Here is a 288,358-nt window from a genome sequence, read left to right as displayed (position 1 = left end):
CATGTGGGACGCTGCCTCAGCATGGCCTGACGAGCGGTGCCCTGTCTGTGCCCAGGATCCAAACCGGCGAAACCCTGGGCCGCCAAAGCGGAGCGCGAACTCAACCACTTGGCCACGGGGCCGGCATTTTCTTTTCATTTTTATATTAGACTTTTCAGCCAAACCAATTTGCCCTGAAGTTATTAGTAAATATCTGAGTTGAAGACTTCCCAAAGAGCTGCATAGCCCCAGCTCCTTTTTAAAGACAATGCCCACTAGTTTAAAGGCTATTAATATATACTCATGTGTGCAAACTCACTCAGACTTGCCTTCAGAAAGACGTAATTTATGGTAGTACAGGACAGCAGAAGGTCACATGAAGAAAAACATGTGCATACAAAACAAAACAAAAACAAGGAATTATTTAATGTTGTGAGTCATCCTAATAATATAATCTCCCAGATACTTTCGGCCTCTGACAAAGGCATACAGTGTGGCATTTACATTAGCATGGAGAGGGGTAGCATCATGCCCCTATTCCCGGGAAAGTTATGGCTGTTGTGTTGCCTTCTAACTGCCCGTGCTTCTGGCACTTACCTATGGAAGGGTGTTGACAGTCTGCTCCTTCTCACTACCATCCATTCAGGGACAGTGATCCTGCCTGCTGATGGGGCTGGCCCAGGTGACTACAGCAGCATCTTGCAGATATAATAAGCAACCATAAGAACACAGCCTCAGTTTTCCCACTTATAAAATAGGACTATGCATAATCCCAACTTACTTCACTAGAAGGATGTCAGAATATTTAAAAAGAAAAAAAAAAAGAAAAAAGAAAAAGCCTAGCTAGACATTCTACGGAAAGGCATGGTGCAAGTATGGCAACTGCTATAATGTGTCAAGAAACTGAAATAACTCCAGGACCCTTAAAGTTTTTATGCAGAAGTCCATGCAAGAGTTTCATTTGCAACCTCAACAAAGGGCTCCTTGTTTATTTTATTTTTTTTAAAAGATTGGCACCAGAGCTAACATCTGTTACCAATCTTCTTCTTTCTTTTTTCTTCTTTTTCTCCCCAAAGCCCCCCAGTACATAGCTGTGTATTCTAGTCATGAGTCCTTCTAGTTGTGGCATGTGGGATGCTGCTTCAGCATGGCCTGATGAGCGGTGCCAAGTCCGCGCCCAGGATCCTAACCAGCAAAACCCTGGGCCACAAAGTGGAGCGCACAAACTTAACCACTCAGCCATGGGGCCAGCCCCTCCTTGTTTATTAAGTGTGAAAAGGATCTTAATTTTTTAAAAATTAAACTATAAGCATTCCTAGAGCCTGGTCTAAAAGGTAGTGTTAAAATGAGGCTCCTCTTCAATTATATCGGCTATCACCTAATTCCTCAGGTGCTTTGTCTCGGCCTCTCTGTCTTCCCTTTCCCTCTGGAAACCTGTAATCCCACTGTGTGTGTGTGTGTGTGCACTCAGGTCTCAGAAAGAACACAGAATCTGTGCCTGAATTGCCATGTAAGGCTGTGATTTCCTTTGTTCCTACTGCTGGAGGCTCCTTGGCTGATTAAGTCCGAGGCTTCTCCCAGGTTTTGTTGGCCCATGAATGGAGCCTCTTCAGTGCTCACTGGAGTGCAATATCATTGATACTTCCTCCGCCTGCCTCCCTTCCTTTCCCAGCCCAGCTGAGCTGAGGGGTTCATCCTGCTGTGTACTTGGAAGGCTCACTTCCAATGCAAGCTTGGGTAGAAAAAGAGGGCTAGGGTTGGAAGGGACCATGGAGACCTTCCTTCTAGAGTCTAAACTGTTCATTTTGCTATTTGGGCTTAACCGAGGACCAGGGCAGTGGAGTTAGGGGCCTGCCCCAAGTCTCAGAGCAGCGGGTCACGGGGAACCTTGACTTCCAAGGCTTTCCACTCTTCCCACCACAGGCACTTCTCAGAGGGAAGCCTGCAAGAGCTCTGCTGCTCTTGCTATAGAATAGTACACTGTACCTAGACACAGAAAGATATACTGTATCTAGACAGAACAGTACACTGTATCTAGACACAAAACACTAACATAGTATCTAGACATAGAACACCACCACCATATCTAGACACATCTTTCATATTCTTACAGCCAAGTGAAGGACTGATGACTAAAATCATGGATCTTTGTTGAGAGAAATGAAGGAGGTCTAGAGAATTTCTAACGAGCCAGAAAGCTGCCTTGTGCTAGTGATGTATTTGCCTGTAATTTTTATCTTCCTGCCAGATCCCCCAGTCTCACATACATGCCCCAAACCCTTGAGTCTGTAGTTTATCTACCCTGAGTCCTTGCCAGAGCCTCTGGCTTCTGACAATTCTCCTTTTTTGAGACAACACTGTACAGCATTTATTACTTCCAGACATTGTATATATATATTTATTTGTGGGACTGTCTCCTCTCGCTAAAATGTACTCCCTAAAATGAGGTAGAGCCTCCTTAGGACAAGGACTTTCTTTTGTTCACTGATGGATCCCTCTCCAGCACCTATAATGCTGTCTACGTCACAGTAAACACTAAAAAAAAATGTTTGTGGAATGAATGAGTGAATGAATAAATAAAATCTACTTTCCTCTGCACTGGCTCTGGAGAGGAGAAACGAGTGTGCCCTTGGCTAGATGGGGAAGGAACAGACTTGCACTTTCTTTCTTCTTGGCTCTCAATCTCTCCCTAGCTCCCACTTCCCCCACCCCTCAACTCCAGTTACTGTCTCCTCGCTTCCTGTCCTTCTCCTCAAGATAATCTGCTTCCTCACCTTCACAACAGAGGATGAATAACTGATAGCCATTTCAAAGTAACACCTTCCAGGGGACACTGTGGAAAAACTCTAAGCCTTAAGTCAAAAAAATGAGTCCCTAATGGGAGAATGGTAGATACTGACCAATGGAAGGGTGATGGGGTCAGTGGTAGTGGGCCTTTTTGGAGCCCATTATAATGCAGCACGTTCACGGGCTTGGAATGCTACTGGCCACTGAAACAGAATTCCTGAGAACCTTTGCCACCGAGCACAGAATGGTGGCCAGAGAGCAGCCAAATCTCACCATCAAATAGATGGTTTAAAAGAATTTGAGAAAAACAGGTCACTTGTATGGTGATGTTCCCAGCGTAAATTAGCAAAATCTTTTAAAAGGCAATTTGACAATCCAGAGTGAGAGTCAAAAAATACTTAAACCATTTGATCCAGACATCTTACTCTTGTGAATTTATTCTAAGAAAATAAAGACTAAGAGAAAAGCTTTATGTACGAAAAGTACATTGTCATAGTATTTCTAGTAGTTGAAATTTAGAAAAAAAAGATGAATAACAATGAGAAAAAATGGGTAAATTAGACAACAATGACAGGTCTGCGTTTTATTGCATCTGGTCTATTTACTAGCTGTGAGAACTTGGGTAAATTATTTAACATTGCCAAGCTTCACTTTCCTTGTCTATAAAATTCCTTCTCTGTAATAACAGTGCCTAATTCATGGAGCTGTAAGGATTAAATGAGATCACTGCCGATGAAGTGTGTACCAGGCACAGAGTTATCGCTTGTTATTATTTCAATAGGTGGCATTATATCTTTGTGGAATGAATTAGTGGACTCAAACACCTAAGTCTCCCAACAGTCTAGTTAAATGATTATTAAAGGAAACATATTAAGGCCCAGGGCCCCATTATGAATACATATCTTATCAAAATGGGTTTGGAATTTGATCCAAAGAGGCAGGACTAGAAGGTATCTTTGCCCAGAAGTTGCTTCACATTTTCACCCCCAATTAACCAAAAATAATTTGGCTTTAAAGAACAGGGCAGATAATCCTTTTCTTTCAACTATTTTGCCTGGGTACATTCTGTGGAGGGAGGAGAATTGTGGGCGGAATAGGAAAGCAAAGAGGCAAAAGGGGTGCAATTAATGAGATAGCTTCTTCTGTGGCTTTTCAGCTGCTTCTGAACTTGTTTTAACCATGGAGCCCCTGACAAAGCTTTTACCCACTCCCCATCTCCCCTCTTCTCAACTCCCAATTCAACCTTCAAATCTGATGTTATTGCTGGGTTGTGCAGATCTGGAACCCCTCAAAGAGCAGGAATGCTAATTGGGGAAACTCTGAGAGCCATCATTAATGAGCACTCTGTCTTGGACCTTGAAAAATAATACTAATAAGTGCATTGGCTCAATTTGCATGGCTTTATCCTTTTTCCCACCCCCTCTTGCCTCTTTATTTACCTACCGCAGATTGGGCTCCAGTCTGGGATTTTTCTCTTCTTAACTGTTCATGAGATGGTAATTTGATCTTGGTTCCTTGGCTATTTGTTTTATTGTTTGAGAAGTATGTGTGTGCGTGTGCGTGTGTGCGTGTGTGCGTGTGTTGGTGAATATGTTTACAGTGAAGTTCCTAGAGCTGTCCCCTGGTTCTTGTGAATTTATGCCCACGGACAAGTTAGGGTACACAATTCTTGGGTATAACTTATGTATCTCCAGCTTAAGTATCTGTTCACATTTGTATATCTGAGTATTTGGACATATTTGTATCAACTTTTATGTTAGCCAAAAAGAATAGCCTGCCAAGAGAAGCATATGTTTCCCACTTAAGGATTTCTAGAATGATATAACTCCCCACATGAATGAAAGAGGAGTCAATACTATGCAAGGATTGCAATTACACACCACACTCTTTCCAGATTATTTAAGAAAGCAGGCAGGGCTGCCTTATGATTTTCATGGGCCCTAGATACTTCTGCCTCCATGTGCCCCTTCCTCCCTAGAAAAGTACTAAAAATTATCCTTTGTAACTCCATCGGTATACATTATATTCATTATTTTCCTTCTGATTTTATGATAAATCAAAACATATTTGCGGGTCCTTAAAAGGCTTGTGGGTTCCCTGTGCCTGCGCGCCTAGTAGGTGTTGCTGAGAAACTGGGACATGGCTGAAAGGAAGAACTGTGGTGAAGGGGCCAAGGCCCTTCTCCCAAAGCTCCGCCACCATGGCCTTCCATTTCCAATATCCGAGAGCTTAGGGATTTCTCATATAAAATCGATGACTGACATTTCCTATTCATCAGCAGGAAGTAAGTATATTATAGTGGTTCTTGCAGTCAATCAGACTTTGAGATGAATTCCAGCTCTGCCACTTGCTAGCTCTGTGAACTTGGGCAGTCATTAGCCTCTCTGAGCCTCAGTTTCCTCATCTATAGTATGAGGAAAATAATACATTCCTCATGGTGTTGTGAAAATTTAAGGAGATGATGGGTGTAACATGCCTTTGCCCAGTGTCTGGCATTGTGGCACTTTGGGTAAGCATGTACTATGTCACTGCTGTTGTAATTTACTTCGCATTTCTGCTTGAGGGCTTTTTATGCAATATGAATTTAGTCACCAGGCTCAAAGTGCAATTAAATCTTCGAGTAGACATGCATCCAGGTGTGTAAGAGTCAGGCGTTCCTAGAGAAAAAACTCACTTGATGCTGTGAGACACATTGACTGGTTACACACCCAACAGGCTGGTCCCAAGCTGGTTCTCAACTTTTCCAGCTGCCCCTTATGTCCATCCCTAGCTCCAGTGTGCCGTGCTCTTGCTATAGCTCAAGACACCTGCTCCAGAGGCTCCAGCCCACCCCGGCGCCCACTCAGCAACTCTCAAGTCTCCATCTTCAGGCTCCACCTGCCCTTGCTCCTGCCACTCTCAGGTCAGGGTTTTCCATCCTGGTTCACTGCCCACCCCAAATCTAAGTTTCTTGTTTCTTCCAAAGTTTCATTTTTCTTATTCATCCTTGCATCCCTCCACATATCCTAAAATTAATAGTTACCTTTTTTGTTTCCTTTTACTTATCCTCTGCCAGCCAGGTGCTGCACATGCAATGTCTCATTTAATCTTCCAAACGACGCTGCCAGGTAATGACAATAATCTTTATTTTTATGGACGAGGAAACTGAACCTCAGAGCAGTTAAGCAACTTCCCCCAAATCAGCTAGATGGGTTGCATCTATAACTTTCTGGTTCTGAAACTGAGTATGCTTTTTCCCTTAATTAGGTCCACAATCCCTTATCTGCTATTTCCACATCTAAAGAAGAGCTCTAAAAATCACAAAATGTTTTTTTTTTTAACTTTTTGTTTTGTTTTGTTTTGTTTGTAAAGATTGGCACCTGAGCTAACATCTGTTGCCAATCTTTTTTCTTCTTCTTCTTCTTCACCCTGAAGCCCCCCAGTACATAGTTGTATATTCTAGTTGTGAGTGCCTCTGGCTCTGCTATGTGGGACACGGCCTCAGCATGGCCTGATGAGTGCTGCTAGGTCTGGCCAAGGATCCGAACCGGCGAAACCCTGGGTCACCAAAGTGGAGCGCACGAACTTAACCATTCAGCCACGGGGTTGGCCCCATAAAATGTTATTTTTCCTCAAAACTCTCTTGGTAAAGAACCTGGTGTGAACTGATGAGGTGGGTTAGGATGTTCATTTGTCTCTGTTAGTGTTATCCGTAAAGTTAGGACTTCCCTGTGCCTGCTTTTTCTGCTATAATATGCTATTTCTTAAACTTTAAAAAGTAAGCAATAAGCCCCAGACCAGACTACTCTACTACCAGCCCAATTGGTGCAGGGCCCTGTGTGTCCTTGCAACGACCCTGCAGGGTAAGTGAAGCCAAGCATGTTGGAACTCTGAACCATAATCCGACAGCTAAGCCAAAGCAATATTCCATGTGGGCTGATACTGGACTTCCCCTCCAGGTCCCAGAAGAGTTGATGCAAACTGGCTAAGCAACTCTTCCCAATAAGCAGACTTGAGCCATAGCAAAGAATAAATCTCCCAACTTGGCTATCGAGGGGAGAAGATTGAATCCTGCTGCTGACAAAGAGGCCCACTGGGACAGCTCCTGCAAAAGACAAGAGCAAAACAGCCAGCCGAGTGTCCTTTCTTTGGGATAACAGAATGTTTGAATTACATGAGACAGCACATACATGAGTGTCTAGTTGAGGACCCCTCAGTAACAATTCCTACCCTGCCCTTGACAACACTGAGATAGACAGAAGTGTACTGGGTCTTCAGAATGGAACTGTATGGGCTCAGGAGAGGGAGACACAGGAGAGATACCAGCTCTGAGGATGAGTGCCTACGACGGGAGACATCTCACCCTGGAATTTCCCTCCATAGTGACTGGTGCACTTCATCGCTCTCTTCCTGATAAGAGAAGGCTGAAACTCAGCCAAAAACACAGCCTCTCCAGATCTCTGAGTTTTGGAAACCTGACAAGGATGTGACATGGGAAGGGGCTGATAGTCTTGAATGTGGAGATTGCTGGTGGAAACTAACTGCCAAACTGTCACCTGTGACAAAACCTGTGACAAACACACCTGTGACCCAAGAAGGGCTGGTCTTCCTTAAGCAGCTGTCAGAAGTGAATCAAGTGAGGCTGGTGTACATCGACATGCACTGATGGTCCTTTCAGGGAGTGGCTAGAAGCCGGGAGAGTCTGCAGAACCTCATCCTGTGGAGAGAAAAGTAAGTGGGGAGTAAGAATTCAGCCATAAAATCCCTCAAAACAACCCTCAACTCAAATCTCAGTTCTCCACCCTTGGTCAAGAAATGGCTGAGGATGGACCTTTGGCTTCTCCCTGCTTGGGTGATGTTATTTCCATGTTTGGACTTTGCCTAATGAAATGATGTGATCCATCCCTCACCAGAACAGGGGAAATAACACTCTTCAGATGGGAACAAAGCCAAATCCAACATACTCTTGGGCTTTGCAAAAGTATACTGTGTACCTTATCTTTTATTTCTGGGCATTGTCTCAGTTGAGGGTGAGCGGAGACTTGGGGAGGAGGTTCACATGAAAGGGGACAGCATCCAGTGTGGGTGTGTGGTTATCCATTAGGTTCTCTTGTCATTTCAATGAAAAGGTACAAAGAATAGCCCATCATTTCCAATATCTTGAAGTCCACAGAGACACCGGGATGCCATCAGAGGCAACTGCTAGTGATGGACTAAAGAGTTTTTACAGTTGGAGAATTGTAGATTTGGAAAGTGCACTGGACATCATCAAACACCACTGCTTTAATTGAGGGATGAGAACAGTGATGCCAAGAGAGGGACATTCTCAAATGACTGAAGAAATGCATCTTAAGAAACCACATGGTTCATCTGTATGGTCACAGAGGCATCTTGGTGTAGTTCGGGCTCAGCACCACTAGCTACATCTATTTCTTCTTGATAAAAGGGAAGAAAATCCATGCGTGTAAGCTTCTCTTTTCTCAAATGTAAAAGGAGAAAGCTGGATAATGGCAAGTGTTGGCAGGGATGTGGGCACAGAAGACCCTCATATACTGCGGGTGGGAATAGGGATAGTGTATAGCCATTCTGGAGACCAATCTGGCTCTACTTTCTCAAATGAATATTCACAAACCTATGACCTAGCAATTTTATTCCTAGATACACTATCCCAGTGAAATGCTTACAATATTTCATAGGGGGTATATACAAGGACACTTATTCCAGTACTGTCTGTGGTGTCAGGGAGTCGGAGCCAACTCGGCAGCCTTTGGGACTGGATGGATGAAGTACAACGGGAGCCCCTCTGGAATGCTGGGCAGCAGTTAGAAGCAACAGAAGGGATGAGCAAATGGCAACATGCATGGTCTTAAACTGGTACTCCAAGAGGAGAAAGTAAGAGATAGGATGTAATAAATACCAAATTAAATCAAATCTAAACACCATTTATTGTGCTACACACCACTATTTTATGTTTCAACTAAGAAAGTAAAAACTCTGCCAAATAAATTATGACCTACCATTGATTAAAAGATGCATCCTGATGTCAGAGTTTAAGATGTGAAAAAAAAAATATTGTCTTAGAATCCATTTATGTAAATAAATATACTTGCATACAGGTTTATAACTATCGCGAGAACACATTCAAATTCACATTAAACACTTTGCCCATGGCGTGTAGTGCTGAAAAGGCAGTGGGAATAAACAAACTAATGTAGGAGCTTTGTGCAAACCGAAGATGATAAAGCGGTTAATTCTGAGCAACTGTGGATGAAAAAGCGAGAAGGTGTGTAATAACACCAGCTTCATGGGTTTGTGGTGAGAATCCCTGAGATGACCCAGGTGTAGTCCACAGCATGAAGTAGGCTCATGAGCTGTTTCTACTCTCTCTTCATCTTTGCATTTGAAGATGCTGCCCAGGAGAGGAGTTGAAGGGAAAGTTTCAGTGTCCTGAGTGTCACTTACTTGCTTGAAATACGAGTAAACTTGAATTTGCTTCACTTTAAGGCTCCAGCACACAGTCAATAAATGTGGAAAACAGCAAGCGATCTTTTGCGTTTTGGACACCAGAAGTCCACTTCATTATCTGTGCATAGAAAGATTTAGATGTACAGATGTAGAGATGATGATGGCAATGACGGTGACAAAAATCAGCATTTCAGGAATGCTTAATTTCCTGAAGTTCTTTGGATGATTTTCCAATTTCTCTGGAGGAGCAATACAAAATCAACCCAATAAAACATATTATACAAATAACGACTCTGCTGGGGGCCAATGGAAAATGAGTTAACTTCCCAGGAAGAAGCTCATACATTCCTGAATTAATAGCATGTTCAATCTGAAAACATGAAGCCTTTTCTTGGAGGAGCAGAAAAGGAAAAGAAAAGGGAGCTACAATGTTTAAGGTGCCCTGGGAAGGAAGAGAGAGGACGAATGTGGTACGGTGAAAAGTACACTGGTTGTGGGGCTGTCAGAAATGTCTTCGCTGGATCCCAAAGAGGGGTTTAAAATACTCTTAGTGAATCAGTTAGATCACTAATGAATATGCTGAAGAACAGGCCCGCTCCCCAAATGTGTAAGGCTCCTAGGCTTGAGGGAAATAATTGATCTCAGTCTTTAAAACTAAGCAGTGACAAAGTAAGCATTTTAGTAAAAATGGACAAAGGGAGCTACACTGCAAGCTTGCTGACACTGGAGACAGTACCTGTGATCACCTGGCCACAGTGAGAAGGGCTACTGACATCAGTGCCATGTTTTCATATAGCAAAGAGCACTGCTTTGTATTTTCTGCACTAATGAGGCTTAATAATAAAGGGTTGCCACAAACAGTGTCTAGAAACCCCAGATATACTATTAAGAGGTAAAAGAGAGAGGGCATGAAGGTGGGGCCTGGGCCTCTCCCTGCTTACAGGGGCACAGAGATTGAGGAAAGAAGCTATAGAATCTCAGAGTTCCTGGATGTCTTCCTTCTTTCCCTTCCTTTGTCTTTCTCTTGAATTTCAGCTGAATGGCCCCTTCCCTCTGTGTAAGGATTCGCTAGGGTCCCTCTGACCTCAAGAGTTTTATGATTTAATATCTCGGGTACAGTGGATAAGAATCTTTCTCTCCATCTCCTATATTCAGGAAGTCTTCTTGGAAAAGGCAAAGGAAAAGCTGTTTCCCTTAAATTTCTAGACCTAAGACATTTAGAGGAAATGAACAATCAGAATTTAAATCCAAATATGACCATGTCTTTGGTTTTGCATTATCTTTCTCTAACTATGAGGACAATAATAGCTGGTTCTGAGTGGACAGGCCAACCAGCAGGCAACTCTGCTTTCCAGGGAGAATCTTCAGAGTGGGCTGAAAGGAGGGGCAAACCCAGGTAACTCAGGATGGACTCATTTGCCCTCAGTTCTCCAGACTTGGAGAATCTTGAAGCTGGGAGGGCCTCACAGACAGTCTGGTCAAAAGCTCCCAACCTGGGGTCCTTGAACAGGTAGGGGATCCTTGCAGGCAAACAAAGTGGCTCTAAAAGCTTTTCTTCAATAATTTTAAAAGCTGAAAAGGAATCACACACTGAACTTTCAACAAACTCTCCGATCGATGATGCCAGGCAATCAAGTTGTTAGCACTGAGAGCCACGAGGACTTGAGGCTCTGGTTGGAGGATGCTAACATCATTGCAAAAAGATAAGAATGGGGGCCATGGTGAGGATGAAACTGGGAACCCAAGATCCAGTAAAATCTCACTTTGTAGGTTTGGTAACCGAGATTCTCAGTGAGTTGTGACAGGTTAAGTGGAACGAGCGGGTGGGCTTTTCAGATGCTCCTAGGGCCTCTCAGTTCAAATAAGGCCCCTAAATGAATGAAGATTTTAATGTTTGTTTGTTTAGTTCAAGGTTAGGTTTGAATAAGTAGCATTTCACTTTTTTACATTTTTATTGTGTTCATAATCGAATGCTGGAGAAGAAACTTGAAACTGAAGATAGCCTGCTTTTCCCCATTTTTCGTGGAGACCCAGTATTTGGCCCAAACCTTTGAGTAGGATGCAGATATATATGGACTCATTCTTTCTTTGTTTTGTAGGAATAGAGCAGTCACCAGCCCTCAAACCTGAAATCCCACTTGTCTAAGCAGTCTGTTGCTAATGTATTAAATGGTGCTGAGGATTTAGGAGTTTCCTTTGCCGGTACCAAACGAGCGACTGAAATAAGCTCCCCATGAAGTCCTTTGAGATTTGTGCCGTGTATAAGTTAACCACACAGTCTCCCATAACTGGAGTGTCCGTGGGAAACCGTAATTTCCAACACCAGGAAGCTGTCTACGCGTGTACAGGTGTGTGTGTGGAAGGTTCTGTGTGAAGACGGAGGTTGAAAGAGGGGGAGGACCCATTGCTACATTTGGTGCTTCTTTATCGCATCTGGAAAATCTCTTCTATTCATTTGAATGCCCTCGACTCTCAGGGAAGATAAGGCGTTTCACAAAAGCACTTCAAGGCTAACGTCCATTAAGATTAGGTCACACTGCCCTCGATTGCCTAGAATCTTTTTGCTGCTGAGCCTCAGGCACTAGGACCATGTGAAGAGGTTTGCTAAGAGAGTGAATCTTTGTCTTCAGGACCGTCGGAGTGTGAAAAATTTACACAGCTCCTAGAGAAATGTTCAAGAGGAAACTGAGCTCCTCTGATTTAGCCCTCTCATTTCTATGAGATCAAACCATCCTTGGTCTCACTCAGATTTTAACAGAACCTGAAAATCCAAGAAAAACTTGAGAAAAACTTTTTTCTTTTGAGGAAAATTAGCCCTGAGCTAACATCTGCTGCCAATCCTCCTCGTTTTGCTGAGGAAGATTGGCCTGAGCTAACATCTGTGCCCATCTTCCTCTATTTTGTATGTGAGACTCCTGCCCCAGCATGGCTTGATAAACAGTGCATAGGTCCTTGCCTGGGACCTGAACTGGTGAACCCCAGGCTGCTTAACTACCATGCCACCTGGCTGGCCCCAAAGAAAACTTTTAGGACCCAATGTCATGAGTAAATTGGCAAAGAAGTGCTAGTTGTAACTATTTGCTTCTCCAAGGCTATAGCTTATGCTTTTCTATTTAATTTATTGAGATATAATTCATATACCATAAAATTCACCATTTTAAAGTGTACAATTCAGTGGGTTTTGGTACATTCACAAGTCTATACAACCATCACCACTATCTAATTCCAGAGCATTTTGTCCCCCCAGGAAGAAACCCCGTAGCCATTGGCAGTCTTGTTGGCCAGCTTGTAAGTAGGTCTGAATCAAATATACAACATTACTGATTCATTTGGTCATTCAACAAACACTTATTTGAGCCCTGACGAAGCTCCTGGCATGGGATAATTTAACTCTATGCTTTGCAGCAAAGGCACCCACAGCACAAAATGTCAAACACTATCTTAGGGGGCGAAGTCTCTTTTGGGGTTAAAGTCTGCAGGCGTGAGACTGGCAGACAGAGGAGGGTCCTTTATCGATGCCCCGGGGAGGGCTGTGAGGGAGGAACTGCAATTGACAGAAAGCCTACAGACGGGTAATATCTTCTGCAGGAAGGTTTGTTCTGCGGCCTGGGTTCCTTTTAAAGACCCACAGGCTCAGGGCGTTTAGGAGTCAATACCTCCCCAGGGAGACTTTGGCCAGCACACCAGACCCTGCACGTTTCCAGACTCCTCCGCCTCCCGTCCACACTGCCTGCACAGTCCCTGTCCAGCTGCAAACCTTCTTTCCATCTCTGACAATTTCCATCTTCTTTTCTTTCACTTAGTTTTTTTGCATGCCTTTTTCCAATTATTTAACCCTATACATCTCCTTTGCTTTTGTCATCTCTTTTTTCTTTCACTTTTCTTCCTTTTCACCAGTCTTCCCCCCATGCCCAAGGTACCCAGCAGGTTCGGGGACGAGAGTTGCCACAGAAGGGACTGTCAGAGGTAAGAAAGAAAGAACGTCTCTTCTCCATACGCACTCACATTTTGAGAAAATGTGGACTCAGTGGTCTCGCCTTCCTGCAATGCCAGTATTTATAACTATCTCAATATAAAAGAAGATCTATTCAGCTCTTCCTGTGAACCAGACACTGAACTACACTCTTACAGGATTGATCTGATTTAAGCTTCACCACAATCCAATAGGTATATGCTGTGATGATCTCTAGGTTACAGAGAGGAACCCCCAGCCTGGGAGCCGTCAAATCTCGTTTAATATCATAAGCCAGTAAATGGTGGAAAGTCACCCGAAGCTAGCCCTCTTTGACTGTGGAGCCCCAGTGACTTTCTGCTGCCTTCCTTACTTTCTGGGTTTCTATCTTTGCTCTGACCCCCCGCCCCCTAAGCCAGCTCCCTCCCTCTTCCTGAGGTGAACTTGCAGTGGAGGTGGCCTCTTTCCAAGGGAGCAGGAGGCGCCTTGGCCGGGCTCAGCTCTGTGCTCCATGGAGCATTGTAACTGCTGGTACTAGGGCAATAAAATCTTAACGATCTTCAGAAAAGGCGGCTGTAAATTCTTCTGAAGTCCCACTTTGGGTGTAAAGGTTCACGCCTCTCTTCCCCCTCCTCCTCTTTCTCCTCCACCCCCACGCCTGTGGACTCCCCGGGGGTTTCATGAAAGAGGCCATGCGTTAAAACAAGGCAGAGAAGTCCCAGCAGCCTCCAGCTGCAGCCAGGGTTGTGTTTTGTCTAAGGAACCTTCTCAAAAAAAAGAAAAAGACAAACTTTTGGAATCAACTTTGTTCAGGATCATAGACACATAGCTTATGCTTTGGGGAGCAATATAGAGAAAAAAAGGAGTGGTAGAGGAAAACAGCCAAGGACGATGACAAACGGGAAACAGACTAACCCTGAGCACATCAGGAGGCCCAGAAGAAAACTTTGGGAAAACGACACCCAGGGGTTCTGGGGTTTTTCTTCTCTCGGTTATTTTAATATTGTTACCTGGACCCTGACACGCCAGCTGTGGTCTTTCTGAAAAATTCATTTGGCTGTTTGGAAAGGAGTTGAGGAATAAATGTCAGCAGAGGCCGGAGGGGGAAGGAAAGCGCATTCCTTCCTTCAGTGGCCAGTGAGCAGCTCTCAGGAGCACCTGGGAGCCTGACGCCTGAAGAGTAACAAAGGCGCCCCTTTTAGAGGTCCTGTGTGCCCCAGCCTAACAGTTGCCTGGCTCGCAGTTAGAGAAAGTGTGAAAGGGGGCCAGGGACCTGGGAAAGTGACCACTGGGCCAGATTTCTTGGGAACCATGTGACCTAAGTCCCAGCCATCACACCAACAACATTGCTTTGACTTCTCTCCCTCACGGAGAGGCCGTCCAAAGAGGGGCCATGAGGGCTGAGCTCAGACAGAGAACCCACGTGCGAGTCAAGGGGTCTGGGGCTTGATAAACACAACAAAAGGGTTTTATGTGTCTTGTGTGAACAAACTCAAAATGTACTTGTCCAAATCCCGCTTCCCTCTTAGTTTCTAAACCCCTGTGCATTTCACAGGAAATTAAATCTGTGTTTGTCAGATTCCTTTCTCCTTACCTCACTGAAGGGAGGTTAGGTTGGGATTGGCTTATATACCAGAAACTGCTAGGATCTCTTTCTTTAATGAACTTCTAATGCTTTTCTGATCAAGAGTGAAGTACGGTGGCAGGGCCAGCAGCAGCTAGGCCTGTCCTTCACCGGCCAGCTGGGTAGGGACACAATTTGATTGCTGCTGAAGAGCGCGCGTGTGCATGCGTGGGTGTGCGTGGGTGTGCACATGCATGCATGCACATGTCCTTATGTGCCTGGAAAGGAGGGGGATTGGGGGAGGATAATTTGCATGACGACTGTTTGCTGAACTCCAAATCTCAAATTTGAGCCAAATGTTTAAAGAAGCTTTGGGAGTTGCCTTGTTCTCTTCCTTTCTTCAGATATGGCTTTGGGAGAAACATGTAAAATTTTTCCATTTTCTTCTATCTTTCTCTAAAGGCTCCTTGAGGGCAGGAATTGTGTCTTATGCATTTCTGTTTCTCAGAGTCTAGCAGAGTGCCTGGCACACAGTAGGTGCTCAATTATTGCTTGTAGAAGGGAAGTAGAGATCTTTAATAGAGCACTTTAGCCGCCCTCTGGAGCTCCTCCTCTTCTTTCTTTAGCCTGTTGTAGATCTGACTATATTGTTTCTCTTCAAAGCCACCGGATTTCTCTTTCCTCTTTTTGATTTTGGATACCTTAAACAAAATTACCGTTATACAGATGGCTTCCAAATTCTTTTGTTCCCACCTCTCCAGGCTGCCTTTCCCCCATCTCCACCTTCTGGCTCTTTGGGAACATTCTTATGGGAGAAGGACAGAACCAGGGAGAAGATACCCTGGTCAAAGCCATATGGTAGAGACGGGTCTTCTATGACCCTTGCCTGGCAGGGCTTCCCCCTTAGCGCAAGTCTACAGCAGGAGCCTCAGACTTCTCTGCTGTTCTCCTTTGCCGACAGAGCGGGGCAGTGCAGTCTACTGAGGTCCCAGGGAGAAATGGGGCCAGAGGGACCCCTGGGCCTTGGAATCTGGGGAGGGACTGGGGGTGTGGAGGAGAGAAGGTGGTCTGAGGTTGAGGGGTCTATGAGATGCTGTCTGTGGCAGGGTGTTGCAAACAATGCTGTTGAACAGGTGTGATGGTCCCTGGTGAGATGCCCATCCTTTGGTTGGACACTCCAGGCTGCAGTCCCTCTAATTGACTTTCCTCCCAATCCCAAACTCCCAATAGTATGAGACATCCTTGTCTCCTTTTCCTGTATAGACAGCTGAGTCCAACCTCTTTTTGTACCACAAACTGCTTCACCTGGAGAAGCTTCTAATTACTTGCTAAGTGTCCAGTCTCTAGCCCTTAGCCTATACTGTGGTTCTCCAAACTCTAGGCTGTTCAGAATCCCCTGGAGGGCTTGTTAAAACATGGGGTGCTCAGTGCCACCCAGAGAGTTTCTGTTCAGTCCTCCTGGGGTGGGGCCTGAGATTTTGTGTTTCGAACAAGTTCCCAGGTGATGCTGATGCTACTGGGGGGCCAAATCAGACCAACTGGCCCACTGATCCACTCACCAGGAACCACTCATCCATGGTTTCTCTCAAAGTAAGTCCTGCCACGTTCTGAGCTTGCTTTCTGCCTAGCTTTTTAAATGCTTTATCTCATTTAATCCTCACAACAATCCTATGAGCTAGCTACTCTTAATATTCCCATTTTAAAGAGGAAGAAACTGAGGCACAGAGAGGTTATAGCTCTTACCCAATGTAAGAGGCGGAGCTGAGTTTTAGAGCTGGGCAGGACCAACTCTGAAGCTTGTGTATTTAATCACCCTGCCATCCTGCCTTAATGGTCTAAGGGTTTTTTTCCACACATGGACGTCTCTACCTTAGGAACATGGGGCTTTGCAGACAAGGTGCCCTTTCATTCCAAACCTCCCCCTCCCCAATTTTCTCTTTGCTGCTGGCTAAGTACAGCAGGAGAAAGCACACATTTAATCTCCATTAAGACCTTCAGACTTTTTGGAAAGGAAGTCTAGTCTGACTTGGGAAAGAAGGCTGAAGTATTGAAATTTTTACAGAAGGCCAGTTTCATTGCCTCCAATAACATATGGTAATACAAAGGAATGACTAATGGACCATTTCCAAGAATTCCTCTTAGCCTTTTAAATAAATAAATATGGTTCATTTGCATACAAACAACTGTATAAAAATCAAGGGCTGATTAGTTAGTTCTGGTTAAAAATACATAAGGATTTTGCAGCTGATTTTTTAGAGGCTCAATATAGATTAAGAATCCATGGTTTGGAACATGCAACCTTTAAGACCATCCTATCCAACAATTGCCTTCCTTTTGCTTCTAGATTGGGGTTTTGGTCTCTCAGGAGAGCTCTCCAGCAAAAACCACAAACGTGTAACTGTTATGTCGAGGCAAAATGTGATGCACACCTACCGAGCAGGCCAGGATTGGATTTGAAGTGAAGACAGCTCAAACACATGGTGCTCTGCCTCAGCAGGGGTTCCACACTCACTGGGAGTTTGTGTAAGTTATAGATTTTTCCGGAGATTCTCCTATTCCGTGTCTGGGGGGGACCAGGGAGTCTGCAAATATATAATATCAAATTTTATTTTGTTCTTTCTTTCTTACCATTTTTTTTTCTGGCCACGCAATTCTAATGCCTGACACTGAGAAACAATCCAGGTTGCAAGGAGGGGGCGGGGACTGGGAGCTTTCCAGACACCTGGGTAGCTCCAACCTTACCCGCACGGTGGACTGACGTGCAGCTCTATTAAAAAACACCAGTTCCACAGGCTCCACTCAAGACCAATGCAGGCAGAATTTTTAGGAGCGGACCCGGACATTGGCATTAACAAACAAACAAAAACCCAAACAAAATACTCCCTGGGTGATTCTAACGTGGGGAGCCAGTGTTGAAAACCATGGAGGTGGTCTGATTTGGAGCAACACAATTAGGGGTATATCTAGCTGAGGGTAAAAAGCGGAAAAACAGAAGACAGGATATGCTGGGCGTATGGGTGCATGGAGGGGTGTCTTTTCCAAATTAGAAGGAATGCCTGTGGCCGAAGACGCTCCTCAGAGAACAGTGCTGCCCAGCAAGTGAGGACGGCTGCCATCAGCCCTCCCGATGCCATGATTCATTCCCTCCCATCCTGGGCTGCAGGGCCACAGCCCAGGGCCGTCTCCATGGCCCCGGCCTCAGGTGCCCTGTGCAGGGCCTTGCGCTCACTTCTGCTGGGCCCTGCTGGCGCTTGGCCTTCTGTCCTGGGCTGCTCTCGCTGCTGAAATCTGGCGGCCACACAAACCCCTGCAACCGGTGGTTTCTGAATGGTATCCCTTCAGCTTCAGCCCAGGGCTCTGGCTTTTTTGTTTGTTTTCTTTTTTCTTTCTTATTTAAGAAGCTCAAGAGAACTTAAAAGCACACCCTTGAATGCTAAGCATCTCTAATCACATAAAGGTGTCTCTGCAGGGCCTGGGCTGAAGAGCGTTTGTTTGGGGGACTTTCATCTCTCTCTATATCCCCTTCCTTCTTCAAACAATCTTCCTGGGCTCTTATCCACCGGGCTTCTTTGCTGGCCGCCCGCCCCCGTCCTCTCCATGTTTGGGGCCCTGAGGGTAACGGAGCAGAGGGGGGTGGCCGAGGGCCAAGGGGGAAGGGGGGATGCAGCGGGCCCCCATGCCAGGCCCAAGGAGACTTTGTGAGAAAGCCCCTCTCCATCTGCAGCCCAGCCCGGTGGGAGTCAATTAATTCTGAATAACCTAAACCGACAGAGGTATTTGCATTCACAACCTGACTGATGACCGTATAAAATTGATTTATGAATTAAAGTGCTTCCCCTCCCTTTATCCCGATTCAGGCTGTAATTGATTATACGTGCTGCAGCGAAATTAAAGAAAAGAAAATTAAAAGAAAAGAAAAAGGAAAGCGAAAAAAAAGAGAGGCCCTTGCTTGGCGGTCCGACATTCTCAGGGATCCCCAGGATTAGCCATTCTATTCATCACTTATCATTTTTTATTTAAAAAGTTACTTCCCTCTTTGTCCCCACCTCACCTCGACCCCCCCCCCCATCTCTGCTATTCCCAGCATTCTCCTCTCTGGCCCCCTCTTACTCCCTGATGCTTTGGTGTGTAACGAGCCAATTCCCCTCCTGTTGCCCCGGACAGGGAGAGAAGCAAGGAGGGAGGGACTTCTCCCAGGTCGCATGGCGCCCACAAATATCTGAGGAGTAAGCAAAGGTGTCATTTGTCTCTGCCTCTCTCTTGTGTGTTAGTCTCATTTTGTCCCTTTTGTCACATGCACACAATCAAAATTTCCCTGCAGGAAACTCTCATAAATATGTTCTCAGTAAGCAATACATTAATGATAAACTTTTTAATGGCTTATTCCTCTCAGCAGAAATTTACCAAAGAATAAAGTGTTTAGATAAAGGAATAAATCTCTAATTGTAAAATTTCAAGCTCCTTCTACCTAGGGGAGGACCATTTTCTTAGGGGGAGGAGGGTCTGGAGACGGGGAGGAGGGGAGCTGAGTTCCAACCACCTAGACAGCATGGGAACAGGCCTTAGAAACAGTTGGACCAAGACTCTGAAAATGATGAGTCACGTGTCCTTGTGCAAGTCACTTCAGCTTTCTTGTTTTCACTGACTCCTATTTGAGACGGAGAGAACTGCCTAGAGGAGGGAATGTATGTAAATCCCCTGGAAGTGCGGCTCGGCAAACATGGCTGGTACCCGGATAACATTAGCACCTACTTCCTTGCTTATTCTGCTGATGAAACCAGGCGGCATCGAGAGTTTCCTGGGAGTAAGATAATCCATGGCTTTCTCCAACCCAAACCCAGTGCTGCTATTTGAGTGACAAGTGGAGAACTGTTGTTCATTGCCAAACCAGGGCTTGAGGGCAGCTGGGCTTTACTCCTGTATCCTGGAGAGCCTGGGACACAGCACACTGCCTCACTAAGCCATCCGGCTCAGCTCCCCCCACTGCTTCTTCCCTTTCCTCGGCCCCTCCACCTCAGGACTGCCAAGATCGCATCCCTGCCCTGCTACTTCTCCTCCCTCCACTGCTGTCTCAGAAGCCCACTTCCTGCTGTGCTCCTTTTGCTGTCCTTGGACGGTGTTGCCTCCTCTCCTCTGAGTGTTACTGTCCAGTTTTATGGGTTGTCTCATATTAAGTGCTGTTGGCCACATTGCACAGAAAGTCACACCAAGCAGGGAGAGGTTGCTTGGGCCAGGCGGAAGAAGCCCGCTTTGTTGACGCCAACCATGGAGCTCGCATCCCCCAACCAGGAGCCCTTCCGGGGGCAGAGCTCTGAAGGAGTGGAGGGTGACCTCTGGAAGAACGCCCATGAGAAAACCGGGAAACAGACCCTCTTCAGAGAATGTTTGAGAGGTGAGGTAGGGGATGAGAACGCTTCCAGTAGATGCTCAGCAGCTCTAAGTGATGATGCAACCTGGAGAGGAAGCTTTAAGGGGTTTGGAAGCTCCGTTCTCACCATCTCAGGAGAGCCAGACTGCCACGCCTCGAGGTGAGGTTGGGGGTCTCGAAACTTCATGTGTCTTCTCTTCTCCTGGCTGAGCCTCAAAATCCCTTTTTGAAATGCAACTGCGGAAGGAAATGCTCAAGCTGTTTTGAGCCCTTTACTGTTTGGTACAGATGGGGTGACTAGAAGGACTGGGAGCAGGTTGTGAGGGGGCCTGGTGAGGACTGAGGGTGAGCTGCAGGTGTCCAGGAGCCCCCAGGGTCAAGGAAGGAAGAGAGTGAAGCCTGAGGAGACAGACCATCTCTGTGACTTAGCTGGGGGAAGACCCCACATTCATAGAAAAAAAACCCCAAATGCATTTTAATGTATGCGGAAGTCAAGACGACAGCAAACTCACTTAGAGAAGGACCCAATGGAGGAGATTGGAAGTGGATAGTTCCAGTTAACAAGAACCTCTCTTTTTAAGTGAAACAAAGAACTTGATGACTATTTCCCTGAGGCTGAAGCACGGTCACCCACGTGGAAAGCTGTTAAGGGTGGATGTAAGTATAGTATCTAGCTAGCTGGGGATTGGCTTCAGAAGATGAAAACTGTCTGTTTGTGGCATGTGGCTGGAAATGGCATCTCCAAGTGACTCCTAAAACAGAAGTCCAGGTTCCATGGACCAGAGGCCCTGGTGGGATCGGGCCTGTCTGGGTCAGCTGAGACCGCCTCTCCTCCACAATGGTGATATCTTAGAGCTCTCCTTGCCCTGACCTTAGGTCAGACAGCAGGTAATTTGGACGTAACTATAACCCTAAGCTCTGCTATGTTAAGCTTGGAGGAGGACCAAGAATAGTCATGAGGAATCAGTGAGGTGTGAGGAGCTAGAGCCTGGGAACCAGCCAGTCAATAAACTGGATGGGGAAGTGTGGGGATATGGAATTCTGGGAGGCTTGCTTCTGTCACTCGACTTCAAAATGAGGGAAAACGGCGCGCAGATGTTTATAGCAGCTTTATTCATAACCACCAAAACTTGGAAGCAACCAAGATGTCCTTCAGCAGGTGAATGGATAAATAAACTGTAGTACATCCAGACAATAGAATATTACTTAGTGATAAAAAGAAATGAACTACCAAGCCACAAAAGGATACAGAGGCATCTTAAATGCTTATTACTAAGTGAAAGAAGTCAATCTGAATGAGTCCAACTATAAGCCAATCTGTATGATTCCAACTACGTGACATTCTGGACAAGCCAAAACTATGGAGATAGTAAAAAATCAGTGAGTGCCAGGGGCTAGAGAGGAGGGAGCGGGAGGAGGTGATGAGTGGACCCTAATGTAAACTATGGACTTTAGTTAATAATAATGTATTAGTATTAGCTCATAGGTTGTAAGAAATGTACCAACACCAATGCAAGATGTTAATAAGAGCGGAAACTGTGGAGGAAGGAGGTAAGGGAATGTATGGGAACTCTTTGTACTTTCTGTTCAATTTCCTGCAAACTTAAAACTGCTCTGAAAATAAAGTCTATTAATTAAAAAAGAGAGAGAGAGCCCTTTTGTCACTATTGACTATAAGCTGCTTGTTGGAAAGATCCTACATAAATGCTAACCTATTTTATTGTTCTTAAATGACAGGCAGAAATGATTTCTGAAGACATAAAAACAGCTTGCTAATAGGTAGGAAAAGATAGAGCCTGAAATAGTAACACTTGGTTACTGGGTAACGCTGAGTAGCCACCATTGCAACGGTGCCCTCTCCCAAGCTCAGGAGTCCACATGGTGCAACTCTGCTCTCACAGCAAAAATCCATCCTCCTTAAACAATACTTCTCAGAGCTTCCAAAGACTAAAGAACGAATGGTCAAAACACACGCTGACGGTGAGGAGGGCCATCTGCAGGGAATGGATGAAGAGCTGTTGAACCACAAAAATGAGATTCTGGACTCAGTGTTGTCAGAATGGTCCAATCAAAGATTCCTGGCAAGTCACTCAGCCACATCAATGCTTGTCTTTGAACATCTTCACCTCTAGTGTCTTATGGGTTTGCTTTCCATTCTCAGTGCAGATGTTTCTCCTGGACTCTTCTCCACAAATGTCACAGAGAATGTCTCTTTTTTTGTTTAGAGAAAACCCAATCTTACTTCTGGTCTGTAACTTTAGAATCTTCCAAAATTCTGGACAGTCTTCCTCCTGTGGTCTCACAACCACAGAGGGCTCAAGCTGGACTCTGGCTCTCATCTTTGCAGCCACCCTGGCTCCTGTCCTCACCTAGGATTATCTTCCCCCACGTGCAAGTCTGGCCCAAGGTAGAGCAACTTTCCTCCTACCCTCGCTGTGACACTTCATCTCTGTGGCCCCGTCCCCATCAATCCAGTGCTCTTGTGCTCAGCAATAAGACTTCAGGGATATATGCCATTTACATAGAGCGCTCTCCCTGATTCAGCTCTACAAATTAATTCATCTGGCCTACAAAATCAGGCTCTGCAGAATCTGCAAAGAAAAAGAATAGCCCTTTTTTGGGAACCTGGTTCTGAAGCCAAGATGTATGTAAATTAAATGAATAGAGAACAATTCCGAGCCAAGATAATAAACAGGGGCTTGGTGGTGAGATACTGGCTGTGTGTGTGAGTGCCAAGAGAGTTCAAAGAAGGGAATAGATACTTGTGGGAAGGCCTTGTCAGTGATGACTTTTGGGAAAAACCAATGTGTAAAATCTAATAGAAAACTTGTTTGGTCTACTGTACACACTTTCCGTGGTCCAGCAAAGTGATTAAAAACAGTCATGGTTTGAGTCTTCAGGAGATAATATGATAAAATAGTAAAACCAATTGAGAAAAAAAAAAACAAGGAGAAAGTAAAGTAATAGCAAAACATTTCACCAACTATCTATTTGTTTCAATTGAGTTATTCAGTATACTTTCCCCACGTTCTCTGAGTATGAAGCTTTAAACCAGGCGATTTCAGAGCACCTCCTCTGTTGTCCTTTCCTGCTCCTTTTGTCTTGCCTTAACTCCTGGTGGAGTTGGAATACGAAATTAACAGGATAAAAATAAAAGCAGGAATAGGAAAGTAAAGTTACCAAACGTAATAACTAAGGGAGTCTCAAGTAAGCTGTTGTAAGTGGCGCAGTTCTCAGGGCAGATGTGGAGAAGTCAGAGGGAGGAAACAGGAAGAGGAAGAACCATACCAACTATGTGTTAAAACAAGTCACTGTCAACTCTGCAAATGAACCGGTCATCAGGAAGCTGAGGCCCGGCCATAACCTCCGAAGGCTGAGAAACGACCATGGACTCAGAACCCTGTTTATGTCGTTAATATTCTCTCTTTGGAAAAGGAGGCTAATAATACCTCATAGAGTATTGTGATGATTAGATAATTGACACACGTAAAGCACTTAGAACAGTGGCACATAGTAAGTACTACAGGATTGACTTTCATTCTTCATATGTGATAAATACACGCAAAAGGTTAAGAAAGCAAACAAAAACCCAGTCCCTCTTAACATTTGGTTGGTATATTATTTTTAAGTAACCACATATTTGCTCTTTCCAAAATAAATGATAACTAAGATGGAAAAGAGACAGGTTAAATGAATGTTGGTCTGGGTTTAATAACAAATCCATGTTTTTGTTCGGATGAGGAAATAAACCTTAATAATTACACTAAAATGACCTTTGATTGCCTGATATTAAGATGTCCAAAACAGGCAAATGTTCGGCCTGTTTAAAAACACCATATTTTTTTCCTGATGAAAGACTGGTTTAAGGAGATAAACCAACGTCACTAGAAATAGGGGCTTGTTCCATTAGAAAAACCTTCTTCCAACATTGGAGCCAATGTCCGAATCTGCTGAAGAGTGAGTTGTTCAGATCCTTGAGTTTCCCTGGGGCCCCGACAAGAGTCCTTGAGTCACACCAAGGCTCTCAGCTTGATTTGAATGGATGTCCTTGCCATATAATGGCCCCTGCTGGTCTGGCCACATGCTGGAAGATGCATGAGAGAGAAGCATTCCCTGATGTACTCCTCCAAGACTGTGCGCTCTGTGGGGGAAAGGAAGAGTTGGTGGGAGAATCTGCCATCCTGACTATTCAGAGAGGAACATCCCCACGATGGCCTCATTGAATTCTGCTTATTCCCCTCCAGGAAACTGAAAAGTGGGGACACACACTATCGTAGCTGCTGAATGACATCTCTTTCTATTCCTCCAGCTCTCAACCTCTCTGAGTCTAATGGATTGTCCTGGTCCTCGGTTCCTCATGGTGACCTTAGCAAGGGAGACCCTTCACATCATATTCTAACCCCCGCTCTTCTTTAAAAAGACACTTCAGTTCCCCACAGCGACTTTTTCTCAAAGTACAGGAACTCTGCTTATCCGATTTCCTAGAGATATTCCCCAGGAATATTCCAGAGGCAAATCTCCTGTTAAATGGTGCTGGACAAGCGAACAGTAACCCAGAGAGTAGAGTCAGAGCTACGGCATGGAGAAAATTCATCTCTGCAGAAGTTCATGAGCCACGTGAGGTGAGGCGCAACTTTAGGGAAAAGAAGTCTGCTAAGAAAAATGTACAGAAAATTTAGGCCAAATATCACAAAGCCAAAATTAATTTTAAACTTTTTTTGTGTGTGAAAGTTGAATGTTTATGCAAATATCGTTTTTGAACTGAAGAACACACGCAGAAAGGCAAGGCTAGTAATAACAGAAAAGAAAAGTCGAAGCAATAAGTTTATAGGTACCTGATAAACAATTCTGGTTTTGAAAAACAACTTGGAATTCTTAAAAGTTATGTCAACTTTTACAGCTTCATGTGATATTCATAGCAGAGGTAACTGCTTTTATTTTCAAGTATTTTTACCATTAATGACTACATTCATACAAAGGTATGAATTTTTAAATTATAAAAAAACCCTTGGAAGATAATTTACTGTGGGTCTGTGGTGAATCACGCTTCAAGGTGTGAAAATGGTGTATTTTTTCCAATTTTTCTATTTGGGCTAAACAATTTTAGCACACAAACATCATCATTAATAGAAGGGAAAAAATAAACGTTCCCTCCTAAAAAAGCATGAGCCTGCTCAATAAATAAGATCTGTTGTAAAATTAAAAACCTGATTTCAAGTCCGAGGATGAAGTTGTAAAAAGTTGGCCACTTTTGATTCTTAAGTGGGCCTTTGTAGCTGTTTTCTGAACCCCTGGAATAAAGAGGGTTGATTTGCGATGGAATCTCTGGAGCCTGCAGTCATATATTACAATATGTTGTAAATCCAGAGGGTACAATATAGATTTCACAGGGGGCCCTGGGGTTAATTGAAATTCCATCTGTTTCTTCTCTGTGGCAAACTTAGTATCCTGGGACATTAGCTCAGGATAAGATATGTGATTTCCAATTTTTTATTTTTAGGCTAAAGCAGAAGTTTGCCTAAATCTGCTCTTCCCTACTTTCTACCTCCTACCTTCTATTAGAAAAAAAACGTTTACAAGACAGCTTTTATTTTCCCCACAGCTGCCCCCGAGGCAGCCCTCCCCTCCTCCCAGTGCATGCCGGGCAATGCCATGTATTCTTAGGCTCCCAATGGCCCCCATTACTGTCAATTAGTTACGGAATGCTACAGGGATTCATGCCTGACAGCTCGGGCAAAGGCAGGAGAAATGGGCTCAGTAGGGAGCGAGGGGCCTGATTCTTTTTTGTGCACAAGAAATACCTTTCTCAGCAAGGCTTTTAATGGCCTTCCCTTCTTTCTTTCCCTCTGCCCTAGCGCCGCGCCCCCCACCATCCCAGCACACATCATATACACATACGCTCCTACATTCACACACCGACGTGTTTGTGTGACTATCGCACAGGACTGTGAGAACTCTGAGAGCAGGAGCCTCTGAAGTGGCCTTGTAACCTCTGCCAATTACAGAGCTTTAAAATTCCAACTTCTATCTTTGCTCTAATCTGATTCCTCACTTCCTCTCCTCAGAAGGTTTCTTGTTACTAAGTGCCTTTTTCGCCTCTGGCTTATTAGTGTATTTTCCTGCTGGAGCTCTCTTCCCTCCAAAGAACAAATGCCCTCTCTCTTTGGCCGCAGGCCCTGGGGAGGAAGCCCACTGCACGGTGCCGGCTGGGGCTGGGGCAGTGGCTTGTTGTTGGCATCCCTAACGATTCCCATGTCCTTCTGACTTCTTTCTCTACCTCTTGCCTTCCTCTCCTCTACTTTCCCGCATCGCGTCCTCTTCTTCCTCCTACCTGTGCCTAGACTATTCCACTTACTCTGCAGACTTGAGGCCAGGGATTTTGTTTATTTGTTTTCGTTCTCTCTCTCTCTCTCCTTCCTTCCCCACGCCAAATGTTTATCATAATAGGACAAAAGACTTTGTCTTGTTCACCAACATAGCTGTACTCCATAGAATAGCACCTGGCACAAGTAGAAACTCAATAATATTTGTTGCAAATGGATGCCTGAATAAAGAAACTAATGCCATTGGTGGTTCTCAGGGTTAAGGAGAACCCAGTTCACACCAAAATGGTTTGCCTGTTCTTTATCTGCTGTCTTTGCTCTTTTATATGAGTAGCATTTTTTTCTTACTGTTCAAAATGAAGATATACTTAGGAAAAGCCTTGTAGGAAAAGAACAGATCCCGATAGGAAATAACAAATACAAGGCTTAAAGTGCTTCCATTTCTCCACATGGCTTTGAGGAAGATGACAGAGTAAAGATGGCAGAAGATGACCACTAGAGGAAAACACTCTCTGGGGCAACACGCCTGGGTTATACGTGGTTCCAGTCCCTTCCTCTCCAGGGGCCTGGCCTGGTGTGGGGTGTTGAGAGGAGTGAATGACTGGAGGAAGACAGTCCAGCCTGTCTAATGCAGCCATCTCTAGAAGGGTGAGGGGAAGGCCCAGGAAGAGGGCAACAGGACAGAAACAAGTGAGGGCCAGAGGGTGGAGTGAACACCTTGGAGGGATTTCCTGAGCCGAGAGTTGGGCTGCAGGCCTCTCTTTCAGGGCTTTTATAGTCTTGGGCATTATTATTGGGTGGACACTGCCCAGAGCAGGACTCTGGTCCACAAAATGCAGGTATCTTATATCATCACCCATCACTGTGCACATATTGCTTTAAGATTCGTGCAGAATCATCAAGCTTCACATTCACGCCACCTGAGATGGATTTCCAGCGCTGTCTGGTTCCCAAATCTGTTTTATTTCAGTGCTTTTCAAACTTTAATGTGAAGTGAATCACCTAACGGTCTCATGAAAATGCTGATTCTGAGGAGCGTCCTGAGATTCTGCGTTTCTAACAAGCTCCCAGGTGATGGCGCTGTTGCTGGTCCACGGACAATGAGTCGCAAGACACTATTTCACCATCACGGCGAGAACTGGAGAGAGCTTTGTGAAGAGGGATCCACGCTAACCTGAATTAAAGAAGCAAAAGTCTCATTAATAAAGATTTTGATCCCTAAGATAAGAAAAAAAGACATTTATATCTAGAATCTCATATCTTTCCTTTTTGGTAAGTGAGTGTAGGAGGTACTTGGAAATAGTCAATTAACTCATAATTTAGATATGCTAAAGTTGTTTGCCCAGTGTAAATTTCATTTTTTTCTATACATTTGAATCAGATTCTATTACAAAATTTAATTTTTTTTTTTTTTTTGCTTTTAACAGTGGAGTTACTTTAGTGTGAAGAAAGAAATTAGCCATTGTATGATAAGTGAGGTTATTTGGAAGAGAATATGACTAGCTGTCTACCTTGCTTCTTTCCTATCTGCTGAAGAGGCAAAAAAAAAAAAAAAAAAAAAAAGATGAGGTACACACAGTTCCATGGGCAGCCAATAAATAAGATTGTGTTTGGGAAGAGGTACAACAGAATCCCCCACTGCACACAGTTGCTCCTAGTCTAGGTGTCTGCTGTCACAAACACAGAGGCTGACGACTCGATTTACTGTGGTAACTTGTATTTATAAATCCACGGAAACTCAGAAGACAACAGCCAGCATTTACTAAGTCTGAGCTAGGCGCCAGTTGGGGGTCCCGATCCAAATGGAGCAAACAATCTGGTCAGGAAGATAACATAAGGAAAATTAAGCATTAAATTAAAATGTAAACTGTAATTTTACATAATTTCACAAAATGCCAGGAGTTTACGGGAATTAAACGGCGTTTTTATGGGAAGAAGACATTAACTTAGATGGAGAAGGTCAAGGAAGGTTTTCTGAAAGGCAGGATTTGAATTGGAATTTGAAGGAAGGTTAGGTGAGGAGAGATGGGAACAAGATGGATGAGTGTATCAGGACGGACAAACAGTTGTGTGGATACAAGAGAACATAAGTGTTTGGGAGCTTATGAGCAGAACCGTTTGCTGGAGTGATTTATTTATTTAATGGAAACATGGTAGAGGGAGAAATGATGGAACAACAAAGTCGGGATTAGATTAAGAAAGGTCTGAATGTTAGGCTAAGAAGATTGGACTTGATTCTGTAAATGATAATAATAATAATAGGGGACGATTGGATGTTTTGAGTAGAAGAGTACATTTTAACAGAAGTATTTTAATAGACTAATTTCAATAGTCCAAGTGCAAGGGATAAGGGACAGAATTAGGACTGTCGTGAAAGGAACTGAATATGTGAGCTAGAGGGTTGAGCTAAAGGAATCAGACACTTTAATGATATTATAATGGGTGGGCAGTAACCTTGAGGCTTGAGGTTAGTAGAATAGAAAATGAACAGTTTGGGGGGGAAATAAATTAAATTTGAGATATTTTAAGTTTTAAGTAATAGTAGGATGGACACCTGGAAGAATCCAGTAGACAACTGGAAGTGTGACAGTGTGACCCTGCCAAGAGGTGGTCATGACTGGAGCCTTGGGTGTGAAAGACTCTGCTAGGGAACCGCGCAGAGACAGAACCTTGGGCAGTGCCCCTGTGGGCAGCCTGGGTGCGGAAAGAGCAGTAAGAAGGAAGAGGAACCCAGAGTGTGACAGCCTTGAAGGGAAGAGGGAGTGTCAGGCCAGGGGCTGCGGCCACAGCATTGAACGCTGCAGAGAAACCAGACCATCTGATCAAGGGAAGGCTCTTCAAGGCTCCTGGCACCTTTCCCAGTGTGGACAACATGGAGGGAGGGGTGGAAACCGGGTGACTGACGAGACTGAGGGGTGAGCAAGTCACAACAAAGGTAGAATTTGTGGACATTTCCTTAGACAAAAGAAAAAATAGGATGGAAACTGAAGGAGAAAGGAAGAGCCAGTGCTTTTGTTGATTTTCAATTTATTATAGTGGCGACACAGCTTTCTTTGTTTTTTGATTAAGGGGGAAAAATGAGAGAAAAATTGATGGTATCTAAAAACTGCAGACGGACGGGAATTTGAGTTGTTAAAATCCTGAAGGAGTCAGGCCCTCTGGGAAAGGGGTGAGCCTTGGAAATGAGAAAGGAAAACCCCCCACACCAAAAACAACCCAGAACACCACTGCCTCCACATATCTGGAAGAAGAGGGATGCAGAGATGCAGTACTCAGGCTCCTGGGGGTCCCACCAGCTCAATAAAGAAGCAGGTGAGACAGTTTTCAAGCTCTGGGCCTGGAGGTGAAGTGGAAGAATGGAGAATGTTGGGACAGGCCATTGAATCAGGAAATTGGCAAAAGGTGAATAAAGAGCATTGCTAAACAACAGTTGAGATGAGCATGAATACACCAAGTAAGCACAAACACACACCTAAGGACAGTGGTCGTGACTCAGGGATGCGGAACCAGCACAAGAGACTGGGGGACATGAGGTGAGCGCTGGGATGCAAGTGCTGAGGGCAGCACCCAGGTGGCTGGCATCAAGTCCACCTAGGGTTAATACAACTCAAGTGGGATGATCCAGACACCATAGCATATCAACAAGAGGAAGATGATTAAGAGTGGCGAACAAAAACAACTGAGAGACTATTTCAACTCTGAGCATCCCAATTTAAAAGGCACTTGTTGGGGATCAAGCAAAGGGCAATAACTTACTGAGCACCATGTGTCAGCACTGGGCTTGGGCATGTTGGGGATACACAGAGGCATGAGGCAGTGTTCCTGCCCTCAGGGAGCTTTTGTGTAGTTGGAGAGAGGACACAGGCATCTCACATCCTCTGAGCACATCCACATTGTGCAGTAGAGACAGGACTTTAAAGACGGTGAAGAAGAGCTGGTTGGAGCAGAGCCATTGAGAAGTGGCCAGGGTGGCAGAACAGGAGTCGTCCTCTCTCCTACCTTCTTCACATCTTCTCTTCTATTCACATCCAAGCCACATAGCTGCACCTCCAAGAGATTGGAAATGGAGACAAGAAAAGGGTAACTGTGACTTTCTTATCATGTGAGAGAGCCCTGAAAGCTTCACTCCCCTCCCTGCTCAGAAAGATTTGAAGGCAACACTCATCTTCCTTCTGTGCCCCATGCAGGGCATTTCGCTCATCAGGGCAAGCTGTGTTGAGAGGAAGAAATGAGATCTGTGAGAGGTGAGAAGTCTGGCATCTTTTTTTATAAAAAAAATTTATTTATTTGTTTCCCCTCCCCTGTTATATTGAGATACAATTGACATATAACACTGTATAAGTTTAAAGTGTACAACATAATGATTTGACATAAGTATTTATTGTAAAATGATTGCCAGAAGATTAAACATTCATCACCCCACATAGTTACAATTTCTTTTGCCCCTTGTGATGAGAACGTTTAAGATCTACTCTCTTAGCAACTTTCAAATATACAATACAATATTGTTAAATACTGCCATCACGGAGTCCTTGATGAGCAGGAAGCAGCCGGGAGCCACCCCACAGCTCACAGTCACTGAAAGCACAGCTGCCCTTGGAGCATTCCTATGGGCTGTGGGGAGGTCTGCTTCTTGAGTGCTCCCTCACTGCTATCCCCACTCCTGGGGTCTGCCCTGACTTCAGAGCATGCTGTTCAGATCATTCAAGCCTGGGGAGGAACTCTGGACCTGCCACTTACCAGCTATGTGACCTTGGGCAACTTGCTTAAGACAACTGAGTCTCATTTCCCCCTCCAATGGGGTAATAATTCTTGTAGGAAAAGTGTGTGGCACTAAGCAACTGCTTGATGTTATTGCTTATTGTCATTTTCAATTACTAACTCCTTCCTCTTACCTTCATCGCTCGGTAATGAAAATGATAATTTCCTCCAACCCATTTCTTTAATTCAGGCTTGGTAGCAGAGAGCCTTCCCCTGGTCAGATGGACCTGCCTCTAGTAATCAACCATTGCCTGGCACTGGACTAGAGTCTATTATTTGACTAATGCTTCTCTGACCCAACACACACACACACACACACACACACACACACACACACTACCCTGAGCCCCATTCAGAGGTACTCAATCAGAATCTTGGAGAGGTGAAGCCTGGAAGCTATATTTTTAAAAGCTTCTGCCCCTGATTAAAAATGTCGTACCTGTTCAGACTCACATATCCTATGAGAATACATAACAATATTGTTTGAAAAATAGACAAGTTATTTTCTATCAGGCTAAGTTCAGAGACTGAAGCTGCCTCAGTGATAGATGTAGAACAAATTGAAAGAGATCGGGCCAGTTGGGGACTTAAGATTTCATAGAAGCCCACCATAAAGACGACTTTTTCTGTTTGTTGTTTTCTCTACACTAAAACAGTCTAGGGTTGAGGCTTGGGTTTGCTCTAATCTTTTTTTTGCTTATTTTGGCTGAAATTAACCATCACTCTATCACAGATCTCTGCTTTACCTGTCATCATGTGACTCACATCTTTCTGAAGAGTCAAGGACCGAGGCGTCCACGGAAGGAGGAGAGCAGGGGTGCACAACAGAGGAAGGAGTGATCAGAGGCCGAGGGTGGGGATGCTGGCAGGAGACAGGGAGAGTAGTGGTGGGGAGCCGCTGTGAACGGACCATCCCATATGTACAGTTCTGGCAGGTGATGTAAAATTCAGCAAACCTGTGCTGAGGAAATAACTTTTCAGACATTTCTAATGTCTTGCTCTATGCCCGGCACTTGTAGGTGTGTGTGTGTGTGAGACGGAGATGGGGGATGGGGTGGCTGTCTACCCAGAGTTCAAAATAAAAAAGCTCCCTCTATTGACTCCTGAATGGCTGGGATAAAGAGAACCACATGGGACTCATTGTCAGAAATGAGAGCTCAGAAGCTGGCCTCCTTTTTCCCATTATTATGCTATTCTCCTCCTTCCCCCAACCCTTCCATCTCAGAATGTTCCCCAGCCCCCACCCAACAGCCCAAAGACCCTCTTTTCAAGCTCCCACTGTCGAGGCCCCCTCAACGGAGCCCAAGACCTCCATTCAGAGTCACTGGTTTGGGTAAAATCCCTTATTCACCCCCTCCACCCCCCTGCCCCGTCAGCTGAGCCTCAGTTCAGACCTCACAAAACAAAACAAAACCAGCCCATAGAACTGATGGTTGCTGCTAGAGGACCCCCCTCCACTCCTGCCCCCAGGGCCCCCTGCCAAGGCAGTTTCTATTCTCCAGGGTCCCCTCCCTCCCTGCCCCCAGCTCCTGCTGGATTTTTGTAGTTAACAAGTGCACACTGTTATTATTGTGCCCCCTATCATATTTATTCCCTTTCAGGGCTGATCTGCACTTTTGTCAGAGGCCACCGATGCATCTTTTGACATTTTAGCCTTTCTGTCTGCTGGGGACTGATGGCAGTGGTGGCAGCAGGGGCGACCCATGCTTCTAAGACGGAGCAAGCAACGCAGAGATGAGGAAGAAGAGAACAAAACCCCAAAACAGGGGGGAAAGAAGAGGAAAGAGAAAACATTGTAACGTGTTAGTGACCCAATGCGAAAGAGGCAAGGGGAGGGGGACGCTAATGAGTTTGATGACAGTTGGATTTAAAAGAGTTTTATTTCCCAGCAAGGCTGCGAGGTGGCTAACTTTGTTAGAACACTCAGCTAAACTCTCTTGTTTTCACAAGTTATCTAAATTCTAGGAAAATGAGAGAAACAGAGAGAATGAGAAAGTGAAACCCAGAGATTCAGCGAGAAATAACAAGAAAGAGAGAAAGCAAAAGAGAACGAAAGAAAGAAAAAATTATTTTTGGTGTTCTTTTTTTTTTAAAGGTTCGCACCTGAGCTAATATCTGTTGCCAATCTTCTTTTTTTTTCTTCTTCTTCTTCTTCCCCCCAAAACCCCCTAGTCCATAGTTGTGTATGCTAGTTGTGAGTGCCTCTGGTTGTGCTATGTGGGATGTCGTCTCAACGTGGCCTGATAAGCGGTGCCATGTCGGCACCCAGGATCTGAACTGGCAAAAGCCTGGGCCACTGAAGACAAGCACGCGAACTTAACCACTTGGCCATTGGGCCGGCCCCCATTTTTGGTGTTCTTAATGTAATACATAATTGAAAGTGGCTAATAGATTTGGTAAAGGTCTCTTGTGCCTTTTATAAATGTAAAGCTTAGGGAATGTCACCAGAGTCCCAAAACTTTAGGGATTAGAAAACTTCCCAGATTCTTTCATGTTCATTTCCATTAAGAATTTTGTGGTCACGGGATAGAAGTAATGCCTAAAAGTGTTGTGCCAATTAATGACTGCAGAGAGGGCTGAAATATCAATGGAGAGGAGCTTAAAGAAAACACAGCTAATTAATTTTCACTTGACCTCCCTATAGGGTGGCATTTTTATTCCATTCGTACATGTGAGGAAAGGAAGTTTAACTGCCTGTGATTTCCACAAGGCCCAAGGTAGAGCGAGGAATTGAGAACATACAAGTGCTGAGCCCACTGCCAGCTCCTTGCAAAACCACAGCCTTTATCTTTCACTATCATACTTCCCGGAAAGAATGCATCCATACTGATGAGGAAATCTGAACAACAACATTCCAACACACTCCTTTAGCAGAAGAGCGTTTGTCAAGAGAACATAAAGGGGAGAGGCTGGCCGGTAGGATTAGTCATCTCTCAACTTGGTTTTCTTTCCTTATAAGACAAAAAGAGGAATCTCATGAAAAGGCTATGTAGAGGGAGATGCTCCAAGTCTTTTCTGATCATCTTCTTTCACTTTTCTAAAAAACAAGTTGTATTCTTAAAAACATCATCCTTCCAAATTGCTCACGGCATCACAAACATTAATCAAGAATCAGGAGATTGTGGGTGGCCTATCTTATCACCCTCAGCTTTCAGATGGAGAAACAGGTTTAGAGGAATGAAATCTCTAGGGCAAGGGTACTAAGCAACTCCGTGGTGGGACGAGGTCTAGAGTCTTCATTCCTAGGCTGAAATCCACACACCCTTCTGCAAGGTCAATGTCATCAGCATGTCCTTCAACAAAATTTCCAAGGGCTTACTCTGATTTTTATGCCCAAGCTTTTCCCTCGTCTCCTTGCGCAAACTTTAAAAGATGCCCATTCTACCTCGCCTGAGATGTGAAATCTAGGATCCTCACAGGTTTTACTTCAGAATAAACCCTCAGCCTTTACTTTATTCTCCTGTCATACAATTTCTACTCACACAGGCTTGATTCACTTGTCTTTGGAGGCAGAAGCAGGATACCTGCTCCAGTTTCCCTTTCTCAGGAGTACAGGTCCCCCAACGACCAGTATTAACACAAAAAATATTGCTCCATGATACTTGTACAGTGCTTCCTGGTTCATAAAAATGCTTCATCCAGCCTTTCAGTTGAACCTCACTACAGCTCTAAGTGTTGTGCAGATGAGGAAACTGAGTCAGCCTTAAAGAGGTTATATGTTCCAAGTTGCACAGCTGGGAAGTTGTGTGTGTGTTTGGGGAGGGAGAGGGAGAGGCGAGAACCCGGGTCTTCTAGGATTTAGATCCAGAAAGTTTTACGCTACTGCTGGAGAATGAATTTCTCTGTTTATACTGATGAAGTTACCACTGGCAATATAAGCCTCTGAAAATAATTCCACCTCAAAGAAAATTAGTATGTTGCATAGAGTATTTCTCAAGTCTTACTAAGGAACCTAGAACCACTACTTAAAAATCAGAAAGATTGCCACAAAGGTAAGGTAAGCTGTAATCTATTTGGATTTAGGGACCTGAGATTTGCATAACATTGAAATGTTCTGCCGCATTGTGGGCATAATTTATTCAGGTAACCTGTACAAGTTTCGAGGTCAAAACTGTCACCCAGTTTAGAAAAGAGCGTGTGTTCTGTAGATGCTGGGTTAAGTGTTCTAACAATTAACTAGGTCAAGGTGGTCAATGGTGTTGTTCAAATCATCGATGTCTTTACTCCTTTTTTGTCGAGTTCTATCAATTGATGAGAAAAGGGTGTTAAATCTTCAACTGTGACTGTGGTCTTGTCTATTTCTCCCTTTAATTCCGTCCATTTTTGCTTTGTGTATTTTAAAGCTCTAAGTGCATACGCATTTATTATTTTATGTCCTCCTGATGAGTAGACTCCTTTATCACTATGAAATGTCCCTCTCTGGAAATACTCTTTGTCTTGAAGTCTACTTTATCTGATGTCAATGGAGCTCTTCCAATCTTCTTATGCTTACTGCTTGCGTGGCTTAGTTTTTCTACCTGGTTGCTTTCAACCTATGTCATTCACTCAGAATCAAAAACATCTAAATTCCTGTTTCTATAAGAGCCTTTTGTAAATTTTATTAGTTTGAGTAAGATATTGAGAGTATGATCATCTCTGGATGAATCAGTGAGAGGAAATTTCTGAATCTAAAAAGTTAGTCAGGTGCAGATGGCCTACCTGACAGAAACGGCCAGCTCCCTCGACCCGTGATAAAACCTCACCATCTGAACTCTCAATTCCTTTTCCCTTCTCTTCTCATTCAAGTCTTCTTCTCATTCCTCCAAGTCTTCTCCCACTTCCAATTGCTGTCTTTTTCTCTTCTCCAGAAATTAATCACTAGTCCATGACCGTGTCACCTTCATCCACGACCATTAAGGTTTTCTTCGCTTGGACATCCCTGCCTCTCATCTTTCCAACCAAAAGATGCAAGCAGGGAATCTCATCGAGTTCTTTCTTCTCCTGGGAGACTCTCCTCAATGCTCCTTTTGTTTGTGTTTTGACCTCTCGGTTTGGTAACTTTTCTTGTATGCTTCTTGAAATAGCTCACATTTTTCACTCTCCTTTTTCCCCCTTCAAATCGCTCCATAAAACTCACTTCTTTTTCTTGGTCTCCCTGTTTTTCCTCCTTTGCAGCCACATCAACTCAACTAGATGTCTCACTGTTTATTCAGTGTTTTGTTTATGTCTAAATCAGACAGTCAACGCCTTGAGGCTAGGGTTTCATTCTCAGAGTTCTGTGCTTTGCAGAATGCCATCTGCACTTACCACACTCTATAAATAATAAATAATCAGACCAAAGAATTAGTAAACTGCTGCCAGATCAGTGATTAGCATAAAGTACTCAACACATTGAAAGAGCTGCTGCTGCTGCTGCTGCTGACACAAAAACTTTTTCTCCAAGAAAAACAGAGCAATGAGAAAGAAACTTGGAAAAGATACTTGGTCACAATTCCATTTGGATGAGGGAGAGGACAACTGACTGAGGAGGGGAAGGCTCCCAGGGCTTCCTTCTCACCCTCTGTCTCTCAAAGGAACTTCCATGTGGACTGAGAGCTCTCTCCAGGTCTTATTCTTCCTCTGTGCCTAGCCCCTGGCACAGTACTTGACATGAAGTAGCCATAGAATAGACATATTCTTGAATCGTTGTCCTGAACCTGAAGAATTATGGGGACACCTAGCTCATCCCAGTGCTTAGCTGTGGAATTATTCTTTGAGATACAGCCTCACTCTTGACTAATTTATAGACATATCCAATTGCTACAGAAACTGGATTATTACACTAAACTATATTTGATATTCATCATTTGATGTTTGGAACATAGAGAATTATGTGCAATACTGTCAATACTTTTCCTGAACTAACTTCTTTCTCCAAGACCCCCACTGGATCTTTCAAGACCCCCAGTGGATGCCTGAAACCATGGATAGTACCAAACCCTATTTACACTACGTTTTTTATATTAGGCCTTGCACAGTCATGGGAGCTGGTTAACCAGGCTATTTAAGTCTAGGCTTCTGGAGCTGATGTTGGGCCCAAAGTTACCAGGGCCAATAGTCAGAAAAGAATAGATGTAAACTGTAGAAGAGTACTTATTCATTAAGTGCTTACTACTATGTGCCTTCTGCTCTTCTGGGCCCCAAAGTGATGTCCTTTGTCCACCTGGTCATTACTGGCCTTGCTGACATTCACGGGTAACGTCAGTGGTTGGCATAATGCTTACTTAGGTCTTTTTTGGCTCCCTTGGGGATAGTAACCATCCCTGGCAGTCTGGCCTCATCTGTGGACCCCTCTGGAATTGAGCTAAAACCTATATCTGGCCTTGGTCTAGGTGGTTCACCCTGTTGAGTATCACCCCACCCCAGGTTGGCAGGCCCTCTTTAGGAATTTCTCCAGATAGATTCTCAGCCAAATTTGAGTTCTACACGCCAAGGGTAACTGAAGGTAGCTTAGCAAAGTTAAATTTATATGCCTTTCTCTGCTCAACCACACTGTACCCCTGGGTTTGCATTAAGGTAACACATCCCATGTGATTAAGAGCAGCACGGGAACTTATGTCCCTCCAGAGCCCCAAGTGAGGAGCCAGAATAAAGACTCCTCTTCTTGGAATTCATTGGATGCTTCTAAAGCACCCCTGCCATTTCAGCTCGTGGTCTGTGTACCTATGTGTGTGAGAGAGCAAGGGAGCGAGAGAGAAAATGAGTTCTCTGGAACCAGCAGTGTTCTGGTCATTTGTATCTGTGAGAAAAAAGGCCCTGGTTTGTAGTGTTTGCTGATTTCTGTGGTGTATACCCCCACTATGGCTGCTACCATGAATTAACAACCTGATCAGAAAATTTCTGCTCAGAATATTTAAAAAGTGACCTTGCTAGCCAATGTAAGCTGACTCCAGCATTCCACTGCCTGGAACCTTCTTTTATCTACCTTTATTTCCTTCTCATTTATCTATTTGTTTTTTCTCACAACTCCTCAGCCAGAAAGAGTGGATTTTCTTTTCTTTTCAAGACATCACATCCTACTTCTATTATGGAGTGGTAAGCCTCTTGGGAACCACATGATTTATCATCCAAATCAAGACTTTTTTGAGAGTGAAAGGGAGCACTCTTAATTACTCATCAGGACAACAGAAGTAAACCAGGGTGGTCCCCAAAACCAGAAATGTATGATTACCCTACTCATGACCTAGTGTTCGTAACCAGAAATTGTATCTTCTATAAAATATGGGAGATACTCTATGATCTGAGTTCTCCAGGCTTTCTTCCCAAAGAAATTTAGAAAATCTTCTTTTGTAGCCAAGCCTCGTTTTTAAGCCTGTTGTCTCATTAAATAGGTCTCCAATGTGGAGGTCTACAAGGACCCACCTGCTCCATATTTTCCTACCTTTTTCTGTCAATAAATATAAATCCCCGTATAGGTCACTGGAAGGACAGTCTTGTCTTTGAAGTCAGACTGAGATACAAATTCAGGTTCTGCCATCACATAGTATGTGATCTCAAGCGAGTTTCTTAATTTCTTGGAGTGTCAGTTTTGTACTCAGTGAATTGGGGGACAGGTGGACCTGGAGTTTATTGGTTTACAAGCTCTTCCTGGTTCACCTGAGACTATGCTGATTTTACAACTAAAACTCTGCATCCCAGGAACTCTCTGAGTCCTGGGCAAACTGGGATGGTTGGTCATCCTACAACCCAGCAGAATTGTTACAAAGTTCACATGTCGTGGAACAGTGCTCTCATCTAGAGGGAGCTGCTGTCCTCAAGGCAGGGTGAGCGAGTGGTCAGAAGACAACTACCCAGTAAATGTTTTCAGTTTTGCTTTGCTCTGTTTCTCTACAGTTCCATCCACTTTATTCCCAACTATGTGGGGTCACCGTCTGTTTGGTGGACACATATATGGATGAAGAGTTGGTCCTTTAAGTCATCTCAGTAACACAGTTAATTATTAGGCACAAAGTAAGAATTTTGAAGATTGATCTGATATAATCCTTCTTCCTCCAAACTAGCCCGCCAAATGACCCTTTAAAGAAAACCTCTCTAGTCCTCTTGCCAAGGAAAATCTATGTTGCCATAGGTGGACTTTATTTCCCTATGACTTCTGTTGGAATGGCCACTGCAATAAGAGAGGCAGAGGATCAATCAATTATACATTCCATCCATCCCTCTGGGGACCAGCAAGAATTGCTCTCTCACAAAGGCTTTATTTAGACTGGCTTAATAAGAACCTCTCTTCTTAAAATATCATGTGAGTTTAATGCTGATGACGGGGGTTGGACGGCAAGTACAGAACCAAATCTTCTATTCTCTGAGAAGGTTCAGCTGGTGTAGGCACAGCACAAGTTTCTCTCTCCCCAAATCTGAGAGGCATAGCCTTGACAGGGAGGAAATAGCTCTGGTGGGGCCTGTTTGGTCTCAGGAACTCATTCCAACTCTGACACCTCCACCTCAGCTGCCTCATTATGCCGGGCAGAAAAAATGACTCTTGCAGAGGCAAGGCTGGGGATGACATCAACCTTTTTCCATCTGGAAGGAATTGAAATCACCAGCTCATTTTTGGTAGTTTCCTAGGGAGTAAAGGTTGTGATTTAAGAAATTATGACTTGGAACTCAATTTAGGACAAAAGACGCTTTTTGCAATTACACCATATGGTACATAGACAGCACCTTCCTTATCAGCTCTTCAAGCACACATCCCTTTTCTAAGTTGGCCGGCCCTTCGTGGTTGGAATTAATAAACCCAATTCTCCTTGAAACAATACATATTCAGTGTGCTGGCTGGGAGGGAGGGGTTAATGAGCTTCAGTTCTTCCTTTAATTCCAGACTTCCCTATTGTAAGCCATACTGGAGGTGGCAGTAGGAGGAGTAAGGACTGGGAACCATCACCTACTAGGGATAGTGGACAAGACCTAGTTTCTGGCCCTGGCTGTGTCATTAACTAGCTGTATGACTCTGGTGTCATTTTACCTCTTTGGCTCTATTTCCCCAACTCTAAGTGAGGGGCTGAGTTGGGTAGTTTTCAAGGCCCCTTCCATCTCTACAAGTCAATGAATCGTGTGCATCAGTAGCTCCTCTACTTTCTCCTTCTTTTCTTTGTTTATGTTTCTCTCTGCTTCTCCTTAGGAACTGAGTAGGTTGATGGGATGGCCCCGGTTGGGGATGAGGTGGAGATGGTGACTAAGATTGGCTAGGATAAGACACAGGTGTTTCTTTTCTCCCCTTTACTCAAGTCCTGCTTTCAACAGGAGCCTCCCCAAGACAACAGATGGCATTATCCTCTTCTTGAGACTGGCTTCGCAGGAGCCTCTTTGTCTTTCTTCATGTGAATCCTCATATTCCTTCTAACTCTAAGTCTATCATCTCCAACCTTGGGGAGGGTCCCTGTGTGGTTACCGGCAGTGGTGTGCTTATAAACTGGCTCTCTGAAAACAAAGTCCTATTTTGTAGCATTTGTCCATTTTCATGGTGTAAATATTACTTTCATGGCCGATTTCAAGCTAACAATGGTTTACCAACCTGCGGGAGATTTTCCTAAATATTTAACACTTGGTTCCCACGAGCTGGTGTGAGCCCATTCCAGCACACCACTGGCCTGGCTTAGACTGTAAGTAGGAACCAGACCTACTTCTTGTATCAGTCCATGGTGTTAACACAGACCAGTGCACATAGTAGGAACACAAATGAAACCATTGATTGATGGAGCCTCTTCATGCCTTGATTAGTACAATCTTCCTTACCTTCTGCTATAGACTGAAGGTTTGTATTCTCCCCAAATTCATATGTTGAAACTTAATCTTCAGTGTGATGGTAATTGGAGGTGGGGCCTTTGGGAGGTGATTAGGTCACAAGGGTAGAGGCCTTATGATTGAGATTATTATGCTTATAAAAGGGATCCCAGAAAATTCTCATCCCTTTCTGCCATGCGAGGACACAGTGAGAAGATGGCCATCTGTGAATCAGGAAGCTGACCCTCACCAGACACCAAACCTGCTGGTGCCTTGATCTTGGACCTCCCAGCCTCCAGAATTGTGAGAAATAAATTTTTGTTGTTCATAAGTCACCCAGTCTAGGGTGTTCTGTTATAGCAGCCTGAATGGACAAAGACACCTTTATAATTTTTCTTATGAAAAGTAATTGTAATAATTTTCCAGCCTGGTCTTAGCCCCAGGCCCTAATTCATTCTACTTGTTGTGGTATTCTTTTCAGGTTACAAATTAGTCTGGCTTGTTTTTATTTCTTTCTTTCGTCTCCTAGTACTTTGATTTTTACTGTACACACACACACCCATGAAAACAAAATTACCTTTAAGCTGCTTTGTTTGTATCTTAGAAAAAAAGAAGGTGTGCTTAGAGCTTAACTTTAAGCAGTGCGAACTCCATCTCACACTGGAGTTTTCTTGTGTTCCACATAAGTCTGTGATTTACTCAGAGTCCTTCTTGAAATGCCATCCATGGCGATCTCCAGGAATTGACCATTATTAGGTCAGAGGAAGATTGTACAGACAACCTATTGCTATCAAATCAGATACTCACTACACAAAGCTCTAATAAATTAAAGAATCTCTCCTTTGAGTTCTTCTCTTGTTTAACTTTTGCCCTAACTTTGTTGTGCAAGTTTGCTTTGCAGGGCTGTGCCAGTTGTGGCTCTGGGACAAAGTGTTCCTTTTCCAGGCAGAGATGTTTCATCTGGAGCCAGCCTTGACTTTTCTTTCAGCCATAATGTAAGCATGAAAATATGAAAATGAACAGCACAAATAAGGTTTTATGGCTTTCTCCAGTAACGTAGGAAGCCAGGAAAGGCAATAACAGAATTCCATCATTCATCCTCCTTTCCTATTAACTTGATTTCAATTTCTCCTCCAGAATAAATATTTGGCATATTTCTTCATTAGTGTGGAGCTGGAGAAAGTGCAATAAGTTTGGCTCAGGTGGGTAATACTGCTCTACTCTGGCAGTGCTGGCCTGTGGAGTTTACTGTTGGGTTGACGATTCCTACCAGGCTGTATGGCAAACGCTAAATAAAGAAGGCAATGAAGTTGCTGAGTGAGGGTCCAAGGTTGGAATTGCCCAAGAGTAGACCTAGGTCAAGGCTGAGGCGTGCTGGCAGAAACGTGCTCAAGACAAAACTGTGCATGCACTGGCTGTCCTCATTCACAGGAATGCAATCTATTTTCCAAAGTGGAAAAGTACAAGAAGACCACTTGAAACAGAGGGAAGCCTTCACCAAATTAAAAGCAGTTATGTTCTTCACAGACTGCAGGAGTCAAAAGATTAGGAGGTCCATTGCAGGTTAGAGTAGAGTGTAGTGACACACATGCACATTTCAAAGGGGGCACATGAGACACTTTTGAGAGGGCACAGCCAGGGACAGCCTGAAGCAAAATTATGTGATTTCTCTTGGTATCTCCTACTTCAGCTCTTCTACCATCTTATCTTGCTTCTGAAGTCTTCTGACTCCCCGCGCTTTCCAGGGGCCTTCCAACTCCACCCTTAACAGTGAGACACTGACTCCTTGCTTAACAAGGGATGCTGCCAGGAGAATGTCACACAGTGACTTTGATGATTTGGGACTCATGTTTAGATGTAAAGATTGCTTTCGCATTGCTCTTTAGTCAAATGATGGGCAAACCTGCATGCATGCTAAGAGTCTCTTGGGAAGCCTTTTAAAATACCAACCCATTCCCTTCTCGTCTTCACCCAAGGAAGCAGGGCAGGGAGGGGGAGGGAGTACTGTGACGATGGGGAGGTGGGAGGCAGAATAATGACTGGGGAAGACACAGAGGTGACAGGTGGAGGAGGCAGCTGGAAGGTTGGGGATTGGTATTCTTCAGCAAATAAGTTAGTTGACTGAGAAAATAGGTAAATATATTGATGATAGTCAGATCCACATTTCTGACCATTTGAGACAAGATTTTCAAATATGGAAACAGGGAAAGCTATAAAGATCCTGGGGTGTTGGATTGAAATTGGAAGTACTAGTGAACTCATGAATTTTAAAATATATATACATAGATATAGAAATAGTTAAAGGTACATGTAGCAATTAGCGCACTAAGTCCCCAGATTTTGGCCTTTAAATCACTTCTCCACTAAAAGGAGCCAGGGCTCCTCAGATGATTGCAGGCTAGGGCAAGGAAAGAACAAGAGACCTTGAATCTTCATCTTGTGGTGACAGAAAGTAAAGAAATGCTCAAAGAATGATAGGGATATGTCAACAGGACATACAAGTCAGCTTGAAGGTGATCCAACTGGCCAAATCTAGGACAAGTAAAGCATCAAAATAAATACAGTCATGTGTCCCTTAATGATGGGATAAATTCTGAGAAATGCATCATTAGGCGATTTCGTCATTGTGCAAACATCATAGAGTGCACTTACACAAACCCCGATGGTATAGCCCACTACACACCCAGGCTATATCGTACTAATCTTACGGGACCACTGTTCATATATGCAATCCATCATAGATCTACATGTCATTATGTGGTGCATGACTGTAACAAAAATATTGGATTGAGGGGCTGGCCCCGTGGCTGAGCAGTTAAGTTCGCACGCTCTGCTGCAGGCGGCCCAGAGTTTTGTTGGTTTGAATCCTGGGCGCAGACATGGTACTGCTCATCAAACCATGCTGAGGCAGCGTCCCACATGCCACAACTAGAAGGACCCACAACGAAGAATATACAACTATGTACTGGGGGGCTTTGGGGAGAAAAAGGCAAAAACTAAAATCTTTAAAAAAAATATTGGATTGAAACTCAATGAATAAAATAAGAATCCATGAGTTCACACTGATATAAATAAATGAATGTATAAATAAACAAATGAAGGAGAAGAAAAAGTTCTTCCTTACAGTAGAATGCCAATGATTAGGTATAGAGGTTTGATGAGGAATAGTATAGTGGAGTAACATTAGAATACCTCCCACAAAACGCTAATCAAACACAAGGGGAAAATGGTGACCTCACAGAGGAGAACTTGGCAGACGGAAATTTGGCCAGATGATCAAGGTTAACATCCCCATTAGTGGGACAGGCTGGTATGGTACAGCCTCCTAATGTGAGGCATTGAGAAGAGCACAGCATCACTTCTCCAATTTCTCTGCCGAGAATGCCAGCCTGAGTGTAGGGAAACATCCCACTGACCCAAGCTGAGGTTCATCCTGGTGATGAGAAGTCTATGCTCTTTACGACTGTCAAGGACACAGAGCCGGGGAAAGAAGGAGGAACTGTTCCAGAATGAATGAGAACAATGAGACAAAGAATGTTCCTGGGGGGGAATAAGGAAAAAGAGATGTTGGGACAGTGGAGAAATTTGAATGAGGTCAGCGGGTTGGAAACTGGTGTTGTACTGATGTTGATTTTCAGATTGGAAAGGTGGTGATGGTACCACAGAAGGGCGTTCTGGTTTTATGGAAGAAAACGTGGAGTATTTAGGAGTCATGGGTCATGAAGTCAGAAAAAGACTCTTTCGCTCTCTCTCTCTCCACACACACACACACACACACACACATATAAAAGCAAATACAAAGTATATACATATATACTTCTCTATAAATATATTTATTAATATACTTTACAAATACATACACATATACACACATAGATGTATGAAAGTACGTGTGCTGGAGTTACTAGAATTAACCTAAATACATAGAGCCCTAGGGGAATAATCGGAGAGACGAAAATGGTAACTTCTAATATTTTCCCCATCTTTACTTGTCTTCCGGATCACACAAGACATTGTGGACCCATTCTACCTCCTCAGAGTCCCTGAAGTATCCCTCTTTGGTTGTCATGTTAGAATGAAAATCCACGATCCTACACTAGTCATTCATTTATACTGACATCCTAATGATTCTTCAGAACTGCAAGTGGTGTTCATTCACACAGCGTGCATTTAATGAGCACCTCCTGTGTGCCAGGCTCTGTTTGGGTACTTGGGACTCAGCAGTGAACAGGAAGGAGGAGCCCTTGCGCTTGTGGGGCTTCTTTGTTAGGTGGTGACTCCTGTGGTTTGTGTGTGACATAAGGACAGTGGTAGCCTGGCTGGTGCCATCTCACGAAGTGACCACACCACAGCAGTGTTGAGACATACTGTGTTCATTCTGATTGAAAATGGAAGTGTTCATACCATGCCTACAGGCAAACCTTTCCGCAAGCCCAGGAGTCCTGGAGAGGCTCTTCCACAGCATAACCAGGTTTCCCTGGGGATCCGCATGGGTCCCACCTCTTCTCCTTCAGGCTGTGGGGGACACAGGTGGCTTTCAAACAGTCAAGCGCTTCTCAGCACTGGCTCCCTCGCCACTGAGCAGGGCCACACGTTCTCATGTGTCTGAGGTAAATATATGTTTTCTGGGCTGGAAATCAGAGCACTGCACTCTCATTGTGTAACTTCCAAATATGTGGGCACGGAAGAGGCGAGCACAGACCCTTACAAGTGTTCGGTTACTTTCATCTTATGAGCCAAGGCTGGTTCTGAAGATCCTGCTGCAGGGCTTAATGGGCTCCCCATTTAGGAGAAGCAGAACATCCACGCCTTGGGCCCCAAGGGAGACTGGCAGGGCTGAAACGCTCTCTTTTCTCTGGGACAGCTTTGGTAGGTGCCCGACCTCCCCCTGGCTGCCCTGCCAATGACCCCAGCCTGACCCTAGCTGAGCCAGCCTCCTCCTGCTTCAGAAATACATGTTGGGGAGGTTGGAGCAGGGGAGAGGGGCGTTAGGTGAGAGATTGAGCTAAAGGTTTCCTTTACCACAATGTAGACATTGTGGTTTTGTTGGAAACACATTCAGGTTTATGCGCCTTCGGTTTTATGAGAGACCCAGGGCCAGTTGCCCAGGAGTGGAAGGAGTTGACCCCGCTCAGCCACAAATGACATTCTGGCTAGAGATAAGCTGCTGCAGGGAAGGGGGAAAGCCTCCCTTCTCTAACTTTAAAGACTCTCGAGGGGACAATGTGGTAAGGGAGGAGGAACACTGGAGGCCTGGTTTCTGCTGCTGCTCTGCCACCAAGTAGCTGTGTGACTGAAGGCAGGCCAGTGTGCCTATCTGTGCCTCAGTTTCCTCATCTCTAAAAAGGGTGGGGGGGGGGCACTCATGAACTCTCAAAGCCCTTCCAGCTTGAATATTCTATAATTATATGCAGGACTGGCTACATAATTTGCAGGGCCCGGTGCAAAAAGAAAATGCAGGGCCCACTGGTACAAAAGCATCAGGAATTCCAAGACAGCAACCCAAGAACATTAAACCAAGCATAGGGCCCTTCTAAGCCCGGGACGCTGTGTGCCTTACCAGATAGTGTACCCATGAAGCTGGCCTTGATTCTATGGAGGTCCCCATCACCACCCTTCCTAATTGTATCTGATGGAGCATCTGCTTAATATAGTGCGAAGAATATGGGCTTTGCAGTCAGAAAGACTCGGCCCTGTGTACTAACATGTGATCTTGGGTTACACATTAGCCGCTCCTTGACTCAGTTTCCTTGTATATAAACCAGACAAATCCCACCCACCTCACAGGAAGGTCGTGAGGAATAAAGACAGATACGCAGAGCATGTGGCAGCATTCAGTCAACAGCATCACCAGCATTGCAAGGTACTGGGTATTCACATTAAATTGAATTCCAACTGAAAAAGGGTTTAATGGAGCTGTTGCTTTTTAAGGCAAGGTTATGTGCTGCTAGAGAGATAGTCAGATTCAAAACAGACTTTCTTTTTGCCAAAAAAAGTCATGAGTGGTGTTTTACAGTAACTGCATCTGTGGTGCTCTGCTTTCTGGACCACACACTCTACGATTTAGGAAGTCATTCCACTCCCGACTGTAAAGTGTCTCTTGGGCCTGTTACTTTTTTCACTCAGCTCCCATCCTCCCACTCTTTTCCCTTGCACTTCAGGACTGTGAATGGGTTTTGAGAAAACCATTTGAGTTTCCCGTTAATTTCTTGGCGATTGTTTCCTGTGTGCTTTTCCTTCACGTGTATCCACATGTGCAGCTCTTCCCTGCTCCTGTGTAGCCAGAGAAGATGACCAGCCTCTCCTTGGGTCTCTCTCCACTCTAGTTAATACACTGAAAGCAGAAGTCGGCTGCACCAGGGGAGCAAATCTAATTCATTCATTTCTTCATGCTTTCATTCATTCACTCACTTACCATGTTTTGAGCACTTAATATGTGCTGGCCACGTTGCTAGACATTGGGAATATAGAGATGAATTATGACATTTGAGAAGCTCAAAAACAAATGGGCAAGACCAATGAGTAAACATATGATTTGAAATACAGAAAGGTAAAGACTTTTGTAAGGGTTGTGGGAGTGGAGGCGGGGGAGAATGATCCCATGAGTTCAGTGTCCACCTGGGTGAGTCAGAGAAGGGAGCACTGGAGCTGGGTCTTGAAGGGTGAGTAGCAATTTTCCAGGAAAAGACATGTCCATCTGAAAGGAATCCTGGGACCTCACTGCTGCTTTGCAGTCCTTTAAATTGTCTCTTGTCACTTCCCTCTCAGGATCTCTCTCAGGATCATCCTCATGTGACTCCAGCCTCATAGGACTGGACACAATATGCTCTTGCTCGAGCAGAGGAGAATGTCTGGAGGGGAGGTCCTTCCGCTCTCCTCTTTACCCCAGTTCTGTGATTCTTCACTCCTCCTCCTTTCTTTCCTTCTCTCAGAGGCAGAGGTCCTTTCTCCTTCCAAAGCCAGCCCTTCCTCAGGGCCTCCAATCCCATCCCACCTCCTCCAAGACTTGGCTTATTAAGTTTGTCTCATGGCTTCAAACTCTCCCACTTTCCAGTTCCCTTCCCTCCATCCACAAAAGAGCTCTAGTCTCACACAACCTAAAACAGACAGCACCTTTTGAACCCTGCTATCCCCCGAAGCTGCTGTGGTGCTGAGCGCCTTCCTTTTACTCACACACCTGTTGAGGAGATGGGTTTCTTCTCTCAGTCTCTACATTCTCACCCCTGCTCCTTCACTCCTCACCTTCTGGCATCCTGGCTTTCAGCCCCCTCCTCCCACTGAGTCTCATCTCTCAAAAGACAACAAACCAGCAAACCCATGGGCCCATCCCCACCCCCCATTCTCACCCACTTCTGCATCATTTAAACTCTTGAAATGTTTCACCCTCTTGGCTTGCACAGCATCGTGCTCCCCACCCTCCTCTTCCTCTGCCTGTTGGCCCCACCAGCCCATCTTCTCTTCTCTTGTCACAGATCCCATCCTTCGGTCATCACATATCGCCCCTTGACTTCAGCTATATGACTGACTCCCACACTCCAACTCTAGGTCCCCTGCTTTCCTAAGCCTCTCATCTTTCCAACTGTCTCTGTGATATTTTTACTGGGGTAGCTCTCTGACACCTCAACTTCTGTGCTCATTACCTTCTCCCCCAAACCTTGATATTTTCAGGAGTGATGCTGTCATCATCCCAGTATCCACAATCAGGATCTGAACGATAATACTTATTCCTACTCCCCTCTCTCCTTTGCCCCATTTCCATCTGGATACCAAATCCTATATGGTGTCATTTTGAAATGGTTCCGGCCATCTTTTGTGCGTGTGTGTGTGTGTGTGTGAGGAAGATCGGCCCTGAGCTAACATCCGTTGCCAATCTTCCTCTATTTTTATGTGAGATGCTGCCACAGTATTGCTTGACAAGCGGTGGTAGGTCCGTGCTCGGGATCCAAACCTGCAAAGCCAGGGCCATCAAAATGGAGCACACAAACTTTACCACTACACCTCTGAGCCAGCCCTAAGGTTCCTGCCATCTTTGCTATTATCAAAGCAATGGTTTTCCCTTGTCCTTGGACTACTGTGGTAGCCTGATTATGCATCTCCATACTTTTCCAACCAAGATGAATTAATCTTTCTAAAGCTTCACTCTGATGGTGTCAGAATTCCCTTCCCTTCTGAATTTACTCACATTTGTCTCTGGATGTTAACTGAGTGTTTTTAAAACAACCTTTGATTTTTCTGTTCAAATCAACAACTTCTTGCTCAGTGCCTAGTATCTGCAAGTCACTTGCTGAGGAGATACAAAGGTAAAAAGAGGAAGATAGAGTCTTTCCTTCAAGGAGTAGAATTCAACTTTAAGAGAAGACCATTGGCCATAAGACAGAGAATGAGGAGAGCTAGAATAAAGAAGAGAAAGAAGCAATGATACTTACAGAAGGAAGAGATCATAGCACATGAGCGCACGCACGTGTGTGTGTGTGTGTGTCTAGGGTTATGAAAACAGAGGTGGTGTTTGTGGAGAATTTGACAGGGAAAAATGAGAACAGAACTTTCCAGGTGAAGAAAACAATTTTACAATGATGTAAATTTGGGAAAGTAGCAGGCATGTTTGGAAAATAGCAAGTAATCCAGATTTGCTGAAGTCTAGTGGGGTCTACTCTAATTTAATCTACTTGATGAGTACAAAAATCCACATACTCCTTTAGGAAATACATCATAAATGGTAGAACTTTGGCTTATGCTTCAACAAAAACATTTATTTGAGTACTGTGTGTATTCGTCAGGACACGCATGCACACACACACGAGACCATGCCGGGCAGTGTGGATCCACAGATCTCGCTCTTGAGGAACTCACAGTCTGTTGGGAGGAGGGGATAATGTGGTAAACACTATTAGCACAAGTAAAGATGTGTGCAGTGCCCCTGGCAGCCAGAGGAGGGAAGGGCGTGGATTGTAAGGAAAACTCCATAGATAGATAGCATTTGATTTAGGCTTTTAAGAATAAGTATGAGTTTGTCAATGAAAAGGAAGAAAGTAGGGTATTTCAGGTAAAGGGAAGAGGAAGAAAGGTGTGTGTGGTGGAGGAGGGTGTGTGAAAATGAGTTCATAGAAAGGCAAGTTGTTTGGGGCTAGAGCAGTGGTTCTCAATGGAGGGGGCAGTTATCCCCTGATGGTTCTTAATGGGGGTAATTTTGTCCCCCAGGGGACATTTGGCAACATCTATGGACATTTTTTTTATTGTCACAACCTTAGGGGGGTGTTACTGGCATCTAGTGGATGCGGCTAAACATCATACAATGCACAGGACAGTCCCTTACAACAAAGAATTATCCCATTCAAGATGCCAATAGTGCTGAGGTTCAGAAACCCTGGGGTCCTAGAAAGAAGTGGCAGGAGATGAGCTTGGGAAGATAAATTGGTGTTAATTTAGGAAAGGTCTTAAATGTCATATTTTATAATGGAAGTTTTTAGAAAGATAAGTTTCATTTTTTTTTCATTTAACTGGTCTCATTTTACTCAATAGTACTCATTTATAGTGTAGTTCAATAAAAAGTGATAATGCTTAAAAGTGACAAAAGCACATTTCCTTTACAAAATTCTATAAGTAAAGCTTTGAGGTCATTTGAACAAAGATTTTCTTATGGAAAAGTGTCCATTTGTATCCCCTCCCCGATTACTAGCTAGATTCCTCTGCCCCCTGCCACTCCTCCCATCCCCACCCATACCCACACTTCTACCCCAGGCGTCCAGGGTTATCCTCAGAGCCTTCTGGCTAAGCTGACCCAAGAAGTACAAGGGCTGAGCTGAAAGGTGGACCCAGTCCCTCTGGGACTGGAACCAGGAACTGTTCACATGTTTAGAATTACAGCTAGGTGCGGGTTCTCAAGGAAGACTGGCTCTGGTCCAGGACTAATATTGGATGTTTGTGGACACAAGTCTGGGGTCACTTTTTTCTAAGCCTTATTTACACTGGAAAAGCTGAGTTCATATTATCATCACTTAATTCAGTACTTTTTCCCCACACTCTTCCATTATGAATACCCGCTCCACCCCCAACATTGGGTGTTAGATCCACTCCACGACCGGGAGGTTGATAATTGGCCAGAACTTACTTAGCAAACACAGGGACTCCTAAGCCTGGTTTCTACCTTCTAAACAAAGGTATCTGCCCAGAAATCCTTTCCCAAAGGATAGAGGACGAAGAATGTTACAGGGCAGACCCTTTGTTCAGATCAAAGAAGATGGATTACCAAAGGTTGTATACCAAGGGTCTTCAAAACTTCGAGTTCAGGGAACATTTCCAAATATTGGAATTTTTTATAGCACATCTAAAGGGATTAAATGGAATCCACTGTCATCATCACACTATAATGACATTCATACATGGAAGACAAAAGGTACATTCCTGTGTCAGAGAGGAAGTCATGATTTAAAAATCGGACAGCTCTCCTACCATTCTGCTCAGAGAGTGTATGCTGCAGAATAGGGTTACCAGATAAAATACAGGACACTCAAGTGAATTTTGAATTTTAGATAAATAATGAATATTTTTTTAATATAAGTATGTCCCATGCTAAATTCATGTGTCTGAAATTTGAATTTAACTGAGCACTCTGTATTTTTACTTGCTAAATCTGGCAGCCCTACCCCAGAAAGAGTGTGGGACGGGAATCTTCCATTTATCTAATCAGCATCTGTGCACATGCACTTCCCCAGGGTGAGCTGCTTGCCTCTCTGGGTACGACTGTTGTTAAAGATGCACACGACAGGCCCCTTGTCCCAAGACAACTACTTGAGCTAGTGCTCAGCTGAAGAAACTGTGACCCGCTTTAATGCTGGAGGCAGGAAAAGACTGTCCACAAGAGACTTACTCAGACATACCGGTCTCTCATGTGGCATGTTTCCTAAATATTTTCTTCATTTGACAAATATTAATTGCGCATTAACGTTTAGAACTATTCTAGGCACTTAGGGAAGAACAAGGAACACAATAGTTTCTTGTTAGAACAAGGAACTAAACATTCCTATTCTCATGATGCCTACACGCTCACGGGGGAGATTTTCAATACCACTTTTAATATCCTACTTTTTATCCTAGAGTTGACCTGATTTGGATTTGATCCATGTATTAGTTTTATCACACTTGAGTACCTTGTCATTATTTGAATATATCTGCTTACTGCCCTGATCATGTTTCCTTATATATTCCTGAGGCAAAATTCATGCTATGCCAGCATCTCCCATAGTAGATTTTATGAGAATGGACAGCAATAAATACTGTGCAGAAGAGCAAGCTTTTAGGAGCCTGACTGTCCTAACTGAGCACTTTGTGGTTCTTGGCAGGGGTGCACGCACGTATGTGTTTTTGTGGGGTATTTGGGTGCACAGATGATGGGTCTCTTGGAAAGGTTGGGTGTACAGAGACCACCTCCTTTCTGAGTGAACTCTTTTTTTAAAAAACATTATCTTGACCAGTTTAGTTGCAAAAGCAAACACTGAAAAGATTCCAGTTACAAGTTCTTGGGCAGGAAAGATGGCCCCGGCTCATAGCTTGTTCAGCAGCAGACACTGACAAGTGCCCTGGCTCCCTCCCTTGCCATGGCACTACTGTGTCACCTTCCATTGGAGGCCCTGGTACGTTTTCAGGAACTTGCCAAATCAGGCCCCACCCTGCTGGCAGTCACAGTGAAGGGCCCTCACTGATCCAGGCCCAGCTCTTGGGAGGAAACTGGCAAGAGAGAAGAAAGAAAACGAAAAACTGAATCCCTGTACACCTTGTAAATTTGACTTGGAAATTTCGCCTCAAGGCTGTTAAAGAGTAGAAATAATGGTTCCATTTTCTCCAGGGCCAGCTCTCGGGCATTTAGTCTACCATGCAGAGAAAATACATCCAGTTATCAGGTTACCAACTTTTGTTTTGTTTTGTTTTTAGACTAGCCATTCCCAGGGTCTGGTGACTTTGCTCCTTGAAAATAAACTTAGGTTATGCCACTTCTGGCCAAAGCTAGGTCTTCAGGTCGTGTGACCTTCTGCCACATCAGGGGCCAAGCCTTGAAATCATGTGCATCTACTTTGCCTGGAGACGTTTCTTTGATTATCTGAATCTCCTCTGCCAGGGATAAGTCAATTTGTGTTCATTCTGTCTGAGGTTGTGAAGCCCGGATTGCACTGGCGGGAAGAAATGTAGATTAGGTTTCTCTGCTTGGCTTCTGAGCGAAGCCTGAAGGAGCCACTGCGGGAGGGTAATCCGGTTACAGCCTCTTACTGTCCTCTGGTGGAGACTTTGGGTATTGAACAAGCCATACCAGGACTTCAGTCCTGAGCAAATGCTGTTAAGGTGTGAGCGCAAAGGTCCGTGGGGAAAATTACACTTAAAGTCATTAAGTTATACTAACCTGTGAATCTAAATGTCATAATAGAAAGATACATTAAATGAAAAGGTTTGAAAGACTACTTTATAAGAGTCTGATTTCTCAGTAATGGAAGCTTTAATCCCACCTCCTTTTTATTTCTATTTGCTGGGGAACTCGTTTCTCATTTTTCTCTCTAATCTCTCCCTTTTCTTTAACATTTCCAAAAAGTGGAAAAGAGCGTTTGGCTCCGGAACAGTGTAATTCTTTTACACTCCAGATCTTAAACTGAGATTTATACCTACACATTTAGATCAAAATGCAAAGCAAAATTCACTTCAGGAATTCAAATGAATCATTCTGAGAGTCCCTTGACACAAACGAGAGGCTGTCTCCTTAAGACTTTTGCATGCAAATTACATATTGAAAGAAAATAGGACTTTTTTTTAAAGCTCTAAAGATGTCAAATTCTCAAAAAGTATAGTCAGGTAGAAGCATGCATTTTTAATTAAAATCTATGAGAGGATAATTTTCAGAATCAAGGAAAATTTTTGGAGACTAGTGTATAGGATATTAATGCATTATAGACAAGGATATGGCCGCCTTTCAAATGTGTTCCAGTAACTTCTAGAGCTACCACGTGTTTTGAATTAAGAAATTCTTAAGGCCAGGCTAATAGTTGGTTCCTATTAGAAGGCTTTCTCATTCATGAATTAATTCATTCATTCAGTATTTATTCAACAAGTGTTCACTCAGCACCACTGGCCAGCAGGATGGAGGACACACATCCCCTGCAGAAGGCGCATGGAGGACTGAGCACAAATGTTGCCAGGACAAGGCAGGCTGTGGTCAGTAGCACTAGAGAGGTAGAGACAAAGTGACATGGGAGTTCAGAGACAGAGGAGATGAGTTCCAGCTTTTGGGGTGAAACGAGGGGCATCTGAACCAGGAACTGAAGGTTGAATAGGATTTGGACATAAGACTATTCTACGTGACAGAAATTTGGAAATTTCTTCGGAAGGAATAAATTTTCTTAGGAAAATAAATTATAGACAGATAGTAAGTGCCATGGAAATGATATTCATCCACTCAGGTGTCTTGTGAAATGTGAGAATTAGTAACAGTTTAGATACTGCCAATTCTTGATCAACCTCTATACTTTACACGTTAGAAGATTTCTTCTCTCCTCCTCAGAATACTCCCCTCTCTCCTGACCAAAAGCAGCAAAACAAGAGAGGAGGAATAACCAGTTTTCTTCTCTCTGTTCCTATCTTTTCCTTAAATCGCCAATGCTATTCAGTGATAAATATTTATTGTGCACTTATTATACGCCAGATGCTCTGCCAGGTACTGGAAGGTAACACTTAACAAGGATACATGATTCCCTTCTCTGAAAAGCTTTGACAGGATGGAGACAGCCAATAAAGCAATAGAATAAAATCTCTCAGTGTGTAAGAAGAAAAGCAGTACATACAGAGGTCCATAACCTGTCCTCTGGTGTAAATCTGGGCTCCACTGAATACATGCCATGTCACCTTGGGCCAGCTACTTAACCTCTTTGCACTTCAATTTTTGATATAAATATATTCCTAGCTTACCGAATGACCCAAGCAGGTGTTCATGGCGTGCAGTGGCCTTCCTCCAGGCACTGATTCCATCTTGTGGCTTTGCCATCTCCTTGGACTTCATCCTAAGTGCTGAAGGGGAAAGAGAAAGTGTAGAAGATGGAGAGTGTGGAAGACACACAGATGTTTCTTAAAAGCAGTGTCTGGGAATGGCATCCATTGGCTAGAACTCAGTCATATGGTCACCTTTAATTCAAGAGAGGCTGGGAAGAGAAGCCCAGCTGTGCATCCAGGAATAAGAGGCGAACATGGATCTTATTCAACAGCTAGCAATATCTGACGGAAGCTTTGTAAGCCTTTATCATGGAATTGATAAGCCGCTGACAGCAAAGGAGTAAAATGATCATATTTTTAATTTTAGAAAAGTCATTCTATCAGCAGTAAAGAGAATGGCTTGGATGATTAATTGGATAACTGGGTGGATGGTAATGTTATTCAGTGAGACACAGGAAAAGGAGTGAGTTTTCAGGGAGGAGGGTGGGAGGGGAGTTCAATTTGGAATACATTAAATATGAGGTGCTTCAAGATCACAAGGTGAAGACGCAGATAGATGCTATAGCTACCTACTCTGAAGTCTAAAGCTCAGGAAAGGAATCTGAGCTGGAGATAGAGATTTGTGAGTTTCCAATTTGCAAATGTAGCCATGGGAGTGCGTAGAGAATACTAACATATAAGGAATGGACAGACGAAGAGGAACTGGGAAAGGACACTGAGCAGGAGCATCCCGAGGGAGAAGAAAAAGCAGCAGAATGTGATGTCACGGATGCCACGAGAAGAGATTATTTCAAGGAGGCAGTGGTCAACAGTGTCAAAGCAAGACACTGTTTTTATGAAAAAGAGGCTGTGGGGGAATGTGCTGGTTACTCTGTTTATCCACCATTCTCTCCCTTTCTCTGTGCCCTGGAGCCTCAGCTCTGTAGACTTTATCACTTACGATCCCTTCCCCTCTGGCTTCTAATGAGCTTAGCCAATGGGAGGCAATGGCAGCTCAGAAGGCAGAAGAGGGCAAGGTATTTTTCCCCACTCTCCCTGTGCTTTGGTGTTTGGTCTCTATAAGTAGGTGCATCCCACCTTGACTTCAGTTCCCACCAGGTGTCCTCTTCTTACTGTTCTAGTTCCTTCTCTGTCTCTTCAGTCCCAGGAATGATAATGATCTGTCCCTGATGTGAGTCACCATCACATTTTTGTTGCCTACATCACTGTAAGGAACCCCTTCTTTTGAACCATCTGGGATGGATTCTTCTTCCTGCTGGCACACTGACTGATAGAGGCATTTCAGCAGTAAGTTAGAAACCAAACTGCAATGGGTTGAAGATTGAGTAGGTGGTGAAGAAGGAGTAGACCTTCAAGGTGTTTGGCTGTGGGATTAATCTCGTTCCTTTCCCTTGCGGAAGCGAAAGGAGAGAGAGAAAAGGACAACAAGTGGAGAAACCCTGAAGTGGAGGGAGGAGTTCGTTCTTTCCAAGATTAAACAGACTTGTTTAAGTGCTGATGGGAAAGGGCCCATGGAGGGTATATGGTTGATGTTTGAGAGTAGGGGGTTCATTTATTGCCTGAAGTCTGAGAAGGCAGAAGGATTTGGGACACAGAAAACCAATGGAGGGAGTCACCTTAGGTGAGGGGCAGATCACCTTATCCAGTGTAATTGGAGGAATGGAAGGTAGGATGGCAGGGGCACAAGTAAGTTTGCAGGTTTGGCGTTAAGAAGTTGAGAAAGTTCTTGTCTGAGGACTCTGTCTTTTTCTGTAATCACATAAAATTCAAAGAGTAGAATTAATATAAGGTTGGGCATTTGCCAGGCAAACATGATGGAAGTACAATGAGGTGAAGGAATTGAGAACACTGGCAAGTGATGGACTAAGAGAATCTAAGCTGTGTACAAACAAGGGTGAAGGCAGAAGGGTCCTGATATGGGGAGGGTGTGGGGTTAAGGACTGGTGATTCAACGAGGTTTAAGATCAGATTCATAAGGAGTACCTTGAGGAAGAAAGTGGAAAAAATAGGAAGCAATGGTCAGAAAGGGAAATGTCTGAATGTACAATTTCAGAGATGGGACAGTTCTGGATGACAGGATTTGGGATATGACTTGAGAGTGCATGACTAAAGTGAAGCGGATGTGAAGGTGACTGGAGATGAGGACTATGAAGTAACCGAGAAGACGGAGGACGTAGGATGGAGAGGAACTGAAGTCTTCTTCAGTTCAGGTAACTTCTTCAATGAAGGGAAAAGTGAATGGGGAAAACATCGCTGCCCCCATATAGGAGTCCCTAGCATTTTCCTTGTTATCCTAATCTAACATCCCACCACTGCATCTCCCTCAGAACCCTGGGTCTCATGTGCTCATGCCATATGGGAACCGCTACCCCAGGCCTAGAAGCTAGCTTTCCACTCCATGTCCTCTCTCCCACCATGTCAGGGGCTCATTGCTGAGAGAGTCCCAGCTCCTACTTTCCACATGATGGGGAGACTGGTTCTGGGGATATGGGGTACAGGCTCCCATTCTGGCTGCTGGGGCTTGTAGGGGATGAGGGGCAACACAAGCTGAGGAGAGATGTGCTCCTGTTATCTTAATCTGGATTGTGGAAGGCACTTTTCTGTAACAATCCTGGGATCCACGGTTGGCCTCTAGAGAACCAATTGTTGGGATGTCATGTGTAGTTGGAGTAAAGTGGCTTTGGTGGGCTGGTTCTGGATTCTAAATATCATCTTTTAGAATAATTTTATGGGAGACTGCATTCAGCTTCAAACAACGGACTGAGAAATGGCTTTTCTAAAGTAGGGATTGTCTGTATTAAAATTGTGTGCTGACCTCTAAATACCTCAGAAAACAGAGTGGCAAAATCAATGCTATCAATGGGTGCTTTTTTTTTTTTTACATTTCTAAGAAGATTGTCAGCAATGATCCTTGCTAAAAGTGTTTATAATTTAGATATTTTAACATTAAGAAATGTTATTTATCATGTTATAGAGGTAATCTGTGTTCACTGAACACAATTCTAAAAATGAAAAGAATAGAAAATAAAACTCTTCTGTTTTCTTACCAGAAAGACGTATTAATACCATTTTCACTCCAGATGCACATCTCTCTTTTCCCCTTCCCCAACTTGGAGTTGTACTGCATGTAAGTTTTATAATCTTTTTTATTTGCTGAATGTAAGGTGAGCATTTCCCTGTGCATTACACACCTTTAAAACATGATTGTGGCAGAGTATTATAGCTGTTCACCAAAATCCGTATCATATTTCTTGGGCATGCGCTACACTACACTTCCATGCCTCCCTTGCAGCTAGGTGTAGCCAATGAAACATGAGCAAATGTGATATGTGATATTCCTGTCAACACTTTTAAGAGGCAGGTATGTTTCCTTTATGTTATCTGTTGCCCCTTCTTATAGCAAGATGCAGATGATGACAAGGCTTTAGGGAAACTCAAAGTCACAGGATAGAAAGAGCCTAAAATTTTGAATAACCATGTATTGGACACCATGTGGATGAGAAGAGATATCTATTATGTTTGAACCGTTATATATTTTCAGGTCTGTTTGTTATAGCAGTTTTGCCTACTCGGTTTTTCATCCTACGGATGTACCATAATTTTTAAAGAAATGCTTTTTATTAGATTGTAGTAGGTTGTTAAAATGGCCCTGAATGAACGAATCACTTCTCCCTGTGACCATGCCTCTTTGTAAAGTATCTTTACTGCTTTTTCTAACAAGAGCTGGAGTCTGTTTCCCATTCTTTGAATCTGGGCTGCCCTTATGACTTGTCTGAGTCATAAGAGAATATGATGAAAGTGGCATTTGTGGACATCTGAGCCCAGATTCTAAAAGGCCTCATGGCATCTGCTTTTGCTTAGGGTGGATCCCAGCTGCCATGTAAAGAAGTCCAGGTTATCCTATTGGAGAGAGAGTCTGTGTGAGGAGATAGGTTCCAGAGGATGAGAAACCACATGCAGAGAGAAGCCATATGGAGGAGAATGAAGGCCCCAGACATATGTGTGAGCCCAGCTAATGCCATGAAAAGAGAGACCCTGCCATCCCAGCTCACCCTCAGCCACTTGAACCATCCCAGGGGGAGCGTCAGATCTGTGAGTGAGGCCATCTTGGGTCCCCTAGATCCAGTCAAGCCTCCCAGCCAATACCACATGGAGGAGAAATAAGCCATCCCCACAGAGCCCTGCCCAAACTCCTATCCCACAGAACTGTGAGCAATAAAATGATTGTTATTTCAAGTCACTAAGTTGCTGATTGTTAACCAGCAATAGATAACTGATACATGGGTATTTATATGTTTCCAAAGTTTTGCTACTGTAAAAGACAGTGATGAGCATCTTTGTACTGGCTCCCTCTTCTATCAAGGGACTTAATGTTGCTGGACATGGTTAAGTCTGGAAATCAAGTAAGAAGTCATGTCTCTCCATTTTGGTGCTCAAATTACGTTTCTGGCCCCTCCTATACAGATGAAGTAATATTTTAATAGGCTGCCATCTGTTCAGTTCCTACAGACATTGTGATCAATGAGCTACTACTAAAGATCCCTGCTAGTCTAAACAATTTGGCTGCCATTTTGTCCCTATTGCCCATTATAGGAAATGCACCAACCTTGTCTCTTGTAGTTAATTTTTGTCACTTGGCCTTTCATTCTGAGATCCCATCATCTCTAGTGAAATCAGGGAGCCAATTTCAGTGGCAGCATCTTCTACCATCACCCTAGTCTACAGAGGACAGACATCACAGAATTTTGTGAGGATACTAGTTGCCCTCATTAAGGTATTTCTCAATGCCTCAGTGGAGGAGTGACCTCTCAGAGGACATAGCTGGGGGTGGGTGGGTGCATGGGTGTGTAGATCGCAGATTATACAACCACACCATCATTCCAATCTCCCGGAGCCCTTGGATTCCTCCTTTTACATTATGTCAGGAAAATTCTGGCATCTTACCTTCTTTAAATATAGGTTATAGCTGAGTTCAAGTTTTAATCCGCAAAGAAAACTGCTAGACACACTTCTAACTTCAAGAATCTCTAGTAACTCATATAATGACGCATATCGATGCCTTTGGCCTAATTTAGTGTTTTATATTCCACTTTCTTTAGTCTAATACACTTAAAATCCACTATTATTTCAGTTTCTGTCAATAAAAATTGGCAACACTTTGCAATTATTTTGGAGAATAAACTATCTCCTTCCATGTCAGACTTCGTGTTTGTCCTCCTGGACCAAACTGAGATCTGACTTGAATTATAGCTCTAGAGATGATGAAAGTGTTTGGGGTGGGTCTTGAGGTTATTAGGGTCTTCATGTGAAACAAGTCTTCTCAGACCAAGAAGGCAGGCTGCTCCAGGATTCTCAGCTTTTCCCAAGTCAAACTAGATTATTCCTATTCCAAGTCTCAGAGTCTTTCTTACCAATCAACGCCCTAACTTTCACATACAAGACTTGTGAGTCTATGAATTCAATTTAGGTTGGAATTCTGCCACCCACAGAATTAAATTTTGGGTCATGGTCAGCCCTGAAGCTATAATAAGTAATTCTTTTAGGGCCACCATAGAAGCTCTGAGCTTCGCTATGACTTGAGCTAAGAGTTAAAGATCTGAGTTTGCCATTTTTCATAGACTCTCTAGTGAAGTCAGAAGCATCACTGCTACTATAATGGTCATCTGGTCCCCCCGGTGCTTCCGAAGGCATTTCAGCACAATCAACCTCGGTGATTAAGCATGATGCCAGAGCACAGCATGGATTTCTCAAATCCCATTTTCCCTTGGTAAGGAGATTACTACTGTGTCCAAAGCTAAGGACATGGCCAAACCGACCTCCGAATCCCATTTCAAGGGGCTGTTTCCTACGACTACTTCTTGTTCCAAGTATCGTATCAGCGAGAGTCCATTAGTAAAACAGAAGCATACTAAGTATTTCACCAGAGAGAGTTTAATATAAGGAATTGGTTAAATAGATATTTAAGAACTGAAAAGCACACATGCAGCACTGAGGTAACACAGAGATAACTGCTGAAAGCAGTCACAACCCCTGAACCTGAGGAGACGTGGGGAAGAGTTTGGGGTTATCAGAATTTAGACTTTTGGAGGAAAGGATCTGCTGAATTGGGACTCAGATTTTTGAAGAGAGAACACCAGCCAGGTGCTTCTAGTACCTCTGAGGAGTCAACTAGTTCTGTGAGCATGTCAAAAAGAGTCAGGGACTAGAACCAACTGTCATTACCTGGGATGAAGAGCTGTTGCCAGGCAACACTGTCAAGAGTAAGGGAGCAAACAGGAAGGAACGAGTCCCTTCGCTCTGCCTCCTGCCTTCCAATCTCCCTCTAGTGGTCCATACTGGGATAACTATCAGCTGGCAGAGAGGCTGTGGTTTTGCAGAGTCCCATCCACAGTATCACGTGAAGTATAGAAGGGTGGCATTGAAGCTGAGGCCACAGCTGGATGGGCCAAAAAGTTTACGTCTCTGAATATATTTGTGCACACACACACACAAATATCCTAAGACTTTGATACGCACTATTTTGGCAATAAAAATAATTTTTTTCTCATTACAACAGCAACACATATTTACTTCTTTCCTTCAAATAGAAAATACAAATAAGCTTATAGAAGAAAAAAGATCCATCCTACTTCTGGAAAGATAACCATTGTTAATACTTTCATTTATATCTTTCCAGACCTTTTCCTCAACATGTGGATGTATGTTTTTTTCATGGAATCACATTATACATACAGCTTTCTAAACTGCTTTAAAACATACCTTACTGTATCAACAGAAATTGCTCACGTCAATTCATACTTACTGATTTGCACCAGTGGCTTCCTAGGAAGTGTCTCTGAGCTACCTCTAGAGGCCTGGGCAGGAGGCATCTGTGGGAGGGCCCTGTGTCCTACCAGACCCCTAACCACTGCCATTCTGCCTTTACTTGTTTTATATATTGATTTCTATGCAAGATTTTGTGGGAAAAAAAGAAATCCATTGCCAAAATATTAGAAAACAGCTGATTCATTGTGTGAATATAATATTTTCCATTTTCATGATTACAACAACAAAGGCTAACTTTGTATGTAAATTTTTGTCCAAAGCCCTAGTAACACAGGACACCATACTTTTTACTCTATTTGATAGTACCTGAAAATTATTTTAATCTATTTCTTGGATTACTAATGACATACACAAGGCTTTATAGTTTAATGGTCATCTGTGTCTATGGCAGTTTTTCTTTGCAGACTCGAAATTTTTAAAACATGGCTCTAAATCTTAACTTTCTCTCTAATGTACAGGCCATGCCTCTTCCATATCCCCCAGTTCAAGGACGCTCTGATTTCAAATATCCACTGCTCACCCAGAACCCCTCTCCCTACCCTCTATTCTCATACTGATTGAAAATCCTCCTTCACTGACAACACAGGAGCTCTCATTCCAGGGCCCCCTCATCTTTCCATTACCCCATCGCAAACATATCCATATCTAAAGTTATCTTTAGTTTTCCTCCTGGCTCAGAGAATAAAAGCTTTTTGACGTTTAAGTCAACCCCTCTACCGAAGCACTTGATCCAATCCCTGCTTGTCTCCTCTGGGCCCTTGTATGGTGCCTGGTAAACAGCTGATGCTCAAAAACTTTGTTGAATGAATAACGGGTCTTGCTCCATCAATTCTCTCCCCTTTATCTCTTTAGTATGTCCACCTTCTCTCACTCTTTTGGCTCCTTCCCCTTGGCCTTTATATATGAGCAAATCATTTCCTGTCTGTGACAGTTAGTCTTATATATCAACTTGGCTAGACTATAGTACCCAGTTATTCAATCAAACACTAGTCTAGGTGTTGCTGTGAAGGTATTCTGTAGCTGGGAGTATCAGCTACAATCAGTTGATTTTATGTAAAGGAGATTATCCCAGGTAACCTGGGTGAGCCTGATCCAACCAGTTTAAACTGAGGTTTCCCTGAACACAGGAAGGAGGAAGAAGAAATCCCACCTGTAGGCTGCTGCAGCAGCTCCTGCCTGAGACTTTCCAGCTGCCCTTCCTGACGGCCTCCCCTATGGACTTCAGACTTGACTATCCAACCCCTACAATTGTGCAAGCCAATTTCTTTCAATAAATCCCTTAATATTTATATCTTTTTTTTCCTGAGGAAGATTCACCCTGAGCTAACATCTGTGCCAATCTTCCTCTATTTTTTCGTATGTGGGCCGCCAGCACAGCACAGCTGCTAACAGAGCAGTGTAGGTCTGTGCCCAGGAACCAAACCTGGGCCACTGAAGCAGAACATGCTAAACTTAACCACTAGGCCACCAGGGCTGGCCCCAAATATATATCTTACTGGCTCTGTTTGACTGGTAGAACCCTGACTGATACACTATCCTTAAAATCAGAACAAAACAAAACAACACCTGCTTAATCCTGCATCTCTCTGTTACCACATAAACTCTGTCTTCCCTTCTTATCTAAAAACATTATCCTACATTCACCACCTCTACATCCTCCCTTTGCCATCACCCCTTGAGCTACAGTCCCATTTATTCAACTGGAGAATTGGACATATTCTTGTGGGCAGCCCATGAGCAATCTCAACTCAGTATATCAAAAGTTATCTCCTTATCCCTGCCTCCTACCTAAAACTGCTCTTGTTTTGAATGCCATATCTCAAACTCAAAGCAAAAATCTGGAGGTCATACTAGACTTCTAAGTACCTAAATATCAGACATCTAAGTCAGTCATACTATCTTCAGTGCCAATGTTTGAATTCAGACATTCATCATGTCTTGCCTCATTTTGTAACAGATTCCTTTACTTCCTTACTCCCAGCCTCATCTCCTTCAAATCTGTTCTCGAGTGCTCTTCCTTTGATGGAAGGTGATTAAACTACCCTGCCTAAGACTCAGTGACTCCCTTATCACCTACAGCAAGGGCTCCCCAATCCAGAGCACTAGCACAAGGATCTTTTAAAAAACACAGATTAGGGCCCTACTCAGACCTAATGAATAAGAATTTCCAAAGGGGGGGGGGGCTGAAAATTTCTGTTTTTAAAAGCTATCCAGGTTATCAGGCAGTTTTGGGAACCACCAGCCTTCAGAGTAAAATCCAAATTCTACCCACGATCTGAGACCACCACTCCCAGCTTCCTCCCTCAGCACACATCATGCTCCAGCAATACGGATCCAGAACTAGCGACTCTTCCAACCCATGTTGTTCAACACCTCTGTCAGGAATGTCCTTCCTCCCTTATCTGCCTGAGAAATTTCTATTCATCCTTTAAGAACTCCATTCAAGCATCAGCTGGTCTCTTATTCAGCCAGTAAACATTGCCAAACTCATGACATTGTACGCGTTAAATATGTGTGGTTCTTTGTATAGCAATTATACCTCAATAAAACTGTTCAAAATGTATTAAGGTCCTACTACATGCCAGGCTCTGAGCTAAGCACTGAGATATAAAGATCAGGGAGCTGTATTGGTGGCACCACCTTCATGAGCTCACATGCCACTGGGGAAGGAGACATACAAATGCACAAGTGAACACAATACAGTGAGGTAAATTATGAGAGAGTCTGTGCTAGGCTGAATAACGGCCCCCAAAGATGTCCACATCCTAGTCCAAAGAACCTGTGAATATGCTACTTTACAGTGCAAAACAGGTTTTGTAGACGTGATTAAGTCAAAGATTGTGAGATGGGGAAATTATCCTGGGTGATTTTGGTGGGCCCAATGCAATCACCAAGGTCCTTTTAAGACGAGGCAGGCAGAAGGGTGAGAGAAAGAGAGGGTGGAGAGAGATTGGAAGATGCTATGCTACTGGCTTTGAAAATGAGAGATGGACACATGAGCCGAGGAATGCAGGTGGCCTCTAGAAGCTGGAAAAGCAAGGAAATGATGAATTCTCCCCGAAAGCCTCATAGTGCTGGTAAACGGCAGAACTGGAATTCGAACCTTGGCGGTGTGTCTCCAGAAACCACTAACAACCTCTCTAATACGTTACGGTTGGGGCCTTACGTACTTAAGTAGGACGGCATCACTGTGGCTGAAGGTTAATGAACTATTAGAAAGACATTAACGAGGTGAGGATCAGTAGAACTTGGAACACCGTTTGTCTAGGACACTGGGAGAGGATGGGGTTGAGGGAGTCAGACGGCCTCCAAGCTTCTTTGATGTGATCGCGGTGCTGCTGCTCAAGACGGAGGAGCTTGACTATGTCAAAGTAAGTCACTTTTTCTGTATTACAAACGCCGCACTTTGCATGAGCCTCTATTTCACTGCTTCCCTTTTCCCTGATGTCTGAGGCGGAGATAGGGGTGCATGCACCAGTTCGACTCGCAGCCTCAGTTTCTACTTCTGTAAAATGCCGTGAAGCAGTCCCAAACTCGGCGGTGCCTCAGAATCCCCTGTGGGGAAGCGTAAACACAATGCAATTCCTCGTCCTACTCCGACATTCTGACTGAGTAGTACCAGGATGGGGTTTCTTCCCCAAACTCTCCCAAGTGGCCCTGATCCGCGGTCCGGTTCTGGTGACCAGGGTTGGTCGACCATCTGGGGCTTTCCCGCCCGCCGTCGCTGCGGCAAGACCCCGCGGAGGGCCCGCCTCGCCCCGCCCCTTGCCCGCCTCGCCCCGCCCCTTGCCCGCCGCCTCCCAGCCTCGTCTCCTCTGCCCTCCTTCCGGCGCTCCACTTGGTCTCGCCCAGCTCCGCCTTTCCCAGTCCCTCCCCCGCATCGCAAGATGGCAGCGGAGCCGCCGGGCCCGGAGCCGTGGAATCGCGTGCGGATCCCCAAGGCAGGGAGCGGCAGCACCGTGACGGTGCAGGCGCACGGCGCCGCCCTGGGTGAGTGAGGCGCCGGCGAGAGGCAGACGTTTCCGGGGTCGGGGGCGGGGAGGTGTCCGGCCGGGGCCGCGCACGTGCGCGGCGGGGCGGGACTTCCTGAGCCCGCGGGACGCCGGGAAGAGGCCCCGAGCGGCACGCCGCCGGGCTCCGGGTTTTGCCGGGGACCGTGTAGGGACTCTGGGACCGCAGTCCTTCGCTGAACCCCATGGGCAGAGAGGCGGGTGCGGCTGGTGCTGCCTGGGGCCTTGTGCTCCCTGCGGCCTGTTTCCCACCTGCGGCTCCGAGGAGCGGAGGGCAGTCACTTGAGCACTCTGGACTTAACCGCAGTCTTTCTGGGCCTCTGGTTCCTTACCTGTAAAGTGGGTTTAGTCCTCCCTACCCGTCGCCGGGTGTTGGAGGATCTAACGATGTCGTTTCGGGGAAAGCGCTCTTAAAGCGTTTCCCCACTGTATGATGGTATTACCGTTATTAGGCAGTAGGGCGTGGTAGTTCGCAGCTTGGCTCGGGAGCCGGATCGCCTGGGTTTGAATCCTGGTCTTTGCAGGAGCTGGGCGGGAGGGACTGTCGTTATTTAACCGGTCTGTGCCTCGGCTCATTTTCAAATGGGTATAAAATAGTATCTGCCTCAGGGCTGTTTCGAGGAATGAAAGAGTTAACGTTATAGGTAAAGCATTTGGAACAGTGCCTGATACAGTAAATAAACACTCACATGATGGTTATTAGTATTAAATACTTATGACCTATCCAGTTATCACATCCTCCTCCTCATCCGTCCATCCTACGAAGCTGACAGGTTAATCTTCCCTCTTCTTCCTTCAGAAGTTCCTTACCAGGATTCCCATTAGGCGTGGAAATTCACCAAGCTCACCCTCCCCCCTCCCCCCCCCATCCTAAGACAACCCATCCTGGCCTGAGATAGTTGGGACAGTAAGAAAGTTCTCCACGTTGTGTAGAGATCTGCCTTTGTGTTACTTTCAATTCGGATGCTAGTGCTACCGTTAGAGCCACGGAGAACACGTTAACCCCGTCTTCTACTTCACACCTTTCAGACGACGAACCAGGCAGCTTTTATCTCATTCTGCTGGGCACCCCGTGTTCAGTCAGGCATTTATCAAATAATATAATTTCCAGCTACCAAGGTGGTTTCTCTTTTCTGAGTATATCCTTATCTTCAATTGGTACCCAAATACAGTAACCTTTGACTTTAAGAGTATGAATTAATTCATTCTGCCTTGCTTATGTGTATAGCAAAACGGGAGTTTTAAACAAGTATGCAGTGCCCCACCCTCAAGGTACTTCAGGTGTAAGTGTACACCAAATGGCTTTATAAGAAAGATTATTAAAATCGTGATAAAATGTGGTGTAAAGATACACATTTGAGTTTAACAGATGTTCTCTTAATGATTTCCTGGACTTCCAACTTCTCACATACTTAGAATCATTAATTATGTTCTTACAGTTGAGGCTGATGATGTTCACTTGTTCTTGATTTCTTTAAAACGAATTAGGAAAGATGCTTTTCAGTGTTTTTTATATAATATACTTAATGGAGAAATACATATTGTCTTATTAAACATCTCCGCTTTAGACCTTTGCATTGCAGCTGTAATTAAAGAATGCTGTCTTGTCACACTGTCACTGAAGAGTCAAACCTTAGATGCAGAAACAGACGTGTTATGTGCTGTCCTCTACAGCAATCACAACAGAATGGGCCGCCACAAGCCCCACCTGGCCCTCAAACAGGTAAGGAGGAAGCCCTGTGTTTAAGACTCACATGTTTACCTGATGAAGATGGAAATCACACTGCCACTTAATATTTTTTTATTATAGAAATCTCAGTAAATTACTTGTGATTTATAGGTCTCCAGCCCACAGGTCTACCTGGGCGTTTTTTTTTTCTGAAAGCATTTCAAAAAACAGATCACTATATCTTCGATCAAGACAAAGTGTTGGATTAAGAAACAATCTCCTGAGCAAAATCAAAATCCTAAAATCCTAAAAAGAAGAAAGTTGTGGTTTATTTATTTTGGGGTATACAATCTAATTTGTAATATATTAGAGTAAATGGGTAAATAACAAGTTGTGGTATAAAGTGGTTTCATTTAATTTTTGGATTTTAAGACAAAATTGGGCTCTGCAGTGCAGGGGCTACACCACAGAGAAGAACCTTCTAAGCTGCGTTCCTTTTATGCTCATTCATTCATTCATTTTGTTAATTATGCAAGTACTTTTGAAACTTCCCATGTGCCAGGCACTGTGCCTGGTGCTGGGTATACAGGGGTGAAAAATCTCTGACCTTACAGATTCATGCTCTCTGGTTAATTTCCCACTCCCATTACTTAAGGCAAAAAGAATGAAGATTTCTTCATCAAAGAAAGATCTGGGATCATGGTCTTTCCCTAAGTTTTCTTGTCTGGGGCAGCTTTTATCTCCGTGTGAGTCTTTTGCTCCAAAACCAAACCTGTTATCTCAGATTGAACGTATTTCTCCTCCTGGCTTCTAAGTTGTGAATAATTATCCAGTCAGAAAAATTTGGTGTTCCGTTTTCTCTGCCTGTTCCTTTTATGTAGCTCTCCCATTCAGTCAGTTATCACTCATAAGATTCTCTGCATCTAGTCCCTCCTTTTAGTTCTGGCCGCCATCTTTTTTCAGACCTTGCCAACTTTTAGTTGTCTTGCTGTCCTGACTTATCTCTCCTCCTCCAGTCTTTCCTGCACTTTGGTATATTCATGTGTACCAAAGCCAGGTGAATCATCCTAAAACACAGCTTTGATTTTTAATGGTTCTCCACTGTCTTCTGAACAAAGACCAAACCTCTTAGCTTGGCTCACAAGATCTTCCGTGATCTGGCCTCTTCAGTTTTCCTTAGCTCAGACTTCTTTCTGGTCTTCCCATATTTCGTATTCCAGGCAGCCTGCACTCTTCACGAGTTCCCTGCTCACCACCTTCGTTCCGTCCCCTGAGCCTTTGCTCACTTGGTCCTGTGTGTTTAGAAAGCCCGGTCGCTCCGTCTCTACCTGTAAAGGCCTTCACATCCTCAAAGTCCCACTTCCACCCTTCCTCTCAGTGATAAACAACCTCCCAAGGGTAACATGAGTGTAGAGAATGGCAATCTCATTTTAAGTACCTTTTTCTGATTATTAGTGAAGTTGAACTCCTCGCTTTTTATGATTCTTGGCTATTGGGGCCTCCCCTTTGTGCTTCTCTGTGACATTTAACACAGTCTACACTGTGGCACAGTCATCGGTGGACATGTTTTAGGTTCCCCACAACCTTACAGTCAGAAACATTTCTCATGCTGCTGCTGCTACTCTGTTACCATTACTAGGACTTACCATTCTATCTGCTTCACCGACAGAGAGCTTTCATCTACTTTAAGATTTATTTTTCCTACCTTCCAAGGCTAGGTACTGGAATTTGCCTCCCTGTAACATCTCTGCAAGGAACAGAGAAAATAGTCTTGATTCCTCCTCTGTGTGACATCCTTTGAATATATGAAGATTGTTCTTATGTTCCTCCATGTTCTCTATTCCTGTTAAATTCTCAAGTCTTTTTTTCCCCTCTTGGTTTTTTTTTGAACCATAGGTCGCTTACTATGTTGCCAGGTGCTTTCCTATCTTGGTTTGTAAGTACTTCTCTCAAAGGATGGTGTTCAGAACTAAAAATTGGAAAAGATAGCAGCTGACCTCAGAGGATTTAAGGATTGTGTTGTCTCCATTGCTCTGAAAACTGTGCTGTTAGGATTGATTAACTTTGATTTAATTTTTAGTAGCATATATGTAGCTCTAGCAAGATACTATCTTCACCAGTATCAGTGCCCATCCAGACCTTTACACCCTGCGAAGTCTGGAGGCAGTCCCATGCATGCCCTTTGCATGGCATTTCCTGAGGACTCCAGAATTCTTACCACATTTTGTATAATGGATGGCCCTTACCTTACCTTTGTTTTTTTTTTGATAAAAACTATTGAGTGCTTAGTCAACACTCTGCTAAGTAGTAAGTCACAGTAGTGGACAAAATAGACCAAATATCTTGTCCACGTGGAGCTCACATTATAGGTGGGAGGAGAAAGGCAATCAAATCAATTGGTCAGTGAATCGAATGTCAGATGGTGATAAATGCTATGGAGGAAAATAAAGCAGGGAAGAGGGAGTGCGGAGGGGGATGCAATTTTAAATAGGGCGTATCTATTTTTGTTTTAGTATTTAACTAATTATGTTATATGTCTTCTTTTTTTACTACTAGATTTTAGCAGCTAGAGATGGGGAAGTGTTTTATATACCATTTTATTTCCCAGCATGCCTTGCATGTAGTAGGTGTTCAGTATCCACTTGTGAAGTGAATAAATCCATCACTTTCCTCATCTCTGTGGCATTTATAGGCTGTTGAAATTTAGTAGTTAATAATTTACTGTCTTGTTTTAATTTCACTGTTAGAAATCACGTTGCTTCAGAAAAATTATAATCTTGAGAATAACCTTATACTTGACTTTGTCCCCCTTATACTATCAAGTACCTCCTGGCATATAGTAAATTCTTAGTCATAACTTGATTTGAGAAATTTGTTTGGCTGGATAAATTTCAAATTTTTAACCAGAAGTAATTACTTTGGGCTATGGATTTCTTTACCATTAAAAAAAGGTATTCTGTGGTATTCAGTGTATTTCTATACTTTGAAATTTTGGATTTGTTTTCCTGTCACATTAGTGGCCTTGTCTGTATTATATACATATGGATTTGAGCTGCTCTTCTCCTTTCAGGTTGAACAATGCTTAAAACGTTTGAAGAGTATGAATTTGGAAGATTCAATTCAAGATGTGTCTGAGTTGCTTTCTCCCAGGTAAGTGGTCCAGTTGCTTTGTGATGGCCTTTGTGGGGGGCTGGGGCCTTTGTGTGTTGCCCTGATCTTCCTATGGACTTTTCTCTGCTTGGTGTTGGGATATAACCAGTTATATCTCAGCTGTAGGAATTGTGTTTTAATAAAGGGCACCTGGTATTTGGGGTAGTCTCCCTCTGTTGGCCTGTGGGAGGGACTGGCGTGACACTGAAATCGGGTCATGATAGATTCTATTGAAGCATCAGTGTCAATCAACTTCAGTGAGCCATTGTTCAGCATAACTACCAGAAATTGAGCTTAAAACAAGTCTGTGCTTGAAAACTGATATACAAGTGTTTTATATTCCAGAATGAAAGTAATGTACTACTCTTTTTTTGTCAAGTGAAAATCAGCCTGTAACTACCAAGGCATGTGTCATCCCCAGCCAACCAGTGGTGGAATTGGTGTTGATGAAGATTTTGGGAGCCTGCAAGTTGTTACTTCGCTTGTTGGACTGCTGCTGCAAGACATTTCTGTATCCTTGAATCAACTGAAATACCTTCTTCTGAATTGGAATTGTTTGGGTATATTTAATAGTATTTCTGTTTGAAAGCTAGGGGGTCTGTAGGAGTTATAACCCATGGGGATTTCTTAAAATTTTGCTTCTTGGCCTCCTTTTCCCAGGAATTTCCTGATACAACCATTGCCAGAGACTGCCTGTCTCTGTCCAGCATGTATTATCCTAAGGGCATTGACAGTTAGAAATTCTTCTTTTTTTTGTGGGGGTGAGGAAGATTGTCACTGAGCTAACATCTGTGTCAGTCTTCCACTATTTTGTATGTGGGACACCTCCACAGCATGGCTTGATGAGCAGTGTGTAGGTCTGCAACCAGGATCTGAACCCGCAAACGCTGGCCACTAAAGCAGAGCATGTGAACTTAACTACCGTGTCACCAGGCAAGCCCTAAACATTTGCTGCCAGTCCTACTCTTTTTGGTGGAGGACTGGCCCTGAGCTAACATCTGTGCCCGTCTTCCTCTACTTTATATGTGGGTCGCCTACTTGGCATGGCTTGCCAAGTGGTGCCATGTCTGCATCCAGGATCCGAACCGGCAAACCCTGGGCCGCCAAAGTGGAACGTGTGAACTTAACTGCTGCGCCACTGGGCTGGCCCTGATAGTTTAGAAATTCTTAATCGTAGAAACTAAATTTAATAATGAGAGCTCTAGCAGAGTGTATATTACTTTATTTTTAAGTTTCCATGACTTACATAGTACATGTTTTAAGGCTTTAATTCCTTCAAGAAAACTCTTTCTACTTCCAGTCTGCTTCTTTCATAGATGTTCACTTAAAAATCCAAATCACTTTGGTTTCATTTTCCAACTTTAACTTGATTCTCCAGCTTGACTGTGAAACACCTAGGCTTGCAAGAATTCATTATTTTAAACCTTGTGATGGTTGGGATAGTGAGCAGGTTATGGTATGTATGTTCATACCTTTGAAATCTTTTCATTTCTTTTTCATCTCTAACTCAGCCTAGGTTTCTCGTTAGTAGTTTTCATATTTGCTTTCCCATGGGATTCTGAAGGTGTGGGAGTTCCATTTCTTCATTTGATCAGAGTTTATTTGGGGTGGATTGGAGTTATGTCAAAGACTAGGCTTTGAATCTGAAGTCATCAGATCATCTCCACACTAAACAGTTAAGCAAGTTAATTCCTAGAATTAGCAACTGAAATAATAATAAAAAAGTGATTGCTGTAATGATACAGCAACTGGCCCATTTAAAATGAGTGTTCCTGGGCAGGCTGTATCATTTGATTCATTCTGCCACTGGGTTTCCAATTTTTACTGGCAATAACCTTCCTTATGGGCTCTAGATTCTTTTCTTCCACCTGAAACACCACTGCTTTTTGAGGGATAGTTAGTTGATGTAAAGAACACTGGGAATAGTTGCAAACCAAAGACCTTCTCTGGCATCTCTCAACTTATATTATGAAATTTATGTGATGCATAATTGGACTCAGAATCAGCCTGTATTTATAAGGAGACCTATTTTGGGCCATTTTAAACAATTGGGATGATTAGCTCTAATTTGAATGAAAACTAAAAGCAAAAAGTACAAAATTCTCTCTGGATATTAAAAACCTTGCTTTGCTATCTTAACCTAGATAGCTCAAGTTCTGTTTCCAATCTTGTTTTTTATTTTGCTTATTCTTAGAGGTAACAATGTTAGAATTACTAGTCATATTATTTTAAGATGTCAAACCTTCCTTATTCTTTTTTATAATGAAAATAGCTTTAATTTTTGCTGATTATGACAATAATACAATGCTTATTTTAAGAAATTTAAAAAAATAGGAAAAAATGTGAAGAACCTGACATTTGCCTAAAAATCTCACCACCTAGATAAAATCACACTTAAGATTTTGATGCACACCCTTTGAGATATCAATTCATGGAGTACTTTATTTGGTTTTATGTAATATGTTTTACTTGGATTTTTCTTTTTGGGTTGGACTAACCTGGCTATTTGCAAATATGCACTATAGCATTTTTATCTATAGTGGCAGATTTGATGGGCATTTATTTTCAGCTTTGACTCTGTTGTGGTTTTATGTAATCTGCAAATTGTAATTACTGGCTAATTCACGAGCTCCTGTTTCTTTCTCTAGGGTTCTGTATAAAGGCGTTTTAAAAAGGCTGGTTTCTTTATATGAGCCGTTGTTTGCATTGCTTCAGGAGGTCTCTAGGATTCAACCATTGCCTTACTTCAAAGATTTCACCTTTCCTTCTGATATTGCTGAATTTTTAGGACAGCCCTATTTTGAAGTCTTTAAGAAAGAAATGCCTACAGCTTTTGCAGCTAAAGGAGTAACTAAATTGCTAAATAAACTGTTTTTAACAAAAGAGCAATCACCGAGGTCCAGTGAAGAAACTTTACTTAGAATTTCCAAAAAGGCTCAACAAATGAAGATCAATATACAGAACAGTGTGGATCTTGGGCAGCCAGTAAAGAATAAGAAAATCTTCAAAGGTAATTTGCTTTGATATAGCACATACTCTAATTTAAAAAAAAGCAAAGAACTTTTGAAATTATAATCATGCATTGTGCAGGAGAAATTTGGTCTCTCTCTTCTTAATTTTAACTCACATGGATTATCTTTAGAGAGGTATGGTAATACCAGCATTTTCTAAGCTTGAGCATTTTAAGTTGTTTGTTTCTGCTGTTACTTCCTAGTTCTTTGCTTGCTTAGTTCCCTTTATTTCTTTTGTAGTAATTTGGCAAGAAATGTTGTCATGCACTTAATTTTTTGATTTGAAAATACTATGCCTAAGTTTTTGTATCTGTGATTTTTCCCTCTCCACAGAAAAGTCATCAGAATTTGATGTGAGGGCCTTCTGCAAACAGCTGAAACATAGGGCTGTTCAGGTTTGTCTGGCTCATTTTAATACAGCTTATGATTTCTGATCTGTAGACTAGATGCCACTAACCAAGGCAAGAGATTCAATTTTACTTCTGTTGCATCCCCAGCTGTAAGCTTAGCGCCATCTTAGTTCTCAGTCTATGCCTCTGAATGCATAGAGGCCCTCCCAAGGGGTCTGAGTGGATCCAGTTTATCAGTTAATAGAAGGCCTTCAGAAACATATTACCAAGAGTTTTGCTAGAATTTTAAAGTCACCCTAGGATCCATCGTAAGTGTGGATTGTACTGCAGCTTCAGAGTATGGGCTTTGCAGTCACACACAAATGGTTTGAGTCCTGGCTTTGGTTTATACCAGTGTCACCTTATGTAAGTCTCTTGACCTGTCCATACCTCTGTTTTCTAATAATAGTATGTACCTCATAGGCTTGTGCCAGTTTTAATGCATGTAAAGTGTTCAGCATAGAGTCTGAAGTACGGTAAGCACTTAATCAGTGTTCGATGTTTTTAGCCACTTTCATCATCGTTATCATCCTCATCCTTTGTCATGAAGCTTCTACTTCTTTCTTCTGTCAGGGTTCAACTTTAACCTGATTCCTCTTCTTAGTCAGTGTCTGTAAATTCTCTTTGTTCTGGACCTAACAACAGATAAGTACATCAGAGTCACCCTCTTGCATCCGGTAACTGCTTGACTTCTGTTACCCTGTCTTCTCAAAATTGTTTTCTTCTGGTTTCCTTCATGGGTTATTTCTTCCATTCTCTTAAGAATTCTTAATAATTTCTAATAAGTCAGTGTACTTTTTTGAACATTTACAAGTTTCCAGCCTGCATTTTTATTCCATCCAATTCATGAGTTCCAGAGAGAGGAATATTAGTAACAGTAATAATAATAATAGCTCATACTTATATTACATTTACTCTTTGCTAGGTGTATGCGAAACTCTTTATATGTGTTAATTCATATAATCTTCGCAAAAGCCTTGTGATATAGTTGCTATTATTACTGTTTCCAAATTTCAGATGAGAAAGTTGAGGCATGGAAAGGACAAGAAACTTGCTCAGGCCACACAGCAACCACGAGGCAGAGCTGGTATTTGCACGCAGGCAGTCTGGTTTCCTAGTCTTTGTTCTTTACCATGACACCAGTCCCCAAATAGTTTTGTCAACTCTGTGTCAAGAACTATGACTCGCTGTGACCCTTGAAACTTCTGCAGTCCGTCCACCTGTTCCTAGGTGAGCTGGTGGCCAGCTTCCCTCTTATTCGTGACTAATCACTACCACGTTTTTAGCAATTAGCACTAATATGCTCAGCTTACTTTTAGGTCACCCTTATCAATCACCAACACAAAGTATTGATGGGTCTCTACTTTTATACTTCCTACTTTGTTACATTCTTCTTGAGGGTGAGGAATTTGGAAGAAGGTGAGCTTTCAATGAAGGATGGAAGCAGACTTAGTAGGTGGCATATTTTCATAAACAGTAAGAGTTGGTAAAATTAAAACTTCACTTGATATAGAAAGATGGGGTTGAAGAGACAAAGGTGCCACATCAAAGGATGCTTGAATTGGAATTGGAAATGCTGCTCGGTTAAGCACTTTTAACATATGCTCAGCAATCATCCTTGCTTTCACACGTCTTAGTAACATTTATGATCCATCAGTGAGGAGGGTGACACGGTCATAGAAATAAGTGAAAAACAAGATGCGGTAGCCCAGTGGTGTAGAGGAACAGGGCTCTTCACTGACTTTTTTCCCACCAGATAGGGAGTATTGGCTTTGCCCAGTATTTAATCATGTGGAGTTTTATTCTTTTGTGTAGGTTAAATAGATATGTGGTAGAATATTTATATTAAGTTTCCTCTGAATGCAGCTACAGATAAGATCTGTTGTACCACAGAGGGAAAAGAAATTTTGTTAGAAGCAGTGGATAAAAAATTAAGCTTTTTAAGACAAAAGGAAAGTGCAGTGAGCTTTCAAAAAAGTTTTCCTTCTTTTAAAAAGATGGATTTCACATTCTGATAGACTATGAGTCAACTTTTCTCCGTTGTCTTGTATTTACAAGTCAGTAACAAATCTAATACATTTTTCTTACCTTTCCATATTTCAGGAAACCAGCTCTGAGTTCAGATTTTCTAAATCCAAACTGAAGGCAAGCAAACATTCTTCTCAGAAAGGGACAGGAACTCCTTGTGCCAAAAGCTTTGTGCAAAGATTCCGAGAAGCTGAGACTTTTATACAACTTTCTAAAGAAATCCAAAAGGCGATTCTGTGGAGCAGGAGCAGAAAACTCAAGGCTCAGGCCACCTTTCTGGGTAACAAACTTCTTAAAAGTAACCGGCTTAAACACGTGGAAGCTCAAGGCTATAGGTGGGTATATTACAAAAATTATATGCCTTTACTTTGTCTGTTGTCATTTAGGGCAAAAGTGTATATATTCGAGTCAGCTTTCTCTAAAATGGGGTGTCCAGTAGCCCGAGGGGGCTAAAAGTGGGATCTAGTCAAACTGCAGTTTTGTTTGCTGCTTTTGTTGGGCAAAGCTGTAGCATTGGGAAGAAGAACAACTTGGTTAATTGGGTTTATTCCTTTGTCTCTTCACCATTCCATCTGTCGGTTCAGAGAGTATCAGGAGTGCTGTGGCCACGCCTGGGTACAGGTGCAAGTAGGACAGACTCAATCCTCACAGAGCTTGAGCTCTAGCCGGAGGGGTGGCCCAGCTGCCCAGAGCCTCAGCGCAGCGGGCGAGGGTGCGAGAGCAGCAGCAGAGGTGCCTGCCTCCCACAGGCCCAGCCAGACTCGGGGTCAGAGCCCGGGGGGCATTCGGTCACGGGAGCTAGACTGTGCATGTGTTGATCTCTTCCTCTCTCGCATTCACAGAACTGTGTAAGGATGGCCATCTTTGATTGTGAGCCAGTGCACGAAGTTAGACACTTTAGGGTTTTATATTTTTATTGAAAAAATAATGGATGCCCATGGTAACAATTTCAGACACAAATGGCTATAAAGATGCCTTATTACCCCTTCACAGAGGCAATCATTCTGACCAGTTTATGTATCCTTCAAGAAATATTCTGTGCATCCGCCATCATTTCTTATCTATAGTTACAGACGTATATCGATTCAGGGTTTTCTAAATGGTTCCCATGGATGAATCACTTTGTCTAAAATTTGTTGAATTTTCTTTTAAAATTTATGGAAAAGATATTCCCATTGTAGTAAAAAATTTGATATATAGTGAGAGTTTTGCAAAAAGTTTTGATTAAAAGTGGTGGGAGAAGTTAGGTATTCCTAAGGAATGAATTGCTGGAAGGGTTTTTACATTGGGGTCCCCTAAAGGCCCCTAGCCATCTAAAAGGGATCTCTTTTAGAGTGGAAACTCAGCCTGAGCTGTTCTGTTCAAGACTGGGTTTAAAGTCAGGGGTAGATGAGGTAGAGGTGGTAAGAATTAAGAATTAATGAGAAGGCTAACAAACTGCTGTTTATTTGGTTAAACCGTTATTCTGTATGCCACAAAAATATAGTGTTCTTTCATAGTGCCCTGTTGTGAGGTTTCAGTTGTTATATTTTAGTACATTTTAAATTTACTTATGTTCATAACTCTGTCAGGTAGGCAGTGTCATTCCCATTTTATAGATGAGGAAATGAAGATTTTGCTTAGGGTGTTAGAGCTGGAGAATTCAGTTCAGATCTTCGGATTCTTCTGTTTTCATTCTTTCCATTTCCATTTCAATGGGGAGGTACACTTACCCTCTCCCCACTTAAAAGTCACTGCTTATAGGGGCCAGCCTGGTGGAGTGAGTAGTTAAGTTCACCCACACTGCTTCAGTGGCCCAGGGTTCATGGGTTCAGATCCTGGGCACGAACCTATGCAACACTCATCAAGCTATGCCATGGCGGCATCCCACATACAAAATGGAGGAAGACTGCCACAGATGTTAGCTCAGCAACAGTCTTCCTCGAGCGAAAAGGAAGACTGGCAACATGTGTTAGCTCAGGGCCAATCCTCCTCACCAAAAATAAATAAATAAAAAAAGTCACAGCTTATAGTAAGACAAGAAAAATGTTTAGAAACAGCTCATGAATTACTACATTATAATGGGCTTCCTGAAGTTCTCTATTTGTTTAAAAAGGAAGAGGGGAGCATGGTGGGGTAGGAAGTATAGACCCATGCTAATCTTTTGAAATCTGACCATCACCAACAGTGAGGTAGTTATCAAGGTTCTGCTGTACCTTGTGGCGGTGTCCCCTATTCAGAAGCAAAACTCCTAAAATAATCAGCTTTGAATTCTGAATTCCCAAACTTGAAGATGATCAATGAATCACAACTAGGGTAGCTCAAGGCTGTCGGTTTGTCTATGCCAGAAGCCCCGTGTTCTTATGCTTATATACGCTCCCTCTTCACTTTTATTCCTTTTTCCTTCTACAACACGAAGTTGTTCATCCAGAAATGAATTAACACATCCTGGCAGATTTTTCTATCTGTGATACATCTTTTCCCCTGCTCCACTCCTACTACCTTCTGAACAGATGAGCAGTTATCAGGGAGAAGCTCCGGCACTGGAGAGAGGCGGTGTCTCAGCGTTCAGCCCCTTACGAGGCAGCTGCAGGAGCTACTTTACTTTGGGAACATAATGGGGACACATTTGCCTACAACCTGAATCAGAGGGAAGTTGTGCTCTGAACATACAGATATGGGCTGAAGCTCCTATTTCTTTATTTTTCATCATGATTTTGGGGTTGTATACAGGTGTAGGACTTGTAGATAAATTGTGTACTTTTCTGTTGGAAGGGTAAAAAGGAGACAAATTAAAAGTTTTTGAGAACGTTTTTCTGCATCTTAACAGTCTGATTTTTCCTTTTTCTCTGTCCTTTAAAGTTTGCCAAAGAAATTAGAGTGCATAAAAACATCCATTTGCAACTGCCTTCTTCGTGGCTCAGGTATCAAAACTTCAAAGCATCATCTGAGACAAAGAAGATCACAGAATAAATTTTTACTGAGACAGAGGAAACCGCAGCGAAAGTTGCAGTCAACTCTTTTAAAGGAAATTCAGCCGTCCCCTCCAGAGACAAGGAGTGCTATGGATACCACTAAACGGGGACCCTCTCACTGTACAGTTCATAGAACTGACTTCTCCCCTAACAGTAAGCACCTCCTCAGCGGCAGAGTTTCACGTCCTGTCCTACCGACTAAGGAGAAACAAATTCATGGAAATCTTACAGGAAGCGATGAAAATGAAGCTGATTCACGGACAGTGATACAAATCAATAAACATAATACATCAGGAACCATGAAGAAGACAGATGACATTGATGATATTTTTGCTTTAATGGGAGTTTAGATGCTGATATGTGAGACTTTTAAGTGATTAACAGACTGGTCCGGTGTCCTGCTGTAAGTGGAACTGCTGAGATCTGGAAAGGTCTGGAAGTACCACTTGGACTCAGAGAGGAGCAGCTTTAGTGCAACTCTGTACAGCAGAAAATTCGTTTCAGTTCAATAAACATTTATAGTAGCTTTGTGCCATTTAATCAACAAGTATTTGACTCTAGAATAGTCAGATTTTGACTCTATGTGCCAGGTGTTAAGATGAAAAATCTACCATATACCACCCTTGAAAAGCAGATGTAATTCTTTGATTGAAGCTGGTAGTTCCCTGAAAAATTGAATAATTTTATGATTTACCAGGGAATCAAGACCCAAATAATTAGGTTTATAAAAACCTTAAGGTCTGTGCCTTATGGTAAATGGGGAGGGGGTGGGGAGTAAGGAAGCACTAAAAGGTCACTTTAGCCTTATGGGTCTGTGCTAGGGCAGTCCCCCTCTGAACACCAAGGTCTGTAGCTTCTAAGGGTTGTGCTGTCTCACTTCTATTTCAGAACTGATCATCAAAGGGATCAAAAGTGTTAGAACTAATTGCACTACCTAGGAGTGGTCATCATCACTATTTCACTTCATTTGTTCACCTTATCATAGGAGAGCATATTAAAACGCTTTTGGAGTTCTCCAAAAGTTTGTGTGTTTTTGGTTTATTTATTTGGGTGCTAGTGAATGATTCCAAATAAACCTGTTTCCAAAAAGAATATACGTTAACTTATGGTTATATGAAATACAACAGGATGATAAAGTAGAAGTAGGTGAAAAAGTTAAATAAAAAAAAAAGCTGGGGGGGAGACAGACCCAGGAATAAGGCTAAACATAAATTTATAATTTGGTGCTAATGCTATCATCTGATATTTGTATGCTGCTCACACAATGGCTCGGGGTAAATCGTATGTATTTGCAAATAATGTGAAGTTTGAGGTATCTGTCAAATGTTCTAGCTTACTAGACTTAGATTAATAAGCTTCTATTTGTTAAGGAGGTTGTAGCCTTAAGTCTTACGTTACAGATTTATAGAAACATAAAACAGTATCCTAGTATATACTGCATCCTTTTCCTTGCCCATCCTATCATTTTATTTCCTTTCTGTTATCTGGCCTTGTTCTTTCCTTGTCTGCTTTCTGCACATTTTCCCACTTATCTGTTCTAATAGTTCTCAAACTTTAAGCTGTTTTGAGAATCACCTGGTGGGTTTAAAAATGCAGATTCCCAGTCCCCTTCAAAGAGCCTGATAAACATGCCAGGGGATGGGGCCAGAAGTCTGTTGTTTTGTTTAAGATTGGTACTTGAGCTAACATCTGTTGCCAATTTTACTCTTTTTGTTTGAGGAAGATTGTCACTGAGCTAACATCTCTGCCAGTCTTCCTCCTATTTTTTTGTATGTGGGATCCCACCTCAGCATGGTTTTGATGAACCATGTGTGGGTCTGCACCCGGGATCTGAACCTGTGAACCCAAGGCTGCCGAAGTGGAGTGCACGAACTTAACCACTACACCACCAGGCTGGCCCCACAGAAGTCTGCATTTCTTTAACAAGGAGCTCAGGTGATTTTGATGTAAACAGCCCAAAATGCAGTTATATCACACTGGTTTAGTATCCTTCTTTCCTGAAGCCCTGCTAAACATCCTGATTTAAGTGAGCTCTTATCTCTAGTCACTTTTCATTTATATTCCTCCTGGTTTCCTACCAAGTTGTAGTAGCTACTTAGTGCCTTAAAATATGGACAATATCAAGGAGATCTCCTTCATGACAAGTCTGGAAACAGGCATCAGCTTCTAAGATTCTAAGATTTAAGGTCCAGTCTTGCTTCTTTTATTCACACATGACTCCCCCGAGCTGGTCAGTCTCCTTGGGCTTAGGTTCCTTCATCTGAAGTGGCAGTATTGTTCAAGAATCATAAGCTTTTACAGCTGAGAGAGACTTTGGAGATTATCCCTCACTGGAAAAACCAGAGTGGTTCCATGAGTTGTCCAAGGGGGTAATATATAAAGCCTGGACTGACTATAAGCCTAGCGTTTTTTTCTACTTCATTAATGTTCCCTTGGAGTAAGTTTTTTCATCTCCTCCTCCCATCTCCTGCCCCTTACAATTCTGGGAAAAACAGTAAAAAGCTTCACACGTGTCCACAAAATGATAATTTATAAGGAATGTAGTATTCTGTATCAGTTAAATTTCCCCAAACAACTTAAATTCAAATGTTTTAAGTTTTTAATAGTGAAATCTATACAAAACCACGACTAACCTAGTAAATTAGAAACTATTGTTAGTATCATCATAGTGAATACTAGTTTCATCACTTCTGCTGGCACTAGAACACAGGTCAGGCCATCTGTAAGAGCAGTGTGGTGGGACCTCCCCTGCGTCTCTTCAGACCCTCTTAGCCTTCTGTCTTCAGCTCCTGTGTGGGAACCAGTGTCAAGGAGGACTGGACAACTGCACCCTGCCTCCCGCTCTGGGGCTCACTTCCTGCCCCCTGGCTCCTGACAGGCTGCAGGAACCGCTCGGCACTTGGGCATGTGCAACTTGGAGGAGCTGTGGGGCTGCCCTCTCCCCTCTTCAGACAGTTCAGAGGCATATTTCATCAGGCTCCTCAGAACGTCCCTCAAGATCACACACTAGTGCCTTTGTGGCACTCAATGCATCCTTGACTGGCTTCCCTCCCTTCTGTTCCATTTCTCCATCACTCTTTCTTCCCTGGGATCACTTCCCAGATAAACTGTGTGCAAGCTTTTGTCTTGGGCTCTGCTTTTAGGAGAACCAAAGCTAAGACAAGCAGTAAAGCAACACTGGCAGGCAGAAAGATAACTTCTAAGATAATTCTATTGTCACCATACATTTCACTTTGTGAATGCCTATATAAAAAGTTTTTTAGTTTAAAACACTGCTGATTAGAAAAGACCAGCGCTATCAACTATAAAACAACTGAAAATATATTCAGAATTGAATTTTCTGAAAAAGGCACAAAACTGTTTTACAGCGTTAATTTTTTATCCAGTCCTATTGCTATGATCTTTTAATACTCAGCCTTACTTTGAAAAGCTAAACCACTTACATGAACAGGTCAGTAGCATCTTCATAGAAATCTTTCCTATTAACTTTAGTTCAAAGTCAGGCTTTATCTTTCCATTCTGAATCTTAACGTGCCAATTCTAAACTGTCTCATCAACTTTCTTGCCCTGTACAAATCAGTTTTCTCACTTAAAAACTAGTTTTTGTTTTTTATTTTTCACTAGAGAAAATGTTACCTCCCCCATGACAGGATGCTTTCTGTGATAAATCTACCTGTGAATTTTGCTGTATCCTTGGGTTGGTTTTGCTTTACAAACATGCAAATGTCCTTGTCACATATCATACCACTTTAATCTGTACAGCTTGTGAGGTTAGAATATAAATGAAACTCAGAGAAATCAAGTAATTTCGGCAAGGTCCCACAATAATAAATATTAGAACTGGAACTTGAATTCTGGTCTTCTGATTCTGAATCCTGTGTTCGCCTGAAAGTGACTGATCCCGGCCTGAAATGACTGGTGTTTCCAGCATGGACTGACTGAAATGTTATCAATAATAATTTTTGTTTTTTATGTGAGGAAGATTGTCCCTGAGCTAACATCTGTTGCCAACCTTCCTCTTTTTGCTTGAGGAAGATTGTCCCTGAGCTGACATCTGTGCCGATCTTCCTCTATTCTGTATGTGGGACGCCTCCACAGTGTTGCTTGATGAGGGCTGTGTCGGTCTGTGTCCAGGATCTGGAACCCATGAACCCTGAGCTGCCGAAGCAGAGCATACGAACTTAACCACTATGCCACTGGGCTGGCCTCAAGAATAAATTTTTTTTTTCAAATAAGGACTCAGAAAAAAGATAAATTATAGGTATACATAAGAGCATTTATGTTCAACCTGCTTATCTGCTGAACAGAAAAGTAGCCCCTTGTTTACCTAGTCCATTTTAATATTTAAAAAGATATAGAAATTACATAATAGACATTTTCGTTAAAAGACAAAAGCCCAGTAAGTAACATGCAAACTGTTCTCTACACAGTAGTAAACAGGTTTTCATGTTATAGACTTCTACATATTCTTGTTTGTCATTTGTTAAAACAGGAAAAACTATTAGCATCTGTTCTAAGGAACAGCATAATTCAATCATTTATAAACCTTTTGTCCCTCAGGCATAAATACATTCTTGCTTCTGGAAGATGCAAGTTTTAAAGCTCACGTGATTCTTCTGCAAGTTACAGACACAAAACATTTAAAACAATGTTGAAACGCTCGGTGTTAACTCCCATTGGCATAAAGAATTTTGTCTTCAGCTGAACTGGAAGCCATGAGTCTTAAGATTTCCTGTTATATCTGCTATAAAGCATCTCAACAGATGGATTCCAGAATAGGTCACAGCACTGTGGAAAGAAAAGAAAAATCATTTTCTTCCTTCCTTCAGAGGTAGTAACACATCTGAATTCATCTAACTTAAAAAACTGTTTATAAACTCTGTGAGTTCCATGTAGGAAACAGAACATCTTCATCTGTGCCACCTTTCCTCTCCTCCCCCAGCCTCTGTGGTATTCCAAATCTGATGACCCACATGATCTCACCTACTTCCTTCAGGGCTCTGAAAATTTCACCACATCTACTATTTTGCTTTTTGTTTCCTAGGCTAAAAGTTCATTTTTTAAATTCAGGTATAAATAAAATGTATTAGTTTCAGGTGTACAACATAACCATTCAATATTTGTATATATTGTGAAATGATCACCACAATAAGTCTAGTTAACATCCGTCATCATAAATAGTTACAAATTTTTTTTTTCTTGTGGTGAGGACGTTTAAGATCTCCTCTCTTAGAAACTTTCAAATATGCAATATAGTATTAACTATAGTCACCATGCTGTATATTACATCGCCATGACTTATTTTGCAAAATAACTGCAAGTTTGTACCTATTGACCACCTTCACCCATTTCTCTGACCCCCCCCACCAATCTCTTCTCTATATCTATGAGCTTGTTATTATTGTTTTTTTTTAATTCCATGTATAAGTAAGATCATACAGTATTTGTCTTTCTTTGTCTGACTCATTTCACTTAGCATAATGCCCTCAAGGTCCATTCAGGTTGTCACATATGGCAAGATATCATTCTTTTTTATGGCTGAATAGTACTCCACTGTGTATATCTACCACACCTTCTTTATCCATTCATCCATCGATGAATACTTAGGTTGTTTCCACATCTTGACTATTGAAAATAATGCAGTAGTGAACACGGGGGTGCATATATCTTTTTGAATTAGTTTTCGTTTTTTTCAGATAAATACCCAGGAGTACCATTGCTGGATCATATGGTAGTTATATTTTTAATTTTTTCAGGAACCTACATACATACATTCCATAGTGGCTACACCAGTTTACATTTCCATTAACAATGCACAAGCGTTCCCTTTTCTCCAACATTCTTGCCAACACTTGTTATTTCTTGTCTTTTTATTAATAACCATTCTAACAGGCACAAGATGATCTCATTGTGGTTTTTATTTTCATTTCCCTATGATTAGTGATGTTGACCATCTTTTCATGTACCTGTTAGCCACCTGTGTATCTTCTTTGGAAAAACGTCTGTTCATATCCTCTGTCCATTTATTTTCTTTTCTGCTTTATCTCCCCAAAGCCCCCCAGTACATAGTTGTATATTTTTTTTAGTTGTGGGTCCTTCTAGTTGTGGCATTGTCCATTTCTTAATTGGATTTTTTTTGCTATTTAGTTCTTTATATGTATTTTAGATATTAACCCCTTATCAGATACATGATTTGCAAATATTTTCTCCTATTAACTTGGTTGCTTTTTCATTTTGTTGATGATTTCCTTTCCTGTGCAGAAGCTGTTTAATTTGATGAAGTCCCACTTGTTTATTTTTGCTTTTGTTGCCTTTGCTTTTGGAGTGAGATCCAAAAACTCGTCACCAAGACTAATGTCAAGGAGCTTACCACCTATGTTTTCTTCTAGGAGTTTCATGGTTTCAAGTCTTACATTCAAGTCTTTAATCCATTTTGAGTTAAATTTTGCGTATGGCCTAAGACAGTGGTCCAGTTTTCCCAACACCATTTATTGAAAAGACCATCTTTCCCCCACTGTATATTCTTGATTCCTTTGTCATAAATTAATTGACCATATATACATGGGTTTATTTCTGGGCTCTCTATTCTGTTCCATTGATCTGTGTGTCTGTTTCTTTGCCAATTCCATACTGTTTTGATTGCTTTAGCTTTCTAATACAGTTTGAAATCAGGGAGCATGATGCCTCCAGCTTTGTTCTTCTTTCTCAAGATTGCTTTGGCTATTCAGGGTCTTTTGTAGTTCCATACAAGTTTTAGGATTATTTGTTCTATTTCTGTGAAAAATGCCACAGGAATATCTTCTATTTTGCTTTGTATTTCCCAGATTAAAAGTGTTGATCTCTTCAACTTGTTCTTTTTGTGGCAAAGATTCAATCACCTTGATAATTTAGACCTTTTTTCATGATTTATTTTTTAAATTATCATTACCATTATTGTGTCTATTATTTATCTATCTGTCTTACTACATTCATCTATATCCATTCATCCATTTGTCAGTATGGAAATGATGACCTCATGGTTTCTCAGGATACATGGATCTTTATGGATACACTGTGACTTTTATGGATACAGGTTTGATGTCTATAAAACAGGCAAACTATTTTCTGTTGTATTGCTAATTCCCTTCTTGATAAACCATAGCATTTTAGACTTTTTGATCAAAGCTGCCTGCTTGAGAACAGCCCATAATGATTCTTGAGATAGAAGTGAAGTTGTACATATAGAGTATAAAGGAGAGATACAAATTGGATAGTCCACACACTAACTATGGCACCTTGAACTCATCTGCAACATTGCTGTCAACTCATGATTTTCTTTGTCCTTGGAGTCAGTTCTCATTTGCTTACAACTTCACTACATAGAAAACCACAGAAGCAAGTATACAATGCCTACTTATATATTTCTTCCATACCATTTATAAAAACAGACTGAAGCCAGTAACAGTCTTTAGGGGCCTTTCACCATTTACACTGCTCTGCTTAGCTGGGGCAGAGTTCAGACATGAAGGTTAGCACTTCACTTTTGCGTACACACTTAACAGCCAAACCTCACTGGACTACATGTCTACCAACACTTCCACTTTTCTCTCACCAAGATCATAGAGAAAGAGAAAGAAAGAAAACCTGACTTATTTTATAATAATTATTCTGTGCATAGGCCAGACTTCCTTCTGGAAAGATGGACTGGGACTTGGTCATGTAAACAAAAGCACGGAGTATATATCTACTTTCTGAATTGGGTTTTCAAAGCTATAGAGGATAGCCTGCCAATTTCCTGTACGTGGTCACTGTGGTACAAAGGACGTTGAAGTTCTTGAAAGCCAGCAGGCCCCCATCTCAATTCTTACTGTGTGCGTTCGCCACCTATGCAGTGTGCTGGTCACTTATGGTGAGTATGGTGGCAGCAGTGCTTCCAGGGCCATGCAGCAGAGAATGCTGGCATATCTAAAGAAGGGGATGCCTCTAAAAAGTCCCGGGAATCTGATAACCTGGGTTGTTAGCCTGACCTGCTATTTACTGACTGACCTTTGCAAGGAAGGAAACTAACATTTATTCTGTGGCTAGTGTGTGTCTATTACAATACATTTTATTTAATCCTTCTAACAATCACATTTTTACTAGTGAGAAAACAGATTCAAAGGAAAATGAATTTGTTCAAAAACGAAATAAGCTGCTTTAAAATCTATAGCCAAGAAATAGAGGAACCATGCAAAACCACGGCTGTTTGACCCTAAGGCGCATGCTCTATTTCGGCAAATACCTCTCTGCAACTCACATCGCCTCTCCAATCTGTAACCGTATCTGTGAAATGGGGGTGTGCACTGTGAGGAGCGATTAAGTGTTCTGAATGATCTAATGACATAACCTCCCCCAAGACCATCTGTTTTCATATAGCTCTAGCTGTTCTTAATGTCGAGCCACAATCTATCCTGATTAGTCTAGTGGCACATAGCTTAGAGCAGTGTGGCCTACTGCTCGAGCACGCCCTTGTTTTGAACACTATACTTCTATTAACGTAGTGCAGAAAGCATTGAGTTTTTCCCCAGCCCCATTATGCAGTTAATTCCAACTCAGCTTACAGGCAACTTAATTTTGTTCTTCAATAAATGCTGCTGTTAAGCCATGATTTGCCCATCTTATGTTTGTGTTACCTTTTCAGCTAAAATATCACTTCCTTCTTCTTAAACAGTTAAAAGAAACAGCTATTTTTTATGATAATGCTCAGGCCTCTAAGAAGAATTAGGATGTCATTTCTGCCCCTGGGAGTTTCTGTCGTATATGTGGGACACACGGAAATGAATGGGACACATGCTTGAATGTAAGCCAAGGGAGAAAAGCATTTTGTAGGAATGAATGAAGAGGGATTCTGACAGGCTTGTTGATAAATACACACAATTTAAACGTGATCTGGATCGGTAGGACCTAGAATGACTGCTTAGAGGACAGTTTCATTTCACATACAACTGTTATTGGGTGCCTTCCACAAAGAAGTTAGAGTACGAAAACCAGAGGGGAGTGGCTCTGCTACGGTACAGGGTACTTGCTGTACCCAAGGTACACACTGAAAGTACAAACTCAAGCTTCATCGCTAAACTACATCTGATGTCTCAGAAATTGCCGGCTCAGGAAATAACCACTCCGTCTGCTCCCAATGCTTAATTCTAACTTGTACGAAGCGTTTTTTTTTTTTATATATGGTCCTTTTAAAGGAAAACTTTTATCCTTCACAGCCTGAATGCTCTTTCTACTAAAGACTCATTGTTTTTCTTCAGAATTGAGAAAGGGAAGGTAGTATCTTTATTGTGGCTGTTCTTTAGCTGATTTTAAAAGGTAAAAAGTTTTCACTTCTGCTGTGGTTTAGGCTGAGGTAGAAAGAGAATGAAGATACCTACAGGGAAGATCCAGCAAGAATCTGCAGAAGGAAGAAAGAATAGAGGGATGAAAAAAATAAAAATGTTGATGGGTTGTACCAGCAAATCATGGCTAAGTGCATGGTCTTCCAAATTCCTCTAATTTTAGGTGGTACCTCAATTTAAGAAACACTCATTTAATACTAAAGGTTGTTAGTACATTAAGTTACAAAAACAATTCAACTCTTACCTCACAGGAAACAACTGAGGAAAACATCCTTGTGTTTTAGTGTCAACAAATTTCTGGATCTGAAGCACTTGTTTTAAAAGATGTCCCTTGGAAGATTTGTCAATTTTTGTTAATACCATCTGTAAGGAAATAAATATTTAAGCATTAGAAATAAAGTATTTCTTAATATAGAGTTTTACATATTTTAGCTACAAATTTTCAATAACAACTAGGTGACCCATGCAAGTTTCTTAATCTCTCCAGTTGTTTCCCAGCTATAAAAGAAAAGCAATACCCCCAATGGAGTTACTGTGAAGCCTGAGTGAGTTAATGTATGCATTGTATAAAGCATACACTGCGTGTTCCTTTTTACCGCTGCCTGAGGCCCCATCATGGATTCAAGGCCAGTGAAAAGGACCCTGGAGCCATATCTGCAATTGCCATAAGTCAAATGTTTTATATGATCACCATATATATATGTGGTCTAAGATATATAATTGAGTATTATTAGGTCGATCCTTATAAAATTGCCAACTTATAATCAATTTTGACTTACAAAATAGTTCCACCTTATATGTAACAATCTAAAGTAAAAATTAGAAATCAGGCTATTTTTAGGTTGTATCCACTGTAGTTATATTCCAACTTATATACATTTATATTCCAAGTAACCAGAGAATTTACTAGGCTTTCTAGTAATTACTTATAATAATTTACTTATTCAAAGGCAATTTCATACTAGAGGAAGGTCAAGGCATGGATGATTACAAAATCAATTAAAAAGTAAAACCTTGATCTATCAGGTTTTCCTGGGGAATTTCTATAAAATTAAATTTCCTGATTAATCACTTATGCTTTTCAGTTATGAAAAATGTTAATGGCAGAAAGAGAGAAAAGCAGAAAGTGTGCTGTTTCTAATGACCTGTGAATCACTCCAAATGGGAGTCTTTCCTCAGAGAGGCAAATATGCTGATATTTAAATGGAGATATAATTCCTCTATCACAATCTCTTTTCCAAAGAAGAAAGTAATATTTCCTTAAAGTTAGAACTGAGGACAATGTATGATTTCACAAGCTGGTCCCTATGATACTAAATCAGGAATAGTATTACTTAATAAAGCCAGTTTGGCAATATTTGGGCATTTTTAACCATGTGACTAAGTTTATCAATCCTTTGGCTCCTCATACGGTAAGTTATCTCTAATAGCTCACAGGGTTTTTCCAACAATTCCATAACCCCAAGAATACAAAAAAGTTGTTGACTAGTAACACGGTTTGATTTGCATTAAACTCCACTGTTACATTTTAGTGGTTTTCTGACATTTTTTGGAAACCAAATTATTATCAATGTATTCTTCACTTTTCCTTTAAAAGGAACTTTAAGAGTGCTATTTTATCTCGAAAACCCTTGAAGCAAAATAAATGTGGATACCAACCTATTAATCTGTATTCTATTCTAGGGCAAACTACAGAAAGAACACTGGTAAGATATTACTGGAAGAAATTTTGTTTTCTTTAAGAAAATAAAAATCCTACTTGTGTGCTGGAGCCTGCTATGTTCCTGTAATGGTTCTTAAATTCCAAATCAGTTTAGCAAATTTTTCAATTGCAGTTTTATTTACATTCTGATACGTACTATCTGCCAACCTGCTATTAAAGAGCTACTAGCATGTTTTAGACAATCACTTATATTGCCATAAAAAAATATAAAGAAAAGCACTTAGGAATACTAAGTAACAGCTTAAAAATCTTTCCTTTGACTCGAATTTCAAAGACTTAAAGCTGAGAGAAGGCAAAGAGAATAAAAGTACCACAGAATTTATTTTAATATTAATGGCTCATAACCAAAAAGATTATTCAAAAGGTACTCCTTTATCTCTTGAGAAGACAAGACACGCTCATTCATTAGAAAGACACACACACAGAGCCAGCCCTGATGGCTCAGTCGTTAAAGCTCAGCATGCTCTGCTTCGGCCTCCCGGGTTTGGTTTCTGGGCGTGGAACCACACTGCTCATCTGTCACTAGCCATGCTGTGGCGGCAGCTCACTCAGAAGAACTAGAAGGACCTACAACTATGTACTGGGGCTTTGGGGAGAAAAAAAAAGAGAGACAGAGAGAGAGGAAGATTGGCAACAGATGTTAGCTCAGCACAAATCTCTCCCAGAAAAAGACAGACACACACACACACACACAACTGGTATTTCTAATCACAAGCATGATTCAAAAGAAATACTTACCACGTAAGGTAATGCAAATTCTTCACACATTTCTACAGCAATATTGTCTGTTTTTTGAATTCCGACAACACTATCCACTAACAAAAATGTTCTCATCAAACTATAAGAATGCAAAAAATGACGATTAATTGCAATACAAAATACACTCATTCATTTCTCCCTCTGACCCTCATGATACTAAGAAATTTCCCTTTGAGAAGCCAGCCCCGTGGCCAAGTGGTTAAGTTCACTCCCTCTGCTGCGGTGGCCCAGGGTTTCGCTGGTTCAGATCCTGGGCACAGACATGGCACCACTCATCAGGCCACGCTGAGGCGGCGTCACATATGCCACAACTAGAAGGATCTGCAACTAAAATATATAACTATCTACTGAGGGGATTTGGGGAGAAAAAGCAGAAGAAAAAAAAAAAAGATTGGCAACAGTTGTTGGTTCAGGTGCCAATCTCTTAAAAAAAAAAAAAGAAATTTCCCTTTGAATAATTCTCGATCCAAAATTTAAAAATTTCTTTAGGCAAACAGAATTCTCAATTCACCAGGAAGTGCATCCTACAGTCCAATAGGTCTCAATGCTATTTAGTTTCAATAACTAAATTCACTAAATATTCATTTATTTCAATATCATGTATTGAACATATGACACTCTGCCTGGGACTGGATACAAAGATGAGTGAGCCCCTTCCTTTAAGAGCTTGAACTCTAGTGAGAAAAGGAGGCATGACCCAATTAACTATAAGTTATCATAAAAATGTCTAAATTTTCAAACATTACTTTAAAACCAACAGATAACAGAAACCAGATACACATTTTGCATTTTCTTGTGTAAATATTTCATCTTAGTTTCTATGTAAAGTCACAACAAGCAAGACACACGTAAACACTTTTTTACACTTCAAAAGTTTAACTTAATTTTTCCATATATCAGGCAAGGCTTGAAAAATACAACTGCCAGGGGCTGGGCCAGTGGCACAGTGGTTAAGTTTGCATGCTCTGCTTTGGTGGCCCGGGGTTCAAAGGTTCAGATCCTGGGCACAGACATACACACTGCTTATCAAGCCATGCTGTGGCAGCGTCCCACATACAAAACAGAGGAAGACTGACACAGATGTTAGCTCAGGGCTGATCTTCCTCACTGAAAAAAAAAAAAAGATAGAACTACCTATGGAGACAATACAAAGGTAACACTTACAGAGGATGTGATCTCAGAAGTATTTTAAGAATGATCACAATTTAGTGAAGTTTATTTAAATCTGGTAAATACCGAATTAACCCACAATTTTCATTTGCAAAATTAGCCAGCTAAGAGTTTGGTATAAAAAAATTAATAAACTCTGCTGAAGTACTATTTATAGTCTCAATTTAGGAAAACATTTGAATTTAAGATTAAGCTAACCTATAGGAAAAAACTAACCAAGCAGTACATACCTTGGTCCTAAATATTGTATTGGAGAATATTCTGAGAATAAAATGGCCTTTCTAAAAGAAGTCATTTGATAAAACTGAAGTGTTCATTATGTGCAGAATGCTCTATTAATGAAACCATGCTTTTGGGTTAAATGTATAACTATCATAAGAAATGTTTTTCCTTACTTCTTTCGTTCTTTTAGATAGGTCTCTACCATGTCAACAAAATCTTCAGGTGCTCTATAGCCATAACCTGGCATGTCCACCAATGTAAAATATTTTCCAACTTTGAAAAAATTCATTTTCTTTGTGTGCCCCTGATAAAGTAAATGGAAAAACAAAAGCTTCCTTAAAATATGTCCTTCATAAATTTCATGACTCAAAATATTTTCTATTCAATCAACAATATTTGTTAAAAGCCTAAGCAGTCTATGGATCATCCTAGCTGTGCTGATGACACAGGAAGAGAAGACAGAAGGGAAGTGGCTAGAGATGAGCTTAGATGATACCACTTCTCCCCTCCAGTTCATTTCTTTTTTTTAAAAAGAATCTAAATGACTTAAGAAAAACTTTAGATTCCATATGAGAAATATGTAGGCAAAATATTTTGGAGTCTTTCCTATTTTGTTATCCCTCCTTCAGTGAAAAAGTTACCCTGTTCTAAATGGTGTGACTGCATTCGTCAGTATTCTCTGATGAATAATGTATCTCCCCTTAAAGAGGAATGATTACGGCACAAATAGGTTAAATTAAATGCTTACCGTCAGTCACGCAGGTTTTCATAAAACCTAGATGCAAAGCCTGACAGTTTATTACACTAGACTACTGCTTCCCTAAATCAAGATGTTTTGCATGTTTCATTAGATGGGTTTTAGTGCTTTCATTAAAACATTTTCTAAAACACATACAACACTATATCTATGCAACTAAAATTGACATAAAGACGATAAAAGTGGTTTATTCATGGTTTTGTGTCCACAGACATTTATTAATCAGAAAAGGAAAGATTAAGATAAACAATCTGAAAAGTCAATTATTTGGAACTTAGAACAAATATTTTCAGAGGAAAGCTTTTATAAATGGTGCTTAGGTTCCCAGTTGGCTTATGTGTCTATCTTTGGGAAAATGATTTTAGAATTACAGATCAGGAATGTCAAGAATTTCTCCTATTGTCCTCCCACAGCATGAAAGGAACCCCCTACACAGAGGTGAAGTTTAGCTGGGTCATCTGGTGAGGCAGGGCAGGAATGAGGATGGGAGGTAACAAATGACAACACTCACCAGTGATGGAGCCAGGGAATCAGCTACGTGAAGAAGTGGGGAGCAGAGAAAACTAGTGAAGCCTCATGGAAGGGTTCCAATGAAAGGAGAGGGGGGCAGTGAGCACTGGGCTGGTGGGAACATTCTGTCATGGATAGATAATAAAGTGAGGGGAACTGGGGGTGAGATTTGAGGAAAGGGTATCTTTAGCATTGGTAGAGTCTGCATCATCGAGAAGGAAGTGGAGGAAATTAGAAAATGACGGAAAGCTACTACACCAGACTGGCTGGGATAATAAGCACATAATGTGGCCCTGGGTAAACTGGGGACTGCCTGATTGGTGTATGTTATGAGTTGGCAAGGTATACGAAATTATAGGAGGAAAAAAAACACTTCAAAGCTGTTTCTTCTAAAATCAATGTAGAACTAGATGATCGTTCTCCCGGAAGCAAATACAGAATGACAATAGAACAACTCTCTGGAAAAGATCTGGACCGAGGAAGATTTTCCAAAGATCTTTCCTAAAGATTTCCTAAAGATCTGGCTAGACTACTAAAATGAGTCCAGACACACTTCCTTTTCTTCAGAGAAATACACAAGCATTAATGAAATGTCTTAATTCACTACTTGTTTGAAAGAATCACTTTTCTAGGAACTTAGCAATTACGACTTCCTGTGCCTCCCAACATTTATTATTCATCTTAGTTCACAGACAGTTCAGACATAATATAAATTTCAACATACCGGTTTTTTGGAGACTCTGACTTCAACATCTGGGGCCAGTGAAAATAAAGCCTTTATTAGAGAGGATTTTCCAACATTGCTTCTGCCTATAAAACACACCTTATACAAGAAAAAAGAAGATAATTGAGTACTAGTTTATATATATATTTTTATTTTATGCTGTATGTCATATTAACTGCAAAAATCTGCCAACCTATTTAGTCTTGCCTCGCCATAAAAAGTGGCTTATGTTTAGTCAAACCTGAAATTCTAACATACAGCTACTATCTACTGAATGATTTCAATGAGCCAAGTACTGTTCTAAGCACTTAACATATATTTTATTTACTTTTTACAACATCTCCGTGAGGTCAGTAATATTATTATTCCCGTCTTACAGATGATAAAACTAGAGGCAGAGACAGATTAAATAACTCGCCCCAAATTATACAGCTAGAAAGTGAAGGAGCTGGAATTTGAACTCAGGAATTCTATATCCAGAATCTGTGCTTTTAATTACACTATGCTACTCAAGAATACCTGCAAGCATTCCCGATTCACAAAGCTTTTTGAAGTTAAAAACTAGATGCATTTCAACAAAACTGGTTCTAAAGTACAACCACACATTTGGAACCGCATTTCCCCACACACTCTATGAGGACACTGCAACACCGTTGTAATTAAGAGGTTATTCCTTTTCCGGCTCTCTCTTGTTCCAATTAAGCTTTTCTCCTTTAGTCCTCTATAGTGTAGAAACCAACAAAATATTCCTGATACTAACCCTTAATATACATGGCTCTGCTTTTTAACACAATACTGAAGGCGGTACAATACCAATCAGTGGTTCTAAACGAGGGCAGTACCGCCCCCTGGGGGGTGTTTTGGAAATTTTTAAGGGCATTTCTGGTTACCAACGATTGGGTGGCATTTAACCAGCAGCGGCCAGGGATCCTATTTATTTTGCAAAACTGAGGGCAGTCCTTAAAAATGCATTGATCGCAGTCCTGCATAAATTCAAATGCTCTGCCAGATTAAATCCAATGATAATACAGAGATAATAAAACTGAATTTTAAAAATGAATTACACAAAAAGTCCAGTCATTTTGAAGCTTAAATCGAAAAGCGATACTACCTCAAAATTATTAAATGAGTTATGTACTCTTAAATTACTACAGCAGTTCTAAATATATTAGAAGAAAAGTTTCGGTGCAGTGCTGCAGTGACTGCAAATATGTAAGAAGATACGAGCCTTCTTTCAGCAGACTTAGAACAAAATACTTTAAACTGCAGGACATGCATAAAACGCACACTCAGGGAATTTCAGCAAAGTTTTTTTAAAAACTTACATTATTGCCATCTCTATATTTTTGCACATGATAGGAAATTTAGATTGGGTGAAAATTACATATCGATAGGGATTACCTCATTTGTGAAACTATTATGCTTTTCATATCCTTCACTTTTTCTAATTTGTCTCGGCATGTTCTCCCTCCTTTAATTATATAGGAAAAAGATAAAAAGGCAATGTTTTGAATGTTTAGTTTGGGTTTGAAAACCTTTTAAAATCTTCTATATTCATCACCAAACTAATTAAAGTGATACATGCTTATTTAGTTAAGATAATTATATGCGTCCACACAAAGCTAGAAAATAGCTCTCGTTCGTTGACAAGAAACAGGTGATATGAAAATCCCCGCCAAGCCCGCGCGACCAGCGGGCGGCCGCGCTCTCACCTCCGGCCGGGGGAGGGCCGGGGCGTGGTCCAGGCGCTCGGCGGAGCTCAGGTACTCGATGCGGTTCTGAGCGGTGGCCGTGAAGATGCTCTCCGCCCTCGCGATGTCTTCCAGGCTCGGGTCGAAGATCTTCAGGTGAAACTCATGCTTCGAGTCGGGGACGAGGTGCCGCTCCAGTTCCTGTAGCGGGAACACGAGTTTTGTCAATTGCTTCTTTGGCAGCCGCAGAACCTCCGCGAAAGCCTGGGATGTGCTGTAAGCTCGGCGCACGCGCCCCAGCGCCGCCGGCATCTCAAAAAGCCTGCCCAGGCCAGGTCGCAGCCCCGGTGCGGCCATTTTCCTCTCCCAGAAGCCCCGCAGCGGGATCTCATTCCTAGGGTCTCGGCTGCGTGTGCGTGACTCCGCTCCCGCTACGCCTGCTGGGAATTGTAGTCTCCGCTTTCCTCGCTCGTTCTCGCCTAAGCTCTTCGGGTCCAGGATACCGAGGCAGGAGTTGCTCCCTTTGCTGGCTGCCTTTCGCACTCTGTCCCCGATGACTGTGACTTTGACTTGTATGTCGCAGTGAGGAGACTGTTTAACGGTTTCCAGAGGTGAAAAGACATGTCTGACTGTTTGGTCCTTGAGTCTCAAGCAAAGGAGAAAACGTGTGAAGCTCTGGTGGATTCCCGGCCCGTTTGCACTTCACAGTTTCTGCTTATCTCACGGATCATTGACGTTGACGACACATCGCTAGGAAACTTTTGTGAAAAAAGAACAGGGCTGATGAGAAATGGGGGTGAAGCAGCACCTGGTTTTCAGGGGAGAGACTGCCTATATTTCAGCCTCTTCCAAACCTGCAGGAAATGTCATTAAATTTTAGAGATTTCTTACAGAATAAAAGCAAAAACAATTTTGCACCGGTGTTATGGAGTTGTTTCGTGGAAGTTACATTCTGACATCTTATTTCAAAAGTTTCTTCTCAAAGCAATTCAAACTGATCAGCCCTGGAATGGCAGACACAGGTATCGTATGATGAAATGAGTAACTGAAAGATAGTCCTACTTAAAAAACTATAGGTCTTGTAAAACATCAGCAACAAACAGCGGAGGAATATTAACTCCCGGCCCTTTGAGCAGTTCCCCAGGTTGTTCAATGAATGAATGTGATACAAAAATTAATGAACAGGACCGAGGACTTTGAGAGCAGCCTGACCTGTGGCTGGCTGGCTAATTTTTTTTTTTTTTTTAAGATTTTTTTTATTTTTTCCTTTTTCTCCCCAAGAGCAGCCTGACCTGTGGCTGGCTGGCTAATTTTTTATTTTTCTTTTAAAGATTTTTTTTATTTTTTCCTTTTTCTCCCCAAAGCCCCCCGGTACATAGTTGTATATTCTTCGTTGTGGGTCCTTCTAGTTGTGGTATGTGGGACGCTGCTTCAGCGTGGTTTGATGAGCAGTGCCATGTCGGCACCCAGGATTCGAACCAACGAAACACTGGGCCGCCTGCAGCAGAGTGCGCAAACTTAACCACTCGGCCACGGGGCCGGCCCCTGGCTGGCAAATTTTTTATTGAACTTTGCTTTAGGCCTGGAGGCTTTTCTCCATCCTCTAATCCCAGCTCCCCATAATAAAATACTTTATTGTACACATCTGGACATTTTGGATACATATATTACTGTGTCTGTATTTTAATTCCAAATACTGACCTAGGGCATTTTTTTCCTTTTAACAATATATTTGGAAGTCTTTCTGTAGCAATGCGTACTGACCTACGTGATTGCTTTTAGTAGGAGGCATATTATTTCATTTATTTTCCTAGTGTCCTATTGATCACTAATTAGGTTTTCTTATTACAAACAATGCTACAGTGAGGGTTCATGAATAGATATCTTTGCACACTTATGGAAGTAGATAAATTCCCAGAAGAGGACTTGATGGTCATAGGGTATGTGCATTTAGATTTTTTATATCTTTGTTGAAAATTATCCTATAAAGAAATTGCACCAAATTACTCCCTAATAACAAAGTACTACAGTATCAAAGCAGATTCTATAAAACTAGAGTATTATCATGTTGTATAATCTTGACAATATAATAGATGAAAAACTAATTTCTTGTTTCAATTCATATTTTCCTGATTTTAGGGGGGATGAACATATTTTGACATTTTGTTAAGTCATTTTTGTTTCTTTTTTTGCCAAAATAAAAGGGGTATTAGATTATTCACCTTTAAAAATTTGATTTATAACTTTAATTATTCAGAACATTGACCTGTCTGTCATGTTTTCCAAATATCTTTCCCAATGTGTTTTTTTTTGGTTTTTTAATAGTACTTTTGGCTGCACAGATTTTTAATTTTTAGGTGGCCAAACTGAACAGTCTTTTATGTATTCTTAGCTTTGTGTTATGTTTAGAAATATCTTCTAAGATTATAAACAAATTAACCTATCTTTTCTTCTAGTAGTTTAATGTTCCTTTGCAGTTAAATACTTGATACATCTGGAATTTATTTTAAAGGAAAGAGTCAGCTAGGAATTCAGCTTTATTTTTTTTTCCAAATGGTTAGCTAGTTGCCTTGATAATATTTATTAAATAATCCATCTTTTCTTCACTGATTGATAATACTACTTGTATCCTAATAACAAATTTTCAAATGAATGTGAGTCCATTTGCAGACAGCTCCGAACTTTGAAAGTGCTTTCGTATGTGCTATTTAATTTCTTAACCTTCAGGTCCCAGGTTTGGAAATAAACCAGAGCATTGAGGACTTTTTCCAATTCTCAGAGGGGTTTGGGAGGTATTCAGGCATTAACAGACATCACAGTCCTCCTTCTGTAATCCTACGTAGCTGTGGATCCACAATCACTTGACAGGACAGTTTTTGCAAAATAAACGTTTTTGTCATCCAAAGATTGAGAGGTCAAACAAACAATCCACTGGAAATACATGTGACAAGGAAAACCACTTAACAAATTATTTAATCATCCTTTTTTCTCCTTTACTCTATTTTCAAAAGTATCTATGTAAGCAAAGCATACAAACTTAGGAAAGATGATTTAGAGTAAATAATACACTATGCTTTCCCTGGGTAAATATGATTAAACTCTTCCCTAAATTCCAGTGCAGGCAGAGGCATGCACAGCAGTGAGGTTTCCCAGGGAGAGGGAAAAAGCTAGAAACAGGAGGAATTAGCTTAGGGGAACTAACTCCATTGCAGAGCTGCAATGGAAATCACGGAGTCCACAGAGAATGGTCAAAGTCCAGGAAAATCAGGCCACACTGGTGTTGAAGGGCATTCAGTTGGTGGATAGGATGTTGCAATAGTACTGTCTGTGTTCTGGCAGTATTCTGACTCTGGTTGTTGGCAGCATCTTGGTTCCAGGTGGTCTGTCTGGCTGAAGCAGTACCCCAGCCAACGACTTTGGATTGGGAGTCAGGATCTAGCCTCCTGGCTAGGCAGGGTATCAGGGCTGAGATTCAGAATAGGATTAAGTCCTAGTGGGGAAAGGGAATGTGGATTAGGAAACCAAGCAGCTGCTTACGTCATGCAGATTGCCCAAACATAACAAGGATAGGAGATAGCGCTTGAATTGATCTTAGGGCATCTTAGCACTCCTCCCAGAGAACTGTGGAAAACCCACCCTTGTTCTACTTCCACAGCACTGAGGTCAGGACATACTTTGCTAAACTGTGGTAGCCTGGGGAGGTGGATAAATGAGCACTGTATTCATGCACTGTCCTGTGCTGTACTCCTCCCTGTATAGTACTGTAGTGCAAATTATCTAACACTGAGAGTGATAAGGCACCCCCGCTCAATTTCATCTTTTGTTCATTCATCAAATATTTAATAAGCACTGATTACATGCCAGGCACTGTATTAGGAACTGGAGATATATGAGTGAATAAATGAAACAGAAAAATATTTCTGTCCTTACGTTATTGTCTTGTGACAATAAATAAGATAAGTAAAATACAGAGTATGTTAGGTAATAAATTCTTGGGGAAAAGCTAAAGGTGGGTAGGGAAATAGGATGTGTGTGTGTGTGTGTGTGTGTGTTGAGATGTGGGAGTGTTGCCATTTTAGTGTGGTCTTCACTGAGAAGGTGACATTTGAGCACAGACTTGAAGGAGGTGAGGGGATAACGAAGTGATGATCCGGGGGAGGCGTTCCAGGTGGAAGTGCAGACTCAGAGGCAGGAGTGTGTATGTCTTGTTTGAAGAACAGCAAAGAGGCCAATGTGACCAGAATGAAGTAAACAAGGATGCGTGCTGGCAGTGACTCTAGCCATTCCTATCAAACTTTACTTTGGATATAGACATTTTGTTTTTTAACACCTCAGTATTATTTTTAACTTTTTTTTTTTCACTGAGGAAGATTTGCCCTGAGCTAACATCTGTTGCCAATCTTCCTCTATTTTGTACATGAGCCTCTGCCACAGCAGGGCCACTGATAGACAAATGGTGTAGGTCTGTGCCCGGGAACCAAACCTGGCCTGCAGAAGCAGAGTGGGCTGAACTTAACCACTAGGTCACTGGGGTTGGATATAGACATTTGAAGTGAATGTATGTTTTTTGTTTTTGCTGTTTGGCATCCCTTACACAGAGAGAAGCCACCCACTCCCCCTCTGTGTGGTTCTAGAAGGGCTATCAATAACAGTGGTCAACTCTTCTGATCACAGCAGGTGGGATTTGGCCGTACATTGTGTGTATTAGGACAATGATGACTATTTGAGTAATGTGCAAGTGATCCCAACCATGCCAATTATTACGTTAAACTTGGATGGGCAGCTGGCTCTGCCACTGAGCCCTGTGTCGTGATGCTGGGATGCAAGTCCAGCACTCATGATGGCTGTTCTTCACTGCTACATGAGGGACACCAACAGTGCTTTAAGAAAGGATGAAGCTAACACAGAAAGAAAAACGGTACTGAGTGGTGGGGATGGGAGGCGGCGTGACTCCTGATAACCTATGGTGAATTTCATGTTCTCTGTCCCTCTGCTCTCCAATCACACAAGTCAATGTGTTCCCCTCCTTGTTTTGACTGAAACTGACTTGACTTGGATTTTCTGTATCTGCAACCAAGAGTCCTGATTAATACAGCATTATAAGGTGCTGTGTGGTTCCTTGTGTAAATCCACAGCCATCAGACTACCGTGCAGGGTGGTTGGAGAGTCCTATGTAAATTTCACTCCTATTCTAGAGAGGCATGATAAAGTTTTAGGGCTTAAAATGTCTGTGAATGCAAGTTAAGCAGGTCAAAATATTATCCTCCTTCAAGCCGGACTTGAGGAAGTTCAAGTCTCCCTTCCACCCAGGGTATTTCCTCATCAGTGGGTATTCATGATCTTTGGTAAAGGTCCGTAGTCTGGTTATGTTGTGAAAATTAGCAGAGTTCAGGATGTGTTTATAGTCCTCCTGAGAAAAAGTGCCTTCTGTTGGACAGCTTAGGAGGTAGTTCCCCACAAAGTTAATAAGATTTTACTCTCTAATATGACTTGGGAAGATATTACATACTTTACTCACATTCCTGTAAATCAGCTGTTATTGCTAAAATCTATCTGACCTAAACGCCAAAGTTCTACTCTGTCATGTTCATCGAACGAGAGTGAAAGGAATGAACAGAGGTAGAGCAGAGGTGGGATCTTTTTCTTAGGACGGGATCATCTCAATTGTTCCTTCAGTGATGTCTGTCTCTATAATGAACTGTAATTGGGTTCCGAGTGGTCTCAATTTATGTCCAAGTCTGGTGGTTATCATGTTTAGGGAATCGATCTAAGACATGAAGAAAGCAAAGGTGGCCCTCGATGGGGAGGCAGACTCGGGAGTGTCAGAGAGTCAGCAAGCACAGCATACACGTAGATTCACTCTCTTCCTGGGCTGGAAATGGTTTGAATGCTCTGACAGGAGCAAGGGCAGAGACTCTAGGAAAACTTACGTCTAGATGCAGAGAGAGGTAATGGATTAGATCTCAGTGTCCAATTTACAGAAAACCTTTTCCTACGATACCTCTCCCCTTGTTTTAAAAACAGTAATTAACATTTATTGAGTGACTGCTATGTCAGGAATTAATCTGTGTGCCAGGAATAAAATACGAGAAAAACATGGTCACAATCTAATTGGGATCTCAAAATCTTGTATTAGGAGGAAAATATTGGGAGGAAGAAAGGAAAAGGTATTATATGAAAGAGAGTATCACGGGAGTTGCTTGAATTGTAATTGAATTGTTTGAATGAATTCTTTAAATTTAAAATGCATTTAATTATATTTTCCTCAAGTTTTCTGTGCAACACTCATTTTAAAAATTTACGTTAGAGGGCCCAGCCCTGTGGCTGAGTGGTTAAAGTTCCATGTGCTCTGCTTCGGTGGCCCAGGTTCATGTGTTCAGATCCTGGGTGTGGACCTACTCCACTCACCAGCCACGCTGTGGAGGTATCCCACGCACAAAAAAATAGAGGAGGACTGGCACAGATGTTAGCTCAGGGCTAATCTTCCTCAAGCAAAAAAAGAGGAGGATTGGTACAGGTGTTAGCTCAGGGTGAATTTTCCTCAGCAAAAAAAAAAGAGAAAAAAGTTTACATTAAATACCACCTAACAGGTTGACACACATTTACAGCACACACATGCAACATAATGTATGACTTGTCCACCGAATTTCCTGATTAGATTATAAATTGTTATTCTTGAAATTTCTTATTCTACTATCTTACAAAAAACAATGAAGACATATTTCCTATGACCCTCTTCTTTGGGAGCTCCTCAAATCATTTAGTTTCACTTTATATTTTGTTACTGTACCTTTGGAGAATATCTCTAACTTCAGAGAGGGTTTTTTTCTTCAGAGAAGCTTTTTGAGCTTTCTTTTAAGGTTGTGCTTGTTGTTCAAACACATTTCTCTAAAGAGATCTGGAGATTAAATATCAGAGAGTGCTCATGTGTAGGAGGTGAGTTCTTAGAATGATTTGGGTCTGGAGGAGGAGGGTAGAGCCTTGCTTCCCTCAAGCTTGTTTTTCTCAATAGAGAGAAAAATAATTATTTTATGTAGTCAGTTTTCTCATTTGTAGTTGTATGTTTGATCTCTCTGCCATACTAGCGCGATTAAAATATTTTAGAACACTCTTTAACTTGTGTTCTTATATTATACAGTTTTTTTTTTTCTTGCTGGAAAAAAACATGGGTTTGGCTGTTCTCACTGATGAATTCATTAACCTTTTAATTCTTATTACCTGTTAGGCAGGGTTATATTTTGATGGGCAAGTTTACTTGGAGGTGCACCTCCAATTTACATCTTCGTTGCCTTCTTGGGAGTAAATATGTGCTCTCCGGCACTCTGCATCAATGAGACAGCTTTTCAGAGGCAGAGATGCTGAGATACATTCAGATTGTTTTATTCACTCACAGGGAGATTGTGTCAGGGTCCCCAAGACTACTCCCCAAATTTGGTGATTCTTTAGGCAGAATCGCAGGACTCAGCTTATGGTCGTACTCATGGCTATGAATTATCACAGTAAAAGGATACAAAGCAAGAGTGGGAAAGGGAAGAGCACTCAAGGTCAAATCTGGAGGAAACCAACCAGTCCCGAGCTTCTGTCAGTCCTCTCCCAGTGGAGGTGCACAGGATGCATTTAATTCTTCAGTAACACGCTATGACAACACGTGTGACATGTCTACCAGGAGCGTTCTCCTGAGCCTGGGGCTCTGAGTTTTTATCATGGGCTGGTCGTGTAGGCACCTGGTGCCTGTGTGACTGACTGTGGTCACTGACTTTCCAGACTCGCAGAGGGACAGCAGGTGTTCGGCGTAAACCACGCGGTTTGCACAAGCAGTTTAGATACAGGCAGCCACTGTTACCACTTAGGGAAGATTTCCTAATCAAGTGCTCAGACGCCAGCCAAGGGCCAATCTGTGAGCAAGCCTTTCTAAGGGCCGCCGTCACAGGCCTGCACATACATTAAAAGGTGAATTCAAAAATGAGGAGTTTCTCATCTGCACTTGTTGTGAGATTGTATACTTGTAGGAGAAGTATATTCCAGGTTCAGCTCTAAATACGAATGATTTTTCTGGAGATTTTTGAGAAAACTGGGACAAACCTGCTCTAGTCATTTTAGTGGAGCATGGCGAAACGAGAACTCTTCATGTTGAAGGGGGTTATAACCCAAGCTGCTGCGTCAGCTGCTGTCAGGAAGGATGAGGCCTTTGGAGAGCAGAGCAAGGAACATTAGCAAATGAACTGGTATGAACAGCAGATCCTAGATGGACTAGGTGAGCCCTGGGGTGTTTAGCTGGAGTTGAGTGCAGTTAGGTCCTGCAACATTCCCTCCAACCTCCTTACTTACCTCCTTCCTGAGCTGGACAATAGATTACAAAAGAGTCTTTATGATTACTTTTAGAAAGGAGTGATGTCTGGGGTAGAGGTATGAGGCAGTTACCTGATAGGCAGGATCTCCTCAGAGGAGGACACAGAAAGAGCCATTGACCCCAGAATGTAATGCCAGATGGTCTTCGTGCTGTGAGGTCCATCTACTGCCTAAACTAGTACAAGCTAGGGCCCAGACTGTCACTCCTCTCCCTTGTATCTGCCTTGCCAACATAACTAACTGATTTTACCGTGATAATATGAGCTCACAAACTCACATTATGAACCCACAAGCCAAAAAAAAAAAAAGACAAAAAAGTCACTCTAGAAGTAATCAGAGTGAATGGATCTGGTGGACAAAGAATTTAAAATAAAAACAGTAAATATCCTCAGAGAGATAAGGGAGACTATAGAGAAACATGTAACAGGAAGCTTCAAAGAACCAACTGGAGATACTAGATATGAATATATTATCTTTGAAGGAAAGATCTTACTGGACGGGTTTAATAATTGAGTAGCAGAATGAATACAACCAAAGAAGAAAATATTGAGCTGGATCTTCAGGATGGAGAATATTCTAGGAAAGCACTAGGAAGGGGTAATAAGATGAAAAATAAAAAAATGTTCAGAGCTGTGAGGGATAGAAGAAGAAATGTTAGTATCAATATCATTGGAGTCACTGTCAATTAAATGGAGGGAAGTTAGTACTTGAAAAAATAATTATTGAAAAATTTCCAGAATGGAAGATGTAAGACCTCAGTTTGAAAGGGCTCATACAACAGAATAGATGAAAGAAACTCTACACCAGCCATACTGAGTTAACATTTTAGAGCACCAAGTTCAAAAAGCAAATGTTACAAGTCTCCAGAGGATAAATGCAGGTCAAGTACCAAGCAATAAAAATCACATTAAATTTTCTGAGTAGCAGCACAGAATGCAAGAAAAGAATAAAGTCTCATTTATCAAGCGTTGAAGAAAATGAACATCGAGCTCAGTAAAGTTTGACTACATAAACAATGACCCGAAAAACATATTCTAACAATCTAGCACTAAAACTCTAGTCTAGACCAACGCTACTTTGACTGCGGTTCAAAAAATAGTTTGTTACCATCTGGATGAGACAGGAAGCTTGTGCAGGAAAGTAGATCAAGACGCTGCTGCTTTTATTGAGAAAATCTTGCTAGGAGAAAAAAAGTCAGCGGGACTAAACTGTGCTTAGTAATACAGATGGTTTACACTTTGACACAAAGGTCCTTTTTTAAAATATCAAGACTGGTATCAAACAGTTTGTAGACCAGTGCTTGTTCATGAAGCACATTTTGAGCAGCACTGCTGTAGATGATATCACTGTGGGGTGGAAGTTCACGTGGCCATCGGAACGTGAGAGTGAGCATCGGAACGTGAGAGTGAGCTTAGCTATTTGTCTTGGTTTTGTGGTGGAGAGAAGATTTAGATATAGATAAACTTTAAATTTTTTAGGGAAAAAGAAGCGTAAATATGACTGTTATTAAGTTGCATTGTTCACCGTAAGAAGGAAAATAGGACGTACACCTTTTAAAATAGAATAAGAAAGTTGAATTCTTCTAATGGGAGTATTAGAAAAGGATAAGTAAATAAATTTTAAAAGTATGACACATAGATAACTAGAAATACGATGGCTAAAATAAGATCTACTATCATAGCAATATAATAAATGTAAATAGTTTAACCAATAAAATGATAGGATTCTCAGATAAGTAAAAAACAAACACAAGACAACAGAAATGCAAGATTCAAATCCGTTAGATAATTCTATATGTTGTTTTTAAGGCAAAGTTTAAAATAAAAATATTTGGCCTTTTGACTTCTTCTAAACTATTTATTTGAAGCTGACAGGTGGATGGGGCCAAGCCAGGAGGCAGCTGAGAGGATTAATATCTAGACTATAAGGAACTTTAGTATATCACCAAAAAATATAGTTAACCCAGATAGAAAGACAAAAGTCTAGGAAAGCATATGAATGGTCAATTCACTGAGGGGGAAAACTGAATTGTGTAGAAACAAGAAAAGGATTTATGGCCTAACTATATAATGGCTTATGAATTATGTATATTTTATGATTCTTCTAAACACAGATGGACCATCAAGAAAACACCCAGACTTACAGAACAGTAATTGAATTGGCCATCTTTGATATTTTGCAGACATTGGGTCTTATAAAAACTATAGGTTTACATTAAATTTTTTTTTTTTATTTTAAGTTGTGTTTGTTAAGGTAGGAGGATGGAGCATATTTTAGTTAACAATTTGTTATCTTGATTTATAACATTAAAATATTTGGATGTGTGATATATAAGCTTCCATCTGCACTCTCACCTGGGCCCCACAAATATCAGGGGTGGGCCTGATAAAGGAGGAAGAATAATAAAAGAAATTCGTAGCAGGGCTTCCTACATATTGTGGAAGACTGCAGAAGTGGAGCAGTGGTTAAACGGTGTATTAATGTCCTATTGCTGTTGTAACAGAGTACCACAAACTTAGTGGCTTATGACAACACAAACTTATTGTCTTACAATTCTGGAGGTCGGAGGTCTGAAATGGCCTTCACTGGGCTCAAATCAAGGTGTCGGCAAGGCTGTCTTCCTTCTGGAAGCTCCAGAGGAGAATCTGCTTTCTTGTCTTACAGCTTCTAGAGGCAGCCTGCATTCCTTGCCTCCTGGCTCCTTCCTCCACCTTCAAAGCTGGAAGTGCAGCCTTTGCATCTCTCTCATGCTGCCTCTGACTCTCCCTCCCTCTTTCACTTATAAAGACCTTTGTGATTATATGAGACCCGCCTAGATAATCCAAGATAATCACCTCATTTTAAACTCCTTAATTTAGTCACATTTGCAAAGTATAAGGTAACATCTCACAGGTTCTACAGATAAGGACGTGGACATCTTTGGGGGGGACATGATTCTGTCTACCACAAATGGAGAGCGGGAATGGGGAAGCAGGTGGGAACTGAGCCCTCGGAGGAACATTTTCACTTTTTACTTTATACCATTTTGTACTGCTGTACTAAATTTTGTCAACAAGAAATTACTTTTCTAATAACAGTCATTTAAAAATTTATTTTGATCCCTCAGCCATTTTTTGTTTCTTTTTATAGAAAGTAAATTTTATATAGTGCTTCTCTTTGACTTGTGGAAGCATTATTTTGATGGCCTCTTAAAGTCATTGTTTTAAATAATCCCATGTAATAGAGATACACACTGATGTACATAGAGCACAGCTGAGTTACCGAATAATAGGACTTGAATAAAGCAAACTTTTGGAAGAAGAATAACGGTGGAATAAAAGACTAAATAAGGAACAAAAAAAGATACTCAGGAGGTATGTCAGCATGTCACTTCCACAAAACTAGTTCCAACCTGTGTGTTGGGTCTTATTCATTAACACTAATATCCTGGGGGTCAAGGAGTTGTTATTTGCTTCCAGATGGGCCTAAGATAAATAGTAAGTTAAATACTGACAACATGTTTCTGGGAAAGCTTAACTCTTTTAGCAGTAGTAATAGTCTATTTCCATCTTTTCCTGATCCTCTCATATCGACAAACCAAATTTAAGCAGTCATGAAATACATTATTTTAAAACAGACTATTTAATGCATGTGAAGTGGACAAAGAAAAAGCAGCCTAACCTTAACATGGCCACCCAATTTCCTTCTCCTTATAGTATCTCCCAAGACATTCTAATGGTCTAGGTGTCGTCCCTCTGCGTGGAGGCGTCTAATGATGAATACTGTGATAGTGATTTACTCTTCAAGACGGAGGCATAGTTGCTTGTGTTCCCACTGCCGTTGGTTGTGGGGTTTTCATTTTGAAGAATCAGGGTTTACAGATCAACTTGTGGTGCAAGCCCATTCCTGATTTACCCTCCCCAAGGTTGCTACGCCACCAGCAGGAGCTCACTCATAATTGGTTTTTTCACTCTTAGGACTAATTTGTTAGTAGGTGGGCACCTTTTCTTACAGGTTTGATTACTTTATCATGTTCAGCCAAGTAAAATATAGAAACACTAAATCAAAAAAAGATCTTAATCTACTTCCTTTTCTTGATACAGAGCATTCAACACCTAAACATTTTCAACAGTCTCATAACACTTCTTTTCCTAAGGTCAGATAATCATATCAGTATACTTTAGAAAATTCCCCTAGACACACTTTCAAATCATGTTAAACCAATCCAAAATTGTTGGCAACATATTAGATAAGTGAGAATTAAAGCACACAAAAAGGAGAGATCATTAGTAGGAAAATAGTCACAGAAACATCATTTAGATAGATGTTAGTGCAGCTTAAACTCTCACAAGGAAAAATATCTTAATGTAGATCTTCGGACTTTTAAAATTCTTAAATTTGATCTATGGAATATCCGAGCTTTTATGTTGCATTGACATAATCAGTGCTACAAGTGACCAGAATAAACAACGATTTTAACAGAACCGATTGATGAAAGTCGTGTTAAACGGAGCAGCTACAAAATACAAAGGATTTTCAGCTTCTGGAATCGCTTTATCTTTTTGCTGCTACCCAAAAGTTAAATGGCAGAGTGACTTATTTTTTAAAAACCATGCTTTTGAATTCATAACTTTATGTTTTCTTTTTCCTACTCCAACACAGTAGAGATTGGTGAAATGGTCAAGTTCAGGAAATATTTTTAAGGAAGAACCAAAAGACTTGCTGATGGATTGTGAGAGGTGAGGAAAAGTAAAGACTCAGAAGATGGGACTTCTGTATCAGGAAATGGCAGACAGAAATTCAGACCAACAGTCCCACTGAAGACAAGTAGGAAAGCTAGACATAATAATAATAACAGCAATAACCCTACTGGAAAGTATCAGAGAACTTGCAAGGTAACGAAGAATTACTTGGCCAAGATCCAGAAAAAGAGAGAAATACAGAATGGTGAGCTTGGACCTTAGACCTACTTTACCCTGGGGATATTTGTTGATCCAGAAGAGCTGGCTGAAAGGTTAAATAATGCTTTGACAGCTTCTTGGGGAGGCAGAGGTGGGGGGAGGAGGGAGAAAATAAAACCACTGCTCACATAGATTACAATCAAGCATTGAGTCACATGGTGGCCTAGAAAATCTGTCCTTAAAATTGGATTAAGATGATCAAGATTGCTAATGTTCATAGATAACTGGCAGAAGTAAAAGAAAATCCTCTCTGGAGAAAGATAAAATCATACGAGCCTCAAATTATTTCTATAATTTGAAAAACAAAGCAAAATGCCTGGCACATGAGGAAACCAGACTTCATAGAAAAGAACCAACAGAAACGGTAGATGTTAGAGATTTACTCACAGCCGCTCTAAATACTGGAATTTTCAGACAGAGACTTTAAAATAGTCTTTTTACATTCAAGGAGACAAAAGACAAAATCAAAAGTTTGGGTGGAGAACTAGAAATTACCGAAATGACAGCAGATTTGAAAAAAGAATCAAATAGACATTCTAGAACAGAAAAGAAAAATACAGTAACCAAAAACTAAGTGGCAGAACTGAAGTTGAAACCCAGAAAATTCAACTTTAGGGGCTATAGTCTTAACAGCTACTCTCAAAACTAGGAAAAAAATCGTGATATTCTTAAACTTCCAAATTTAACTAATTAAACTTAATCCAACTTAAACTACTTCCCAATTATTCATTGAAAACATTAAATTATCTCATAAAAGATAGACAGCGTGGTCAAATATGTTATTTGGGAATAAAACTTATAAGTCACTGATATAAAAAACCATGATGGTTCAATGGACCATTTGTCACTCTCCTGAAAAAGGTCCATTGAAATTAAATGAAATTGCAGACAGATGGCAGCTCCTATGACTGGTACAGTTTTCATGTTTCATGTTCTTTTACTAGGATGTTACAAAGAATTCATTTATTTATTCATTTAATACTGTCTGAGACATTTAAGGGGATACCATTTGGCTCAGTCCGGAATACTACTTTTTAAAATTTCCTGTCCCTCTTGCCTCTAGCAATGAGGGCTTTTTGGAGATCAGATGACACCTGTCTCTTCAGAATGCTTTGCCTGGATGTCAGTTTTTAGCCAAGGTATATGTCTTGGCTTTTTATTCTTTTCAATTCATTTCAGTATTCTTCTGGACTTCCCCTTCCCAGGTGTCGCTCATAGATGAAAATAACATAACGGCCTCTAGAATATTTTTTTTTCTGTGAGAATTGGCATTTATTCCTGAAGTTGCCAAAATCATCACCAAAGATTCACCAAGGAGTGTGTAAAGGGAAAGAGGAGACTCGAACACTGATTGAGGGGCCAAGTCAGGAGTTTGGAGGGAGGGGGAGTGTTTGGGGGGACCCCCAGCTGTCCCTCCCTTTTCTAATACCACTGGAAAGGGTTCCTCCTCTGGCCAGCACCTCTCCCCATTAGCCATGTCCAGTTTCTCTTTGGGGAGGTAGGGTGGAGGAGGTGGGAAGAGGGTGCAGTGTGAGTGGTCTCCAGGAGGGCTCAGGGCACTAGGGTGGGGACTGGGTTCCTTGTTTCACATGCATCTTAATGCAGAGCTCCTCCAAGCTTAAATTTTCAGCAAGATTTCTATTCATTAATTTGGTTTCTCAGGAATGAAAGACAATTGGTTGGAATACCATTGTACTTGAGACTAGAATTAGAGTAGATTATTTTCTGATGTTTATCCACATGGCGGGCACTGTGAGGTACCACCTGACCCCCTTCAATGAAGGACCTTTTTTCTCCAGTGTTGATAATTTTGTCAGCAGTTAAGAAGTCAGCGCTTCCATGGATTGCCTCACCCAAGGTCATGCTTGTTCCTAGAGCTGTATGTAATGACTGACAAATGCAGGAGCATAAAGGTATGGCCATTTCAGCCCAACAGAGGACAACTCTAAAGGGTAGTTCAAGCTACAGAACTCCCCATGGGGTTAATTGAGCCCGTTGTGGGCCTACCTTATAATTTAATTTCTCTCACTGCCCACACCTGTTTCTGTCTCTTCATTTCCACAAGGATGATCTAAAGTTACTCTCTAATAACCATCCTTCACGCTAAACTCCATTCCAGGGTTTGCTTCCCAGGGTGCCCAAACCTATGATAATCTACTTTAAATTTCCCTGTAATGAGGCATGGAATCTGTCTTCTATCCATCTATCCATCCATCTACCCATCTATCTCTTTATTGTTTTTTGTTTTTTGTTTTTTTGCTGAGGAAGATTCACCCTGAGCTAACATCTGCTGCCAATCTTCCTCTTTTTGTATGTGAGCTTCCACAATAGCATGGCCACTGACAGAGGAGTCGTATACGTTCATGCCAGGAACCGAGCCTGGGCCGCCAAAGCAGAGCACACCTAACTGAAGTACTAGGCCACTAGGGCTGGCCTTTTCTTTACTGCTTTTATTAAGCCACACGGGCGTCTCAGAAGACTCATTATTCTTCTTTTCAATAATTTTTCTTTAGGTTATAATACCTATCCTATCCATCACGTGTTCATTTGTCATGTTTAACTAATTTCCAGAGATATAAATAAACGTGCAATGTTTAGCATGTTAGCTTACTTTGTGATCAAAATCTCAAAGTGCAGCTGTTACTGAATTTGCTAAGTGATCTTATGAAAACATTAGCTTTGGTTTCACCACATGATCTCTAGGGGGCAGCAGAGAGCAATCTTAATGCAAATAGGTAATTGGAGACAGAGCAGAGTTTCTTTTCTCTTTCTCTCTGTCTCTGTCTCTCAGTCTCTCTCTTCAAAACAAACAAGCTATAAAGTTGTAAGAGTGCCCAACTAGAGGAAAGAGTGAGTGACTAGATGATAGATTTTGGAGGGATGAGGAGCGTGGGAGATGTATTGGAGACAAGACCTCTGTCTTGTTAAAAAATAGGTAGTAAAGTAACTAGCCACATAACTAAGAGATAAACTTTGGAGTGAAATTTCTTGGGCTTGAATGTTGTCTCCAACACTTTTTAGCTGTGACTGGACAATTTACTTAACTTCTCTGGCTTCAGCTTCCTCAACTGTAAAATGGGGATAATAATATTTACTTCATAGGGTTGTTGAGAGAATTAAATGAGGCCATATTTATAAAGTGCTTAGAACAAGGCCTGGGTGTTAAGCTAAGACCTTGACAAGTGTTATTTACTATGGATATGACCAGTGAGGTCTAGAATTGACACTCAGCAAAATATAAAATATGGTCACTAATTTCTTTGCTCTGGTTTTACCTGTTTATTTGCTATTACACATATTTTATTTTTAAACATCAATTTCTAAGTTTTTCTTTTTCCACAATCTGTGAATTTATATTGAAAAATAATGATTAACTCTCATCTGATATATGTTTTATCTAACTTTTAAAGGAGAACTAGGGAGGTGACATAGCGTCAACTGTATATTGGAAGTACAAAATTTCAAGGTAAGTATCAATGATATAGTAGAATGTAAAAAATAGAAACATACATTTTGTGAGTCTCTTTTAGGTTACTCATCAGTACATTTAATGATTGTGCATGGAAGAAGATCCAGGATTTCAGATGAGTCTTCAGAGCTTGGGCCAATGAAGACTGTAGAGAGGTGAGTTGGAGAATAGGGAAATAGGATATAGCCAGGAGAACAGCCATTTTATGCAATCATGCATTGAATTATAGTGCCTCTGTGGTAATTCATTAGCTTCAAATCTCTAAAGATTGTGCCATGAGGGCAGGGAGGAAGTGAAATAAAGAGTGGAGTATTGTGGAGTTTGAGTTCCTTGAAATTCTTCATGTTATTGGCCATTGTTCTTTCATATCTGTGAAACTGTTGCATTAGTACTTGGGTAGCAGCAGGATGGGGTAGATTGAGCAATTTGGGACTAAGTGTTTAGTTGTGTGTGTGTGTGAGTGTGTGCATGTGGAAGGGTAAGTCAGGCCACATGTCTAAGCCAGAGAGCTCACAGAAAGTAAAAATGACAAGGCAAGTAGGTATTGGCCCATTTTTGCAAGGATGAGCACCCAGAAAATTCAGCTAAGGAAGGAGTGGCAGGCAGGTGCTTGAGTTCTAGGTAGTCATGATGCAAATCAGGAGGTGAAAGGCAGCCAATGGAGAACAAGGGGTCGGGAATAAAAGGCCATTAGAGTCTGTGCAGTAAGTGTTCAAGATCCATGCAAAGCTTCTACATGATGGGGAGGAGTCCCAAGAGCAAGACAGCAATGTCTTAACTGGTTTCAGTTGTGGCTAAGTATGAATCTGATATTGGAGACAAAGAGATACACTTGACTGGAGGAAGTCTCCTTCAAAAGCATTTATAGGAGATAAACCAATTTTTGAGTAAATCAACAGTGCAAATTTGGGGACATTGTGTCTTAAAGCAGCTCTCACTTACTAAAGCTTACTAAGCCTTTTAGTTTTGACTATTGCGATAGTAACCAGCATAACATTGTTCTGTTTGTCTCTCATGTGCATTGATTCTTAATTGGTTGTACTGAAGAGAAGTTGGGAGACTGGTAGAGTAAAAGGTTTGGGTTTTTGTTTTGAGCTATACCATTCTCTTGATCCTATCTTGCTCTTCTGCTCTGTTTTTTAGGTCCCTCTGCTCAAGGGGCACAGTTAAGGAGAATCTGGGGCCTTTAGATTTTTCAGAGAGGTACATTTACTAGACAAGCACATTTTTCTCTTATTATATTGACTTTCATGGCACATCTTTGATGGATGATTATGCTAACAAACTCTTGGTCCCTTTATTGTTTCTCCAAATACTTGCTCCCCATAAGAGGTAAAGGGGGGAGATGGGAGGTTGGGGGAGTGGAGTTTGGGGTGGAGGAGATAAAGGAAGGGGGATAAAGTCTCATCCTGCCAAATCTACTTTGAGAATTCTATGGTTTTTGACACTATTCTCTTGACTCAAACTGCTGATTGTAGATTGTGGTCTGACCTGAGAAAGCGCATGGGAGTGAGTCTATGAAAGTTGCTGTCTGAAATTTCAAACCAGAGGAATTAAGTGGAGAGAACACAGGGCTAGTGACATGAGCCATGAGTTTTACTCCCAGCGGTGTCACCAAGTTGCTTTGAGACCTAGGCAGGCCATTTAGCCCTTCCGTGCTTTAGTTTTGGCTCTGTCGTTGAAGAGGCATTAAAATAAATAATCATCAAGAATTTTTGATGACATGAAAAAATGCTCATGTCAATACAATACTAAGTGGAAAAAACAGGTTGCGCACCCGATTAAGAAACTTGTCTCGTATCATCGGACTAGTAATTGCCCTGCAGAGACTCAACCTTAGGTCTGTCTGTCATCAAAACCCATGGTCTTAACCACTACAGACCTTAACCTTTACGTGGTGGAAACCAGACTGTTATATTTTAAATGAGATTTCATCACTGATTTTTCTGACACCTGGTAAAACATTAACCAGGAGAGGCATTGTTTTTGCTGTAGTCCACCATTGTCACTGAGCTCACGTCTTCAAGTATTTCATGCTCTCAGTTACCTGATTTCTGTCGTAATCAAACTGGTTCACTGGAAGGAAAGCTTGAGGAGGGGAAGGGGAAAATATATATAGTTTATGTTTGGCTAGGGGGAAAATGGAACTGCTAACTTAAAAGAAAAAAAAGACATGTGTTTAATCTTTTTCCTGTTTGCAATGTTTTCTTCCCCTTCATGGAGAGTCTTGCCTTGGGTAGGAAATTCTTAGCACACAGAGGATTTCTTTCCTCCCAAACATAAATAAATGCATATGAACTAGCCACATTAAGGCAGAGGTTTTACAGTAAGTCTGAATTCCAGATGTGTAACAACTAAAGATGAGTGTTTATTTGTAATTTGGTTGAAATGACCACTCTAGCTCTTCAACGGTGAAACTGAACGGAAATAAGTACCAAACTGTGATAGACAGAATAATGCCTCCCAAGATGTCCACGTCCAATCTCTGAAATTCTTAAATAGGTAATCTTACGTGGGAAATGGGACTTTGCAGATGTGATTAAATCAAGGATTTTGAGATGGGGAGATTATCCTGAATTGTCTGAGTGGTCCAATATAATCACAAGGTTCTTTGTAAGAGGGAAGCAGGGAGATTACAGTCAGAGAAGGAAATGTGATAACAGAACAGAGGTGGGAATTATGCAGCCACAAGCCAAGGAACGATGGTGCCCTCTAGAAGCTGCAAAAGGCAACAAACGAATTTTCTCCATGTGTCCAGAATGAACACAGCCCTGCAGACACCTTGATTTTAGCCCAGTAAGATCCATTTTGGTCTTCTGACCTCTAGAACTGTAAGATAACTTTGTGTTATTTTAAGCCACTGGGTGGTAATTTGTTACAGTAGCAATAGGAAAGTCATACACTTATGATGCTTCTAGAGTTGTAGACTTGGTAGATAGTAATTTCACATAAGAATTTCAAGGGAAAATATTTTATTCCAAGCTTTATTATTGAGGCTGACCACCTTTTCAAATTGGAGAAAGCTTCTAAAAGCTATCACGACTGGGAAATTTAAAGGGATGGGCTAAAAATAGAGAAATATCTTGTTTTACTTTTTAAATCCAAGGTTAGACGAACCCATTTATCTTGGGCACATTCAATGCTTTACTGTAAAGTTTATCTGTGTGCCACAGAAGTGAGAGGAGGACCAATGAGCTGAAAGATAACTCAATCAATCCGCTTCCTCCGTCTCTGCTTCAGCGCTTCATACAGGAAATCTATTGCTGTGTCAAGTTCCAGAGAAGAGTTTCTTCTGTTCCAAGTTACTAATCAGGCTAAAACACATAGAGTTGAAGGAAGAGGCCAGGAGGAAAGGAGTTCCCGCTGCCGATTGGCTCAGAGGATCTGGCACTCAGAAGTCGACCAGAGAGAGCCTCACCATGTCCACAGCTCCTTCTCTACCTGTGTGGAGGAAAAGTTTTAAGTGAAGGGCAGGAAACAAGAGACCAGAAATGCTCTGCACTTGGAGAACTTCTGACCTGCGGCTGCTATTGACTTTGATTGTCTTCTTAGTGGTTGGTAAGTGGAAATTCTCTTCGGGAGAGCGACAAGAGAATGACTGGGGAGAAGCCCGGTCTCAGCTTTTCCTGAGCTTTCTTTGCCTTTCTTATGAGGCAATGCAAAATAATTGCAATCATAGATAGGAGGGAGGGGGCCTACTCCCAGGTGTATTTCACTTTTTTATCTGTATTTTCTTCTTTGTCTTACTTATTTTACTTTGTATCCTCCTACAGTATACATATCTCTATAATTTGCCTCGCTTTCCACTTCCTCATTTCCCCTCCTCCCTCTTTTGAATGAGACAGAATAAATTAAATCATGTCAAGTAGTGATCCAAGTCATCTGGGTTCTCTTTATCTTCTTCCTCCTTTAAAGAAAATTTAAATAATAATCCCAACCCATTTAGGTCTGTATTGTTAACGGAATAGATTAGGAAATTTAATTGCTTTCTGTCACTTTCTACGACCAGGTGCTTTTAAAATATAATACACTCACAGTTTGGTGGTGCATCTGTGGTGTATGACTGTATTTATCTTTAAGATGTGTAGGCTGTAAAAGACACTTTCTGGGTTAGAGGGCACACTCTTTAACCTCTAGGTTCCTGTAGGAGTTGTAGAGAATTTGGGGCTATTGTGGGTTGTCCAGGTTTTACTATAGAGACCTGCTAGGAGCTGACGTGGGAGGGAGTTTTCAGGTTTCACTTTTAGTAGGTGGGAGCAGCTGCAAGGAAACAGTGTAGCTGGGTTTAAATTTTATAATTTGATAATTGAAAGAAGAAAATGTTTTTTCCCTTCATAGGAATGACTTTAAAATATTGCCTATCTTCCAGCCAAAAAATCTGTTTTCCACATGGCAGTCTTACCGGTGAGCACACATAAAATAGCCATACTGTACTGCTGTACCTTTCTAGGCAGGATTTCCACATCCCTTTCTCCTTTGATCTGCACAGCAGCCCAGTGAAGCAGGGGTGGGGGACATGTCTTCCTTTGACAAAGGCAGAAGCTGGGGCTTAGAGAGATGAAATGATTTGTCCTGCACTACTGGTACATTGCAGAGTCCCACCTGGCCACGTCTGTGCATCGCTGAACATTTGAATGGGCAATTTTCCTCAATATTTAGCCATTGTGATTTTCGCTTAAGAGTACCACGGTTTCTTACACCACTGGGTTATAAACCTAACGGACTATTTACTTACTTAAAAAAAAATATCAAGTGATCTGAATCCTTCAATAGTTAAGATCTTTGTGTGCAAACTCTTAGAGAAAGCTGTGCAAGACCCAGCTTGGCAGGGAAGCTAAGTAGGCAAGAAGCTATTTATGTCAAGTTGCACTATGACTTTTGGGTAAAGGGAAAAAAAAAAATCAAGATTAAAACACAACAGATAATTTTGAATTTTAGTGGTTTAAAGGTTTGAATTTTACAACTATTTCTGAACACAACTAGGAGATCCTACATATACCAAATGTCTGAAGTTAAGGCTTATACAATTATAAATTTATCACAATGTTTAGAATCAAGATACAAAAAAGCGAATTAATTTAACTTTACATGCAAAGACTTGGCATTATAAATTCACCACGAAATAATTCAGAAAAATAAGCAAATTATGCGGGCATGAACTTATTTCTTTATTACTAATACTGCTTTGTTATTAACACTGCCAAACAGAAATGACTCACCTTATTATACAAATTAAATTCACAAAGGAGCAAGAGAGCTAATGACTTCAAGGTAAAACATAGCATTTAAAAAAAATCTATTTACTTTTCTGTTTACTTATTTGCTTATAAATTCAAGCAATGTGCTATTTAGTAAGCCAAGTTTATTAAGAAAATAATATCTGAGAGGAAAAATTAAAACAACCTAAGTCATCCACTGCAGAGCAAAGCTCTACAGACCTGTGTCGGGTCCCCTTCCCTCATCCCCGTTCACCCTGTGCCCCTTTTCCTCCTTATTTTAGCCTATTGTCTTCTAGATTTCTTTTTCTTGAATTCAAATTAAATTTTGCTATTCCGATCAATATGATTCTACCTTTTATAAAAGTCACTGATATTGAGATTATGAGTTCCTGAAAAGGAATCCCCCACACTTTTATTTCTTTTGGCTAATTTTTACCATTATCCTCATCTTCCACTAGGGGGCAGGCAGTAACAATCAGAGGAGAGAAGACAGGGGTGTTTGGTAGCCTCAGCAGGTTTGCAAAAGATGGAAAAAGAAATTAAAAGCAATTGCTAAAAAGAAGGGGTTTGTTCTCATAGTTTCAGTTCTATCTTCCTTTTCTAGTTTTTGATAGTTGTGAATTTACATATTATAACAAATTTTAGGTATGTTTTCCTCTAAACATCCATGCTTAAGCAGTCAGTAAATTAATCAAAAGTTTTTATTAAGTCTTTATAAGTGTGTATGCAGGGGGTGTGTGTATGTGTGTGTGAATAGTGCCTAAAAGTTATCAGCAATCTAAATTAGGGAGATCAAGCTAAGATGAAACAATTGGAGAACACTTTAAATCAGTCAGTCTTGAAATTGTCTATGAATCCAGTGAAAATCCAAAGATGAGAGAAATTATGGTGGTTTGGAGTTGTTGAGGACTTATGGAGGAGATGGGTCTTGAATGATGGTTTGGACCAATGGGGAAAGGCAGAAACATAAATTGGGAGGAGGGGATGCACAGCACAAACAAAGGCAAGGTAGTTTGGGGAAAGAAAGAACTCTAGCTCGAGGGAACAGAGTTTCTGTGTTATATGGATTGTAGGACCTATGGCTGAATTTCTAGGGTTCTCAATAGCTAAACAGAGGAATGTGGATACAGTGCAGCAGGCACTGAGGAGCCATCTGTTGTTTTATGAATAGGAAAGTAATATAGTAAAGCAATATCTTTGGGGAATACTGTGGCAGCAGTATCCCACTGAGTGAGAGTGGCAAGTGGTAGAAGATTTATTTTGAAGCAGGAGTCAAGAGGTCCTACCTTTGGGTTTCCATTTTAGGAAGTTGTGTGACATCGCTGAGAGACATCGGTGCCTACAGAGGAAGGTGTTAAATCCAGTACAGGGAGGGAGGGTCCCTAGGAGGGAGATTCCTACAGGAACTTGGAAGTATAGCACAATCCAGGATTTATGAATCATTCCTGGAGTGGAGGATCTCACAAAGAGAGTACTCATAGAGATAGAAATAGGAGAATCAGCACTAGAGATTTCTGGATTTGGATACAAGAGATAATTATCTCTTTCCTCTCTGTAACGGAGAGCAAGATCTGAGAAGAGATGGGAAGAGAGACAAGCTGGGATATAACTGGAATGCTTACCCTTTAATAGGAGGAGGGAAACTCTTCTGAAATTGAGGAGTAAGATGAGGAGTGAGATAGAGGGATGCTAATAGGTTGATGATAAAAATAAGGAGATGGGAACAAATGAGAGAGTCCCACAGTAGATAAATTGCCTCCTAATAAGATCATGAGTGTTTCAGTTAATGATGCTAGTTAATAAAATAACTCAGTTGTCATTTGGTTTTATGTTGTACCTGGAAAAATCAATCTGCCCAGTGATTAAAATGCAGTAACCATTGATATATTTTTGCCTCGTCTTCTTTGTTATCACTGACACACTGGGATTAGGGAGCAGGTCTGTGGTTATAAAATAGCTTTGGACTGTGCTGTGTGAGCTAATAGCTCCTAAGAATCAAATCCACAACCATTACTTTTTTTATCATTATGAAATTTTATATATATATATATATATATATATATATATCAAAACTCATATAAGTGTTATAATCGGCTCATTATTTCCAGGAAGAAACAACATTGTTCATGCATTAACACTGAGCAAACAATTTCAAAGTTTTCTTAGCTACAATTTATATGTCTTGTCTGTCCAGAAAACCTAGAAACCATCCTAAGAACAAAATCCTATTTGTGTTTAAGGAAAGCAGCATAGAAAAGTCCCAGAAGCAGGACTAGAAGGTTCTAGAAGCAAATCATTTTCTTGAAAGATCTCTGTTCCTTTGAGGTGTTGATGCTGTTGTAGGTTCTCCAAGCATCAGACTCTGAGACAGAATTTTGAGTAGAGAATGTTTATTAGGGAGGACTCTTGGAAGAAACACCTGTAAGGAAGGGTAGTGTCGTAGAGGGAAAAGTCCATCTGCAATCTTAACCACTGACACCCTCATTTGACCCTCATGTGGAGCCGTGGAGTTAGAATAACCCTAGAGAGGCCCTGCAATGAATCAAAACGGCTGGGCCTTAATACCTCCATCTCAATCAGTCGTTGGATGTGGACTGCCCAGAGAAGGGTCTCACTTTGGCAAAGTCACTGAGGCCATCCCTGAAGATGCTGAGAACTGAAGGCTGTGTGCTGACAGTGCTCCTAGTAGCAGGAGCAAAGAGTCATTCCTTGAAGAGGCTTCTGGGCACAGATACTATGTCCACCATAGCTGCCATTTCCAATGGTCTTCGTTCCTTTCTGAATTTCTGAGTTTCTGTCTGGTATTATTTCCCTTTAACTTAAATAATTCCTTTTATCATCACTAGTAGTATAGGTCTGCTGATGAGGAGTTCTCTCAGTTTCCTTTTATCTGAATATGCTTCATTCTTGAAGCATGTTTTTGCTAGATATAGAATTCTGGGTTGATTTTTTTTTCTTTCATCATTTTAACATGTTGTTTCACCATTTCTGATGAGAAGTCAGCATACACTCAAATTATTGTTTCCCTGAATATTATCTGTCATTTTTCTTTGGTTTATTTCAAAATTTTCTCTTTATTCTTGGTTTTCAGCACATATAATGTCTTCTATGTATTATTATTTTCATATTTATCCTTCTTGGGATTACCGAGATTCTTGAATCTGTAAACTTATACTTTTCAGCAAATTTTGAGAAATTTTCAATTGCTATTTCTTCAAATTTTTTTTCTGCCAACTTTGTCTCTCCTCTTCTTCTAGAACTCCCATTACACATATGTTTGAAGAACTTTTTGCTGTTTCACAGCAGGTCCTTGTGGCCATTATGTGTTTTGCAATGTTTTTCTCTGTTCTTCAGATTGGATAATTTCTATTGATATATTTCAAGTTTGCCAACAATTTTCTCTCTCATCTCCATTCTTTTGTTCAGCCCATCCAGTGAATATTTTATTTCAGACATTGTATTTTCAACTTAGAATTTCCATGTATTTTTTAATTAGTTTCTTTTTCTCTGGTGAAATTTTTCTGTCTTTTCATTTGTATGAGCATATTTTTCTTTACATCACTCAGCATAGTTCAGTGTCTGCTTTAAGGTCCTAGTCTGATAATTCCAATATCTGGGTCACCTTGAGGTTTATCTCCCTTTAATTTTTTTCTCAAAAGAGTAGGCCATATTTTCCTTATTCCCTGTGTGTTGAGTAATTTGGATAGTGAATATTACATCATAGAGACTCTGGGTTCTATTACTCTGTTGATTTTTTTTTTTTTAGAAAGCATTTAACTTGGTTGGACTCAAACTGCAAACTCTATCTCTTGAACAGTGTCTTAAATCTCAGTTCTTTTACCTTTAGTGGTTGGCTTCAAGTGTGCCCTGCCATATATTGCCTAGTGTCAGCCAGAGACGTGCGTAGAGTTTACACACAGACTTTGGAACTCTCTCTCTGCCTCTCTCAATTTCCAGAGACCAAGGTTGCTCCAGAATCTGTCCTCTTGTTCTCCAGAAAACTGTGGGATTTCTATTAGAGTTCTAGCTGTCCAGTGTGGTGCCAACTGCAGCCTTCCCTGAGACTAAAAGTGGTAAAAATGGGAAAAAATGGGAACACACACACCCAACCCTGAGCCATTTCCTTCTTCCAAGGATTGACACCCCTCAAGAATCATCCTGCTTTTTTCACTCTCCAGTGGTTTCAGATAGTTGTTTTTATGTTTTGTCCAGAATTTATAGTTGTTATCTGTGGAAGCTTACTTTGCCATAAAGGAAGTGGAACTTTCTTCAAGTCCATGTTTCTTAATATCGTTGTGCTTTTACCAACTGATATTGATTTGGTTGGTTATATTGTGTTGGACATTGAGATGGAGTGTATTATATTATTACACGCTTTTTTGCTTTCTAAATTTTATTCATGCATTCAATGTTTTGGTGCTTTTCACTTTTCTCAATAAAATCTCACTCAACTTTCCTCCAGTTTCTAGATTCTTATATATCTCTGTGTTGGGTTTAAAGGCCTGTCATGGGATATAATTCAACCACTAGCTGTGTCTTCTGTAAGAAATTGTTTACTCTCTTTAGATAGTAATTTCCTCATTTGTGAAATGAAGGACACACATGACATGATTGAGAAGTATAGAGCTTTCAGATAGGACGGACTTTAGAAACCTTCAAATTAAATCCTTTCATTTCATTCATGGGCAAATAAAGCCCAAGAGTGTTCAAGGAGTTACTAAAGATACTACCCAACATTTTAGCAGATGAGCTGAGCTTGAAACTCCTCCGTAATACTAAAAATAGAGGGGGAAAGAGATGTGGTAGGTATGTGTGGGAAAATAAGGTTTTCAGATGTGATGTACTTGAAATGATGGCAGGCATTTAAGTGGGGAGAAATTTCACCTAAAGGGTTGAGATTCTTGTTTAGGAAAAATAAGTCAAAGCTAGAATATGGGTCAGGTATTCTGTCAGCCAGTAAGTAAAGGAGTGTGTCGTGTGTCAGACACTGTGCTTCATGCTGGGGATACTTGAACAAGACAGACATAGATAAAGCTCTCATGGAGCTTAGAATCTGGTAGGAAAGATAGATATTTTAAAAAGTATTGCAAATAATTAAGTAATATATAAGTATGCAATGAGAAATAGAGGCTGAGAGAGAAATGTGTAATTGGTAAGTCTACTCAGGTCTGAGGGTCAGGGAAGACTTCCTGGTGGAAGTGATAATTAAGATAAAGAAAAGCAGAAAACACGTAGGCAAGAAGAGTTGAAGGAACTAACATTCCAGACAGGAATGAAGGAGAGAGGGAGCTAAACTATGACTGAAGTGCTAAAACAAGGAGAAATCAACTGTATAGAGGACCCGTTGGCATTCTAGGGTAGGGGAGAATGATGAGAGAAGGCATAAAGAGAAAGGTGAGCAGGTGAGACTTTGGGGAATATATGCATTAGTGTGCCTAAGGAGGAAGGCAGGCTTGCAGAGAAGACGGAGTAGGAGACAGACAGAGAAAAGCTTAGGGGTAGGGATAGAGGCTAAGGAAGGGGTTTTAGAAGGACAGAAAAGTGGTTTATAGCATCAAAATCTGACGAACAGTCCAGGAGCACAAGCACTGAAGAAAGGCCAAAAGCTTGACTATAAGGGGCTGGTGACCTTCAACATTGTGGTTTGAATGGAAGGGTGTATGAGCTACAAGATTGCTGCTATCAAGGAGAGCGTGGGTGTGGAGGAAATTGAGGCCGTGGGCACAGACCACTCATTCTGGAAGTTTGGCAGTAAAAAAGAGAGAAAAGATCATAGCTGGAAGGAGAAAGCAGCATCTAATTTTTTTTTCTATCAACATAGGGGAAACCTGAGTGTGTACAAGGGGTATCATTTGAGAATATACAGTGATTGGGTAAAGGTATTTTTTCCAAACTGAGTGTGTGTTTATGTAGCTTTTAGTTGTTTAGCATTTCTTTTCTTTTTCCTTTCTATTTGGTTAGTTTACCATGAAATGCTACCTTTTCTCAAAGGTTTATCTATTACATAATATGAGAATATCTGGTTATAGGGTCCATTTTGTGATATTGACAATTTTTTAAAAAAATGTTCAAGTAGTAAATATTGCTAGATTCAAAACAATGAAGTCTAGTTATTTTTATTCTCTAAAAAAAATCATTCAATCTATCCTTCATTGGCTCCCTCTGAGATATTCCCCAGGGGTTGTTCTAAACCAGTAATTAAGCTAGTTGCCAACAGAGTTGCCTGGAGAGCCTAAAATATTGGAGATAATATGGTGCCATCTCAAGCCTACTTAATGAGACCTTTCAGGGATTAGAGTCTGGGAATCTGGACTGTCACAAATCTTTGCAGGTGGTTCTGATGGGAGCCAGGATCAAGAAGACTGCCCTAGGTCTTTCTTCATAGCCCAAACCATTCCTATTGTCCCTCATACTCAGCAGATGGCTGCTCACTCTCTGATTTACCCATCAGCCAGTGTGGACTTCTTTAGCTTGCCCAGATGATGAGGTTTCTGAGGGCAGAGACCTTGCCTCATTCATCTTACTGTCCTCAGACCTCTGCATAGCTACCTGACGCTGAGTAGATGTACTCAAAAATGTCAACCTGAACTTCCTCAAAATGTCCCTCGTGTCTGTAACCACTCTTGCCTTTTCTCCTTCTCTCTCAGAGACTAAGTGTGTCTTTTCAAAAGCAAATCTCCACTTTGCTTTTTCTCATCTCCTCCCATCACCTCTAAGATCCTGTTTTACCAGTTAGCCTCCTTCATTCTTGTAACTTGTAGCTCTCCCTCTTTCTATCTACACATATGCTGTGCTCTCCTCTATTCTTAAATACCGTCACTGTCCTCTTAGCTCTAGATATTGTCCCATCTCTCTCTTTCTGGTTTGATGTGAAAGGATAAAGGCACTGTCTCATTCTCCCATATTTTCAAGGTCAAAATTCTTGAACGAATAAGTCTACATTTGTTGACAATCGCTTCTGCTCAGTTCTTTTCAGTCTTGGTCCTGTTCCTCCCTCTGTACTAACGCTGCCCTCTGACAGCTCCTGATGGTCTCTGACTACCTTCTTGTTAGTAAATCATAAAGCCTCTTAGTCCTTACTTTAAGACTCTTCCCACATGATTTGATCTTGATTATTTCTGTTTTGAAATCTCCTCTTTCCCTGGTTTAAGACATTGCATCTATTTTCTACTTTCCTTCATCATTTTTGCTAACTTCACTTCCTCTAACAGATCCCTAATTATAAATATTTTCAAGACTTGGGTTTTGGCCTCTTCTCTAATTTCCACATCTGAGACTGCAATTTGGCAGCCCATGGGCTAGATCAGGCTTGCAGACACTTTTAGTTGGCTCATGTAATATTTTTAAAAATTTGAATTAGTTGCCGATATTTTAAAGTTGGGAGAGTTTACTGAAAACCCCTGACCTAGAGTCTAGGGTTGCTGTGAGGATTAAGTTACATCACATATAAAGCACTTATCACTATGTCTGAATTTTACAAACATTCAAAAGACGGCACCTTAATTATCATTTTGCAGTTTTCAAAGCTCTTTCATAGATATTATTTCATAACTTATTTAATTAGCCCTACGGATCAACTATTTTATGCTTGGCTTTTTTGGTTGTTTCCAGTTTTTTGGAATTAAAAACTATGCTGGAATTAAAAGCCTAGTATGTATATCTTTGTGTATTTTACGTGTGGATATTCACTATCTGCCCATTGAACGTGCTATCCCTTGTGATCACTGATACACATGTATATGACATCTTCCATGGGCCAGGGAACAAATCTGTCTCCATTAACTAGTTTTGGACTATGTGATGGTAACTGCCTCCAAAAAAATTAGGCCAACGATATGCTTGTATTAGCATTGTGTCTTAACAAACTGATGCACATTGTGATTATGCTTAAAAAAAAAATTAGGCCCAGCAACATGGCTTTTATTAGCACTGTGTCCTGGCCAACTGATACAGACCTTGTGATTATATTGCACTGGAAACTAGGATCAAATTTATTATTCACCATAATTCTTTTTGCTTTCTAAATTTTATCCATCCACTGAATTCATTATTGAATTCTTGTGTTTTGGAGCTTGTTACTTTTCTTAAACATTTCTCACTTTTCCTTTTTATAAACTGTTTGCATCTTTTGCTTTTCTCTCCGTTGCATCTGAAGGGATAATTATAGTTACTAGTTAAGTCACTGGTAACATATTAATCTACTTTTTTGTTGGCCTATTCATATCTTTTGCCCATTTTTTCATTTGCCTTGTCCATCTCTTTTTTTATGAGTCTATGTGTTTTCTGCATATTCTTTGGAGTAAATTAGCCTTTTGTTTATCATAATGTAAAAAGTAAAAAAACACAGGGAGTGATTATCTCAAAGGATAATGGCCACCTTTACAGTAAAGGTTGGAGGGATAATTGGGGAAAAACCAGCAATAGTCTATTTCTTAACTTACTTACATAGTATTCACTGTATAATTGTTCTTTGAAATGTACATATACACTCTGAAATATATATTAAAGATATATATTAAATATAGATATATAGTATGTGTTACTAAAAAGAAGATTAAACTAATAAGTACAAAGAAACACAAGAAGTACAATTAGTACTTATATATATATATTTTTAATTTTTCTATATTAGTCTTTGCTAAAATCTTGGGCTTCCATCCAATATTGTATTTACTGAACACCTAATTAGATGTTGTCTGCTGCTAAATTAATGTCTTTAAAAATGTAAATTTCATAAATTAAATGAAAGAACACGAAATATATGCTGTGATAGTAGGATCAAATGTTCATATTGTTATGTTAAAAAATATGTAAGTGCTAATTGTACTATGTGTGTTTCCTTGTACTTATTATTTTAATTTTATTTTATATTAACATATATAATATATATTTCAGAGTGTGTGATATCTGCACATTTTGAAGAACAATTATACAGCGAATATCTATGTAAGTTAAGAAATAGACTATTGCCAGTTTTTCCCCAAATATCCCTCCAACCTTTGCTCTGAAGGCAGCCATTATTTTTGAGATAATCACTTCCTGTTTTTCTTTACATTTTACCATGTATGTATGCAGCCCCTGTCAATAAAATTTATTTTGCCTTGTTTTGTATTGTGCATAGATGGAATCATACTGTGTATATTATTTTATAACTGCTCTCATTTACCCAATATTATATTCGAGGTTTATCCGTGTTTAAGTCTGTAGCTGTAGTTCATTAATATAGATAATTTTCATCCTAAAATTTCAAGTGTTTGAAAAATAGTTTTCTTCCCTGGAAAAATTCTGGTGCAGAAATAACAAACATGATTTAAAACAAGAAATCTCATATTTTGCATTTCCGTTTTTTTCCTTTTTGGAAGCAAAGATTCATGGTAATTGAAATATTAAGATATGAGATGTATGAAGGAGAAAGTATTAATTCTAAAAACACATTGTATTTCATATTGCTAAAACAGCAAACATTTATTTTTCTTTTCTGTAGGAAAATATATTTGTCTCAGGAAGGAAAAATCCTGAAACCAGTTTGCGAAAGCAGCATAATAGCATAATCTCTTTTTGGCCCTGGTCTCTCGTCAGGTCTTGGTACTCCCCATAGTCCCACTAGGCACATGTCCTCTGCACATAGTAGTGCTTTTCTTTGGAATGTTCTTCCCTCTGTCTCCTGTCCTCTCCTCTCTTGCTTATTAGCAGCTTCTTGTCCATTGGATCTTGTATTAATTACATCTTGCTGCCTAATAAATTACCCCCAAACGAATATTTATTTTCTTAAGTGACATAAGAATGAGAGAGAGACAGCACACCAGGACAGAAGCCACAATCTTTTTATAACTAACTCCTGGCAGTGACATCCATCATTTCTGCTGTGTTCTGTTTGTTAAGTGTGTTAGGAAGTCCAGCCCACATTTAAGAGGAGGGGATTTTCCAAAGACATGAATACTGGGAAGGGAGAACATTGGGAACCATCTTAGGGGCTGCCCACTGCCTCAAAACTAAGATGAGTTGCTTATGGTACATTTTCCATACTTTTCACTTATTGCTATTACAATTTCATGTAATTATTTGATTATTTGGTTAATGTCTATTGTCCCCAGAAGATTGAAAGCTCCTTGATAAATAGGCATTTATTGAGTGCCTAGCTGTTGTAATTGAATAAATGAATGTTGCTACAGCTTCCAATTTTCCCCTACCAGTCCAGAAACTCTAATATACCTGATAGAGAGTCACTCGGGTGCCATTTGAATGAAACCTACTAGTGAGAGACTGATCATAATCTTAAAAGGCAGAAAAGAAAATACTTCCTTTACTTCCAAAATTTATCGTAAAATTAGTGTGGCAGTCTTCAGGTAGCTTTAGTAAAGAAAAAGATCACATGAGTTTCTTATTCCAACCATTCCTGTTTGTTATTTAGAAATAATAGAATTGGGGAGAAAACTGGTGATGCTTTTAATTATTCCTCCAGAGTGATACTGCTTTTTACTTATGTATCAGAAATAAAATTGTAATTTAGGCTCCCTCCTCCAAAAGTTACAAAATTCACGGATTTTCTGGCTGACTAATATGAATTTCCACTAGTTCCCAGATCACAGTGAGAAAAGCACTGCATTAGAGGCAGAAATATAATTAGCCTATTTGGGTGACAAGTCATCTTATTTTCAGGACCTCTAAAAAAGGGAGACAATTTAATTCTCCAACTTCTTGCTTGAATCCATTCATTACTCTAAAAACTGTCAGGAAATAATACTTTTATGTCTAACCTACATTCACAATATTCAGTTTTATAAAATGCAGTACAAACATTCACTAACTAAAACGTTAAGGTTGATATTTTAAGCTTTCTGGAGCCAGAAGATTGATAGTAAAGGTTTTTATATTGTATTGACTTCTCCATACTGGTAATTAGAAAAAGTTATGTGCTTTGTGTAGCTAAATAAAGGTTGCTCTGGCAATGTAATTTGAATTTCCTGGTCTTTGTGTGAGTACGATCTCACTGTCAAAGTTGCAGTCATTTTAAATGAAACCTTGAATCTTAAGAGGAGGCGGACTGTGTCATTCTAACCAGGTTTAATACCTCAGTCTCTAATGTGCTTTGAATCCCTTTTATGAGTTATTCCTTGCTTCTTAAGTAAGAATGATAGTCTATGTTTTGCAGAGGAGAAAACTAGATCATATAAATTTTTTTAATTTTCTAAAATGATTCAGGAAAGAAGCAGAGTAAGAAACAAAACTCATGTCTCATATTTTCCAGTCATTGCTTACTCCACAATGGTCCAGCCCTGTATTTATTATAATAACTTGCAGAGTTTCGAAGCTTAAAAACATGAAATGCCAAATGAGGAATGAAATAATTCTATTATTTGGTTTTCCTTGTGCAAAATATCAGGGTATTTCCACAGATTTCAATGTATTGAAATATATTTCAATGTATTCTGTGTTCTGTTTTTTTAAAAAGTAGTAAATTCACTAAATGTTAAATGACAATGAAGATGACAGGTGAAGATGTAAAGACCATTATAAGCAATAAGAATGACTTTGAATTACTTCAGAGCTAGCACAGAGGCCTCAAGTCTTGTAGAGAAATGTCAAAAGAAATTTAAAAATAGAACTATTCTACATTATTGACTTTTGCAGCTATATCTTACTAGATCATAATCATCTTACTCGAGCATAATCAAATATTTTAGGCTAAAGTTTTGCCCCAATTTAAGGATTCTTTTAGCTTAAAATTCATTTATAAGACTCCTTATTACTTTGTTTGTATTCTCCCAGAAAATCTGCAAATGAATGAAAGGGTAGGAAATCTAACTTTTTTTGTTTCCCATTCCAACACTTTAGAAATAAGAAATAAATCTTAGCAACTATAGTGACTACTGAAGTATGACATAATCCATGTTCTCTTTTGGTTAATAACAATGACTAAATCAGGGGTTTTTATTGGGAATGGTGAAATATCAGAAATACCTATCTCTAACTTTTTAAGTCAGGAGAGCGCAACAGAGCACAGGATTTTTAAAATAGATAAAAACTGTTTAACATCACAAGAAAACCATGTGCTATTTCTGAGAGCCTTTTTTCCCTTTGCTGGAGGAAGCCTTTGGCGTTCGCATCTGCACAGTCATGCCTATACAGTGTCTTTTGCGTGGGTGGTGTATGCTTGCTCAGGCATATGACAATGATGATTTGGGAAAGAAAACTTCTGGTGCTCAAAATGAGTAAGAGGTTTCATTAGTAGTAAAATCACAAAACAATCTTACTTCTGCTGACGATTTTGACTTAGATGGAAAAAGTTTTCTCTTTAAACATTATTTTCAGTGTCAAGGGTTCTCTGTATTTTGTTTTGTGTTTATTTGTGTGGCTGCATGTTCTAATGTTATGTGTGTTAAAAGCTGATGTTTCTGGTATTATTTTTAATTAAATTGAGGGATAATTTATGTACAATTAACTGCATCCATTTAAAAGGTACAATTAGATGAATTTTGACAGTTGTATATACCTGTGAATCATCCTCGCAAACAAGATACAGAACATTTCCATCATTCCTAAAATATTCCTTCATGGATATTTACAGCCCATCCTTGATTTCATCCCCATCTGCAGCTTCTCAATTGTTACAGAAAAGATTACCAGGTTTTGATTAAGATTAATCTATAGACCAATTTGAGGAGAATTGACCTCTTAACAATATTAGTCATTCTGTCCAAGAATAAGGTATTCATCTCCATCTATATAAAATTTACCTCAGTAATGTTTTGTAGTTTTCCGTGGATAGGCCTTGCACATCTTTCATTAAATTTATTCCTAAGTTTTCTTTTCTTGTGCGCTGTTGTAAATGGAATTTTCAAAATTTCATTTTCCAATTGTTTGTTGCTAGTATATAAAAATATAATTATTTAAAATATTATTAGCATTTTATACTATGACCTTGTTAAATTCAATTAGATCAGGGAGCTGTTTTTATAGATGCCTAACAATCGTATCATCTGCCAGTAGGGACCATTTTATTTCTTTGTTTCTGATCTATATGCCTTTTTTCCTCTTGCTTTGTTGCAATGTCTAGGAGCTCTAGTACAACACTGAAACATCCTGATTTTGGAGGGATATATTCCATTATTAAGTAAAATATTAGCTGCGAGATTTTCATAGATGCCCTCTAGCAGTTTGAGGAAGTTTCCTTCTATTCCTAGAGTTTTAAAAATCATGAATAAATGTTGAATTTTGTCAAACGCTTTTTCAACATTTGTTGAATTGATCATATATTTTTGCTCTTCTATTCTCTTAACGTGGTGAATTTCATCTGTTTTTGAATGGTCAGTCAACTTGCAGTCCTGGGAGAAACCTTATGTGATAATGCTGTATTAGTCTTTTTATATTTATTATTATTATTATTTTATATTTATTATTTTTTATAGTGCTAGATTTGTTTTGCTAATCTTTTGTGAAAAATCTTTGTGTTTTATGTTTGTAAGGGTTACTGGTCTGTTGTTTTTCTTATTTATAATGTGCATATCTGGCTTTGGTATTTAGTTAATTCTACCTTATTAAATGAATAGGGAAGCATTCCCTCCTTGTCTGTTTTCTGAAGGGGTTTGTGTGTAGAACTGATATTACTTCTTCCTTAAATGTTTGCTTCAATTTTTCAGTTAAGCCAATTTGGTGGAAAGATGTTTATCAAAGAATTTAATTTTTTAAATAGATTCAAAGCTCTTCAGATTATGTGATTAATCCCAAATGAACACTGAAAGCTGTGATTTTCAATGAATTTGTCCATTTCATCTAAGTTATTGAATTTGGTTAGCATAAAGTAGTTAATATTCTCTTACTATTCCTTTCATGAATGTAGTCTATATTAATGTCTCTTCTTTCATTCCTGGTGTTAGAGATGTGTACTCTCTCTGTTTTTTTCTTGATAAGTTAGCTATTGGTTTATAAATCTTAAAGGTATTTTCAAAAAATCAGCTTTAGATTTTGTTAATTTTTGTCTTGCTTGTTTTCTATTTCGTGGAGTTTTGCTCTTACTTTTCTTTCTTTCTCTTTTGTTTTTAGCTTCTTTAGGTGGATTTTAGACATTTCTTCTTTCGTAATTAGTATTTAAGGCTATTAATTTTCCTGTAAGCATTGCTTTAGTTGTGTATCACAGATTTGGATATGTTGTATTTTTATTATCATTCAGTTCAAAATCTTCTCTAATTTCTTTATGGATTTCTTCTTCTTCTTCTTTTTTTGCTTGAGAGGATTGTCCCTGAGCTAACATCCATGCCAATCCTCCTCTATTTTGCATGTGGGTTGCCTTCACAGCATGGTGGCCAATGAGTGGTGTAGGTCCACACCCAGGAACCGAACCCTGGCCGCCAAAGCAGAGCACACCGAACTTAACCACTAGGCCGTGGGGCCAGTCTCTGTGGATTTCTTCTTTGACCAAAGGCTTACCAAGAATCATGTTTGATTTCCAAATACTTAAGGTTTTCTTAACATTTTATTCTTTTTGGTTTCCAATTTAACTCCATTTTTGTTGGAGAACATTTTTTGTATAATTTTAGTTTTTAAGAGATTTTTTAAGACTTGCTTTATGGCCCAGAATATGGCTAAACTTAGTAAACCATTTGCACTTGCAAAGCAAGTGTATTCTGCCAATGTGAGTAGAGTGTTCGAAATATATCAATTAAATGGTTACTGTTGTTGATAGCTACGTTGGTGATTATCTATTGCTTTGTAATGAATTACTGCTAAACTTAGCAGCAGCTGGGCAATATGTATTTTAAAAGATAAAATACATCGTGAATTGATACTGATATTTTTTATTTTAAAGATTGGCACCTGCGCTAACATCTGTTGCTAATCTCTTTCTCTCTTTTTTTTCTTCTTCTCTCCAAAGCCCCACGGTACCTAGCTGTATATTCTAGCTGTGAGTGCTTCTGCTCGTGCTGTGTGGGATGCTGCCTCAGCATGACCTGATGAGCAGTGCCATGTCTGCGCCCAGGATCCCAACCGGCGAAACCCTGGGCTGCTGAACCGGGGTGCGCGAACTTAACCACTCAGCCTTGGGGCCAGCCCTGATACTGATACTTTTGATTCAAATTTAGGACTCAGAGTTTTTACTTAAACTTGTTCATTTTACATCTGTATCTTTTCTCCCACACTGAAAAGTTGACTGACACCAACATAATAACTCTTTGATTTATCCCACAACACATATAGAATAATTTGAGAAGAATAATACCAGACACTAGAAAAATGCAATTATTGAAAATAGTTTAAGGTTTTTTTACAATATTTTTGTCATTGAGTTATATTCCACTAGAGACATACAGTTGAATTACTGTGTTTTGGAAGTCACTTGGAATAGTTCCTCTATATGTGATTATGCAACCAATTCTACTTGCGGTTAAGTTCATTTGTTTCATTTTGCTTTACAGTTTAGTGCTTACAAATAATTTGATTTTGTTTGATAATTATGTAAAATGATTACATGGTTGCAAAGTCAAATCTATAAAATGAGGTATATTCAGAGACATCTTATTTCTATTCCTGCCCCCATTTTATCTTTTTAGTTTTGAAATTATAAGCAAGAAAAGAAAGAACACACAGACACACACACACACACACTTGTGTTCCTCCCATAATGTTGTAGAGTAATGGTACATACTATATATCCTTTTATCTGTCTTGCTATGGAGATCACTCCATAATAGTTTATAGAGCTATCGCTCATTCACTGTCTTTCATTTTGTGGATGTACCGTCGTTTAGACACTAATCTCCTATGGGTGGCTATTTGGGTTGTTTCTAAAAGTCTTGCTATTACAATGTTGTAATGAATAGTCTTGTGCATATATTGTTTTCATACTGTTGCCTGTGTATCTTTGGGATAGATTCTGAGAAGTGGTATTGCTGGGTCAAAAGGGAAATGCATATGTAATTTTGCCGTATATTGTCAAATTTTCCTCTGTCGAAGTTGTGACATTTTACATTCCCGCCAGCAGTCTATTGGTGTGCTTATCTCTCCAGAGCTTTGCACACACAGTACATTGTCAAACTTTTGGATTTTACAGATCTCGTAGGTGTGAAATAGTATTTCTGCATAGTTTTAATTTGTACTTCTTTTACCACGAATAGTGTTGAGCATCTTTCTAGATGACTAAGAGACATTTGTAGTTCTTTTTTGGGTAAACTAACTTTCCATATCTTTAGTCCAGTTTGCCATAGGGTTGTGTTGACCTTTATATTAAACCTAGCTTGAGCCAGCCACATGCCAGGCAGCTGTGTGAGCCACTCTTCTAAGTACTGAGAATGCAGACTGAACGGAGACAAAAAGCCCTGCCCTCATGGAGCTTATAATCTAGTGAGGGGGTGATGGGATTGGCCCATGAATTTTGGCAGTTGTCTGAAATCCCCCTCAGTTTAACTATTCCCATTCGGATCTATAATGGCTTGTGTCCGTATGCCATTATAATCCTGATTCTACGGACTTGCCATTTGATATGTTCTTTCAGACCTTTGTCTCTCTGTTTCCACGAAAACATGGCTTGGACTTGCTTCATCAACTCTCTCAGTTTGGGTTAATTTGGGTAGTATATTTATCCTAGTGTGTTTCTTAGGATCCAACCCTTGGTTTCTATTCACTGCGGTGTGAACTACTTGTACAAGAACAATTGAGCAATTGGAGCAGCTTACAAGCTGAGTGGCCTGGGCCAAATTGCTGCACCCCTGTGAGTCCACACGTCTTTATCTGTAAAATGAGGGTGATTATACTTGTCAGTATGCAGAGACTAAAATAAATAACAAATGCAAATTCCTAGAAATCTGTTCCTAGTATAAGTGCTGAAAACATTTTTACTTTCAAAGAGTGTTTTATTAAGGAAAATGGCAGCTAAGAGGGGCGCAGGATTCAAAATTCTTCCAGAGAAACATCGTGCATTAAATTTTACCCTAAATTGTTTCTCTTTACTGGTCAGATACATTCACTGTAGACGCACTAGAAATGCATCATTTCCTTGTGAACACTTTCTAAGAGTGTTGTTCGTCCCACAGTTAGAGCCTGCCAGTATCCAGCCTCAATTCTAACCACACATCCAGTTTTTCTCACTTTATTGCAATACTGAACTCTTCTGTAGTTCTTTGACTTTATGACTTCTTCTAAATTCCATTCTTCCTGTATGCATGTGCAATTTTCTTTTTTCTCCTATCTTCCTGGAAAACTTCTCATCTACTAAGATCCAGCTCAAAATATTATCTATTGTAAGGAGTTTTCCCTAATCTCTTACCCTTGCTCTCTTAGAAATACATATCTTTTCTTTTCTTTTTTTTGGTGAGGAAGATTGGCCCTGAGCTATCATCCATTGCCCATCTTTGTCTTTCTGATGAGGAAAATTGTTCCTGAGCTAACGTCTGTGGCAATCTTCCTCTGTTTTGTATGTGGGACACCACTACAGCATGGCTTGATGAGCAGTGTATAGATCTGTGCCTGGGATCCAAACCTGAGAACCCCAGGCTGCTGAAGTGGAATGTGCAAACTTAACCACTATGCCACTAGGCCGGCCCCCAAATCTCTTCTTTTTAACTTCTGGACAATATGCATACTTCTGTCATCACATTGAAAACTTCACATCATAGTTGTTTACATAGCTGCTTTCTCCCCTGGACCTTAAGCTTTTGGAGAGAAGAGCTATTGTCTATTATGTCTCTATGTCTGGGTCTCTATGCCTAGCAAGTACTTTGCCAGTAGTTGCTGCTCAAAAAATGTTTATAGCAATTCCCACTTAGAGCTTGCCTTATAAAATTTGAAATTAGTGGTATATATATATATATATAGTGTATATGATGTGATTTCAACAATGCTTAGGAAAATCCTTTTTTTGTTCCATACCAGCAGCTGATCAACATATCACTACAAAACTTTTTCTACTACTCACTGGTGCCTGAAAAGTCTGTAACAGAGAGTAAAACGCTTTCTTCCACAAAGATAGACTAAATGCATATCAGCCTGGGAGAAGAAATACTTTGATTTGAATACAAAGACAGGAGAGAGATGAGGGGCATTCTCGACCTGAAGTAGGAATATGACAAACAGGCGGGAAGATCAGGTCAAAAGTTCATATTGAGACAACATGTTTTGAGACTTTTGCTTGCCTGTATTAATTTATGTTTTCAGTGGCGACCACAATCCAAAAATAGCCTCAAGAATGTGAAACAAATGTAATTTTAACTAGAAATCAGAAATACTAATGTATATTTCTCTCTCCACCCCATATATTTTTTCAGAATGCATAAGTGCAAGAGGTCAAAGTCTTAATACAACAAGCAATTCATCGATGCAGCAAACAGGCAAGGGCAATTACAGTTCCGGTAATGCTCATCTTTTAATGGTAGTTCTAATGGAGAGTGCTTGATACTTGTATGTTTTTACATTTTAGAATCTTAATTGTCTTACATGCACTTATAGACTGTATTATCTAAATAAAATATTGCTTATGTTTAAGGGTATTGGTAAATTTTTTATTATGAAATAATTTCTGTGCTTATTTAGTACCTATGTCAAGAATTGATCACTACACAAACCAAGGACATATTCAAAATTTTCTTTATTCAAATTTTAAAACATTTAAAGGTTTTAAATGGTATTACTCTAGGGAACTTAAAAAAATAGGTTTTAGCAAATGTTAGTTATTTATTTTCTGTATCCCCTGCTCAGTCTACTGTCTCTCAAATTTTTGTTTGTCATTGTGGTTAACTTTTTCTTTATATTTTAAAAAGCTATTTTTGTTATGTATCTTACATTGAGTACTTCATGGAAAAATAATTCCACTGATTTCAAAATGTATTCTTGGATTCAATAAATATCCTTTCTAATTATACTCAATTATTCAACATCTGGAAAAATTAGATGCCAGGTCAATTACAGAATAAAGTAAGTAAAATAACTACGTAAACTATAAATCGTAGGGGTAGGGACAATATGTGAGTGTAGTAGGTTGAATGATAACCCCCCAAAAAGATATGTCTACCTGGAACCTGCGAATGTGACCGTATTTAGAAAAAGGGTCTTTGAAGATGTAATTAAAGTTAAGCCTCTTGAGATGAGATCATCCTGGCTTAAGGTGGGCCCTAAATCCAATGACAAGTGTCCTTGTAAGAGCAGAGAGGAGGTGAAGTCACAGGGGAGAAGGCAATGTGAAGATCAAGCAGAGATGGGAATGAGGTGTCTACCAGCCAAGGACTACCAAGGGCTGCTGGCAGCCTCCGGAGGCTGGAAGAAGCAAGGAAGCTTTCGTCCCTAGAGCCTTTGGAGAAAACCAGCCCTGTGACACCTTGGTTTCAGATTTCTGTCTTCCAGAAACATGAGAGAATAAATTTCTCTTGTTGTAAGTGACCAACTCTGTGGTTATATATTAAGGCAGCCCAAGGAATCTAATATAATGAGTAATTAAGTTACTTTTCAGCTATAAATATGTTTTCAAAAACAATTCATATTTGTTTCAGTCTCTCTATGTGCATATTGTCAAAGAGTTAAGTTAGACTTCTGATGTTAACGATGTAAAACTGTAATCTTTCTAAACTCAAGAGAAAATTTGGTTTCATATGAAGAAATTAAAGAAATCACAGGACCATTGATCAGAAGCTTTAAACATTTGTTGTACTACTTTGGTGTATACAAAGCTTCAAGTAAGATTAGGAAGGATGCTATCTATTTTCAACTAAGACATGATACATGATATGGAATTGGCATTCTGTAGCAACTAGCTACCAATAGAGATAATACAACTAAAGGACTCATACATTAGCAATTAGCTAAGTTTAAAAAGCTTATCCAATAGAATAAAAACAATCAGGGGAATATTTGTGACAATACGTATATATTTTTTCTCATCTAAAAACAATTATTTTTACACATTCAAGAGTATATTCCAACTTGTGGGTTTTATCTCTGGTATGAGAAGTTGCAGGGATCATTTATTGATTTTCCTTCACAGGATACTCTTGGGAAGGAGGTGGACTTTGCTTGATTTGGGTAGGAGAATTTGGTATCTGGCTTGAGAGGCAGATTTTTTCATGGGCCTCCACTCACTGGAAAACCTTTGTTAAACAGAAGGTCTCTTCCACACTCCAGCCCACTGGGAGATCATTGACACTCAAAATCCCTGAAAACGTCATTCAAGTCAATTTGGAAGACACTACTTAATGCGATACCAGGCTCTTCCAACAGAATCCATAGTATCTGAACACTGATTTAGTTATATCTGATAAGAACTAATGTGGTCAAATTTCCACTATTCCTAGACAGGACAGCTACAATGAGAATCCACTGAAGTAGCAACAACTTAATAGTTCAGAGCATGCCAATCATTTGCTGTGTCACTAAAAGTAAAAATTTCTATAACGCATATGAAATAAAAGCCAAAGCATAGAAGAACAGCCTTTAAATATCCCTTTAAAGGTATCAATCGAAGCTGAGTTCTTTGAACTTTCCGCTGACAACAGACTATATCTCTAAAGTAGAGAGCAGCTCTCAGGGCTGCAGAGGCCAGATGCCCATAAGAGAAAGCCCTCATATACTGGAGTAACGTTTGTCTATCATGGCTGGCATCTCGTGATCACCAGAGAGCTCCTTTAGCTAGGAATGGGGCAGGGCTCATTGCAGTTTTCTTATTCGTCAGAATCCTACTGCGTGTCCTCAATACTTGCCACGTTTCATTTAAAGTAAGGAAAGGATGGAGAAAAGGAAGGAAGGAAGAAAAGGAGGGAGGAAGCTGCTACTTATGATAAAAATAGAACAGGAAATTTATTTAAATTGAGGGAGAACTTGAAGTTGTCCGTGGAGAGGTAGTTTATTTTTAAAAGGCAAAGTAATCAGAAGAAAATAGAGTACTCAAGGGATGTTTATTGTCTTTTTTCCTAATTGTGTAAGGCCACGCCCATTTGTTTACATATGGCTGCTTTCTTGCTCCAATAGCAGAGTTGAATACTTGCAACAGAGACCATATGGCTTGCAAAGCCTCAAATGTTCACTCTTTGGCCCTTTATGGGAAAAGTTTGCAGATCCTGGTTTTTTCTCTTCCAATACCCTTACATCACCTTACTTGCACCCCTTATTCTTAATAAAACTTTAAATTTTCCTCTTGATGCTTCCAAATGGGAACTTCAACAACATCATCATCAAAAATACCCACATCTTAAATTTTCTTCCATTACAAACACTCAGTCTTGGTTGGTGGTGAATGTGATAATGGAAGAAACTGACAGACCTTAGGACCCCTGAGAAGCTGGGTGTGGTAAAAGGGAGCTGTCTGGAAAGGCTAAGCTATATTGTGTGCTGTGGTAGAGCTTTAGAATCTGGAATATCTAAGCCATAGCTTGATCTCAGTAAGCCCTCCAGCTCTGACTTCTTATCTGTTTCTGGAATAGATTCTTGAGCCCAATATGAGCTAAATTTAATTGTTAGAATCTCATTCTTTGCCTTCCTTCCAGCCCAGATCAATAACATTTAGCTGCCTAGAAAAGCCAAATTATTTCAGAGGTCTGTTTCTTGCTCATTTCCAGGACCTTTATTGCATTTTTTTGTTTTTTAATGTGGTAGAGTTGGGTGGAGAATTAGAAGAAGGAGCAAGAAGTATATTTTTATACACAGAGAAATCATAAGTGCTCGTTGAATGGTGGTCTTATAAACCAGGAAGAACTTTGTTAGACCCTTAAATCATAAGAAGTATTTTCTGTTATCATTGTTGCCATTTTAAAAAAACAATGCTACAAAAGAGAAGTTTTCACAAACCAAATATGAAGTATATTAGGACTATTTTGATTGTCAGAAATTCTATAGAACCCAAGGGAAGAAACGCATATGGGTCTCAGACACTATGGAATTGGAAACTTGAGCTAAGTGAAGACGGTCATCTCTCTCTCTGCTTCTGTTTCCTTTTTCCCAAGGTAGATGTATTAGTCAGGATTCCTCAGAGAAACAGAACTACAGAATGTATTGAGAGAGAGAGGGAGAGATTTATTTTAAGGAACTGGCTCACGTGATTGTGGAGGCAAGTCTAAAATCTGCGGGGTAGGCCAGCAGGCTGGGGATCCAGGAAATAGTTGCAGTTTGCATCCAAAATCAGTGTGCTGGCAGAATTCCCTTTCCCAGGAGGTCAGTCTTTTTCTATTAAGCCCAACTCACTGGATGAGGCCCACCCACATTATGGAGGTTACTTTGCTTTACTCAAAGTCTACTGATTTAAATGTTAATGGCATCTGAAAAATACCTTCACGGAAACATCTGAAATAATGTTTGACTATATATCTAGGCTCTATGGCCTAGCCAGGTTGACACATTAAATTAATCATCACAGTAGGAAAAATGGGGAAGGAAGAGGGATGAACTGTTCTTCTCAGTTCTGGTTCCAAAACTCTTGAGAAAGTACTGATTTGTCCAGCTGGGTGAGGTGCCCACCACCGGACCAAAAACTTTAATGAGGGGGTGGCATCTGGAGAAAGGACTATAATCAGCCCAGGTCAGGTGAGGTGCCCATGATGGACAGTCCACTGTGGCTAGAGAAGCGGTGCAGGCAGGGTTACCTGGTACAAAATCGTTGTCAAGTACAAAACCACGTGTCTCATAAATGGGAAATCATTGATTAATAGCTTATAAATGTAATTTTCAAATGTTAACGTTTTTCCATTTAATATGGAATAACTTCTGATTTCTGTTTTGCGAGGCTTTCTGTTTAATTTAGTTGTGATTAACTGCTTTCTATCATATTGTATATAAGAATTTGTGGAGAAATAGTGACTTCTACTCCATGTAAGTACCTAAAATTGATTTCATTTACTTTTCTCTGAATATTTTCTAGCTTCAGTAAATGGTTCCTCTACGGACAAGAGGCAGAGAAAATTAGAACTTCCTGCAGAAGGTAAGATGCTTTTTCTTCCTAGAGGCCAGTACTGAAGTGATGGAATGTTGAACGCCCTTGGAGACACAGCTGATGGTCTGGTCTGAGGGCCAGCCTTGTGGCCGGTTAGAGAATGCGGTGATGTGAGGGGCCGGCCCCACGGCCGAGTGGTTAAGTTCGCCAGCGCCGCTTTGGTGGCCCAGGGTTTCGTTGGTTCAGATCCTGGGCGCGGACATGGCACCACTTGTCAGGCCATGATGAGGTGGTGTCCCACATGCCACAACTAGAAGGACCCACAACCAAAAATATACAACTATGTACTGGGGGTACTTGGGGAGAAAAAGCAGAAAAAAAAAAAAAAAAGATTGGCAACAGTTGTTAGCTCACGTGCCAATCTTTAAAAAAAAAGAAAATGGTGATGTGAGTGCTGTGGTCTGAGGGAGCCTGAATGACCCCACTCTTCCTCCCCCAAAACAGTTCATCCCTCTTGAAGATTGTGGATCTTTCTCTCTCAGGCACAGTGCTAGGCTTCATGGGGAACACAAAGATAAGCAAGATGAGTAAGACTGTCAGAGAGCCCTCAGGGAGCTTATTTTGTGGGGGAACCCAGACATGAGCACAGCTGTCATATATGACAGAGGAGACAAGCATTCACATCAAGTGGACCAGGGAATGTAGAGGAGGGAGCATCCAAGCACCAAGGCTCAGAGAAGGCTTCACAGAGGATGCAGCATGTAAACTGAGTCTTAAAGGAAGAGGAGGATTTTAGTAGACAAAGAGAATTGTGTAGGGCATCCCAGACCATGGGAACAATGTGAAGAAAGACATAGAAATGCAATTGTGCTGTGTGATTCCTTGCTGGAATGTGGGGGCAGTCTAGGGGGTGATAAGATTGCAAAGGTGAGTCGGTTTGAAACAGTGGGCTTTCAGAGCCAATACAAAGACATTTAATATAAACATTTTCTTCAGGCAGTGAGAGATCTCTGAAGGGATCTCTAAAGCAATCTCAGTGTTGACAGAATCACAACTGTGTTATAAAATGATGTACCTGGAGGTAATATACGATTTGAACTGAAGAGAGGAGAGTTAGAGACAGAGACAGAGGTTACGAGGCTTTTGCAGAAACCTACGTGCATGGTGATGGGGAGTGAAACTATGGTATTGTAATGAGAAAAGAAAGGAAATGCCCAAAAGCCAACTGGAATTTGCGTGCAAAGGACTGAATGAGACTGGAAGACATTTATAGACAAAGCATGCAGAAACGATGGGATATGACTGCTGGTTCTGGAGCAAATATGAGAATCTGCCCTCTGTCTTCTCAGTGAAGTAGGAGGTGAATCATCCTGCGGATCGCGGGAGGGTATGGAGAATCTATTTGTTAGGCGCCAAACACACTGAGTATGGGGGTTGACTGGCTATCGGTAAATTATCACAACAGGTATGAAAAAAGAAAGAAGAGGATGAAGAAAGGGTGAAATCGTAGCAGTGACATAAGAACTATCATTGTAGGTGAAGGGGGATTGACTGAAGGTCGTAGAGCGGAGGAAGGTGAAAGAATGTCCACTGTGCTCGGAACCCTCACCACCTGAGTTACTTCTTTGGATACTGTGCCCCTGCTAAAATGCATATGTTCATTTGATTAGCTAGTACTTTCCTTTAAAAAATTAGAGGCAGATCTTAAGGATAAATAAGGCAAAAACATTAAAGCCTTCCACTGCTTACAAGCTAAAGTTCACAATACCAAAAGTAGAAGAGCCTTCACAACATGTTATGACACTAGTCTCTTACCTTCCTGGTTTTATCGTCAGCTTCTTTCCCTTGTGCACAGATATGCTTACCCACACCCGCCTCCAGTTGTTCTCCAACTAGCCACGTTCTTGCTTGCCTCTAAGCCTTCGCCAAGTTGGAGGTTCCCTCTGCGAGGAGACGCCACCAGGAGTGGTGGAAAGAGTATGGTTTGAACTGTCCTCTCAGATCTGCTTTAAAATCCTCCCTCTTCCTTTCTCTAGTTACGTGATTTTTATTTGGCCATGAAATGCAAAGGCTTGAGTACGTTACAAAAGAGGCAGGTGACACCAAAAGACCATATGAGAGAGGGCAAATGCAGAGTTTGGAAAAAATGAGCTTCATATACATAGAAATTTCGCCCTGCCCCAGCTGGTTCAGCTCATGTCAAAGAGATGAAATCACTGACACCTCTGTTGCAGGTGGGTCGTAACAGATACACCTGCTCACCTCTCTGCAAACCCCTCGGTCCTGAACACGTCAGGTTAGGGGAAAGCCTGAGCTTCTATGTGGGAAGATGCTCGCAGGTCTTAATTTTTACTTTAAAGTATGGAAAAATAGGTCAATTCTGTATTTAATCCTGATAATTGTATTGAACGTTTGGAAACAAAATCTGTGAACAAAGTTTGCGGCTGAACTGTCTGGGAGCGTATATGTGATGGAGTAGGAAGGAAGGGTCACTCGTTCAAAGGCCACGTTTGATCATATCAGACATTTGCAATAAAATCCTTTTTATAGAAGACTTATAGAAGAAAATTTAGTACTTTTTCACAAGAATAAGTACTTCTAAGCAGCTCTTTTCACTAGGCATGATTATTTTTCATTTTGTGGGATGGTCCAACTGATAAAGTAACAGATTATTTTCAAATCTGTTGATTTCACTGACTTTGTGATTCTTTACATGGAAATTAAACGAAAAAATTTCCCAGTCCCATATACTTTCCACTTTTATGTTTGTCTGAAGTGTCACCCTCGAGGACAGGCATTTAGTTGTGATGTTACTGGGTTTTTTGCTTTCATCAAAACCTAGGAGGAGAAAATCACGTCACTAAAGATTCCATTTTGTTCCCTGAGGGCCATGAATTGCATGATACATCTAATAGTCTCTATGACCAAAAGATTTTATTTAGAACATTGCCTTTGTTTTTTAATTTAGAATTCTGTTTCTCTTCTGTTTGTTTTATAGACATCAGATCTCCTAATTAATTTCAAAATGCTTTAAAAAAATTTGTCGTACACATAATTCATGTTGTTTTCCTAATGATACATAGTACAGGACAAAATTGATTAATCTTTGGGTGGATTTAATATGTTATATATATTTCATGAATGTTAATTTCCTATAAATCTAACATTTCTGGAATGAGTTCTCCAGCAAAGCAACGTTCTAGTACAACTTTGTGTAATACGTTGTGGACAAATTTAACACAGGAAGTTCTTTATCAGGTTTTCTTTTGTTATTCTCCTTGTGTGTGTGTGTCCAGTCAACACTTCTCTGTCCGTACCTGTGGATACGAAGGCTGTGTTCGATTGCCCTCCCATCCCGTTGACTTCTGTGGTGGTAACAACATGGCAAATAATCCTCAGAGACAAGCTGTCCTGCACCAGAGCGTACAGGAGAGATAGAAATGAGACCAAGGAAGGAAACTGTACCGACGAGAGAATAATCTGGGCCTCCAGACCTGATGAGAACCTCGCCCTTCAGATTGATCCAGTGGCCACCACTCATGATGGGTTTTACATGTGTCAAATGGTAACACCTGATGGGAATTTCCATCGTGGATATCACCTCCAAGTTTTAGGTAAGGAAGAGCACATATTGTGGTATTTCAGATAACCAGATTTGGCACTGAAACAAACGTCCCTCTAAATTCCATAGCCCATGTGTCAAGACTGAAGCATTTCTCCCTGGTCTCTGCAGTGCCCCCCGAGGTGACCCTGCTTCAAAGCAAGAATGGAACCGCGGTGTGCAGGGCAGCTGCAGGGAAGCCGGCCGCACAGATCTCCTGGACTCCAGAGGGAGACTGTGTCACCGAGCGAGAACATTGGGCCAATGGCACAGTGACCATCCAGAGTACATGCCGCTGGGAGGACCACCCTTTGTCTAATGTGTCCTGCTCTGTCTCACATGTGACTGGCAACAAGAGCCTGTCTTTAGAGCTGACACAAGGTTCGTAATTTTTCTCGTTTTGTGTTTGATTTTTCCATTCTTTCAGAGGAGTTACCTTAAGAAGGAAAAAAATATGCAGAGAAATTTCATTCAAGGATTTTTTTCCACCCTCCAGTTTATCTCTCTCTCTTCCTCAGAATAAAGAGATATGTCTAGAAGAATAATACAGAAAATTATTGTAAAAAGTCACATTATACAATGCAGTTTATTCTACTTTTAATGTTCACTTCTACTAGTAAATTGGCTGTAGTAGTGTACTTTTAAATGACTACTTATGAGTTTTACCTCTCTCTCTTTTTTATTGAGGTAACATTGGTTTATAACATCATATAAAATTCAGGTGTACATCATTATATTTCAGTTTTTGTGAAGACTACATCGTATTCACTACCCAAAGACTAATTGCCATCTGTCACCTGCACATGTGCTCTTTTACCCCTTTAGCCCTCTCTCCTCCCCACTTTCCCTCTGGTAATCACCAACTCAATCTCTATATCTATGTGTTTGTTTCTTGGTTTTTTTTTTTATCTTCCACATATGAGTGAAATAATACAGTATTTGACTTTCTCCATCTGACTTATTTTGCTTAGCAAAATGCCCTCAAAGTCCACCTATGTTGTCGCAAATGGTAAGATTTCATTTTTTTCATAGCTGAGTAGTATTCCATTGTGTATATAGACCACATCTTCTTTCTCCATTCGTCTGTTAGTGGGCATTGAGGTTATTTCCAAGTCTTGGCTATTGTGAATAATGCTTCAGTGAACACAGGAGTACATATATCTTTTTGAATTAGTGTTTTCATGTTCTTTAGATAAATACCCAGCAGTGGAATAGCTGGATTGTATGGTATTTCTATTCTTAATTTTTAGTGGAATCTCCATACTGTTTTCCATAGTGGCTGCACCAATTTACATTCCCACCAGCAGTGTGCAAGGTTCCCTTTTCTCCACATCCTCTCCAACACTTATTTCTTGTCTTTTTAATAATAGCCATTCTGACAGGCTTGAGGTGATATCTCATTTTTGCATTTGCATTTCCCTAATAATTAGTGATATTGAACATCTTTTTATGTGCCTGTTCCCCATCTACATATCTTCTTTGGAAAAACGTCTATTCAGATCTTCTGCACATTTTTTTTTTTTGTGAGGAAGATTGGCCCTGAGCTAACATCTGTTGCCAATCTTCCTCTTTTTGCTTGAGGAAGATTGTCACTGAGCTAACAACTGTGCCAATCTTCTATTTTATGTGGGATGCTGCCACAGCATGGCTTGACGAGTGGTGCTAGGTCCATGCTTGGGATCCAAAACTGCAAATCCCAGGCCACTGAAACAGAGCATGCAAACTTAACCACTACACCAGCTGGTTACTACTGGGCCAGCCCCTCTCTGCTCTTGTTTTAATTGGTTTCTTTGTCTCTCTGTTGTTGAGTTGTTTGAGTTCTTTATATAGCTTGGATATTAACCCCTTATCAGATATATGATTTGCAAATATCTTCTCCCAATTGTTAGGTTGTCTTTTTGTTTTCTTGATGGTTTCCTTTGCTGTGCAGAAGCTTTTTAGTTTGAGGTAGTCTCATTTGTTTATTTTTTATTTTGTTGCCATTGTCTGAGGATACATGATATTCAAAAAGATGCTGCTAAGGCCAATGTTGAAGAGTATACTTCCTAGTTTTCTTCTAGGAGTTTTATGGTTTTAGGTCTTACTTTCAAGCCTTTAATCCATTTTGAGTTAATTTTTGTGTATGTTGTAAGATAAGGGTCTACTTTCATTATTTTGCATATGGCTGTCCAGTTTTCCCATCACCATTTAATTTAAATGAATGCTTACGGTTTTAATTTTTAAACAAACACTTGTGACTTTATTAGAAGAATAAAGCCACTCATAAATTACCTTCATGAATTTTTAGTCTGGTAGAATTTTCTCCTCCAGGCTTTTCCAGTGAAATTTCTTTTTCTTTTTTTTTTTGGTGCGGAAGATTGGCTCTGAGCTAACATCTGTTGCAAACCTTCTCTTTGCTTCAGGAAGATTGTCCCTGAGCTAACATCTGTTCCAGTCTTCCTCTACTTTGTATATGGGACACCACCACAGCATGGCTTGGTGAGTGGTGTGCAGGTCCATGCCTGGGATCTGAACCTGTGAACCCTGGGCCCCTGAGGCAGAGCACACAAACCCAACCACTATGACACCAGGCTGGCCCTTCCAGTGAAATTTCTTAAATGTCTTGTAATAATGTCTATGATTCAGCTCATTACTGCTTTAGTTTCTCTATTCTCTACTCCCATCCTACTCTCATTTCTTGTTATTTAAAAACGAATTAAATATCATTTTAATCAACATAACACATATAGTTTAAGTCTATATTGTTTTATTAGGCTACAATGGAAAACATTAGCCCTGTCTCTGGCTCTCCCTCACCACCTCTCCATCCTTACACAACTTCCCAGAGGCAACTACTTTTAAATTTTCAAGTGTTTCTTCTAGTATTTAACTCCATTTCTATAAACAACATGATTATATTGCTATTTCTTAATATGTCAGATGTAGACTTTATGTACTCACTTCCTCTTATGGTAGATAAGAATTTAACTTTATCTTCTTCCCTTCCATCATCCTTCTGTATATAGTAATATATCAATTTTTGGTTAACTGAAATAGCCAGTGTTTACATTATTTTGAACATGTAAATTTTGTTGTGTTGAATCAAGAAATAAACTTGTACTTTCCTTTTTAAATAACCTTTTGTTTTTCTTGGACTTAATAGTTGCTTTACTTTTTTGTTTCTTTAATATTGTATGCAGTTAATTATCACTAAACTTGCTTAAAGAACATCTCTTAATACTACTTTCCACATGATCAGATTTGTTAGGTAATCTGTCAGCTCCATTTTTCTCTTGAAGCATCCTTTCTTGAGTTTATACATGCTCGTCTAATCTGGCCCAGTTGGTCACTAAACCTGCTGCCCTTCTATTGTCTGGACATTCTCTGTCCCATGATCCTCTGCTTGATCCATGTCTATTTAATCTGAGTTCCTTCTGCCTTCCAGACATTTGTTTTAATCTCTTTCTTCCACATAGGAGGTTTTCCTTAAGTCTTTGGTAATCGTTGCCTATCGTTGAAATCAAAGTGGAAGCTAAAGTGTTGATTGGAAGCTATGTTATTTGTGAGTGAGTTTGTCAACTAGTCAGCTTCAACAGGGTGAAAAGGAGGTAAATTAAAAAAAAAATAGAAGATTCCTTATTTCCTCATGTATCTGAAGGTCTTCTCTGAAGTTGTTCAGGTTCTGCAGAAAATAACTCTCAGTCTCTTGCCCTGGAGGGGTAAGCGTATCAGTGCTCTGGGAGGAGAGACAGAGAGAGAGGGGAATGTGCATTCATGTGTGTCTGTGTGTGATGGCTCAGAACCCTGACTTTCCGTTAACACCTCTCTTCCGTCTGGCCCTTCATCTCCAACCTCCATCTCCAACCTCCATTATGTCTGGAATCTTGACTTTGGAGTCTTCCTGGTTCATCTTCTCTGGGCCAAACATCCTGTTTTCTGCTGGTTGAGGGAGGTGTGTGAGCTGGCACAGGGTGGGAGGAAACTTGGCAGTCTACCTGCTCCCAATACAGACTTTCAAATAAGCTCCTAACTGTTAGTCCCACACTTCACTCTCTACAAACCCCTTTCTCTGTATTTGGTGTTTCCTACTCTTGAGTCTTCCTGGAGTTGCATGGGCACTAAGGTTTTTTACTAATTCCACCCTAAATTATTTCCCATTCTTCTATTCATTTTTCACCTAAAAACAGGTTGAAATCTGTTATCTGCTCTTGTTTTCATCCCTGTTCTCTGCTTTTGCAAGCCTGCACTTTAAAACATTTCTTTACCCATGTTTTAGTAAATTTTAAGAAGGGAGAAGAGAAAAACCCATGTGTTTAACCCATTATTTTTCAATATTCCTTCTTAAAGTGAATATTTGTTTTTGTAAAGAAAAGGGTTTAGCAGTATTTACTGAGAAGAGTAATTGTGCCTTGGTTATATATTAAATTCAACCATCCAGTATCACAATGAGATATCATATTTATAGAATCTCAGAATCGAAGGGACCCTTAGGCCATTCCCACTCAGTGCAGGGATCTCCTTCACATCTTCTTTGTAGGGTAATCCCCAGCCTCTGTTAGTACACTTCCAATGAAAGAAAGCACATTCGTTTGGAAGAGAGGTTTTCAAAACAATGCTGTTTTTAACTGTAAAGCAAAACTTTTCTTTTTCAAATAAACCCAGAGAAATCCAAAGTGTAAAAACAAGCTGCTGAAGGAAGGTGGAGGGCCTGGATGCCAGACTGCTCAGCCTCTGCTTCACCTTCTCCTGCCGCCCCAGCCACGTTCATGGAGCGCCGGGAGCACAGCCTGCAAACCACTGCCTCTCAGAGTTGGCAATTCCTTTGTTGACTTGTGCTCTCGTCAGACTGAGCTTTATAATGCTGCCAGCAGTTAATAAATAATTTAAAGTTGCTGCCGTGAATTCATTTCAGTCTCAATGCCCTGGAAGAAAGGTGACTTCAGAATTAGGGTTATTTTTCCAGCTACCTTCCTTACAACCCCCTATTTATTTTTGAATCTTGGAGAAGAGAGATCTAATGGAGAGATCTAAATTTCACATTTCACATTTCTTCTGTAGGAATGTACCATTCATAAACCCTTAAAGCAATAAAATTCTGCCTTAAGATAATGTCTTGCTGGAAAGCCTAGAATCTGAATTGATAAAACAATTTTATTATAACAACTATTAAACTATGAATGGGTTAGAAGTGTTTAAAATAAAATCACAGAAATGAATTTCATGTACTGTGAGACGTCCTTGAGCTATATATGTGCATATATTTTATTCATTTTTAATAGACTTTATTTTTTTTAGAACAGTTGCAGGTTCATAGCAGAAGTGAGTGGAAAGTACAGAGAGTTTCCATATAACCTCTGCCACAACACAGGCACAGCCTCCCCTTCCATCTACATGCCCTGCGCCACAGTGGTGCACTTGTTATAAACTATGAACCTACATTAACACATCATTATCATTCAGGTCCATAGTTTACATTAGGGTTCACTCTAGGCATATGTTCTATAGGTTTTAACAAATGTGTAAATGACATGTATCCACCATATAGTATCGTAAAGAGTAGTTTCACTGCCCTAAAACTCTCTACGTTCCACCTATCCAACCCCTCCTCCACCCTAACCCCAGGAATGCCTCCTGGTTTTCTTACCGTGTCCACAGTTCAGCCCCTTCCAGAAAGCCATATAGTTGGAGTCATACAGTATGTAGCCTTTTCAGATTGCTTCTTTCACTTAGTAATATGCATGTAAGGTTCCTCCATGTCTTTTTCCTGGCTTGATAGCTCATTTCTTTTTAGTGCTGCACAACGTTGAACCATATGTTTTTGTGTCTATATTTACAGGTGCCCAAACAACAGCAAGCTTACGTTTTCTCTATATCATCCCCTGTATTTTTATTGTCTTTGTCATCGGGGGATCCATTTGGCTTTTGAAAAACAGTGGCTGCAGGTATTGACTGATGTTTTCTCTTCTTTACCTTTATTGGGTTAGAAAGGAGTCAGAAATATGGAGTTGATGAACTGGGTAAAACTAAGATGTTAACATCAATTCTCCCATAATCAAGCGGCATGTCCTGAAGGTGATAGACTTGGACTACTCTGAATGATGAGAGGGATTTTGTTAGGTTACTTAGGCTCACAAGATGGTGAATTAGGCCATTTAGGGCGTTCTAGTTTTTCATTTGGGAAAAGAATTACAATAATTTATTTCATATACTATAGAGGAGGTGTCACTTATATTCTGTTACATCAAGCTCTTGTTGCATAATTTCACTTCCTTTTTCAAAATCCAGATTTATCTTATTTGAGTGTACTACTTCAAGCATCATTCTTCACTCATTTCTGGTAGCTCATTTCTGATTTATTGTGGCTTCTATCAAAATGAACCACAATCGTTAATAATATGCTGTTTTATTGTTTTTCCACTGTCGATCTAAATAATAATGTTTCCTGCATTCAGTCCACCTTATTTTTATTTTTACAGAAAATGTAAATTGAAAAAAACAGAAGCTAATCCAGGTGTTGAGGAGGTAAGATAAGATTTAGAAAAATATTTGCAAGCTTTTAAGCTGTGTAATCTGAAAACCTAGCCACATAATTTATAATTTGCATCAATATTAGTGTTTTAGGTGAAAAGTGGAAATTCTAATTTTAGAGTCCTAATTGACAAATGTATTTATTTTGTTAATTATCTACCAAATACTATTTATATACCACCCCAAATCCTTATTTTCGTTTCATGAACTGCATCCTACAAAACATAACGGTTGCCTCGTTTGGATGGTTATCTGCAGAGAAACTGAGTTGGGGTTTCCTCCCCTATGAAACCATCTCTAATTCTTGACTTTCCTTTCTCAATAGCATCATCATTTCCCTCTTACCCAAGCTTAAAACCTGTCTTACTCCTTAATCTCTGTAACCAGTAGCTTACCAAATCTTTGACCCTCTTTTTAAAAATACTTCTCATGTCACTTCATTCTTCTCCATTCCTACTTTCACACAACCTTTATTATCTGACACTGAGACTTAAGTAATCAATAAATATTTTTTTTCATAAAATATTAGAGAGAAGTATTTCTCTATGTTCATGTAAACCGGAGACATAACTATAAGCATTATTGGTAGATGCTAAGGCTGTGGGCACCTGTTAGAAACACATAGGTAGTTTTTATTGTAATTTATGGCTTTTTTAAATTAGTTTTGACTTTGAGTTCTTTCTTAGGATGAAATGCAGCCTTATGCCAGCTACACAGAGAAGAACAATCCACTCTATGATACTACAAACAAGGAGAGGTGTCGGATGTTACAAAGTGAAGTTGATGGAATAGGTCTCGATACTTTATAAGTTGTTGGAGTCTAGCACCGGACAAATGAATCAAGAAACAGTACAATTACTGCTTTGACTTTCTTAGAGTTCTAGAATGGAAGATCTATTTTGAAATTAGGTTTTCAAAGATTCTTAGAAGAAAAAGAATAGAAGGATTTGCATTTACATTCTTACACAAGTGAAATTTTAGAATCTTAGCTGCTACTAGCTTGTTCTCTGAAGAACTGATACTATTTACAAAGAAATCATTCTCATGATAAAATTTTCAATTGTTCAGTATAGTAGATAATGAAAACCAAATTTCTTCAAGAAATAACTCTGCAGAAGGAACAATCATCAAAAATTTTTATGTATTCCTCCAGAAAATTTCTATGTGCATATGACATATCTGTATGCCCATGGTATATGTGTACATTTATATGTCTATTTACATATACATACCCATATCCTTGTCGAGGCACAAATGGGAATATGCCATAGTGCTGTTGTGTAATTCTAGAAAGCTAATATTATAATATGTCTTGGAGATCTTTTATATCAACACAAGCAGAGCTACCTCATTCTTTTTAATGGCTACACGATATTCCATTGTATAGTTATGTCATAATTTAATTAACCAAAACCCTAGTGATGGACATTTAGACTGTTTTAAGTTTTGCTTGTTTTGCTATTATAAACAATACCACATAGAGTGTTTCTTGTGTATGCATCTTTTTGTATTTGTTTGAGTATCTTCATAGGATAATTTCCTTGAGTGAAATCACTAGGTCAAAGAGTTTGTGCATTTTTATTATTGATGAACATGTCAAATTGTATCAATTTACATTCCTTCCAAATGTGTTTGCATGTGCCTTTTCCTATACTGTTATTTTAATATATGCAAGATTACCACTTCTTGTTTCGAATCAGTTAGCTAATATGATATTGGATTATGATAACAATTATATTATTTAATAAAATTAGATTTATATTTTTCTGTAATGTTTGTGAGAGCGAGAGAACAAGTGTGAGGACATTAGCATTTTCTGAACTCATTATATCTCTATGGAGGTATTGATAACTAATGCCTAACAGTTTTGTACATATGATAAATTGAAAATGTGTATTTTTGTGGTGTACGTTTTATTGTGATGTATTTATCAAATAACAAACATTTATTGACTATATAAGCAGCTAAATATGCATTACAGAGGTTTTGGGTATCTGTAAAATATGACCTGTGTGCTAAGAGAATGGCCATGGGCAATGGACTTGACCCTCTCCTGCATTTTTCTGTGGAATAAAATATTGGGGATGTGTATATTAATCATTTTTTAATATTATGAAAGTATGTTTTATTTATGGAAAAAATAAGCCTGTTTCTCCATAGCAGGAAAAGCATTAAAATTTTTCATCATGGTAGAAATGAAAACAAATCCATTCATTCTTCAATTATGCCATTTGAAACATTTAAGGCAGCTATTTTGTCTTATTAATATGTTTTCCTCTCTCCAGACATTTTGGTTACTCTAGGCTTTATCTTTAAAGGGATTTTTAGTCTATTTTGGATGTAAAACTAGTATAATGACACTTGACACTTGATATTTTCACCAAATCATCTTGTTACCATTTGACTTGCCCCAAAAACCAAACCATTAAATTTCTCCATACAAATATTATCAAGTAGTGTGCACAATAGACATTATAACCCTGTACTTCATCTTTTCTTACCTTTTCATCCAACCCTGGTTGGGATGAAGCTCACAGTTAGTTAGGTTCAAAAATATCTATTTAATTATTACTAAAAAACAAAACTGTGTTTACATCTTAATTTGATCGTGTCTAAACAGCCACGTCAAATGACACCATAGTAAAGACTTCAACTGCTTTATAAATGCTAAATTATATTGCATGGAAAATAAAATAATTAAAATCTTCCACTACAGAGGTGCTAAATGTGGTTGAACATCAAAATCATGTGGGGAGGGGCTGGCCCCGTGGCCGAGTGGTTAATTTCGCGCACTCTGCTGCAGGCGGCCCAGTGTTTCGTTGGTTTGAATCCTGGACGTGGACATGGCACTGCTCATCAAACCACGCTGAGGCAGCGTCCCACATACCACAACTAGAAGGACCCACAATGAAGAATATACAACTATGTACCGGGGGGCTTTGGGGAGAAAAAGGAAAAAATAAAATCTTTAAAAAAAAAAATCATGTGGGGAAATAACAAATTATATAGATTCCCCAGATCCACTTCAGACCTGATGAATCAGGAAAATCTAGAGATTGGATCAGGTGCCTCAGTTAGGTGCTCCAGGAAGCAGAGGCTGAGATGGAGCTGGGGGCAACAAAGTTAATTGGGAGAGAGAGGTTACACTTATAAAAGAGTAAAGGGGCAGGATGTAAGATAGGGGAGGGAAAGCCTTTAGAGCATCATGGTGATCTGAATGAAACCTGTGAAAGGAAAGAGAGGAGTTAGCAGCATAGAGGAGGGAGAGCCTCAGATCACGATGTACAACTGTAAAAGTCTTGGCCAAACCAATGAGAAGCCCTAGCAGAAAAGATTGCTTCTAAGAAGAATCTTTCATGAGCAGAAATAGCCAAACTCTGATACCCTTTCAAGTTTAGTCATTGGCTGGGAAGAGTATGGCTTCAGCTCAAAAGCTGAAACGGATCCTGAAGGTGTTAACTGGAGACCATCATCTAACTGCACTCCTTGCAGTTGAATGGCAAGTTCCTTTTTGATGGGAAATCTGAACAACTCACGTCCGTAGCTGCCCAATCCATCCTTTCACGGCTTTATATTTGCCTGCTATGGCATCATCTATCTCTTTATTTTCAACTTCTCTGTGACATTTTATTTTAGGCACACCTTCTGCAAAGAAACTAGAGCTTTTTTTAATAAAGAAGATAGAGTTGATTTTTATTAACTCTTTGAGGATTTTAACTATTAATAAGAGAATTTAAACCATACACATTTGTTGTGATTACTTACATATTTATTTGGTCATATTTCTCCAATTTTATCTTGTATGTCTCATATTCTATCTTTTCTCACCCCACTCTGTTTTATTTTTTCTTTCACTATGCTTCGCTGGATTGGTTAGTTTTCTTTTCTTTTCTTTCTTTCACCTCTAGTAGTTTAAAAGTTATTCATTGTAATTTACATTTATTAGGGGTTATACTTTATTTATGAACACCTGAAAACAGCTTTATTGTTGTATAATTGATATAGTTAAAGCATACACTTTGTTAACTTTTGCACATATTTAAGTGTACAATTTGTTAAGTTTTGATGTAGGTTTACACTTGTGGAACCATCAGCACAATCAAGATAATGAACTTATCTATCACCCCCAAAAGTTTTCTTATGCTTCTTTGTAATCCTACCCCTTAAGTCTTCTTGCTCCTATACCTCCCCAGGGAACCACTGATCTTCTTTCTAAAACTACGTATTAGTTTGCATTTTCTAGATTTTTTGGTCTGGTTTCTTTCACTCAACACAATCATTTTGAGATACATCCACACATTAATAGTTCATTATTTTAATTGCTGAATAGAATTTCATTGTACAGATATACCTCAGTTTGTTTATCCATTCACCTGTTGGTGGACATTTGGGTTGTTTCTGGTTTTAGGCTGCTACAAACAAAGCTACAAGCATTCCTGTGCAAGTATTTTTGTGGACATGTGCTTTTATTTTTCCTGGGTAAAAGCCTATGAGTGGTTTGTCTGGATCATATGGTAGGTGGATGTTCAACGTTTAAAGAAATTGCCAAAATGTTTTTCTAAGCCATTGTACTATTTTACATGGCCCCACCCATGTACCAGATTCCCAGTTCTTCCATGTCTTTGCCAAGTCGGTATAGTCAATCCTCCTAATTTTAGACATTCTAATCGACGTATGTTGTCCTCTCACTGTGGTTTTAATGTGTGCTTTGCTAAAGATTAATGATGTTGACTGTCTTATCATATACTTATTTACCACTCATCTGTCTTCTTTGATAAATGTCCAAATATTTTGCCCATTTAAAAAAATTGGTAGTTTGCTTCCTAATTGAGAATTATTTGTATATTCTGAATACAAATCCTTTTTATTCTCTTTATCATACTCTCTGAAGAGAAGATTTTTTTGTTTTTGTTTGTTTTTTAAGAGGGGGATGTTTTTGATTTTGATTAACAATTCATCAAAGTTTTCTTTTATGGGCTATTTTTGATATTGCATCTGAGAATTTTTTTCTAACCCAAAGGTCACAAGGGTTTTATCCTAGAAGTTTTAAAGTTTTTGGTTATACATTTAGGTCTATGATCCATTTTGATACAATTTTTATATGTAGTTTGAGATATAGATTAAAGTTCAGTTTTTTTGGATGTGGATAGCCGTATGGATATTCTTGCACCACTAGATTGCGTTTTAATCTTGTTGAAAATCATTTGTATGGGTCTATTTATGGGCCCTGTTGTGTTTTATTGAACTATTTGTCTATTGTTATGCCAAACACCACATTGCCTTGTAGCTTTATACGTCTTGAAATCAGGTAGTGTTATCTCTTCAACTTTGTTCTTTTTTAACATTTTGGCCATACTGGGTACTTTGCGTTTCCATATGAATTTTAGAAACATTGTCAATTTCTGCAAAAAAGCCTTCTTGAAGTTTGATTGGATTGTGTTGAAGTATACATCAATTTGAGGAGAATTGATATCTTAGCAACATAGAGTCTTCCAATCCATGAGCATAGTAGGTCTCCTATATATTTAGCCCTTCTTTAATTTCTCTCGCAATGTTTTGTACTTTTGTGTGTACAGCTTTTGCATATCTTTTCATGGATTTATCCCTAAATATTGCATTTCATACTCTTAGATACTGTTGTAAATGGTATTGTTTTTTAAATTTCAGTTTCTAATTGTTCTTTGAGATCATATAAAAATGCAGTTGAGTTTTGTATATTGAACTTATATATTATGCAACCTTGAGAAATGTACTTATTGGTTCTAACAGCTTTTTTGAAGATTCCAGCAGATTTACTACATAGATGATCGTGACATCTGTAAATGAAGACAGTTTCAGTTTTTCCTTTCCAATCTGGATAACTTTTATTTGTTTTACTTGTTAAATGATAACTGTTTCTCTACTCAGAACACTTCTGACAAAGTGTGTGGATTTTCCACACCAAGCAATTCTCCAATTCTCTGTGGACTCCAACTGGATATAGTCTACAGTTTAACTCAATTCTGACCATCTGGAGTTAGCACAAACCTCACAGATTAAGGGCTCGGTACCAAAAGACTCCCCCTGGTTTCAGATGCCAGTCGCAAGTAGTAGGACCTCAGGTTTTTCACACTTCTGTCCGACTTGGCTACAAAATTGAGGGTTCCCATGGAACCCCTTCCCTCAGGTTTTGATAATTTGCTATAATGGCTCACAGATCTCAGGGAAATACTTCCTTACTGTTACTGATTTATTTTAAGGATATTATAAAGGATACAAAGGAACAGCTGGATGAAGAGGTGCACAGGGTGAGGTCTGGAAAGGTCCCAAATGTGGGAGCTCTGTCCCCATGCAGTTTGGGGTGTACCACCCTCAACTTTATATGTGGGACACCTGCCACGGCATGCCTTGATAAGCAGTGTAAGTCCACACCCAGGATCTGAACTGGCGAACCCAGGGCCACCGAAGTGGAACATGCAAACTAAACCGCTATGCCATCAGGCTGGGCCCCCTGTCTGTTTCCATTATTGTTGAGGAGGGGTATTGAAATATCTGACTATAATCATGGATTTGTCTATTTTTCCTTGCAATTTAATCAGTTTTTGCTTCATATATTTTGAAACACAGTTATAAAATGCATAAACCTTTAGGAGTATTATATCCTTTTGATAAATTTACTCCTTTATCATCATGAAATGACATTCTTTATCCTTGGTAATAATTTTTCTATCAAGTTTACCTTGTCTGATATTAATATTGTCTCTCCAGTTTTCTTTTAATTAGTGTTAGAATGGTGTATCTTTTTCCGTTATGTTCCTGTTAAACTATTTTTCTTTATATCTAAAGCATGTTTCTTATAGGCAGCCTATAGTTGAGTCTTGCTTTTTATCCAATATGACCATTTTTGCTTTATTTGGCAGATTTAGACCATTTACATTTAATTTGATTATCGATATGGTTAGGGTGAAGTCTGTCAATTTCCTATTTGTTTTCTGTTTTTCCACATCTGTATTTTTTGCCTTTTCTTTCACTTACCACCTTGGAAATTGAATATTTTTTATGATTCTATTTTGTATACTTATTAGGTATAACTCTGTTTTGTTACTTTTGTGGTTGTTTTAGGATTTATAGTACGTATCTTTAACATCACATTCTACCTTAAAATGTTCTTATGGTGCTTCGGATATAGTATAAATACCTCGTAATAGTATACTTTCCTTTCTTCTCTCCCATCCTTTGTGCTGTTGTGTTATGCTATAACTTTATGTTATTAATGTTATGAAATAAATAGCGTTATTTTTTATTTAAATTTAAAGATACATAGTTATTTCAATTTTATATTTAAATATTTCATTTTAACTATTAAATATTTAAAATATTTAAATATTAGTTGCCTTTTAAGGATATTTAACTACTGAAAAAATATCTTATATATTTACTATGTAGTTACTGTGTCTGGTTTCTTCATTCCTTTGTGTAGATCTGTATTTCTCTATGTTGTCCTTTTTCTTTTGCCTAAAAGATTCTCTTGAACATTTCTTGTAGGGAGGGTCATCAAGAGATAAATTTTTTCAGTTTTTCTACACCCAAAGAAATCTCTTTTTTGTCTGCATTTTTGAAAGTTATTTTGTTGCAAATAGAATTCTAGGCTGACTGGACTTTTTACTTTCAGTACTTCAAAAATGTTGCACCGTTGTCTTCTCGCTTGCATGTTTCCTATGAGAAATCTATTGTCATTCTTATCCTTGTTTCTATATGTCTTTTTTCTCTGGCTGCCTTTAAGATTTTCTGTTTACCACTGGTTGTGAGCAATTTGATTACAATGAGCTTTGGTGTAATTTTCTTCATATTTCTTGTGCCTGGGATTCTTTAAGCTTCCTGGATCTATGGGTCTATAGTTTTCGTCAAATTGGGACAATTTTTTTGCCATTATTTCCTCAGAATTTATTTTTGTCTCCTCTTCTCTGTCCTTTTTTTTTTTTTTGAGGAAGATTAGCCCTGAGCTAACTGCTGCCAATCCTCCTCTTTTTGCTGAGGAAGACTGGCCCTGAGCTAACATCCCTTCCCATCTGCCTCCACTTTATATGTAGGACGCCTACCACAGCATGGCTTGCCAATCAGTGCCATCTGCACCTGGGATCTGAACTGGCAAACCCTGGGCCGCCGAAGCAGAACATGCACACTTAACCACTGCGCCACCGGGCCAGCCCCTCCTCTGTCCTTTGGGGACTCTAATTATACACATATCAGGTCACTTGAAATTGACCAATAGCTCACTGATGCCTAGTTCATGTTAATGTTCTCTTTTCTCTGTATTTCTTTTTGTATAGTTTCTATTTTCAAGTTCAACAGTTTTTTCTTCTGCAATGCATAATCTGCTGTTAATTCCATTCCATGTATTTTTCACTTCAAATATTTTAGTTTTTATTTTTAGAAATTTGGTTTGAATCTTATTTTATGTCTTCTACATCTTAGGTTAACTTTTGGAACATATGGATTAGAGTTAAAAGAGTTTTAATGCCTTCGTCTGCTAAATCTTGCATCTGTGTCAGTTTGGGTTGATTTTGATTGATTTGTTTTTTCTTCCTTTTGGGTTGTATTTTCTTGTTTCTGTGAATGCGTTATAATGTAAAACATTTTATTTTTGTAAATATACATAACATAAAATTGACCATTTTAACTATTTTTAAGTGTATAATTCAATGGTATTGTTTATTCTCATTATTGTGTATATAGGATTAATGTGAGTCTTTTATTAAATATCATATAACTGGGTTTTAAAAATCAAATATGACAATTTTGATATTTATTGTCATGTTTATATATTTGATATATTGATATATTTAAATATTAATATATTATACTTTATATTTTTCCTGAGTTTTCTGTGTTTCTCTTTTTTCATTTCTTGCTTCCTTTTGGACTTATAGAGCTTTAAAGAATCTATTTTTATTGTACTGGAAATTAAATACTCACGTCTATTCTTTTGAGGTTACCATTCAAAATTTAACACTTATGCTTTAAATCTAAAGTTAATTAATATTACCCTACTTAAAGTACCTTAGAATGTTTTAATGCCAATTACTTCCTTTTCCTTCTTAGAGTTATTGTCATCTAATATTGAAATTTTATCATTTTTAAAAACTATTCTTCAAACTAGGTATTACTATTAGTAGTTTATAAAAGTTTATTCATGTATTTACCAATTTTTTTGTTATTCCTCCCTGAATATTAGACCTTCCTTTTTGTAATCACTTTCTTTCTTCTCTTTCCTATTTTCAAGTTTTGTTCAAGAGTTTATGGAGTGCAGGTCTTCATATAGTGAAGATCCGTATTGTTGGTAATAAACTCTCAGTTTTTGTTTGTATAGAAAAAGGGTCTTTATTTTCTCGTCATTTGTGAAAAGCATTTTTTTTCTGGATAACTAAATCTAAGATCACAGTTGTTTTACTCCAGCACTTTGGAGATAATCTGTTTGTCTTGGCCTCCATCATTGCTAAGAATTCTTCTGTCAGTACCAGTATTATTCTCTAATAAGTAATCTGTCCTTTCTCCCTCACCACTTTTAAGATCTTCTCTTTGTCTTTATTGTTTTGAAATTTTGCTGTGGTGCACCTAAATATGGATTTGTTTTTATTTTTCTTGCTCGGGATTTGCTGTGCATCCTGAATCTGAGGATTCCGTTTTTTAAAAAATCAATACTGGAAAATTCTTAGTTACTCTCTCTTTTAATATTATGTTTCACCATTTTTATCATTCTCTTCTTCTGTAAATCCAGTTAAATCACTTTTAAAGTGATTTAAAATCTGAAGGGAACAGATTCACTTTACCTGCATGACCCCTCCCCCAAGGAGGCATTACTCAGTGCCAGGAGAGATGCACTCAGCCTGCAGTTTCTCCTCAGGGGAAAGTGAGAGCATGTGAGTGAGTGCCCAGCTTCCCCAGCTGTGCAGGACACTGCCAAAAGCAATTTTTTCTTGACCCACTCAGAATACTGAAGTGATCTGCATAACACGGTGTGAAGAGGCTGGGAGCACAGTGGCTAAGGCTCAGAACACATCATAGGAATGTAGTTCCTACTAAACCCTTGTGGACTCTACCAGGAAACCCATTCATGAGCTGTTTGGGACACCTCAACTACGCACCTCTCCAACTGACCTCACGGCACCCCCAAACACTCTGCATGCCTCATAACACCCCCCTCCACACACACCATGTGCCTGTCTCCCTGACATGCCACCATGGGTGGTGAGTGCAGGCATTTGCAGATGGCTAATGAACATGTACAGAAAACCAGTTGACTCTACAGGACTGGGAGAAAGCACACAAATTTGAGCCTACAGCACTACCATAGGGAAAGCAAATGGGATGCCAGCATCTAAGCTAGCTTTGTACATTTGAGAGGAGGCACACAAACTTAAGAATTCTCCCTAAAGAGGAAATAAGAAACATAGAGCAGATACATCCATAGAAAACATCTGATAAAGCCTAAGAATCCCTAGCAGGACTGACAGATGAAGATATTTCTCTTCTGAAGCCAGTCAATAAAGACTGGAGGAGGTGGCTCCTTCTTCAAATGTGAAGACAGTAATGCCAGCCTTCAAGGAACATGAAAAATCAAGGAAATATGTCACTACCAAAGGAAAAGAATAACTTTCCAGTAACCAAACCCAAAGGAATAGAGCTCTATGAGTTGTCTGACAAAGAATTCAAAATAATTGTTTTAAGTAAGCTAAGTGAGCTACAAGAAAAAAGAAAGACAACTAAACAAAATCAGGCAAACAACACCCACAAAGAATGAGAAGTTTAACAGAAATGTACAAATCATACGAGAATCAAACAGAAATTATGAAGCTGAAGAATACAATTAATGAAATGAAAAATGCAATAGAGAGCATCAACAACAGACTCAATCAAGCAGAAGAAAAATATCTGTGAACTTGAAGACAAATCATTTGAAATTATTGGAGAAGAACAAAGACAAAAGAATGCAAAAGAGTGAAGAAAGCCCACATGAATTGTGGAACACCATCAAGTGAAAAAAATTTATGCATAAGGGAATCCTAGAGCAAGAAGTTTATTTAAAGAAATAATGGCTGAAAGCTGTCCAAATCTTGGGAGAGATATGGACATCTAAGTACATACAGGTCCTCAAACAGATTCACCCAAAATCTTCTCCAAGACACATTATACTAAAACTTTCTGAAATCAATACAAAGAAAGAATTTGAAATTAGCAAGAGAAAAAAACTCATCACATACAAGGGAACCCCAATAAGGCTATCAGAGAATTTCTCAACATAAGCTGTGCAGACCAGGAGAGTGGGATGATATATTCAAAGTGCTGAAAGAAAATAATTGTCAACCAAGAATACTTTACTAGGCAAAACCATCCTTCAGAAGTGAAGAAAAGATAAATACTCTCCCAGACAAACAAAAGCTGAAGGAGTTTATCATCACAAGACCTGCTGCTCAGAAATTCTAAAGGGAGTTCTTCAAGCTGAAATGAAAAGTTGCCAATTAGTAACATGAAAATATGTACAAAGATAAACACACTGGTAAAGGTAAATATATAGTCAAATTCAGATTACTCTAATACTGTAATGCTGGTGTGTAAATCACTTAACTGTAGTACAAAGTGTAAAACACAAAAGTATTAAAACTAACTGTAGCTACAATAATATGTTAATTGTAACACAATATAAAAACATGTAAATTGTGACATCAAAAACATAAATTGTTTTGGGGGGAGTAAAAGGATAGAGTTTTTTTATGGGATTGAAGTTAAGTTCTCGTCAGCTTAAAATAGACTGTTATAACTATAAGATGTTTTATACACAAGCCTCATGGTAACCACAAAAAAGAAAAAACCTCTAGTAGATACACAAAACAGAGAGAGAAAGGAATCAAAGCATACTTTATGGAAAATCATCAAATCACAAGGGAAGACAGCAATAGAGGAAGAAAGGAACAACATATCTACAAAATAGCCAGAAAACAATTAATAAAATGGCAGTAGTAAGTCCTTGCCTTTGAATAATTACATTAAGTGTAAATAGATCAAATTCTCCAGTCAAAAGACATAAAGTGGCTGAATGGATAAAAAAACAAGATCCAACTATATGCTGCCTATAAGAGACTCCCTTCAGCTTTAAGGATACATATTAGTTGAATGTGAAGAGATGGAAAAAGATATTCCACACAAATGGAAACCAACTTACAGCAGAGATACCTCTGCTTATATCAGACAAAATAGACTTTAAGTCAAAGACTGTAACAAGAGACAAAGGAAGTCATTATATCATGATAAAGGGGTCAATTCATCAAGAGGGTATAACAATTATAAATATATATGCACCCAACACCAGAGCACCAAAATACATTCAGCCAGTACTAATAGATCTGAAGGGAGAAATACAGCAATACAATAATAGTAAGAGACTTCAATACCCCAGTTAGAAAATCAAAGGGAAACATTGGACCTAAGCTATAGCTTAGACCAAATGGACTTAGAAGACATATGAAGAACATTCCATCCAGCAGCAGCAGACTACACATTCTGTTCAAGTGCACACAGAATATTATCCAGGATAGATCATATGTTAGAGTGCAAACCAAATTTAAGAAGGTTGATAATGCCAAGTATCTTTTCCAATGACAATAGTATGAAACTAGAATCAATAACAAGAGGAAACTGGAAAACTCACGAATACATGGAGATTAAACAATGTACTCATGAACAACTAATGGGTCAAAGAAGAGATCAAAAGGAAAATCAAAAAGTATCTTGAATTGCTATTACTAAAAAGACGAGAAATAACAAGTGTTGGAGAGGATGTGGAGAAAAGGGAATCTTTGTCCACTGCTGGTGCAAACATAAATTGGTGCAGCCATTATGGAAAACAGCATAGAGATTCCTCAAAAAATTAAAAATAGAACTACCATAGGATCCAGAAATTCTACTTCTAGGTATTTATCTAAAGAACACAAAAACACTAATTCAAAAAGATATATGCACCCCTATGTTCATTGGAGCATTATTCACAATAGCCAAGACTTGGAAACAACCTAAGTGCTCACAGATGAATGAATGGATAAAGAAGATGTGGTGCATATATACAATGGAATACTACTCAGCCATAAAAAAGATGAAATCTTGCCATTTGTGACAACATGGATAGACCTTGAGGGTACTATGCTAAATGAAATAAGTCAGATAGAGAAAGCCAAATGCTGTACGATTTCACTCATGTGTGGAAGATAAACAAACAGATAAACACATAGATACAGAGAATAGATTGGTGGTTATCAGAGGGGAAGGGAGGTGGGGGAGGGCAAAAGAGTAAAGAGGCACATTTTTACAGTGACGGATGGTATCTAGATTTTTGGTGGTGAATGCAATGTAGTCTATACTGAAATTAAAATAATAATGTACACCTGAAATTTATATAACGTTATATACCAATGTTACCTCAATTAAAAAATATCTTGAAACAAGCAAAAATGGAAATGCAATATACCAAATTCATAGGATGTCCAAAAGAAGTTCTAAGACGGAGATTTACAGTAATAAGTGCCTAAATTAATTTAAAAAACCCCCAAATACACAACCTAACTCTACATCTCAAGGAATTAAAAAAAGAAGAAATAAGCCCAAAGATAGCAGAAGGAATGAAATAACAAAGATCAGAGCAGAAATAAATAAAATATAGGCCAGAAAAACAATAGAAAAGATCAATGAAACAACGAGCTTATTTTTCAAACATAAAAAAAAATCAACAGACCCTTAGCTAGACTAAGAAAAAAGGAGAGAAGACTCACATAAATAAAATTATCAATGAGGGGCCTGCACGGTGGTGCAGCAGTTAAGTTCACATGCTCCGCTTCTCAGTGGCCTGGAGTTTGCCGGTTCGGACCCCGGATGTGGACATCATACCACTTGGCACGCCATGCTGTGGCAGGCATCCCACATATAAAGTAGAGGAAGATGGGCACGGATGTTAGTTTAGGGCTAGCCTTCCTCAGCAAAAAGAGGAGGACTGGCAGTAGTTAGCTTAGGGCTAATCTTCCTCAAAATAAATAAATAAACAAATAAATAAATAAATAAAATTACCAACGAAAGAGGAGACACTACAATTGATACCACAGAAATACAAATCATCATAAGGAACTATTATGAATAATTATTTGCCAACAAATTGGATACCCTAGAAGAAATGAGAAAATTCCTAGACACATACAGCCCACCAAGACTGAATTATGAACAGACAATCTGAACAGGCCAATAACGGTTAAAGAGATTTAATTAATAATCAAAAACCTCCCCAAAAGAAAAGCCCATGACCAGATGACTTCACTAGTGAATTCTAGCAAATATTTAAAAAAGAATTAATCTTTCTTAAACTCTTTCAAAAATTGAAGAGGAGGAAACTCATTTTATGAAGTCAGCATTATCCTGACACCAGAGCCAGACAAGGACACTACAAAATGGGAAAATTGTGGACCAATATCCCTAATGAACATAGATGCAAAAATCCTCAACAAAATACTAGCAGACTGGATTCAAAAGTATATTGAAAGAATCATGCACCATGATCAAGCCAGTTTTATCCATGGGATGCAGGATGATTTAACATATGCGAATCAATAAACGTGATATGCCACGTTGACAGAATGAAGAATGAAAATCATACGGTCACCTCAATAAGTGAAGAAAAGGCATTTGAAAAAATTCAGCTTCTGTTCACGACAAAAAGTCTCAACAAATAAGGTAGAGAAGGAATGTATCTCAACGTAATAAAGGCCATATGTGGCAAGTCCACAGCTAACATTATATTCAGTGGTGAAAAGCTGAAAGCTTTTCCTCCGAAATCAGGAACAAGATGAAGATGCCCACTCTCAATGCTTCTCTTCTACATAATAGTGGAAGTCCTAGCCGGAGCAATTAGGTAAGAAAAAGAAAGAAAAGGCATCCAAATTGGAAAAGAAGAAGTCAAAAATCTGTTTGCAGATTACATGATCTTATACATAGAAAACCCTAAAAATTCCACCAAAAGTCTGTTAGAATTAGTAAACAAATATAGTAAAGTTTCAGGATATAAAATCAATATACAAAAATCGGTTGCATTTCTATACACTAACAATGAACTATCTAAAAATAAATTAAGAAAAAAAATGCCATTATAAGAATGTCAAAAAGAAAGAACTACTTAGGAATAAATTTAACCAAGGAAGTGAAAGAACTGTTCACTGAAAACTATAAAACATAGATGAAAGAAATTGAAGAAGACACAAACAAATGGAAAGATATCTTGTGTTCATGGGTTGGAAGAATTAATATTGTTAAAATGTCTGTAATACTCAAAGTAATTCACAGATTCAATGCAACCTCTATCAAAATTCCAGGGGCATTTTTCACAGAAATGGAGAAAACAATCCTAATATTCACATGGAACCACAAATGACCCTGAATAGCCCAAGCAATCTTCAGAAAGAAGAACAAAGCTGGACGCATCACACTTCCTGATTCCAAACTATGTTACAAAACTACTGTAATAAAACAGTGAGCTACTGGCATAAAAACAGACACAGAGACCAGTGGAACAGAATAGAGATAAAAATAGAAATAAACTCAAGCATATATGGTCAACTGATTTTTGACAAGTGTGCCAAGAATGCAAAATGGGGAAAGGATAGTCTCGTCAATAAATGGTGTTGGGAAAATGGGCTAGGCACATGCAAAAGAATGAAACTGCTTGCTGGATAAATATCCAGTTGGGTTTCCTATAGTCACCACAAATATAATATATTCAAAACAGAATCAATTTCCTTATCCTGTAAACCTGTCTCTTATCCTGAATTTTCAGTACCACTTAGGGACATAACTTTGCAGCAAGATGCTCCAAATATTCCAACCTTGACTCTCTTACCCAAATCTTATGCCACTATGCCCTATGCCCTGTTAATTCAATCTCTGAAGGTTTTTTGGAAAAAAAAGAATGAAACTGGAACCCTATCTCACACCAGTTGCAAAAATTAACTCAAAATGGATTAAAGACTTATATATAAGACCCGAAACCATAAAAGTCTTAGAAGAAAATGTAAGAAAAAAGCTGCTTGACATTGGCCTTGGCAATGACTTTTGGATATGATGCAAAAAGCATGGGCAACAAGAGAAAAAATAAGAAATTGGGACTACATCAAACTAAAAAGCTTCTTCAAAGCAAAAGAATCAACATGAAGAAAAGATAACCTGTGGAATGGGAGAAAATATTTGCAAACCATATATCTGGTAAGAGGTTAATATCCAAAATATATAAGGAACTCATACAACTCAATAGCAAAAAAAATCCCAAATACCCCGATTAAAAATGGGCAAAAGACCAAAACAGACATTTTTCCAAAGAAGACATACAAATGGCCAACAAGTACATGAAAAGGTGCTAAACATCACTAATTATCAGGGAAATGAAAATCAAAACCACAGTATCACCTTAAACATGTTAGGATGCCTTTATGAAAAAGGCAAGAGGTAACAAGTGTTGGTGAGGATTTGGAGAAAAGGGATCCCTGGTACACTGTAGGTGGGAATATAGATCCATATAGTCACTATGGAAAACAATATGGAGGTTCCTCAAAAATGAAAAATAGAACTGCCATATGATCCAGCAATCTCACTTTTTCATAGGAAGTTGTCATTAATCATTCCTTTGGGTGACCAAACTGAAACCAGTGCTAACCATTTATTAATAGGAGAAATCCAAAGAGCAGGATCATTGTCTATTCAGGAAGACAGAAGGAGAAATTTTGAGCAGAAACTTCTGTCTAACAGTCAGCCCCCTCAGTCTTGACCTTCTCACTCCACATGGAAAACCCGTGTTAACATTGCATTGAATCTGTAGATTGCTTTCCTGCCTCTCCTCTACCTGCTGTTTTATAGCAGAAGACAGCATATCCTAAAATCCTTTAGCCTGAAACAAACAGAATAAAGAAGAAAAATAAATAAAGTAGAAATTATGAAGTAGAGGCTAATGTTGTCAGCAGAGTGAGAAAGTGTGAGCGTGAGTGCACAGGGAGGCAGGAAGGACCTGGCATGGCCCACAAAGGGTCTGAGCTTGTGCAGTGGGCAGTGGCAGCCCCTGTTCATTTGTGGTAAGGACAACATTTCCCTAGGGCCATGTTCAGGAAGAGCAAGGGGCAGCCAAGTGCACAGAGGGGTGGACTCAGGTTGGGGTGCCCAAGAAACACCAGGTGAACGTTTAGGTCAGCAACGGCCAGCATTATCTTGGTGCCTGGTCCCTTCCCCATCTTTGAAAAGACTCAAGTCCAGGGCTTGTGCATAGGATGTACTTGACAAATTGAAGTGAAATTTTCCCAGTTTGGTTTTAATTCCTCATTCCAGACTGACCCCTAGCCCCAGCCTGAGCCTTCTTCATGGAAGGTGTCATGTGAGCAGAGAACTATTTGTCTTATGGTCTTTTTGAGTGTTTTGCTTCTAAATATTTTCTATCTCAGTGTTTTCTGTATTAAAGTGCATGCTTCTAGAGGGAGAGATCATGTTTGATTTCTTTCATAAACCATACAACAAATTACCAAACAAGTACACATGGACACACAAAGTACAATGCAAGGGAAGGAAAACTGCGCATGGAAAAATCTTGGTTTCTATCCTGATTATACAGCTCTCTCATTAACTGACTTACAATAAGCTGCTTAACCTCTCTGCCTTCCTACTTCTTTATTTATAAAAATGAATATAACGATGCGAGCCTCATAGGAATCAGTTTGACAGGATCTGGGACATAGCTCCGTTGATTACAATTGGATCTGAATAGTGGGTCAAATGTACATGCTTCTCTGGAGAGAAATAAATGTATAAAGGCACACACCAGGAAGTTCGGTCATTAACACCTCAACTCTCCAAGCAGGAAATGCTGCTTCTTAAATTGCTCATGAGTCAGAAACACAACAGAGTAAAGAGTAGGGGATTTCTCATCAGGGCTATGGGGCAGAGCAGGAGAAGTAAAAGACCACAGCTAGCTAGGTATATGGTATGCTGGAGGAAAAACATAGAGGTAAGGACAGGAAAAAACAGCAGGGAACTTGCTTTAGAAGATGACTTCTGCTTCTGGAATACCGTTCACAGTTTTTCTCCTTTTCATAGACGGTAAGTCTATGGGGAGAGGTTGAGGAAATTGCTCATGTTAAGACCACTGATTATGGCCACAGTGATGCTAAAATCAATAGTTGATTCTCAGTTTGCATCTTATTTGACCCATCAGCAGCATTTCACACAATCTTTTGGTTTGCTTCTACTTTACTCGCTACTCCTTTTCAGTCTCCTTTGTTGATTCCCCTTCTTTTCCCAACCTTTCAAACTTGGAGTATTCCAGCCTCTTCTACACTCACTCCCTTGGTGATTTGTCCAGTTTCTTGGATTTGAAAGCATTTATATTTGAAAATGTCCACACTTATATGTCCATCCTGGGCCTTTCTGCCTACTTGACGTATTCACTAGGATGTCTAACAGAGGGCTCAAATTTAACATGTCCCAAACTGACCTCCCTTATCTTTCCAAACATGCCTCACTTCCCGTCTTTCTCCTCTTTGTGGATGGCAACCCCATTCTTTCAGTTCTTCAGACTAAACCTCTGGGATAATCTTTAAATCTTCTCTTTGTGTCACATTCCATATGCACTCCATCAGCAACCCCTGTTCTCTCTAACTTCACGACACATCCAGATTCCTACCTCTTCTCAACCCCTCTGCGACTACCTTCCTGAGTCAAGCCACCACCAGGCCTGATGGTTTTATTGCATTAGCCTCATAACTGGCTTTCCTCCTCCCACTCAATCTGCTCTTAACAGAGTAACCTGAGTGATCCCGTTAAAACTTAGGTAGATCACATCGTTCGTCTTCTTCAGACACTCCAGTGGCTCCCTATTTCACTTTGAATAAAAGCCTAAGAACTTACAGTGTTCCCCAAGGCCTTATGTCATCTACTGCCCATTCTCTGTCATCTCTTGGTCCTCACATCACCTCTGACAACTCTCCCCATTCTTCACTCTGTTCTGGCTATTCTGGCTTTTGTTTTCTCTCCCTCAAAACTGCCAGGCCCCCTTCTTTCTTGGGATTTGAATGTCTGGCTCTTTTCCTAGATATCTATATGGCTAACTTCTTCACCTCTTTCAAAGCTTTGTTTAAATGTCGCCTAACCTGAGTGCCCTATTTAAAATTTCTACCAATTCCCACCCCAAAACCCTCATTCCCAGATCGCTCTTACCACACATTTTTTTTTTCATAACTCTGATATCACCAGCATAGTATTTCTTGACCATTTTCTTCTTGTTGAGTACACGACTTTTTAGGGAACTCCATTCCATTGTTGGATAATTTGTTTAAATTTATTTCAGGGGCCAGCCTGGTGGCATAGTGGTTATGTACCGCATGCTCCACTTCGGTGGCCAGGGTTCACAGTTTGGATCCTGGGTGCAGACCTACACCACTCAACAAGCCACGCTGTGGCAGTGTCCCACAAACAAGATAGAGGAACATGGGCACCAATGTTAGCTCAGGACCACTCTTCCTCAAGCAGAAAGAGGAAGATTGACAACAGGTGTTAGCACAGAGCCAATCTTCCTCAGAAAAAATAATTATTTCAAACTGAACTGGAAATTTGCATCCTATAATCTGTAATGTTGGTCACCATCTTTAAAAGCATGACACAAGGAATGGTTTATGAATTCTTTGCTAGTTTGACTTAATTTTAATCTTTTCATAGAGCTTATAAATTCAAAATTGGAAACCTACACCAAGTGTCAAAATGGTAAACACAGAAAACGTTTTGGATGATTCACCTCACAGTTGAGAGTTAAGCAGTATTATATTGTCACGTTTTGTACTTTTGCATTGGATTTCATATCTATGTAATGCAAACAGATGATAGATTTTTCTGTGTATGCCATTTTGTGGTATCATCTATTATCTTCTCACAGGGCTCTATAATATGGATGACAAGTATGTGGTATGCAATCTCTCAAAGTTACCATGTAAAATACATTAAATCCCACAAAGTTGTCTTTTCCAGGTGGGGCTAAGCTTGTTTGAGCTAGCAGTTTTACCTAAAAACTTATGTAAACAGATCTTATGAGTGACTTCTGTATTGTGTGTGTGAATGTCAACATATCCTTATTCATAGAGAGGAGTGGAAGTGAGTGATGAGTAGCTTAATTTCTGTTATGATATCCTTATCTTTGTGATTCTGACTTTAATTTATCTGGATTAGGAGCAAACAGATTCATATCAACTCAGATGAAGAATAAATCTCTCTGGAGCCCTAAATAGAACAAGATTATGAAGATGCCAGTCTCTGCTTGATGCTCTGCATTAACCCTCTTTGTTGATCTCATCAGCTAGTTGTGGGAGCATGAGGGAGACAGTGGATTTGACAGACCCTCATTCTGCCATGCCTGAATTTACACTGATCTTGGACTTTTTCCTAAATTTGAAATAGCAGAGACTTGTGTCCACTTGATGCCTTTGGCCTCATTTATCTGGAGGTTACCCTTGGGTGGCTTAACATAACTGTGAATAATGCCTATTGAACATTATGGAAGAAGCACAAGAATCACAAGATACAATCTTCACCCTGGAGGAGTGATTCTTCTTGGTTAATTTGTTTTAGAATCACCAAGTTCTAACAGGGTTCACTTACACAATAGAATTTTCTTTTTCTTTCCAAAGATGAAAGTTTAATTTGTCAAAAACAAGGACATCGGTAAGTTGGAGATATCATTGCCTCTTTTTTTTAATTAAAGTAATATTGGTTTATAACGTTATATAAATTTCAAATGTACATTATTATATTTCAATTTCTGTGTAGATTATATCATATTCACCACCCAGAGACTAATTACAATCCATCACCATACACATGTGCCTCATCACCCCTCTTGCCCTCCTCCCTCCCTCCTTCCCCTCCCTTAACCACCAATCCAATCTCTGTCTCTGTGTGTTTGTTTGTTGTTGTTGTTGTTATCATCTATTTATGAGTGAGATCGTATGGTATTTGACTTTCTCCCTCTGACTTATTTCACTTAGCATAATACCCTCAAGCTCCATTCATGTTGTCACAAATGGCAAGATCTCATCTTTTTTAATGGCTGAGTAGTATGTGTATATATTCCATTGTGTACATAGACCACATCTTCTTTATCCATTTATGCCTTAACGGGCACCTAGGTTGCTTCCAAGTCTTGGCTATTGTGAATAATGCTGCAATGAACATAGGGGTGCATATATCTTTATGCATTCATGTTTTCATGTTCTTTGGATTAATACCCAGCAGTGGAATAGCTGAATCACATGGTAATTCTATTCTTAGTTTTTTGAGGACTCTCCATACTATTTTCTATAGTGGCTATACCAGTTTGAACTCCCACTAGCAGTGTATGAGAGTTCCCTTTTCTCCACATCCTCTCCAACACTCATTATTTCCTGTCTTGTTAATTATAGCCAATCTGATGGGCATGAAGCGATATCTCATTGTAATGTTTTTTTGAGGTAGATTAGCCCTGAGCTAACATCTGCCACCAATCCTCCTCTTTCTGCTGAGGAAAAGTGGCCCTGAGCTAACATCTGTGCCCATCTTCCTCTATTTTATATGTGGGATGCCTGCCACAGCATGGCTGGATGAGTGGTGCATAGGTCCACACCCAGGATCCAAACTGGCAAACCCCAGGCCCTGAAGCAGAGCACGTGAACTTAACCGCTATGCCACTGGGCTGGCTCCTATTGCATTGTAGTTTTGATTTGCGTTTCCCTAATAATTAGTGATGTTAAACATCCTTTCATGTGCATGTTGGCCATCTGTGTATCTTCTTTGGAGAAATGTCTGTTCAGATCTTTTGCCCATTTTTTAATTGTTTTTTTTTGTTGTTGAGATGTATGAGTTCTTTGTATATTTTGGATATTAACTCCTTATCAGATGTGGTTTGCAAATATCTTCTAGTTGTTAGGTTGTCTTTTTGTTTTGTTCATGGTTTCCTTTGCTATGCAGAAGTTTTTTAGTTTGATGTAGTCCCTTTTGTTTATTTTTTGTGTTGTTTCTCTTGCCCAGTCAGACATGGTACTTGAAAATGTGCTGCTAAGACTAATGTTGAAGAGCATACTGCCTATGTTTTCTTCTAGAAGTTTCATGGCTTCAAGTCTTACATTCAAATCTTTAATCCATTTAGAGTTAATTTTTATAAATGGTATAAGATAATGATCTACTTTCATTCTTTTCCATATGGCTGTCCAGTTTTCCCAACACTATTTATTGAAGAGACTTTCCTTTCTCCATTGTGTGTTCTTGGCTCCCTTGTCAAAAATTAGCTGTCCACAGATGTGTGGGTTTATTTCTGGGCTCTCAATTCTGTTGCATTGATCTGTGTATCCATTTTTGTGCCAGTACCATACTGTTTTGGTTACTATAGCTTCATAGTATAGCTCAAAATCAGGGAGTATAATACCTCCAGCTTTGTTCTTTTTTTTTCTCAGGATTCCTTTGGCTATTTGGAGTCTTTTCTTGGCCCATACAAATTTAGGATTCTTTGCTCTACTTCGGTGAAAACTGTTGTTGGAAGTTTAATAGGGATTGCATTGAATCTGTAGGTTGCTTTAGGGAGTATGGACATTTTAACTATGATAAATCTGCCAATCCAAGAGCACAAAATATCTTTCCATTTCATTGTGTTTTCTTCAATTTCTTTCAACAATGTTTTATAGTTTTCAGTGTATAGATGTTTCACCTCTTTGGTTAAGTTTATTCCTAGGTATTTTATTCTTTTTGTTACAGTTATAAATGGGATTGTATTCTTAATTTCTCTTTCTGCAACTTTGTTGTTAGTGTATAGAAACACAACTGATTTTTGTAAGCTGATTTTGTATACTGCAACTTTACCAATTCATTTGTTATTTCTAAAAATTTTTTGGTAGATTCATTAGGGTTTTCTATATACAAAATCATGTCATCTGCAAATAGTGACAGTTTCACTTCTTCTTTTCCAATGTGGATCCCTTTTATTTCTTTTTCTTGCCTGATTGCTCTGGCTAAGACTTCCAACACTATGTTAAATAAGAGCAGTGAAAGTGGGCATCCTTGTCTGGTTCCTGTTCTTAGAGGGATAGCTTTCAGTTTTTCTCCATTGAGACTGATATTAGCTGTGGGTTTGTCATATATGGCCTTTATTATGATGAGGTATTTTCCTTATATAACTATTTTATTCAGAGTTTTTATCATAAATGGATACTGTATCTCATCACATGCTTTCTCTGCATCTATTGAGATGATCATGTGAGTTTTATTCTTCATTTGCTGTATCTCATTGATTGATTTGCAGATGTTGAACCATCCCTGCATCCCTGGAATATATCATACTTGATCATGGTATATGATTTTTTAACATATTGTTATATTCAATTTGCTAGTATTTTTTCGAGGATTTTTGCATCAATGTTCATCAGTGATATTGGCCTGTAATTTTCTTTTTTTTGTGTTGTCCTTGTCTGGTTTTGATATCAAGGTAATGTTCTCTTTGTAGCATGAGTTAGGGAGCTTCTCTTCCTCTTCAATTATTTGAAAAAGTTTGAGAAGGATAGGTACCAAGTCTTCTTTGAATGTTTGTTAGAATTCACCAGGGAAGTCATCTGGTCCTGGACTTTTATTTTTTGGGAGGTTTTTGGTTATTGTTTCAATTTCCTTATGGTGATTGATCTGTTCAAATTCTCTATTTCTTCTTCATTCAATTTTGGAAGGTTGTATGATTCTAAGAATTTATCCATTTCTTCTAGATTATCCAATTTGTTGGCATATAGCTTTTAGCAGTATTCTCTTATAATCTTTTGTATTTCTGAGGTGTCCATTGTAATTTCTCCTCTTTCATTTCTGATTTTATTTATTTGAGGCTTCTCTTTTTTTTGGTGAGTCTAGCTAAAGGTTTGTCAATTTTGTTTATCTTTTCAAGGAACCAGCTCTTCGTTTCATTGATTTTTCTATTGTCTTTTTAGTCTCTATTTCATTTATTTCTGCTCTAATTTTTATTATTTTCTTCTTTCTACTGATTTTGGGCTTTGTTTGTTCTTCTTTTTACAGTTCCTTTAGGTGCACTGTTAGATTGTTTATTTGAGATTTTTCTTGCTTGCTGAGGTAAGGCTGTATTGCTACAAACTCCTTGCTTAGAACTTCTTTTGCTGTATCCCATAAATTTTGGCATGTCATATTTTCATTTTCATTTGTCTCCAGGTATTTTTTATTTTTTTCATTGACCCAATCATTGTTCAGTAGCATTTTGTTTAATCTCCACATATTTGTGGCTTTTCTGATTTTCTTCCTGTAGTTGATTTCTAGTTTCACACTTCTGTGGTCAGAAAAGCTGCTTGGTATTATTTCAATCTTCTTAAATTTATTGAGACTCGTTTTGTGGCCTAATATGTGGTCAATCCTGGAGAATGTTCCATGTTCATTTGAAAAGAATGCGTATTCTGTGGTTCTTGGATGGAACGTTCTCTATATATCTACTAAGTCCATCTGGTCTAATGTGTCATTTAAGGCCAATGTTCCCTGTTGATCTTCTGTTTGGATGATCTATTCATTGGTGTAAGTAGAGTGTTAAAGTCCCCTACTATTATTGTGTTATTATTTCTCTTTTTATGTCTGTTAACAATTGCTTTATATATTTAGGTGCTCCTATGTTGGGCGGATAGATATTTACAAGTGTTATATCCTCTTATTGGATTGTTCCCTTTATCATTTTGTAGTGCTCTTCTTTGTCTCTTGTTACAGTTTTTCTTTTGAAGTCTATTTTGTCTGTCATAAGTATTGCTACCCCTGCTTTCTTTTCATTGCCATTTGCATGGAGTATCTTTTTCCATCCTTTCACTTTCAGTTTGTGAGTGTCTTTAGGTCTGAAGTGGGTGTCTTGTATGTAGCATATAGATAGGTCTTGTTGTTTTTCCAATCAGCCACCCCGTGCCTTTTGACTGGAGCATTTAGTCCATTGACATTTAAAGTAGCTATTGATAAATATGTACTTATTGCCATTTTGTAACTTTTTTCTGGGTGTTTTAGCAGCTCTTCTCTGTTACTTTCTTCTTCTCTTGTTCTCGTCCCTTGTGGTTTAATGACTTTCTTTAGTATTATGTTTGGGCTCCTTTCTATTAATTTTTTGTGTGTTTATTATAGCTTTCTGGCTTGTGATTACCATGAGGTTTGTATATAATAACCTATGTATATAGCAATCTATGTTAAGTTGATGGTCTCTTTAGTTTGACCTCTTTCTAAAAGTTCTAAGCTTTTATTCCCCTCCTCCCACATTTTATGTTTTTGATATAATATCTAACCTCTTTGTGTGTGTGTGTGTGTATCCATTACCCTCTTAACATGGAAATAGGTAATTTTAGTACTTTTGTCTTTTGACCTTCATATTATCTTCATAGGTGGTTCATCTGCTACCTTTACTGTATTTTTGCCTTTACCAGTGATTTTATTGTTTTTCTTTTGATAATATTCTTATTCTTATTTGTGATCTTCTCTTTCCCACTTAAATAAGTCCCTTTAGCATTTCGTGTAAGACTTGTTTCTTGGTGATAAACTCCTTTAATATTTACTTGTCTGGGAAACTCTTTATCTCTCTTTCCATTCTGAATGATAACCTTGCCAGGTAGAGTATTCTTGGCTGTAGGTTTTTTCCTTTCAGCACTTTACATATACATGCCACTCCCTTCTAGCCTGTAAGGTTTCTGCTGAGAAGTTAGCTGATAGCCTTATGGGGTTTCTTTTGAGTGTAACCTGTTGCCTTTCTCTTGAAGCTTTTAGGATTCTCTCTTTATCTTTAATTCTTGACATTTTAATTATAATGTGTCTTGGTGTGAGCCTCTTTTGGTTTATCTTGTTTGGTGTTCTCTGTGCTTCCTGTACCTGGATGTCTGTTTCATCCTTAGGTTAGGAAAGTTTTCAGCTATTATTTCTTCAAATAGGTGCTCTGCCACTTTGTCTGCCTCCCCCTTCTGAGACTCCTATAACACAAATATGAGTGTGCTTGATGTTGTCCCAGAGGCCCCCTAGACTGTCGTCATTCTTTTTTCTTTCATCTGTTCAGCTTGGGTGATTTCCTCTAGTCTTTCCTCCAGCTTGCCAATCCATTCTTCTGTATCATCTGCTTTGCTATTGAGACCCTCTAGTGAATTTTTCATTGCCAGTATTGTATTCTTCATTTCTGATTGGGTCTTTTTTGTATTTTCCAATTCTTTGTTGATGTTCTCACAGAATTCATCCATTCTTCTCCCAAGATCAGTGAGCATCCTTATGACTATTAGTTTGAACTCTTTATCAGGTAGATTGATTATCTCTGTTTCATTTAGTTCTTTTTCTGGCGTTTTGTCCTGTTCCCTTACTTGACATGTATTCCTTTGTCTCCTCACTTTGGCTTTTTCTCTGTGCTGATATCTATGTATTAGGTAGATCAACTATGTCTCCTGATCTTGGAGAGGTGGTCTTGTGTAAGAGATGCCTTATGAGGCCCAGTAGTGTGCTTCCCTTTCATCACCAGTTCCAAATGTTGTGAGTGTCCCCTGTGGGGGCTACATGTGTACTTCTGTTGTGGCAAGGTTGTTCTTGCTGCAGGTGCCTGGGCAGGCTAGGTTGTCCCTCTAGCCAGTTAGTTGTAATGCTCAGCTGCATGTGGCTGCTCTGGTCCCTTCTGTCACTTTATTGGGTGTGGAGAGCCCCAGCATAGTTGGCTGCAAGATCTAATAGTACATTCGTGTTGCAGTTTTTCTGTTGGGCCTGCAGCATGGCTGGTTGCTAGGCTCAAGGGTTTACAATTGCTTTAGGCCTCTGGCTTTCAAGGCTGTTTTCAGCTTTCTCAGATTTGCCACTGGGGCTGGCCCCAGGCAAAGGAGCACCCAATTGTTTCAGGCTTTGGAAGGTGAGGCTTACCCCCTATGTGGCTGTTTGAGAAGCACAAGTCTGCTGCAGCTGACAGGCCCCACTGCCCACAAGGCCACACATGCCATCAACAGAGTCCTACACCATGTGTGCATCTCCACCGACTGAAGCATATCAAGTTGCCCCACTGCAGAGGCCCCATACTCTCCACCAACACAGGCCTACCCCTCACACCTGCCCTGCCTCACACAGGGAGACCCACTTGCCCTGCTGCAGAGCATCCAAGCACCCAGCCTATGCAGGCCCACAAGTTGCCCGAGGGCTAGCTGTTGGATGGGGCTAGTCCCTAGGGCAAGCTGCCTGCCCTTGCTGAGCTGGATTAAATCAGTGCTCTAGTAGATGGGGGAGACTACTGGGCAAACAGGCCAGGGGAAGAAGTCCAATGGTCTCTGCCACCATCTGTGTCAGCATGCCTGTCCTAGGTTTCAATAATGGCTGCCACCAATGTCTCAGTTCCTGGAGAGATCTCATCTCTCACTGAGATGCACCCAGAGCCTATCAAGTGAGCCTCTTTTCATCAAAGGACTGTGCACCTTTCTTTCTGGTGATTTTAGGTTGCTTTCTGAAATGAGTGAATTTATGCATGGGCCCTTTAAGGGCAGACTTTTATTTTCCTTTATGTCTGAGAGCTTTTCTAGGGGTATTCCCTGTTTTAGTTAATAATCAGCAAAGCCAAATATTATGACATTTGTCTTGGTTGTGCTGAGACCAAAAGCTGCTTATTGTGGTAATGCTCCCCCGCTCAGATCCCCCACTCCTCTAGGGAAGACTTCATACCTTAAGACTTTTCCCAGCCAACTGTGAAACACTGTGGCTAGAATGTGGCTTTTTTCTCTCCAGGAAGGAATTTCTGCCTTCTACCTCAGTCAGCCCTGTCCTTTGCTTTGGGGGTTCTTTTTATCCAGTTTTCAGTTCTCTCTCGGGGTAATTGTTCCAAGGGCAGTTGTAAATTTGTTGTATCCATGGGAGGAGGTGAGTTCAGAGTCTGTCTATGCTGCTATCTTGACACTATCCTCTAGATTTTCTTATTAACAGGGATGGAAATAGAAATTGGGGGTAGCTGATCATTTATGTGAAAGCTTTTATGTCTTATATGCATTTTTTTTAGATGTGATAAGGCACAGCAGCAATCTTTGTGGGGCAAAATAGCATATAATCAGAAGAAATAGGTTTCTATTTAAAAGTGCAAATAGCTTTCTATTCACAATTGCATTGCTAACTAGAATTGCTAAATTCAGAAAAACAAGTACTAAATCAGATCACATTTTTCTTTTTTCTATATTTTCTTGATCCCTAACATTTTTGACACTTTAGAGGACAAGAGAAGAGCAATCTTTGGACTTTCCAGCTTCTTATAGCTTAGCTCTAGTCAAAATGTGGTCCAAGGACCCCTTGCAGGAAGTCCTCAAGGTTGTTTCTATTTTCATAATAATACTAAGATGTTATTTTGCTTTTTGCACTTACATCTCTCATAAGTGCACAATAGAATTTTCTATATGCTGTGTGGCATATATTAATATTGTTGCATTGATGGCTTATGGAGTGACTACTTGTATATTTTTTGTGTGTTTCTAGATTTTTCTAAGGTAATTTCTTTGGGGTCCTCAATAATTTCTAAGGGTATAAAGGGATCCTGAGACCATAATGTCTGATAATTGCTGTTTTAGCTGATAAGAAATATATATTAGGACCACTTAAGACTGAATTAGTTTTAACTTTGGGAATCATCACTTTAGAAAATTATATAAAGTTATAAAATATTACCAAATGTGAAAAAACCTAGTGAAAATTCATAAATTGTATCATTTGATTTACCTGAATTGGTTGTATATTTCTGAGTTGCTGGCTGTCAGTCTTTTTTTAGAGTTATAAAAAGATATTTGCGATTCCTGGTGGTTAAGACTCAGACTTGTTCCTGAACTGTAGAGCTTGCTCTCTCTTTCTGTGTTTTTGTCCTGTTTTATAAATGAAGTGACTTCTGGCCATTTTCTTTAAAATTAACACAAGCAGGGCTCTGGTTTTTGTTATTAACTTACACAGCCTCCAACCTTAACAACCTGCCTTCTGGACAAACACTGTGTGTTTAACCAGCCAGTTTGTGGTATTTTGCAGCCAGTTTGTGGCTGCATTAGTTGACTAATATACTGTGGGACTTGGTCTAACTTGCCTTAAGTATGTGTCAAGTTTGATATAAATACTTTTCCATTTTTAACCTAAATAAACACTTGAGGTATCTCACTTATTGCTTTTGTTTTCCCAAATCTAAATGTTTACTGTATCTTTCTCTGGGGTTTTTAAAGTCTCCTACTGTTTTTCAAGATACCTTTCTAACACAGTTCTGCCAAATATGTTATAAATCAGCATTAACATTTACTGCGGGGATATTTATGAGTGGTCACTTAGGTATATATTTTTCTCTTTGGTTTTTTTATTTTAAATAATGACACTCTATTTTGGTGAAAACGAAACATGCTTACTATAGGAAATTCAAGCAATAGAGAAAAACGTAATTTCATAAATTTCCACCACCTGGAAACACTGTTAACGTTAGTCGAATGATGTATGAATATATGTAAAAAGAAGGAAAGACAGAAATTATTTCACAAAAATTCTTTTATATAATCATTTTACTTTCAATACAAAATATTACATTTATTGTTACTTGATTTTAAACTAGAGGAAGAAAGAGAAGTTCTTACTGAATTTGAGATAAAAATGTCTCCACCATGTACAACACCAAGAGTGAGCATTAGTGTTAAGTAGGGACTTTGAGTGATAATGATGTATCAGTGTTGGTTCATCGATTGTAACAATTGTGCCACTTCGGTGGGGATGTTGATAATGGGAGAGGCTATGCATGAGTTGGGGTTCAGCGTACATAGGGACTCTTTGTACTTTCCGCTCAATTTTGCTGTGAACCTCAAACTGCTCTAAAAAATAAAGTATATATGCATATATACGTATATAAATATGAGCTCCTTTTCAGAAGCAATATTTTCCAGTTTACTGTAATGATGTATAAGGCATTCAATAAACTAAACTAAAGAAAACAAAACAAAAACTACAGCATGCCAAGTAGAGAAAGCAAATCTGCGTATGTGTTTATTCAAATGAGTTTGGACTCTTGCCACCTACATACAAAAAAAAAATGTCTTTACCAGATGAAACACTTATTTCTAAAGGATTTCTCTAAGTTAAAAGATTGCGAACATTTTTTAAGAGGATGATATAACTTATGTTATATTTTCACTGTCACATAGTGTCAGTTGACTCCCTGACATGAAAAATGAAGAAATCTTAACAACTTTACACTTCTTCAAACCACCTTTCCTCCTACTTTCTGATTTGTTAGTTATATACCATTTTTATATTTTGAAGGTTTCAAATATTTACATTCTGTTCTTTAGCCATAATTCCCTCAAGTGTTTAGTTTTAACTATACATTTAAATGGATTTATTGTTAATCACTAATCGTGATTTCTTTTTTACATTTGTATTTTGTTTCGTGGGGTAGCACTATCTAGTTCTTTTTTCTTTTGTTTTACAACTGGAGGAGTACGAGAGGAAAGAGGTAGGATGACAAAAATGAGAGTTTCTGTCCATTTTTAAATTCTCTCCTGTCCTCTTTGGTACAGATCTGCAGGTAAGATGAAATAAAACCCATCATAGCTCACTCAGAATATGTCTCTCTCTCTGCCATGCTACTCATTGAATGTATGGTAGGATCTGTTAGCTGACAATGTAATCATGGAGTTATTAGCTGGCCTAGTTTTCATTCTAAGTGAGAACAAAAAAGATTAAAAAAATCCTCTCAGGAGTAAAGCAAAATAAATTCTTACTCATTATCAAAACCATTTGGAGACTACTGATTAGACCATATATCACTAAAAAGTTACAGCAGATATAGATACTGTAGCATTCAAAATAACCAAATACCTCGCCTGTGCTTCAGATGAGAACTAAGCAAAGAATAGTTTATTCTAAGCCATGATGTTTCTGATAACCACAATTGACCACACTGTGAGAACCTTATACTTGGTTTGTGCGTATATGTTACATTTGCATTCATGTGATTAATTCTATTAGAGAAAATGTTTGTGGTGGAAATGTCTGAGATAACAATCAACCTGAACAGGAAGTTCATGTGGGTAACTATTTCAGTGTTAAATATGCACTTTAGAGAGGCAGGTGGAGGAGAAGGATGAGAAAGACTGCCCAGAGAATTGAGGGGGAGGTGCAATGAGGCAAGCTGGCTATGGACGTGGTCAGAGTACCTGGAGCCCCAGACAAGTCTAAGCAGAAGCAGCTGAAGCCATGCTTGATGAAAGGCTGTAAAGTCTCCAAAAGTGACTAAGAAAGTGACCAGATTTTGCCATATAAGAAATAGGTTACCTCCAAGGCAAATAAAAATATCTAACTTTTGAGGAGAATAAAGTTAGAGACTGTGGCATAGAAATGATTAGAGACCACCTAAAAACAAATGCATTGAGAGACCTCACCAAGAATGGCAGGGTAGGGAACTCCAAACTCTCTTCCTCCTCTAAAGCAACAATTAGGCTAGCAAAAGCTGTCAGAATCAACTTTTTCAGAACTCTGGAATCTAATGAAAAGCTTACAATGACCAGCAGAATGCTAGTGAAGAACAAAGCTGCTAAATTTCAGTAAGAGCCTGATATGGCATTTTAACTTACCTGCCTTCTACCTGCTAATCCCCAGTTGGGCAGCGGCTAACGGGAAAGTAGCCCATACTTCTGCTGTGGCTTACTGATGCCAGAGGGGGCAATATAGACCTTGTTCTCAAAGAATTATGGTTGTGTGTTTTGACCTGTCTAGTGGCTCCCTGAGGAATTGACTTAGGGGCTTGCCTTGTTTCTCTCATCTTGGAACTATCTCAGGGCTGGAGCTGCCTTCTGGGTAGCATTTGTCAAAAGCATTTAACGTCAAACATATAGTGGCAGCTGCTTGGGGGAAGGGATAAAAGACTGGGCAAGCAGTAGACACACCAAAAAGCCTGAGAAGGAAGAGGCTGGAAAAAGAGATATGTGGGAGATGAAAGACCTTAAAAAGCTCCCTTGTATTCTGGGGAATCTGGAAGATCACTCACATGCCCAGGGCTAGACACATGCTCAGAAAAGATCTGAGAAGGTTCTCAGCTCTCACCTCTGGCTGACATTCAGGCTCGGCTCAAGCAGGAAGTGAAGGCTAAGGCAGAGTTGTCAATTGCCTGGTGAATGTTAATACACACACAGAGCCCATCTGCAGGGACTAGGAGAGTTTCCCCCCACCCCCAATTCTAGATGTTTAAGGGCATTACTGTCAAATCACTAGCTGACCAATAAACTAATGCGATGGAGATTTCAGAGGTGTCACACAACAAAGAAGAAAGTTGTTAAAAAATTAGTTTAGAAAAATCACTAAACAAACAAAAGCAACTACAATAAGCAGCAACAATAAATCCAGTAGAGATGGGAGAATCAGATTTCCAGAATTGCCATAATATTATAAGATTTAAAATTTTCAGTTTTCAACAAAAATTATGAGGCATAAAAGAATTAAGAAAGAACAGCCTGTACACAGAAAGCAAATAAAGCAACTGTCTCTAAAGAAACACTTACTTACTAGTAAAAGGATTTAAATAAACTATTTTAATAGTTTATAATAGTTGAAGAAAACTATGCACAAAGAGTGAAAGGAAACAAGGAGGATGACATCTCACCAAATAGAGAATATAAATAAAGAAATAAAAATTATAAAAAAGAAACAAGTAGAAATTCTGGAGCTGTAAAGTATAATAACTGAAATAAAAAATTCACTAGAGAGATTCAATAGCAGATTTGAACAGGCAGAAGAAAGAAACAGAATTTGAAGATAGTTCAATTGAGATTATCCAGTCTGAGGAGCAGAAAGAAAAAAGAATGAAGAAAAATGAACAGAACCTAAAAGATCTGTGGAACACACAAATTGCCAAAACTGACTCAAGAAGAGATAGAAAATCTGAACAGACCTATTACAAGTAGAGAGATTGAATCAGTAAAAAAAAACCTCCCAACAAAGAAAAGCCCAGGGTGAGAGGGCTTCACTGGAGAATTCTACTAAACATTTTAAAAAGAATTAATGCCAATCCTTCTCAAATTCTTCCAATAAGTAGAAAAGGAGGAAGCATCTACTAATTAATTTAACGAGGTCAACATTACTGTGATATCAAAGTCAGACAAAGACATCACAGGAAGAGAAAACTACAGACAAATATACTTTATGAATATAGATGGAAAAATCCTCAGCAGAATACTAGCAAACTGAATCCAGTAGCATATTAAAAGAATTATACACCACATAAAGTGAGATTTATCTCAGGAATGCAAAGCTTGTTTAACATACAAAAACTAATCAATGTAATTCATCACTTTGATAGAAGGAAGGAAGAAAAACCCCACATGATCATCTAATTTGATGCAGAAAAAGCATTTGGCAAAATCTAATACTCTTTTGTGATAAGAACACCCAACAAACTATGAATAGAAAGGAAGTTCCTCAACACAATAAAAAGAATTTATGAACAACCCACAGCTAACATCATAATCAGTGATGAAAAGCTTTCCCTCTAAGGTCAGGAAAAAGACAAAAATGGCCACTTTTGCCACTTCTATTCAATATTATACTGGAAGTTCCAGGAAAAGAAATGAAAGTTATCCAAATTGGAAAGGAAGAAATAAAACTATCTCTGTTCACATGTGACATGATCTTATACATAGAAAATCCTAAACACATTACCATAAAACCCTCCCAAAACAATTAGGGCTAATAAACCAATTTGGCAAAGTTGTGGAATACAAAATCAACATGGGAAAATGAGTTGCATTTCTATACACTAGCAATGAACAAACTGAAAAGCAAATTAAGAAAACAATTCCATTTGCAATAGCATTGAAAAAATTTAAATACTTAGGAATAAATTTAACCAACGAGCTGCAAGATTTGTACTTTGAAATCATTAAAACATTGCCAAAACAATTAAAGAAGATCTAAAAAAATGGAAAGACATCCTGTGTTCTTGGATGGGTAACTTAATATTAAGATGTTAATACTACTCAAAGAGAGCTTTTTTTGCAGAAATGGAAAATCCTGAAATTCATATAGAATTTTGTGGGATCTCAAATAATCAAAACAATATTGGAAAAGAAGGATAAAGTTGGAAGACTCACATTCCCAATTTCAAAACTTCCTACAAAGCTACAGTAATCAAAACAGTTTGGCACTAGCCAAAGGATAGACATAAAGACCAATGGAATAGAATTGAGAGTCTAGAAGTAAATCCAGACACCTATGGCCCACTGATTTTCAACAAAGGCACCAAGATCGTTACCTGGGGGAAAGAATAATGTCTTCATCAAGTGATGCTGGGACAGCTGGATCACCACATGAAAAAAAATGAAGTTGGACCCTTATCTCACACCATATACAAAAATTGACCCCAAATAGACCAAAGATCTAAGTAGGAGATCTAAAACTATAAAACTGTTAGAAGAAAACTTCTTCACTATGTTTGGATTTGGCAATGGGTTTTTTTTAGATATGACACCAAGAGCACAAGCATCCAAAGAAAATACAGAAATTAGACTTTATCAAAATTAAAAACTTCTGTACATCAAAGTACACTATCAAAAGAGTGAGACGACATATAGAATGTGAAAAAATATTTGAAAATCATATATCTGATAAGGTTCTGGTGTCCAAAATGTATAAAACACTCATACTGCTCAAAAACACACAAGCCAACTGAAAAATGGGTAAAAGACTTGAATAGACATTTTTCCGACAAAGATATACAAATGGCCAACAAGCATATGCTAAGATGGTCAATGTCATTAGTCATTAGGGAAATGCAAATCAAAACCACAATAAGATATCATATCCCACCCACTAGAATGGTAATCATCATCATTATCACCATCATCATAAAACAGAAAATAACAAGTTTAGGCAAGGATGTGGAGGAATTGGAGCCCTCATATATTTCTAATAAAAATGTACAATGGTGAGGCCACTGTAAACAACAATTTGGTGAGTCTTCAATAAGTTAAACATAGAATTGTGCATGGCTCAGCAATTTCACTCAAGTATATAGACAAAAGAAGTGAAAACAGGTGTTCAAACAAAAACTGGAACACTAACGTTTGAAGTAGCACTATTCACAATAGCCAAAGTAGGAAACAATCCAAAAGCTCATCAACTGTTGGATGTATAAACAAAATGTGCCATATCTATACAATGGAATATTATTCAACCATGAAAAGTAATGAAATACTGACACATGCTACAACACAGATGAACCTTTAAAACATTATGCTGCATGAAAGAAGCCAGACACAAAAGGCCACATATTGTGTGATTTCATTTATCTGAAATATCCAGAATAGGCAAATTCACAGAAACATGAAGCAGATTAGTGTTTGCCAGGGGCTAGGGGTAGGCGGAATAGGGAGTGACTACTTAATGGGTATACAGTCTCCTTTGAGAATGATAAAAACCTTCTGGAACTTGGTAATGGCAATGGTTTCATAACATTGTGAATGCACTGAATGACACTGAATCATACACTTTAAAATGGATAAAATGGTGAAATTTAAGTTACATATATTTGCCACAATAAAAAAAAATGCACCTTAGCTGCATGTAATATCTAGAGGAAGAGAATCTTTAGGAACACTTACAAATGACAGTATGGAAGTTATTTCTAATTTTAAGTTTTTAAATTAAACTTTTTACTTTGAGATAATTGTAGATTCACAAGCAATTGTAAGAAGTAATACAGAGAGATTCTATGTGCCCTTTATCCAGTTTCCTCTGATGGTAATATTTTGCAAAACTATACACATAATGTTTATAATATAATATATAAAACAATAACACAACCAGGATATTGGCAATGATATAGTCAAAATACAAAATGGTTCCATCATACCATCTGCAACTAGTAACAATTTTGTTTCTTTCTTTCTCATCTGTATGCCTTTTATTTCCTTTTCTTGCCTTATTGCACTAGCTAGAACTTTTAACACTATGTTGAACAAAAGTTGTGACAGCAGTGATCTTTGCCTTATTTTCTTTCTTAGGGGGAAAGTATTCTCTCTTTCAACATTTAGGATAACATTAACTGTAGGTTTTTGTAGATGCTTTTTATCACGTTGGGGAAGTTCCCTATTATTATTATTCCTATTCCTATTTTTCTGAAAGATTTTTTGTCATCATGAATTAGTGTTATGGACTGAACTATCCCCAAATTCATACATTGAAGCCCTAATCCCCAATGTGGCTGTATCAGGAGATAGGGCCTTTGAGAAGGTAATTAAAGTTAAGTGAGGTCATAAGGATGGCATCCTAATCTGATGCAACTGTTGTTCTTGTAGGAAGAGGAAGAGACACCTGAGATATCTCTCACTCCAAGCACACACACAGGAGAAAGCCATCTGAGGACACAACAAGAAGGCAGCTGTCTGATAGCCAGGAAGACAAGCCTCACCAGAACCCCGCTGGTCCTTGATCTTGGACTTCCATCCTCCAGAATTATTGGAAGCTAAATTTCTGTTTAAGTCACTCTGTAGTATTTTGTTATACCAGTCCTAGCAGACGAAGACAATTGGTATTAAATTTTGTCAAAGCTTTTTCTGTGCACTTTAGTTACTTGTAATGTGTAAGAGAAAAAGAATCTTTAGGAAAATTTACAAATGACAGAGAATGAAATTCTCATCTTTTTTAGGTTTTTGCTCTGTTGTTATGAAAGTCATAAAGCAACTCATTTAAATTCTATTGGAAGACTTGAGTAAATTGTTCCAGAAGAATTCAAAACTTGTGTATATATATAAATTTTTAGGAAGATTAGCCCTGACATCTGCTGCCAATCCTCCTCTTTTTTGCTGAGGAAGATTGGCCCTGAGCTAACATCTGTGCCCATCTTCCTCTAATTTATATGTGAGATGCCTGCCACAGCATAGCTTGATAAGTGGTGTGTAGGTCTGCACCTGGGATCCAAACCCATGAACCCCAGCCCACCAAAGTGGAGAATGCAAAGTTAACCGCTATTCCATCGGGCTGGCCCCAAAATTTATGTATATTTTGTTAGCTGTATTGTAAGTTGTATCTCTACCATTTAAAATCATATGTTGAAAAATAGTTCAGAATAATTTTTTGGCAATATTCTCAAGTTCTAAGCAAGGATTAAACATATTTGCTTCTGTGAAAAGTGATTTTATACAGAAAATTTTAGAGCATTGTAATGGCATAGAAACAAATAATGCTGTAGAATGGTGGTGTCCAATGTGTTAGCCACTTGCCACAAGGGTTGTTGACTGCTTGAAACATAGCTAATCTGAGTTGAGCTGTGAGATGTGGTGAATTGTCAAGGGGGATGTGGTAAGGATGTGTAGTAACTAGCCGTCTGCAATGGTAGGAATGAAAAACGGCACTACTAGCTTGGAAGTGTATTCATTGTCTAGGGCTGTTTTGATAAAGTACCACAAACTAAGTGGCTTAAACAACAGAAATTACCGTCTCACAGTTCTGGAGACTGGAAGTCCAAGATCACAGAGTCAGCAGGGTTGGTTCTTTCTGAGGGCTTTGTGGTGTAGTTTTTTTCAATGCTTTCTTGATTGGGTTTTGAGAGATCCTTGCTAGAGGCCAGCCAGTTCCCTTTCTTGAGCACATGATCTGGTCCACACCCCAACCACTTCCGTATTCAGGATCTTACACTTTGGGCCGCTATGCACCTGCCCTAACTGCCCCAGAACCCTATACCAGACAACTAGGGACAGCCTTTTCACCCTGGATTTTGTGAAATTGTTCAAATTAGCCATGCATGGGAACCCAGGAAATTTAGTGAACCTCACTCTGTTTGTCCTATATAAGCTGCCCCATACGGTTCCAGCTTGCTGTTACTCTGTCCCCGGGGGCAACCTCTGTGTGGCCCTGCATGGCAGCCTTCTCTCCTTTGGCATTGTAAGTAACAAAGAATTCTGCCTTTCATCTGTCATTGTATTATGTCCCACCATCAAAAGAATATTTCAACCTTATAAAACAATTGGCACTGTGAGGGGGATAGTATGGCATGACTACTGACTTGTATACCTTTTTGGGAGTCTGATCTTGGCTTACTAGTTGGTTCCAAACCACCAGGAGAGTGGCTTTGGAAGGAACTGCCACCTACGGGTGAGCTTGTGTTTCAACCTAGTTACTTGCTGCTCTGTCTGCTGGTGGTTTCCACATCTTTCCTTACCCAAATTTCCTCAGTGTTGGAATATTAAAAAGGAACAGTTCTAAAGGGTTAAACTTCATGAGTTAGATACTAGCCCTTCAAGTGGGGGCCACCTTAGGGCAATAGGAGTGAGAAGCCACTTGAGCCACACTTTCCAGAGTCTAGCTCTCAGGTGTGTTTCTGGTCTGCTAAAGACTAAATATTTGTATTGTCCTTCCCTCCCCCAGATTCATATATTGAAACCTATTCCTCCAGTGTGATGGTATTTGGAGGTGGAGACTTTGGAAGGTGATTAGGTCATGAAGACGGAGCTCTCATGAATGCTCTTATAACAAAGACCCCAGAGAGCTAGCTTGTCCCTTCCACCATATGAAGATATAATGAAAAAGTCTGTCTATAAACCAGAAAGCAGGCCCTCACCAGACACCAAGTGTGCCAGTGCTTTGATCTTGGACTTCTCAGCCTCCAGAAATGTGAGAAATAAATTTCTGTTGTTTCTAAGTCACCTAGCCTATGGTATTTTGTTATAGCAGCCTGAATAGACTAGGACAGTGGGCATAAACACTATGACATAATAAGCAATAAATTAAAATTAAATTAAGTCTTTGGCATCTACAAATTGGTGTGACAAAATGGGACCCCACAGACCCTCAGTTAAAATAGTTAATATGGCTCGATGTAAGTTAAAACAGGTCTTTCAAGGATTAAAACATTATATAAGACCTAATTAATAAGGGGGTGATTATCCTCCCTGCTTGTCCATTTGACAGCTCAGTTTTGCCTGTTTTTAAACCTGTAAAAAATGAATGAGGCCTCATGGTAGATTTTCAGAACCTTAATACTGTGGTCCCATCTACTGAAGCTCCCATACCCAATATCTAATACTATTAAAATAAGTAACTCCATCTAATATGTTCTATTCAGTGCTTGTTTCAACAGCCTGTCAGCTGCAGTTTTCTTCATCTCTGAAGGCATACAACACACCTTTACTAGCCTACCCATGAAGTCTCTCGGCAGCCTAGCCATCACACATAATCTTCAGGCAAAATTTTTTTTTTTTTTTTTAAATTTTATTTTTTCCTTTTTCTCCCCAAAGCCCCCCGGTACATAGTTGTGTATTCTTCGTTGTGGGTTCCTCTAGTTGTGGCATGTGGGACGCTGCCTCAGCGTGGTCTGACGAGCAGTGCCATGTCCGCGCCCAGGATTCGAACCGACGAAACACTGGGCCGCCTGCAGCGGAGCGCGCGAACTTAACCACTCGGCCACGGGGCCAGCCCCCTCTTCAGGCAAAATTTTAACTATAGCCACCTTTCTCCAGGGACGCAAGTATGGTCTTTACATTAATGACATGCTCTTCCAAGGAGTTTTGTTTAACATACTCATTAAGGACACGCAAGTCCAACATCTTTTAACCCTTTTTGAGTTCTATAGGCAACATATTCCTCATTTACCAATTTTAAATTAAATTTTTAATTTTAATCCCTCTTCTGCTGCTACTTACAAATGAGCTTACCTATCCCCAACAAAAGGCTCTAAAATTGATCCAAATTAAAATCATCAGGCACTCCCATTAGTACCTCAGAGAATCCTTCACTATACAGGCTCTAGCAACCTCCTCTCATACCACCTAGAATCTCTGGACTACCTATGATGGCCATAAATTGCCATGAGCTTCTGATGCCAAAAACTGTCCCTCACTGTTTGCCTAGCTCATAATCCTGGTGTACTCCTTGCTCTCTGCCAAAGCGTACATCCCTACACTCCCATGTCTAAAGGGAAATCTGGTAGAGGGTACTACTATCTGTGCTATTGCAAAAATTAATGGAGATTATTGCTTTCCCCAGGAGACTTCTGCCTCATATAGGTTCACCCCTCGATCCCCTGTGGAGAGGACCTCCCTCTTTCTGGCACCTTCTCCCACTTCCAATCTCCAGTTTGCCACCTTAGCCTCCCACCCTTCATCTCTGACCATGACCACCACAACTACCCCTTCCTCTTGGTTACAAATACCATTAACCATTACATATACCTTACCAAACTTTCAGTTCATATCTTCCAACAATGTAACTGCTGTATTTACCACCTTGAACCAAGGAATACACAAAGTATTATTGTCATAAAAAATAGAACTTATGTTTTTAACATACTTTACAACTCAGCCAGGATGTTGTTAGAGATTCTGAAAATTCCAGATCTGTTTTCTTGGCTAATGCCATAGAATTGGGAACTTGGTTATCGACCAGCCTACAAGGACTCCTTCTACTTCTACTTGTTTTCTTCCATTTAGTGTCATAATAAAATCTTTTTTATGCTGTTTAGGGTAACTTATGCACTACTTGCTAAAAGTCTCCTCTACTATTTGGGTCACTCAAATACCTCAAATAATCAAGCTCAACATTGATGTGAGGATCAATGGGTCAATTTTAACATGGTTTTTTATTGTCCTAAAATGCTGTCTAGACCCAATTTTGAGGCCCTGACTAAAGGATGCTCAGTTCCTCTCTTTGAGCAGTTAAGTCCACACCCTGACTACTTCCCTTATGAGGGCTCTCACACTCCAGGCCACTGTGTATACAACCTCCTTGCCCCAGGGCGAAGTACCAGACAACTAGGAACAGCCCCATAGACAGTCATGCACAGGAACCTGGGAAATTATTCAAATTAGCCAGTCTGGCAGCCCTTTAATCATAACCCCACCCCACTTGCCATTCATAAGCTACCCTCTATAGCTCTACCTTGGTGTTACCCTGTCTGTGAGTGCAAAACCACTGTGGCCTTATGTGACAGCCTACTCCCTTTTGGAATTGTAAGTAACAAAGAGTTCTGCCTTTCATCTATTCAAGTGTCTTTGTGTTGTGCCCTACCATCAAAAGGATCTTTAAATCTTCTAAAACAGGAAGAAAGACTCTATTCTTTCCTTCTCTCCTAGCTTCTGGTGGTTTGCTGGAAATCTTTGGCATTTATCGAACTGTAGGAGCACCACTCTGACCTCTGCCTTCATCTTTACACGGCCTTCTCCCAGTGTCTGTGTCTAGTTTTCCTCTTTACAACAAAGTCATTAGATTAGGGCCATACCTACACCAGTATGGCCTCATCTTAAGTAATTATATCTCTGATAACCCTATTTCTAAATAAGGTCACATTCTGAAGTACTGGGGGTTAGAAATTCAATATATGAATTTTGAGGAGACATAATTCAACCCATAACAGGAAGACTTTATTAAAGCCATACATAGGTTTATCCTATCATCCATCAATTTTATTCCTTGGTGTATGCCCCCAAAAATGAATGCTTAAATAGACCAAAAGGTATGAACAAAATAAAAATGTTCATAGAAGCCTTATTTATCTTAGTCCTGAACTGGAACAATCTAAATCTGCAGAGAAATAGGTGAATAAATTATGGTAAATTCATACAAAAAAACCCTACCACACAACATTAAAAAAGGACCAAGTAAAAAATTTCATTTATGGGAAGTGCAAAAACTGGCAAAATGGTGATAGAAGTCAGAATAGTGTTAATCCCTGAGGAAGGGGTATTGACAGAGAAGGAGCATGAAGGAAACCTCTTAAATAACAGAAGAGGAAGAGCCTATGAAGACATGGGGAAGAAGAGCCCATGAAGACACAGTGTTCAGGAGTTAGTTTTCTAAGTCAATAATCTAACTTTAATTAAGATTTAATTAGTATTAATTAATGGTCTTACCTTGGTTTTGTAGATGATTATCTGTGTGCATGCATATGTAAAAATTCATAAAGCTGTACACTTAAGATTTATGCATTTTACCATATGTAATTTATATTTCCCCAAATGCTCTTTCTTAAATGAATTGCTACATAATCTATCTTGTGACTTCAGTACTGTGGGAGAACCAACCAATAGTAAGCATTGGCTTTTCGCTTTATCACTCAGAAGAACTCACTGACATTTCCTGTCAGTGGCTAATCAGACAAAAGCATATAGAATGGACATGAAGATAAAGCAAAATAGCGAAGAAAAATGATGCACAATCCTGTTGAAGGGAGAGTAAACTAAGGTGACCAGAAGAGAGAGATTCATCGAGTCCAGTGATTGATGTACAGTGAGCTCGTGTTAAAGTAGAACGCCACTCCAAACGTGGACTTTGCTGAGGACTTCAACTTTGAGGTTACCAATCTCTGTCATTATCATGGTGTCTGGTAAGTTTGATGCTGTGACATTTTTATCGAAAAATAAGCTGTCTTTCCTTTTTTTTTTTTCTGCTTTATCTCCCCAAAGCCCCCCTGTACATAGTTGTATATCTTAGTTGCAGGTCCTTCTAGCTGTGGGATGTGGGATGCCGCCTCAACGTGGCCTGACTAGCGGTGCCTTGTCCGCGCCCAGGATCCGAACCCTGGGCCGCCTTGGTGGAGCATGCGAACTTAACCACTCGGCCACGGAGCCAGCCCCCTAAGCTATCTTTCAATAGTGACAGGATACTCTTGATCTACTCATAAGATGTTTTATGATTTGTCCTAGTAGCAGTGATAAATTTGTTCATTATCCAGCAAATCTTCTGATTTACCTTAATCCAATGGTGCACTGACTAGTTGACTGAGTCCAGAATTATATTGGGGGCTCTGGAATGGAGTGAAACTAAACTTGCGTGACTAGACAAAATGCAGAGTTTTCCCCAAGTTTTTTAGTTTGTATTTTTATTGTCTCACTTGAATTTTTGGACCTTAATATTTATTGATGTGTAATTTTTTTCCCTCTTTTGATATTTCTAATATTTCTGGCACTGAGGCTAAGAAGGAAACCCTAAATTTCTATTTGTGGTTTTAAAATTTTAAAATAGAGGCAAGAAACTTACGGGTACAATTTGTTTCTGAAAATGAGGATCAGGAAACATAAGAATATATAAACAATACATAATTAATCTAAGGCAATGATCTCAAGCTCCCGGCAGAACTCTTTGTACAAATGGAATCTTATCCAAAAGCATAAACACGTAGAAGTGAGTGGAGCGGCTTTAATCAGAGCAGGCTCAGGCAGCCAGAAACAAACTTGAATTCTCTCTTCTTTCCTTGCAATGATCCCAAAGGAATTTCACAACATTCTGAGAAACGTTGGCTTCCACATTTCCATATTATGTCTGGTTAAGGGAGAAGAGAACCAGTTCTTAGAAGCATGAAAGAGGGGGCTCTAGGGCCAGGAAAAGCTGAAAGAAATCTGGAGTCAAGGGAGGGAGGAACATTTGGGGTGAACGCAAAAGAAAGTGAATAGCGGATTTTGACACGAGAAAAGGGCTAGGGAAATATTTAGAAGTGTCAGGAAACAGATGGCAATAAAATGGTATAATTGAAGAGAGTTTAATTAAAACACTGTAATTGACGTCATTACCTGTTTAAAGGAGGGAAACCATAGATTGTCTCATGTATTTGATAAAATTAAGCATCCATTTGTTATAAAAATATTTTTGTGTTTTTTTCATATTTTAAGACTTACTTTTTTTTAGAGTGGTTTTATGGTCACAGCAAAATTGAAAGGAAGGTACAGAAATTTCCCATATACCACCTAACCTCACATATGCATAGCATCTCCCCCATTATAAACATCCCCCACCAGAGTGTACACGTGTTATAATTGATGGACCTACACTGAAGCATAATTATTACCCAAAGTTTATAGTTTACATCGGGTTCATTCTTGGCATTGTACATTCTGTGTTTTAACAAATGTATAATGACATATATCCATCATTATAGTGTCACACAGAATAGTTTCACTGCCCTAAAAATCCTCTGGATTCTGTCTATTCATCCCTCCCTCCCCTCTAAGACCTGGCAACCACTGATTTTTTCAGTATCTTCATAATTTTTCCTTTTTCAGAATGTTATATAGTAGCAATTTTATAGTGTGTAGCCTTTTCAGATTGGCTTCTTTCACTTAGCAATGTGTATTTAAATTTTCTCTGTGTCCTTTCACGGCTTGAGAGCTCATTTCTCTTTAGCACCTAATAATATTCCATAGTTTGGATGTACCACATTTATTTAGCCATTCACCTACTGAAGGACATCTTGGTTGCTTCCAAGTGTTGGCAATTATGAATAAAGCTGCTATAAACATCTGTGTACCGTTTTTTTGTGTGAACATAAGTTTTTAACTCCAGTGGATAAATACCACAGAGTGCTATTTCTGGAGCACATGGTAAGAGTATTTTTAGTTTTGTAAGAAACCACTGAACTGTGTTTCAAAGTTGCTGTACCATTTTGCATTCCCATCAGAAATCAATGAGAGTCCACGTTGCTTCACATCCTTCCCAGCATTTGGTACTATGGGTGTTCTGGATTTTGGCCATCCTTTGTATCATTGCCTTCATTCATTTCACTTGGATATAAATATAAAAATAAATAAATATAATTGAATACATTATTGCTATTATTATTTTTAACTAATTTCTATCTATTAGATCAACTGAGAATAGAAAAAGAGAAGTTTTTATTTTACCTTCACTTATTCATTCTCTAAGACTCTTGCTTTCTTTACGTAGATCCGAATTTCTGACCTATGTTATTTCCTTCTCCCTGAAGAACTTTTAACATTTCTTGCAAGGCACGTCTCCTGGAAACAATATCCCTCAGTTTTTGCTTGTATGAGAACATTTCTCCTTCCCTTTTGAAGGATAATTTCACAGGGTACAGGTTTCTAGAAGGCAGATTTTTTTCTATCAACATTTTAAATATTTCACCCCATTTTCTTCTTGCTTGCATGGTTTCTGAGAAGGGGTTGGATGTAATTTTTATCTTTGCTCCTCTATAAGTAAGATGTTTTGTTTCTCTGGCGTCTTTGAGTATTTTTCCTTTATTTTTGTTTTTCTGTAGTTTGAATATGATGTGCGTTGGTCTAGTTTTTGTTTATTTGTTTGTTGGCATTTATCCTGATTAGTGCTCTCCAAGCTTCCTGGATCTTTGGTTTGGTATCTGATATTAATTGGGGAAATTCCTAGTAATTATTGTGTCAAATATTTCTTCTGTTCCTTTCTTTCTTTCACGTCCTTTTGATTTTCCCATCACATTAATGTTACACCTTTTGTAGTTGTCTCACAGTCCTTGGATGTCCTATTCTGTTTTTTTCAGTCTTTGTTCTTTTTGCTTTTCAGTTCTGGAGGTTTCTATTGATATATCCTGTAGCTCAGAGATTCTTTCCTCAGCATATCCAGTCTGTTAATAAGCTCATCAAAGACATTTTTCATTTCCGTTAGTGTTTTTGATCTCTGGCACCTCTTTTTGGTTCTTTCTTAGGATTTCCATCTCTCTGCTTCCATTGCCCATGTGTTCTTGCATGTTGTCTACTTTATCCATTAGAGCCCTTAGCATATTAATCCTAGTTGTTTTAAATTCCCAATCTGGTAATTCCAATATCCCTGCCATGTCTGGTTCTGATGATTGTTCTGTCTCTTCAAACTGTGTTTCTTGACTTTTAGTATGTCTTGTAATTTTTTCTTGACACCCAGACATGATTTACAGGGTAAAAAGGACTACTGTAAATAGGCCTTTAGTAATGTGGTGACAAGATGAGGGGGAGGGGAAGTGTTTTAAAGTCCTATGATTAGGTGTCAGTCTTTTAGTGAGCCTATGCCTCTGGACTATGAACTTTACAAATGCTTCTCAGTTTTTTTCCCTTACCTTAGGTGGAACGGGATGGTTAGAGTGGGCTGGAGTTGGGTATATCCCTTCCCACATGTCAGTTAGGCTCTGATAAAACCCCCACAGGTTAGGCTCTGGTTAAAAATTTCTCCCCTTTGTTAGACTTTGTTAAGACTTTGTTAAGGAGAACAGAGTGCCCTGGTGTATTTCATAATGCGTCCTTTTCCCCTCCCCAGGCTGGAAGCATGAGGAGATTTTTCTCCAATTGTTACTGTGAAAACCTGATTGAGTTCCTGGAGGTAAAAATCACAAAAGTGTGAGGGTCCCCCTATGACTGTGTCCCCCTTGGAGTTTTTAACTCTCAGATGGGTCTACTCCAAGTCTCCAGCAATTCATCAATTACAGTCCTGGTTTTCCTGCCCCAGCACTGGTTCCCTTAGAGGTTTCTGCTCTGGTAAGTTGTGAGTCTCAGTATTTGCCTGTTGGTGTCTCCAATTTTGGAAGCTGTGGTTTGCCCTGTGACCTCGCTTCTCTTATGGATCTAAGAAGAGTTGTTGATTCTTCACTTTGTTCAGCTTTTTACCCGTTAGGATGGAGTGGTGACTTCCAAGCTCCTTAGATGTTGGTAAATGTACCAAGAGCACTTGAAGAGAACGTGTATTCTCTACGTTGGGTGTGCCATTCTATGAATATCTATTGGATCAAGATAAATGATACTGTTGTTCATATACTCTATCTTTACTCAATTTTTTTGTCTAATTGTTCTGTTAATTTCTTAGAGGGGGTGTCAAAATCTCCAATGATGACTGTGCAACAGTCTATTTCTTTTGTCAATTTTGCCTCATGTATTTTGAGGCTCTGTTATTAGGTATGTATGCATTTATGATAATTATGTCTTTCTGATAGTTGGCCTATTTGACATTGTAAATTCCCTTTTTTGTCTCTGATAACATTCTCTGTGTTGAAGACTTTATCTGTTATTAATATAGCTTCTCCCGCCTTGTTGTCCTTACTGTTTGCATAATTTCTATTTTTCTGTCCATTTACTTTCAAACTGTCTGTGTCTTTATTTTAAAGTGCATTTTTGTAGTCATCATATCATGGGATCTTTTTATTTTTATCTTTCCTGACAATCCCTGCTTTTGTATTAATATAGAATATACTTATTGATATGGTAAAATTTACAGTCATCATTTTACTATTTGTTTCTCTGTTTGTCTCCTCTGTTTGGTGTTCCTTTGATTCTTCTCTCCTGGCTTCTTTTGAGTTAACTAATATTTTTAGCGACATCATTTTAACTAAGCTATTGGCTTTTCATCTGTGTTACTTTGCTTTATTTTTTCAGTATTTGATCTAAGGAGTAATTCCCCCTTCATCTCCCCACAACCCCATCTCTGGGAAACTTCAAATCTACTGCTGTTTCATAGATTTGCCTACTCTGGAAATTATATATAAATGGAATCATATATATGGTCTTTTGTGATTGGCTTCTAAGCATAATGTTTTCAAGGTCCATCCTTGCTGTAGCATGTATCAGTATATCACTCCTTTTTATTGCCCAATAATACTGCATTGTATGAATGTACAATGCTTTATTTACCCACTCATCAGATAATGGATGTCTGGATTGTTTCTACTTTGTGGCTATTGTGAATAATTCTGCTATGAACATTTGTGTACAAGCTTTTCGTGGATGCATGTTTTCAATTCTTCTGGATGTATACCTCAGAATGGAATTGCTGGGTCATATGGTAATTACATTTTTTAAAATTGAAGTATAGTTTATATACAATATTATGTCAGTTTCAAGTGTACAACATAGTGATTTGACATTTATATATATCATGAAATGATCATCATGATAAGTCTAGTAACCATCTGTCACCATTTAAAATTATTGCAATATTATTTACTATTTTCCATATGCTATATGTTACATCCCCCTGACTTATTTATTTTATAAGTGGAAATTTGTACCTCTTAATCCTCTTCACCTATTTCACCCTCTCCTCTGGCAACCACCAGTTTGTTCTCAGTATCTGTTTTGATTTTTTTGTTCATTTTTTTGTTTTTTTAAATTCCACATAAAAGTGAAATCACACAGTATTTGTCTTTCTCTGTCTGACTTATTTCACTTATCATATTACTCTCTAGGTCCATTACGTTGTCATAAGTGGCAAGATTTCATTCTTTTTTATGGTTGAGCAATATTCCATTTTGTGTATGTGTATATACATACACTCTCTCTCTCTCTCTCTCTATTCATCTATTGATGGGCACCTAGGGTTACTTCCATATCTTGTTATTGTAAATAATGCTGCAATGAACATAGGGGCACAAATATCTTTTTGAATTGTGTTTTTGTTCTCTTTGAGTAAATAGTCAGAAGTGGAATTGCTGGATCATATGGTAGTTTTATTTTTAATTTTTGAGGAAACTCTATATTGTTTTCCATAGTGGTTGTGCCAGTTTACTTTCCCACCAACAGTGTACAAGGGTTCCCTTTTCTCCACATTTTTGCCAACATTTGTTACTTCTTGTCTTTTTGGTGATGGACATTCTGACAGGAATAAGGTGATATCTCATTGTGGTCTTTATTTGCATTTCCCTGATGATTAGTGATGTTGAGCATCTTTTATTGTGTCCGTTGTTCATCTGTATGTCTACATACTTCTGTATGTAGTGTATTAGTTACAGACTAAAACTATCTATCGGAAAGAGAAATTAAGAAAACAATTCCATTTACAACTGAATCAAAAAGCATAAAATACCTAGGAATAAATTTAACCAAGGAAGTGAAAGACCTGTACTCTGAAAACTATAAGATATTGATGAAAGAAATTGAAAAAGACAAAAATAAATGGAAAGATATACTGTGCTCATGGATTGGAAAAATTCATATTGTCAAAATATTTATACTACCCAAAGCAATCTATGGATTCAATGCAATCTCTGTCAAAATATCAATTGCATTTTTCACAGAACCGGAACAAAGGATCCTAAAATTTGTGTGGAACCACAAAAGATCCTGAATAGTCAAAACAATCTTGATAAAGAATAACAAAGCTGGAGTATCACATTTCCTGATTCAAACTATACCATGAAGCTATAGTCATCAAAACAGTATGACACTGGCACTAAAACAGACACATAGATCAATGGAACAGAATAAAGAGCCCAGAAATAAACCCACACTTATATGGCCAATTAGTCTATGACCAAGAAGGAAAGACTATAAAAGGGGGGAAAATGCAATCTCTTCAATAAATAGTGTTGAGAAAACTGGGCAGTTACATGCTAAAGAACGAAACTGGGCCTCTTTCTGATACCATATACAAAGATAAACTCGAAATGGATTAAAGACTTAAATGTAAGACCTTAAACTCTAAAACTTCTAGAAGAAAACACAAGCAGTATGCTCTTTGACACTGGTCTTAACAATATCTTTTCGAATACCATGTCTCCTCAGGCAAGGGAAACAAAACAAAAAATAAAGAAATGGGACTACATCAAACTTAAAAGCTTTTCCATGGCAAAGGAAATCATCAACAAAATGAAAAGACAACCCATCAGCTGGGAGAAAATATTTGTAAATTGTATACCTGATAAGGGATTAACTTCCAAAATATGTAAATTTACTCATACAACTCAAAAACAAAAAACCAGACAACCTGATCAAAAAATGGGCAGAGGATATGAACAGACGTTTTTTCCAAAGATCTACAGGTAGCCATAGCCAACAGGTGTGTGAAAGGATGTTTAACGTCACTAATTAGTAGAGAAATGCAAATCAAAATTATAATAAGATATCACCTTACACCCATCAGAATGTCTGTTATTGGAAAGACAAGAAATAACAAGTGTTGGAGAAGATGTGGAGAAAAGGGAACCCTCATACACAGCTGGTGGGAATGCAAACTGGTGCAGCTACTATGTAAAACACTATGGATATTTCTCAAAAAATTAAAAATGGAAATACTCTCTGATTCAGCTGTTTTGCTTCTGGGTATTTATCCAAAGAATATGAAAACAGTAATTCAAAAAGATATATGCACTCCTATGTTCATTTCAGCATTATTCACAATAGCCAAGACTTAGAAGCAACCTAAATGCCTAAATGCCCATCAATGGACGAATGGATAAAGGAGATGTGAGATAGATATATATAGATACATCTATATATGTACACACACACAATGGAATACAACTTAGCAAAAAAAAAATGATGAAATCATGCCATTTGTGACAACATGGATGGACCTTGAGGGTATTATGCTAAGTGAAATAAGTCAGACAAAGAATTTTTTAAATAAACGGATGTTGAATTTTGTCAACAACTATTTCTGCATCTATTGAGATGAACACATGATTTTTATTCTTTATTTTGTTACCATGGTATATCACATTGATTGATTTGCAGATATTGAACCATCCTTGCATCCCTGGGGTAAATCTCACTTGATTATGGTGTATGATCCTTTTAATGTATTTTTGGACTCAATTTGCTAACATTTTGTTGAGGATTTTTGCATCTGTTGTCATCAGGGATATTGGCCTATAATTTTCTTTTTTTGTAGCGTCTTTGTCTGGTTTTGGTGTCAGGCTAATGCCGGCCTCATAGAATGAATTTGGAAGAATTCACTCCTCTTCAATTTTTTGGAATTGTTTGAGAAGTATTGATATTAACTCTTCTTTAAGTATTAATAGAATTCTCCTGTGATGTCGTCTGGTCCTGGACTTATGTTTGTTGGAAGTTTTTTGATTACTGATTCAATTTCATTACTAGTAATTAGTCTGTTCAGATTTTCCTATTTTTTCCTGATTCACTCTTGGAATGTTTTTAGGAATTTATCTAGTTCTTCTAGATTGTCCAATTTGTTGGTGTGTAATTGTTTGCAGTAATCTCTTATGATTCTTTGTATTCTGTGATATCAGTTGTAACTTTTTGCCTTTTATTTCTGATTTTATTTCTTTGAGCTCTCTCTTTTTCCTATCTTTTTCTTGAAGTTCTCACTGTGTTGCTCCATTCTTCTCCTAGGTTTGGTGAGCAACTTTATGATCGTTAGTTTGAGTTCTTTTTCTGGTAGATTGTTTACCTCCATTTTGTTTAGTTATTTTTCTAGGTTTTGTCTTGTTCTTTCATTTGGAACAAATTCCTTTGTCTCCTCATTTTGGCTAACTCTCCGTGTTTGTTTCTATGTATTAGGTAGGTCAGCTGTGTCTCCCAGGCTTGAAGGAGTGGCCTTATGTAGAAGGTGTCCTGTGGGGTCCAGTTGTGCAATTCCCCCTGGTTACCAGAGCCAGGTGCTCCAGGGTGTCCCATGTGGGCTGTACGTGCCTTCCTGTTGTGGCTGGGCCATGACTGCTGTGGGAGTACTGATGTACTGGGCTGGCCTGCAGTGTGGCTGGCTGCAAGGACTGGCCATGACAGCTTCAGGCTTCTGGTGGGTGGGGCAGGTCTCTGGTGCAGCTGGCTGTGAGGGCTGGCCAAGACTGTTGCAGGCCCTTTGTGTGCAGGGCTGGCCCCTTGGGGCAGGAGCCACTTTGGGAGGCACTCTGGTGCCGTCTAAGGCTGCCTTCCAGGTGTGGTGGGGTAGGCGGCCATTTTGGGGGACTGCTGGCTGCGGTGGACCCACAGAGGAATGCAAGGGTGGGATGAATGGTGTTAGTAAGGTAGACTAACCTTACTAACGGCACCAGGCAGTGCTGGGCCAGCTAGGTAAAAGGTGAGCAAAAAAAAACTCTGCCCACCAGTGCCTCTGTCCCTGGAAAAAGTTCCAACAGATCCCTGACCCTCTGGCACATGCCCTAAAATTAGTCAATGGGTCTCCTTCACGTGTGACCTAGGCACTTTTCAAACTGCTGCCTCTGCACAGGGTCTTGGAGAGAGTGAGTTTGTGCAAGTTCCCTTTAGGAGTGGAGTCTTGGTTACCTACAGCCCTCCAGCTCTCTTGGATGTAAGCCCTTTTGGTTTTCAAAGCCAGACATTGTGGGGGCTCATCTTTCCAGTGCAAATCCCCTGGTCTGGGGAGCCCCCAGTGTGGGATTCAGACCCCTTGCTCCTCAAGGAGGACCTCTGCAAGTTGCGATATCTCTCTCACCTGTGGATAGTCACTCTGGAGGTGTGGGTCCCAACCAGACTGAATCTCCACCCCCCACTCATCTCAATGTGGTTTTTTCTTTATATTTTTAGTTGCAGAAAATCTTTCCTGTCAGCCTTCAGCTTGTTCTCAGAGATAATTACTCTATACATAGTTGTAGTTTTGGTGTGTCCATGGGAGTAGGTGAGCTGAGGATCTTCCTACTCTGTCATCTTGATCCCAAGCCCAGGTAACTCTGCATTTTTTGAGGAACTGCCAAATTGTTTTCCAAAGCGTCTGCACCATTTTAAATTCTCACCAGCAATTTGTGAGGGTTTCGATTTCCCCATATCCTCACCAACAAGTGCTTTTATCTCTCTCTTAGATTATAGCCATCTGAGTGGGAGAGAAATGACATCTCATTGTGGTTTTTATTTGTTTTTCCCTAATGACTAATGACGTTGAGCATCTTTTCATGTGTTTATATGACATTCATGCATCTCCTTTAAAGAGCTATGTATTTAGATAATGTACTTTTTTGACCAATATTAAATTGGGTTATTTCTTTTTTATATTACTGAGTTATAAAGGCTCTTTATATACTTTAGACACAAGTGCCTTACCAAGTATGTGATTTACAAATATTTTCACCCATTCTGTGGTTTGTCTTTTGACTTTCTTGCTAACTTGTTTTGAAGCACAAAGTTTTCAATTTTAATGTACAATTTACTTTTTCTGTTGTCACTTGTGCTTTTGTGCATTATCTCTAAGGAGACTTGATCTAATGGAAAGTCAAAGATTTACCACTACCTTTTCCTCTAAGAGTTTTATACTTTAGCTCTTACATTTAGATCTATGATTAATTTTTGTAATAAAGGAGTCCTTTTTCATTCTTTTGTATGTGGATATCCAGTCGCTCCAGTACCATTTGTTGAAAAGACTATTTTTTTACCATTTAATAGTCTTGATACCTTTGTTGGAAATCGGTCGACCATAGACACATTGGTTTATATCTAGACTCTTAATTCTATTCCATTGATTTATATGTCTATCCTTATGTCAATACCACAATGTCCTGATAATGGTAGTAAGTCTTTAAATAAGCAAATGTGAGTCCTCCAACTTTGGTGTCTTTAAAGATTGTTTTGACCGTTCAGGGTCTCTTGCATTTCCTTATGAGTTTAGAATTAACTTGTCAAATTTTGCAAAAAACCAGCTGGGATTTTGATAGAGATTATGTTGAATCTGTAGATCAATTTGGAGAGTGTTGACCTCTTAACACTATTAAGTTTTCTGACTCCTGAACATGAATGTCTTTCCATTTATAAAAGATATTGTGCTTCAGTTCCAGATCACCACAATTAAGTGAATATTGCAATAAAGTGAGTCACACAAATTTTTTGGTTCCCAGTGCATATAAAAGTTATCTTTACACTATACTGGGGTCTACTAAGTGTGCAATAGCAGTATTTTGTTTAAAAATATATATACATGTATACAATTACATACCTGAATTAAAAATTGCTTTATATTTATTTTATTTTTCTTCATTGCTAAAAAGTGCTAACTCTCATCCGAGCCTTCAGCGAGTTGTAATCTTTTTGCTGATGGGAAGTCTTGCCTTGATACTGATTGTTGTTGACTGATCAGGGTGGTAGTTGCTGAAAGTTGGGGTGGCTGTTGCAATTTGTTAAAATAACACAACAATGAAGTTTGCTACATCAATCGATTCTTCCTTTCATGATATTTTTCTAAATTTTTCCAAAATTTTTTACTAAGTATTTCATTCTTTTTGATGCTATGGTAAATGGAGTTTTTTTTGAATTTCATTTTCAGATTGTTCATTGCAAGAATATCGAAACACGGTTTTTGTGCATTAGTCTCATTTCCTGGAAACTAGTTGAACTTGTTTATTAGTTCAAAAATTTTTAATGGATTCCGTAGGACTTTCGATGTAAAGATCATGTCATCTTCAAACAGAAATATTTTCACTTCTTTCTTTACAATCAAGATTGTCTTTCATTTTCTTTTCTTGCCTAATTGCCCTGAATGGAACTTCCAATAGCATATTGAATAGAAGTGGTGAGAGCAGACATCCTTGTCTTGTTCCTGATTTTAAAAGGAAAGCATCCAGTTTTTGATCAAGAATGATGTTAGATACGGGTTTTTCATAGATATAGTTGATCAGATTGAGGAGTTCTCTTCTATTCCTAGTTTGTTGAGTGTTTTTATTATGAAAGGTGTTGGATTTTGTCAAAGACCTTTTCTGCATCAATTGAGATGATCATGTGGTGGGATTTTTGTCTTTTATTCTATTGATGCAGTGTATTACATTGATTGATTTTCATCTGTTGAACCAACTTTGACTTCCTGGGATAAATCCCACTTAGTCATGATGTATAATCCTTTTAATATGCTACTGTGTTCAGTTTTCTAGTATTTTTTTTGAGGATCTTTGCCTCTATATTCATAAGGGATATTTGTCTTTAATTTTCTCTACTTGTGTTGTCTTTGTCTTGCTTTGGTATCAGGGTAATGCTGGCCTCAAAGAATGAGTTGGTAAGTCTTGTTTCCTCTTCTATTTTTTGGAAGAATTTGAGAATATTTAAGGTTAAATCTTTGGTAGAATTCACCACTGAAACCATATGGGCCTGGGCTTTTCTTTGTGAGAAATTTGAAAATTACTAATTCAATGTTTTTACTTGTTATAGGTCTATGCAAGTTTACTATTTCTTCTTGAGTCAATTTCAGTAGTTTGTGTTTCTTCGAATTTGTCAATTTCATCTAGGTTATCTAACTTGTTGCCATATAATTGTTCATAGTATTCCTTTATAATTCTCTTTATTTCTGTAAAGTTGTGGTGATGTCCCTTCTTTGAGCCTCTTGAATCTAAATTTATCCTTTACCAAATTTGGAAAAATTTTAGCCACTATTTTATCAAATAATGCTCTGTTCTCTTTCTCTCTCTGGTACTTGAATACACACGTGTTACATTTTTTTATGTTGTCCCACCAGTTTCTGAGGCTCTGATTATTTATATTTAATCTTTTCTCTCTGTTATCGACTGGAGGATTTCTGTTTATCTATCTTTAAGCTGGGTAGCTCTTTATTTTTTCATATTCATTCTGCTAAATTAAGTTTATCCAGTAAATTTTAATTTCGGATTTTGTATTTTTTTATTTCTAGAATTCTCATTTCTTTTCTAAAATTGTGTTTTATATCTCTGCTGTGATACCCTAATGCTTTCTTTAGTACTGTCATATAATTCTTTGGGTACTTGAGCATAATTAAAATCCTTTAAGGCCTTTTGTCTGCTAATTATTACATTTAGATCATGTCAAGGACAGTCTCCATTGTCCTTTCTCTTGAGGTTATAAATTTTATCTTGACCATTGTTAATGATATATAGTAGAGGTTCTATTTCTGTTACATTTCTCTGGAGAGTATTGGTTAATTATTTTTGGCAGACAGTTAACTTGGATTAACATAAACTGCAAATTCTCTCTTCATGCTTTGGGCAGCAACTCAAATTCCAGACCACTTCTCTTAGTCCTAAGCTTAGCTTCTTAGATTCTACCCTAAACATATTTAGGTTATGGGTTGGCTAAAGATTTGGGCAGAGTTCTTGCAAAGAATTTGGGGCTTCCTCTCTTTGACTCTGTATTTTCCAAAATTTATTTTCATATTTTCTAGTGATTTATGTTTTTCCAACCTTTGCCCTCTGGTTCTTCAGTCAGTAACACTGCAGGTTTTCTATTAGAGCTTAAGCATTTCACCTGGTGAAGACTTGGGCCTGCCCACAGGCCAAAGGTTTTGAAAATAGGAAATTCACTCAGTGCTATTTTCTTTTTCCAGTTGTTGACTCCCCTTCTCCATATACAGTCTCTTGATTGCTCTCCAGTGCATTCAAATAGTTGTTGTTCGCATTGTGTCCAGAGATGACAGTTGGTATGTATAGAAGTGTTGGTCCTTTAGAAGTTACTTGGCCATACACAAAAGCAGACCGGGTAGTCATTTAAATCTAAGACTTTTAGCTGCTCTGTAACTCAGTTTTAACTAAATTGCTTTTTCTTAGTGGTGTTGGGAAATACAGTCTTTGGAAAAATAATTTGCATATATTGTGATATTTTAAAGAATATGATCACTCAAGTCAATAGGATAGACTCAGAAGAGTTAACTTCTCACTGTTTTATTGTTTAAATTTTACATGTTATTTTATCATTATTTATTACCCCAAAGTGCTTTTTGTATCTTGGAGTGATGTCAATGATCCATATTCTGAAATTCTTCTCCCTTTCTCCTATCCTCTACATTTGTGCTTGTCACTGTAGTTTTCCAGTATGGAAAGTAGAGGATCAATGGGTGAATTGAACTCTGTTGTGTTCTCCTAATTTGACTAATTTTTTTTGAGAGCATAATTTATTGTTTTTTTTAAAAAAGTCCTCTTTTATTTTTTTAAACATCTTCAACAAATTTATTTTATAACTTACATTCAATAATTTCAACATCTGAATATCTGATTCATTCAATAATTCCAATCTCTGAAGTTCTGAATCTTATTCTTCTCTTTAGGAATGAGAAAGGGCAGCCAATAAAAGGGTGTGTTATCTCATTTTGTGGTTGCTTATTTCTTCCTGTGTTTTGTAATTTTGGAATGTGAGCTCATGATTATGTGGCTTTGAGTCTGAGAACTGGTTTGAATATAGAAACTTGGCGAAGGATCATGATTTTCCATTATGGTAACTGATCTAAGCCTTCACTCACTGCTATGGACTGAATGTTTGTATCCTCTCAAAATTTGTATGTTAAAACCCTAATCCCCAATGAGATGGTATTTGGAGATGGAGCCTTTGGAAGGTAGGTAGTTTACGAGGGAGGAGACCTCATGTTGGGATTAGGACCCTTATAAGAAGAGACACAAGGGAGCTTCCTTCCTCTCTCTGTCACCCTCTGCCCCTCCCATGTGAGGATACAATGAGAGGGCAGCTGTCTACAAGCCAGGAAGTAGGCTTTCACTAGACACCAGGTCTGCTGGTGCCTTGATCTTAGACTTCCCAGGCTCCAGAACTGTGAAAAATAAGTGTTTGTTGGGGCTGGCCTTGTGGCATAGTGGTTGAGTTCACACGCTCCACTTTGGTGGCCCAGGGTTCACAGGTTTGGATCCCGGGCGTGGACCTGCACACTGTTCATTATGCTATGCTGTGGCACATCCCACATATGAAATAGAGGAAGATTGGCAACAGATGTTAGCTCAGGGCCAATCTTCCTCACGAAAAAAATTAAAGTGTTTCTTGTTTAAGCCATGCAGCAGTCTATGGGATTTTTGTTTCAGCAGACAAAACTGACTAAGGCACTACTTACCCTTGATTTGGTGATATAGGGAAAACCATGCCCTATTTGGCCGTCCTTCTATCTCATCCTTAGTATTCGCTACCCTAAGAATACTGGGGTTTATTTAACTTTCACTACAAATCCTTCAGGTCAGAGTCTCTTAGTTGCCATTCTAGCCTTGTTGCTGTTTATGATAATTATATCTACCTTGCCTCTGACTGTTAAGTGCTGTTACCTTGTCTCTGGTATTACAGAATCCTATCATCTCCATTGTCACTAGGGAGCTCACTTCCATGACAACTTCTCTTACTCTCAATCCTGGCCTACAAAGGACAACACCCTTGAGCTTCTCAATGATGCCAGTGCTCTCTTCCCTCCTTGCCTTTTAGTAGTGCATTTATTATTTCTTTAGGCAAGCAAGCATCCTCTGGAAACTCTGGAGAATATGGTCAGCTTGTGGCTTCTCTGGATTATATCCATTCTAGCAATATTATCATATTGGATAAAAATTCAAGACCAAACTAACGCTTTAGATATCTTACCCTACAGTATACCAAGGCAATTCTGGCAATAATTTTCATATAGTGTAGGCTACCACTTGGTCCATGTCTCAGCCCACCAAATGAATGAACTCTTAGAGTCCTTTTTGATACCTCAGTCTACAGCACTGAATCCAGAATCTCTGTTTAGTGGACCCATATCAATAATTTTAGCCTAGTCTAATTTTATATTCCTCTTATCATTATTCCAGATCTTTAGTATCCATTCCCACACTTATTCTCCAGATTTATAACTGTATAAATTGGCAAAATCATATAATTCTTTTGATGTGTAGAGTACTTCCCGGTGAGTCACACTCTGTACCTCACTCTTGGGATCCTGCCAGGGTCTTTGTGTCTAGTTATAGGCATAGAAGCAAAGAGGAGTAAGGGTGGTAGGTCTTGAGGAGAACAGCAGTCTTTTAAGGTAACTACCTCAAGGGAAGAGATTATAATTTCTTCAGGCAAAGCAGGATTAACCTCTTCAGGAAGAGGGAGAAGGGCTGCTTCAATGGACAAAGAAGATTCAGCAGAATTTAGGGGTTTGATGCCTCCAACTTCATTGGAATCTGTCCATATATCCCCATTCTAATTTTCAAAATCCCATTCCTCCCTCATCAATACCTTCACTTTAATAGAAGATGCTCTGCAAGGTTTGGAATTCATCTTGTAATTCAGCCACTCACAGAATAAGGTCTGGTTTTACAGAAATCTCAGCCCTGCTGTTACAGGAGATAGGGTGTCTTTCAGAGCAGACATAGGAACTTTCTGGTCATTTATGTATGCAGAGCTTGAGCTTGGAATTTGGAGCCCTGAACTCATTCTTCCCCCACCCCCTTTCTCCAGTGCAGTTAGGAGAAACCAGCCAATTTCATTATACTAAAATATTCTAAAGTAACAAATACATGGTCACTCCAGTGCAGTTAGGAGAAACCAGCCAATTTCATTACACTAAAATATTCTAAAGTATCAAATACATGGTCACCCAGAACTTCATAAGTATATGATTAGGAGTATCCAATGGTGATATTTTGCATATCTCTATTGCAACATCATGCCATGGACTATCAGTGTCCTCTTTACCACTAGAAATAGTAATTAGTGCTTTTAAACATAGCTAAATTAGAGAAACAATTCCAGAAAACCCTGAACTCAATTCATAAATCTCATCCATAAGATCCTCTTCCTCTGGACCTACTCATTGGGTACCACTCATGGTACCAAAATCCGTATCAGTCAGCATTCTATCATAGGAAATATGTATATGTACGCGTGTGTGTATGTGTGCATGGATGTATGTTTTTTCAAGGAATTGGCTTATGTAATTGTGGAAGCTGATAAGTTTGGAATTTCTAGGGCAGACCAGTAGGCTGGAAACTCTTGGGCAGGAGCTGATGCTGCAGTCTTGAGGCAGAATTTCTTCTTCCTTAGGGAAACCTCAGTTTTTACTCTTAGACCCTTTAACTGATTGGATGAGGCCCATCTACTTTATCAAAGATCATCTCTTTTACTTAAAGTCAACTTACTGTAAATGTTAACCATATCTACAAAATACCTTCACAGAAACACCTAGATTAGCATTTGATTGAGTGATTGGGTACTATAGCCTAGCCAAGTTGACACATAAAAACTAGCCATCACAGGAGGATATGCATTATTTTCTGGAGCATATGGGATTTTTACCAATGTAGACCATAAAATGGGCCATAACACAAGTCTCAATAAATTTAAGCTCATCTGGGTAATGAAAAAAATAAGGCTCTAGGTTTTTGAGATCAGCAAACTGTCTCATGGTTTCCTCCTCCCTTGTCGTTTTTGGCCTGGGGGAATTTGCCTTACTGTTTTGCAAGTTCAGCGATGCATTCGAAACAGGGATTGTTATAGTTCATTCAACACTTCCATGTATTTTTTAGTGGGAGAGATTTAGACTATCTTTCCCACAATAGTTCTGGAAATGGAACTTGACTCCTGGGCCCTGCAGTGTAACCTCTTTCACTGATTAAAGATAGGTATGGCTGGCAAAAGACTAGGAGGGCCTGAGCTGTTACAGTAACATTAAATGAATCATTTATCCATAATTATGTAAAGAAATTTCGAAAACCTGATTTTACCTAGAAAACTTTTATGTAGTTATGGTACCACTTCTGATTTCTCTCGAATAAAGATTTTTATGATTTGTTGTGTGATGATTAATTTAAGGAATTGAATTTTTTTGTGGTTATCTTACATGAAATCGGGAGAGTCTGCTCTATTTCAGTGAATAAAATTTCTTATTTTTTCTTTATATTTCTTCTCTAAATATTCTCTAGCTTCAGGTAATAATTCATGCCTGGTGACACAACTAGAAATTTAGAGCCAGATGATACCACCTTGTGAAGATAAAGTGCCCACTTACTTATTAGCCATTTCTGCAGGAGGGAGGGTTGGATCATTGGCATAAATATTTATGTGATCATTTTCCCTGTGCGCAATTGTAATAGACATCCCTCCACACACTAGTGCTTGAAGACCTTGCAAGAGTCTAGTTAGCCAATTTAATTCAATAATAAAAAAACCCTGTAGGTTTCTTAATAGTACAGAGCAATGTGCTAGGTACAACAGAGGCTACAAGGATGAAGAAAACCCACACCTGTCCTTAAGTGGTCTGCATAGTCTATTCTTTTTTTTTTTTTTTTGAGGAAGATTAGCCCTGAGCTAACTGCTGCCAATCCTCCTCTTTTCGCTGAGGAAGACTGACCCTGTGCTAACATCCGTGCCCATCTTCCTCTACTTTCTATGTGGGATGCCTATCACAGCATGGCGTGCCAAACGGTGCCATGTGCGCACCCAGGATCTCAACCGACGAACCCCCAGGCCTCCAAGAAGTGGAACGTGCTCACTTAACCGCTGCGCCACGGGGCCAGCCCCTGCATAGTCTGTTCTTGGAGGTAGACGGGGATGCCATGAATTATAGGGGAGAATGAAATGAGTGCAGTAATACAAAATGGATGTGTTAGAGAGAGTAGCTTTTGAGTTGGCTCTGGAAGGATTCCAGAAGGCATAAATGATGGGGAAAAAGAGGCTCAGGAATCACTGTGGACTAAGGTAGAAGGTAGATGAAATGTTTGTCCAATGGAAGCAGTCTGTGGTGGCAGGACTTTAATATGCCTGCTGGGAAGTACACTAAGGAATACCTATACTCATGTATCAGAATGCTCGATAATGTTAATGTGTTATTTCTCTCTGATTTAATTTATATATTCAATACAATCACAATAAAACTATCAATGGAATATTTTTGTAAATGTTGACAACATGATTCTAAAATTTGTATGGAAGCAAGTAAAAAAACTACAAAAATATCTAGAAAGTTCTGGGGAATAAAAAAGAATGAAGAACAATGAGAAAGGACTTGTTTTATCAGACATAAATGCAAATACATAAATTACAATAGTGTGATAAATACATATGAATAGAAATTAGATCAATAAAATAAAACAGATTCATATGTGTATTGGACTTTGTTTTAAAGATAAAAGCAAAATCTTGAAAGAAATCAGGAAGCGTGGAAATTGAATGAGTGCTATTGGATAATTGATTATCCACAATAAATAAAGACATACATACAAAGGAAGGAAGGAAGAAAGAGCAAGAAAGATCCTGTCATAGTGTAATCAAAATAGATTTCAGATAAAGTATCAAAATACAAAAATTAAAACTATGGAAATATTAGACAAAATATTGGTAAATGTTTTATAATCTTAGTGTAGAAGGATTTCCTAAGCAAGTTACAACACACAGAAGCATAAAGAAAAAGGTAGAAAGGTTTTACTAGTCAAAAACAAATTGTCGTAGTAAAGGCATAGGAGAAGTATGGTCTTGTGCCATTGGCTATTTGAGGTTTATTACTCTTAGAAGAGTGGAAGTGAGAAAAACAAGATAGGACAATGGAGGAAAGCTAAGCAAGAATCTGGATTCAGCTGGAGACTTTAGGCTGCTCCACTTAGAGCTTTGGGACATGAAATGCATCTCCTAGTTGGTTCCACCTTGAGAAAGACGTTATCTTTTAGCATCTCTGTATCAATCAGGCATTGGCTGTTAGCTGCTGGGGTGGGTGAGGAGAGGCAGTATGTATTTTCTCAGGTGAGGCAACTCCAATTCAGCTGAGGGTCATTCAGCAGAGAAAGGGGGCAGTTGTGAGCTCTTTTTTTTTTTTTTTAAAGGTTGGCACCTGAGCTAACTTCTGTTGCTAATCTTTTTTTTTCCTTCTCCCCAAAGCCCCCCAGTACATAGTTGTATATTCTAGTTGTGAGTGTCTCTGCTTGTAGTTGTGAGCTTTTAACAACCAGTATTCTCAGCAGTTGGGAGATGTGCATCTGCCTGGTAAAGGGGATCTTGGTGGGGTACCTGAAGCATACACTACAGCCCACTCTTTGCACCATTCACATCCACTTGTTTTTTGTTTGTTTGTCTTTACATTAAAGTTAACTCTATCCAGGCATAGCTTTTCCAGGATTATTTTTGGTTACTATTTCTGGGAAAACTTACAAAAGAAAGGTAAAGTGACAGTCTCTTCTGCTGTAATTTGTCCCAAGGCCATAACTGATGCTTTCTGATTCCCTCCCTTGGCTAGCAGTTCTACTTGTCTATGTGGCTTTCCTAGTGGGATGAGCACACGCTCAGCCCTGAGGGGTCTGGGGCTTGGTTATCAGGCCCTGTCACATTTACAGATTTTCAATTAAAACTGGGTATAGGAGTACAAAAAGGCATATTCTTCCCTGTCCCCATTATATAAAAGCAGGTCTATCACCTCAGGATAATCAGGGTCAATCTGCCCTGCAAAAAGGTAATTACTTTCTGCACCTGCTGGTCTAGCAGGGAGCTGCTATATATGAACTCTTACTGTGTTTCCTGGAAGAAGTCTCTCCAGTCTGAGACCCAGTACCGTACCATCACAGGATCTAAAACTACTGGGATTTAGAAGCCAAATTCCCCAAGGAATGATGGTGAGTGGGACCACTCCTACTTCTACTCTTTGTTTTTGGGCCCATGTAGTCTATCTACTGGGAAAACAAAGCCATTCTGAAGGGTGGTGCCTGTATGTTTATAGGGGATAATTTCCAAACTGTGCTTCAAGAGGATGTTTCAGTGCTCCATAGGCTAGCAACTTACGGATGAATCCATATGCCTCTGCTCCAGATCTTCTTGTCCCTCGTCTTCCAGTTTTGAATCCTCTGGGCTTCTGACCAAAAAGCCAAGCCATTTGCCACTGCCAATGAGTTCATCTATTTTCTTACTTGACACTTTTTTTTCCATAAAAAGTGAACTTACCTGATATACCACTGAAAACCTTGCCTAATGGTAGTGTGTTTTCTCACCACTCTCTTTCAGGCCCAGACATGAGTAGGTCTCTAGTGCAGCAACTGTCCTTTTAGGCTTGTACCCACATACTGAGGCAACCCATCTATAAACTAGGCTTGGGTTTTTGATTGCAGGGAACCTCCATTGCAGACTTAGATGTGAACTGAGGGAGAGATGTCAGTGCAAAAATGGTATATGAGGTGGGGGTTTGGACCATTTGTTCATTCAGGTTACTTGTGTCCTCTTGACTGTGAAACATCTGTTTTATGATGGATTGCTGCTGGACCCACTTGACTTTATCATTTGTGGGTATGACAGTGCCCAGTCTATGATAGTTTGCTCTAGTTGCACGATCACTTCATATGACATGATTAGATGGTCAGTCTCTACTAGGGTGCCATAGCATATCATGAGCTGACTTTTAAAAGCAAATACTTCTCTGCTTCTGATGATATGGCATTGCCTCAGAACTGTAAGGGCCTGCACTGTGACTCTCCTACTGGGCATGTCTGAGACTCCACATGGCATCTTTCTCAACCACAGTATCCTCTAGTACCATGATTATCTGCCTGGTTTTATGAACTTGGTGTAAAAGTTGGCATACTGAATTGTGTACCTGCTATAGATACTATTCTTGGTGTGGGGCCCACTCAAAACTAGCAGCCTTCCATGTCAACCTATAAGTGGGTCATAGTAGTGGTCTCAAATGTACAATATGCTGCCTCCAAAATAAAGTGTTGTGCTACTTAGTGGTAGGAAGTAGGGTTAAATAACTTGTCCTCCACTGTGGAGGAGATGTCCTGGTACATACAAAACACCAGGCTGCAAAAACGTTCATCAATGTGTCAGGCCCTGGATCTTTGTAGAATTTATCTTCTATCTCTAAAATGCGTGTGATTTTCCAAGGTATTCACAATACCTGCCATCTCTTGCTCATGAGGTCTGATTAATATGATGTTATCAAAAATAGTAGACCAATGTGATGCTCTGTAGATTGCCCAGATAATCTAGATCTTTTTAGATTATATTGTGCATGAGAGTGGAAATTTTTAAGTAGCCCTAAGACAAGACCATATTTGTATACTGTTTCCTGTCCATGTGAATACAACTGTTTTTGATGTTCCTTCCTGATGAATATTGAAAATAATGCATTCTCCAGATCAATAGCTGCAAACTGCAACTAGAGGCTGGTTAAAGTAAAGATATCTTATTTGGCAGAGCAGCTGCTGTTGGGGCTACTACTTGGATGAGTTTGCCCTAGTCCAGTGTGCTTCACTGTCCAGTATTTTGCTTGGGCCAAGCTGATGATTTAAATGGGGATATGATGGGGACCACTATTTTAGTATCCTTTACGTTTTGAGCTGATACTTATCCTTAGGTCTGTGATATTGATTTTGATTTGCTATCTTGGCCAGAGTGGGCAGTTTTGGAGGGTTTCACTTGGTCTTTCCTACTAAATAGCTCTTAATTTACAGATCAGAGACTCAACAAGAGGGTCTGCCAACTGCTATATATATCTATTCTAATTAAACATTTAGCAATTGGGAAAATCACACCAGCTGGGCTGTAAATTTAGAGAGTCCACTGTGACATGAACCAGACACAAGATTTATTTCATTACTCTATATGCTCCTACTCTAACAGGAGGCCTATGATAGTGCATTGTGTCCTTACATATCGAGATCAATTCAAATCTGTATTCAAACAACCTTCAAATGATCTTGATAATTCCTTTTCCCCAGTGAATGGTTACCCAAGTACATGGTCATAGGTCCTTTAGGAAAGGACTAGGGGAGTGACTATTGCAGTGATTCTCAAAGTGTGGTTCTCAGATGCCTGGAAGTAATCAAGACTCCTTCAGTGAGTTCAAAGGTAAAAAATGATTTTTATAATAATAATATTACAATGCTGTTATTTTCCTTTCTTACTGTGCTTATGTTTCCATTGATTGTATAATAGAAATGTTGGTAAAAATTATGTCCCTTGGATGGCAGAATAGGAGATTCAAGCCCTCAAACCTCCACAGAAACACCAATTATTTTAACAACCACATGTGGATGAAAATACTTTATGGAATCCCAGGAGTCCAGCAGAGAGGTTGTAGCACCACAGTCAAGCAAAAGATCAAGAATAGACATACTGAAGATATTACAAACATTTTCACTGTACCCACATCACTCTTCTCCCTAAAGCAGTACAGCTCAGTGCCAAGAGAAATTCCCTCAGCCTGTGATTTCTCACTTGAGGGTGAGCACCCAGCTTCCCTAGCCTTGCAGGATGCCTCCCAAGAGGCACACTTCTGTCTTGCCCCATGAAGAACACTGAAGGGATCAAGACAGCTGAACTGTCTGGGGGCAGCTAGGAGCAGGCAAAAGAGGTGGGGGGATCATGGCAGCCAGAGCATGGAACTCAACAACTGGCCACAGCTTCTACTGGCTGGCTTGTGGACTCCACCACAAGCCCTACCAAAAAACCCTGTGGGCTTCTTCACTTGTAGACCCAATTGACTAGCTGATGTGCTTCCCCAGCATTCCATGTGTCCCCTCTGTGGCTGGCACCAACTTTCCCACAGACAACATGCAACCCTACAGTGGTGTGCATGGATATCAGCAGCTATTTGACTCTGCTGGACTGGGAGAAGGTGTACAACCTTGAATATTTCAGGGCACTGCCCTGGGGTAAATAAATGAGAGGTTCTCAGTGTTCTGTCTGACTTTGAAGGATTGAGAGAAGACACACAATCCTAAGACTTCCTCCCCAAAAGATAGTAAGAGGAGTGGAGAAGAAAAGTCTGAGAAATCTCCCAGAATATGTAGCTGAACTGACTGGGGCCTTTCTTTCCAGAAGCCGGTCAGTAAAGACTCTTAGAAGTGACTCTTTCTTCAGATGTTAAGACAGCAAGGTAAGGCTTCAAGGAACACAAAAACATCAAGAAAAGGTGACACCACTAAAGAAAAAAACATTAAGCTCTAATGGCTGACCTCAAAAGAAATGGAGTTCTGCATATTGCCTGACAAAGCATTCAAAATAATTATCTTAAATAAGCTCAGTGAACTACAAGAAAACATAGAAGGACAATTAAACAAAATCTGAAAAACACTACATGAACAAAATGAGAGTTCAAAAAAGAGAAACCATAAAAAAGAACCAAAAATATTCTGGCGCTAATACAATGATTGAGCTGAAACATGCAATAGATAATTTCAACAGCATATTCGTCAAGCAGAAGGAAGAATTAGTGAACTCAAAGACATATTTGAAATTATCCAGACAGAGAAACAAAAAGAAAAAGAATGAAAAAGAATGAAGAAAATCTATGGATCTTATGGGACACCAACTAAAAAACCAATGTATGCATTATGGGAGTCCCAGAGGAGCATGGAAGAGAAAGGAGCAGAAAAATTATTTAAAGTAATAATGAGAGACAACTTTCCAAATCTAGGGAGGGAAATGAACATCCAGATCCATGAAGCCCAAAGAACTCCAAATAGGTTGACCATAAAGAAGTCTTCACTGAGACATAATCAAATGACAAAGAGAGAATTTTGAAAGCAGCAAGAGAAAAGTGATTGGTCACATATAAGGGAATCCCATAAGACTAGCATATTTCTCAGCAGAAACCTTGCAGGCCAGGAGAGCAGGATGATAAATTCAAAGTGCTGAAAGAAAAAAATCTATCAACGAAGAATACTTTACCCAGCAAATCTATCCTTAAGAAATGAAGGAGAAAGACTCTCAGAAAAAACAAAAGCCAAAGGAGTTTATCACCACCAGCCCCACCTATAAGAAATTCTAAAGAGAGTTCTTTGAATTGAAATGAAGGGATGCTAGCCAGCAACATGAAGACATACAAAAATATAAAACACACTGGTAAAGGTAAGTATATAATTCAATTCAGAATACTCTAATACTCTAATGGTGGTGCATTACACCATTAACTCTAGTACAAATGTTAAAAGGCAAAAATATTAAAAATAACTATCACTACAATAACCTGTTAATGAATACAGAAATTTAAAATATGTAAATTGTGACATCAATAAAATAAAATGTGTGTTGGGGGAGAAGTAAAAGTGTAGAGTATTTGTTTGCGATTGAAGTTAAGTTGTAATCAGCTTAAAATCAACCATTATAACTATAAGATGTTTTATATAAGCCTCATAGTAACCATAAAGAAAAATCTTCTGGTAGATACACAGAAGATATAAAGAAAAGAGGGACTGTCCTGGTGGCATAGTAGTTAAATTCATGTGCTCTGCTTTGGCAGTCTGGGGTTCGCTGGTTTGGATCCCAGCATGAGCCTACACATCACTCATCAAGCTATGTTGTGGTGGCATCCCACATACAAAATAGAGGAAGATTGGCACAGATGTTAGCTCAGGGCCAATTGTCCTCACCAAAAAAAAAAAAAAAAGATATAGAGAAAAGAATCAAAGCATACCACTACAAAAAAATCATCAAATCATAAAGGAAGGCAGCAAGAGAGTAAGAAAGGAACAGAGGAGCATCAAAATGGTCAGAAAACAAATAACAAAATGACAATAGTGAGTCCTTACCTGATAAATTCACTAAATGGACTAAATTCTCCAATCAAAAGGCATATAATAGCTTAATGGATTTAAAAAAACAAGATTCAACAATATGTTGCCTACAAAAGACTGACTTTAGCTTTAAGGATACACATAGGCTGAAAGTGAAGAGATGAAAAAAGATATTCCATTCAAATGAAAACCAAAAGAAAGCTGGGATGGCTATACTTGTATCAGATAAAGTAGACTTTAAGTCAAAAACTCGAGTGAGAGACAAAGAATGTCATTATATAATGATAAAGGAGTCAATTCATTAAGAGGATATAACACTTGTAAATATTTATGCATCCAAAATTGGAGCACCTAAATACATAAAGCAAATATTAACAGAACTGAAGGGAGAAATAGGTAGCAATATAATTGTAGGAAACTTTAATTCTCCACATTCAAAAGTGGATAGATCCTCCAGATATAAAATCAATAAGGAAACAGTGGACTTGAACAACACTATAGACCAAATGGCCTAACAGACATATACAGCACATTACATCTAACAGCAGCAGAATATACATTCTTCTGAAGGACACACAGAACATTCCACAAGATAAATCATATTTTTTAAAAAATTGTTGTTTGTAAAAAATGATACTACAAAACAGAAGTTTTCAGAAACCAAATTTGAAGTAGATTAGGACTATTTTGATTGTCAGAAATTCTATAGAACCCAAAGGAAGGAGTGAATGTGGGTCTCAGGAACTATGGAATTGGAAACTTGAGCTAGATGAAGACTGTCATCTCTCTCTCTCTGCTTCTGCCTCATTCTTCCCAAGGTAGGTGTATTATTAGTCGGGGTTCCTCAGAGAAAAAGAACAACATCTGTCTATCTGTCTGTCTATCTATCTATCTATCTATCTGTCTGTCTATCTATCTATCTATCTATCTATCTATCTATCTACCAACCTACCTACCAACCTAGCTACCTATCTATAGAAAAAGAGAGAGAGACAGACAGAGAGAAATATTTATTTTGAAGAATGGGCTCACACGACTGTGGAGACTTGACAAGTCCAAAACCTGCAGGGTAGGCCAGCAGGCTGGAGACCCAGGGTAGAGTTGTGTTTGAACCAGAGTCAGTCTACTGGCAGAATTCCCTTTCCCAGGAGGTCAATCTTTTTCTGTTAAGGTTTTCAACTGACTGGATGAGGCCCACTCACATTATGGAGTCAATTTGCTTTATTCAAAGTCTACTGATTTAAATGTTAATGGCATCTAAAAAATACCTTCACAGAAATATCTAGAATAATGTTTCACTATTTATCTAGGCTCTGCAGCATAGCCAAGTTGACATATAAAATTAACCATCACATTAGGAAAATTGGGGAAGTAAGAAGGATGAACTACTCTTCTCAGTTCTGGTTCCAAAACTCTTGAGAAAGTACTGATTTGTCCAGCTGGGTGAGGTGCCTACCACTGGACCAAATAACTTTAATCAGGGGTGGCATCTGGAGAAAGGATTGTAATCAGCCCAGCTCAGGTGAGATGCCCATGATGGACAATCCACTGTGGCTAGGGAAGGGGTGCAGGCAGGGTTACCTGGTACAAAATTGTTGTCAAGTACAAAACCACGTGTCTCATAAATGGGAAATCATTGATTAATAGCTTATAAATGTAATTGTCAAATGTTAACATGTTTTTCCATTTAATATGGAATAACTTCTGATTTCTGTTTTGCGAGGCTTTCTGTTTAATTTAGTTGTGATTAACTGCTTTCTATCATATTGTATATAAGAATTTGTAAAGAAATAGTGACTTCTACTCCATGTAAGTACCTAAAATTGATTTCATTTACTTTTCTTTGAATATTTTCTAGCTTCAGTAAATGGTTCCTCTACGGACAAGAGGCAGAGAAAATTAGAACTTCCTGTAGAGGGTAAGATGCTTTTTCTTCCTAGAGGCCAGTACTGAAGGGATGGAATGTTGAACCTCCTTGGAGACATAGCTGATGGTCTGGTCTGAGGGCCAGCCTTGTGGCCACTTGAAGAATATGGTGATGTGAGTGCAGTGGTGTGAGGGACCCCGAATGACCCCGCTCCTCCTCCCCCAAAACAGTTCAACTATATTTGGAGATTGTAGAGATTTCTCTCTCCGGCTCTGTGCTAGGGTTTATGGAGGATACAAAGATAAGCAAGATGAGCAGGACTGTCAGAGAACCCTCAGGGAGCTTAGTTTTATGGAGGAATCCAGACATGAGCACAGCTGTCATATATGGCAGAGGAGACAAGCATTCACATCAAGTGGACCAGGGAATGTAGAGGAGGGAGCAGTTAAGCACCAAGGCTCAGAGAAGGCTTCACAGAGGATGCAGCATGTAAACCGAGTCTTAAAGGAAGAGGAGTATTTTAACAGAAAAAGAGCCTCATGTAGGGCATCCTAGACCATGGGAAAAAATGTGAAGAAAGACAAAGAAATGCAAATATGCTTGGTTTTTCCTTTCTGGAGTGTAGGGGCAGTGTAAGGGTGATAAGATTTCAAAGCCGAGTCAATTTGAAAAAGAGGACTTACAAAGCCAATATAAAGACACTTAACCATTTTCTTCAGACAGTGAGAGATCTCTGAAGGGATCTCTGAAGAGAATGCTCTTAGTGTTGAGTGAATCACATCTGTGTTACAGAATGATGTACCCGGCAGCAATTTAAGGTAGGACCTGAAGAGAGGAGAGTTAGAGACAGAGAGAAGTTAGGAGGCCTTTGCAGAAATCTAGCTGTGGTGATGGGGAGTGAAACTATGGTATTGTAATGAGAAAAGAAAGGAAATGTCCAACAGCCAACTAGAATTTCTCTGTGTGCATAAGGCTGGGTAAGACTGAAAGATATTTATAGACAAAGCATGCAGAAACGATGGGATATGACTGCTGGTTCTGGAGCAAATATGAGAATCTGCCCTCTGTCTTCTCAGTGAAGTAGGAGGTGAATCATCCTGCGGATCGCGGGAGGGTATGGAGAATCTATTTGTTAGGCGCCAAACACACTGAGTATGGGGGTTGACTGGCTATTGGTAAATTATCACAACAGGTATGAAAAAAGAAAGAAGAGGATGAAGAAAGGGTGAAATCGTAGCACTGACATAAGAACTATCATTGTAGGTGAAGGGGGATTGACTGAAGGTCGTAGAGCAGAGGAAAGTGAAAGAATGTCCATTGTGCTCGGAACCCTAACCACTGGAGTTACTTCTTTGGATACTGTGCCCCTGTTAAAATGCATATGTTCATTTGATTAGCTAGTACTTTCCTTTAAAAAAAATAGAGGCAGATCTTAAGGATAAATAAGGTAAAAACATTAAAGCCTTCCACCGCTTACAAGCTAAAGTTCACAATACCAAAAGTAGAAGAGCCTTAACAACATGTTATGTCACTAGTCTCTTACCTTTCTGGTTTTATCGTCAGCTTCTTTCCCTTGTGCACAAATATGCTTACCCACACCCGCCTCCAGTTGTTCTCCAACAAGCCATGTTCTGGCTTGCCTGTAAGCCTTCGCCAAGTTGGAGGTTCCTTCTGCAAGGGGGTGCCACCTGGAGTGGTGGAAAAAGCATGAGTTGAACTGCCGTCTCAGATCTGCTTTAAGATCCTCCCTCTTCCCTTATCTAGTTATATGATCTTTGTGTGACTGTAAAATGCAAAAGCTTGAGTACATCACAGAAGAGGCAAGTGACACTAAAAGAGGATATGAGAGATATTAACTGCAGAGTTTAGAAAAAATAAGGTTCATCCACATAAAAATTTTGCCCTCCCCAGCTGGTTCTGCTCATTTTAAAGAAATGAAGTCACTGACACTCACCTCTGTTACAGGTGAGTTGTAATAGCTACACCTGGTCACTTCTGAGCAAACCCCAACGGTCATGAACACATGTCAGGTTATGGGAAAGCGTGAGTTTCTATGTTGGAATATGCTTGCAAGTCTTAATTTTTACTTTAAAGTATCGAAAAATAGGTCAATTTTATGTTTAATCCTGATAATTGTATTGAATGCACGGAACCAAAATCTGTGAGCAAAGTTCACAGCTGAACTGTCTGGGATTGTATATGTGATGGAATAGGAAGGAAGGGAAAGTCGTTCAAAGGCCACGTTTGATATTATTACCCATTTGCAATCAGTTCCTTTTTTCAGAAAATGTACAGAGGAAAACAAGTCTTTTCTTTGTATTGTATTTATATACTATACTACATTTTCACTAGAAATAAATACTTTTAAGTATAAATACTTCTAAGATAAATACTTCTAATCTCTTTCCACGAAGCATCATCATTTTTCATTTTTGTGGGAGGGACCAATAGATAAAATTACAGATTATCTAAACATTTGTTGATTTCACTGAGTTTATGATTCTTTGAATAAAAATTAAACAGAAACATCTCCAGCTTGCTCAACCTGATGCCATCTTAGTTACTTTTAGTGAACGTACCATATACTTTCTACATTTATGTTTGTCTGATGTGTCACCGTTCGGGATAGGTATTTAGTTCTGACGTTACTGGGTTTTTTTGCTTTCATCAAAACTTAGGAGGAGAAAATCACATCACTAATTGTTCCATTCTCTTTCATGAGGAGCATGGATTCTATGATAAATCTAATGGTCTCTATGACCAAAAGATTATATTTAGAACATTGTCTTTGTCTTTTAATTTAGATTCTGTTTTCTTCTCTGTTTTATAGGTATCAAATATCCTGAATTAATTTCAAAAAACTTTAAAAAATTTGTCAGACATATAATACATGTGTTTTCTTAATGATACATAATACAGTACAAAATTGGGTAATCTTTGGATGAATTTAATGTTATATATATTTCATGAATGTTAATTTCTTATAAGTTTAACATTTCTGGAATAAGGTCTCCAGCAAAGTAATGTTCTAGTACAACTTTGCACAATATGCTGTGGATAAATTTAACACAGGAAGATCTTTATCAAGCTTTTCTTTTGTTATTCTCCTTGTGTGTGTGTGTCCAGTCAACACTTCTCTGTCCGTACCTGTGGATACAAAGGCTGTGTTCGATTGCCCTCCCATCCCGTTGACTTCTGTGGTGGTAACAACATGGCAAATAATCCTCAGAGACAAGCTGTCCTGCACCAGAGCGTACAGGAGAGATAGAAATGAGACCAAGGAAGGAAACTGTACCGACAAGAGAATAACCTGGGCCTCCAGACCTGATGAGAACCTCGCCCTTCAGATTGATCCTGTGGCCACCACTCATGACGGGTTTTACATGTGTCAAATGGTAACACCTGATGCGAATTTCCATCATGGATATCACCTCCAAGTGTTAGGTAAGGAACATCACACATTGCGGTATTTCAGATAACCAGATTTAGCACTGAAACAAAGGTCCCTCTAAATTCCTTATCCCACATGTTAAGACTGAAGCATTTCTCGCTGGTCTCTGCAGTGCCCCCCGAGGTGACCCTGCTTCAAAGCAAGAATGGAACTGCGGTGTGCAGGGCAGCTGCAGGGAAGCCGGCCGCACAGATCTCCTGGACTCCAGAGGGAGACTGTGTCACCGAGCGAGAACATTGGGCCAATGGCACAGTGACCATCCAGAGTACATGCCGCTGGGAGGACCACCCTTTGTCTAATGTGTCCTGCTCTGTCTCACATGTGACTGGCAACAAGAGCCTGTCTTTAGAGCTGAGTCTCGGTAAGCATCTGCTTATTTTAGAGTAGTGAACTTGGTGCTCAGCCTTTCCCTCCATAGAAGATTATGAATTACCAGGCACCAGGTGAGAAAGCCTGTGCTCCTAACTTGAAGATATTCTCTAAAACTTAACCAGGTAATGCATTAGTGTGCTAGAGAAATTGTTGCTATTCCTTTATCAAGTAGAAGGAATTCATTTAATAACTTCTTACCAGCACATTCTCTAGATATCTTTATTCCAGTAGCCATAAAAAATATTATTTGCTAACTTAGTGATCTATAGGCTTTTACTTTGAGATTAATTGTTAATATAAAATGTCAATACTTTTATATAATGTAACAATACTTACTCAGTAGATAGCCAAAAAACAGTAGTTATTTTCTCCCTGATTTTTCTATCACCACTTTGTTACCCTGAGTAAGAGATGTTTTCTTTCCCCCCTCTCTTGTCATCTGTAACCAATCCATCAATTCATTCACCAGATATTTATTGAATGTTGTTATATGTTTGAGGCTGGGGATACAAAGATGAAAAGACAAGGTCCATGTTTTCATATTGTTGTAGGGAGTATAATCCGGTGATTATGGGAAAAGACTTTGGCATAACGTGTCTTCTCATTTGCCAGCTGTGTGACCTTGAACAGTATTTAATTTCTCTGTCCTGTGGTCTCTTCATCTGTTAGATAAGGATCACAGCAACTGCCTCATAGGATTATTGTGTTAAATAAAGTAATATACATAATTAAAAGAGTGCCTAACACATAGTTGATACTCAATAAATATTAGCCATTGTATTTATTATATTAGCTATCAAATGTTGGCTATTATATTTATTATAATATACATTGGCTATTGTTCTTATTATAATCATTACTAAAAATCATCATATCTTACTAATTATTCCTCTTAATGTCTCTCACATTTATTCTTTTTTTTTGGTAATAGCTTTATTGAGATCTAATTTATATACCATAAATTCACCCATTTAGAGTGTACAATTCAATGCTTTTTGGTCTACAGTCGTGTGCCACTTAACAACAGGGATGTGTTCTGAGAAATGTGTCTTTAGGCGGTTTCATCATTGTGCGAACACCATAGAGTGTACTTACACAAACCTGGGTGGTGTAATCTACTACACACCTGGGCTATACGGTACTAATCTTATGCAACCAATGTCATATATGTGGTCCGATGTTTACTGACACATTATTATGTGGCGCATGACTGTATTCACAGAGTTGCACAAACATCACCACAATCAATTTTAGAATATATTCATCACTCCGAAAAGAAAACCTGTACCCTTTGGCTATCACTCCTTAATCTCACTATTCCTCCAGCTTTAAGTAACCACTAATCTACTTTATGTCTCTATAGATTTTCCTAGTTTGGATATTTCATATAAATGGAACCATATAATATGTGGCCTTTTGTGACTTCTTTCACTTAGCGTAATGTCTTTAAGGATCATCCGTGTGTAGCATGTATCAGTACATTCGCATCTATTCTTTATTTTCCATTGTCAATCTGCTGCTAGCTCTAGGCCCTTATTTTATACTTCTTGTCTCTAGACCTGTGCATTTATCTCCAGTCCTAACTGACTTTCCCTCTGTCGACCAAACGGTCAACCTACACTCTATACATTTTTTCCCTTCCACGTCCTCAGAGGCTTTGTTTCATTAATTATCCTTGCTCTCTTCTGTTCAATCTTTCCTGTTCCACAAATCCTTTCCCTAAAACTGATTATATAAACATGACTTTCTTCTCCCATGTTTACAGCTAGATGCTATGACTTCCTCACACTCTTAGTTCTTGCCTTCTACTCATATCCAAGATTTTTAAAAGAGGAATTTATGCTTATCTTCTGTTACCTCATATCTACTCCTTAGCTTACTTGCATTTATCTGCACAAAAAATTCTCTGACAAAAAGCACTAAATATCTCCCAGATGCCAGGGGCTGGCCCCGTGGCCGAGTGGTTAAGTTCGCGTGCTCCGCTGCAGGCGGCCCAGTGTTTCGTTGGTTCGAATCCTGGGCACGGACATGGCACTGCTCATCAGACCACGCTGAGGCAGCGTCCCACATGCCACAACTAGAAGGACCCACAACGAAGAATATACAACTATGTACTGGGGGGCTTTGGGGAGAAAAAGGAAAAATAAAAAAATCTTTAAAAAAAAAATATCTCCCAGATGCCAAATAATATATGAAGTTTTCATTTCTTGTTATTAATTAGCTTCTTTGTGATATTTGATATGATCTCTCCTCCCTTCTCATCTGTTTTCCTCCCATTTTCACTTGGTTGTCTTCTTAACTTTCAGTCAACGTCTTAGTCTCCTTAAATAGATCCCTTTTCACCTATTCATCCCATGAACGAGGGCATTTTGATGGGTTCCGTTGTTGGTGGTGCTCTATTCGTCTCACCTTTACCCCTGTTCTTTGAGCAATCTCATCCATACCTATGGCTTCAACCACTGTCTAATTCTTGACTTGCAAAAGTGTGTTTTTACCCCAGATTTCTCTCCTTGGCTACACCATGATCAAAACCAACTTCCAATTGCACAGCTTCACTTGGATGCATCAAAGGCACCTCAGCTTGCATATTCCTAAAATAGAATTGCTTTCCTTTATCCCTTCATAAGCTCCACATCTATATTTTATATCTTGATAAATGACTCAAGCAAGAAACCTAAAGATATCCTACACCATCCTTCTTTTTATTCTCCATATTCAAAACCAGTCACTCTGTTTTGTTGATTTTACCTTAATGGTCTTTTAAAAATATGGACCTTTCTCTTATTCCCACTGCCTTCCTTGAGCCCATAATTATCTTTCACCAGGATTATTGCAATGTCCCTGTAACAGCTCTTCTGGCCCCTAACTTACCTCCCTTCAATTTATCCCCCACACTGTTGCCAGAGTGATTTTTCTAAAATGAAAACTATGGCACTCCCCTACTTAAATGCCCCCAGTGGCTCCTTTTCACCTCATGGAAAGCTAAAGCCCTTTGACAACCTCCACCTGCTGCTCTCCTTGGCCTCATGTCTGCTGTTCTCTTGCCTGCACCCCACGCATATGGGCATTTGGGCTCCTCAATTGTGTTATGCTCTTTTATTCCTCTGTTCTCTTCTACTTGCAATTTCTACCTCTCCACAATGCACATCTCTCTCCATACTCTTATTCCAATCCCTTTGCTCAATTCCTAACGACGTTTTAAGACTTAGTTTGATATTGTTCCTCTGGGATAGTTTTCCCTCGCCCTGCAGTTTGATTAGCTGTTCTACTCTGCGCTCACATGATGCCTCATGTGTGCCTCTGTCAGGGTACTTCCATAGCCCTGTAATTGACCACCGCTTCTCAGATTCCCAGTACAGTGTAAGCTCTTGACAGTAGGAACCACACCTTTCATTCCATATCCCCAGGGTCTGGCACAGTGCCTGACATGTACAAATAACTGCAGAATTAGGTTCAGTTCATCATACACTTCATCTCTATATTCCCACTTTATGTTTCAAATACTACTTAACTCATCTTCAAACCTTGGCCTAAGTTGTTTCTTTCCTTGAAAAGTCCTTTCTTCTTCTCTTAACATATTTAATCCTGCTATGGGCAAGGCTCAGTCACATCCCACTTCACCCTGACCTCCCAGTTAGAGTTGATTAAGCTTTCTTACTCCTTAGATGGTTTATCATCTGTAACGCTCCCTTAGCCCTATTTGCTCTCTTGCAAATTACCTTTTCATTTACATGGGTCTGACTTCTCCAGTTGGATTGTGAGCCGTTTGAGGGCTCTGACGGTGTCTTCTTCTTCTTCCCTTACGGTGCCTGGGAGATGGCCTGACATTCTAGTTTAGTATTTGAGCGTGTTATTTAATGGAATGACATGACTTCTTGGAACCGGGAGTCAGGCTTGTACTTACAGTCCACGTGCTCTTTGGTTACCGTTTTCATGGGAGAAAAGACTTCAGAATGATGGTCCTAATTAGTCCCATTTTATCTTTTCAACAATTCTTGGGACCATTTCACAGATGAATATATAAAAGCAGGAAGACATAAAATACCCTTGTAGAGGGTTTACAGCAACTCAGTGACAAAACCACTTCACTGTGTGGAAAGTATTATCAGATAGTGCTCAAAATACTAAGAATAATAATGCTCCCAAAGACTAATATTTACGCAGGAAGTTAGAAAGTACATTTCTTTTTTTCTTATAAAATTGGGAAGTATTAGCATTGCTTACTGCACATTTATTCATTCAGAAAATATTCACTAGAAACCTACCATGTACAAAACACAGACATGGTTCCTAAACTCTGTCATGAAAGAAGGCTACATTAACAACATTAGAATTGTAAACTAGAACGTGTTTTGATTATGATAGAGTATGAAAATTTAGGAATATTTTAAAAGTCTCTTTGAAACTACTGACTCTAATTTGTTAATTAGAAAAATCCTCGGAATGGCTCTTTACCCCTGCCTGTGTTGCCTGTGTTTAAAGGTCTCATAATCCGAGGATTTCCAGCATCGTCCTTACTGGTTATTTTCTATGTGAAATTTGCTCTTTTCTTGGTTATCGTGGTCATTGTGGCATTCATCTACTTCCAGAGGATTAATGGTTGCAGGTAGGCACTGAAGACTGAAAAATATAGGACTCATTAGAAAGAAACCATCATCATAAGACTTTGAGTTTATGATGTCCTGGGAAAAGCTTGACACATTTTTGGGTGCATTGTGCTTGTTTCTAAGCTCCTCGTTTGACATAAAGGCTTTGTTAACAACTGAGAGCCCAGGCAGAGGCGCCTGCAGCAAGGGCTTCTGCCTCACTGTAGTTTTTCCCTGGGAGACACCCATCTTAGACCACCCTTGGAGAATTCCGTGGGGGAAATGAGGTTTAGCTGGGGCTTCCTAAATGTTCACTTCTCGGTTTCTCTGCTGCTGAAGGCTTGTATTAATTCCTGCTTAATTATATATTTTATGGTTTTTTTCTAGAGCACGAAAATAAAAAAATCTGGAAGTCAATTTAGACTTGATGAGATATCCGAAAAAGCGGCCGGTTGAAATCAGCCTTCATGCTCAACTCCTACTTCAACGGCTCCTGTTACTCTTTGATACCTTTGTGTTTATGAGGATTGATGTGATAGTTGGCAATGCCCATTTCAAACTCTTAGCATACATATATACACATGCAAAAGCTTGCCGCCTGCCTTCACCAAATGCCTGGGATGACTCATCACTTTCCCCTTTGCCCTAGTGAGTTCTTACCTGCAAAAGAGTAACAGCCCTGCTTCTCAGCCTAAAGAGGAAGATGGCTCAGCAAAAGGCAAATAACAATGCTGTGCAGTTTCCCCACATTTCTCGTGTTCTTTGGATGGTGCTTTCATCCTAACTTCTTGTTTTCTCTGCCTACTTGAGATGCTAATCAATGTTGCAATGGCAGGAGCCACTACAAACACTGCCTTCAAGTCAGCTAGTTGCTGACCTTCCATTGCCTTTCTTGCTCGCTAGCAATTAGTGGGGCAGTTGTATTGCATTTCTGGATTGGTCATTGAATGAATGGCCAGCAATAATTTTCAGTAGTACCTGCATTTTTGAAGAAATTATAAGTTGATCCCCAAATAAGGAGCTGTTAGAGTCATTGGAGACGGTGCTGAATGTCACCTCATCTTTTAGAGCTCCAGCGTCTCAATTCCCTTTCTCAGTTCTCTTTCTTGTCTGCACTCCAAGTTGGAATGGATTAACGGTGGTAAGAGTAAGAGTGCTTGGTGAAACCCTAACATCCTCTAGGCCCACTGTAAACAGGAACCCTATCTTCACTGGTACATATGGTAATCCTATAGTAAAACATGTCCTTTTATTAAAAGAAAAAAGTTTTTGTGTAAAGTGGCAGGTGATTTGGGCTGTTACTTTTATTTTTAGCAAAACTCTAAGGGAGAAAATTAATGCATACTGTCTAGAGGATACTAAATAAGTAGAATAGTCTAATCATTAAAACAAACAACCCCCAAATCTCAGTGTATTCATACCACAAAAGTTTAATTCTTGTGCACTTCACATTCCAATGCAGGTTGGTAGGGCTAGGGCAGGGGGCGGGAGTGGTTCTGCTCCAAGCAAGCATTTTATCTTATGGCCCTGCCCTTCTCAGAGTATTCTCCATTCGGCTGGTGAATGGGAAAGACAGAAAGAAAATGAAGAATTTTATGTGGGAGGTTTTTATGAACTAGGCCTGCAGTAGTAATCACTTCTGCTCGCATTCTATTGACTGGTACTTGTTACAGAGCCGCACTAACTTCTGTGAAAGTTGGAAAATGTAGTGCAGCCTTGGAAGAAGGAGAGTCAGGTTTTGGGTACATATAGCCAGTCTTCCCCTAGTAAAGGTGGAGGAAAAATGCTAAGATTAATACTTACTCCATTAGTAATTGAACATGAGTCAAGAAATAAATTAGCAAATAATGTCATATGTAACTTATATTAGCTCTTTTCTCTCTTTCTTTTTTATTATAATCCCCTCATGTTTAAAACAGGGCATAGAGTGGAAAAAAAGTCTAGTACCACAATTCTGTCACAGACTCAAAAATACGGTGGCACAGATTGCTAGCTGCCTGGTCCAGTGCTCATCTTCCTCTTTCTCCTTGTGGTAGATGATTATATTCATGACTCCAGATCTTTGCCCCTCCTTCTCTCCAAGTAACTGGACAGTGACTTTAGAGTTCCTTCCATAAAGAGAGTGTGTATTTCTTGACCCCATGTAATTTGCTTTATCCAGTCAAATGAGGCAGAAGTGGCAGTCTACCAGTTTTGAGCCTAGATCTCAAGAGGTCCTGCATGTTTCTACTGCTACTCCATGAGAGCACGTCTGGCTAGTCTGCTGGAGGATGAGAAACACAGAGAGCAGAGCTGGGTCACCCCAGTCTCCTCCCCAACCCTGCTGTTGCGGCCAGACTAGACAACCCAATAGTCAGCGATCTCCTAGGCACGTGAGGAAGCTCGATCAAGATCAGAAGAGTTGTGTACCTAACCCTCAGAGGATCTCAGACATTTAAGCAATCGTTGCCACAGAGGTTTTGTAATCGTTACTTAGCATTATCGCGAATTAGGTCTCTGACACATTGCTCAATAACATGACTCCAATTTTATTTGGTATGGGGACATACTTAGCTAAAAGACATTTCTCAGTTTCCCTTGCAGCTGAGTATGACCACCCACAAAAGTTTTGCAAATGAGGTGTAAACACAATCTTATGTGATATTTTTAGGAAAGCTCTTTAAAGAGAAAGGAGAGGTCCTCTTTTGCATTTCCTCCTTATCCCCTAGACTACAACGTTGTTGTGATGATTGGAAGTCCAGCTGCCGACCTGGGTCATAGGTGACACTGAGGATGGAAGCTACTCACTAAGTTGGTGGAAAAGAAAGATGAAAGGAGTCTGTGTCCTGATGACAATGGAGTTGCCACACAAACTCTAGATTACTTACCTATAAACTTCTTTTGTGTGAGAAAGAATGAACTATTTTGTTTATGCCACTGTCATTTTGGGGTTTACTCCATATGCAGTTGAATTTAATCCTGATTGATACAAATACCTAGTTTGCCAATCTCAAGGTTTGCTGTCAATCTCGTAACATGGGTTATGGTCTATTTGTGTGCATTTTCTTTCTTCCTCTAGACATAATGAAACAGATGGAACTTCAGAAGATAGTAATCATAGGTGTGAGAACCATCTCTATGACAGGTCTGGAAGAATTGCTGGTTATGTAAACTAAAGGGATGCTGTGGGCTTGTGATAGGAAAGGGCTTGAGAATCTGGGGATGTGCAAAGACCACCTAATAGTTAGCCAGTCCCTAGACATGTGAAGGCATGTCTGCATTATAAGATTAGGAAGGTAAAGATACTGTTGTGGACTCCCTTAGAGGATGTGAGCAGGAGAAACAGAGGAACTGAAATCTATGGGACTTTACTGTGTTAACCCCTTTTTCCACTGAAAGGACTTCGTCATTCCCAGAGGAGATTCATCTGAATTCATGCTTCTTCTCTGTTCCATTCTCACCACCATGATTTTCTGGGTGATGTCAGATTAGAAGAATGAAGAACTACAGCTACTCCCTACCAACCTCCTACCCCTGCATAAAGATAAAAACCATTTTTCTTTTCTGAACACACATATGCACATGTATATATGTGCACAACAAATTAATTGTGGTCCTAAATTGAAGGAAGTTAGGAACAACTTTTAGCAAAACACCAATTGAGAGCCACTAGATGGTGCTTCAACTTAATTCTTTTTAACATTTTGAAGCAAGCTAAAATCGACTAACCTCAGATGGTAATCTGGCATTTTTTCCTCTAATTTTTCCATACAACTGCCTCTCCATTTACTAACTATTTAGGTCTTCTTGGGTAGTTTTGGAACAATTACAGAAGGAAAGGAAAATGGTTTCAATTAAAATCAAGGAGAAAAAAGAAGTTTCCCAAACTTGAATTGTATTATTCCTGTACTTCGTTTTAGTGGAAACATTTTATTTGTGAAACGAGATAGACGTGGATCTTAATAGCATCATTTCAGGAAAAGGGGAAATGTGAGGATCTCTTAGCGATTAAACCAAGATTAGTACTCACTTGTTTCTTAAGCTGGAGAGTTTAGATCACTCAGTCACTAAAAAGGAAATAGCTGCTTGTTAGTGTTAATGGCAGCAGATGGTTGGAGCTACAAATAAAATTAGCTGGCTTTCTCTACTTCCTGGGTCCAACCCCATATCTCCTCCCCCATCATCTTTTGGAGGCATACATGGTGTTATAAAGCTGGAAGGAAGCCACCGATAAAGTAGGCCAACTTCCTCATTTTACAAAAGAGGAAACTAAGACTCTCAGAGTTAAGTGACCATTGGGTGTTACTAAGAAGCCAGCCAGAGTGTGGGACTCGCTTTGCTTGCTGATGAGAACACTCACAAAGTGGACTTTACGTTTTTTCTGTTGGACTGAGAAGTGGAGTTCAAGAGGGAATTCATGGGAGTCTTCAAAATGATCACAAGATGAAAAAGTGGAACAACTCGTGAAATATGAGATTCATTACTATCTTCAAAGAAGGATTAGATATTATTATTGTTAAAAATTGAGTGTCACCACATGCCAAGGACATCACATGCCTAGTGCAGCACATCTAAACTTTAAGAATACAAGTGCAATGCAGAGATTTTTAAAATTTGTTGTTTAAATCTTACTTCAGTCCTTTTGACAATCTGGAAGCAAAAGAAGGGGCAGAAGGGAAAAATATATTTGTGTAGAGAAATGCACCAACAGTTTAGATGGGAAAAGTAGGGCCCAGGTTGTAGAATGCATTAGGAATGCCAAAATAAAGGCAACTAAAATGATTAGCACAATAAGAAAAACTGTGCTCTCTGGGCTCCAGAGAAAGGAGTTTTGGGGGCCCTTAAAGAATCAAATAAAAGAAGAAATAGGGGCTGGCCTGGTGGCACAGCAGTTAAGTGCGCATGTTCTGCTTCAGTGGCCCGGGGTTCACCGGTTCAGATCCCGGGTGCTGACATGGCAGTGCTTGGCAAGCCATGCTGTGGTAGGTGTCCCACATATAAAGTAGAGGGAGATGGGCACGGATGTTAGCTCAGGGCCAGTCTTCCTCAGCAAAAAGAGGAGGATTGGCAGCAGTTAGTTCAGGGCTAATCTTCCTCAAAAAAATAAATAAATAAATAAAAGAAGAAATAGAATAGGCCTTAGCGACAAAGAGAGAGTTGATTGGTCATAAATTCTCTCTCAAGGGATAGCTGAAGAATTGTAGAATTAAGGATACCTCTCTGTTAACATTTAGTTAAAGTCTGTTACGTCCAATAGCCTTCATGTGATTAATGGTGCGTTAGAGATAAAGGAAGAGGGATTTCTGCCCACGTTATGGGGGAAATAGTGCAGAGAGGGCAGCAGTTGGCAGGACTGGTGATGAGAAACCAAGGATGACCTAGAATTGGTCTGGTATTTGAAGTTTAGGATTAGAGATGACAAGAAGCCAGCAGGGGAAGGCAATAACTCCATCAGACATCTTCAAAATGCCTGGGAAATTGTTGAACTTCCCAAAATTGCACTGGCCAGAGCTTGAGTTATTTTGTTTGGATATTAAAGGAAATGATTTTTCTAGAAGATGGGAACTCTTAGGACTGTTGGGAATTGAAAGTATGATTAGGACAAGAAGTTCACAGTCTACCTATAGCGTTATTACTTGAACTCTGAACATTTAAATGTACTATGTCCTGGTAGCAGAGAGAAGAACTCCATAAACTTTGAAGGTCCTGGGTATAACTAGAGTCTAAAATTTACCTTCCTACTTCCCTGTGGCTTGTAGCTTATAATTTCATGGACTAGAAGAAAGAAACAGGGAAACAAATAGGGGTACTCAGAAATTCTTAAGTTCCTAGAGTTTTCTCCTCTTTTTAGGAACCTGTGAGCTCTTTCCATTACTAAACACCCATAGTAGGCCAGAAAGATGGTTCAAGATCTGCCCAATGACTGTATCTAACCAGGCCCAGTAAGAGTCAGGGCCCACAGTGCTCAGACGGGAAGCAGCATCCTTTGTTATTTTTCTCTCTTGGATGTGTGCCTACCTGCACATTCTGGGAAGAAAGGTAAGCATTTCTTTGTCCATGCTGGCCTATATGTCTGTGCTGAGAGCTGTAGTTCTGTCCGTTGCCAACTTCTCATATTCTCAGACAGAGTGTGCACCTGAAGTGGTATCAAAGGGCCAGAGGGCCCCCAATTTACGTTGCAGTGGGCAGAATGGAATTTGTGCCAGCAGAGGACAGTGTATCTCTGAATTCTGAGGGATTAGCATGGTGCCTGGCACTTCTGTGCATTGGATAAATGGATGGACAGATGATGGAAAAAACACAACCAGTTCTGGAAACAGGGTCTTAAGTGCTAGGGTCTCAAGTGACCATTTAAGTTGTTTATGCTTAGGCTGCCTATGGCACTCACTTTGATATATTCTGAGTAAATTCATTCATTCATTCATCAAATATTCATTAATTACTTGATACATGTTGACCATAATACTAAACTCTAAAAATAAATGAGTAAAATGTGAATCAAATATTAAATAAAATATGATCCTTGAAGACTTCACAGTGAGGAAGATAGACATAGAAGCAGCTCATTAAAATCCAGTGTTGATGCTATAATAGAGGTATATGCACAATTCTATAGCCATCAAAGGAAGGAATACCCAATTCTGACTAAATGTGTGGCCTGTAGTTCAGGAAAAGCATTGGATAAATTAGAAGGCCTTTAGCTGCAAGAAACAGAAATACTTTCTGACACTCAATAAGGATATTTATTATATAAGTCATATATATCTTATATAAAGCATCCAGAAATAAGGCCAACTTTAGGTCTGGTTGTTTCCATGGCCCTACAGAGCCATGAAGGACCTGGATTTTATCCTTGTCTCTGCTCTGCCACCATCAGTGTTTGCTTCATCCTCATGCTGGAAGTGAGAAGATAGCAGCCACCCCAAGCCCATACAGTATGCTTGGAGGAAGAGGGCTGACCATTTCTTCCTCAAATCCCATTCTACCAGAGAGGACCAAGAGCTCCCCATATGCCTCCTCTCTTGTCTAATTGACCAAGGACACAGAAAATTCTTTATACAACCTCTGGCAAATGGAATGAGATCATATGGATGTTGATTATGTCTTCTGTGGAACTGGGCTAAAGTCAGGACCTTGACCAGGCGCACGTCCTGGTGGGAGAGGAATGGAGGCTGAACAAAATTGGAGCTTTGTTAAGAAAGTATAACTGGAGAATGCATACAAAACCTTGACGAAGGAGATGCTAACAATCAAACTGAGTTTTAAAAGATGCATAGGAGTGCTGCATGTGAACTAGGGCAGAGAAGGAAGACATGCCAAAAAGAGAGGACAGCATAGGTAACAGCAGGCAACTGTGACAGGGTATGTCTATTTCAAGGCAATTGGGAAACTGTCTCTATCATATTCTCACACAAGTCCTCATTTCATGAAGTCATCTGGGGACAGAAGACTGCTATTCTATTAAGAACGCCAGAATAGTTTTGCAGATCCAGCAAATCTTGATGAATTTATAACATTTTCTGAACAGAATGTCCAAATCTTGTGACTGATTCACCCAACACTGATTTTAAGATCAAACAAGGAGCCAAGAACATTGGACTATACACAATAGAGAACCAAAGAGAAGCCAGGGGAGCTCAGGCCAGAGCAGCATGGGTCTGTTGGATGCTGTCACTCATCTCTGAAAGGTGAGACTTGGTACCTGAGCTGGGTAAAGCTGGCAGAGGTGAGACACTTGTCCTTATTCTGGTTTCCCCTCATGAAATACGGAAATAATTCTTTCTCTTAACCCAGCTGAATAGAGGGCTTTGAGGATAATCTCCATATCGTTATAAATGTCCTTGGGAAAGTTGCTGTGGAAACACAAAGTCTCATTATTCATCCTACTTGTTTTCAAATGCCCATTATGCACACATTAGCATATCGGAAAAACTTGACAAGGTGTTCTTCCCTGAAACTTCTTTCCTTCCTAAGACACAGAGACCCCACACACGGACACCACAGACATAGATTCCCATTTCCAGTTATGTCTTCTCTGTTTTAAGGCTCCCATGCATTGAGGACAGAGCTCCTCAGAGGTATGGTAATCACCAGAGAGGAAAGAAATGATTGTCTCTGCATAGGTAGAGGGAGGCCATGGGACTAATCAAGAGAATTTGAAAATTTAACAAGAGGGAGAGAGAAAACATACACAAGCTCAAAATCAGAAAAAGAAATTTCAATAAGATTCACTAACACAGGAATTGCGAAGTTTCACCAAATGTTAAGACTCTTGGGGGAAGAGAAATGAATTGCTTTCCAAGCTGCTGTTATGACTTGCCTGTTAATAAGAATGTGATCCTCCTGGGAAAAGAAAGTTTATGAGATTATGAGATTAATCAGTTATTCTTGCTTCTTAACACGATGAAAATGCTTGAGTACATCACATCTCTTCAGTTTCTCTTTTACCTTATCTTTATGAAAACAGAGCAAGAGACCTATGGAGCAGGGTGGTTTGTGGCTAACACAAGAGTTTTAATATATTTCTGAAGGGCATCTTGTCTACTGTGTAGCTTCCTGGGGTTCCGTGGGGGCTACGGAACGTGGAGAGGAAGCAGGTCTCCTCCTTGGTGGGAACTGTGTGGAGAGGTCACGCAATTGGAAAGACTAATTTTGTATGTTACTGTCCACCCTTGGAATGGACATAAGCACTTCTATAGACCTGATTGATGCTCTGTGGGAGATGGGAGCCAAACCAGGTTACATATTTTGCGTCTGACTATAAGAGTTTACAGTTTACTTACAACTTATGCACTCCCAATATACGGCTTTTGGCCTGAGGACACCATCTGCAACATAACACCTTTAAAAGAACTCTCCCACAGACTTTCCCATATTCCATGTAATGGAAAATCACAACGCCACACCATTTACAAGACATTGAAAACCAAGGAGTGGCCCAAGATGTCAGCTCCAAGAAACTACAGTAAATATCTTGGGATTAGAAGGAATGATTAAACAACTAGCATTCCAGCAAGAAGCATCTGTCTTTTGTCATTCTCCCCAAAGCAACATAAAATGTGCAGAGGAAGGCAGCCATTTCAGTGGGGGCGAAGGAGGTCGGCTGTTTGTAACATTTTCCACCATTCCCTTACAGCTAAAACCCAAATCCCATTACTTTCCAACTGCCTATCAAAGGAGGGTGTTTGCTGATGCAGCCCAAGGAGGCCTACTCGCTATCCATGGTAACCCATGGCAGCCCCTGCGTCCTGGAGGAAGATTAAATGGCAGAGCCTAGGGAGGAGCTGGATGTGAAACCATGTCCTGATGCCAAACTCGCTCGGGTATTTAAGATTTTTATTTTTTTTCTTTTTAGTTTTTTTTCAGATTTCTGTCCAAAACATGCTTTCCTTGGCAGCCTCCCTAGAGGACTGTGAAGTCATAGTGCATAAACTATCCAACTCTTACCTCTGCAGGATGGTAAAACAGACTTAAAACTTGCAAATTGCAGCTGTTCTTGGGCAGAGGCTCTGGCCAGCGGAAACCAGCAGACACACTGGCAGTGTACACGCACCCTGGAGGTCTGCAGAACAATCTGTCTTCAGGCTGTCATCAAGCTGGGGGCCAGGCTATCTCTGTTCGTCCAATCACCCCAAATCTTTACCTAACTTCTCCTAGTTGATAGTGTTCTTTTCTTTAATGGCTACTTTTCAAGGCGAGTAGGAAGTGCTGAATTTGTCGCTGTATTTCTTATTTACGTATAAAAGATTAGAATAGTTCCACCCTACCTCTGCAATCTGGCCTTCCACTGTATCTATTCTTCTTTCCTACCCACATGCCCACTCTCCAGCTTTCCCAGAAATTTCTCTCCAGCCCTTCCATGCTGCATTTTCTGTCTGGTTTGTGCTGTTCCTCCTGTGACGAAGACCTTTACTTCCACCCCTGCCTTTCAAAAGGCTGCCCTCTCTCCAGTGCTGCTGCGTCTATGAAACCTTTCCAGGCGCCTCATTCTGGGCCTGGCACTGCTCCACCATAGTACATCTTTTTGTAGTAGTTTCTGGATTATTAAGACCCTTGGCTTTATAGGGTTGTGTACAAGTGTCCCCAACACTAAATTGTGAAGTCCATGAGGGCAGATGTCAGGTCTCAATTATTTTTATATCTTCCAAACACGTAGCATGTGCTCAATAAATGTATGCGGAATTTAAAATTTAAAATTTGAATTTGAATTTAAAAACTCAAATAATAAAGACTGACAAAGGTATGATCATTAAAAGGATACACAGATACATTTGACTACATGAGTAAAAGAAGCTTTATATGACAAAGATAAAGAATGGGAGAAAATATTTGCAACATATGTAAGACAAAATACTATTACTTTGAATATGTTAGCTCCAACAAATCAGAAGAAAAAGACAAAAAGTCCTATAGAAATTTGGGTAAAAGATATGAATAGCCATTTTACCAGATAGGAAATAGAAATGTCTAAAACACATATGAAATGGTATTCAACCTCAGTAGTGATCGGGGAAATGCCAATTACTAAAAAATCCAAGATGCCATTTTTTTCACACATCAAATTGGTAAAATTACTAATTTTGATAGCATCAGCTAAGAGACGTATGGGGAACAAGCAGTTTCTGATGAAGTTATAAATCAGTGCAGTCTTTTGGACAGAGTTTACAAGTATGACCCAGGAATTCTACTTTTCAGTATCTACTCAAACCACTACTGTTCACGTGTGCAGTAGGTAAATATTGCAACATGGTTTGTAATAGCAAAACTGGGAAACAAAGCTCACTATCCTTCTTTAGGGTAATGCAAAGCTATGTAGCAGCTAAAAAGAATAAAGTTGCCTCTGCAGAGATGCCCTCTCTGTCTATCTAAAATACCACTCGTCTGTATCTTTTTTTTTTGAGGAAGATTAGCCCTCAGCTAACTACTGCCAGTCCTCCTCTTTTTGCTGAGGAAGCCTGGCTCTGAGCTAACATCCGTGCCCATCTTCCTCTAGTTTATACGTGGGACGCCTACCATAGCATGGCTGCCAAGCAGTGCCATGTCCGCACCCGGGATCCGAACCAGCGAACCCCGGGCTGCCGAAAAGCGGAACGCGCGAACTTAACTGCTGCGCCACCGGGCCGGCCCCTGTCTGCATCTTTTTATTCCACTTTCTTTTTCTTCGTACCTATCACTTCATGTTATATTACTTATGCACGTGAACAATTGACTCTTATCTTTCTCCCTCTCTAACATGTAAGATTGATGGGAATAGAGACTTGTTCTGTTTTTCCAGTGCCATTTACACAGTTCCTAGCGTACTGCCTGGCACACACATGGGCTCCATAAATGGTTATTGACTGAATAATGTGGAGCTGTATATAGTAACATGGAGTATCTTCAAGGCATATTGAAGAAGAAGAAAAAGCAAGCTACAGAGTAATGCATATAGGATGATATGGTGTATGTAAAGTAAGTACAAAAGGAATTTTTTTTCAATATCCCTTCTAATAATTCCACTTTCTCCTCATCCCCTCCTATTTCAAGTTTAGCCATCCTAGGCTCATTATCTCAGCAGAAAGATATATTTGGCCAGAAGGTAGAAATAGCACATGTATGTTTCTTCCTAACTCTGTTTTTCAAAGCACAAATTCTCTTAGGGGAACAGAGGGAATTCTAAGTCTTCTCCCTCCACCCTATCCACATACCTGAAAAACAAAACAAAACAGTAAAAACCCACCTTGAAACAAGGGGAGATGCGCAAATGGCGGAAGTGATGAGAATAGAGATTCCTTTGAGAGGAACTATCTCCCCCAGGCAGAGCCTAGGAGGTGAAAGGCCAGAGGGAGTTTTGCAGGAAGATAACTTGATGGCATCGCAGGAATTCTTGCTGTAACGGGCGCCACAGGTAGACTGAGCCTACTCTTCCAATCTTGATGTGGCAAAGGCAGTCTCCAGTTCTAAAGAGCCAGGCAGGTGGGAACAAGGGGTTTCTCCACACATGCCTATGGGACAGATGACTTGGAGGACCAGATGCTTCCTTAACTACCACCAAATTTGGATGCAGCCATGGTGGAGGAGAGAGGAAAAGGGGCTGATGGACTGGGAGTAATTTTCTTTCTGCTACCAGAATGTGTATTCTAAATATTAGTGATTTCCTTTGCAACCCAGAATAGAGGCTGAGCTTCACAGTTGTACCTGAATAATCCAACAGGTACGTAGAAAAACATCTGGAAGATTGCAAGCATGCACAGAGGCCGTGGACTGTGGTTGGTAGTGAAGAGGGGCTTTAGCTTGAGTTGTAAAGTTTGGATTTTGTACCAAGAATATGGCTATGTACTCTGTGCAATTAAAAATAATTTCCAAAAGATAAAAAATGAAAAGACAACCCAATGTACTTTCTTGCCAAAAGGTAGGGAAAGAGTTATAGAGTTTGCTGTAGCCGTGCAAAGGGGCTGAGGTTAGAGATGACAGGCTACTAAGGGGGAATTTGAACTTGAAGGCTGGGGTAGAGCTGGCTAGATTTGACCTGTAGGAAGCTGTGATTCTGGATTTTTATTATTCTTCATATAAGTAATTCCTCTGGCCTCCCTGTAGATTTGTCTACCAGCCTAAAAATGCTACATTTACGAGAATTTGTCATTCAAGAATTAATCAAAGGCATATGAGGAGAAAGATGCAACATTAAATCCTAGTTCTGTCATGGATATGCCTTTTTAACTATTTGGGAAAGCAGTGTAAAAATCTGATATTTATGACTGTCTCATACTTTGATAGCTAGTTTCAATTCCAAGTATGTTAAGTTGTGTATGAGTTAAATTTCATTTTCTACGTGTCCTTGCTTTAATTAGTATGGCATTAAAATTAATTTTGTTTTTCATTTCTTGATTCCTCCTGTTTCTTGAAGTTCTTGAATGGTTTGAAATAAATTTTAGTAAGTTAATAAACATGTAATTATAAAGCTACTGAAGGGAAAGACCTAGATTTTGAAAAATATTTTATTTATAAATCGCCAGTGTTTGAGGATCTCAAAATCCTGGTGCGCTGATGCACACCTATAATGGTTTAGCTTGAAAAGACTGTGTCTTTTAACCTTTTTATTTCCCTGTCATGACTCAGTTTCTCCCTGTCAATTAAGTTGTGCCTTTGAAGACAGATTCAGTTGGCTAGAATGAGACAATTCTCTCTCTCAGGCAGGTCCTATCGACAGCAGCCTTTGCTGTAATGTGATGCCCTTGTGATCTGCATTGCACCCACCATGGTGCAGTATGCATACAGTAAATGATCACTCAAGCCCAAAAGAAATTTATTTAGAATTTCTGTCTCTGGAAAACCAGTATTGGGAAATGGGCAGGAACAAACCAGTCTAATGAGGAAAGGCCCTGCTGTCCACCACAGTGGACAACGGTGGATGCCATAGCTTGCACTACCACCATCACTATGGGCAAGGGTGCCTGACAAATCATGCCTGGGGTACTTGTAAAATGGCTGCCTGAGGAACCGGCAAAGTGAGTGTCTTGCATTTTCTGGGTCTAGGGAGGAAGGAAATGCTCTGCCTTTTGCCAAGACCCGGAAAGTAGAGAATTCACCAATATAAAGGAAGCGAGTGCAAAGTCCAGGAAGTCACAAAAAAACCAATAAATGCCTATCACAGGGATAAAAGTGAAGCCTTCTTGCATTTACTGACCCTGAAAAATGTATAAACACTGGTTCTCTGAATATTGGGTTTAAATGCCTACCTGAGTGGATTAGTTTTCTGTTGCTACATAACAAATTACCCTAAAATTTAGCAGTTTAAAACAAACAAACAAAATCATTTATTATTTCACATATCTATTGGTCAGGAATCCCGATGCAGCGCAGCTGGGCAGTTCCGACTTGGATGTCTCAGGAAGTGGCAGTCAAGATGTCAGCTGGACTGCAGTTGTCTGAAGGCTTGACTAGGGTTGGAGGATCCACTTCCAAGAGGGATTACTTACATGATGATAGTTGATGTCTGGGGTTGGCAGGAGGCCTCTGCTCTTCCACATGTAGACCTCTCTGTAGGGCTGTTTCAGTGCTCTCGTGACACGGAAGCTGTTTGTGAGCCAAGAGAGAGCAAAGCAGAAGCTGCAATGTCTTCTATGACCTTTCTGCACAACATTCTACTGGCTGCACAGGTTAGCCCTATTTAGTGTAGGAAAGAACAACACTGGGTGCGTGAACATCAGCAGGAGAGGATCCTTGGAGGTTGGCCATTGCACTAAGCAAAATAGAAATTTGCAATTTATCTAGTTAATTTCCTAATCAAAACGGAAAGTCAAATAGATTCACTATCCATAGGACTCTGATATATCTAGACACAAATTTGGAATGAGGTTATTATAATTACTTGATTGGAAGGCCAAAAGCTTTGCCGAATCTATTACGTTATAACGATTAAACAAAACTCAGAAATTGAAAGTGTCTCACAAAATAGATTCAAGAATTTTTTTCAGTTGAAGCCAATTGGGAATTTCTTCATCAAAAGATATTTCCTGTGAGCCTTCCAAAGTTGTCAGAATAAAATGAGAAATTAGAAAACTAAGAGGATTTGTTCTTCTTGTTGCATTGTTTGGCTGGAGTGCTGCCTGATTGGAAAGTTCTTAAACTATTTTAAAATATTAGATTTTTTTTCACCAGAATTATGAACAGTCATGCAGTTTTGAACACAGATGGTGAAAGATAAAGACCATTATTTTTCATGCTAGGACAAGTCTTAGTCTTTTTCTTGTTTAATTTTCACAAGCTTGATTCACTCTCTTCTTATCCTACTGCTCTCACAAGATCAGTTGAGAAATGGGGAGAATTTTAGCAAGTTTTTCTTTCTTCAGCTCTAAATGAAATTATTTCTATATATGTCTCTTTGGATTTAAATAAATATCACTGTATTTAAGATGGTAAAAAAGAAAGAAAGAGAAAAAATACTTCCTGATAGTCAACTTCTCATGGGTAGAGAGAATGGGTTACCATGCTGAGAAGGTGAATGGACTCATAATCTAATCCTGGAAGGGCTGGGGAATCTACTGAGCTCAAGGGTATGTCAGCTACTGTAGCACTACCAACGGGCTATAAGCTAGAGGTGTCTGTCAGCTGGAAGAAGGACATAGTAGAAGGTCCTGTGAAGTTTGATAGTGGTTACAGAATACAAGGAAACCACCTAGAACAAGGGAAGGAGCATTTGGCCGGAGTCTGTACCAGCCATGTACTGGAGCCAGCTCTTATTAGCTTGTGAGATTGATTGTTAAATGTTCAAGAAATTTGTGAGTTGGTTGTTAAACTATTGGTAACTTGAATTAGGCCACAGTGGGAAAACTTGCACCATGCTGTAAATCAGGGCTCCCTCTCCACCCCCTTGTCACAGAACCAGGTGTTATGGGCTGAATTATTTCCCCCCAAAATTCGTATGTTGAAACCTCAACACCTAGTACATCAGAATGTGACTGTATTTGGAGACAGGGCCTTTAAAGAGGCAATTAAGTTAAAATGAGACCATTACGGGGGCTCTAATCCAATCTGGGTGAGAGAGAATTGGACACACAAAGAGACACCAGAGATTTGCATGCACAAAGGAAAGACCACACGAAGACACAGTGAGAAGGGACATTTACAAGACAAGGAGAGAGGTCCCAGAAGAAACCATATCTGCTGACACCTTGATCTTGGTCTTCTATCCTCCAGAACTGTGAGAAAATAAATTTCTGTTGTTTGAGCCACCCAGTCCAAGGTATTTTGTTTGGCGGTGCTAGCAAACTAATTCACCAGTTCACCGGGATCTGTAGAAGGCTCACGATGGAGCCCTCCTGAAAAGGTGGTACTGTGATTTAGTTTACAACAAAGGGCGCTGGCAGTGGTGGTGGTGTGAAAAGCTGAGCCTCTAGAGATAAAGCTGGTTAGGCCAAGTGAAGGCAATGCTCATAGGACCGAGCGAACCATCCAGAGAGATATTCAGGACCTAGAGCCACAGAGACTTTTTTTTTTATAAGTAAGAAAGATGGCTGCAGACCACAGTGGGATGATCTACAGCCTAGAAAAGGAATTGAAGGTTTAATTAGGAAAAAGAGACAGAAGACAATACTTATCAAGGCACCTGCATTGCATACCTTAATCATTTCATCAATCTGCCCTGGCAGGTAGTTATTGATGATTTTACCTGTTTTACATTCAAAAACATTGAAACTCAAATTCTTAAGTGGTGGAGAACCAAGGTTCTAACTTAGGGTTTTTCCACACTACTGTTACCTCCTAGACCTTCTTTTAGAAAATCGGGAAGGGGAAGAGGAAGAAGAAGTGTAATTGTTCAACGGCCAGAAATCTCCAGAAGGAGGAGGAAGGTGTCACTAAGTTGGTGAAGAAAGACATGAAGTTCAAGGGAGGAACATCTGAGCTGACAGACAGAAGCTTTGTCACAAGACCAGATAGGCTGACCTGAGAAATGGGTTTTGTATCTACGTTTCTGCTACAGAACAGGAAAGTGGGTGCATGACTAGGAGAACTGCAGTTTCATAGGGGCCAGAGGAGCATTTTTATAAATTAAACTTGAGCCAGCACATGTAGTTGACAGGTCTACAGTCCTTATTGAAGGGCCCAAAGGTGATAGGTAAAGATTCCTCTTTGGCTTGAGACTGATTAAAGAAGGCAAGTACGCTCCCCTTCAGCTTGATTTCAGTCCTTTATTGAACCTCTAATTCTTCAAACTGGTATTCTCCGTGCATGGAGAAGGGGTTTTGAGGAAGAAGACATTTGCTCTCCAACAAGATTATATGCTCCTGGAGAATGGGAACTTGGTCTTCTCCTTTGGTATGTTTCTTGACAGCATGACGTATTGGATGAACAAAAATTACTTTTCAAATAAATGTGTTGAGCAGACATCTAAAGCCTCTGCTAAAAATAAAATTGGCTTCAGGTTCTGTAGTCCTACCTCTGTGGTCTTATTGCACAAACATGTGTTTTAGATCTTAGGCTATTCAAGACGTGTTCTGACCTATTATTTATAATAAACTGAAGTGGAAAACGCAACTAAAAGGCTTAAAGAATTTGCCTGTGGACCACAAATTGAACATGCAGGTTGTGCGATGGCAAAGTTGGGGACCCAGGAATAATCAGGAATTATTCAGTCAAGCTCTGTGGCTCACGACCCTGCCGTAGACTTTCTGTAGACTTTTTTCTTCCTGCTGTCTGACTTACCCTGCAGAGGATCTGAGACCTTTGGCCCAAATTTTGTTAGAACTTCAAGCATTGGTTTTCTTTCATTCTGGCTCAAAATCCAGATGTGGAGGCAAGGGTAGCCTTCTTCTTTTCTTTTCTTTTCTTTTTTTTTTTGTTTTTAGCATTATTGAGATGCAATTGTCAAAATTGTAAGATGTTTAAAGCGTACAATGTGATTTGACATATATGTACATTATGAACGGATACCCCCATAGAGTTAATGAACACATACATCACATCACATAGTCTTTTTTATTTTTTGATGAGAATATTGAAGTTCTCCTTTTTTAGAAAATATCAATTATACAATACAGTGTTATCAATTATAGTAACCATGTTATACATTAACCCCTCAGACCTTATTCATCTTATAACTGGAAGTTTATGTCTGTTTACCAACCTCTCTCTATTTTCCCCATCCCCCAGCCTCTGGCAACCACTTATCTAATCTATTTCTATGAATTCAACTTTTTCTTTTTCAGATTCCACATATAAGTGATACTGTGCTGTGTTTGTCTCTCTATCTGGCTTATTTCACTTAGCGTAATGCCCTCCAGATTCATCTGTGTTGTCACAAATGATAGGATTTCCTTCTTTTTAAAGGCTGAATAATATTCCATTGCATTTTCTTGATCTATTCATCCATTGATGGACACTTAGGTCATTTTCATACTTTGGCTATTGTAAATAATGCTGCAATGAACATGGATGTACATTTTCTCTTCAAGATAATGATTTCATTTCCTCTTCATACACTCAGCAGTAGAATTGCTGAGTCACATGGTGGTTTTATTTTTAACTTCTTGAGGAACCTCAATATTGTTTTCCATAGTGACTGTACCAGTTTACATTCCCACTGGCAGTGCACATGGGTTCCCTTTTCTCCACATCCTCACCAGCATTTTTTATCTCTTGTCTTTTTGATAACAGTCATCTGACAGATGTGAGGTGATAGCTCACTGTAGTTTTCATTTGCATTTCTCTGATGATTAGTGATGTTGAGCACCTTTTCATGTATCTGTTGGCCATTTGTGTATTCTATTTGGAAGAATATCTATTCAGGTCCTTTGCCCATTTTTTTAATTGGCTTGTTTCATTGCTATTGAGTTGTAGGAGTTCCTTGTAAATTTTGCATGTTAACCCCTTATCAGATACGTGGTTTGCAAATATTTTCTCTCATTTTATAGGTTGCCTTTTTTGTTTTTTATAGTTTCCTTTGTTGAGCAGAAGCTTTTTAGTTTGATATAGGCCCACTTGTTTATTTTTGCTTTTGATGCCTTTGCTTTTGGTGTCAAATCCAAAAAATCACTGCGCAGATCAGTGTCAAGGATCTTACTGTCTACATTTTCTTCTAGGAGTTTTACAGCTTCAAGTTATGTTGAAGTCTTTAGTCCTTTTTGAGTTGATTTTTGTGTATAATAAAAATAGAGATCCAGTTTCATTCTTTTGCGTGTGGCTATCAAGTTTTCCCAACACTATTTACAGAAGAGACCATCCTTTCCTCTTTCCATATTCTTGGCTCCTTTGTCAAAAATTATTCGGCCTTGGTTTGTTTCTGGGCTCTCTATTCTGTTCCATTGGTCTATATGTCTGTTTTTAACCCAACATCATACAGTTTTGATTACTGTAGCTTTGTAATATAGCTTGAAATTAATAGGGGCGATGTGTCCAGCTTTGTTCTTTTATCTTGAGATTGCTTTGGTTATTTGGCGTAGTTTGTGGTTCCATATGAATTTTAGGATTTTTTTTCTACTTCTGTGAAAAATGCCATTGGAATTTTGATAGGGATTGCATTGAATCTGTAGATTGCTTTGGGTAGTATGGACATCTTAACGATATCAATTCTTCCAGTCCATGAGTATGGAATATCTTTCCATTTATTTGTGTCTTTTTCAATTTCTTTCATCAATGCATTATAGTTTTCAGTGTATAGATTTTTCACCTCCTTAATATTATTTATAAGTATTTTATTCTTTTGATGCTGTTGTAAGTGGGATTATTTTCTTACTCTGTCTTTCTGATAATTTGTTTTTAGTGTATTGAAATGCAACTGATTTTTGTATATTGATTTTGTATCCTGCAACTTTACTGAATTCATTTATTAATTCTAATAGCTTTTTTAGTGGAATCTTTAGAGTTTTCTATATAATATAATGTCATCTGCAAATAGAGACAATTTAATTCTTCCTTTCTGATTTGTATGCCTTTTATTTCTTTGTCTTGCCTAATCGTTTTGACTAGAACTTTCAGTACTATGTTGAATAAAAATGACAAGAGTGAGCATCCTTGTGTTGTTACTGATCTTAAAGGGAAAGCTTTTTGCTTTTCACCATTGAGTGTGTTAGCTGTGGGCTTGTCATATATGGCCTTTATTATCTTGAGTTATGTTCCCTCTGTACCCACTTTCTTGAGAGTTTTTATCATGGCGGGATGTTGAATTTTGTCAAAAGATTTTTCTGTATCAATTGAGATGATCATATAATTTTTATTCTTCATTTGTTAATGTGGGGTATCACATTGATTGATTTGCAGATATTGAACCATCCTTGCATTCCTGTAGTAAACCCCACTTGGTCATGGTGTATGATCTTTTTAGCATACTGTTGAATTTGATTTGGTGATATTTTGTTGAGAATTTTTGCATCTATGTTTTTTGGAAATATTGGCCTATAATTTTTTTTTTCTTGTAGTGTCCTTGTCTGGGTTTAGCATCAGAGTAATGCCAGCTTCATAAAATGAGTTCATAAGTATTCTCTCCTCTTCAATATTTTGGAAGAGTTGGAGAAGGATTGGTATTAATTCTTTTTTCATTGTTTGGTAGAATTCACCAGTGAAGACATTCGGTTCTGAATTCTTATTTGTTGCGAAGTTTTTCATTACTTACTCAATCTCCTTACTAGTTATTGGCCTGTTCAGACTTTCTACTTCTTCATGATGCAGTCTTGGTAGGTTGTACATTTCTAGGTTATTTATCTATTTCTTGTAGATTGTCCAATTTGTTGGAATGTGATTGTTTATAGTTGTCTTTTATGATTCTTTGTATTTTTGTGCTATCAGTTGTCATGTGTCCTCTTAATTTTATTTATTTTAGTCTTCTCTGCTTTTTTCTTCATAACTCTAGCTAAAGCTTTGTCTATCTTGTACCTTTTTTAAAAAAACCTCAGTTTCATTGCTCTTTTCTATTGTCTTTTAGTCTCTAATTCATTTATTTCTGCTCTTATTTTTGTATTTCTTTCCTTCTACTAACTTTGAACTTAGTTTGTTCTTCTTTTTCTATTTCCCTGGAGTGTAAAGTTAAGTTGTTTATCTGAGATCTTTCTTTTTTTCTTAATATAGGCATTTATCACTATAAACTTCCCTCTTACAATTGCTTTTGCTGAATCTCATACATTTTGATATGTTGTGTTTCAATTTTAATTTGTCTCAAGATGTTTTTGATTCCTCTTTTGATTTCATCTTTGGCCCATCGTCATTCAGAAGCATGTTGTTTAATCTCCACATATTTCTGAATTTTCCATTTTTCTTCTTTTAATTGATTTCTAGTTTCATACCGTTGTGGTCTTAAAAGATACTTGATATAATTTCCATGTTCTTAAACTTATTAAGACTTGTTTTGTAGCCTAATATATATTCTATCCTGGAGAGTGTTCCATGCGGGCTTGAGAAGTATGTGTATTCTGCTGTTATTGGATGAGATTTATGCAAATGTATGTTAAGTCCATCTGATCTAAAGTGTAGTGTAAGTCCAACGGTTCCTTATTGACTTTCTGTCTGGATGATCTGTCTATTGCTAAAAGTGGGCTATCGAAGTCCCCTGGTACTATTGCATTGTTCTCTATTTAAGGGCAGACTTCTATATCTGATAGTTTTTCCAAGAGTAGCTACAACAATTTTGAAGTTCATGACACAGATTAATCTGTTCTTGTCCCTTGCTCAGGCAAATAAAAGTGCTATCAGGTGAAACAAGATGGCTGTTGAAATTCAGTGTTCATTTGTTTCCTAGCTCAGGATACTGAAAACCAGGATATGAAAGATTCCAATCAAAGGAAGAGCTCAAATCACCTTCTGTTCCAGAGGAGTCCTCAAGATAGTTATGACTGCTCATTCCAAACATGTGTAACCATCCTTGCTTATGGACACAACACCATTCACGAAATACTTGAGATGCCCAGTAGGTAGACAGTAAACAAACAGAATATGTTGTTGTAACCAAGGATGTTTCTATCCTCTTTGTCTTTTTCACAGAGTCATTGTAAACATGTAAAAGACTCTTGAGCTTTATCTTCATGTGTCCAGTCTCAACTTTAACAATTTTATTCCTTTTCATTTTGTGAGTTAAGAGAATGGAAAGAAATTGAAGTTCTGACAATGAGTTCTGAATTCTTTTCCCCTTCTAGGTGATTGATAGGGATAAAACACTAGAATTTGTTCATGGAATGCTGTCATAGAGACATACATGGTTTAGTGCAAAGAATCTCAACCGAGAGCCTGGAGACCTGTGTTCTAGTATCAGGTCATAGGTATTTAGCTTTCCTATACCTTAGCTTGCTCATCTGTAAAATGAGGAGTATAAATTAGATAATTCTTACCTGAATTACTTCTCCTCTAATACCCTAGGCTTCTGCAGCATCCGGATATAATTGCAGAATTTTAGCTTAGAAGGAAACACACTGGATCCAAAGATCTGGGGTTTAGATATGACTTTGTACATTTTGTGGTTTTATTTCCTCATCTCTAAGAAATGGAGAGTAGTAGCTGTCATTTGGTCCCAGTTGTGATGTGTGATTAGATATTTCCTTGTGTAAGAAATTTACGAGTAAAAAGGTCTATCTAAGTGGGAGAAGAACACTTCCTCCCAAAATATTAAAACATATTAAAAAGCTAGGGTAAACAAATGTGGCATCTGTGTAGGAAAATGCAAATAGATTAAAAGAACAGAATAAAGTACAGAAAAATTTTATGCATAGTAGTTTATTAAGAGAAAATACAAATAACCAATACAGTTATGAAAATATGCTCAATATTACTCTTAACCAAAGAAATACAAATAAAGATAGCATTAGGAAACCATTTTCCTGTCATTAAGCAAGAAATTGAAATATTTTATACTAAATGTTGTTGCAAGTATAGGAAAATGGATAGCATTATACACTGCTAGTCAGAGTATAAACTAGTGTAGACATCTTAAAAGGTAATTTGACAGTGTTAGAATTTTAAATGTATGATCATTTAAATTTCTATGATCAGCAATTACTTTTTTATATTTACTCACATGCCTGGAAAGTCTTGGTCAAATATTTTCTTTGCAGTAGTATCTGTAAGAGCAAAATGTTTGAAATGACTCACTTCTAAGTCAATAGGTCAATAGTTAAAAGAAAGATAGCACATTCATACTGTGGAGTACTATGCAACAGTTTAAAAATGAGATGGATATCTGCATACTGACTTGGAACTATCTCTAATATGCATTGTAGAGCAAAAAGCTATTTATAAGATAGTTTGTATTATTTATGTATGAATATACACTGATGAAACTATGTATTTCTATAAATACATTATGTATTAAGGAAAATACAGAGAAAAGAGTTCTGAAAAGATATACAATGAACTGATGATAGTAATCACCTATAGAAGGGGAGTGATGATGAAAAGGACTTAAACTTTCTAGAGTTTAAATCTTTTTTCAAGTAAATAATGTTTTCATGTGTTATTTAGAAATTACAGAGAGTTAATTTTTTCTATGGCAAGAAGTTAAGTAACTTAAACATTTTCTATTCAACTAAACTAAAATCTAACACAAGTTACTGTCCTCCAGGCAATGTCGTGTAAACTTTCATGCGTATGCCGTGTTCTCAAATACCACCCAATTCACTGTGTCTGAACCCTTAAAGAGCTCAAGCTTTCATGAGCCTTATCCTTTGATTTATCCAACAATGCAGCCAATTGGCTATAAAATTTGATTTGTAGAGTGTTCAGAAAATATTACTCAAGCTCTTAGAAAAGGTAGTTCTGGGATTCAATTATAATGGAGTTATTCCATCTTATTGAACTTGAAAGCATAAGGTCACAGAAGGTAATGGCATTTCTCCAGAGATGGATAATTGTCTTAATCATTGCTGTTACTGGTGTTCTGTTGTGGAGTTGCTGTTTGCCTTTGCATATAAACTGCTCCCTCAGAGGATTGTAGAATTCTAGAATGTAGCTATAATTCTTCCACTGGATTTTTCTGAAGGCTATCCATTCCATCAGAAGTTTTGAGAAAACACAAATACATACTTAACAATGGTTGTTACTTTTAGGAACAGAAGGAACGCAGAATCTGAAGGTTAGGGTACACAGAAACAAACTTTGCCCCCTCAATAATCCTAGAAAGTACAGAGAGAAGATGTTATTATTATGCTCCATTTTGCACATGAAGAAAATGAGACTCAGAAATTTGTCCAAAGCCATACAGCAAGTAGTGGGTACTACTTGTTTTTTCTTTCTTGACTCAAAGTCTAATACTTTTTCCACTCCATTATCATCCTTAGCATCTTGAAACTAGGATCTGAAATTTGAAGATACAAGTCCAAGTTGATCTACTGAGTTGACTAATATTTCACCAAACAATGAATGCTTGCTACGCGTCTGGCTCTGTTCCAGATTCTTTCATAATATTCACTTAAATCTTGCCAGAACTCTGTGATAATATATATATATATTATCCCTGTTTTACAAATAAAGAAATGGAAGCCTAGAAATTAAGCAGTTTACTCATGCCACATCACCAGGAAGTGGCAGAGTAAAATTTCAAACCTAAAATTTCTGGCTCAAGCAAGTACTTTCCCCGTTAACATTAGGATTTTAGTATTCCCAAGGAAGCGCTCTCCTCAGCAGACAATGCAACCCTCACACAAGGGTTACCCCTACATAGACACATGCCCTTCAGCCCAGTTAACTACCTTGCTGTGGGACACTTGTCAAGCAAATCAGTGTGGGTTAGAACATTTTTATATATGGCTGACAGCCATCTGGTCATAATAGCAAAACAAACCGTTTCTAAATAATGTCACGTGTGAGCCAACAAGAGATCCATTCTTTCACTCCTTCTCAGGGGGCCTCCCAGCCTCCTCTGTCAGAATGAGTGTTAGGGCTCCCCTTACGCTGACCCAGAGTAATTTGTTTTAATAATGTCTGAGCATTTTGAGGTAATGGTCTCATGACCTCAACTAGTGCTTTTAAGGAAGAAAAAAAGGTACATAAGTAGAACATTTTTACTTCTTTTTTTTTAAGTTCAGAAATACCTAGAAAATTGACTAACCAAACAATGAGTTAGGTTGTATGTTACCATAAGCCTCAGGAAAGTAATTTGAACAAAAATACTTAGTTATAGGGCAAATTTAAAAATGGCAGAAATGAGAGAAAGAAAGAGCAAGAAAGAGAATCAGAACAGACACTCCTAGACTGGTGATTTGTATAAAACATGACACATTAGCTATGAGTATTTGTCGCACTCTGGGCACTTTGCACATGATAACTAATGCCATCCTTATAGAAGTCCAACGAGGTGGGTTTATCTTATTAGTTGCATCTTACAGATGAGGACCCCAAGGCTAGAAAGTGGCAAGGCGAGAATTCAAACCCAAATCTATTTCTGTCTTGAAAGTCAGTGTCCCTCCTACACCGGCTCCCGGCGGAGGGCAAGGGCGTGGAAGCCACACTGGTGAGTTTCTGAGTGCTGTTGAATAGGGGCCCAGGTTGTACATTTGGGACAGCTTCACCTTCTTCTAGAGTGGAATCTTGTGAGCTGTCTTCATTCTTTCTTCTGAGAGGTAAGTTCTCAGGAGCTCAGGTACAATCATGGTCTAAAGAAAGCAATGCGTTCCAAAGGTGATGAGCAGGCCTTTGTTTTGTTCATTTGGAGGGGGGTGTTTATCTCTGTGGAGCCTTTAAAAAAATCATGAAATGTTTCAAATAACCAGAAGATGTAAACAGTAAGAGAAACATCTCAGCCATCTTCCAGTTTAAGAAATAAACCTGACAAACCCAGTTAAAGCCCTCTGCGTTCCCCACCCTGATTTCCTCTCCCTCCCTCCCCGCCAGAGCTGACGACTGGCCTGAATTTGAGGTGTATCATTGTCATGAAATCCTCTATAGCTTCTACATATGTTTGTATCCTTATGAAATATATATAATATTGCATACTTTTAATTTTTTATAAGTGGATTCATATTTATGGATTCTTCTGAAATTTCTGTTTTGCTTCTCATTATGTCCACAATATTCATCCATGTTAATGTGCTTTTCATCCATTTTCACTGCTAAATAGTATTCCATTGTCTGATTATATCACAATTTGGTCAGACATTCTACAATTGATGGATTTCCCCAAAGCTCTATTGTGACGAATAATGCTGCTAATCCTTCTATATGTCTCATTATGTACAGGCAGAGAGTTCTTCTAGGGGATAATCCTTAAAATGAAATTATTAGACAATAGGGTTACATATTCAATTTTACTAAACTTAACCAATTGTTCTAACTGGTTGTGCCAATTTACACACCAATAGTTTTATTTTTCTATATTATCACCAACTCTTGGTATTGTTACTTTTTACCTTTTGTTAATCTGAAGGCTTGAAGGAGTATTTCATGATTTTTAAATACGTATCTTTGATTATTAGTGAGGTTGAATGGCTTTTCATATGTTCATAAGCCATTTGTTTTTCTGCCTATTCATATTTATGTCTATATTTCTCCTGGATTACTGTCTTTTCCCTATTGATTTATAGGTATTCTTTGTAATATTAGGTATATATATTTTCTTTTGGTCTGTGCACTTATTGCAAATAACTTTTCCTATCTGTGATTTACCTACTTTGTATCTTGACTTTAGCACTGGCAATGCCAAGTGGACAAAACTAATCACAATTTCACAATTTTTGGTGCTGCTATTTTTACTTTTCAAGAACATTCAAATGAACTCTCTATGAAGACTACTGTGATTTAAAGCCATCAATGTCACTGGTACTTGTAGCAAAGTTTCTGTAGATATTTTCATTTTAGATACATTTGAACTTTCACCTAATTTTCCTTTAGGACAAAATAATCTTTACATGATTAGCTCAGAAGAAGTTTTTGCATGTGAATAATTTTGATCTAATTTTATGTGGCTTTTTTGTCAGGCCACTAGGAGAGGAAAAAAAGTAATGTTTTCTGCAAGGCAATTAAATTTTAGTATTTTTTTTCTTTTCCAACGTACCCAGCTGAAAACTGAAAAAATACAGACTGTGCTTGCAGGAAAGAGTTTGCCTCAAAGCAAAGATCGAGATTACAGTTGCCCTCTAATTTGGAAGGATGGCTGATCACAGCTTGGCTCTTGGTCATCTAGTGGCAACTCCCACCTCTCCCACGTGCGTAATTTGTCTTTCCCCTCATGCCAAGTTGGGAGGCAGTATAACACACTGGTTAAGGCTTTGGGGTCAGAAAGTCTTGAGCTGAGGTTAGAAAGCTCCATCACTTTCCACAGGGCCACTTAAAACAGATTATTTAAAATCTCTGAACACTAGTCTCTGTCTCTGAAATCATGACAAATGCTGTCTTTGTCCTCAGTCTTCCTTGGAGATTAAATGAGATCGTGTCTGTATCGTGCTTATGCATAGTAAGCATTCAATTAAAAGTAGTTACAATTACATAGTCCTAATGAAACCCTCATTTAAGGAAAAAAGTGCTTTAAAAATGTTGTAACTTCTCAAAGGAAACATATCTCTTTTTCCTCTGTTTAGAGGTGCTTGCTGAGGATTAAGAATTTTTCTGGAAAAGGTACAGTTCTGTGAACGGAACTGAAAATTAGCTCCTTCTTTCTCAGCTCCCCAAACGGAACCATTGGTCTTGTTGGACAACCCAGGTACACAAGAACCGAGTTTACTAGGCTGGACCTTGTGAGCCAATAGAAGCTGAAACTATAACCTATTCACATTGAGATGATAAAAAGCTGGTCCATGTTGCCCCTGGCAGAACATTCTGTTTGGCCACAATGTTTTTCAAAGTTACAGAACACTCTAGTTGTTCCATTGTATACAATGTGCTTATTCTTTGACTTTACCCAGTTCCACATTAAAGCTTATTTGGACACTTCTAACACATACACACAAACACACCCAATATACACGCTAATGCTTAAATTGAGCTCACAGCTCAAAAACAAAGATCAACTCTGTAAAATAATTGAGAGACTTGTTTAGACTTACCTTGACAATAGTGATCTGTTGGTGTCCGACAGAGGCAGATAATTTGCTTAGAATCTCATAAATACGTGCTGGTTTTCCTAACCGGGATTCAGCCTCTCTTCATTTTAGGAAGTTTCGGTCTTCTTCAAGCATCTCTCTTTTTTTTATTTTTTTATTTTTTCCTTTTTCTTCCCAAAGCCCCCCAGTACATAGTTGTATATTCTTCGTTGTGGGTCCTTCTAGTTGTGGCATGTGGGACGCTGCCTCAGCGTGGTCTGATGAGCAGTGCCATGTCCACGCCCAGGATTCGAACCGACGAAACACTGGGCCGCCTGCAGCGGAGCGCGCGAACTTAACCACTCGGCCACGGGGCCAGCCCCATTCAAGCATCTCTCTTAACATAAGAAATAAGCCTAAAAATGTTTTGGTGATGTATTCATCCAAAAAGGCCACCAATGGGTAAAGACAACCAAAAATCTTGGCTTGCAATCCTGGACTATACAATTTACCAGCTGTGGGACCTGAAATGAGTCACTTAATCCCTCTGAGCCTCAGTTGACCTTATCTGTAAAGTGAGGCTGCGAAAAGAACTAAGAAACCAGAGAGTTAGGGCTTGGGCTGCTAGTTGCTTGATCAAAGTGAAAGGCAAAAATTGGTTCTATGAAAAATATAACCTGTGTTTTTCTAGAATACCCCTCTTAGTTTGGATATGAAAATCTATATCTTTTTAGACTTCTAAGCTTGCCACTCTCAGAAGGATAACAGGGGGTTTCAGCAGAACCCCTCTGATATCACATGTCAGTTTGAGTCTCACAGGCACCAAGGCAGTGGATGATGGTATCTGCTTCTGAAGATCATCTCCCAGGTCACCTGGGCCTGGGAAAGAGGGAAGCAGCAGCCAGAGGCTCCTTGACCTCATTTTCCCTATTCCCCGGTCGGTAAACAAGTGGCATGAGGGAAGTGTGAGATCTGCTTGGTGCCAGGGTCCTGTTGCTTCCTCCTGACACAGAAAGCTATTTTTGCTGTTTTCAAAGGCAGCTGCTTCTGGCAGGAGTCAGGTAGGGCAGAACCCGCCCTTGGCTAACCACCCCAGGGTTATTGCTGACGTTCTCCCGCAGGGCAGGGGCTGGGGCAGGAAAAGGTCTTCCTAAATGTTTGTTTCTCCGGGATGATTCAGCATTGTGTCCTGGCCGGCCTGTCTCCCAGGAAACGACTCCAGGAACAACATCCCTAAACTCAGGATTTTCTCAAGTGCATTGTGCTGCAAATTTAGCGGAGTCTCCTGAGAGCGACTACTGTCCAGACCTGAGGAGCGCTAGAGGACCTACTTTAAAAGTCCCATTTCTTTAGATTAAAATAGCACTACTTCTGGAATATCTTGTTAAGTACACATTTGAGTGGTCTGTATACATTAATTCCTATTGCCTTTTTGCAGGCTCTTTTCCTCTCCTACCCCCGGGAAGGTAGCTTTGCCCTCTGAGCCCCTCCTTTGCCTCAAGTTTGTGTTGTGGGCACAGAGAGCAAAACTGACTATAGGCAGTGTCTCTTCCTGACTTTTATGTCCCCAAGGACTGATCTGGTTGAGAGCATTAGACTAGGGAGAAGGAAGAGAAGTGAGTGTCCTTTGAGAAAGGAGACTCCCAAGACTGGAGGGAATAGAACGCTGTGTGGAGAATCTCGCACCATGACAGAGACCCAGGTTGGAGGCAGGACTCAGGAAAACTGCACCTGAGGGGGCTGGACACTAGCTCAGAGCTCCTGCCCCAGCTACAACTCTCCACCGACACACAGCAGGGGAAACTGTGGAGCCATCAGAGTTCAGAGAGCGATGCGACCTCTACAATGTGCATCAGCACACAGGACAGGCTGAAAGCCAGTGATTTTTCCCTCTTTTCCCAGGAACCACATCAGGCTCCTAGATTATTCTTGGAGCCTAAGGAGGAGAAGACTTCTTCTCATCAATCCCAATAATGATGGAAGTTGAATTTTTCTACAATTTTAGGAGGGATGAGGCTCAGCTGTAGACTTAACTTGAAGAAAGTGAAGAAGTGGGTAAGGTTCATATAGGCTACGATAGCAAATGACCCAGGGAGCTAAAATACGTAAAACACATTCACTTAGTACCAGTTATTAACAATTCAGCCAAGATTTGTTCATCAGAATAGAATTACATTACAGCTTGTTCCCTAAAAGTGAGAGAGATGAGAGACAAATTTTGAAAGAGTTGAAAAAGATAGCAAGAAACAAAACTCACTGTCAGCGTTCGGTTAAAAGCATTGGGCCATCTTTATGAGACTCTAGTATGAGACACTTCTGTATAGCCACAGCCCAAATTTTCCCACAAGTTTCCTGTCCTTCAAAACTAAACAACTGTCAGCACCTGGAAAAAACACTGATCAGTGCTTAGGAATTCCTGTGTGTGCCTGTCCCTTCTTTCAGTCTTTAGGGAAGAGTACATGTACAACTCTTTCTTTAAAATGGTCTTTCCCTGACTGGGTGATAGCTTAGGGTAAATTATTTTTTGCAATTTTCTTTCTCTTTTCAAGAAGAAGTTTTGTCCCTGCTATATCTTTACCAACATCTTTACTACATCTTTACCAGTGGGTAACCTAGAGATCTGCTGGTCCCTATATGTAGTCTCTTTTTTATCCCCTGGCTAGCATCAACATCTCTATGTTTCTCTAAAACACTAGCAACAAGAGAAATATTGAGCAGTACATTATTTACTGAAATTCTGGTAGGATGATGGGATAAAGTTTTCCTTACATACGCAATAGCAAACTCTTTCAAAACATTTTTAAATATCTCTGTTCCCCAAAGTTCTCATTTTGGCTACTCAGCAAGCAACGTGTTCTCCTTTTCATTTTTTCCAACTATGGTCCAGTTTCCTCCGTTTTGCTGAGCAATTCAGTTTTTCTCCTAACTTGCAATCCCTATGCAGCTAGGTGCTCAGCAAAGCAAAAAGAGCTACAGTGAGCAGGACCCCTCTGCCTTAGAAGGAAGTTTAACAACTATTTATTACTACTTGGACGTAGACTTGAAGGTCTCATTCTGTCCTACTTTCACCTCAACCCACCATGTAGTTGATCAAACCATGTTCTCCCAGACGTATAGAGCAATCTCTCTTAGAAGAGTTCTGCTAAATTTAATTTTCTCTGCCTGATTACATAATGTGACTGCTTCTCAGGGCCATTAGCTGTTAGCAAACTCTAGGAACACCAGCGTATGGGAAAGTTAAAAGTCAAGTATCTCAGAAAAGATGCTCCTTTCTTGAAGGTGGCCAGAAACTTCTGATTTTCTTAGATTCTGAAGCAGTCTCATCAGAAGGAAGTAAAGATAATTCTGAAATAATTCTTTTCTGGATACTATCATTGTGTAACAAATTACCCCAAAACTTAGTGGTGTTAAACAGCCGTTTTATTTTGCTCATTGTTCTTTGGGAAAAGCTTGGCTGTATGGTTCTGGCTTGGGATCTTGCAAGCAGTTGGAATAAGGTGTTATTGGGGCTGCTGTCATCTGAAGGCTAGCCTGGGCTGGGTGTTCCAGCTGACTCACTCACAGTATTGACAGTTGGTACTATTTGCTGGGAGTGCCAGTGGGGCTGTTGAACCTACTTGTGGCCTTTCCGTGTGGTTTGGCTTCCTGACAGCATGGTGACCTCTTGGGAGTTGGAGTTCTTACGTGGCAGTTCTGGACTCTAAGTGTAACTGTTCTAGTGAATAAGACAAATGTGCATTGCCTTTTATGACCCAGTCTTGGAAGTCACACAACATCACTTCTGCCATACTTTACTAGTAGAAGCAGCCACAAGCTCTGCCCAGATTCAAACCAAGGGGAATTAGAGTCCCCTCTTGAAGGAGTTGGGGAATGGCACAGTCACATATTAGAAGAGTAGGAAGGATGATGGATATTGTTACATCCATTTTTGAAAATGCAATCTCTCCAATTATGTGAAGGTCATAGCCAGAGGCTCAATGATGCTGCTTTTATTTTATTTTATTTTATTTTTTTCTGATTTTTTTTCTCCCCAGATCCCTCCAGTATATAGTTGTAGATTTTTTTAGTTGTGGGTCATTTTAGTTGTGGCATGTGGGACGCCGCCTCACCATGGCCTGATGAGTGGTGCCATGTCCGTGCCCAGGATCCGAACCGGCAAAACCCTGGGCCCCAAAGCGGAGTGCGCAAACTTAACCATTCTGCCATGGCTGGCCCTGATGCTGCTTGTAGAGCCACAATGTGAGGGAACAAAAAGGCAGTGTGGAATGGAGTTATTAATGTCCTTTCCGAAGAGTCAGTTCTACAGCTGTCTTGCATTGCCATCATCTGCTGCTAAATCACGCATTATTGCATTGTTAGCAGTACACCTGAGGAGATACGGCTTGCATTCCTATGTCTGTCAGTAGAAATATAGTGTATAGTGTGTAGACATCTGAACATACACAATAAATTTCCCCCTTGGTATTTAAGCTCATAATTTTACATAGAAGTTGGAATTATTTTGTTTTGGTTAAAGTAGTGCATTGGCTCTAGTCGTATCTGGACATGGACCTTCTATTCCACTAGTTTGGCCTACCAAGAACCAAGAGAATATTTGGCCTATATTAGTCTATAGAAACCTACATAGTAGGGATGTGCCACCCTATCCATAATGTCTTTCTCAAGATAGCCCGTTACTAAGCCCACAAAGTACCATATGCTCAGATTAGACTGAACTAATTCCATATCAGAAGAATGTCTTAGACTTGATTCTATTAAAGCTTTCTCCCAAGTTTGTCCCAGGCTATGAACAGGTATACACTGTCCTCACCAGTTTATCCACTGAAAAGCTCTGCAGGCATCATTGATTATTAAGTAGACTCCATGGTTAGGTCACAGAAAATGGTAAAATGTATGTGTGTGTGTGTGTTGAATATGCAGTACCTTTTTTTCCAGTGGAGAAATTTTAGAACTTCCTCTTCTATCATATCCACATTTCTGAGTTACGGGAGTCAACCTTATTTACACTATTTTTTCCAAAATGAAAATATAACTCCAAATTACACAGGGCAGTTTGTTTATATTTCTGCATAACTGAAGAGTTCAACTTTATTTAATGGGATCTCTGAGCTCAGCATAGTGGGAAAAACAGGATACCATCTCTGGCAGAGCTATGTGGCAGTCTTGCAAAATAAACTCCCGATAAGGCTGTAATCCCTTTGTTGGCTTAACCATGATTAGATTTGAGACTCTGGAAAAGTCCACAAAGCACAAGGGTAATAAATTTATTACTCAGATATTCATAAGGGCAAAGGAAGAAGAGATGTTAGGCCCTTTGCTAAATGCAAGATTTCAGCAAACTTTTAAAGTTGAATTGGATGTACCTCTAATCCTGAGAAATTCGAAGTCCTTGTCCTACTTCTACTGTCTCTGAGAGTCAGATGCGTATGGTCAGTACAGCAATAAGGGAAGAGGTAGTCTATCTTCCAGGTCAACCTGAATTATGGGGCAGAAAATGTACTCTCATGATTGAGTTATGAGTTTCAGTTCAGTTTGACTGAAAGTCAAGTCCAGGAAGGAAAGAGCGGATCAAGAAGGATTCATCCTTGGCCCACTTATCCTACCTATTGGTTGATTGGATGGAGGGGCTTTAATTAATCTTTGTAGTTTTGACTCAAATCTGTGAGGTTTTGTATTGCTGGGACGTGCAGCATGTGAACACGCTAGGGTGGACTTCCATCCTCACGCTCCAGTCATCCCTTAAAAAAGTGATTTGGGAGCCACACAAGACTCCACATGGTCAGGACCGTATTCACTGTCAGCCTGTCTAATCCTGCCCTGTGAAATCCCCTGGTCTGTAGGCAGAGGGTGTGGACCTCACATGTGGTGCTCTACAGAAGTGGGTCTCAGTCTTGTCTACAACTAGAAGGTCCTGGGAAGAGTTTTAAAATTCTGATGCCTAGGCTTACTTAACTCCATTAAATCAAAAATGCCAATGGCCAAGGCCCAACCATCAGTAGTTTTTAGACCTCCCAAGGGATTCCAATGTGCAACTCAAGTTGAGAACCACTGTTCTCAAGTTCTACCTTCAATGTTAGTGAAGCAGCACTGTCAATTTCCTTACCTGTGGCGCGTGGTTCTCTGTTGCAGGGTCCTAGTAAGGTTTGGGGAAATGCACTATAGGTAGGAGTTTGGGAATTTAGGGCAGGACTGATAGTCTTCATTGTAGATTCAACACAGCTGGAATCAGCTGAACTCACAAACTCTATCAATAGCGGTCAGTTCACAGGCATTAAAAAATAGCAAAAAAGCCAGGCCCCAGAGCTGAGTTTTGTCATTCTTTCTCTCCCCCCTTTCCTTAGTGATGGTCTACATCCTTCCATCCACCACCCCAGCCTCAGACTTCTGTCTAGCGATGCTTTTATTTTTAACTAAGAAAAATAAACTTTTGGGCTGTGCCTCATATTCCTTGCCCCTTCAGATAAGGCAGTCAGCAGCTGTGTTCACAAAGATGCGGAAAATGGATCTGTTCCAATTATCAATCAAGGAAAATGATGCTTGTGGACCACAAAGACTCGCTGTGATGGCGCCATTCAGTGAGGGTGATAAAGTCCATTGTGCGTTCTTTTTGAAACAGGATAAAGGGATGTGAAAAAAGATAGCAAGAATTCCGTAGGAAGTGATATACATAGTTTTGTTGCTACTATCTCCTAAATCAAAGACAAAGAACTTGGAAAACAAGAGCCTTTGGAGTTGAAAGCTCATCAGCATCCTCTCAGCCCAGTTCCTGGAGGCTGGCCCAGATAAGCTAATGGGCAGAACGTGGGCAGGGCTAGTCCTCAAATGCCTTTGCATTAGGTCCTGGAGTGCTTGCAGCTTCCTTCATCCCTTATTTTCACAGCCATCTCACTGGGGGAAATCATTTTTCTCACTTACAGAGGGAGAAATAGTAAACACCCCAAGATCCAAAAGCTTTATTTCCCACACAAGCTGAAAATCCTATGCTGAGCAGACTAGGCAGAAGTTTCAAGTGGAAATAATCACTAAGATTCTTGCTCTTCTTTGGAAGCCTAGAAAAGGTATTCTGCTCTGTTCTTAACCTCTCCCGGTGATGATGCTAAAAGCATGAAAGCTGTAGTCCTTGGAACACACACACATAGCTGTTTTTGTATATGATTGGGGCAAAAGCTGCTGTGATTAAATATGGAGTATTTCATCTGTTTTGAGAAAAAATTTCTTGGTTTATGTTTAACTTTACAATTGTTTGCTCAAATTAATCATTTTTGTTTCTTTAGAAAAACAGTTTCTTGTGCTAAATGATTCTAATCAGTTGATGGAAATGGATTGGTATATATGTATCACAAGTATGAATTTTACAAAAGACAGCTGTATATGTTCATTAAGGAAAAAAAGAGACACGAAGCATTTTTGTTTGTAATTTCTTAGGGAAAATGATTAAAGCAAGCCGAGTTCAAGAACTTGCTTATTCCTTTCTTACTGTAACATCCTCTAGTCTGTCTGATGCACTATGGGATAGTGACGTAAATAGCCAGCTACCCGAATTCGCATGTTCCAATCTCAGCTCTGTTACTTATGGCCAGGTGACTTCAAGCAGGTCACTCAGCTTTTCCAAGTCCCTGTCTCCACACCTGTAAAGAGGATTTAAAATAGTATCTACCTCATAGGGTGAGTGTGAAGATTAAACCAGATCATAAAAGTAAAATTAGTATTGTTAGGATATTTCAAGGATCTCACCAGTTTAATGCAGAAACTACCTCTTACCTTTAGAAGGAATGTTTGTCTTGATTATAGAGAACAGTTCCTAGTAGTGTTGACTGAACTTGGATCTTTCTTGAGAAGTATCAGACATTAAAATTCACAACTGCTTTTGAAAAGTAGAATGCGTTTTTTGTTTCTTTATGAGCACTAAAAAAAATACAGTGCATCTTCCTTAAGAAATATTGAGCCTTATCAACTGTGATATAATCTAAATAATACACTTGGGGTTTTTTTTCCCATCTTGCTTTAGATCTTAGAGTCATGGAGTGTGAGTGCTAAATGGAGCCTTAAAGAGTATCTTTTCAGGTGTAGCTGACATATGTAAGCCTTCACAAGGAGGAAGTCCCATGAAGACAATACCTCTCTTGCTACCCCACCCCTGTCTCTGTCTCTCTTTCTCCTCTGACAACTGCACTCTCCCTAGATAAGAAAGAGATTCTATCACCCTCCTCCTCACCACCCAGTCCCTTCCTGCATCCTACACACTCTAGGTGCCTCAGTTCTGGACTAGATGCTGATGGAGATTCTTCAATTCAGGTGTTGCTGCATTTAGAGGAGGAGGATTTGGATTCTAGTCAACGAGAGGAAGCAAATTTAGCGGCTCCATTTCATTTTGGTCTACTTATCAGCTAAAGTTGTGCTTTATTTTCTTGATGATTTGCCCTGGAAGCAAGAACACTTTGCCAGGATGAGCATTCATCTTTGGGGACACAACACAGTCTGATCTCATAAGATGAAAAGATACTCCTTTTGATATCAAGATCTCATTTGATGTTGCCTCTTGTGAAAACATTATTTAACAACTTTAATAACATAAGCTGCTGGCTGTGGGTGGCTCTTTTTGTCACTCTGGAGAATCAGAAGCAGCTTGAGGAGGACAGAGAGCAGGGATTTTCCTGCTTTGTTAAATCCCATATCCCTTGCACATAGAACAGGGCAAGGCACAAAGAATAGGTCAATATATATTGGTTGACATAATGTATTCTTTTATCTTCCAAAGCTTCCATCCTGCCCTCCACCACTCATCCTTCAACACACACACACACACACACACACACACACACACAAACAAACACACACACAGTTTGGATCTTTCTTTGCAGGGGTAGCAGGCCAGAGGTTCTTAGGCCCAGGCTGCTTTTGGGTTTGGCGACCATTTTTTGGATACAGAGCAGTACATCATTTGCTTTATGGCTGAAGGTGAGCACATCCAAGGGAGCAATGGAGAGGTGAAATCTTGGGGAGAGATGGTAGACAATCTAAATATGTTATCAGTCTTAAGGGGTTTGGTAGAGAGGGTGAATCAGGATACAGAGTCATTGGGATGAAGCGAGTTAGAGATCAAATAAGAAAGAATGTTCCAAGTATATGTGAGAGAGTCAAATTCTGGAACAATCCTCAGATCCCAGGCAGGGAGCAGCCATGGCTTTTACAGGGTGGCTGTAGCCTCAGTGTGGGCAAGGAGAGAGTAAAGACAACAACCTGGTGTGGTTATATATATTCGAAAGGAAGGTGGACATCACTAAAATCTACTAGTCCACAGAATAAAGAAATTTTAATTATTTCCTAAGATTTGGATCAATTCAGGAAAGTGATTTTTCAAGTAAGGGAAAATCCAGCTAAGGTGCTGTATCAGTCAGAATCCAGTCAGGAAAGCCCAGTCCATGCCAGGTAATTCAATATTAATAATTTAAAACAGGGAACTAGTTACAAAGGGGCTGTAAAAGCTGAGAAGCCAAAGAGTGTGTCTCAAAGAGTAGCAACTCAAAGATTAGTAACAGCATAAAGACACTCTCACTCACAGTGCTTCAGGGACAAAAGAAGGAGATGATGTTCTCTGGAACTTAGGAGTCATTGCCACCTGTAGCTGGACCTACAAGGTGGCTGCTTGATGGAAGAGGGGACCATGGAAGAGAGTGTGTAGGTAGGAGTTGAGATTGTGGAGGAGACATAGCCAATGCTAGAGATACCATCTGAAGCGGGGGAAAAGGAGAAATTCCCTGGTTTCTCCTTTCCTCTCATTCTCCAGTTTCCTGCTAGTGTTACCAATGGACCATACCTAGTTGGACATCAGCTGGCAAGGGAGCTTGAAAATATCACTTAAAGGGAAGATGGGAAATGAATCTGAGAATAAACAGGTAAGTGGCCAGTACAATGGATTAAGTAATGAGGATTTATTTTTCCTACTTAATAAGAGATACTGAGATAGACACCTGTTAGTGTTGGTTTAGTGTCTATGGGGTAAAGGCTAATGAATCTGAAATTCTCTTGACCCTCCCTCAGGTACCTGAGATGGCCTGTGCAGCTCCATTTCTTATGTCCTGTGTTCAAGACAAAGAGAAGAGGGAAGGAGCAGGCCAATCATTTATGTCTCTATTTATCAGAGAAACTAATTTTTATTTTCCAGAATATGCCTGGTTGACTTCCACCTGGATTCTCACTGGTCTGGACTGAAAGGCTGAGAAACCGGGAAAAGAATGGTCATAACTGTCAGAGACCAATTACAGTTCCCCATCTGAAGTTGTGCATAATGTTATTGTAAGCAAAACAGGGTTTCAGATGGCAGTTAAGAGTAGAGAATGGAAAGTGGGTACGTACTAACAGTGTCTGCTAGAGTCAGAGGTCTTCTGGACTCCCACTCCTTGCTGACTTGCTTCTGGCTTCAAAGCTTCAGAGCAGCTCGCAATCCTGGGGCTCGCTGAATTTCACTCCTTGGCCAGTCTCTGTTAGATAGCTCACTATTTGCTCATAACTTAGTTTATGTTTGAATCACTAATACTTATCTGTAACACACTGACCTTCCGTACTGGATGTGCTGTCTTCTGGTTTTGTTTACATAGGACTCACTGAATAAGCATTCACACATATTTATTCAGCATCTATCCTGTACCAGGCACTGTGCTAAGGAAGTTGAGATACATCAGTGAACAAAACTGGCAAATATCGTTAACTCTTGTAGAGTTTATATTCTGGTGAGGAGAGACAGACAATTAAAAGTAAACATAGTCTGTTAGAAAGACTTTTTTCTTTTAAGAGTATCAAATGATTTTAAGCATTTACTGATTATTCACTTTTCTAAGAAACACAAACACGAGAATAAAATAAATGTATCCAAAACCCACTAGCCCTTGCAGGATAGGAAAAAGCCCTGAGCAGAAAGCCTGCAAATATTTTTCCCTATGCCTAACATATGTGCTTTCTCACCTATTCTAGGGTCCCACGTTTTGTTACCTCTGACAGTGGAAAGGCAACTGAAGCTCCAAGATTCATGTACAAGAGGGTCTCAAAACCCTTAAAGCTATTTGAAGCTAATGGTTTGTACATTCTAGTTTACAACTCTGAGATACAATATCAAATAAGCATTGTCAACTCCTAGTGCTATGGAAAAAACTCTTAAGTACCATGGACAAAAACAGACAGAGCAAAGGGAAGAGGATTGGAAGTTCCAGGGCGGTCATAGCTGCAATTTTATATAGAATGTCCAGGTGGGGATCTTTTGTGCTACAGCCTCATCTGGTTTTTACTGGCGTGCTTCTATTTCTTCTTTAAAAATTCAGGCTGGCTTTTCTCATAGTTGGGGATCCTCACACTTTCCCTGGATCTGGGTAAAAGCCATGGAAGTTTTTTTGATTCAGAGTTCCTCTGTCTTTCAAACAGTAATAATTCTCTGTTCTTCGAAGCTAGGATTTATGTGTTGTTTTGTTCCAGGTCGCTGAAGAGAGCATATTAAACAGCTAAATCATTCAGGATTAAAAAAAAATAAATCTGCTTTTGCCAACAGTTTTAGAGTTTGATTAATTTCTATCAACATATCTCCTATCTAAACATTTCTGAATTAAATGATTGTTTAAAATAGGTATCCTAGTGTGAAATAGAGATACACCTTAAGAATTTCCAACCACTGACTTCATGCTAACTTTAGGCTTAAACCACATAATTCCTCTCATCTAAAATTTTGATCTTCTGAGTACAATTTTTTTTCCCCCAGGAAAGTGGCGCTCCATAAAGATGATTACTAGATTTCAAGGCTAATCGTTGCTGACTTTTTGAGTGACTATCCATCCCTTACCTGTTATACCCCACCTTCCTGTGTCACCTCCAGTGGGGCCAGACCTCATCTTTTATCCTATTTCTAGTCTTCTCTGTAGTCACAATAAGCCCAGAGCCAGATCCCCATACCTGCCCTACCTGCTCCATCCTGAACAAGAAGCCGGCTGTCTCTACTGAATCCTAAGCATGATAGCCCAGACTTGTGGGTAACCCATTCTTCGCCGAGAAGATCAAGGCAATTCTCACAGGAATCCAAAGCCATAGTGTTACTCCAATTCATTTTGTCCTCTATTTCCTGAACACCACCTCAAGTCTAGATTAACTCCCTCCTTCCTAGGACTTCTTACTAAGAATAGCCTTCCTTCTGTAACCCCAGCAGTAAGTTAGGAATACTTGTTTGTTTTGGAGTAATCTGGAATTTGTGTTTAGAAATAAAAACCAAAGCCATTCAAGTTCTGCTCTATTTTCTGATGCTGGATAATTTTTTAAAAGTTGGACTGCTCTCCTAGTCTTCAATCACCTATGTGCTGATGATAGAAAAAGCCATTGCTATTTCGATAGGTCATAGAGAAGACAGCTGAGGAATTCATTGGCAGGCTTTGGGTGTTGCTTCTTACAGTATTTAATTGTGAAATGTAGGTGAGTCATTGCCAGATTATTGCTACAAGACTGCAATATCCTCAAAGAATTTTTATATAAGATTTCAAATGGGGTTGAAAAAAAGACTTCTGAAGAGAGAACCACACATAAATCAACAGAGTGTCCACATGTGGTGCCATGTGGGGCAATCCTGGCATAGCGCTAATCCCTCCTGGAATGTACTGAATTCATGGAATGTGGGACAGTTCTGTTGGAGCCTGTGTATTCATTCTTAATATGCCACCACCACCTGACTGAGACAAGAGTTTGCTCCAGTACTTACATTAGGACTATAACACCATCAATGAAACAAGCCATCTTATGGAATTACAGCAGAGAAAAGCTATTAGCCAGCCAATGAAAAGGTTGAACACTTGAACAAAGGTTTATTAACAGAATTACTATGTATCAAATACTTTGCCAGGTGCTGGGAATACAGAGATGGATAAGCACAGTCCCTGTCTTTGAGGAACCAGCAAAAAACAGCATCTTCTGAGATAAACTTAGCAGTTTCCTGACATTCTAAGGGTGAATGGCATAGAAATAAAGTACACTTCTGGCCCCTGAGAAATAAGATTAGAATCAGATTAGAGTTCTCATGTAGGTAAAAAGCCTTCCCATATTCTGTGAAGATGGAGACAAGTCCAGGTAACGGAAAAGATTGGTATGCATTCCGTGTGAGGAGGGTGTCCCAGGGTCATCACTGCTTCCTTCATTCAGTGGGGTGAACTTGACTTTTGGGACAGGCAGGCAAAGGGTGGAACATTGGAGGGTGCAGAACGCCTTGGATGGGTATAAGTGATTTGTTGGTATCCTTCAAAGTTTATACCCACTTATCAGACCAGGTCTAGTCTTATTAGAGTTATTAACTCTCCTTCAAAATCATTCCTTCTAATTTAATCCTGAGAACTCCAAAGTAAGAACAGGACCACCAGAAAGACTGATAACATGTGTAGTTAGGATTCATTATAAACCAAACTCCTCACCACCACCAGACTGGCCAAGGACAAGGTTGGCCCCAAAGCGTGGAGCATCACCTTCTGGACTGAGATTCAAAGGTTATCAGGCTCCAGGGGAGAGGAAGCAAGGTCATTGCAATAGGTTGTTTTCCAACCTGAGGTATATTAGAGGGGCCAAGTTTCTTTTATCACAGAGAGGAAAGTTCCCTTTAGCAAATACAGCACTTCCAAGTTAATAATGAAGGCAGGGATAATCAGTAATGGCGTGGTGGTATGCTGGCAAAGACAATCTGAACCAGAAAAGATCTAGGTTATGATCCTGGGCCCTGCACCCAGGGGACTGGATTTGCTGAAGGGACACGTAGAGCCAAGCGGCTCAGGGAAACACGGCACAGGGGCGGTCGCAGGAAGACCCGCAGGTATCTGTGTCAATGCAGTATAACATCAGCAAATAGATGTGAGGGGGATCAGCCTACCAGCAATATGTTTTTCACTTCTGTGTACCTGCCATCCGTCGGGAGCCCACATTCTAGGTCTCAGATTTGGTGAATGGCTTTGCGCGTGAATCCTGCTAAGCAATCCAGAAGAATAGAGGCTCTATGTACCTACCACAGTCTCACCCAATGGAAGCATCCACAGTTGGTGCTCACAGGGAAATACAAAGGTGAGGTTCCCACCTGCAACTGTGGGGAACAAGCTCAAAATAAGCATGACTGAGTCTAAAGAATGTGAATAGTCACTATTGTAACTGAATCCTAGAAAATGCAGCTAATCTTTCAAGGCTGTTTGTTTCCGCAGTACTTGTTCATGGCTGCTGCTAAGTTCAGGTTCTTTTAAAAAAAAAAAAAAGGTAAAGCCATATTGCGCATCCACCACGAATCAGACACCGAGCTCAGTTCTATCATCTGTGTTCTCTCATTTACTCCTAACAACTGTGCAAAGCTGGTGTTGTTTTCCTTATTTTGCAAAAGGGGGAATGTGTCCCATAGAAGACAAGTAGCTTGTTTAAGTTCACAGAGCTAGTAAGTGGGCAGCCTAGATGTAAACTCTAACCTGCTGATGATGCTAACTCAGTGCATATTTAGGTGTTAGTAAAAAATGAAACAATCTTAGTGTGAAAAATAGAGTTGTTTGTTTAGGAGGTATATGACACAAATAAGTAGCTTTAGGCAGATTCTAGGTATCGTTTCTTCTGGTACCCCCTGGTTAACTTCCTGGGATAATAGCGACTGGAGAAGTAGAAAATGAAATTATTTCCACCCATATGTGTAAGGTATACAAAGGAGAACAGTCTCAGCCTCTGGGAAGGTGGCCAATTTTTCTAGAAGAAGAAGAATCAGGAATCCCTGACTAGGGAACTGGGCATATTTACAGGCTATCCAGAAGTGAAGGCAATATGCCAATTCAAATATACAGACAGGCAAGTCTCCTCCTAGGAGAAGTTCAGCAACAGCAAGTCAGGGACCTGCGTACAGAAGCCACTTAGGTTTTAGGAAGGCCACTGGGGTGAGGCTTAGTATAGAAAGTCAGAGACCTGGACTCAGAGCCAAATCCTTTAACTTCATTTACAAATAAAATGATGATCTGAATTGGTTTTCCAGAAAAGCCCCAATTTACAGCTGTCGAGTCCTCAATTTGGACAGTAAATATATACGGTCACCCTAGGTATAAGGCCAGTCACTGTCTGGCTCCTGCTTACTACTTGAGTTACATCTCTTGCCCTTCCTCCATGATCCTCTGTGGCTTCAGCCATATTAAATTATGTTCAGATCCTTGAACCTGTTTTGGTTTCTTTAGTCTCTGGGCCACTGAACTTGCTATTCTTTCTTCCAATATCACAGCTCCACCCACACCCACAGCCTTCTTCTTTGCTGGATTCACTTCCACTTAAGTCCTGCATGAGGGCTTAGCTATCACTTCCTCTAGGAAGGCTCTCCTGTCCCACCCTCCCTCCCCCAGCTTGGGTTAGCTCCCCTCCCACATGCTTCCATTTCCTCATCTCAGTGTTCATCACAATTTACTGCAACTTCCTATTTACTGGACCCTATCTCTCGCTAGCCTTCAGTATCCACGAGGCTAGGACCTCCAGTAAAGACCAGAGTGCCCGGTTCATAGGAAGGATTCGATAAATGTTTTTGAGCTAAGGCTGAGGCCCACTTTTCAGAATTGTGAGTCAAAGTCAGGGAGAGATGAGAGGCCACAGTAATTGGGGTCAGGGCCCAGATGGCTGGGCAAGATTGACTTAAATTTCTCCTTTCAAGCCTGTCTTTTCGGATGTGGATGAGATTGAGGAACCTCACTTGGAGGGCCCTGGAGGCTGGGATGCAGCAAGGACTGGTTCAGAATGCAGACGGGGACTCATTGATACCAATTTGGTCCCAAAGTGGGGAGAAAAAAACCTCAGAAGATGCATTTCCTCCCTTGGATGCAATGAGGTCCAGCTTCAGCCTTGCTCTCCATATGTGGAAGTGGAGGTTGGGATGAGAATGGAATATGCTGTAAAGGCAGAAAACATGGATAAAGGGAAACTAACAGAACCTCCCTCTCTGGCCTCTAGACCCAGTTCTCAAGCCTCAACCTCTTTTATTCCTTGCTATTTTACTCATCCCAGCCTCTCCCACTCTTGTATATCTTGTGCCAAAGGTCCTTGCTCTTTCCTCCTGTGCCCAAACCCTACCCCCAGTATCAGCTTTCAAGCTGGCTCTTCCAGGGGAAGAGCCTTTTTAATTCATCCTGCCTTTGCAACATCAGTCCTTGCCTTCCAAGGGTTTATTGTAAGCATCTTCATTCCTCAGGCTGATCCACTTTCTAACAATGGACCTCACAGGGCCGTGGCATCTCTTCCTCTCCTCTTGAGCCAACTGATGAACAGCTTTCAGGCCCCTCAGATGCCCATCCTTCTGTGCCTCATGCTAGTTCTTCAGCTGGGGCTGGACTAGCCTCCAGGTGGAACTTTTATATCATTTTACTATATGCTTTTTTATTTTAACCAGTATGTGCCTTATAGAATCAAGAGATTATGTGGGAGGGGGAGGGTGGATTCAGTCTGAATGAGATCCAGAGAACAGAGTGAGGAGCCCTGCACTTCACTGACTTGTCATTCATGCACAAATATTTACTGAGAATCCACTAGATGTCAGTTTATTGGTCCATAAAAAAAATTATTTACAAAAAAGTATTAAAAATGATATAAACAATATTTAAAAATTAGTTGCCTACTACTATGCCAACTTAAATACTTTTCTATCTTCTCTAGCATCAAACATTTGAATACCTTGGCAGATGCTGCTGAAACCAGTGTGAGAACCTCAAGCCAGACTGGATCACCTCATGCTTACTTCACGGAGCAGAAAGCTGGCGCCCATCACCTGGTTCAGAGTTTCTTTCTCTACTTCTCTCATCCCTGAGGGCCACGAACCTGCACACTTCACTCTCTAACAATTTGTAGCCCGGGATTTCTTTTCAGAAGGTGAAAGGATCCCATGGGTAAGAAAAAGCTTACCAGTGGGCGAGGTACTGGATTTTGAAGGTTAATGACCTCTTACGAGGCAGACACAGAGGGAATAAAATTTACTGATGAGCCTCTCACAAAAAGGTGCATTTTGGAGGCTATTGAATGCCAGACCTAGATCTGGGATTGCTGGCAGTTATTAAGCATAATGTTTAGCACCTTTGTAATAATATGAGCGCCAGCCTGGATTTAAGTGACACTCTTAAGCAGGCCTCAGAATCTCTCGAGCTGTACTGACAACTTCTGGGGAGCCTGAGACACACATCTCCCAGATCTATCAACCCTTTGTCATACTCTGCCTACCAAACATTCAAGTCCCTCAGGGACTCCTGCTTAAATGTGTACACCTTCTGGTACTAACAGGTATTGGGCTGTAGGCAACAAAGCCCAGGTAATGTACAACCCAGTAACATGTTGATAGTGCTTGGTCTTCCAGAGAAAATACAGGCTTAATTTAAAAGATGGAATTAAGTAGTGACATTTCTGGTATTGTCCTGGCTATCGAGAAATCTTTGACAAGAGGGGAATTTGCTGGACAAGGGGACCTGCCCCCTCCATCAGGTTGCATCGGTGGCCTCCAGAAACTCTAGGGCCCTGGGCTACTGCAACCCTGTCCTTCTCCCAGTGGTTCTCCACCTCTTGTCCTGTGCTGACAACATCTGTCCATCAGTGACAGTGGCTTCCAGAGGCAGGGACTCTTACTTGGGGTTAGGGAGTAGGAGGTGCACAGGTCAGAATCCCGTGGGAAAGCACTTTGAGCCCCTCTTCCATGGTGATTCTGTTGCCCCCCAATGTTGTGAGCCCACCATTTGATCATTACTACAGGGCCTAGGGCTCTGGAGTGTGGAACACCACAGACTTCTGAATCGGCCGCGTGTCTTAGAGCTGTTTCTCCACCCAATTTGGACAGAAGTCTCCCAGACAGATGATGTCAGTGCAACTGGAGAGGAGACTTGTTAAAACCCGTGCTCTCACTGGCTAAGAAAACTTTTCCCGGAACCCTCAGGGGCTGTTGGTGGGAATGTAGACTGAAGCAGTCACTCTGGAGAGCAATTTGGCAGTACTTGGTGAAATTAAGTGCGCCTACGCCCTATGACCCAGCCATCCCTCTCTGGAGTCTACACCCCAAAGAAACTCTGGCACAGGTCCATTAGGGGATACGGAAGAGGGTATTCAGTGCAGCACTGGGTGTGGGAATAATAACGACGATGATGATGATGATGATGATGATGATGGCTAACATTTGCTGGATGCTTATGTGTGCTCAGCACATTACGTGTTCTTAATACTCTACGTGATGCAGACACTACGTGTATTAGAAATGAGAACACTGAGGTATGGGGAGGTTGATAGATGGGCTGAGTTCACACAGTTGGTAAATAGAAATGATGCCAGGCTGTCTGACTCCTGAGCATGCACTCCTAACTATTATGCTGTGTGGTCTACCATCACTACCATCGCTGTGTCCATCACCGGAGAATGAACAGGTGAATGTGAAGTATTGTTCCTCAACCACATGGAAAAAGTGTAGAGCTGAGTGAAAAAAGAAGAAAAAGAATGAATTCCACAGTCTACTTTTATACACACACACACATATATACATACATATTTAAAATGCATACAAAGACAATATAACATCATAAAATTTCAAGTGTATTGATATACACACATGTCCAAGCACATATTAGTATTGGGGCTGGGGCAAGGAGGAGCCAGGGATGAAGAGGAAATGTATAAAACAAAGTTAAAAAAAGGAGAAAAGGCCTTGCCCAGAATGGTGAGGATTGGGGGCCATGGATTGAGGACGTGCTTAACTTTGCTCTGTTTTCCTGAGCTTCGTACTTTCCCTCCATCATTCCCTTCATGAAACTCGATGCAAGGCTCCATCCCAGCTTTAGGGTGGCTCGAGAAGGCAAGCTCATCTTCATTCTCCTCCTCGGGGCTCCACCGGCGAGCAGCAGAGCCCTGCAACGTGTGCACATTTACCCAGTGCTTTGCTCCACTTGAGCATGCAAGTTGATTTCCTCCCATTCTACAGATGAAAAGAAAAGCGGTTCAGAGAGGTAGTGACCATGCAAATTATCAGCGGAACTGCACTTGACCCAGGTCCCCAGCGTGGAGGTTCAATCTCGTGGCTTACAAAACATCTGTTGTAATGGTCTTGGCAACCACCAGTTTCCTCTGTAGAAACAGCCATTGTTTCCTAGAACCAGAGGAATTTCCCTGTATTGTTTGATGAAGACCTCACAGCAAGGACTATATGTTCAGGGGTGGTAATAAAATTATTTTAATTAAGATTTTCTTAGGGTTATATAGGAATAGGGCATTATTGCAAACCTTTTGAGAAAATTATTTATTTGCATTTTATGCATCTCTGGTAGTGGCTGATCCTAACACCTGGGCATTATTTAGGACATGCCTGTACCTCCACGGCGTGCTTGTCTGTAAATGAGCCTCTCTGAGTCCGTTCTTGCCAGAGCATCTAGAAATGTGAATTCCAGCATTTCTAAATGAGTCAAATGTGGGCATAGCTCACATCATTGCATACCCTTGTTCCCTATACAGATGGAGAATTAATTCGTAGTTGATGTTGTAATCAGATAGACTTGAGGGAATGATTCAACAGGACGTTATTTGGCAAATGCACAATGATTATAAAATGCAAGTTGTTTCATTTGTCCTGTTTTAAGAGTCAGAGTAGCATGAGAATTCAGCTTCTTTCTACCCTGGCAGGTTTTTTTCTCACAACACTTATTTACAAGTTACCCACTGTCCATCTGACCCTGACAGAAGGTACAGCTCTGATTGGGGGACAAATTGATGATGAAACTGACTGGACGAAGGTCCTGGGGCTACACATACAGGACTGTGTGTCCAAACTGTGGTCGCTGGTCAGACTACACTCTTCCTAAATGATGTGAAGGGGCTGTATCAAGGTCCTAAGCAAAGGGTAAGTGAGGTTTGGAAAGGTAGAGGGGAGGAAGCAAGAAGGCAGAGTAGCAGCCCCCAGGTGGTGAAGTCAGGAATGAGGAAGAGGGTGAAGTGGGTGTGAGAGGAGAGGATGGTGAGGAATGAGACTGAGAAGGGGGTGCCTGGAGGGGAGAGGAGGAATAGCATAGGAGGGCGGGGGGCGCAGGCTGGCCTTGGACTATGAGACTTACAGGGGCACGGTTGAAAGTGGGTCTCATAGTAACTCCTATTGACTGTGGGTCTGAAAGACTGAGTTCGTGGAATTCTGGGAGAGGCTGTTTTGAAGGTGTGCTTTCAGCTCTCTTGAATCACAAGAGGCAGAAAGGGGTCTGCCAGGTGCCAGAGAAAATGTCCCTGGATGAGTTCTCAGGAGGCTCAGACATTAGGCGAGATGCTTCCCATGCTCAGAGCTCTCCTATCTTGAGCCGTGGCACAGGCCATTCCTCTCACCTGGGTGGTCTTCCTCTTTCCTCTCCAGCGGTCTAAACATTCGCTGTCCAAAACAGTGGCCACTAGCCACATATGCACCTGCAATGGAGCTGTACTGTAAGTGTAAAATAGTCACAGGATTTGAAACACTTAGTATTTAATTAATTCACGTCTTTCTTCTTTCTTATTCATATGTGGCTGCTAGATATTTAAAATCACCTATGTGGCTCCCATTGCCTGTCTCCTGGACAGCCCTGGCCTAGATTTCACACATCCTCCAAGAACTTGCACAACATAGTGGCCAAGTTTCCATGCTCTGGAGCCAGGTTGCCCAAAGTTCAAATCCAAGATTCAGATCTTGCCACTTCACAGCAGGTGACTGGAGGGCAGTACCTAATCTCTCCATGCCTCAGTTTTCATCTAACAGTACCTGCCTCTCGGGAAGGCCCAGGTCCAGATGCAGTCTCTGCTGCCTCCTTGAGGCTTTCTGCTGCATCCTGCTGCGTGACTCCTCCTTCCAGCAGGACGCATGGCCTGCGGCTCTCTTTTGGCCCTGAGCCTACATGGGCTCAAGATGTGGTTTCATTAATTCATGGAATTTCTCACAGACTTGCGCCTGATTAACTCTTCATTGCCCACCTGATCTTTCTGCCATTGCCTGGGCATCATGGAAGGGATGATGTGCCCCCTTTCAGAAAGGCCGCAGAGTTCCAGTCATCTGGCAAAGTGAGCCTGCACACACTGTGCCACATCTCAGAGGTCACAGTAATGTGCTCCTCTTTGAGGGGTGAGGTGGGAGTCAGGAGCAAGTTCTGCTTGGTTTATAGGTAAACTTGTTTTTTATTGACCCGTAAGACATTTGGAAAAATAAAAAATACATAAATGGACAAATCGATAAGTTTTTAAAAGGTGAAAATTTTGTAACCTTCATAAAATCAAGAAATAGAACATGAAAATCATTCTAGAAGTCGTCCTTGTGTCCCACCCAGTCACCTCCCCCTCCCCCAGACATAACCACTATCTTGCTATCGATCACCATAGATTGTTCTGGCCATTTCAGCTTCATGTAAATAAAATCATACTGTTGCATCGGCTTCTTTCACTTGACAGTATGTTTGTGAGATTCATCCGTGTTGTTATGTTAGCAGTTGTCTGTTCATTTTCATTGCCGAATAATATTCCATTTTAATAAATTTCTCTCAATTTTCTTAATCATTGTATCTTTAATGGATATTCAGACTGTTTTCAGTTTGAAGCTATTGCAAACAATGCTGCTATGACTATTCTTGTGCACCAAAGAGTGGAATTTTGGGGTTATAGGATATAAATTTATACAGCTACCGTAGCTACTTCTAACCCCATTTCCAAAGTGTTTGTACCAATTTCCACTCCCAACAGCAATGCATGAGAGTTCCAGATGTTACATATCTTTGCCAACACCATTTTTTTCCCATTCTGAGGGCAAGGAATGGTTTTAATGTGCATTTCCCCCACGAGTAACTTCCTTTTCATACGCTTATTGGCCATTTGGATATCTTCTTTGTGAAGTTCAAGTCTTTTGCTACTTGCCCCTCCCCCATTAAAATTTTGTTTATTTGGGTTGACTGTCTTTTTCTTATTGACATATATGATTTCTTTAAATACTTTTTATCTAAATCTTTTGTTGGATATATCAGTTGCAAACATCTTTTCCCAGTCTGTGGCTTGTATTTTCACTCTCTTAAATGTATTTTTTTATGAGCAGTTCTTAAATTTAATGAAGTCTAATCAATCTTTTCCTCTAAGAGTTATTTCCATAATCTGTTTAAGAAATCTTTGCCTACCTGATACAGCCAATTTAATGTTCATAAATTTCATCAACCCATGCCACAGTGCTGAAGACTGAGAACTAACAAGAATTTGTCATATTTACAACCCTGATAAACCATTTGACACACTAAACCACTTGTGTTTTCCTTCTAAATGGCATACCTTTGTAACCACGGGCCCATTTAGAGCCAGCTTGAAGAGACCCCCATCTCTTATCAACAAAACGATTATGGATTGTCTTTCAGAAAACTTGTCAAGTCACGTAGCCAGAGCATCTGCAGAAGAGGAAATCTTGACCTGAAATGACCACAGAACCAAAGATCGATCCTCCTTCCCACAGAACCCAAGGACTGGGGCACGACTGGAACTTGAAAGTCAGACGCTTATTAGAAGCGAGAGGTCCCTCATTTCGGAAGATCTGGTGTTAAAGTTCTTCCTCATCTCATCAAAAATGTTTAGAACTCTATCATGGAAGTTTAGAACCTCATCATCAATGTTTAAAACCTTACCATAGATGCTTGAAGCCCACCAGTCAAAACCTGTCCTGCCAACATTTCCTCGTGCCAGCCTGTTCTCAGTAACCTCTTAAATTTCACCCCAAATCCTGAATTGAGGAGACATATCTGAAGGCACAAGTCCCCTTTCTCCCTGCAGGTTGAGCTCACAGAATAAAGCTGATCTCTTTTCCCAAAGGCTGATGCCATAATTAATTGGTCATTTATGTGCACCGGGCAAGTGAACCCCAATTTTGTGTGGTAACAAGTTCTGTCCCTTGAGTCATATTCCTTCCCTCCCCACTCCCTCAGACCTCACACTTGGATTCAAATACTCACTCTGTGGTCTTTCCTTCTTTGTCCTTCCAATCCTCTTGGCACCCACACACCTCACTCCTGGGCTTCCTTTGTGTTCTATGTCAAACATTCATGAGGCTCTCCTTCATACTTAATACAGTACTGACAAGAATTACTAAGATTTAGCACAGTGCTCAGTGTTTTCCATGACTTCTCTCATTTGGTCTCATGAAAGACTCATTGGAACCTACTAACACCTTCTTAGATGAAAAAAGTGAGGTTTAGGGAGATCAAAGTCTCTAGCCAGAAAGCTAAAGAGCCAACATTCAAACTGAAGTCTACCTGACCCTAACCTTTCACAACATACTGGCCCTCGTAGCCCTTAGGTTAGCTTTTTAACTCTGGTGGGGGCCCCACATCCTCTATCTAGGAGAGAAAGGCTATTTAGAATTGCTTTCTGATTGACCAGTCAACTTCTGGTCTAGAAGTTCAACAGCCTCCAGTCCAAGAGGAGCTCTTCATTTTCACTTTAGCCCATGGTGGAGGTGATCAGGCCCTTCCCTTTGCAGGATCCTCGTACCTCAACACACCCCCTTTTCCTTCCTCCTGCCCCATCGCCTTCCACCTGTGAGGTCAGCTGCAGCTGCTTCCTGCCTGGCCACAGCTCTCTGCTTACCACAGGGTGTGGCCCCGGAGCAAAGGCAGAAGGGTCCTCATGAGTCAAACCTCATGGGGAACTGCAAACAAGGGCTCAGAGAGAGCCTGGGGAAGGCTCTCTGAGGCAGCTTGGGGAGCCAGAGATGAGAAGACATTCTTTTAAAATGATCCTTTCATAACATAAAAGCATTTTAATTGCTATTGCACAAAGGGAGGTGCACAGGCCACACGCCTGGTTTCCTGCAGTCCAGTCCAGACCAAAAGACACGGATGAAAGCAGGAGGCTTCTTAGAAAAGCAATCTTGCATTTGTCCTGAACTTTCCACTTTTATATGCTTTTATGCCATTACCTCGTCTGATCCTTAGAAGCATCCTTGTGAAAAGGAGAAGGCAGGTGCAGAGGGTCTGTTTTATAGTTGTACAAGCTGACATCTAGAAAGGCCAAATAACTTGCCTAAATTAGCCCAGGAATGACAAAAGCCCCAACTGGTCTTCAAGTTTCCATATTTCTAGTCCAGTGCTTTTCCTACTGGATCTGGCTACCTCTGTAACAAGGCTCACTACCATTTAAATCAATGCCTCCTGATAACTCTTCAAGCTCCAGGCATTTTGCTGTAAGTTAAGTGACATGCAGAGACATTGGCAGCCTGGCAGCCCCTTCATGCCCCAGGATAGGAGCACTAACCATTAAACATGCTATAAGGCAGATCAAAATTAAGGTAAAGAGTTGTAGAAATTAAACTTTCAGAGGGTAACAGAAGACTCAAGGTCATTGAAGGAGGTTTCCCAGGTGAAGTGACCTGAACAGCTACCTTGTGCAGGTAACTGTTACAGGAAAGTGTCCTAAGGTGGGGGTGAGGGGAGTGATGGCAGGAGAGAAGCTCGAAGAACAGGGAGGAGGCTGCCTCTTAGCCCGGTAGGGAGAAGAAGGGGACTGGGAAAGGGCTGGGCATCCCTTACCCCACTGAGGGCCTGGACAGCCCCGGCAGCTGAGGAGACCGGGGAGCTGCTGTGACCTCTCACCACGCTGCTGGCGGCAGTGTCTCCACGGCTGAGTGCTTGTCAGTTTCCTTCCCGCAACACTCTCAACCTCATTCTCACACTCTCTCTGTGGGATTTCATGTTGGCACAGAAGGTGAGAAAATGTCAAGTGTACCCAACTGAGGGGAGTTAGAAGAGACGCTTGTGGCTTTAGCTCAGCTGTCTCTACCGCAGCCTTCCTAAGGTACAGTACTGCCTGAGCTCAGATGCAGGATGAAGGAAATGTACACACACTCCCATGCAATTTAGAGAGAACTGAGCAGTGGATGTGCTTTAAGTGGACACACCTTAGGAAAGAGGACACATCTTAGGAAAGACCTTTGCAACATCTGTACAACAAGTGATATAGGGAACTCAGAACATAAAACTTTGGGTTTTCTCATATTGGAATTATAACTGCTTATCATCTAACCTAAATCTTGGGATTCTGTCCATGTATGTTATCATTAATCTGAATACTCCAAAGCAGAAACTCTAAAATAGGAAGCTGTGTAAAAAACAGGACGGTTGATTGCCCCTTCATTAACGGCTTGTACCCATCTCAGGAAAAAAACAGAAGTCTTTGATTGTTCTTGATCCTTTTCCTGTGGACATCCACTTGGATGGATATTTTCCAAAGAGATTCCCTCAGATCAAGGGCGGAGTTTATGACATTCACACCAGGGGCAGCAAATGGGGAGTTTTAAGACATCTAGGAGAGTGGTGCTAGGGGTGGGCATATGCGTATGTAGGAGTGGTATGGTGAGGTGTGGATGTGAGTTTGGCAGAACTGTGAAGGACTTGTCTAATTTTGGTATCTGCCCAAGAACCCATCTTTCGCCAACAATGCCTTGCTTGCTCTTCCCATCTTGTCTCTTTCAAGCCTCTAGTATCACTCCACTCTCACCCTGGACCAGATTCTTATAACAAGCGTTTTTAAACATTTCCGATGGGGCCACGGAAAAAATGTTTTACCTTACAAAGAAAACATTTTTTTAAAAGTTCTTGAAACAATATTTACCTATACCACCTTTTTCATACTTTGACATTTTCTGTTTTATTCTGTTCTTTCATTTTAAAAGTGCATGCTGAACTCCACCTACCAAAACAATTTTCACAACCCATGGCTTTTCATGAAGTTTTATGTCATCTCATCCCAGGAAAGGTGTTGACAGGAAGGTCAATTGTTGTTTTGCTTTGCTTTGGTTTTTGGTAAGCTCACTCCTTGAGCTTTTCGGGTTTTATCTGTAAGCTCCATAAGGTCCTGTCAGCAGCCTCAGTAAAGGACTGAGATCCTGTGTAGACCCTCAATTTCCTCCCACCTGGGAGGGTGCTCCCCAGGACTCTTGTGTGCTGCCCTGCTAGGTGTGTGAGAGGGACTTGAGGAGAAGTGGACGCTCTTCCAAAGCACATGGAAGTCAGACAAGAGGGTGCAATGGGCATGAGATGCTGTAGCTTTTCCAATATTTGAATTCTGAATTACTTTATCATGTTGACATAATCCCATAGTAAGTTCTTTGAAACGCAGCATCAACATGACTTATCACAGCCATTTTTATTTTAACGTTCATTTATTTCAAGAACGAATAAGAAAGGCTTGCAGGCTCAAGTTCATGGTTTGCCCACCTTCTTTCTAGATGGAGAGTGAGGCATCATTGATGTGGCTGAGGCTTGAAGGTAGGGACTGGAGTTATCTTGGGAAGGGTTAAAGGAGGGGTTTTAGGGGAGGAAGGAAGAGCTACAATGGGAGGAGTCATGGCAATAGGTAAAAAGAAGGCTGTAATGGGAACGCCTAGTGAGGAAGGCGGGAATGTGGAATTCAGCTCATAACAATGAAAAATAAACAAGCCAAAACAGGAATGTTAAAGATAGCTAAACATTGATCCTAAAGCAGTGCCACATATGAAAAAGAAAAAGGAGTATTCCTCTCTGGTGGCTCTGATATGTAAAAATGGTCAGGGCCTTTTTTTTTGGTTCAACTTCCACTTATTAAGCATTTGCTCAAATTGAAAGGGTTTGCCCAAGGTCACACAAGTTAGAACTGGAATTAAACCAGATCTTTGTGATGCCAAAGGCCACGTCCTTTTCACGAAATCCCACTGACTCCAAAAATGATTTCCACTCTAGTAGGACTGTAGGTGGGTATATTTTATGGGATTTTTTCCTCCTTCCTATTTTATATTTTTCAATTTTTTCCAATGATCTTGAATTGCTTTTATAATGTAAACACAGTATACTGTTTTTTAAAAATGGTACCCATAAGACAATTATTTCCAGTCCAAGAAGGAAACAACACTCCAACTATCTCAACCTATTTTGCCAGTGCTGGTTTATTCTATCCATAAATATTTTTTCAGATTGGAATGCATTTTGTATCTGAGAAGTTTCTTTCTCTAATAACCACCTTCATTTGGTTGTATTGGAGCCATCTTTTTAGGCTCAGTTCCATTTTCTTTCTTTTCTGTTTTAGGCAAAACACAGCTGAACTTTCTAGCTCCTTTTTTTTCCTTTTTCTTTTGGCTTGACATAAATTTCCCCGTGGAAGAAAGTGACTAGAGTGAAAGACTCTTAATTACTGAGGTCAAAGAATGGTCAAAAGAGCAGTGACTGAGGAGTTCTGAACTTTGAAAGCCTGTGTCCATAGGGCAGCTTCCCCTTTGTAATAAAAGGATGCTATAAGAAAGTGGATCCAAGTAAGTTCAGGAAGAGGGCTGTGAAAACAGAGAAGTTGAGCTTGACCTCAAAACTTACCTCCTTCACAAGTTTTTTTTTAGCTGGCCCCAGCTCTGGGCCACTTTTCTCATTGCTATCATCTTCACATGTGAATTGAGCAATCATAACTTCATGTTATTTGGATCCAAAGCTTCTCCAAGAAGACACTTGCCCGGACTCTTTAACACTCCCACTCTGAGACAGACTCACTAACATGAACACACAGTGGGGAAGGAAAGCAAATATGCCTGAACCAAACTGGCTCCTCTGGGCATGCTAACCTGGTCAAATGAAACCACTGTCTTCTACCCCTCTCTACTGCTCCACCAACCTTGTTTGTACTTTATAACTTGCTTTTTTTTCAAGTTTTATTCTGTATATGCTAGTTCGACCCTCAAGTTTCAATAGGAAGAGAAACGTTGATCGCCTTATTTCAATCTTTTGCTAAATGATTTTTGGCATCAAGAAGGGACCGACAAAGGAGAGCATTTGCGGCCCAAGGCTTACTGGTTTCCCCACAGACAAAGAGATTGAAAGTAAAGGCCTCAGCAGGTCTAAGGAACACAACTTTGGTGGACTAAATAACCAAATCTGAGGGCACAAAGCAACTAGAAAGTATCCCAAGAAAACTAAGCATTTGGGCACATGCGTTACCAAATTTTATTAAGCAAATACCAAAGCTTCAGTGCCACATGCATAAGAAATACTACTGTAGCTGCAGGTACAATGAAGGGTCTGGAGTGCACCCTAGAAGGGGAAAGTGGTCAGGGTCTGGGTAAGTCTTCCATATTCTTGTGACCTTGGGGATAAACAAATCTAAGCAAAGAACTCTCCAGGTGACAACTTAGAAGCTTTCTGAAATCTGACAGAAGGCCAAAGAAGAATTATGAGGGAGCTGGGAAGCACATAGGGAGACTCACATTGCGGGGAAGAAATGCATTGCTGGAGGAGAAGGAACCACAAGGCAGCTTCCATCTGATGTAACGTCAGACTGGAGTTCCCACAGAAAACCACTCTTAAAGGGTATAATCAGCTAGTGGGTTCATGGCCTTGGGATCAAGTACAACCAACTAATTAAGCATGGATGTGGACCAGAGGAATTCTGGTCATGACAACAGTAGGGAGAATCAACCAGGACAGCATCCTTCTCTTGCGTCTGGAAATGCCATTTTAAGTTAGAATCTCAATTAAGTTGCTTCTGGTGGGCGCCTCCATCCCGATTCCTTTCTCTGAAACACCTGGCCCTGGCTGGCTGCTTTGGCAAGTTGGGCCTTTAATCAGGCCAGACATTTACCCAGTTCAAAAGGTTCTCTTCCCTTCCCTTCTCTTCCCTTTCTTTCTTTGCCCTCCTTCCCCTTCCTACCTTCCCCTCCCCTCCTTTTCCCTCTCCTCCCCTCCTCTTCTTTTCCTCTCCTCTCCTTGCCTCTTCTCTTCTCTTGTCTTCCTCTCTCCTATTGGGAAGCCCAAACCAAAAAGTCCTGAGCTCTGATCTCACTTGTGGCCTACATGAGCAGAATGGTGCTAGAACATAATGTTTTGCTCAAGTCTTGCTTCTAAGCTTTACTATTCTAGAATTATAGAGGGTTAAACCTTTTCTAGTATTTCTTGCAAACTAGAGGAAAATGCATCCTTTATAAAAGGTATAAAGTATTATTTCTCATTTTCTGTTCATATAAACACTCTTTCAGAAGTTGTTACATTAAGAAAACATTGAACAACATCTCTTTATAAAATGGCACAGTCTTTCTGAGCTGAGGGTTCAGAATAATAGGAAGAAATATACGCCAAGTGCCATATCTGTGGTAACGGAATGGAATATGGAGTGCAATTAAAAGCATTTAGCAGTTTTTTATTTTTAAACACAATTCATTCAGTGACCTTAATTCTTGTAAATTCTGGTGTTGTTGGGTCTTGGCTTAGTAGATTAGTCCTGAAATCCATTTTGACAGGATATGATAGTGTCATGGGGCAGTCTCCGAAGTAGAACAGGACGTGGAGTTTACTCGAACTGGTCCTTGCTTCTAGGAGCTCCTTAGTTAGCTCCACAGGAAAAAAGATCAGAGGTGGTAATTTTTCTACAGGGCTCATTTATTGAGTCCCACTTTTGGATTCTTCATTGCCTCTTGGGAATTACTTAGGATGTTGATTACATGATACATTGAAAGGTTTTTATGAGATCCACATTCACTTTAAAGAATATCTGGTCACAGGAATCAAAGAGAGATGAAATTGGCCAAAGTTCGGATACACACCACAAAGAATCTTTTCAAAAGGTCAAGTTGACACATCTCAACTCTGCTAGCTTCCTGTAATGTTATCTTCCATACTGTGAGTCCACACCAAAGGCAAAGGAAATGATGGCATTTCCTTTAACTGTGAGTGAAATTTTAGAAGAGACTTTTTCTGTTGTCAAAATTACTCATACATGCTAAGTATATCTCCAAGAGGATGATGGTATACTGTCTGCTGCTGTACTTGTACCTCACCAGGGGCCTGGATCAATTACTTGTGAACCTGTTAGTAGATTACAGTTAGGTGGATAGTAGGATGCCATTGTTTTTATGTCACCAGCTCCTAGCTCAATTCTTTTTGTGTGGTAGAAACTCCATAATCATTTTCTTACTTAAATTAATGGTGGACTCTGGTAGTATACTCAGCTTCAGCATGTAGCCAACCCAAGATGACTCAAATAAATCCAAAGGAAGAGGACACGGGGAATCTCTAGTGGGGTGAATGGTGGCCGCCCCAAAAAGATATGTCTACATCTTAATCCCCGGAACCTGTGAATGAACTTTATTTGGAAAAAGGGTCTTTGCACATGTAATTGAATTAAGGATCTTGACATGATATCATTCTGAATTATCCAGGTGGGCCCCAAATCCAATAGCAAGTGTCGTATAAGAGACACACAGAGGACAGACACACACAGAGGAGAAGGTGATGTGAAGATGGAGGCAGAGGTTGGAGTGATGATTCTATAAGTCAAGAAACACTAATAATTGCTGACAGCCGCCACAAGGTAAAAGAGAGTGTGAAACTGCTTCTCCCTCAGAGCCTCCAGGAGAACCAACACTGCTAACACTTTGATTTTAGACTTCTAGCCTCCAGAACTGTGAGAGAATGAATTCCTGTTCTTTAAGCCACCAAGTTTGTGATAATTTTTTATGGCAGCCACAGGAAACTCATACAAGATCTATGGGAAGTCCAGAGAAAGCAGAGTATCTACTTTTCAGAGGTTGAACATCCCTAGGGAACTGACAGTTCCCATTCCATACTATGGTTGGGTGGACAGGCCAAACATGGGAGGGCCCCGTATCTCACCCTGCACGCTGTAGTCTACAGTGAAGTTCACTCAACTAGGACTTCCTGCTTCAGAATTCTGGTCCAACTTCACTTTGGGCAAGTTACTCTTTCTCACTGGACTTCAATTTCCGTGTTACAAAATGGAGGCGCTCTCATAGTGCATCCCATTTACCTCACAGAAATGTCTGAGGCAGGGTGGAGGGGAGTGAGTTTCTAGAAGGGGGCATATGTGAGAGAGAATAACTTGAGTAGCTCAATTTGAAGCCTGGCCAGTAAAGCGCTGACCTGCACAAGATGTTTAGATTTAGTAATACCCTCCTACCAGAGGATTTGTGGCTCCTATGTAATTTTGGAGAGGGGGCACTTGATCACTTATTTTCCAGACAGATCCAGACCAAAGCTTATATATCATTACATTTATTTGAGGAATTAACAGTCTTTAGCTGACAACACAGCTGTGTCAGCTAGAATGCCTGCAGCTGAGTCAATATAAATTGTAACCAAAAATATTGTAAGCCAGAAAAATTGTCTACCCTGAAAGAACATCAGTCCCAAGAGAGGCCACCTGGGGCCTGAGTTTTCACATGGAAGCTTAGAGCTGCCCCCTGGGCCCATCTTTGCTATTCCACAGCCAGCTTGGGCCCCGGCAGTCCCTGTGTGAAGTGACAGGGATGCTGCAGAGCCTTCCCTCACTCATCTTAAAGTGTGGGGCACTGGAGCACCCAGGACAGGTGCGGGAGGGCCCACAGCAGAAGATGATCCTGAGTCCTTGTGAGAACTCTGTTCTGGCCCTTGTCCGGGTGCCAAGGAGTTGTTAAGGTGGACTGAACAGCACTTCCTTGATCTCAGTTTATGCAGAGTCTGTTAACAGAATTTAGGTTTCTGAAGGATATGCTCCACAGAGCATCCACGGCAAATATACAGAGGTCTGTGAAGCAGGCCAAGCTTCTTCCACATAGCTCCTCCCAGGCTAGGATCTACCATCTGGTAGTCTGGGTTGGAATCCTGGCTCTGTCTGTATTCACTGTGGGATATTACTTTTCAAAGTCTCAGTTTTCTCACTTGTAAAATAATATCATCTAACACACAGTTTTGTTGTAAAAATTGAATCTGATACTATAGATGAGTGGCTTAGCACTGGAAATAAAGGCATAGGGCACAGTAAGTACTTAAGAAAATTGGCTTAAAAAGAAGCCTGATTTCTGTGTCCTTTCTTTTTTCCTTTCAGTGTCTTTCTAATTGGCTTGCTGTCCACATCTTCCAACACACACATTTCTGATATCCCCACACTTATTTCCCCTAACTAACACCATTGCATACCTCAGACAAAGAAGTAAAATACCTTTTGTTTCTTTATTTCCTCTGCAGGAGACATTGTCGAGGCCCTCCCTACATCTCTTCAGCATTCATCCTTCCTCTGCGTGCTGACATCTTAGTACTGCAAGAACATGCTCAGCCTGGCAGGAGGGACAGACCAAGAATGTCAGGGAGTTAATGACCCTGGGAACAGCCCTGGGCAACTAATGGGAGGTACTGGATAAGGTTAATGGTCTAAATGTTCCAGGAAAAAGGAAGAGATGGACAGAATAGATTTTAAAAAGCAAGACCATGTTACATGTTTCTGATAAGAAAGATGCTTAAAATATAAACACAGAGAGGTCAAAAGTAAATAGTTGGAAAAAG

The 288,358-nt window shown here is 39.9% G+C and overlaps 4 protein-coding genes and 1 long non-coding RNA gene across 19 annotated transcripts; 4 read left to right on the top strand and 1 right to left on the bottom strand.

Moving 5' to 3' along the window:
- The first annotated feature begins 65,499 nt into the window (after positions 1–65,499).
- Positions 65,500–82,766, top strand: NEPRO (nucleolus and neural progenitor protein). 3 transcript variants are annotated; one of them, XM_070508836.1, is made up of 9 exons: positions 65,500–65,693; positions 67,282–67,436; positions 70,453–70,532; positions 70,912–71,043; positions 71,911–71,988; positions 73,181–73,542; positions 73,877–73,938; positions 76,036–76,295; positions 78,802–82,766. In XM_070508836.1, the coding sequence occupies exons 1-9, from the start codon at positions 65,591–65,593 to the stop codon at positions 79,262–79,264; spliced, it is 1,695 nt and encodes a 564-aa protein (XP_070364937.1). In that variant the 5' UTR covers positions 65,500–65,590; the 3' UTR covers positions 79,265–82,766. The 3 variants fall into 3 exon arrangements, with proteins under 3 accessions (XP_070364937.1, XP_070364939.1, XP_070364938.1); XM_070508838.1 differs by lacking the exon at positions 65,500–65,693 and adding an exon at positions 65,792–66,357; XM_070508837.1 differs by lacking the exon at positions 65,500–65,693 and adding an exon at positions 65,794–66,486.
- On the bottom strand, positions 81,426–97,461 carry GTPBP8 (GTP binding protein 8). The gene is made up of 6 exons (XM_014838647.3): positions 95,848–97,461; positions 94,136–94,234; positions 92,318–92,448; positions 90,732–90,831; positions 88,515–88,633; positions 81,426–83,702 (listed from the first exon to the last, which is right to left on the bottom strand). The coding sequence occupies exons 1-6, from the start codon at positions 96,181–96,183 to the stop codon at positions 83,612–83,614; spliced, it is 876 nt and encodes a 291-aa protein (XP_014694133.1). The 5' UTR covers positions 96,184–97,461; the 3' UTR covers positions 81,426–83,611.
- Positions 97,462–115,631: 18,170 nt separating this feature from the next.
- On the top strand, positions 115,632–159,518 carry LOC106829510 (cell surface glycoprotein CD200 receptor 1). 5 transcript variants are annotated; one of them, XM_070508828.1, is made up of 9 exons: positions 115,634–116,142; positions 132,676–132,817; positions 136,061–136,123; positions 140,632–140,691; positions 143,940–144,257; positions 144,377–144,625; positions 150,060–150,165; positions 150,700–150,745; positions 151,438–159,518. In XM_070508828.1, the coding sequence occupies exons 3-9, from the start codon at positions 136,111–136,113 to the stop codon at positions 151,558–151,560; spliced, it is 915 nt and encodes a 304-aa protein (XP_070364929.1). In that variant the 5' UTR covers positions 115,634–116,142; positions 132,676–132,817; positions 136,061–136,110; the 3' UTR covers positions 151,561–159,518. The 5 variants fall into 5 exon arrangements, with proteins under 5 accessions (XP_070364926.1, XP_070364925.1, XP_070364929.1 ...); XM_070508827.1 differs by having other exon boundaries at positions 136,061–136,144; XM_070508824.1 differs by lacking the exon at positions 132,676–132,817 and having other exon boundaries at positions 115,633–116,142.
- Positions 159,519–191,699: 32,181 nt separating this feature from the next.
- LOC106829511 (cell surface glycoprotein CD200 receptor 1-like) lies at positions 191,700–229,956 on the top strand. 9 transcript variants are annotated; one of them, XM_070508833.1, is made up of 8 exons: positions 191,754–191,769; positions 192,880–193,142; positions 196,808–197,025; positions 220,261–220,320; positions 223,396–223,713; positions 223,833–224,081; positions 228,575–228,698; positions 229,066–229,956. In XM_070508833.1, exons 3-8 carry the CDS (start codon positions 196,902–196,904, stop codon positions 229,076–229,078), a joined length of 888 nt encoding a protein of 295 aa, XP_070364934.1. In that variant the 5' UTR covers positions 191,754–191,769; positions 192,880–193,142; positions 196,808–196,901; the 3' UTR covers positions 229,079–229,956. The 9 variants fall into 9 exon arrangements, with proteins under 9 accessions (XP_070364930.1, XP_070364935.1, XP_070364932.1 ...); XM_070508829.1 differs by lacking the exons at positions 228,575–228,698; positions 229,066–229,956 and adding an exon at positions 226,027–228,549 and having other exon boundaries at positions 191,700–191,769; XM_070508831.1 differs by lacking the exons at positions 196,808–197,025; positions 228,575–228,698; positions 229,066–229,956 and adding exons at positions 216,706–217,737; positions 226,027–228,548 and having other exon boundaries at positions 191,702–191,769.
- Positions 229,957–256,276: 26,320 nt separating this feature from the next.
- LOC123285575 (uncharacterized) lies at positions 256,277–267,594 on the top strand. The gene is made up of 3 exons (XR_006527324.2): positions 256,277–265,963; positions 266,233–266,363; positions 267,039–267,594. It is a non-coding gene; the product is annotated as an uncharacterized lncRNA (long non-coding RNA).
- The last annotated feature ends 20,764 nt before the right edge of the window (positions 267,595–288,358 follow it).

Source organism: Equus asinus, chromosome 5 (assembly GCF_041296235.1).
Source record: "Equus asinus isolate D_3611 breed Donkey chromosome 5, EquAss-T2T_v2, whole genome shotgun sequence".
Taxonomy (NCBI): Eukaryota; Metazoa; Chordata; class Mammalia; order Perissodactyla; family Equidae; genus Equus; species Equus asinus.
The sequence above is the reverse complement of the archived record's forward strand: the minus strand, read 5'-3'. Positions and strand labels throughout refer to the sequence as shown.

What these genes read in the sequence shown, in the direction of transcription:
- NEPRO (XM_070508836.1), top strand. Translation starts at nt 65,591, where the DNA reads ATGGCAGCGGAGCCGCCGGGCCCGGAGCCGTGGAATCGCGTGCGGATC. An exon ending in TCTGAGTTGCTTTCTCCCAG is followed by an intron (nt 70,533 to 70,911) that starts GTAAGTGGTCCA and finishes TTTTTTGTCAAG; the next exon opens with TGAAAATCAGCCTGTAACTA. An exon ending in GGGATAGTGAGCAGGTTATG is followed by an intron (nt 71,989 to 73,180) that starts GTATGTATGTTC and finishes TTCTTTCTCTAG; the next exon opens with GGTTCTGTATAAAGGCGTTT.
- GTPBP8 (XM_014838647.3), bottom strand. Translation starts at nt 96,183, where the DNA reads ATGGCCGCACCGGGGCTGCGACCTGGCCTGGGCAGGCTTTTTGAGATG. An exon ending in TATCTAAAAGAACGAAAGAA is followed by an intron (nt 90,832 to 92,317) that starts GTAAGGAAAAAC and finishes GCATTCTTATAG; the next exon opens with TTTGATGAGAACATTTTTGT. An exon ending in AATTTGCATTACCTTACGTG is followed by an intron (nt 88,634 to 90,731) that starts GTAAGTATTTCT and finishes ATTTCCTTACAG; the next exon opens with ATGGTATTAACAAAAATTGA.
- LOC106829510 (XM_014838649.3), top strand. Translation starts at nt 116,076, where the DNA reads ATGCTCTGCACTTGGAGAACTTCTGACCTGCGGCTGCTATTGACTTTG. An exon ending in ATTAGAACTTCCTGCAGAAG is followed by an intron (nt 140,692 to 143,939) that starts GTAAGATGCTTT and finishes GTGTGTGTCCAG; the next exon opens with TCAACACTTCTCTGTCCGTA. An exon ending in GTCTTTAGAGCTGACACAAG is followed by an intron (nt 144,626 to 150,059) that starts GTTCGTAATTTT and finishes CTATATTTACAG; the next exon opens with GTGCCCAAACAACAGCAAGC.
- LOC106829511 (XM_070508829.1), top strand. Translation starts at nt 196,902, where the DNA reads ATGACTGTGTCCCCCTTGGAGTTTTTAACTCTCAGATGGGTCTACTCC. An exon ending in ATTAGAACTTCCTGTAGAGG is followed by an intron (nt 220,321 to 223,395) that starts GTAAGATGCTTT and finishes GTGTGTGTCCAG; the next exon opens with TCAACACTTCTCTGTCCGTA. An exon ending in ATATCACCTCCAAGTGTTAG is followed by an intron (nt 223,714 to 223,832) that starts GTAAGGAACATC and finishes TGGTCTCTGCAG; the next exon opens with TGCCCCCCGAGGTGACCCTG.